The sequence below is a fragment of the Muscardinus avellanarius genome, assembly GCF_963383645.1.
Source record: "Muscardinus avellanarius genome assembly, chromosome: 10".
NCBI classification, from domain to species: Eukaryota; Metazoa; Chordata; class Mammalia; order Rodentia; family Gliridae; genus Muscardinus; species Muscardinus avellanarius.
The window spans coordinates 5,937,682-6,189,814 of record NC_137796.1 but is presented as its reverse complement, the minus strand read 5'-3'; the positions used below and the strand labels follow the sequence as shown (position 1 = coordinate 6,189,814).

Genomic DNA, 252,133 nt, shown 5'->3' with positions numbered 1-252,133 from the left:
GCCAACCGCTGTGCCCATCCTGGCCGCGGCCACTCGCCACCCGGAGGACCCCGTGGTCTCTGCCCACTCGGCACCTCCATTTCTCATCTAAAACCAGACCAAGTCCCAGGGTTTCCTCGCCTTGTGGGTGAGAGCAGTAATTCCTGTTACCTAGAGCAGCGGCGGCAGGACCCAGCTAGGAGACCCCGACCGAGGACAGCCTGAGACCCTCTTCTTAGTGTGTGGGACAGGTGACCTGTCCCCGGGCGTGCGCTCGCTGCTGTCGATGCGGTGGGGACCGACGAGCAGGGTGTGCGGGGTCGGCGTCACAGTCCTCAGTCCTGTGGACCGCTTCCCACGGCGACGCTATCGTGCTGAACACCCGTGTGACAGGCGTGGACACGTCATCCTCGCCGCTGTGCTCTGAAGAGGGGAGAGAAAGCCCAGGTACCAGGCGGCCCCTCGGGACGCAACGGGGATCAACACCACCATGACGATGCCCTGACCGACCTGCAAAGGGACAGACTTTGCTTTTTCATTTTTAAAAGAGACAGGGTCAGCCGGGCGTGGTGGCGCACGCTTGTAATCCCACGCTTGGGAGGCGGAGACAGGAGGATCGCACAGGTTCGAAGCCAGCCGTGCGTGCTGGCTTAGGAGACCCTGTCTCCAAATAAAAATGTAAAAATAGGTCTGGGAGTGTAGCCCAGAGGTAGAAGGGCTTCCAGGAACCCCAGTACCACCAAAAAAAGAGAGAGAGAGAGAGAGAGACAGAGTCTTGGTATGTTGCCCGGCCTGGCCCTGAATTCCAGGGCTTGTTGGAAACAGATTTTAGGGGACTGTTAAATACTCAGGAACTCAAAAGCAACTCGCCCAAGTACTTTACCTCTGCGCAGAGGGGCACGCGCACACCATAAATGGGCAGGCGCACTGCACGGGCAGCCCGCCGTGTCGGCCCAGCGGCACGCGGGAGACCCCACAGCCCAGCCCGGGGACTAGTTTCGCACTGGGCGAGTGATTTGGTTTTTGTTTTTGTGTTTTTCCTTTAGAACGAAGAAGAATAGGAAATGTAGACCTCACGTAGCAGCGCCTACAGGCACAAGTAGCAGAAAGTTGCAAAATGGATTCCTAAGCTACTCTTACAAAACGAGCGCTGCTCGATCTGTATGTGGCCTTATAACTTCCGTAGAAAAGGTCATTTTTCTTTCTTACAGGCTCAATTAACTGGGATGATGACCACTTACTAGCCCAGCTGGACAGAGTACCTGCCTCTTCCCCTCCCTCCCTCCCTCCCTCCCTTATTTTAATTTATTTATTTTTTTTTTGTTTGGTACTGGGGATGGAACCCAGGGGCATTCTACCTCCAAGCTACACCCCCAGCCCTATTTTTTATTCTTTATTTTGAAACCGGGTCTCACTGAGGTGCAGAGGGCATCGCTAAGTAGCTGAGGCTGGCCGCGAACCGCGATCCTCCTGTCTCAACCTCCCAAGTGCTGGGATTACAAGTGTGCGCCACCATGCCCGGCCTTCCTCCCTTTCTCATTTCTCTTTCACTCTCTTTTTCTTTCTTCTGTACTGAGGATTGAACCCAGGCAAATTTCACCTCTGAGCTACACTACACCCCTAGCCCTTTTTATCTCTTATTTTGATTTTAAACAGGGCCAGGCGAGGCTCTAAAGGCTGGGGTAGCGGCATCCACCGGCCCGCCCACCTCCCTCCGAGATTCCCGTGCTTCTACAGCGAAAGAGATCTGCTTCTTCACGTGGCAACTGAGCTCTGCTTTTTATTATTTTTTTATATTTATTTGTTTATTTTGTGGTACTGAGAGTAAAACCCAGGGACTTTTCTACCTCTGGGCTATACTCCCAGGCCTTTTTTATATTTTATTTGGAAACAGGGTCTCACTAAGTTGCTGAGAGCCTCACTCAGTAGCTGAGGCTGGCTTCGAACCTGTACAATCCTCCTGTCTCAGCCTCCCAAGCGCGGGGATGACAAGCGTGCGCCACTACGCCTGCGTCTGAGCTCTGCTTTTAAAGTGCTTTACACCCTCTAGGATGGTTGTAGTTTAACATAGTCTTTACACAAAAGAGAGCAAACATATCAGCGGTTCTAGCACCGCCTACAGCAGGTGACTGCTCACAGAGCAGTTTGCCCAGCACAGCTGGGTGGGGCGCTTGTCTGAAGCAGGCTCACTGGCCGCCCTCCCCTCCGGCCCTCTAAGCTGCCCAGGCACTGTCCAAGCGCCAGCCTCAAGCCAGCACCTGCCATCCCAACCCCCGATGGGCCCTGGGCACCCCAAGCACACTGTTATACCCTCAGCCCAGGAGACGGACCTCTGGGACCTCAGGACATCGGTGTGTGCTGAGCCTCCCCTCCCAGGGCTCTTCCTGGGCCGCCAGAGCACAGCAGGATGCAAAGGTCTGCCCCGCCCGGGACCTGCGTCAGAAGGCTTCAAATGCTGAAAGGATTACAGGCATGTGCCGCCACGACCGGCTCTTAAACTTATTTCTATTTTTTTAAAATGATTTTTAGACCAGTTGTGGTGGTGCATGCTTATAATCCCAATACTTGGGAGGCTGAGACACGAGAATTGCAGGTTCAAAGCCAACATCAGCAACTTAAAAGAGGATCTCAGAAACATAGTAAGACCCTGTTTCCAAATGAAAAAATAAAATGGGGTTGGGGGTATATCTTGGAGGTAGAATGCCCCTAGGTTCTATCTCCCAGTACTACAAAGGAGAAGAAAAAAATTTTACAGTTCAATACCATCAACTGGGCGTGGTGGTAAACCCTTCAACCCTAGTACTTGTGAAGCAGAGACAGGAAGATCCCAGGTTCAAGGACAGCCTCAGCAACATAGTGAGACTCTTAGCAACTTAATGATACTCTGATCAAAATCAAAAATATAATAGGGCCGGGAATGTAGCTCAGAGGTAGGTAGAATGCCTCTAGGTTCAATCCCCAATACCACACACACAAAAAAAAAGTCTAACACTGTTGAGACGAAGGAAGTGCTCCCACTCCCACAGACTCACGGACTTTACACCTCTCCCTTCTCCGGTCACCTGTTTATCTGCTTCTAAGTAGGTGGGAAAACATGGCTATGGTATTTTTACAGCCAGCCCCCACCAAGAAATGGGAGTTGCATATCCCATTTCCTGATTCTGGACGGATCCTGTGAGTCATGTCAGTCAATAGAACGTGGCATAAGTTGCAGGGCCTGGCCCCAGAAATCCCTGTAGCTTTCCCTGAAGCCCTTTGGCCACCGGCTAAAGAAGTTCAAAGGCTGGGCCATTTGGGTCATGAGAGGCCACATGGAGAGAGGTCCGGCACCAACTGCACCTAGACCCAGAAGTGTGAATGAGGCCATCTGAAACTCGCCAGCTCCAGCCGAGGACCACAAGCAAGACCAGCAAAAGAACCATGCACCTGAGCCCAGCCTGTACTTCAGAACTGGAAGGAGCTCTTGTATCGGCTCTTACCATCTTTGTTTATTTGTTTACTTTTTTATCTCTCTCCACTCCCTGGAATGTTTCCTGCTCTAGTCCATGGACTTTGTTCCTTAGCCAGTTTCCAGCGCCTCGATGATGACGCCCAGTAGGTCTGAGACAAATATTGATTGGAAGGATGACTAATCGAGTCTCCAAGTCAACAAACATTTGCAGTGCCAACCCCGTGTCACCAGACCCCGAGCTGTGGGTGTGCGGGAGCCCGGCCCTCCATGGGGGACCTTTCTCTCCTAGACTTGGCTCCCATCTGCCATCGTGTCCTTTAAAGAGATCCCTGGCTGACTCCAGCCACACCCATCCTATCATGCAAAACTCAGAGGAGGAATGGGCCACCGTGCTTTGCATTCTGAAGCAGGTACCCTCCCAGCTGCAGTGATCTTGTCTCTTTCTTTTCTTTTTTTCTTTTTTATTGGAATTGAATTCAGGGACATTCTACCTCTGACCTATGCCCCAGTCCTTTTACCTTTTATTATTTTTATTTTGATACAGGGTCTTGCTGAGTTGTAGTGCCTGGTCTTGAACCTCCGATCTTCCTGTCTCTGCAATTGTATTTTCTTTTATCTATTTATTTATTTACTTATTTTATTTGGGTTCTGGGGATGGAACCCAGGGCCATTGTACCTCCGAACTACACCCCCAGCTTTTTTTACTTTATTTGGAAACAGGGCCTCGCTAAAACGTCTAGGCTGGCCTCCAACCTGCAATCCTCCTGTTGGTGCAGTTGTCCTTGGTGGAGGACCAAGGTCCACGCTTGAAAGGTTGCCAGGAGGCCCCACGACGCGTGTGCATTAACTTATGTGTGCACCTTGTCTATGCCTCGCACACAGAGGAAGCCAAGAAATGTGGGCCCCATTAGGTTTGGGCAAAAGGCTTCCCGCGGGTGAGGAGGACTCTTTCTGACTTGGTCCACATGCTGGGATCCTCATCCTGCGGCCTGAAAAGAAGAGATGAGGAGGCTTGGACCCCAGACCTGCCACCGGAATGCCCAGGGTGGGCCTGCCGAAGAGCGCCAGGCGGTCCAAGACCAAGGAACACTTGCATGGGAAGCGAGGTCTGGCTCTGGGACACTGACTGCCCTCCAGCCTCCACTCTTCCGTGCAGCCTTCTTCCAGTGGTGCAAGCAAAGCCCGCCAGAGGGCGCCAGTGCTGGGCCGACCCCACTGCCAGCCAGGATCATCATTTTATAGCCACACCCAGCACAGCCCTCCTCGGCACCATACATCATCAGACTCCATTAGAACCTTTCCTCTTCCTCCTCCTCCTCATCCCCTCCTCCTCCTCCTTCTGATAACTGGGGATGGAGCGCTGGGGCATGCTACCTCCAAGCCACACCATCAGCCCTTTTTATTTTTTGTTGAAACAAGCGCTCACTAGATTGCTGAGGCTGTCCTTGAACCTGTAGTCCTCCTGTCTCGTCCTTCCAAGCCCTGGGATTATAGGCATGCACCACCATGCCTTGCTCGTGGTAAGAATCTACACCTCTGAGGTCTTTTCTTAGCCAAAGATGAAGACGCATTTGAAGTCATCTGTCCAGATGGTCTCAGTAGCCAACAGCTGTCATCCTTTAGAGGGAGGGGTCCAAGCGAATTAGAGGGGCAGGAGCTCTGGCCTCCGCCGCCCTCTGCATCCTCCTGGGCCTGGATTTCTCCTGGCACATCTGGGGAAGTGACTTAGGAAGAAAAGGGGGCGGGTCCCTCTGGCTCCTGAGCAGAACTTCCAGGGCTTGGCAGGGAGGGAGCCCAGGATGACTTCATGTGCAGATGATTTGGGACTTTCAGGACAGGACAGAGGCCGTCTTTATTTCAGGCCTGATGACCTCCATCTGAGTGGGTGGCTCCCTCCCCAATGACGGGACATGAGATCCCAAGTCACACCTCCATGCTGAGTCAAGACTGTGGACGGCCAGGGCATGCCGGCCGCCTCCCCACTTCCTGACACCTGCTGGCGCCACCCACTGTCCCCAGCCCGGACACCACCCTGGCTGAGGCTCTGATCTGAGGTGTCTCGCCTGCAACTGGGCACCTGCGTTAGTTGGGGCGCCTACAAATGGCCCCCATACTGCACCCAAGACCAATTAAATCAGAACCTCAGGGCTTGGACCGGCACGTGGGCATCTTTCCAAAGCTGCCAGGCTGGTTTCCCAGAGCCCAGCGTCCTGCACCAGAGAACACTTGGGACCGTGTGTGTGTGTGTGTGTGTGTGTGTGTGTGTGTGTGTGTGTGTACATTACTAGGGATAAAACCAGGGGCATTCTACTCCCGAGCTACGCCCCCAGCCCTATTTTTTATTCTTTATTTTGAAACAGGGTCTCACTAAGTTGCAGAGGGCCTCGCTAAGTAGCTGAGGCTGGCCACGAACCTCTTGTCTCAGCCTCCCCAATGCTAGGGTTGCAGGTGTGCGCCACCATGCCCAGCTCAGAAGCTTTTTTTTTTTTCTTTTGCAGGTCTGGGGGCGGAACCCAGGGGCATTCAACCTTCAAGATACAACCCCTGTCCTATTTTTTCTTCTTTATTTTGAAACAGGGTCTCACTGAGTTGCAGTGGGCCTCACTAAGTAGCTGAGGCTGTCCGCGAACCGCGATCCTCCAGTCTCAGCCTCCCAAATGCTGGGATTACAAGCGTGCACCACCACGCCCGGCTCTCAGAACCCTTTTTCTGAGCATTTACCAGGTACTCTCAGCATTTTACATGAGCAAACATTAACTCTTTTACACTTCGCACGACCCCATCGAGGTAAACACTGTTGCTATCTCCGTTTTACAGAGGAGGAAACTGAGCCTCAGAACAGCCAAATCATGTGTCCAAGGGCTCAACAGTGGTGGCCCAGGATTAAGTCCTTAGAACTCTGGGTGCTGCCGCCAGATGGGACAGGACCGGCTTCAGGTAAACATGGAAAAGGAAAAGATCTGGAGGTCAAAAGAGGCTGGAGGCCCAGTCCCAAAATCACTTCCATGGAAAGAGCCCGAGTCTGTTGGAGAAGAAAAGGCCTGAGTTCAGATTCTAGGCCCATCCCTCCCCAGCTGCATGACCCGAGGCAAGAGAGTTTCTTAGCATCCCCGTGCCTCAGTATCCCCCTGGGAGAATAATGGTCCCTCACCTTGGACTGAGTTAGTTATCCTGAGTTATCGTGAGCTGGTTAACGTGAGCCCCCCAGGGGCTGGGGGGCTGGGAAAGGCTTTCTGCATCATCTGCTCTGCCCCCGCCTCCTCATGTGCAAGCCAGGACATGTCACAAGAGACGGACCGAAGGGCTCTGTGGGGCTTTGGGGGCCCTGGCAGCCAGGTCTCACGCCCACAAAGCTTCAATGGACTTGTCTGAGGACCTGTCAAAAGAGGCTACGTGTCTTCCCCACCCAGAACTTGCCCTTTCTTTGTTTTCTTTTTGGTTTTTTTGGTCCTGGGGATTCTACCCCTCAGCTATGTCTCCAGCCCGATTTATTTTTTTTTTTATTTTGAAATAAGGCCTCACTAAGTTGCAAAGGGTCTCACTAACTTGCAGAGGCTGTTCTGGCACCTGTGATCCATAACAGTGCCAGATGGAGCCCCACATAGGGGCACCAAAACTGTAAAACTGTAACGGTGTAAGATGGAGCCATGCATGGGTTCTTGTTCTTAGCTAATTTTAGAAAAGATAGAACTATTCTGCTGTAAGCTTAAGCAATTTTTATTATTACAAAGGTAGGAAGAAGGGACAGAATTACGAAGGCACTACGTGAGAGTGGTGTAGTGGAGTGCCTTGGAAATAAGACGCTGAGGTTTGGGGACACAGAACAGTTTTTATAAAGATGTATTATCTCCTGTCTTTGCTTAACCAGTAGTCTTCCTGATCCGACATAGATGTGGGCCCGCCCATTGCCTCCATACAAGCGTCTTGATATGATTATGAGGATTCACTGCCTCACATCCTGTTTAGTCTTTCCACGTGCTCCTGGCCTCATGCATGTGTAAGCCCGCCCCTGTCTCGGGCAATAAGCCCAAGTCTTTGTTAAGACCAAAATGTGTTACTTGATTAACAAAGTCAGGGATCCCACGGTACCTGCCCTCTTTGAAGGAGGCCTGTTTAATCTATCTGCTAGAAGTCATTGATATGTAAACTTGTCTTTAAAATATGAAGGCCCTGGGCTACAGCTGTTCTGTGTTTTTGGTTTTTTTTTTGTTTTTTTTGTTTTTTTGCGGGTCTGGGGATGGAACCCAGAGGCATTTGACCTCCGAGCTACACCCCCTGCCCAATTTTTTATTCTTTATTTTGAAACAGGGTCTCACTGAGTTGCAGAGGACCTCAGTAAGTAGCTGAGACTGAGGCTGTCCGCGAACCGCGATCCTCCGGTCTCAGCCTCCCAAATGCTGGGATTACAAGCGTGCCCACCACACCCGGCTCTTCTGTGTTCTTGCTAATCGCTTTTGTTATAGGGAACTCTGCAGGGTAACTTTCTAATACATTCTGAAATTAGTACCAAAGCCATTTCCCAATGCCAGTACATCATCCTCCTGTCTCAGCCTCCCAACTATGGGCGTGCGCCACCACGCCTGGCTGGCCCTTTCTTTAATCAACATCCCTGAGCACACAGACGATTCTCCTCAAGTTCTTGTCCACCTCCAAGCCACTAGGCATCATCTGGGGAGAGGGGCTTCTGTGCATACCCTACAGAACTGAAGACCCACGGGATTTTGGGGTACATGTGTATCAGGTCCACACCTCTTGTGTCAGCCTCTCCTTGGGTGTCTCAAATAAGGAGCTACCAAAGCTGGGCATGGGGCACACGCCTGTAAGCCCAGTACTTGGGAGGCGGAGAGAGGAGGATCATGGGTTTGAGTCCAGCCTCAGCAACCTCTATAGAGGGGCTTTCAGCAACCTAGTGAGACCCTGTTTCCAAACAAAAAATTAAAAAGGGCTGGAGGTATAGCTCAGAGATAGAATGTCCTGGGTAGTCTCATAATGATAATAACAATAATAATAATAAGCCAGGTGTGGTGGTACACTTGTAATCTCAACACTTGGGAGGCCGAGACAGGAGGACTGGTGAGCCAGGGCCTCAGCTGGGGAGGCGGAAAGGCAAGGGAGAGTGAGCCCTGGCCCAGGGTGGCCAGGACTTGGGGTGCTTTCCGAGCACCTGTCCCTCTGCACTCGCTTGGCCGTGGGCTCGTGGCATGGGACTCAGGGACCTTGTCACCCCATCTGATGGATGGCCTTGGTGCTGGAATGAGTGTTGCCCAGGTGGCGGAGCCTGGGCAGGTGGCGCCCTCTGCTGGCGGGTGAGTGCCAGCTGTTAGGAGCAGCTGTCCTGCCACTCACAGGAAGCCAAAATAACCGGGCAGAGCAGTTCTATCCACTAGAATAGCTTAATGCTGTTCTTTTTATGGCCAATGGGACTCCTACGTCAGATGCCCTCAAGGGCAGCAGGTGGTAAACTGGGGGTCTGGCTGGGGGACTCCTATAAATGGGAGCACAGACACTGAGATGAGCGAGGTCTCAGCCTGTTTCAAGACCTGTTTAAAAAAAAAAAAAAAAAAAAACAGCCGGGCATGGTGGCACATGCTTGTAATCCCCACGCTTGGGAGGCTGACACAGGAGGATCACACAGGCTCAAAGCCAGCCTCAGCTGGCTTAAGAGACCCTGTTTCCAAATAAAATATAAAATAGGTCTGGGGGTGTAGCCCGGAGGTAGAAGGCCCCTGGGTTCCATCCCCAGTACCACCACCAAAAAAAAAAAAAAAAAAAAGAGCCGGTCAAGCACACTTGTAATCCCAGCATTTGGGAGGCTGAGACCGGAGGATCGCGGTTCGCAGACAGCCTCAGCTACTTAGTGAGGCTCTTTGCAACTCAGTGAGACCCTGTTTCAAAATAAAGAATAAAAAATAGGGCAGGGGGTTTAGCTCGGAGGTCAAATGCCTCTGGGTTCTATCCCCAGACCCGCAAAAAACAAAAACAAAAAAGCCGGGCGTGGTGGCACACGCTTATAATTTCAGCGTTTGGGAGGCTAAGACAGGAGGATCACAGTTGGAGGCCAGCCTTAGCTACTTAGTGAGGCCCTTTGCAACTCAGTGAGACCCTGTTTCAAAGTAAAGAATTAAAAATAGGGCAGGGGGTGTAACTCGGAGGTTGAATACCCCTGGGTTCCATCCCCAGACCCGCTAAATGAATAAATAATAAATAAGTAAATAAATGAATAAATAAATAATAGAGAATAAAAAATAGGGCAGGGGGTGTAGCTCGGAGGTAGAATGTCCCTGGGATCCCATCCCCAGTACCGCAAAATAATTTTTTTAATAAAAAAAATAAAACAGGGCTGGTGGTGTAGCTCGGAGGTCAAATGCCTCTAGGTACAATTCCCAGAACCAACAATAAATAAATAAAAATAATATATATTTTTTTATATTTTTGTTACATATAAACAAAACCGAGCTGAAGAATGCAGGCTCCTACGCCCATGCCTTCTTTTCCATGGGTAGGAGCAGCCAGCAGAGGGCGCTCCAAACCCACGCAGGCTGAGCTCTCAGCTCCAGGAGCCCCAGAAGGGAGCTAGAGGAGGCGGAGGGTCACCCCCGCCATCCCTCTCCCATCCCGGCCAGTGCCAAAGGACCTGGGGCCCCGGAAGTGCCTGTGGTGGTGCAGAGGCAGGATGCAGGGGCCCCACACCCTTCCTGGCCCTGACTCAGGGCTGCCTGTGACCTTCAGAGGTTGGAGGCGCATCTGGTCCATGCCCTGCTTCTGGGTGGCCATGTCCGCACAGAAGACACTGTTGGCTGGGGCCTGCCCAGTCCAAGGCACCCTCCCTCCACCTGCAGCGTGCACCGCAGGTGCTGGGGTCTCCGTCCCCACCCAAGGTCAGGCACTGGGGGCGACCACCCAGAATGGGGGTGACTGTCCCCAGGAGCCCAGCGGTGGGGCCTGTCAAGTCCGCTCTGGAGCGCCTCCCTGACCCGCAGGTGCGCGGGGCCAGAGCGCAGGGTCAGTTCACTGCAGCTGGACGCAGGCTCGCCGTGCCTGTTTCCCTATGGAAAATGATGATAGGGGTCAGAACAGACCCAATTTGAAGGTTTGTTTTTTGTGGTACTGGGGTGGAGCCCAAAGGCTTCCTACCTCCGGACTATCCTCCCAGACCTTTTTTTTTTTTTTTTTTTTTGTGGTACTGGGGATAGAACCCTTCTACCTCCAGGCTACACTCCCAGGCCCATTTTATATATATATATATTTTTTGGGGGGGGGTGGTACTGGGGTTCCTGGAAGCCCTTCCACCTCCGGGCTACACTCCCAGACCTATTTTTCCATTTTTATTTGGAAACAGGGTCTCCTAAGCCAGTGCGCGCGGCTGGCTTCGAACCTGCGCTATCCTCCTGTTTCTGCCTCCCAAGCGCGGGGATTACAAGCGTGCACCACCACGCCCGGCCTATTTTTTATATTTTTATTTGGAAACAGGGTCTCTTAAGCCAGCAAGGCTGGCTTCGAACCTGTGCGATCCTCCTGTCTCAGCCTCCCAAGCGCGGGGAGTATAAGGGTGCGCCAACACGCCCGGCTAACTTGAAGGTTTTCTGGAGGGTCACAAAAGCTGGCCCAGCGCAGGCCACAGAAGGTCACCTGTGGCCATCTCCCTGGCCACTCATCCAAATCGCGGCCTTGGCCATCCGGTCCCCTCGACCTTGCAGAAGAAAGACCAGTGATGCCCTCAACCTTCCACCCCCAGGGGACCCAGGCCACCACCGTATGCCCCTGCATAGTCCACACAGCCACTGTCCGCCTGGCCTCTGCGCCTTAGTGACCCTGCAGGCTAGTCTCCTTGTTCTGTGTGTGTGTGTGTGTGTGTGTGTGTATGTGTGTGTGTGTGTGTGTGTTGTACTGGGGGTGGAACCCAGGGGCTTTTCTACCTCCGGGCTATATCCCCCGACCTATTTTATATTTTATTTGGAAACAAGGTCTCACTAAGTTGCTGAGAGCCTCATTAAGTAGCTGAGGCTGGCTTCGAACCTGTGATATCCTCCTGTCTCAGCCTCCCAAGCGCGGGGATTACAAGCATGCGCCACCACGCCTGGCTAAAGAGAAAACAATTTTAAGTTATTAGTAACATAAAGGATATTCTCAAGCCAGGCATGGTGGTGCACACCCGTAATCCCAGTACTTGGGAGGCTGAAGCAGAAGGATCACAGGTTTGAGGGTAGCCTCAGCAACTTAGGCCCTCCGCAACTTAGACCCTGTTTCAAAATAAAAGAATAAAACAGAGCTGGCGGTATGGCTCAGAGTTAGAATGCCCCTGACTTCCATTCCCAGGAACACAAATTGACTGATTGTTTGTTTGATTGATATAAAAATAAAAAAGGACTGGGGATGTCATTCGGAGGTAGAATGCCCTTGGGTTTAAGGTTTAATTCACCTGACACACACACACACACACACACACACACACACACACACACACACACACAGATATTCTCTCATTTGATGAACTCCAAGGCTTTAATGCATTCTAAGCTGGGCATGGTGGCGCACACTTGTAATCCCTGCGCTTGGGAGGCTGAGGCAGGAGGCTCGCGCAGGTTCGAAGCCAGCCTCAGCTGGCTTAAGAGACCCTGACTCCAAATAAAATATAAAATAGGTCTGGGAGTGTAGCCCAGAGGTAGAGGGCACCTGGGTTCCACCCCCAGTACCACCAAAAAAAATAAATAAACAAATAAATAAATAAATAAATAAATAAATAGAACACGCATTCTAGCTGGGCATGGTGGCACGCACTTGTAATCCCAGTACTTGGGAGGCTGAGATAGGAGGATCGCAGGTTCAAGGCCAGTGTCAGCTGCTTAGTGAGGCCCTCCACAACTCAGTGGGACCCTGTTTCAAAATAAAGAATAAAATATGGCAGGGTGTAGCTCGAAGGTAGAATGCCCTGAGTTCAATCCCCAGTACCGCAAAATAAAATAAAATAAAATAAAATAGAACGTGCATTCTACCAAAGAAGCCTGTGAATTAACCAGGAAGCGCCTTCCATCTGCCCTTCCCGGCCTCGTGAATGACGTCACTCACTCACACTTCTTAAAGGATGACTGGCTCTTTCTTACATGGGTTCAGGTTCAGAGTCCTCTTCGTTGTCGGGAGCACCCCCCACCTTTCTGCCGGGTGCTGGTGACTCCTCTGGGGCCTGGAGTCTTCGCCCCCCAAAGTCCATGTGAGAACAGACGTCGGCACGGGACAAAGGTGCTTGTTAAGTTCCCACCTGGAGCAGGTGCTATGACTCACAGTCCCTCCTCCTGACTCACGCCTGCTTGTCAGGGCTGCCCGGGCTTGTCCCGCCTCTGCTCGGCCCCAGCTCTCGCAGAGAAAAACCACTCCTGTCTCCTCCACCGCAGGGGCTCACAGATCCCCGATCCAATGCTCCTGCTCCTTCTCCTTCACCTTCTTCTTCCTTTGTTTTTATTTTTGTTTCTGGGATACTGAGGATTGAACCCAGGGCCATGCTACCTCTGAGCTACACCCCCAGCTTTTTTTTTTTTTTTCATTACTGGGAATGGAACCCAGGAGCATTCTACCTCCGAGCTAAACCCCCAGCCCTATTTCTTATTCTTTATTTTGAAACAGGGTCTCACTGAGTTGCGGAGGGCCTCACTAAGTAGCTGAGGCTGTCTGTGAACCGCGATCCTCCGGTCTCAGCCTCCCAAATGCTGAGATTATAAGCATGCACGCCTGGCTTCTCCCACCCCCAGCTCTCTTTTATTTTGAAAACAGTGTCTTGCTAGGTTGCTGAATCTCACTAAGTGGCTGAGGCTGGTCTCAAACTTACAATCCTCTTGTCTCAGCCTCCCAAGTACTGGGATTACAAGTACGTGCTACCATGCCTAGCCTAACTCTTATTTATTATGTATTTATGTATTTATTTATTGTGGTACTGGGGATTGAGCCCAGGGACATTCTACCTCTGACCTACACCCCCAGCCTTACTTTATTTTTGTTTTGAAACAGGACCTCAGCAGGTTAATGAGAGTCTCACTACTTACTGAGACTGTCCGTGGACCTGGATCCTCCTGTCGCAGCCTCCCAAGTACTGGGATTACAAGCGTGCGCCACCACGCCCGGCTGTTTTTGTTTTAAAACAGGGTTTGGCTAGGTTGCTGAGTCTTTGAACATTGCCGAGACTGCCCTTGAACCTGCGATCCTCACGTCTCGGCTCCCCCAGCCCCCGTCCAGGTCCTGGGATTAGACATGCACCACACACCCAGTTAGACCAGCTATTTCTTGCATAAAATGAATATTTGGTAATGTGACTTTCTCTCTGGAAGTTGAATTCATAGCTACACAACACACCTATACCGTGGCTTTTCTGAAACTTCAATATCCTGCCCTAGTTAAAAAGCAAGACGAAAGGGAGTTCACTGGAAGAGGCGACGCCAGACCTCCTTTGAGACACGAGAAGGAAGCGGACGCTCCCTGCCCTGTGCCGGGTCCCTGGAGAGGTGGCGGCCACAGGTGTTCCCTGCGGCGACTCAGACATCAGAGGCGGGAGGCCGCGGGTGACGTGATTTTCCGAAACGGTGACCAGCCCTTGGTGAGCACCCAAGTCAAGCAAGAGCAGTCTCCCCTCAGTGTACACAGGCGGCTCTCCTGGAAAATCCGGTGACTCTGAAGACAGAGTGGGAGCGCATTTAAATGTAAAATGAACTTAGGTTCTAGATTCTGGACGCAGATCATGTCCAGCAGGGTTTGACGGTGCCCGCCCCGTGCGACGTGGGCCTTCTCTGTGTCATAGAGGACTGTCTGTTCAGGGCAGGAGGTCCAGAGGATGTCCAGCTCGCCTGCCCACTGCCCCCACCAAATGCCAGGGGCTCCCACGCCTGTGCGTGGCTGGGGACGCGTGGTCAGTGCTGGAGGGGGACAGTCTGGCCTCGGGTGAGTGACTGGGCCAGGCCATGCGCCCCCAGCCCTCCAGGGTCTCCGTTAGAGCTTTGTACAGTTACCACCCTCTCCTTTCCCTGGAAGAAATGTCTCCTCCTCCTCCTCCTCCCCCTCCTCCTCCTCTTCCTCCTCCTTGTACTAAGGATTGAACCCAGGAGCATTCTACCTCCCAGTTAGCTACACCCTCAGCCCAGTTTATTTCACTGTTTGGTTTATTGTTTGATTCTATACTGGGGATTGAACCCAGGAGCATTCTACCTCTGGGCTATACCTCAGCCCCCTTCCTGCCTTCCTTCCTTTCCTTCTTTCTTTTCTCCACTTTTTCTCTCTTCTCCTTTCTTTCTTTCCACAGTGGTTCACTAGTATTATCACTAGTAGTAGTAGCAGTTGTCATCGTCATCACACTAGGAATTGAATCCAAGGGTGTTCTACCACTGAACTACATCCCCAGCCTTTTTTATGGTTTTTTATTGTTGTTGTTGTTTGTTTGTTGTTGTTGTTGTTTTTTGGTGTGTATGTGTGTGTAGGTCTGGGGATGGAACCCAGGGGCATTTGACCTTCAAGCTATGACCCCTGCCCTATTTTTTATTTTTTATTTTGAAATAGGGTCTCACTAAGTTGCAGAGGACCTCACTAAGTAGCTGAGGCTGGCCCTGAACCATGATCCTCCTGTCTCAGCCTCCCAAATTCTGGGATTGCAAGCGTGCGCCACCTCACCCAGACCGATTTTATTTTTCTATCTTGAAACAGAGTCTCACTAAGTTACTAAGGCTGGCCGCCAACCTGCGGTCCTCCTGTCTCAGCCTCCCAAGCACTGGGACTGCTGGCCCGTACCACCCGACCTGGCTTGTCTCCGCATCCTCTCGGTCCTCCTGAGCCAGGGCTGCACCAAGGCAGGCTGGCAGCTGTCACACCTGGACCCCTGCACGGGCACTCCTCGCTCTGCCTCGGCGGGACCTAGAGGCAGTCAGTTGGCGTGTTCTGGATGTTCTCTGGATGGATGCTGAGTGAGCTGATGGTGACTCAGCCTCTGTTTGCCTGTAAACTCCCATTTCCCAGTTCCACCGCCTCTTCCTAGCATTGGGAAGCATCGTTCAAATAATCCAGAATGGAATACATGGGCGCGTTAACCTTAGTTTCCCCTTTTTTTTCTTTTTTTTTTCTTGTGGTACTAGGGATGGAACCCACGAGCTCTCTACCTCTGAGCTACACCCTCAGCCATATATATAGTTTGTTTTGGTGGTACTGGGGATGGAACCCTTCTACCTCCTGGCTACACTCCCAGACCTATTTTTTTTTAAATATTTTATTTAGAAACAGGGTCTCTTAAACTAGTGCGGCTGGCTTCGAACCTGTGCGATTCTCTTGTCTCCGCCTCCCAAGCACGGGGATTACAAGCGTGCGCCACCACGCCCGGTGTCAGCCCTATTTTATTGTTGTTTTGTTGTTGTGTTTGTTTTTTTTTTTTTTTTGCAATACTGGGCATGGAACCCAGGGGCATTCTACCTCCGAGCTATGCCCCCAGCACTAGTTTTTATTCTTTATTCTGAAACAGGGTTTCACTGAGTTGCAAAGGGCCTCACTATGTAACTGAGCCTGGCTTTGAACCTGTAATCCTCCTGTCTCAGCCTCCTGAATGCTGGGATTACAAGCGTGCGCCACCACGCCCGGCTCTTAATTTCTTTTAGCCAGCAGCCTGTGGTGGGGACGCTCACAGAAGGTCTGTGCTGGGAAACCCCCTGTGCCCCCCACGGACCCTGACGTCCACAGTCGTCTTCACCCAGCCCTGCTAGCGCTCGCTCCAGGTTACCAGTGTCCCTGAATGTGACTTGCTCCCTCTTACGGGGCCCCCCTCTCTCTTGACTTCCAAGGTGGCCAGCTTAAATGGGTGGCCCACGCCCCAGGGGCCAGCCCCACCCGAGCTGACCTGCATCGGGCCGGACATTTCTCCCTAAATCTAAATTCCCCCTGAGCTCGCTGGGAGGTCTATCCACGCTGGGGTTTGCATGCCTTTTTCTCTGGAAACCGGGCTCCTGTTATTTTGCTGTCAACTTCCGTCCTGGTGTATTTTTGTTCTTTTCTATTACCACGACATGAAAGATAGATCTGAATTCTTGGTTTCTTTATGTTATGAAAAAAAAAAAACACGAAGAAGAAGAAGGAATAGGGAGAGAAAATTGCTATGTCGTGTTGTTCTTTTTGAAGTCTGCGTGCGTGCTCCTGCCTGAACAAGTGAGCGGTTGCTGCTTTCCGAGCGCACCTCGTGTAGGGAGGAGAGCTCTGATGTTTGCAGGGAGAATGGGGTGCGCAGGCCCAAGGCCGGATGGCGAATTATGAGGCTTTAAGATGCTATGCCCATGCCAGGCGTGGTGGCGCACGCTTATAATCCCCGCGCTTGGGAGGTGGAGACAGGAGGATCACGCAGGTTCGAAGCCAGCCGCGCTGGCGTAAGAGACCCTGTTTCAAAAATATAAAATAGGTCTGGGAGTGTAGCCCGGAGGTAGAAGGGCTTCCAGGAACCCCAGTACCACCAAAAAAAAAAAAGATGCTATGCCCAGACTCTTCTGTGCGCCCGCTCTCTCTCTCTCTCCCTCTCTTTCTTCATCTTGGTCTTTTCTTTTGGGTTTTGGTTTTTGGTGGTACTGCTGATTGAACTCAGGGTTATTCTATCTCTGAGCTACATCCCCGGTCCTATTATTATTATTATTATTATTATTATTATTATTATTATTATTATTTTGGTGGTACTTGGGGTGGAACCCGGGGGCTTTTCTACCTCCGGGCTATACTCCCAGACCTATGTTATATTTTTATTTGGAAACAGGGTCTCACTAAGTTGCTGAGAGCCTCACTCAGTAGCTGAGGCTGGCTTCGAACCTGCGCGATCCTCCTGTCTCAGCCTCCCAAGCGCGGGGATGACAAGCGTGCGCCACCACGCCCGGCCTCCTAGTTCTATTTTATTAGGAAACAGGGTCTCTCTAAGTTCCTGAGGATCTCGCTAAATTGCTGAGGCTAGCCTCCAACCTGAGGTCCATCTGTCTCAGCCTCCCAAGTACATGGGATTACAGGCATGTACCACCACACCCAGTTTCTTTCTCCCTTTCTTTCTTCCTTTTTTATTTTTTTCCTGTACCCAGGGGTGCTCAACCACTGAACTATACCCCTAGCTCTTTCTATTTTTTATTATGAAAAAGGATATTACTGAGTTGTCCTGCTCTGCCTTTGAACCTGTGGTCTTCTTGTTTCAGCCGCCCAAGTACTGGGACTACAGGCATGCACCACCACACCCAGCTTAAGATTTATATTTAAGACAGACTGCAGAGTCGGGCATGGGAGCACATGCTTGTAATCCCAGCAGCTCAGATGTAGAATGCCCCAGGTTCATTGTTCAGTACCAAAAAAGAAGAGACAGAGAGAGACAGAGAGAGACAGGGGGGGGGGAGAGAGAGAGAGAGACTGAGCTCAGGAAGGACAAGTGAAGTATATTCTAGATGTATTAGTTTGCCAGAGCTGCTATAACAAAACGCCACAGGCTGGGTGGCTTGAACACCAGGAATGTCTTTCTTGGCTGGTCCCTCCTGACGCCCCTCTCCCAGGTTTGTAGATGGCCACCCATTCCTGTATTCCTGTGTTCTCACATGGATTTCTCTGTGGGGGGCAGGCCCCAATCTCTTATTAAAGGACACCACCCTGTTGGATCAGGACCCACCCGTGGGACCTCATTTTACCTACCTTACCTCTTCAAGGCCATGTCTCCAAATATGGTCACATTCAGAGGACTGAGAGTTGCCTGCCTGCCTCCCTCCCTCCCTTCCTTCCTTCCTTCCTTCCTGCCTTCCTGCCTTCCTTCCTTCCTTCCTAGTATGTGGTATTGGGGATGAAACCCAGGGACCTTCTACTTCCAGGCTATACCCCCAGACCTATTTTACTTTTTATTTGCTAAGTTGCTGAGAATCTTGCTGTCACCGAGACTGTCCTCAGCCTGTGATCCTCCTGTCTCAGCCTCCCAAGTATGGGATTACAAGCGTGCGTCACCACACCCAGCCTGATTTTTTTTTTAATGAGGTCGAGAACCTTTTTCTGTTATTACATCTGCTTTAGGAAATTCCCCATTCCTTCTTTGTTCGTTTTGCCGCTGAGAATTGATCTCTCATATCCATCTGTAGGAATTCTTCACAAATCCTGGATTCCGACCGGCAGAGCAAGAGCCTTCTGCTGGTCTGCGGTTCCTCTGCGTACTTGTTTAGGAAACCCTTGGATGCACAGAGGGTCTTCTTTTTTTTTTAATCTTAACATATTCAAATGCTTCAATATTCTGAGCTTTATCTCGCTTAAGATATCCTTTCCGGGAGCAAGGTTATGGAAATATTGTCGTATATTTTCAACTAAATATTTTCAAGATTTATTTCTCGCATCTTGGCCTCAGTCCACCTAAACTTTGTGTGCAGGATGCGGGAAAAGAATCTAGTGCTGCTTTCCCATGTGGATTGCCAGCAGCAGTAATGAATGCATGCTCTGATTCCCAGTGGGCTGATACACTGAAACCTTGGCCCACAGTCCCCAGCGCCCGCTGCAACCCCCGGCTCGTCCCCCTGAAGCATTAGTCACTGTGTTAGCTTTCTGTTCCTGTGACAAATGCCCAAGATAATCAACTTAAAAAAAAGAAAAGGCTGGGCGTGGTGGCGCACGCTTGTAATCCCCACGCTTGGGAGGCTGAGACAGGAGGATTGCACGGGTTCGAAGCCAGCCTCAGCTACTTAGTGAGGCTCTCAGCAACTTAGTGAGACCCTGTTTCAAAAAAAAAAAAAAAGAAAAAAAGAAAAAAGAAAAGAAAAGGCCGGGGGTGGTGGAACACACCTGCCATCCCAGTACTTGGGAGGCTGAGACAGAAGGATCCCAGGTTCGAGGATAGTTTCAGCAACATGGCGAGACTCAGCAATTTAGCAAGACTCTGTTTCAAAACTAAAAAATTAGCCAGGCATGGTGGCGCACATGTGTCATCCCGGTACTTGGGAGGCTGAGATAGGAGGTTTGAGATCAGCCTCAGCAACTTAGCGAGACCTTGTTTCAAAATAAAGAAATAAAATAGCACCGGGGGTGTAGCTCAGAGGTAGAACGCTCCTGAGTTCAAACCCCAATACCACCACAAACAGTAGTAATAGAACTGTATATTGCCTCGTAGCGTAGAAGGCAACAGGCCCCAAATCAAGTTGTCCAAGACATGGGCTCCTGCTGGAGGCTCAGAGGGAGAAGCTGCTCCGTGCCCCCGCCCGGCTCCCGGGGGCTACCCACGACCCCCGGCGCCCCTGGCTGGCAGACCCATCACCCAACCTCACGGCACCTTCTCTGTGTCTCTGAGTTTCCCTCATCCCTGCTCCTATAGGGAGTCCACATTGGATTCAGGTCCCATCTAATGCAGGATGGTCTCCCTTCGACATCCTTCCTTCCATTGGCCAACACCCTTTTCCCAAATAAGGACATGAGCTGGGATTCTGAGCGAACGTGTCTGCGGGTGCAGAGGTCACCATCCAACCTGCTCCGGGGAGTGAGCGCCCCTTCCCAGCCACGGCTCCTGACAATGGGCATGGCCTCTGCCTTCCTCGCTTTCTCGGATGGTACTTGACCTGCCATTTTCTTGAGCCCTCCCAGCCCCCTCTCCAGGGATGACTTATCCCATCTTAAGGAAATGATTCAACATCACACCATGCAAACCTTTTCTATTGCTGCTCTGTTACTTCTCTTGAAATTTTGGAGCTGGGCGTGGCAGAGCGCACCTGTCACCCCAGTAGCTGGGAGGCCGAGATGGGAGGATTGCAGGTTTGTGGCCAGCCGTGGCAATTTAGTGAGACTCTGTTTCAAAAGATAGGTGTAACTCAGAGGTAGAATGTCCCTGGGCTCAATCCCCAGTAGGACCAAAAAAGAAAAAAAGAAAAAGAAAAGATTGGAAATGACCCCCCAGGAGAGGAAGTAATTACTTAATGACTTCGATCACGTTTATGCAAGGTTACTGAGAGACTGCAGAGTAGACACAGAAGGGAGAGAGGAGACCAGGGACAGAAGTCACTGTTTCCCCACAGGAGGGGACATGAGCACACCTGCTAAGGCAAACAGTCAGGTGATGTAAATGAGGACGGGGCAGGAAGGACGTCTCAGGTTTTCCCCATGTCATGGGAGATGGAAGATGAGCTCAGACCCTGAAATGGAAATCATGACCAGGCTCAAAGAGGAAGGAAGTCCCAGGAGGAGGGAAGGGCAGCAGCGCGAAGATGACAACGGGAACCACTCGGCCTCCCGGGGCCCAGCGTGGCCATCACACACACACACACGCACACGCACACGCACACGCACACGCACACACGCAGCAGCCCAGAATGGCTTATGATTAGGAGACAAATACAGAGTGAGAACGGCTTGGTTTCAAGCCAGCACAGTGCTGCACGCCTGTAATCCTAGCACTTGGGAGGCTGAGACAAGAAGGTCTTGGGTTCAAGGCCAGCCTCAGGAACCTAGCAAGATTCTGCTTCCAAAGCCGGACATGGTGGGCACACTTGTAATCCCAGCATCTGGGAGGCTGAGACTGGAGGATTGTGGTTCTTGAACAGCCTCAGCTACTTAGTGAGGCCCTCTGCAACTCAGTGAGACCCTGTTTCAAAATAAAGAAGAAAACATAGGGCAGGAGGTGTAGCTCAGAGGTCGAATACCCCTGGGTTCCATCCCCAGACCCGGAAAAAAAAAATACTGTTTCCAAAACAAAAAGCAAAATAGGGCTGGGGTGTCGAGTATCCGTGGGTTATATTCTCAGTAACACACACACACACACACACACACACACACACACACACTCACACCTCCAAAAAGGTGCCTAGATTGGGAGGCTGAGACAGGAGGATCGCCCTTTGCAACTCAGTGAGAACCTGTTTCAAAATAAAGAAAAAAAAAAATAGAGCTGAGGGTGTAGCTGTGTAGCTTAGAGGTAGAATGCCCCTGGGTCCCATCCCCAGTACAGAATGTAAAGAAAAGAAAAGAAGAGAAAAGAAAAGAAAAGAAAAACATTGCTTTGTTTAGTAGCTGATAAAGGAAAGGCATTCAAATCCCAGCTGAATCTGTGTTTGAAATCTATTTTCCTTCCTTCCTTCTTTTTCCTTCCTTCCTTCTTTTCTTTCTTCCTTCCTTCCTTCCACTAGAGACGGAACTCAGGAACATTTCACTTCCAAGCTACAACCCCAGAACTACCTCATTTTTTATTTTTAAAAAGTTGCTGAGGGTCTGTCTAAGTTGCAGAGGCCTCAAGTGCACCCAGCCAGGTTCCCTTCCTCAGCTGACCTCCAGGAGAGCAGCCATCATGCCTGCTTCCTTTACAACCTTATCCTGATGCCTGAACAAGATAAAGATTCCTTAGCTGGGTGTGGTGGCACACGCCTGTCATCTCAGTACTTGGGAGGCTGAGACCAGAGGACTGTGGCCTCAGTAACTTAGCTAGACCCTGTTTCAAAATAACAAATAAAGCCGGGCGTGGTGGCTCAGGCTTGGAATCCCAGCATCAGGGAGGAGGCTGAGACAGGAGGATCGCGGTTCACAGACAGACTCAGCTACTTAGCGAGGCCCTCGCAACTTAGAGCCTGTTTCAAAATAAAGAAAAAAAAATAGGGCTGGGATGTAGCTCGGAGGTAGAATGTCCCTGGGTTCCATCCCCAGTACAGAGGGTGGGGAGGGAGGGAGGGAGGGAGGGAGGGAGAGAGCGAGCGAGCCGACAGACAGACAGACAGACAGACAGACTGGGTCACTTGTCCTCTTGGACTTCTTTAATTAATGCTCATTATTCTTTGCTGTTGTTCATCCATAGCTTCTTATTTTTCCAAATGAAAGATGTGTGTGTGTGTGTGTGTGTGTGTGTGTGTGTGTGTGTGTGTGTGTGTGTGTTAGTTCCTGGACATTTTCGCAGTGGTTTGTGACCACACGGGGGGACTGTCTTCATGCTGGGCGGCAGCTCCTGGGCCAGGGGTGGGGCTGGGATCCAGAGCCCCGGGGTCTCCATGGGACGAGCCAGAGTGAGAGGCTGGGCGCTGAGCCATCTCTGGAGCTCGATGGTGACACCGGAGGTTGCCCAGAGACAATGCAGAGGAAGGTGGAGGAAACCCCAGTCCCGAGTGCGGCACCGTCCAGGGAGAGAGAGAGCCCGCAGCCGCCTTGGAGGGTCTGGGGCAGATGGAACCGAGACAAGCCTCCCAGTAACTGTCAGCGTAGGCTTGGACAGCAAGCTGCCCCATGGGAAATTCTCTGGCCCTTGGTGTTTTCCAGCTGAGGCTGGAGGGAGAAAGCAGGAGGATGAGCGCTCGGGGATGGGGGCCAGGAGCCGGAGCCTGGCTTGCCGCCCATCACCTGCAGCCCTGGGTAAGGCTCCTTTTTCCCTTCTTGGAACCTCAGTTTCCCCATGTGCAAAATCGGAGTGGACCAGAAGACTCTTAAGGATGTTGTTGTTGTTAGTCCAACAAGGCCGGCTCCCGTCTCAGCGACTGCTCTTTGAGAGCTTGAAGGAGACCTCGTGCTGGGCTTTGGATGCGCTGGCGACCCCTTTGGCATTTCTTTCAAGGAGGCGAATGCCAAGTACAGCATCAAAACCGTGGGTCTCCTCATCAAAGCTTAAAGTGAGCTGGGTGAGGTGGTGCACACCTATAATCCTAGTACATGGGAGGCTGAGACAGAAGGATTGCAGGATCGAGACCAGCTCCAGCAACTTGGAGAGGCCCTCTGCAATTTAGTGAGACCCTGTTTCAAAATAAAAGAATAAAAAAGGGCTGGGAGTGTAGCTTAGAGACAGAATATCCCTGGGTCCAACCCCCAGTGTCCCCACACACAAACATTTAAAGTAAGCACAGATTACGCTGTGTGTGGCCTCCACCCTGTTCTCTACTGGCCTATAATCTTAGGGTTAAGTCCATGATTGATTGGTGATGTCTGCTCTGGCCGAAGAAGCAGAGAGAGGATCAGCTTTCCCACTTCCAGACCCAGGGCTTGTGAAACGCAACTAACCCTCATGGTAAACTTGGTGAGTTAACCTCCAAGTAGATCTGTTCAAGATTTTTAGCCACACAGAAAAGCAAATACATAGGGGAATAAAGCACTTGCCTGAATCCCTGGCCCAGGACCCGGCCATCTGTCAACCATTCTATTGTGCAACCACACGGGCAGAGGAGACACTGGTCGGCTTAGATTCACGGGTCATTGTCGTCTACGCTGAATGAAATTCATGAGTCCATTGTGAGCTGTTCAGGTTTAATGCCTCTAAAATGGCCTGATGAAACTGGAGCCTAGCGGGGGAGGCAGGCATTGAGCGCCCCGTCCGACTGAGGGCTCCACAGAGCGCGGTCACCGAGCCCTGCATCATGGCCACGCCCTGTGAGCAGCCTGAGCTGGAGGACTGGAGGGCAGACGCCTGCCCCAGATAAACCGGAGCGATGCCCTCCAGGGCTGAAAGAAGGCCCTTGGAGCAGCGCCTTGTGGGGACCACCTGCAGGGCGGGACGGGTGCACTTCAGTGGAAACTTTGGGCTCTGATATGGCTGAGTTGTGCGCCCTCCCCCAAAGTCTAGGTCCCAGTCCTCAGTACCACAGAATGAGATCCTCCTGCTTTCTCTCCTTCCTTCTTTCCTTCCTTTGTTTCCTCCTCCTCCTCCTCCTCCTCCTCCTCCTCCTCCTCCTCCTCCTCCTCCTTCTTCTTCTTCTTCTTCTTCTTCTTCTTTTCTCTTTCTCTCTCTGGAAAGTGATGGTGCTGGGTATTGAACCCAGGGGCATTCTACCTCTGAGCTACACCTCAGCCATACACACACACACACACACACACACACACACACTCACATATATATATATTTTTTTCATTTGGAAACAGGGTCTCTCTAAGTTGCTAAGAGCCTTGCTAAGTTGCTGAGGCTGTCCTCAAACCTGCGATCCTCCTGTCTCAGCCTCCCCAGTCCTGGTTTGACAGGCATGTACCGCCCCGCCCGGCTGGGTTGGGATCTTATTTGGAGACAGGGTTGGGGCAGATGTAATAAGTTACGATGAAGTCACGCCGGGATGGGGCGGAATCTGGCTCCAGTCCCACTGAGCATTTATTGAAAGGGGGCTGTTTGGTCAGTGACACACACAGCATAGAGGCCTTGACTGTGAAAGCAGAGATCGGGGTGATATGTCTGTGTATAAGCCAGAGGTCGCCAGCGGACAGGCCAGGGGCAGCCTCTCCCTCAAAGCCGTCCTGAGGAACCGCGCCTGTCCACATCTCCATCTCCGATTATGGCCTTTCGAACTGCAGGAGAATACATGTCTGTTGTCGAGTGCGCACCGGGGGCACAGCGGCCCCAGGGCACCCCCTGCTCCCTGGGGGACCTTGGGCAGCCTCCTTTCCTTCTTTGAGGCGGGGGCTGGGGGCCAGCTGGATAAAGACGCAGCCCATCAGCTCTCCCACCTGGATACTGGGAAGTGGCGGCCACTTTGCCCTGGGCGGCCACTTTGCTGAGGCAGCCATCTGGGCCCCAGTGCCAGTCACAGAGGCAGAGACGAGGGGCAGGTCCAGACTCGCAGAAAGCAGGAGAGGGCGAGGGCTGGCATCCTGCAGGCCCGCGCTGGCTCCCGCTCCTCCCGAGGCCTTTGCTGGGTTCTGGTGTGAGGGTCTTCCCTCCACCTCCCCTTCCCCGCGGCGTGGGGGCAGGCTGTTAACTGACCTCTTTACCTGCTTCTGGAAGTGCTTTTGGAAGCTGTCAAGTGGGATGCGGTTTTTCAGCAATAAGACTCTCTAAACATCGGCTCTGTGCCAGAGTAGGATGATAGATAAGGGGGCCACGTGCTGGGGCCCAGGATGGAGTCCGGGTTCATGGCTGCCACTATCCCCCCGACTCCAGGTCAGAGTAAGAACAGTGAGGGGGGCCCCAAATCTCCGGTGTTTTCCATCTCCAGCTGCCCAATACTTTTGTGAAATGTCAGATCTCAAATGCTTCCCTTGTTGTCATCTTTTTTTCTCTCTCTCTCACTTTGAGAGACAGACTGACAGACGAATTGTAAAATGCTGGGCGTGGTGGCACGTGCCTGTAGTCCCCCTGCTGGGGAGGTTGAGGCAGCAGGACCGCGGGTTCACAGCTGGCCCCAGGAACTTAGCAAGACCCTCTGCAACTTAGTTAGACCCTGCCTCAAAATAAAATATGTAGCCGGGCGCGGTGGCGCACGCTTGTAATCCCCGCGCTTGGGAGGCAGAAACAGGAGGATCGCGCAAGTTCGAAGCCAGCCGCGCTGGCTTAGGAGACCCTGTTTCCAAATAAAAAGTATAAAATAGGTCTGGGAGCTGGGAGTGTAGCCCGGAGGTAGAAGGGCTTCCAGGAACCCCAGTACCACAAAAAAAAAAGAAAGAAAATATATAAATGAAAAAATAAATGGTACTGGAGATAGAGTGCCCCTGGGTTCAATTCCAAGTACCATAAATAAATTAAAAATAATACAAATATTAAAAAATAAAGCTGGGTGTGGTGGTGCACACTTGTAATCTCAGTACTTGGGAGGCTGAGACAGGAGGATCATGGTTCGCGGCCAGCCTCAGCTACTTAGCGAGGTCCTCTGCAACTTAGTGAGAACCTGTTTCAAAATAAAGAATAGCCGGGCGTGGTGGCGCACTCTTGTAATCCCCGTGCTTGGGAGGCGGAGACAGGAGGATCGCGCTGGTTTGGAGCCAGCCTCGCTGGCTTAAGAGACCCTGTTTCCACATAAAAAAGTTAAAATAGGTCTGGGAGTGTAGCCCGTGGGAGTGTAGCCCGGAGGTAGAAGAGCTTCCAGGAACCACCATCCCCCCCCAAAAAAAAAAGAATAAGAACTGGGCGTGGTGGCACACAGTTGTAATCCCAGCATTTGGGAGGCTGAGACAGGCAGATCAGTTTGCGGACAGCCTCAGCTACTTAGTGAGGCCCTTGGCAACTCAGTGAGACCCTGTTTCAAAATAAAGAATAAAAAATAGCTGCCGGGCATGGTGGCGCACGCTTGTAATCCCCGCGCTTGGGAGGTTGAGACAGGAGGATCGCACAGTTTCAAAGCCAGCCTCAGCTACTTAGTGAGGCTCTCAGCAACTTAGTGAGACCCTGTTATCAAATAAAATATAAAAAAGGTCTGGGAGTATAGCCCGGAGGTAGAAAGCCTCTGGGTTCCACCCCTAGTACTACCCAAAAAAAAGAAAAAAAAATTAGGGCTGGGGGTGTAGCTTGGAGGTAGAATGCCCCTGGGTTCCATCCCCAGCACCACACACACACACACACACACACAAATAAATAAAAATAGGAATGGGGGTGTAGCTCAGCGGCAGAATGTCCCTGGTGGTTCAAATCCCAGTCCCACAAAATCAAGTGAAATGATAGATGCTAAAATATGCGAGCAGCCTGCTGTCAGACTGGCCCACTTCGAGTGTGATCTGAGGCCAGTTGTCTAGTCTTCTGTGTTTCCCTTTCTGCATCTGCACAATGGACTGATTCTTAAACTTCATTGTGTTGCAAGGACTAATTTAAATGAGTCAATATATGCAAAATACTTATGCAAGTGGCTGGCATCTGGTTAGCCCTATGCCAGGCTTAGCTACTGCAACCAATAAAGAAACACGCGGACTGGGGAGGAGAAGAGAAGGCATGATCATTATTTGTAATAAGATGCTTGGGGGGCTTCCGAGCTCACAGTACCCACCTGCCCGTCCTTCTAAGCTTCTAAGTTCTTTTTTTTTTTTTTTTTTTTTGGTACTGAGAATGAACCCAGGGGCATGTGACTTCCGAGCTACATCCCCAGCCTTCTTTTTTATTCTATTTATTCATTTATTTATTGTGGTATTGGGGATGGAACTCAGGGGCCTTCTACCTTCATGGTATACCTCCAGACCTATTTTATATTTTATTTTGGAAACAGGATGTCACTAAGTTGCTGAGAGCCTCACTAAGCCGCTGAGGCTGGCTGCAAACATGCGCGATCCTCCTATCTCAGCCTCCCAAGTCCTGGGATTACAAGCATGCGCCACCAGGCCCAGCTTATTCTTTTTATTTTGAAACAGAGTCTCCCTAAGTTGCTGAGAGCCTCACTAAGCCGCTGAGGCTGGCTGCGAACCTGTGATTCTCCTGTCTCAGCCTCCCAAGTCCTGGGATTACAAGGGTGCGCTGCCACGCCTGGCTCCACCCCTCTAAGTTCTAGGGATCAGTCACCAACAGCCACATTGGCACAGCCTGGCTCGTACACCAGCCTGGGAGGCGTCCCCGGCCCACGCTGGGCCAGCCAAGTCCCGCCCTTGGCACTGGGCCAAAGAGAGCCTATTTGATTGGGGCTGGTTTCTCCAGTGACCATCTTCTTCCAACAGAGCCAAACCAACCCAGCAGACAAAGTTTGACGCGGAGAGAAAAAGACAAAGAGAAGGGCCCTGGGTCTTTGGCTTATGGCCTTCTTTTACTCTTTCTCTTTTTCGTCCCTTGGACTCTGTCCCCTCAGCTGCTTGAACTCGGGTCTGCCCTCTGTCTAAGCTACTCCGATGGGCTTCTATGTCGACCGGGCACGTCGATGTTCCCGCCCGCCGTCCTCTCCCTTCTCGGCATCTGTGAGTCTCAGCTCCCTGGAGCCACAAGGCCGACTCAGGTCAGGTCTGGCTTTGTGCTGTAGTTGGAGAAAGGAGACCAGGGCCGGAGAAGCCGCTTCCCTACCCAATTATGAGCGCTGGTTTCTTCCTGAGCCTCGTCCCGAGCTTTCGACACCGCATCTCAGCTGGCTCAGCAGTGAGCATCCCAGTCTGAGCTCTGTTCCCAGACAAGGGACTGAGGTTTGGGAGATTAAGGATTTGACTAGTAATATCCAGCTAAGGAAAATGGAGAGGGGGCTAGGGTTCAAATCTCAAGTTTGTGTGTTCAGTGCCATCCTGCCAGAGCGCCTGGGTGCTGTCTGTCTCTCTCTGTCTCTTGTACTAGAGATTGAACCCAGGGTCTTTCTACTGCTGAGCAATACCTCCAGGCCTTTTTTAAAAATTTGAAACAGGGTCATGCCAAATGGCCGAGGGTCTAAGTGGCTGAGGTTGGCCTCAAACTTGTGATCCTCCTGTCTCAGCCTCCCGGGTACTGGGATTATAGACATGCATCCCCACACCTGGCTCCCCCGTTCTCTTGTTGTGGGGGGTCTTAGACAAACCCTTGCCTTCACCTCACTTTCCTAATCTGCAAAATGGGGTGATACCATCACCCTTACCCGTCAGAGGGGCTGCTGGAAAGGGACGTGAGTCTCAGAGGAGCGGTACCCACTTCGCCCGCAACCCCTGCCCGTGCCGCCCTTTCACTGCATCTTAGTAACAGATTCAGAGCGGATGGAGCTGGAAGGAAGGAGATCACATGAAAACTGGTCGATGTGAGTAGCTTTGCCGCAAAAGCTAGTGTGGGAGCAAGGTGCAATGCATCTGAAACACACACACACACACACACACACACACACACACACACACACACACACTGACTTTCACCTTAAAAACTCTGACCTCGCCGTCTGCTCTCCGCACCGCTGCATCATCTACTTCCACGAGTCAACAGCAGCCTGGCATTCAGGCTCTGCTTAAAGTGCCTGAAAAATTCTTTAAAATGATTGGCGTCGATGGTGCACGCTTGTAAGCCCAGCTCTTGGGAGGCTGAGACAGGAGGATTGCCGGTTTGAGGACAGCCTCGGCAACACAGGAAGACTCTCCGCAACCTAGTCAATACCATATTTCCAAAGAGAAAATCAAAAGGGGCTGAGAGTGAAACTCGGAGATAGAATGCCCCTGGGTTCAATCTCCAGTAACACACACACACACACACACACACACACACACACACGCATGCGAGCACACATACACACACGTGTGACACATGTTATTACATGTAAAATCATACATCAGTGACATTGACTTAAAAAGGAAGAACTTACCTGTGGTCCCAATAGAGAGATAATCAATCTTAGAGATAAACTAAGGTTTTTGGGGTTTTTTTGTGGTACTGGGGAGTGGAACCCAAGGGGTTTCTACCTCTGGGCTACACCCTCAGCTCTATTTTATACTTTATTTGGAAATGGTCTCACTAAGTTGCTGAGAGCCTCACTAAATAGCTGAGGCTGGCTTCGAACCTGTGCGATCCTCCTGTCGCAGCCTCCCAAGCACGGGGATTACAAGCGTGCGTCACCACGCCCGGCTTACTACTAAGGTTTTGGTAGGTGTTTGTAAACGAATCAATCAGTTAAGCTGCTGAGTGTAAGAAATGTGTTTCAGAACAATGCTCAATCCTCTGTAATATTTATTTTGTTTTTGTTTTTGTGGTACTGGGGATTGAACCCAGGGGCACTATACCATTGATGTACAACCCCAGCCCCTTTTATTTTGAGATGGGATCTTGCTAAGTTGTCTAGGCTGGCCTTGAATTTGCCATCCTCCCACCCAAGCCTCCCGAGTCATGCGGATACAGATATATGCCATCCTGAGAGCGATAATTTTTTTTTTTCTATACCAGGGATTGAACCCGGGGCCTTTTACATGCTAAGAAAGGACTCTATCACTGAGTTACATTTCCAGCCGCCCTTAAAAAAATAAAAATTAAGCTGAGCATGATGGTGCACACTTGTAATCTCAGTACTTGGGAGGCTGAGACAGAAGGATCCAGGTTCGTGGCCAGCCTCAGTTGCTCAATGAGGCCCTCTGCAACTTAGTGAGACCCTGTTATAGGATAAAAAATAAAATAGGACTGGGGGTGTAGCTAGGAGGTAGAATGCCAGTACTACAAAAACAACTAAAAAACCCCAGACATAAGGAAAGAGAGGATGGCACTTTGTAATTCCTGTCCCCTTTGCTGCCCCCTTTGGTCCCCTGAGACCGGAGAAGGTGGGCAGGGACACGGTGGCGTTATTCAGCTACCCACTGCCACAGGCTGCTAAGTACGTGCTCCCGGTCTCCTTGTCCTCCCTCCGCAGCGGGGAAATGACACCCGCCTCCCATCAGCCCAGGACAAGGGGGAGGAGGGCGTCTACAGACTCCAGGAGGAAAACAGGATTCCTCTCTTTATACGGAGAGAAAAAATAAGCACGTTTTATTATTTGATCAGTGCATTTAACGCCGTTGGTATGGAGTGTATGTTTTGTTATGCCGGTATCTGATGCCTGTTAAAAATGAGGTTCTGCAGCGCTCTCCAAGACGATGTGATCTGAGGACAGTTTTCAGCTGGGGCTTCCAGAGAATTCCCCCAAAGCCGCTGCACCACGGGCAGCTGTGCAGTCGGGACCACGGGGGAACAAACGGTTTTGCTGCCTGCCTGCCTCCGGTGCCTGGGATTTTATTACACACAGGGTCTTGTGTCGTTGCACAGGAGACACAAACGCCGCCTCGCACAGGTGGCGGCTCATCCCTCCCTGGGGGCACGTGTGCCGACGGCCCCATGAAATCAGTCCAGAGCAGGTGTGCTTCCAGCCCGCCATGGCCCCTGAGAGGAAGGTTCCGGGCCCCCATGAGCAATGGCCACTCAGGGGCCTGGGTGGTCACAGCAGCCTCCTGCACCAACAGAGAGGGAGGGCAGACCTCTTCCTTCATCCTAGTCGTGATTCTGCCTCCCCAGTGACACTCGGCCGTGTCTGCAGATATTCTCAGCCTCAGTGCCTGGGGACGCGCCAACCCGCAGGTAGGGGCCAGGGATGCAGCGACGCATGCCCAGAGCAGAGGGCAGGTGCCCACTGCCAAGCACCGTCCATCTCGGATGTCTGGTAATGGTGCCGAGGTCAGAAACCTTGTTCCTAGCCGGGCGTAGGGGCGCACGCTTGTAATCCCAGCATGCAGGAGGCTGAGACCAAAGGATGGCGGTGCGCGGCCAGCCTCAGCTACTTAGTGAGGCCCTCTGCAACTTAGAGACCATGTTTCAAAATAGAGAATAAGAAATAGGGCAGGGGGTGTAGCTCGGAGGTCGAATGCTCCTGGGTTCCATCCTCAGCACTGCAAAAAGAATTTAAAAAAATTAAACCTCATTTCCAACCCTGCCAAGTTGCCCAATCTAGGATGTCCACCCCCCAGGTGTTGGGCAACATTCCGAGGAGTGGACCAGAGGACATGTCCTCGCAGGCTCTGAAATGAGAACATAACCTGGTGATGCGCTTGACACAATGTTCATGGGGTTCCTAGGACCCAGAGGAAGGTGCTGTGGTACTGTGGTGACCCCGCTTAATAGCCAAGCAGTCAAGACACACGCAGGCAGGACACGCCACGGGGGAAGGGAAGAGCGTGATTCCTTCTCTCCTGAGCATACATTTTTCTTTTTGTGGGGGTGGTTTGGGGCCTGAGTTTCCCACTGACTGCGAGCTTCATGAGGGCAGGGTTTGTGAGCTGCCTGTCAGTCCCTGGCACTCAAGCAGGTGCCAATGAATAGGTCTTAAGGAGAACCAAATGGCAGGATGAACGAAGCCGGGCGACACAGCACAGCGGGCAGAACACAGTCTCTGTGGGCAGAGAAGCGGCCGATCAACACACAGCCCCATGCACGTGTGCCAGGCCAGGCCTGGAGAGTCACAGCGGTGTCTTACAGGTGTCTATTGGCTCTTGAGAGCCGATGGTTAATATTTCAGGAATTCTGTAAGCAGGGTTGTCAAGCAGCCATTAAAAAAAAAAAGATTGTCATATAGTTACAATTAAGTAAGTTATCTTTTAAAGAAGGTAATAAAACCTGACATTTCTTAAGTATCTCACTACATTTTGCTACTATCTCTAGTCTTGACAGTTATTTATGTCTTTTGTAGGGGTCGCCAACTTCCTCTCATTTTAGGTTTTGTGGCCCAGGGGCTGGTGGGCCCTGATCTATGGTATACTTTATTGCTAACTCCATGCTCCGTGATGCCTGTGGGTAGACTAATTGGTCACAGTGGGAGTATTTACACCAGGGACATGGTCAGCACTATCACTCGGGGTTTTCCTTGTGTGTTCGCAACTTGACTGTTAAACATTTACCAGCATGCCACTGGATACAATGATGAACAACGCCAGGAACCCTGCCCACCTGGAGGGCACGGTGTTGGTGTGGGACAAGGAAGGAGCTGTATAAAGGCTGGCAGTGATGGCTATCAAGGCAACCCGAGGAGGAGGGGCTCTCCCTGGCCGCTCCAGGGCTGGCCAGGAGCTCCGTTGCTCTCCCCTCCCACAGGGTTTTTGCCACCTCATCAAATTCCCTAAAAGAAACAGGGTGTGGTGGCGCACGCCTATAATCCTAACACAGGTTTGAGGCCAGCCTCAGCAACATAAGAAGGCTCTCAGCAACCTAGTGAGACCTGTTTCAAAACAAAAAATAAGCCAGGTGTGGTGGCGCAGGCTCGTAATACCAGCATTTGGGAGGCTGAGACCGGAGGATCGAGGTTCCTGGACAGCCTCAGCTACTTAGTGAGGCCTTCTGCAACTTAGTGAGACCCTGTTTTGAAATAAATATAAAAAATAGGGCTGGAAGTGTAGCTCAGAGGTAGAATGCCCCTGGGTTCTGTCCCCAGTGCCACAAAAAATAAAATAGAGCCGGAGGTGAAGCTCAGAGGTAGAATATTCCTGGGTTCCATTCCCTGTACTGCAAAAACAAAAACAAAAACAAAACAAAACAAAACAAAAAAACACCAAAAATAAAATAGGGCTGGGGGAGCAGCTCAGGGGTAGAATGCTCCTGGGTTCCATTCCCAGGACCACCGAAACAAACCCTTAACGGAGAGGCCAGGCGGCAAGGACTTCTATGCCTTTCTGTTGCTCTGTCAACCTTTGGAGTGCAGCGTTGAGGGTGTGTCAGTCAGCTCTGTGTCGCTGTGACCAGAATATTTAACAAGAACAACTTGGAGGAGAAAGCATTTATTCTGACTCCAGGTTTCAGTCCATGGCTGGGTGGCTCTGGGCCTGAGGGAAGGCAGAACATCGTGGAGGGAGGGCGTGGTGGAGGGGAGCTGCTCCACTCATGACAGTGGGAAGGAGAAAGGGAGAGAGAGGGAGAGGGAAAGAGGGAGAGAGAGGGAGGGAGGGAGGGAGAGAGAGGGAGGGAGAGAGGGAGGGAGGGAGGGAGAGAGGGGGGGAGGGAGGGAGAGAGGGGGGGGCACGCAGACAGACAAGACAGATGGAAAGATAGGGCGGAGGGTGAGCCCCAGGACCTGTTTCCTCCAACTTGGGCCCCCCTCCCAGGAGTCCACTCAGCCATCAGTGGCTCAATCGTGGATGTAGTCAGTCAGCGATTCAGTCGCTTCCCCAAAGCCACCTCTGAACCTTGCTGCGCTGGGGACCATGTTTTCAACACCTGAGCTTTTAGGGGGACATTTCAGATTCAAACCACAAGACAAGAAGAGGTGCTCAGGGGCCTGGACCATTCTTTGGAGGGTCAGGATTCTGCGGCACGGAGGAAAGCTGGCGTAAGGGGCCCATCGATGGAACCCAGATGGGCTTGTGTCTCCTACAGAGGCTGGGGACTTCCTGATGGAGTCACGTGGCTGGACTCAGGTCCATTTCGAGGCAGGAGGCTCAGCGATGACGTACCTGGGTCCCAGCCTCTTGGCCTTGGCCATCACAGACTGAGTACCAATGCCGTCCCTCTTCACCAAGCAACCTACTGAGCTGTTCCAGAGGCCGGTACTTTCCTGAGTGCCAGGGCGTGTGTAACCTTACCAGTTGATGGCTGTCTCATTTGCTGGCCCTCGACCACAGGCCCGGCTCTGAGCTAGCCTTGCTGCCAGGCGCTCCGCCTTCTGCCTTCCAAATACCTTTCTTCTTGCAACATCCCGGGGACTCCATTTTATTGATTTCCATGAAAGATGAGAAGTATGATGTAAAGATGACTCCAACTGGATTCACCACTTTCTTCCTGAGCGCCTGCTCAGGAGAGCACTGAAAAAGAAGACGTCTACAACATCATGCCAAATTGGCAGAGGAGTGGGGAAAACATGGAATTTGGGGTCAAGGGGCGTCTTGGGCTCAACTCTTGGCTGGGCACCCACTGTTTGTGAGCTGACCCTCTTTTGCCCTTAATCTTCTCACTCTAAAGGTGGGGCTTGCGATAATCCCTCCCTCCCGGGTCTGATTGGGAGAAATAAAATGAGAAAAAACATGTCCTACCTCCAGCGTCACACCTGGCATTTGGGTGCTGGACATTATGACCATGATAGTCCTGCTAAATGTTTACTTATTAAACTATACCACGTGGCATGGCGGCGGCCTGGGATGGTGTGGAAGGAAGTCTATAGGTGTCCCTGAAGTGGGCAGCAGCTGTTCTGCCTACAACCGGGCCTCCCCGCTTGATGACTGGCAGCTGGCACCCATCACCTACTCCTGGGCTTTCAATGACCTCCACACCCCCACCTACTCCCTGGAAACCCTCAGCCTCATCATGCCGTAGCCAGTGGCCATTTTCTTTTTTTCATGAAACCAGGGATTGAACCCAGGGGCATTCTACCTCCCCACTACACCTCCAGCCCTTTTTGTTTTATTTATTTATTTGGTACTGGGGATGGAACCCAGAGGCATTCTACCTCCCAGCTAAACCCCAGCCCTCTTTTTTTTTTTTTTTTTTTTTTTTTTTTGGTGGTACTGGGGATGGAACCCTTCTACCTCTGGGCTACACTCTCAGACCTATTTTATATTTTTATTTGGAAACAGGGTCTCTTAAGCCAGAGAGGCTGGCTTTGAACCTACGCGATCCTCCTGTCTCTGCCTCCCAAGCGCGGGGATGACAAGCGTGCGCCACCACGCTTGGCCCAGCCCCCCTTTTTTTTTAATCCTTTATTTAGGAACAGAGTCTCACTGAGTTCCAAAGGGCCTCACTAAGTAGGACCTGAGGCTATCTTCGAACTGTGATCCTCCTGTATCAGCCTCCCAAAATGCTGGGATTACAAGCGTGCTCCACCATGCCCGTGCCCGGCTCGATTTTTTTTTTTTTTTTTGAAACTGGATTTTGCTAAGTAGCCAAGGCTGGTCTCGAACCTGCGACTCTCCTGTTTCAGCCTCACAAGTACTGGGATTACAGGCGTGAGGCACAGCTGCCAGCGACCTTTATATGACGCTCTTCATGGGGCACTCTCCTGCGTGATACACGTGCTCCCTCTCCACCGCTCTGGTCCCTGGGCCTGCATTTCAGGTCGGTGACCTCCAGGGCCTCTGCTTTACCTCCCTGGCCACTGTGCGCACTGTTTGAAGTTTCATGATCGAAGTTTCCTGGCCAGGCCAAGCATCCTATTACCTCTTTGCCTTTTGGGGGGGGGGGATTCCTCTTCCCCTGTCTGATTCTTAAAGACCTCTTGGTTGTTTCCAACTCCTTCCGGGTCAGGTGTACCCTCCCCTGAGCATGGCCATTGTTTTTCAATGGTCCTGGACTCTGAGCTCCAAGTTTTGTGGTTAAGTCCTGGGATCTAGATCCAGAGAGAGCTGGGCTCAATCCCAGGCAGCTCGCTTAAGCTCTCTGTACCTTCACCTGCAAGAGCAGATGACGGCCGCCACCTAGGTTAGAGGGTCGCTGCACACAATTTTGTAAGCAAAATCCTCAGCACATGGAGAGGTCTCAGGCTAGTGCAGTATTTGCTACCGACACCCACTGCCTGGCCTGCAACAGGCATACAGCTGCAGCTCAAATGGCCTACCCCCTTTACAGACTGAGGGTTCCTGGGCCACGGCCAGCCCCCACACCCACATTTGTAACAGGAGGTGGGGGCTTGGGCTTACCCCTTCTTGCCTGACGGTTTTCTCAAGTTCAGAACTTGAAGGGGAACACCAGCAAATTGTGAGATGCCAATACACTTCTGATTTTTTTTTTTTTTTTTTTTTTTTTTTTTTTTTTGGTGGTACTGGGGTTCCTGGAAGCCCTTCTACCTCTGGGCTACACTCCCAGACCTATTTTTTATATTTTTATTTGGAAACAGGGTCTCTTAAGCCAGCGCGGCTGACTTCGAACCTGCGCGATCCTCCTGTCTCCGCCTCCCAAGCGCGGGGATTACAGGCGTGCGCCACCACGCCCGGCGTCACTTCTGATTTTCTAAGCGGACTTTGCCTCCCCGGGGCCCAGAGGACAGCTCTGCCCACCTCCTGGGCAGGCCAGACGCAGGCTGACACCGCCCATCTCCAGCGCTGGCCGGCTGCTCTTGGGAGAGAAGAGAGTGAATAGGGTTCCAGCTCAGGGGCGCTGTGGACATCCCGTGGGCTCTGCTGTGCCATTCCACACACGCTGCACACACGCACGTGCTCAGCGGAGAGGCACCTTGTCACAAAGGCAAGAATCTGTGGGTTTTAATGGTGTGAACTGCAGTGAGCGAGGCTGAGAACCAGGCCCCGCTGAGCCCAGCCGGGCTGCGAGGCCTTGGGCGCCGCTCCTGGGTGGTGACAGAAAGAGAATGACTGCTTCCAAGGCAGAGTTGGTGAACTGCCTCATTCCACAAAAACCATCCAGATGTGATCCTCTCCTGCCTGGCTGGAGGTGAAGGACAGGGGTCCCCTCTAAGAAGCGGGAGCCGCCTGGGTGTGGGCAGAGGGGAGGGCGGCCACATCACTCCTTTGTTACTGGGATCCCAGAAGGGGCTCTGTCTCCAGGGTCAGAGGAACTGGGGGGTGGGCTGGGGGGCCTGTCGCCTGTGCCCAGAAGGTGTGAGACCTCCCAACGCCAGGACCCAGCGGCGAGGCCTGCAGAGTCGCGCATCCCCAAGCAGGGCAGCGCGGGCTCCTCTCCGGATAACCCAGGGGACCTTGTCAATGGGAGGAAAAGTCCTCTGGCCCCATCGGACCAACCTGGTGGGCAGCCCGGGCCGGGGAGGGGGCTGCTCGAGCCCACCCCGGCGGGCCCCCCCCCCCCGCGCGGGCGGCCACACCTCGACCATCGCCCGGCCCGGCGGGGGTGGGCGCGGGGTGCGGGGCGCCCCGGGCCACCGGCCTGCGGGGGCTCGCCATCCCGGCCCCTCCCCGGCGCCGCCCTCCGTCTCCCGCCCTCCTCCCCTCCCGTCGGGCCGCGCCCGCCTCCCTCCCGTCCCCGCCCGCCCCGGCCGGCCGCGAGCTCCGCCTGCAAAGAGGCCGAAGCCGCCGCGGCCGCCGCCGTTGCCGCCATTGACGTCAGAGGGCGGGCACATGACCCGCGCCGGCCAATCGCGCGCGCCGCGCTCCCTCCGCACTCGCCCCCCGCCCGCCGCCCGCAGCACTCGCGGACGGACGCGGACCCCGCCGCCCGAGACCCGCCGCCCCCGGCCCGCCCGCGGGCATGCGGCCCGCCCGCTAGGAGCCGCCCCGAGCGCCGCCCGCCCCCCCACCTGGCCCGCGGTGGGGGGGTGCGGGCCCCGGATCCGGGGGCCCCCCGCCCCGCCGCCAGCGCCGCCCCGCGCGCGCCCGGCGCCCGCCCCCCGCGCGGCCATGGACCTGAGCCGGAGCCCGGGCGGCGGCGGCGACCCCCGGCAGATCGAGGAGACCAAGCCGCTGCTGGGCGGCGACGCGCCGGCCCCCGAGGGCACGAAGATGGGCGCCGTGCCCTGCCGCCGGGCCCTGCTGCTGTGCAACGGGATGAGGTACAAGCTGCTGCAGGAGGGCGACATCCAGGTCTGTGTCATCCGGCACCCGCGGACCTTTCTCAGCAAGATCCTCACCTCCAAGTTCCTGAGGCGCTGGGAGCCGCACCACCTAACGCTGGCCGACAACAGCCTGGCGTCCGCCACGGTGAGTCGCGCCCCGGCCCCGCGGCTTCCGACGGCGGGCCCCCGGGCGGGGGGCTGCCCTCCTGGAGCAGCCCGTGGCCCGTCCGCAAGACGCCAGCCCGAAAACGAACCGCCACCGCCAAACGCGGCGGCAGCAGCAGCGGCAGCGGCAGCGACAAAAAAAACCCACCGAGGGACCCCTGGCCCCCAAGAATTCCCCAGAAAGCCCATTCTTTTCTCTGCTTCACCCGTCCTTTATTCTTTTTCCTGCCCCGACTAGCACACAGAACTGGGTGCTTTCCGGTTGGGGAAAAAAAAAAAAAAAAAGAATCTTCGCATATTGGGAGGTTGGATGGGGGAAGGGGCGAGGGGGTCCTGGACCCAGGCGCACCCAGGGGCAGGGGAGCCTGGGTGGAAGCCGGCACCGCGGCCCTGGTCTCGCGGTGTCCGTGTGTGTGTGAGCTTTTCGAGGCTGGAGATCGTTCCTTTGTTATTGTTATTGTTTTCCACTATGGGACTGGGGCCAGTCAGCTGGATGAGAGGGAGAGGAGGACCCGCGGATCTCTTTCTGAAATCGAATCTGCAAATGGTGGCCTCCTTCTTCCTGGAGAAAGACAGCTGTGGTGGGCTCAGAGGGGGAGTGGGGGTGGCAGATAGGAGCCGCACAGGAGGCTTTGTGCTTTGAAACAGTTTCAAATACTGGCTGGGGCAAGCCCTGATGTGGGGGGTCCCGTCCTCTTAGGAGAGGGGGGCCCTCGATTTTGCCCAGAACCACCCTTCCCCCTGGGGCTGCGGTGATCCTGTTTACTAAAGACCGTGGGAGGGGGCAGAACCCCATGCCTGCCCACACCTGTGCAGAGGAAGCCCAGCCAGGAAATGGTGTGAAGCTCACAGGGCCTGTCACAAATGTGTACGTGTGTAGACATTTCCCCGGCATCCATGTTCTCTGGGTGGTGTGGCCCAGGCCATGACACATGCCCCAAGGAAGAGGGGGGGAAAGTTAGCCCAAGAATCCTGCTCTCGATCCTGCTCCCCCACCCCCAGAGCACTGAGACTTTTATTCTGATTTTGGGGTCTGTTGGGCTCTGGACACCCATTTTTTTTTTCTTTCCTGTGGGTACCATGGTGCAGTATCCGCAGGCTCCTTTCTCAGGCAGGCTCTCGGGTAGCCGGGAGAGGCGGCCTGCTCGGCTGGGGCTGGTGCGTGTTCTTAAACCTGCCTCCGGGCTGCAGGCCTCAGCCGTCGGTTTTTACATGTGATGGAGGGACAGCTTTCCCAAGATGTGCCAGCACCGAGGGTTTCCGATTCAGAGAGGCCCTGGTGACCCCGGCACCCCCCTGCCTGGCCGCTGCCGGCTCCAGGTCTGGCTTTAGAATTTTCACCTGGTGGCTGGTGGTGGTGGGGGCCCTGTTCGTTTTCCTGCCACCCCTCCAGATGAAGGGAAGTTGAGGGGCAGCGGCATGCTCATGGGGAGCAGAAGCTAGGTCGTGCTGTGCTACTGACCTCCTGGTTTGGGGAGGCTGGTTCTGGAGACCAAAGGCCCCCGCTTACCCTGGTTGCTCGAGATACACTAGAGGGAGAGAGAGAGGAGAGGAAGAGAGGGCAGGCCGGCCTGGATGTGTAAGCAGCCAGGGGCTCCTTGACCCCCCCTTGGCCAGCCAGCGTCTTCTGTGGTCTGGGCCCCTCTAAAGGGCACCTGCGGTTTTAGTACCCAGACGGAGGGCAGTCCAGGGAACAAGTTTTTGTGTTGGTGGAACCTTTCTCTGGCCCGAGGGAACAAGAAAGAGGAACTACAGGAGTTAGCAGGAAGAGCCCAGTGGGCTGGCCTGGTCCCCCTCCACCGCCTTTCTCCACCCAGCACAGTGGGGGCTCCCCGGGGATCTTATCGCACCCCCCCACCCTCAGGCAGAACGGCTCACCGCAAGCAAGCCGGCAGGGCTGGAGCCGTGGCCAGAGCCGTGGCCTCCAGGCAGAGATGGGTTGGGATTGCCACCGGGGATCTGGTCCCATCGAGAAACACCTGGTTGGTGTCCAGGCTCCAGGAAGCAGAGGAGCCCCCGTGGGGTTTCCCTGAGGCCCGGGCGTTATGTAACCGGTCTGCATTTTATAGTGCGTCCAAGCACTCGATTGAGAAATATTAGCCCAAATGAAACAAAGGTGAATTTCAGTGCAGTCAGCTACGACAGAAAACCCTTTGCAGCCCCGTGGCTGTGCAGAATCCCCTGAGCCAGCCGCGTGATTACAGCAGGTCTGTGTCTCGGAGGGTCGCACCGTCCCGTGAAGTGTGTATCGGTCATATTTGAAGCCCAGCTTGGGGCCATCTGGTCACTACTCGGTTAATCGTGTGGGCTTCGGGAATGAGACTTGGAGAGATTGATCAGGATTCAAACAACAAACAAACCGAATATTCTCTTTGCCCAAACTGCCCGTCTCCACTGATCCAATTAACTGAATCGTGAGACATAAAGACCAGGCTTCCAGATCCACAGGGGCATCGTCTGCGATGGAAGCTTCTGGGGCTCCCAGTCCTGCCGGGCCAGTGATTTGAGAGCTGGGCACACCCTTTTGTCGGAGTCAGGAAGGAGAGTCAGAAAGGAGTGTGGTGCTGGGGCCCTGACTCCCTCCTCCCTGGCCTGGCTGTAAACTTCGCCCCACGGGGCGGGTCAGGTCACAGCCTACCCTGTGCGGTCTCCTGGTCTCCTGCGCTGGTTACTGATTAAATCCTTGCAGAGTGCGCCCGACTGGCTTGTGACAGGCCGGGCGGCCGGTTGGATGCACCCTGTACTTGAGGACTTTGGATCCGGAAGGCGCACAGGCTCCTGGGGGAGGGGCACTGATCCCCTCCCCCCCGGGGACCAGGCCCGCCGGGTGCCAGCCTGCCTGCCCACGCGGTGGTCTGGACGAGGTGTCCCATTCCCCCATTTTCCTGCAGACTTCGTCTCTGGGCCTCCGTGGGTGACTGTTGACCAAGGTGTGGCTTGTGATCCACAAGCCAGGAGTTCTGCATGGCCAGGGCAGGACCAGAATCCATCTTGCATGGCCGTGGCGGCTGCATCTGCTCACCTGCTCCCTGTGTTTGTCCGTTGGTGGTTGGTGAAGGGCTTTGTTTCTGGCCTTTGTTTCCTCGGCATCAAGGAAGTACAGACGAGCTACTTACCTTGGATTTCATCTTTGTTAAAAAAAAAAAAAAAGCAACACAGGCTGGCTCAGAATGGTGGGTCTAATTGGCAAGGTTTTTTGGTCTATACTTACCTAGCAGGGCATAAGCCGTGGCAGTGCGATGTTTCTGTGTTTCTGGGCGTCTTGTCAGGGATGGGGACAGAGAAGTCCCCTTCATTCCTATCCGTTTTTGTTTTTTTTAAGCCCGGTACTGTATGGGGGTGCTGAGCGCTCATTCTCTGAACTTGGACTGTGTCGCCAGCGCTTACTCAGCCTCACTGCTGGTCACGTTCCCAGCGGAGTTAAAGGTCCAGATGCTGTGGTTCGTACTTGAGAATTAAAATCCAGTTCCCCCAGAGGAGTCACCAGTCCCACGGGGAACCCTCTGTGTGCACACACACGCATGTTAGGTTTTTTTCCATTTATGTTACATACGCGTCTCCTCCCTGGGTCTGTCCTTCCCGCCTTCAATGTATTTGGCGTTTTATTTATTTTTTGTGGCAGTTAGTAAATACACGCAATTTCCTTGATTTGTCGTAAGATTTTGGAGCACATAAAATCAGTTTCCTGGATGACTTGTCCGATGAGAGACGGGGATGGGGGCCAAGCTGGAGAGACAGAAACGTCACAATTCTCTGTGGTCAGCCCGCCTTCCCCAGGCCGTAGGGAGTCAGAGCACTTAGAGGAATGCTGTCCTTTCCGGCTGGGGCAAACTCTGCCCACCCGGGGGGGCAGGTGGCCCGGTGTGGGGGCTCCTTTCCAGATCAGCCCTCAGCCCGAGAGGGAGGAGAGGCTCGGCCCCCAGGCTTATGGGGGCCCCGCCCGCTCCTTGATGCCTGCCCCGCGGGGGGTGGGGTGGTGGGCATTTCTGGAGCACCGCCTTGGGCATCGCTCGGGAAGCCTGGCAGCTGAATCGTCCCAAAGACAGGTGTCCCGGGCTCCCTCCTCGCTCGCGCAGGCCAGCAGGGCCTGACTTTCCCCAGTTGCCACTGGGCGTTTCGTCGGAAGGGACATTTGAGATGGGCCGTGTACGCCTTTGATGAAGGGATTAACGAGATTCGGCAAGGCAGCCCAGCGCAGGCACCTCCACCGTCATGGGGCACCGGGTCTGGATTCTGAGGTTCCTGGCCGGTGGCTTTCGGGATCTCCCTTTCCCTTGACGGGCATGGTTCTTCTTGTCTGGAGGGTGGGTCACTGACTGCGTTCATAGGGCTGGCGTAAGCACCCGTGATACCAGCACGTGGTATGGGCGTGACAGTCGACTGGTGTTCGGGTCTGTTCCCCTCATTGCCCTAAAAGAGCTTCTAAACAAATGGAAGAGATTGTTGCCATTTAGACATGGGCAGTCCCCAGAGAAGACTCCTGAGAGGAGCGGTGCGTTCGGGACAGTTAGGAGTGCCATAAGCAAAGGCAGCGTGATTGTTGTGCACGAAGGGGACGCAGTCTATTTCTTTAAAAGGAAACCAAGCCTCTTAACTTGTAGCTGGAACAGCCCTGCACATATGGGTCCTTGCAAGTCGCCCAGAGCACGTCACGAAAGTGAAGCCCGTGTCGTCTTCCGTGTCACTGAAGCCCCCGTTGCACACGCTGTTACCCATCTCTGTGTGTCCCTGCTGACTGTGCAGACGGTTCTGTACTGCTATTGTTCATTGGACGGTACATTTGCATGCGTACGCGGCTGCCTCGCTCTTTTTCAGAGCTGCATAAGTCTCCAGTTTTGAGGCATACAGGGATAATGTGGGGGGCCTTACCCTGTGGAGGGACCTGTAGGTTAGGCCCGGTTGTTTGCTATTTTCCTTTTTTCTATAGCAGAGGCATTTGTGTTTGGATGGGGTGAATGTGTGCTTGCAGCTTTTGAGGGCAGGGAGTGGAGAACTAGCCCCACGCCCACTGAACACAGGTAAAGAGGGTGCTCTGCAAACGCCCAGATCTCCACCTTGAGGACCAGGGTCTGAGCTGCTCCGCCTGAGGGCTCCATTTCCTCGTACACGGACTTCCTGTTTAGCCCAGGATGGAAGCTGGGCTGTCCAGGTCCCAGGCTGATAAAGGAGGGAGGTGGGGCCGGGCGTGGTGACGCACGCTTGCAATCCTTGTGCTTGGGAGGCTGAGACAGGAGGATCGCACAGGTTCGAAGCCAGCCTCGGCTACTGAGTGAGGCTCTCAGCAACTTAGTGAGACCCTTTTTCCAAATAAAGTATAAAATAGGTCTGGGAGTGTAGCCTGGAGGTAGAACAGCCCCTGGGTTCCACCCCAGTACCATAAAAAAAATAAAATAAAAAGAAGGGAGGTAGGGATTTCTCTTCTTCCCTCCTGGCTCTGGAGATAGAGAACCTGGTGTGGCGTACAGGTGCCCAGGTGGATGCTGCACCTGTTGACAGGGCGTTGCACGAGCACGTGCAGAGCCCTGACCCTCGGGTATGGAGGTGAGCGTGTGTCTGCGTGTGCGGGTTTGGGGGCGGCCTGTACATCAAGAAAAGGGGATCCCAGAGAAAAGGCTTCTGGGGCTGGACTTGGTTCCTGTCTTCAGGAGCTCTTTCTTCACCCCGTGATGTGTGAAGGTTGGCAGCGTGCGGGGTGCGGGACCGAGCCAGTGGAGGGCTAAGGGCGGACACGGACATGAACTCAGACAGGTGAGCCTCCGTCCTGCCTCTGCGCTCCCCGGACTGCGGCCCGCCCCAGGTGACCTAAACCCTGCACTTATCTGAAAGGGGAGGATTATAGGGACTTCCTTCTGGCCCGATGTCAGGGAGAGTAGAAGATGCACGCTTCCCCCATGCATCCAACCAGCAGGTGAACACCCCTGTCCCAGGCACTGCAGTAACAACTCAGCAGGAAACACTCTGGTGATGGGGTTATGGAGAAAGCAGGGTAGCTGGGTAGCAGCTGAGGGGCACCGAGAGCTGCCGCTTTGTGCAGGCGGGCAGGGAAGGGGCGATCCCACCATCTGCGGGAAGGGCCTTCCCTAGCGGGGATGGCGAGCGCCAGGACGAGGCCGGGAGGAGCTTGGAAATCACTTGCCCAGGTGGCGGGAGCCTTGCAAGCGCTCTGAGGAGACAGTGCTCCCAGGAGCCGTGATCTTGTAAACACAGAGCGCATCTAGAACGGGCGAGGTGCAGGGCATATGGGCAGCTCTTTGCCCCAGAAAGTTGCCATCCTCATACGTCTGGTGTGTGTGTGTGTGTGTGTGTGTGTGTGTGGTTTCTTTCTTTTTTTTTTTTTTTAAATCTGTTCCCTCCCAATGAATAGTAAAGAGTAGCTTTGTAGTAAGTGGTGCTTTGAGTAGCTCTTAAATTACACAGCCCAGCAAAACTTTTTAAAACCAGCTCTCAGCGGGGCGTGGTGGCGCACGCTTGTAATCCCCGCGCTTGGGAGGCGGAGACAGGAGGATCGTGTAGGTTCAAAGCCAGGTGCGCTGGCGTAAGAGACCCTGTTTCAAAAATATTAAATAGGTGTGGGAGTGTAGCTTGGAGGTAGAAGGGCTTCCAGGAACCCCAGTACCACACACACACAAAAAAACACACCCAGCTCTCTTTGTCATTAACCAGGTTCTGGGGAGCCCAGAATGCAGACTCCTCTGTCACCTCTGGTGTTGCCCGGCTGGGACGCACCCTGCCTCTTGCTGTGCGCCGGCCTCTGTTCTGGCTGTGCTTGTGCCGCCAGCAGAGCAGAGGGCCATGGGGAGGCTGGGAGAACCCTCTGGGGTAGGCGATGAGCTGGGTTCTCTGGCCTGCAGCTGGGTGGACCTATAGGAATCAGACAGAATGCTGTGCTCTGGGTCCTGTGCTTGTGGGGGAGTGCTCCAGGTCCTGTGCTTGTGGGGGAGTGCTCCAGGTGCTATGTTTTCAGGGGAGTGCTCCAGGTCCTGTGTTTGCAGAGGAGTGCCCCAGGTTCTGTTTTTTGGGGGGAGTGCTCCAGGTCCTGGCTTGTGGGGGTGTGCTCCAGGTGCTATGTTTGCTAGGGAATGCTCCAGGTCCTGTGCTTGCAGGGGAGTGCTCCAGGTACTATGTTTGCGGGGGAGTGCTCCAGGTCCTGTGCTTGTGGGGGAGTGCTCCAGGTACTATGTTTGCGGGGGAGTGCTCCAGATCTTGTGCTTGTGGGGGAGTGCTCCAGGTACTATGTTTGCGGGGGGAGTGCTCTAAGTGCTGTGTTTGTAGGGGAATGCTTCTGTACTATGTTTGCAGAGCAGTGCTTCAGTTCCTGTGTTTGCAGGGGAGTGCTCTAGGTCCTGTGCTTGCAGGGGAGTGCTCCGGGTGCTGTTTGCAGGGGAGTGCTCCAGGTCCTGTGCTTGCAGAGTGAGTGCTCCAGGCCTTTTGCTTGCAAAGTGGGTATTCTAGGTTCTGTTCTTTCAGAGTGAGGGCTCCAGGTCCGGTGTTTGTAGGGAAGTGCTCTAGGTACTGTTCTTATAGAGGAGTGCTCCAGGTCCTATGCGTGCAGTGGAGTACTCTAAGTCTTGTCTTTGCAGAGTTGGTGCTCCAGGTCCTGTGCTGGCAGGGGAGTGCTCCAAGTCTTGTGCTTGAAAATTGGGTGCTCTGGGTCCTATGCTTGCAGAGTGAGTGGTCCAGGTACTGGAGGAGAGTGCTCCAGGTACTGTGCTTGCAGATGAGTGCTCCAGGCACTACACTGGCAAAAGAAGGCATGCGCTTCACTCCAAAAGGACTCCAGCTGAAAGGGCACGCTGCAAGTCGCCATATACTGTTACGCCTTGTCCTGCCCCTTGGAGGGAGGTCCTGCCCTCATGGGGTGAGTCTGGTAGAGGTGAGGATGGAGGTCACGGGTGGGATTGGTTAGAGGGACCATAGGCCAAGGACAGCGGCCTCCTAGAGAGCGCAGGGGGGTAGGAGGAGGGAGGACTGGAGCCAGGTGATTCCTGCCCAACTCACTGACCGCCCACCGCCCAGTGCGTTGGAGCAGGGTGGGCCTGGCCGCCCCTCGCGGGGCGTGTGGTGGTTCACCTTGTGGAGAGACTGAAGCCACCACACAGACGCTTGGGAGTAAGGGACCTGAGTCACGGGGCCAGGGAGCTGGTCGCAGCAGTGACCAGGCGACCACTGTGTGACTACTTCCTTTGCTGAGTGCCGTGCTAGGCCAGGTACACTGGTGACTCCTGCACCCCATAAGACACGTCACTCTCTTTACAGCCGGGGGAGCTGCGGCAGTGCCATTCAGCAGATGTTCCTTGGGTGAATGAACAGACGCCGCGCTGCAGTGGCTGTTGAGGAGATCCCTCCTGCTGGGGGGCGCCGCACAGGGAGGGGGCACTTTTGCATCTGCACCCTGCACTCCTCTCTGGCCCGCAGGTCATATTTGAAACGCCCTCCGGGTTCCAGAGCTGCGATCCTACCAAAGCAGAGTGTGCACGTAGCACACACGACCTCCTGCCTCCGTGGGGTGCAGGCCTGATGATTCCTGGCCTGTGGCGGTGGCCCATGAAGTCACCAGGGCAGTGCCAGGCTGCTTCTGGCGGGCTTTCCACCATAGGCCTTGGGTGTGTGGCAACTGGGGCTGACTCCCGTCCACCTGGGTTCCCAGGGCCCTCCCCTCACACCACCCTCGCCTCAAGCCCTGGGGGAGGTCTAGCTGTCCCGGGCTCTTGGCAGGGTGCTGCGCTGTGGCTGAGGTGGAGGGACAGGTCAGCTAAGCAGTGACGCAGGTGCAGCCTCTGCTGTGTGTTGAGGCGGAGGAATGCGTGGTATCCTGGGCGGAGGGAAGGGGGACAGTGACTTATCAGCATCTGTTGCTCTGGCTGGTTTCATGACCCTGTGACTGAGGGTTGCTTCAGGGACAGGAAGGCTAAAGAGGTGGCTGCTGGGCTTGCGGGGGAGGGCCCCAGCAGTCCAGACAGGGCCCGGGGTGTGTGTGCCCAAGCAGGAGGAGGGTGACCCCAGGGTAATAAAGAACATTTCCTGTAAACACTTCGAGCCCCTTGGCTGTATCTGTGCTTGCAGTTCCCATGTGTTAGGAGGGGAACAGATCTCGAGTTTAAGGTCACGCGAGTGGGACCAGAGCCAGTGGCCTCCAGATGCTGCCACGACTCCCTGGGCCCCCAGCAGCAGCGCTGAATCACCACAAGGCAGCAACAAGAGCCGCTCACACTCCCGCTCCGTCCTCAGCCCCGGAGCACTCTGGGTCCCTCGCAAGGTCCCCATCTTATGCAGGAGCAAGCCGAGGCCCAGAGCGGCGGGGTCACTGCCGCCCGGGCTTGGCACGGCGGAGTGCAGCTGGGATTTGATCACGGGCTGTCTTGCTCGCATAGCTGCATGTGCCTGGTGAGCAGGGTTTTAGAGCAGAGTCTGCAGGGCCCCTGCTCTGAGAGGGGGGCCCTGCAGAAGAGCGGGCTTACGGATGTGGCAGAGGGGTTCACCGAGGCAGACTGGGACCTCCCGCCGGCTCCTGGGGGCCCCGGCATTGTAGGTTTGGCCATCTCCCTGCACACCTGTGTCTGGAAGGGCTGTGGAGGAAGCTTGCTATCCACCTGCCCCTCATTGGGGCTGGACGGCCACTCAGCCTTCGGGAGCCTCGGTTTCCTCCTCTGGAACGGCCTGACCTGGCAGAGACCAGCGCAGCGTGCCGCCCCACCCACTCGTCCGCCCGTCCACCTGTGGCCGCAGCTCCCTAGGCCTCTGAGCCTCAGGGCGCTTCCCTGTGCCCCTCATCTCTGCCGGGAGCATCATTCCCAGCCCTGGTGTGGCCTCGGTGGGCCACCTGCTAATGTGTGGGGGCGGAGCCATCTAGTCCCCTTCCCCAGGGCCACAGAGCGCAGGTGACGGCTCCCAGGAAGTCCCCCTAGCACTTGCCGCAGGCCACCCGCTGCATAGGCCAGCTCTGGGGCTCACTTAGCCGCCCGCAGGCCTGCCCTGATGCCTTAGGATGTTGAGTGTGGCCCTGACCCATAGGTGCCAGTCCCTGCCTTCCCAGGGCTGCGGCAGCCAAGAGGCCAGTGGAGACCACCCTGTGCCCCCGGGGCCACTCGCCTCCAGGAAAGCCACCGGGTCCACTCTGACAGTCGCCACCCACCTTGTGGGTTTCTGCGCTTCCAACAGGCCCTGGCTGCCACAGCAGAGCGGGGTCCCCGCCCCCACTGCAGTCACCTTGAATGTTTTAGCATCGGCTTTGAGGGGGCCGCAGAGACACCCCTTCCTTGTGTCTCCAGCGGTGGGGACTGAGAGCCAGGTGTGACTTGCCATCCAGGCCCCAGGAGGAAACCCCGGCTGGCCAGGGCTCCAGCCAGCACCAGCACTGCCTTTGATGGCTCCCAGTGACCCCCCTGCTGTCCCAGCCTTCACCCTGATGACTCACGACTACACAGATCTGGGTTATTTGAAAAGGGATTGCATCATGGCCATAAAAAGAGAGAGAGAGAGAGAGAATTTAGCATTAGGAAGTTTTGGTGTAAGGAAAGCGCCTAGGAACCCCAGCTCCCGTCCTTTCTGAGTTGAAGCAGGGTTTTCCAGGGGTGAGGGCGTGGACCTGCCTGGATGGCTTCTTAGCTGGGCTCTTCTAAAAAGATCTTCACCTGCTTGATCGAGTCCCACCTGGCAATGCACTGGCCCTTTTGATTTTTGGAGCAATCTAAAAGATAGGAAAAGGGCCGAGCATGGTGACCCACGCCTGAAATCCCAGTATTTGGGAGGCTGAGACTGGAGGATGGCAAGTTTGAGGACTGCTTCAGCAACTTAGTGAGACCCTGTTCCAAAATTTAAAAAGTAGTGCTTGGGAGGCTGAGACAGGAGGATCGTGTAGGCTCTGAGCCAGCCTCAGCTACTTAGTGAGGCTCTCAGCAACTTAGTGAGACCCTGTTTCCAAATAAAGTATAAAAATATGTTTGGGAATGTAGTCCAGAGGTAGAAAGCCCCTGGGTTTCATCCCCAGTACCACAAAAAAATAAAATAAAAAATAAAAAAATAATAATAGCTGGGCATGGTGGTGCATGCTTGTAATCCTAGCATTTGGGAGGCTGAAACTGAAAGATGGCGGTTCATGGACAGCCTCAGCTACTTAGGCCCTTCACAACTCAGTGAGACCCTGTTTCACAAATATAAAAAGACTAAAAAAATAGGGCTGGGGGTGTAGCTTGGAAGTACAATTCCCCTGGATTCCATCCCCAGTACCACGCCCCCAAAAAGATCTGAGAATATAGTTCAGAGGTAGAATGCCTCTGGGTTCAGTCCTCAATGCCAAAACAAACAAACAAAAAAACTAGGAAAAAGAAGGTTGTGGAGTTGGGTGTGAGTCTTTTTTTTTTTTTTTTTTTTGGTGGTACTGGGGTTCCTGGAAGCCCTTCTACCTCGGGGCTACACTCCCAGACCTATTTTTACGTTTTTATTTGGAAACAGGGTCTCCTAAGCCAGCGCGCGCGGCTGGCTTCGAACCTGCGCGATCCTCCTGTCTCTGCCTCCCAAGCGCGGGGATTACAAGCGTGCGCCACCATGCCCGGCTGGGTGTGTCTTGACAATGGGCTCTAGAGGGGTAGAGAGGTCTCAGCCAGGGAGCACTGCAGGGGAACCCTCTGGGGCTCTTTGGACCCCCCAGTAGTGAGCAGAGTCCTTTGGTCCCTGCCCGCCCTGTGAAATCCCAACACACCAGTCCTCCTTTATGTGTCGAGAGGTGGTAGGTAGGGGGTGCGGCCTTAGAGACTGCCTGCTCAGGCCCCTGCTTCCCTAGAGGGGTGCCCGGTGGGCCGGTGGTCCACTGCTGGCCAGTGGGTTTTGGGTTGAGACGTTTCATGTTAGACTGATTAACCAGTTGTGGGCCCAGGTCTCAGTGTCCTCCAGGGCAGGCTGGGGGTGGTAGGAGGAGCCGCCTCCTGGCCTGCCCCAGGAGTCACCCCTTCCAGCCTCTGCCCACTTCCTGGTAGGTTGGACTCAAAGGCAGGCTTTGGGGTCCGTTCACCCAGGATTCTTGTTGTCAGTACAGGGGAGCAGGGTGGGGAGCCTTGGGGACCCAGGCCCTGAAGGGACAGCGGGTTCTCTCTGTTCCTGGGAGGGAGAGCCTGCCCTGTCCATACCGTGGAGTCAGGGGAGGCTCCTGTAGGGTGTGCTGGTGACCCCGTGCTTGGAATGGGGAGTGGACCCTCCATCCGGGGCCAAGCCCTTGGGGGCCGACTCCTTGACTCTCTGGTGCAGAGCCCGTGTTGGGAGCATTAAGACATTACTGGAGGTTTTCACCCAGCTTCCAGCAGCAGGGCATGGGAAATGAGATTTTGATCTCAGGAAATATGATTTAAAAACAGAATTGAAAGTTGCTTTTATTTTCCAAACGATATTGCCCCTGACACATGTGCTGGGTCTGAGTGGTGGCCCTGGCCAGCGCGTGTAGCGGGAGAGGCCCCGGGGCTCCCTGGTGTGCTGCGTCCCATTCACTGCCCTCCAGGGCGGGCTCTCAGCCTTCCCTCCGCCCCTTGGGTCCACAATGACCGAACCCAGGCGGACATCTTCCTTGGGGGCGGCTCCCTGTCCTCTGGCCTTGCATCCCCTGAGAGGGTCCCCTGCCTTTGCTGCTGCAAGGGCTTCTTGCTCCTCCCACCAAGCCCACCGGTGAATGCCGACCCCCCGGACCCAGGGCCCTGGGGGCCTTGTGGACCAGAGTCCGACGGCTTGCCACCTCCCAGCGCTCTCTTCCTGGCAGGACGGAAGTCCTTCTCCTTCCTGCTGGATGAGGCCTGAGGGCCTTGGGCCCCCAACCAGGCCTTACTGTGGAGCCCTCAGGGGTGGCGCCGGTTCCCGTGGCCGCCCAGAGCAGACCCGGGTCCTTTCGCTGCTATTTGTTCCCCGCATCCGCTCTGGACACTGAACCCTCTGTTCTTCCTTGCATGCTCAGGACTCAGAGGCTTCTGGGCCCCAGGCCCCTGGGTGGCCTGGATGCAGGAACATGCAGGGATGCAGATAAGCATGGGTAAGGCCGAGGGAGGAGAACCGTGGGGCGCTCGCTCCTGGCCTGTCCTCTGGGGTCACCATGGTGGGCAGCATCTCAATGTGGCTGCCAGGGTAGGAGTGTGTGGGGTGGGAACGGGTGATCAGCTGTCCTGGCTTGCTGGAGACTGCCCTGGGTTTTTGCATAGCAAGTCCCGTATTCCAGGAAACCCTGCGGTCCCAGGCCCGCGGGACGGCGGCCGCCCCAGGGAAGGGGCTGTCTCCTGGGCTTCCCCTAGCTGCTGCCCACACCTTACGCTGACTGTCCTTTTGTTAAAATTTCCTCAAATCTCACCACTCTGCCATCTGTTTCCTCCCAGTGCCCTGGCAGACGCTCGGGTCCTCCCCTGTTGGTGACTGTCACCATGTGGGCGTGGTGCTGGGCGTGGGAAAAGGAAACGGAGGTCTCATGCTGTACTCCCATGGACCTTCGCCCATTGCTGGCCAGGGCCCTCTCTTTGCTCTCTTACTGTGGGCTCTCTGTTAAGAACCTGACGCATAGTCATATTTACTCACCGCGACTATCCTAGGAGGATTTTCCAGGGCAGATGACACTAAGATCTGGAGAGGTGAAGTCATTTGCCACAGCTCTGGTCAGGCAGGCCGTGCCACCAGGGCCCAGACGGCCCTCCCCGCCTCTGCACACGAACTGGCCATGTTTACAACCCGAGTCAGCCAGACCAAAGCCGCACTGCCGCAGCGGCTGGCATGGACGTGCTGTCTTGTTGGGTACCAAGACCCCACTTCTTCCCATGTGGTGCAGAGCATCCTGGACTGGCTGGATAGCCAGCCTGGGCTGGGCCAAGTTCAGCCAAGGCCCATGCTGGAAAATATTAACCTGTTTTCCATTAGCCCCCTCCTCCCTCTAAAAAAAAGTTTATATAATCTGAATCAGAGCCGGCCAGCATTGGAGGAGAACCTGCAAGAGATCTGGGTCTGGAGTGGCAAACACAACACACGCGAGCCACTGCTTCCCCTTGCCTGGCCGTGGTAGACATTGCTAATCAATCCTGGCACAGTCAATTTCCCCAGCATGCTTGGGGAAAAAACAACTAGTTATTGCTGACATGCAGAGTGAAACCGATTTGCTACTGTGATGTAGTCAGAACCCACGCTCACAGCAGTTAGGTGGCCTTCAGGGGAGTCCCTGGGGTTGCGGGGTCTTCACACCAGTGTGCTTGCTGTTAAGAGATAACTCGAGAAGCTGGGCGTAGTGGCTTCATCCCAGCATTTGGGAGGCCAAGACAAGAGGATCACAGTTCACGGCCAGCCTCAGCTACTTAGTGAGGCCCTCTGCAACTCAGTGAGAGCCTGTTTCAAAATAAAGAATAAAAAATAGGGCTGAGGGTGTGTGTAGCTTGGAGGTAGAATGCCCCTGGATTCCATCCCCAGTACTGCAAAAAAAAAAAAAAAAAAAAAAAAAAGACTGGAAGTTGAGGGTCTGTGTCTGAATGACAGGTCCTGGGCTTTGCGCAGCAGGGCGTGGATCGGGATTCACACCCCAGTTCTGCATCTTGACAGCTGTAACTTTGGGCAGATCACAGACTTCTTTGAGCCTCCTCTGAAACTGGACCTTGCAATCTGTACAGCCTAGGGTGGTAAGGAAGAAATGATACGGTGCATTCATTCCACTCAGCAGGTGTTTTCCAGGTGCCTCCTTCCTACTGGGCACTGTTGGCCTTGTGCATGGCGGAGGGCTGTGTGGATGTGCCCCGATCCAGGGAACTCGGCTGTCCTCAGGTAGACAGGGCTGTTTCCTTCCTTCTCCCTCCTCTGAGGCTGGGGACTGTCTTTTACCTTCTGTACTGTCCTGTCTACTTCCAAAGAGGCTGCTTAATTTTCCACGTGACTGGCTTCCTTTCCTTCCTGGTCTCGTTTCCATCCTCACACTGAGCTGGGGATCCTCTTTGACAGTCACCACAAATTGCGGCGACAGAACCTTCCCAGTGAGCGAGTGGGTCTTCCAGCGTGTCGGCTCTAGACTTTTCTGAGTGACACACTTCTGTTGAAAATTTGCCAAAAACTGTGCGTCCTTCTGTTAGCAAAATGGTAAGATGATAGGCTTATAAAGTTTAGCAACTACACTCACACGCGCGCGCACACACACACAAAACACATGCACACATGTTTTAGCATGTATAATGTAAGCACTCTTGGGGATTCATGGGTGCCTCCCTCTTACCCCTCATTATAAACCTGCATCAGGGACTGTGACTCGTCACAGCAGCAGGAAATGGAACTCTGCATAGAAGTCAGTGTGGGGCTGATGAGGTGTTCCACCAAGCCTGAAGGATGGAGGCTTTGACCCGAGCCCCACTCCTTTGGCCGGGGGAGCAGGTTTGTCTGCACACATTTTCTGTACTTGCTTGAGCTGTGTTTAGTCTTCCTGCTTATGGTGAAATATTTCTTCCTTTATCCTAGTCTGGCGTTTCAAGGTTGGCACTTCTTGCCCCTCAAGTGTTGACTTTAAGCTTTCGAGATGTTCTTCCCTCTTTGATAAGGCAGAACGCATCACAGAGGATGCGTGTGGTCGCCGAGAGGGACCACCTGCTGGAGCCAGGCAGGTGGGGCTCGCCGCTGGCCCTGCCCCAACACACGGGGTGATCCTGGGCCACCCTCTGGCCTGTGAAGTGGAGGGACAGAATGACCACAAAGCCTCGATGGTCAGGGATTAAAGAATACTGAGCATGAAAAACATGCCCAGAAAATTTCCACGGAGGCTGTGGCCGTGTTTGCATTTGAATGCCTTGAATTTGACTCAGAAGGGTGGCTCCATTGTGCGGTGGAAAGTAGGTATTTATACCGAGTCTGCAATGGAGGAGGCCTGGTCGATCCCACTGAAGTGGGCGCATGCTTTCTGGGAGACAGATGGGGTGGAGCACGTCTCTCTCCTGGGTCACAAGACCGTGGGCCAGCCAGGAGCCAGGAAGAGAAGCCAAGGGTCTTCTTCCTTAGCCCAGAATAAATTTCTTCCTTGTCTTTGCCGTTACTAAGATGTGGGGGGTGGGGGGGCTCTGCGGGCCGTTTCCGACACAGGCGGGTGGTTTCTTTGCCCCTGAGTTTTGGAGTGGGGCTTTCCCTTTCATTTGCTTCAACATTCCCCCCATAGCCGGCAGTTTGGCGGGATGGCGTTTGTTTATTTTATTCTCATGTTTGGTTTTCAAAGTGTGCCGCGTGCGTGGCAGCCTCTCTTCCCAGAGGATTTTCTAGGGCGATTCAAGCCGTGACTGCCCAGGTGAGCTGCAATCCATCGTCACTTGAGCCCCCAGTCCTCAGCAAACTCCCCGGGATGGAGTGTCCCTGTGTTACGGGGACAGGTGTCTCCAGGGTCACAGGGCTGTAGGTTGTGGAACTGGTCAGGGTGACCTGAATCCCTGTGCTTCTCTCAGGCCTGCCGTCCCTCCTGGGACTTCAAGGGACTCCCTGGGTGTCCTGCACGTCTCTGTCTTGTGAGGTTCCACTTAAAGAACAAAACAAAGCGGGCGTTGATTGAACAAAGAAGGCCTTGGGGGATCCTTTGCTCCGCTCGTCCAGACCCCTCCCCAGCCAGTGTGGCCAGGACTGTCCCAGCCCTGTGGGTCAGCGGTCAGGGGACTTTCTCTGCAGGCAGCTAGCTGGGGTATGCGTCTGGGCTCTGCCCTTTTCCTCGCTGGCCTTCCGGGAAGCCCTCTCCAGTGTGCGCAGGAAGGAGGGGTGCAGAGAAGGCAGCTTTATGGTGATTTCGCCAATCCCAGGTGAGGCGCGGGCCGGCTCTGCCAGCCTGAGTTCTTTGCAGGCGGCGGTCAGCACTGTTCGCCCAGGCTTGGCACCTGGACCTGAAGGCCCGCGCCTGCCGGCTCTGACCAGAAGAGACGAGCACGTCCAGTCAGATTCCCCGGCAGATTCCCAGTCTTGAGATTGTCTGGGCGGATGCTTTTGTTTACACCTGGGGAAACTGAGACCAGGGAGGGACCGCCCTGGGCACCGTCCCTACTCCAGCGTAGCCTTTTGTTTTTGGCTTTTCCCAGGGCACAGGCGAGGCTTGGTCAGAAGGACAGGGAGGCTCTTTGTTCATACACCCATTCATTCCTTTGCACATTTATTTTGCATTTGAAGTTCCGAGTTGTGCGTATGTTGTTTTCTTTTTCTTTTCTTTTCTTTTTTTTCTTTTGGTGGTACTGGGGGTGGAACCCAGAGGCTTTCTAACTCCAGGCTATACTCCCAGACCTTTTTTTTTTTTTTAATATTTTATTTGGAGACAGGGTCTCACTAAGTTGCTGAGAGCCTCACTAAGTAGCTGAGGCTGGCTTCGAACCCGTGAGATCCTCCTGTCTCAGCCTCCCCAGCGTGGGCATTACAAGCGTGCGCCACCACGCCCGGCTTCATACGTTGTTTTCACTGTGTTAAATGTACGCGGCGTGGTCGCATTTTAGCCATTTGCAAGCGTACCGTTTATAAGGGCACTGAATACATTCACTGTGTGGTGTAGACAAAACTTTTCTGCCATCCCCCGCGTCAAGTCTGCCCATCAAATATTCTCCCTCCTTTCCTCTCTGGGAACTGGTGTTCTCTTCTTCGTCTCTCTGAATTCGCTGATTCCAGGTACATTATAGAAGCAAAATTATGCACTATTTGGCCTTCTGTGTCCGGCTTATGTCACTTAATTTGATCTTTTCAAGTCCCACCTTGTTGTAGCACATGGCAGAATCTCCTTTTTCCAGACCAGGCAGTAGTCCATTTAATCTCTGCACCACCTTTTGTTTTGTATTGATGTGCACTTTGGCAGTTCCCATGATGCTTTGCCTGTGTGACTAATGCTGCTGTGACCATCGATGCAGATAACTTTATTTTATTTATTTATTTATTTATCTTTGTGGTACTGGGGATGGAACTCGGGCAGTCTACCTCGGAGCTACATCCCTAGCCCATTGTTTATTCTTTATTTTGAAACAGGGCCTCACTGAGTTGTAAAGGGCCTTGCTAAGTAGCTGAGGCTGGCTGCGAACCGCGATCCCCCTGTTTCAGCCTCCCAAATGTGGGGATTACAAGCGCGCGCCACCACGCCCGGCCTGATGCTGATACCGTTAGAACCCTGCTTTTTCTTCTTTTGGATATATACTGGAGGGAACACTGATTTTTTTTCATGGTTGTTCCTCCTTCTTGTTATATAAAGAACTCAGGTCTATTAGACAACACATAAAACAGAGAGGAAAGTAAAACTCACCAGGAGCGTAGCACCTAGAGGGCGTTGCCATCTCTGTAGGGCTCTGGCTCGCGGTGCTGGTGTCCCGTCCAGGCAGGATGCGTGTCAGTCATCCATGACGTGGGGTGACCGTCACTGGGCAGAGAAGGGCTCACCCCAGGGGAGGGGGCGCGTGCAGTCGTTGTGACCAGGCTGGACTCTCACCCTCTCTGAGACGCGGCGTCCCAGGACTGCCCGACCTGTGGCGTGGCTTCCTTTGCTGTCACCAGTGCGAGGGTGGCTGCCTGGCAGAGGGGCTGGTTGTGGTGAGTGCCAGGTAACTGTGTGTTCAGTGAGTGGATACAGGGAAGAGCGAGGCAGGAGTGAGCCAGCAGGCCGACCTTGTCCTTGGTGGTAGCATGGGGTCCTCCAGCCGGCCCAGGCGTCTGCCCTGCAGGCCTTCAAACCTGTGATCCTCCTGTCTTAGCTTCCCAACTACTGGGGTTATAGGCATGAGCCACCAATCGGCTTCTCTCTCTCCATATCTATCTATCTATCTATCTATCTATCTATCTATCTATCTATCTCTATCTCTCTCTCTCTCTCTCTCTCTCTCTCTGTCTCTCTCTCTCTCTCTCTCTCTCTCTCTCTCTCTCTCTCTCTCCTTTCCCTAGTACTAGGGATTTGAACCCAGGGGCATTCTACTTCTGAGCTACACCCCCAGCCCCTTTTGTTCTATTTTTGTGGTGGTGGTGGTCCTGGGAATTGAACTCAGAAGGATTCTACTTCTGAACTACATCTCCAGACCCATCTTTTATTTTTTATTATTTTTTTAGGTATGTATGTATATATTTTGTGGTGCTGGGAATTGAACGCAGGGACATTCTACCTCCAAGCTACACCCCTAGCCCAATTTTTATTTTTATTTTTTGGAGACAGGGTTTCACTAAGTTGCTGAGAGACTGGCTTTGAACCTGCAATCTTCCTGTCTCGGCTTCCCAAATATTGGGATTATAGGCGCGTGCCACCATGCCTGGCTCATTTTTTAATTTTTAATTTGAAACAGGGTCTCAGTAAGTCACCGAGGGCTCGCCTCAAGCCTACGATCTTCCTGTCTCAGCCTCCCAAGTGCTGGCATTACAAGCATGCAGCCACCAGGCCTGGCTTTTTTTCTATTTTGAGACAGGGGTTCACCAAATGACCACACATGCCGGCCTCGAGCCTTCAATGCTCCCTTCTCGGCCTCTCAAGTACTGGGCTTCTGGGTGTGCCACCACGCCTTGTTTTCTGTGCTCCTTTTTGTGAAATTAGCACGGTTGGCGGTTTCTTGTTTGATTGGAGGGGGTGATGTGCCGCCCCTGGGTTCCGGGCCTGCTCTCTGGCTTACTGGTGATCGCAGTGGCCCCGGCTTTGGGAGCCTCGGTTTGCTTTGCTGTCAGTACCTCTGTGGCGGGTGGACTCCACTGGGGCCTGGTGAGGCGGAACTGAGGTACGGCCCAGGAAGCTCTTACCTCCCCTCGGCAACGCAGCGGCTACTCTCATTTTTACAAACAGGCCACCGCTGAGTAGCACTTCTGACAGCTGTATGGTTTTAAAATCCCCTGATGGCCCCCCGCACAGTGGGGCCCCCAGGTTTCCTGGAGTTGGTAAGAGGGCGGTGACCTATGGACTGAGCACGCATCTTTTCCCTGGGACGCTGTGGCTGAACTGAGTCTGCTCAGTCCCCTCTGTCCATTGAGTCTCTTCTGCCCTGGGAATGGGAACAAAGAGGCCTTTCTTGAAAGAGCCCACTGTGCCTTCAGGTTTGGAAGCCGGGGCCCGCTTGCTGCAGCCGGCTGCAGGAGGCAGTGGTGGGCCAGCCTCCCGCCTCGCCCAGCCTCATTTGGGGTCGAGGCTTCTGGGTAGTTAATCAAGATGGGCAAACCGTACAGGAAGACAAACAGAAGCCTCCACGCTGCCCTTTGAAGCCAGCCCATCCTCTGCTTGGGCTCTGAGGTTGTTTTAGTTGAGCAAGCAAGTTTTGTTTACCAGGCAGAAGATGTGCAGATGCCTAAGCACTGGGCCTGGCTCTCACCCGGGCCCCAGGAGGGCTCTCTGCCAACCTCACGGTCCCAAAGAAGGTGCTCCATGGGGCCCTGGCTGTCAGGGAGGTGGGGTGAAGCTGGCGTGTCCAGGGCAGGGACTGATCACAGAGCATTGCCAAGGGGTCCCTCCCAGCAAGATGCCTCTCACCTCCAGGGTCCCCCATATCTGTTTGCCAGGAGAAGGGAGAATCCACATCCCCACTCTCAAAGCTGCCAGCTTACCCCGTTCAGGTCCCGGTTGGAGGCACTGGAGTCACTTAACCAGCCTCCCCACGGTGGCTCCCTCTCTTCATGGCCTGGTGCAGGTGAACAAGAAATAAAGGCACAGTCAGAGCCCGGGCTTCCTGCGGGCTGCTCGGGAGGCAGTGCTGCGGGCACCATCTCCAGGGGCAGTGCGGTGGGCTGCTCTCACCGTCAGGCTGCTCTCGGCAGCAGTCTGTACCGAGCCTCAGCCCTGCACCCTGTCTTGTGACCGACCGCGTGGGCCTCCGTTTCCCTATGGGCATAGCAGAGCCTTCTGTGCAAGGTGGGAGCGAGCAGGACCCCGAGGCGGGTGCCTGAAGCGCACACGTGGGAATCCCCGCGGCGCCACGCGCCTTGCCTGGGCTGGCGTGCAGGAGCCAGCTGTGCATTTGGCTCCAGAGCCCCACGCGATGCCTCCTGGTGTGCACCTTCGGGAAGGCCGAGGTCACCGAGGAGGCTGGTGCATCCAGGGGACAGTGCCCCGCGGCCCGGGCCCATCACGCAGGTTCTGGAGGGCATTGCGATACCAACCTAGGGCTCTGAAGAGGATTTGGCGAGGACACGCATGCCCAGTGTGCGCACAGAGTGCGGGAGGGCAGAGGTGCTTCTCACTCCCTTCAGCTGCTGTTACTCCGGTTGCCAGGTTACGGAGGAGGGAGGGCGGTGTCCCCGGGCAGGTGCCATCAAGCTCTGGAGTCACAGACATTCCTGAGTTCAGGCTCGACCAGTTTGTAGCCAGGGGCGACACTGGGCAAGTTATTGACGCCAGGGTTGAGCACGTTCTGTGCACTGCCTGCCTCTTACCCCAGCCGGGAAACGGATCACAGCTTTGCTGGGCCAGGTCTGTGAGGGCGAGGTGAGGTGTGTTGTGGCCTTGGGTGGGGGCAGGGCAGGTGCTCCTCTGGCTCCAACTATGTCGCACCCTTGACCTTGTGCAGGGTCTGCCAGCCAGAGGTGAGGGCCAGAGCCGGCCCCTGTTGGAGCCCTGGCCTCGCCCGATTCTCACCTGACAGACACTTCAGAGACTGTTGTGCGCGATCTTTTGCAGAGATCAAGAGTAAGGAAGGACAAACCACTTCCTCTCCAGCCTTCAGATTGGTCAGGTGTGGCTTCTCACAGTTTCAGCTTCAAGAGAATCTAAAAGAAAACGTTGAAAGCCTTAGATAAATTGCCTCTGGCCTCCGCTGTCCCTGCCTCTGCGGTGCTGAAGGCCCCTCCGGGTGCTGGGAGTGGCCGGCGGCTTGGGGCCTTCTGCCTGTGGAGGGTGGGCTGGGCCCTGGCATCTGGTGCAGTTCACCTGCGTCATCTGAGCTGTGGTGCCTGCATGTGGAGATACGTTTGTAAGCAGAAAGGGAAATTAATGACTAGTGTAACACACACGTACACCTACACACGTATAACACACATGTAGACATCTATGCGCACACACAACACACACACATACTCATGCACACAGCCACAGACGTGCACACACATGCTTACACATAGGTGCACAGGCACACGCATACCCAGGTGCACACGTGTGTACCCATGTGCACACACGCATGCACGTCTTCAAGGCCCACCCTTGGATTTTCGCTTCTTGCAGTATCTTATCTAGTTGTATGACCTCAAGAGGCCTTGTAACTGCCATGCTCGGTCTCCCCCTGTAATGTAAGGGGAGATCTGCAGCAGCCTCAATGTCCCGGAAGGATGGTCAGGATCCCATGAGTGATGGACGAGGAGGCCAAGACCGAGGCCCCAGCCCAGCCTTGGTCATGGCGTCCCGCAGGCTGCCCTCAGCGATGGTCCCGGTTTCTCGGCGCCATGCTGGGGATGTGGCCCCTCGCCCGGCACACTCAGCCCCCACATTCAGTGCCACTGGGGCCAGCTGTGCTCCACCCGGCTCTGCCCTCAAGGAGCTGGGCATTCACGAGGGTGCCAGCCACAGAGTGGCAGGTGGCCAGGGCTGGGGAGTGAGGGAGACCAGGCAGGCCCAGGAGGCTGGGGTGGCGCGCCAGGCCCGAGTGGCATGGCGGGATGGGCTACCTCCTGTCCTGCTGGCCTGCTTTGGACGTGGCCACACAGCAGCTGCTGGGGCGTGCCCGCGGGCCACCCTGCCCACCTGCTCCCCGTTCACCAGGGCCCAGGGCTCTGGCGACCTCCTCGCCTGCATGGACTCGAGCCGGCGGCCGGGCCCAGCCTGCCTGCGGCACTCTCGATCCATCCTTCCTGGTCAGCAGCCCCTGGCTGAGCACTAGACCCAGACCCCACACGACAGACAGACAGACCGCCTACCCGCTGCAGAGCTGGCGCAGTGTGCCGTGTCCCCGTCCGTCCTGTATCCGGGAGGGGCCTGTGCGTGCATCCCTGGGGCTGCACCACGCAGGGAGGCGGCGGGGGAAGCCTGCGCTTTGTAATTTTTGTGTCTGGGACCGTTTCAGGACAGAGCCACTGGCCAAGTCAGCGGTGTATGCGCTGCAGTCTGTCTTTGTTGGGTTTCCATTTTGCTGCTTTTTGAAGTAGAGCTTTTATTCCCCTTCGTAGGAAGAAAACCCAGTGGCTGGAAGTGGTGGGTACGAGTAGGCAGTGCCTGTCCTGTGGGGGTGGGAGTGTGGCCGGGGCAACGAACGGCAACCTCCCGTCATGAGACTGTGGGATCAGAGGTGGCGGTATTGGGGTCGGTGAGCGCCAACCCAGGCAGGCCAGTGGCCCGTATGGTTTACTCTGCCACACTGTTTTTACAGGAGAGAAAAAAAGCCATAGTAAGTTGTCTGCATTTAAAAGTTAGGAGAGTGCCCCTAAAAAACCTGGATTTCTATTTTATATTTTCAGTACTGGGGATGGAACCCAGGGGCATTTTACCTCCAACCCCAGCCCTATTTAAATTCTTTATCCTTTTTTTTTTTTTTTTTTTTTTTTTTTTTTAGATACTGGGGATAGAGTCCAGGAGCATTCTACCTCTGAGCTATACCCTCATCCCTATTTTTTATTCTTTATTTTAAAACAAGGTCTCACTGAGTTGCAAAAGGCCTCCCTAAGTAGCTGAGGCTGTCCACGGACCACGATCCTCCTGTCTCAGCCTCCTGAATGCTGAGATTACAAGCGTGCACCACCATGCCCGGCTAATTCTTTATTCTTGAAACAGGGTCTCCCTTAGTTGCGGAGAACCTCACTAAGTAGCGGAGGCTGGTTGCAAACCTGTGATCCTCCTGTCTCGCCTCCCAAGCACTGGAATTTATAGGCGTGTGCCACCGCGCCTGGCTTGGAGTTCCGTTTTCTAATACCAAGGGGCCGTCCTTCCCTGTCGTCGGTGCCTGGCACCGTGCAGGGCTCCAGCCCACGCCCTCTTTGGATCTTCGGCATCTCCATGCTGGGCATTCTTCACCGTCCCCTTCTGCAGCTGCGCACCTGCTCTCCTGTGCCCGGCTTTGCCTGGCCCTCATTGCCTGGTGGTCAGGCTCTTTGTACGCTCAGTGCTCCAGAGGTCGCCGTGGGTGGTCCTCCCTGGAGTCACCCTCCTCCCCTTCCTCCTTCCTCTGTCCCCCATCCCACTGGTGCCCACCAGGGCCACCTGGATTCCTGTAGGCCACCTCGCTCAACTTTCGGGCCTTTCCAGGCCTCTGAGGGGAGGTGCCGCCCAAGGTTTTTACAGGGACTTGAGTCAGGTCATAGTGGTTGGGGACCCGGCTTCTGTGTCATCGTCATGATGCCTGTCCTTTGTCAGCCACACTTCTGTGGACAGTGGGCGATGGGCGAGGTAGAGAAACCATTGTCCAGCTGCTGAGGGCCCTCGTGAAGTGGCCTGCCTGTGCGCCCTCCTCCCGGCTCCCTGCTCCTCCATCTGTACGTCTCCGGCTGCCCTCCTTGCTGCCTGGAGCATCCTGGCCTCCCTGCCTCCAGCTATGGAGGCATTGGGGAGGGGGAGGCAGCCACACTTTTCTGTGTGAAATGGCTGGGGCCAGAACGTGGGGCTGAGGGTGACTCAGAAGTCTTGGGGTGTTGTTTCTCTCGAGGAGGCCCCGGCAGCATGGTGGTGAAGTGGCCTCTGCGCTGAGGCCTGTGGCTCCACGGACGGGCTGCCACGGACTGTGTGAAGCAGCCCTCTGAAGAGGGCGGCCCGCGGCGGGAAGAGGCCGTGTTGGAGGCCACCACCTTCGCCGCCTCTCCTTCCCCCTCATTTCTTCTCTGCCTTTTTCTTTCTTTTGGGGTATATTAAAAATAAGACACTTGGTTGAGGCGTAATTGGCCTGCAGTAAACTGCAAATTCTCTCTTTCCTTTTAGACTCATGAACTAGGGCTGGAGTGTAGCCCAGCATGCACAAGGCCCTGGGTTCCATACCCAGCGCGCGTGCGTGTGCGCGCGCACGCGCGCGCGCGCACACACACACACACACACACACACACACACACACAGTCTGAAATGAGCTCTTCCAGCCATCCAAAGCAGTACATAGAGTCATATTTAAATGTAACCACCAGAGCCATGTGTGGAGGGATGGCAGGTTTGAGGCGGGCCTCAGCAACTTAGCAAGACCCTCTGTAATTTTGTGAAGCCCTGTTTCAAAGTGAAAAGGCTGGGCTTTTTTTTTTTGGTGGCATATGCTTGTAATCCCAGTACTTGGGAGGTTGAGACAGGAGGATCATAGGTTCGTGGCCTCAACTACTTAGGCCCTCTGCTACTGAGTGAATCCCTGTTTCAAAATAGAGAATAAAAAATAGGGCTGGGGGTGTAGGCTTGGAGGTAGAATGCTCCTAGGTTCAATCTCTATTTCCGCAAAATAAAGTAAAATATAAAATAAGTAAGATAAAAAAAAGATTGGGAATGTAGCTCAGAGTTAGAGTGCCCCTGGGTTCAATCCCCAGTATCAAAAAGCAAAACAGAACACCAACACACACACACACACACACACACACACACACCCGTAGCATGAGGAGTGACTGATTCCAGCTGCAAGTCCCGACGCGAGTCTGATTTCACTGTGTCCCTCCCTCTCTGCTCTGAATCTGGTGTTCACTGTAATCAACACACATTTCTATTTTTCTCCTCCGTGCTGTTACGGGACGCGGAGCACCGTCTCCCAGGTTTGACTTCATAGGCACACCCATCGTGGCGTCCTCGCGCGGCTCACCTCTGTGTCTGTGCGCCCTGTGGCTGTGCCGTTCGGCAGGGGCCGCCCGTGGCTCTGGCGCGTCCCCGTGACCTGCTTGGGGCCTTCATTGGATGGATGAGCCGTGGCGATTGGCTTATCTCGCCATAGTGAATGTCTCCATGGGCTTTCCTCGCCTCCCCACCACTCCCCTCTCCCACCCTCCCTAGACATTCATCCTCCCTCCCCAGGGTCAGTCGGGTTCAGCCAGGAATCTCCAAGACGTAGTGAAGGAGAAGGGGAAGACCCCAGGCCAGCGGGCAGGACTCTGGGCTTTAGCCCCAATACGCCGGCCTCTTTGGGCTTTATCTATAACCGGGCTGCTTCTTGCTGTGGCTCTGCGATAATTCATGCCCAGTGGGGAGCTGAGCACCTGGGGCCTATGGTAGGTGCTTGGTAAATGGTGGCTAGCCGTGTTACCACCTACCAGGAAAAACCAGTCCCTCCACTGACTTTGAAGAAACACATCGAACTTTGGGATGGCACTCCGGAATTCTTAGGCTGATGTTGAGGTGTGATTTGGGCTGTGCGTTCAAGTCATGGGGCCCAGTTCTTGGCTGCCTTCTCTCCCACTCCCAAGACGACAGGGTGCTTCCCCTCGGACGCGGCAGCCAGCTCTCCTCATCAGCAGGCAGACTTACCTGCATTTAGGTTCATGGTTCATACAGTATTTAAAGACCCCAGCGGCTTAAACATGACAGAAGTTTGTTTTTTGGTCAAGTGAAAGAAGTCTAGGGCATACGCTCTGATGTTAGGATGAGTACGGCCAGTCTGCGTCAGGGAGCTCAGGGCCTCCTCTCTTGCTGCTCCCCTGTTCTTAGCACCTTGTGTCATGGTCCAGCATAGCTGCTCAAGTTATGGCCAATTTATCTACATTCCAATCAGTGGGAAGTGGGTACCTGTCATCACATTGATGTTCTAGTCAGCCGGAGCTGGGAGTGTGTGTGTGTGTGTGTGTGTGTGTGTGTGTGTGTGTGTGTTTGTAAGAGAATGGAGAGGAATGGAGACTTCTGCTTTTATCTTATTGCCCAGAGTGAGTCATATGGCCGCCATAGCTGCAAGAGAGTCTGGCAAATGCAGATTTTAACTGGGAGCAATGCATCCTGCTCAGACCAGGATATCATCACAAGGAAGAGAGAGGAGAGTCAAAGAGGACGCCAGCAAGGCCACATTAGTGGCCTCTGCCACCCCCTCTGCTGTCCCAGGACCGGTCTCTGTTCCATCATTGGCAAAGGCGGGCTGGCAGGCAGACATGTGTACGCGTGCCCACACCTCCTAGAATAAGCCGTCCTTTGGAACCTGCTTGTCTGAGCTGTGGTGAAGGGGCTGAGGCTTGACGGGTGGATGAAGAGCGTGCCAGCGGCCGCAAAGGATGTGATGTGCTCCCCTCGAAGGCCAGCGTGCGAGCCCAGGTATGTGGCTGCGTGGGCCCTGTGGCCGCTGTGTACACGCAGGTCCAGAAGCATGTTGGGCAGCCCAGCTGGGACCTGGTCTTTGAGGGACGGTGCCCAGAGATGGCAGGTACCCTGGCGCGGGCCCCGCGCAGCCACTCCTTGCATCAGTAGCCGTCACACAGAGCCACCTCCCCGAGCCTCACATTGGTAGGAATTGGCACCCGAGATAACCCCATTCACCTCGCTGCATGAATCCAGTTCTCACTCTGCAGGGGAGGACGTTGGCAGCCAGGCAGAGGGCATGGCGGGCACCCCGAGCTCGCCCCACAGCGCCCCTCTCAGGCGCTTTCCAGCCACTGCCTGCTAGAGCCTGGGCAGCTCTTGTTGCCCGCGGGAGCTCAGTGTGACGTGTCCTCCCCACAGCAGGGCGAGAGACAGGCGCTTGCCACGCCTGGATTCCGCCGGGCGCCCAGGAGTTGGGGGAGTCCGGCAAGTGGGAAGTGAAAGCGTTGCCACCCTTGGTCTGCTGTTGACCGGAAGGGGCGCTTCCTGGTGGGGGAGGGGAGGGCAGGGCCGCGTGCCCTCTTTACTCACCCAGGCCGTGCCCGCAGAGAAAACATGCTGCAGCCCCAGACTGTTTGTCAAGAGGGCGTTCAGCTGCTGGAAGTTGCTCGCCTGGAAAAACTGGGCAGATGTCATCTCCGCCGCAGCCAGCATGTGCCCCGGGAGGTGCCTCTGGGCTGGGCTGGGCCTGGTGTGGGCTGAGCACCTGCCCCAGCGCTGGTGAGGTGCGTGCTCGACGCGCACCATCCTCGCCCGTTCAGGACTCGTTCGCGCCAGAGCCTCCTTCCGCCTGCAGCTCTTCCTCCTCTTCCCAGGCTGCAGCCCTGCGCCCTCCTGCTCAGCACCTCTCCCCTCCCAGGCCAGGGCAGACACACTCTGCTTCCTGTCCCCATGACAACTTCCTGTAGGCGGAATCTGATAGGATTTGGCCTTTTGTATCTGGATTCTGAGTTATTTTTTTTCCAAGTTGAGAGTCACATCATATTAACCTAGTTTTTAAGGTGAATGATTCCGTGACACTTGGTACATTCATGATGTCAGGCAGCCAGCCCCTCTGTCTGGTCCCAGGGTGTCCTCCGTTGCCCCTAAAGGAGACCAGGCTCACTCACGCCTCCGCTGACACTCCTTCAGCGAAGGCTTAACAGCTCTGAGTTGGTAAGGACCAGCTCCTCTGCAAAACGGGGGAATGGAGGAGCGTCCCTGCCAGTGGTGAATAGCGACGGAAGCTGGGTTTCCTGTGCACCTACTGTGTGCAGGTCTGTGGAAGCGGCCATGCCACTCATGGGCCAGACCCACTCCACCTTCCTGCTCCCCAGGCCAGGCTCCACCAGGCTTTGGCCCTCCTCAAACATCGCCTCAAGCCGTTCTAGGTGAAAACTTTCTCTACTGTGGCTCAGGACTCCTGTGGGGTAGCTGCTGGGATGTCCATTTTATAACTAGGGAAACAGATGCCAGGGGTAAGCAACTTAACCTTTACTAGCCTCGCACAGCTTGAGATCTTTGAATTCAGAACCCTGTTCCAGCCCCCTTCAGTTTAATTCATGTGACTTTGAAAGGGGGGGGCCATGGCTACTTAAGTGGAATAAAATAATTAAAAATGCCTTGGTGAGCATTTATGGAGTGCTAACTGTATGCCCAGGTACTGTGTACTGTGTGTGTGTGTGTGTGTGTGTGTGTGTGTGTGTGTGTGTGTGAGAGAGAGAGAGAGAGAGAGAGAGATAATGACTTACATTTCCCCCAGACATTTCTGTGGAAAGACAGGCGGTCTCCCTGAGCCCTCACGGAGGAGTCTCTGCTCCGTTGGTGTCGGGGATCTGGAAGGCTGCACTGTGGTCCCAGTCCATGGGGCGGGTTGAGCTGGGCACTGTTTTTGTGGCCCGGCCCTGGCCATGGTCAGTGTCCCCTCCTCTCAGCTTGAAATGTCTGGGGCTGCCGGAGAGTCAGGAAGGCCATGCGTGCCCCAGGCTTTGGCTCGCGGCCCCGGGGTGGACCACACAGTCCAGTTCGCATCCTCCGCAGACCTATCATCTTGCAAAGGAAATGGATCGCCGTGCCCCTCTTATCCTCGCGAGCCAGGCCATGGCGGTGTTCCTGCACCGTGACAGCTGTGCAGGGTGGGCCTGTGGGTGCTTCTGTAGATAGACAGAAGAACGCTGCTCAGAGCGGTTGGGAAACCTCCCCGAGATTGCACTGCTCATGAGGTAACCAAACCGAACCCTGGCTGGCTTCAGAGCTTGACTGGCAGCTGCCGACCACTGGTTGTGAAAGCGAAGCATCTAGGGGCCCTGCAGGGGTGGTGCAGGCACAGCAGGCACCGGCCTTCCGCGGCTGCAGTAACAAATAACCTCGGCTTAGGGCAGCCGTCAGAGGCCCGCATGGAGTCTGGCTCCTGTCTCCTGTCTGAACCAGCTCTGGGCGTGCCGGGAGCCCCCGCCCCATTGCTCCACAGTCTGCCCCCCTCTGCCGTGAGGACCCTGGGGTGGCCCTGGGCCGCCTGGACAGCCCAGCCTGTTCCCCGATCTCAGGTCCTTAGTTTAAATGACTCTGCGGAGACCCTTTTGGGCTTTTTTGTTTTGTTTTGTTTTGATGGCACTAGGCACCCAGGGGCATCCTACCTCTGAGCGACACCCCTAGCCTTATTTTTTATTCTTTATTTTGAAAAAGGGTCTCACTAACTAGTAGCTGAGGCTGTCCACAAACCGCAGTCCTCCTGTCTCAGCCTCTCAAGTGCTGGGATTACAAGCGTGCACCACCATGCCTGCCTCCCTTTTGGGCTTTTATCGGGCCGCTTATTCACGGGTTCCAGGGATTGGGCCCAGGCCATCTTTGGGGGCCCTGGCCAGCAGAGGGCGAGGTGCGAGGGCTGAGTTTCAGCAGGAGGGCGGGGTGGTCAGCTGCCACGTGGCACCCGAAAGAGTCCCCCGACTGCCGCCCGAGCCTGGTGTCCACATTGTCCCCAGAAGATGCAGGTGGTAGAGGGGACCCTCCCACCCTGCTTCCTTCTGCAGCCTGTGGGGCAAAAAAGCAGAGCGCCAGCTGGCATCCTCTCCACCTCGGACCCCGCTTGGAGCCCCGGGGCTGGTTTCGGTCAGGCGTCCGGCATCCCATGCCGATGCTGAGCCTCTTCTGACTCTAAAGGGTGCTGGGGTACACAGCGGCTGTCTCCTGGGACAGTGCCAGGATGGGTGCACCGTCCACTGAGCGCTGGCCGCCACGCAAGGCACGAGTTGAGGCGGGCCAGGTCCTGGCTCTGCTGGAGCCCCCATGCCCCTGGGAGGAGGAATCGAGCCCCTGTGGACCTTGAACTATTGACAAACACTAGCAAGCCCTGGAGGACAGGTTAGGTAACGGTGCAGGTCCCTGTGCAGGAGCACTTGGGATAGGGTGGCCTGGGAAGATCTAGAGGAGCAGAGGCCTGTGGGAGGTAAGGAGCCCCCCAAGCATATGCAGAGGCCCTGGGGCAGGGCTGTGCCCAGCCTGCCATGGGAATGCAGGCGTGAGGGGGCTGAGCTGAGCCAGCCTTAGGGGAGGGTGGCAGGAGGTGTAGGGGATGCCGGTGTAGCGCCTTGTAGGAGCTCTGGCCTCGAGTCTGGGTTAGAGCAGGTATGCAGGAAAAAGCCGCTCTGGAGCCCGAATTGCCCAGCCTTGGCCGCTCCTGCTCTCTCTGTCTCTCTTTGGGCCCGTCGCCGACTGCCACGTTGACCAGCAGCCTCGGCCGCAGTCCATTCCGGGCACCTCACCCCCAGCCTTTGCTACTGCTGGTCACTGTGGCTTTTGCTGCTTCTAGAATTTCACGACCTGTCCTGTTACCTCGCCAGGCGAGCATGGCCATCGGGCTGCACACACCGTGGGGTGGTGGACGGGGCGGTCTGCTTCGTTTTCCCCATTCTGGTGTCTCTCCTTCACCTCGACGCCCAATGGACTCCGGATTCTCCTGTAAGCTTGCAGGTTAAGTCCACGCTCTACTTACTGGGTTCACGGTTAATGAGTTTGTATTCATGGGCCTACTGTGTGCTGGGCTTTTTGCTCAGTGTGAAATTCGGTGGTGGACACAGCAAACATCCTTTGAGCCCAGTCAGTGACGTGTTCTGGATGTTTCTGGAGACTGGGCAGGAACCAGGGACAGCGCTTGCTGCCTGGTTGCCATGGCAAACCTCCACGAAGATGTTGATGGTTGTGCCCCATGGAGAAAGATAAGCTGGTCGCACCCCTTCCCCCGCGGGCCATGCGGGTGGAGACTGGAGGCAGGAGGGGCTTTCGAGGTGGCGCCCCGCGGCCCCCATCTCTGACTGTCCACTGCGGTTTTCTCACACAGACCTGGCAGGTTAAGAGCCAATGATGAGACTTTTGTAGACCAAGAAGTGGCGGAGAAGGAACAGATGCAGCCCTAGGGGAGGCTGTATGTGGGGCTGGAGGGCATCAGGAGGTTAGGGTTAGGAGGGAGCCTGGCACGCTCACTCTCCTCCTGCTCCGTAGCCCCAGCCCGCCTGGCCCCTCCCCACCGCGCTCCCTGCCCCTGTCCCTGTGCCCATGTCCCTTGCCTGGATCCTGCCACCCTCTCCCACCCACCCATCTGCACCTCTTCCTGGCAGCCCTGAAGACGTGTGTGTGTGTGTGTGTGTGTGTGTGTGTGTGTGTGTGTGCGCGTGTTACTGGAGATTGAACCCAGGGGAATTCTGCCTCCAAGCTATACCCCCAGCCCTATTTTTTACTCTTTATTTGGAAACAGGGTCTCAATGAGTTGCAAAGGGCTTCACTAAGTAGCTGAGGCTGGCTATGAACCGCGATCCTCCTGTCTCAGCCTCCCACACGCTGGGATTACAAGTGTGCGCCACCACGCCTGGCTTATTTTTTTTATTTTGAGACAAGGTCTGGCTAGGTTGGTGAGAGCCTTGCTTCATTGCCAAGGCTGTCCTCGAACCTGGGATTCTCCTGTCTCAGCCTCCCAAGTACTGGGATTGCAGGTGTGTGCCACCACGCCTTGGCCCCTGGAAGACCTCTTTGTATTCTGTGGGGACTTTCTCAGGGATTTGGAACAACGGCTTCCAGCTTTGGGCTGCACATAGATTTATTTGGGAGGCTCAGAAACCCCAAGGCCTGGCTTCAGCCCAGAGAGGGAGGGTCTTACCATCAGCTCCAGTAGCTGCGAGTGTTCCCCTGCAGGTACACACCAGGATTTATCAAGCCGGTTTCCGCTGACGGACATTTGAGTCGTTTCTAAATTTTCCTACTAGAGTGCATTCTGCATCCATCTTTTTATGAGCTCATGTCTGTCAAAAACTACCGCAGATGATTTTGAAAGGGGCGGAAAAAGATTACCGGGCGTCTTGTCTGGCTCACCCGTCTGAGCTATTTCTACCTTTCGTTGTCTTCTTTGCAACTCTTGCTTAGAAAGCTGGTAATCATGTGCATAATTCTCAGCCGGTAGGAATGCAGAGCGGTCGTGCTGCGAACGCAGCCGATGGCCGTGGGTACCCAGGTCTGTAAACACTCCGGGGGCACCGCGGTGACCTGGTGGAGCCGCAGGTCCCTCGGGACTCCGTGGGGGCCGGTGGGCCTTGTGATTTGGCTCCATTTCGACCTCGCCAGTAGAAATAATAAGCACTTCTAAAAACGCCAGACACTTCTTGGGAGAACTTCAGGTATTGACTCGTTTCACACAGACAAAACCTTGAGGAATCGGTCCTCTTGTTAGCCCCAGATACAGATGCTGAAGTCGAGGCAGGAGACCCTGCTAGAGGTCACGTTGCTGTCCAGCGAAGGCCCTGGGATGGAGGCACAGCGGGGCTGGGTTGTAACCTGCACGCTGAGAGCCACTTAGCTGCCTGCCCTTGGTCCCTTGTCGTGGCTGCCAGTCCTGAGCTCCCGGGTCCGCTGTGGGATGACGAGGTGCTGGTCACGGAGGCCTGGCGCCGTGCCCGGCAGGCGAGGGGCTCACGAAGGCCACACTCAAGGCTGGCATGCTGTGTTCCTGGCGTGCTGGTTGGCATGCCTGTCGCCTGCTCGGTCACAGTGGGCTGCCTCGTCACACTCACGTGTGCTCGCTCTGAGGAGGAGGAAGAGGCACCTCTATCGCAGCTCAGCCTTGGGGTACTCGGGGCCCCCAGACCTGACTGTGGGATCTGCAGCTGGTGGACTTAAAAATGTCAGGACAAACTGGGTGTGGTGGCGCATGCCTGTAATCTCCCAGGACTTGGGAGGCAGAGGCAGGGGGATTGCAGATTCGAGGCCAGCTTTAGCAATGTAAGGAGGCTCTCAACAGCCTATTGAGACCCCATTTCACAACAAAAAGTGAGAGCCGGGCGTGGCGGCGCACACTTGGAATCCCAGCATTCGGGAGGCTGAGACCTGAGGAGCGCTGTTCGTGGACAACCTCAGCTACTTAGTGAGGCTCTTTGCAACTCAGTGAGACCCTGTTTCAAAATAAAAACTGAAAAAATAGGGCTGGAGGTATGGCTCGGCGGTAGAATGCCCCTGGGTTCCATCCCCAATAATGCCAAAATAAAAAGTCCCCCAAAATGAAATAGGGCAGGGGGATGTAGCTCAGAGGTAGAGTCCCCAGTACTGCAAAAACAAAACAACAGCAAACCCCAAAACTAAGGGACAAGTCATAGTTTGAAGAGAGATCTGGTTTGTGTGTGTGGTACTGGGGGTGGAACCCAGCGGCCTTCTACCTCAGGGCTATACCCCCGACCTATTTTATACTTTATTTGGAAACAGGGTCTAAGTTGCCGAGAGCCTCACTAAGTAGCTGAGGCTGGCTTCATGCGATCCTCCTGTCTCAGCCTCCCGAGTACTGGGATGACAAGCGTGCGCCACCACGCCTGGCCACCACGCCTGGCTCCGGAGAGAGGTTTTGAAATACAGTCACCACAAAGAAACTTACACGTATAAGGCGGTGGATACATTCCTTAAACAATGTGTAATGGTGTGTTTGTTACACAATGTGCACGTGGGTCTAGTCTTATTGTGAGCCTAGAATGTACAATCATTATGTGTCAATAAAATTAATTTAAAAAGGAAGCAAAATTAAGAGACACACCAGGTGTGCTGGTGCACGGCTGTAATCCCCAGTACCCTCCCCCACCAACACACTCGGCAAGTGTGCAACCCCTGCCTGCCTGCACTGTTTTCCCAGAACCCCCTGGGAGGAGGCGTTACCATCCCATGTGCCAGATGAGGAAACCGAGGCCACTCGGTCGTTCTTGGTTCCTTAACTCATTCGCGTCTGTGGGCTGAGACAGTGGCGCCCGGGTCCTTGCGGGAGGCAGGCTGTGCCTGGCCCCGAGCTCCGGCTGCCCTCTGGCCCGAGCCCTCCAGCACACAACACGACTCTCCATCCCAGGCAGACAGTTTCCAGGTGTCCTGAGCCCAAAGGGGCGAGGCTGGAGCGGACAGGCCCCTCGCCCAAGTCCCGGAGAGACCCGGCTCCCGAGGAACTAATTTCTTAAGAGAACTTTATGGCTCTTAACTCCCTAAGTGAATCCAGATGGGCCCTGCGGCCGGCGCTGCTGCAGATGTCTCAGCCAAAGCCAGCTTGGTTTGGAAGTCGGGCCCCGGCAGCCGCCGAGTCTGGAAAAGAAGCAAAGGAGGGAGTTGTTCTTGGCTGTAGTCCTCTCCGCTCGGCCCGGCTCGGATCAGGCTGGGCTCTGACCTCAGGCAGCGGACATTCCAGTATTCCCCGGCCTCCTGGGGCTCAAAGGCGAGAGGAGGCAGATATGGTCTACAGAGACCGTCTGCACTGGGCGTGGGGCGGGTGGGGAAAGCGCTCTGGGAGGGGCGTGCAGCACCAGGTGACAGCTCTGGCCACTAGTCCTCGGAGAAGCAGAGAGGTCGTCCTGAGAGCTGGTTCAGGCCTTGGCTGAGTGCCGGGGAGTGCTGGTTCAGGCCACCGCCCCCCAACCCAGCCCTCTGTGCCGTCTGAGAGGTGGCAGAATCCCACTGGGGCCAGCGGCGCCGGCTGGGTGGTGGCCATAGCTGGCACCTGGATCTCGAGGTCCCCGGGCACCCCGTTTGAGCCTGGGTGGTCAGGGGTGAGCCTGGCCTGACTCCTCCACTACCCGAGGCCTCAGACCAAACCACACAGTGCTGGAGGCAGAGTCGCTTTGAAGCGAGGGGGTCCGGGCCTGTGGTAGGCCGAGGAGCCTGCTGGGCGGGAAGACGCAGGTCAGGCAGCTTGGCCCACAGGGCTCCTGGGCAGCTCCTCCCTCCAAAAGCAGAAGGAGCCGAGTGGCAGGGTCCAGGGCTGGGGCCAAAGCGAGGCTGAGTTCAGGTGCCATCTCTTAGCACCTCTCACCTCTAAGTGGTGCAATCCAGGTGACCTCCGAGCGTCAGTGCGCGTTAACCAGGAACCAGGGCATCCTGGTACCACTCTCAAAGGGTCAGGGAGGGGAGCTGGGGCCTGGCATCACAGGGCTGGAGAGCTGGGGCGCCAAGGAGCGGCTTGGGGGTCTTGGCCCCCAAGTCCTCTCTGGGCTGTGCCCCGCTGACCGTCCAAGCATGAAGACCAGCCGGCCCCGCACACACAGCGCAGGATGGTCTTCACCTGCCCTGTGCAGCACTGCAGATGCTCATCCGGACACCCTTTCTGGTGGTGTTTTTGTTGGCGGTGTGACTGTGGCGTAGGAGGCTGAGAATATTCTTGCTTTTGATCAGCTGCATGACCTTAGCACACTAAAGATGGACGTATTATTATCGTTTTTTCTTTTAATTATCAGTGACTGCATGACCTTAGAACGCTAAAGCTGAGAGGCAGTGACCCTCGTGGCCAAAAGCTCAGATTCTGGAGCCAGTCTGCGTGGGTTTAAATTCCTTTTCTTGCTGGGTGTGGTGGCACATGCCTGTGATTCCAGTACTTGGGAGGTTGAGACAGGAGGACTGCAGGTTCGAGGCCAGCCTTGGCAACTTAGTGAAATTACTCTGCTTCAAAATTAAAAATAAGCGCTAGGCATGGTGGCGCACGCTTGTAATCCTTCTACTGGGGAGGCTGGGACAGGAGGATCGCAGGTTCACAGCCTCAGCTGCTCAGTGAGGCCCTCTGCAACTTTGTGAGACCCTGTTTCAAAATAAAGAATAAAAAATAGGGCTGAGGGTGTGGCTTGAAGGTAGAATTTCCCTGGCTTTCATCCCCAGTACTGCAAATAAAATAAAATAAAAAATGAAGTAAGGCTGGTGGTGTTGCTTGGAGGTAGAAGGTCCCTGGGTTCGATCCCTAGTACAAAATACAAAAAACAAAACCCAGAACAATTCCTCTTCTCCCTCCCAGCAGTGTGACCTTGGGCCACTTACTGAGCACATGTGAACATCAGTTTCCCTGTCTCTGAGCTGGAGATAATACTGCGTGCCTCATCCGGTTGTTGGGAGGATTCAGCGAGTCATATGAGTAAAGCTTCAAATGGGGCGCAGCGGAGCCAAGGGAGTGTGGTGTTGCCATGGTTACTGTAATCGGTCCTCTCCAAGAGTCTTGACTTGCGGGCCTGCCGCGTCTGGTTCTTTCTAGAACAGAGGGGTAAACGCATCTCCCGGGACTGCACCGAGGGTGCCAGTTCTTTCCGTGGTCCTGTTGTCCTTCTTGGTGGCCTCCTGGGCGGTCCTCAGCTTCCTGGCGGTCTTACTTCCCCTGAGGCTGTGGGTGGGAGCCTTGGGGACTGGGACCTCGCGCCCTACTCCATTCCCCACCCTTCCTGGGCTCCTGCTTCCACTCCAGCCACTGCAGAATGGAAAGATAGTAAACCTGGCATGGCCGAGAGGTCGCGACGGAAGCCGGAGGTGCCACTGTCGTCGATGCCCGACCGCTGGCCCTGTGCAGGCACAGGAGGGCGTGGCCGCCTTTCTGTCTCTGTGGGTCCCATTCACGCTTGCCATTCATCCGTTTTCCCTTCTGTTTTTCGCTTTCATCCATTCCCTTCGTTCATCCCCAGTTTGGGGAGCTCTGCTGCTGCAGGAGAGGCATGTGAGGGCCCTGCGAGGCGTCCAGTGTCCTCTGGGCAGGGACACTGTGCAGTGCACCCCAAGCCCAGTGGGCTCTGTTCATGTCCCAGAGTGGGGATGCTGCTGCCCCAGCAGCGGCCTCCAGGTCTCCAGAGCATCTTTTCCTTGGGTACAGGGCCTTAGGTGATAGCTCTAGCGGTCTCTTCGTGAGCCCCCTGCCCCTTCATTTCAAAAGTGCCACAGTATGCAGAGGCTGGGAGCCTTGGGGAGTGGTCTGATCTGCAGAGTAAGCGGACCCAGCACAAGGCCGCCACAGAGGTGCACAAGTGCGGCCTCAGCCTGCACTTTGGGGCTTGTGGGGCTCCCCTTTGCCGCTTTGGGAAGAGGTACCGCCAGGCCCTGCGCAGGGTGGGGCGAGCTCGCTGGCTATGTGTGTGAGGTCCCCTGCCATAGGGACGGTTTTGGCAGTTGCCAGCTCCGGCAGGAAGAGCCTTGGGGTGGGAGACTCCCCCGGCCATCCTGCCAGGAAGTTGGCTTTGGCCTTTGCAGGGGACCAGGTCCCGTGGACATACTGGCATCTGCAGTAGCTGCAGCTAGGCAGATTTTTTTGGTTTCTGGCCAGCAGGTCTCTTGATATCTCAGTGCCAACTGTTGGACAGGCGCCCCGAGGTCCCTGGGGCGCAGGGCCTAGGCCAGAGGCCTGCAGTGTCTCGGGAGTCGGATGCCCCTTGGGACTATATCAAAGGCAGCGTTGGCCTCAGGTTATGTCTGGCTCACAGCCGGTCCCTGCTCCTGGCAAAATCACCACACTACATAATGAGTTGTTAGTCTACCTGTTGAGGCCCTACTGTGTGCTAGGAATTCAGCATCTCATGGCGAGAGGAGTCAAATGGGGGCCTCGCCCTGAACTAGCAAACTCTCAGGTATGGGTCAGGGCCATGAAGAAGACCCGGGGTGATGGGCAGGTTCGCGCTGTGACCAGGCCTTCCCAGGGGAGTGCTTGCATGAGACAGGAAGAAGGGGACCCAGGTAGAACCTTCCAGATGGGGAGCGAGTCCCGATGCAGCAAGGGTGGTGCTTACTGTGGACCAGGCTTGAGTGGGTGCATGCATGCGCCGCGCCCCTTCCTCTGTGCACCCAGGAGGTATTGCTGTCATAATTCCCATTTTAGCAGTAAAATGGTCACATTGGTGCTGAGGGATCCTGGGATTCGAGCTCGAGACCCTGGACGGCTTGGGCTCAGCCCTGGCGGGGGCGCCGGTACTGCTGACTGGCTGCAGGACTTGGCTGAGAGGCCGCTGGAGGTTTCTTTTATGAGTCCCCTGTTCCTGACCCTGTGCAGGACGGGGCACCCGGCCTGGGCATTGCCTGGGTGGGCTCTGTCTTTGTGGGGGACTGACACCTGGCGTCCCAGGAGCTGTCACGGGGGCCAGCCCCTGCCTTCCAGTGGCCTGGTTTGAGTCCCGGCTCTGACAGCGCTTGGTCACATCCCTTCTGATGCCTAGCTTTCTTCTCGGTAAAACACGAGCCCAGTGAGTCCCCGTCTCCCTCCCAGAGCTGATGTGCGGATCAAGTAAGATTCTACACAAGAAAGTCCTCCTCAGCTCCGAAGCCCTGTACATGATACTTCTGCTGTTTCCTTTGTTTAATTGCAAAAAAAAAAAAAAAAACCACGCACACACAAACGGCATCAGCAGGATCATTAAAGAGAAAAACCTCTGCTCCATCTCCTTAACACAGCTAAGGACGCCCGCCCTACCCGGAGGCCGGGCCGCTGGGTAGGGCTGGGAGTGTGCCCGCGGATCCCGGCCGCCCGGCCGCCCGGCCCTGCCGTTGATCTCCGTCCTCTGGCCGGTGCATCTGGCTCCCGAGGGCGACTCGGATCGATTTCTCCGTGTTCCTCTGGGCCTCTGCCCATCAGCACGCGTATTTCCATGCTTTAGCGACGTGCTGCGCAGGCCGGCTATCTACATTACTTCCCTCCACGGACACCGCAGACGTTAGTGTTGTGCAGGCTCCCCGCCAGGTGTTTTCGGGGCCACACCATCCTCTGAAGCCGTGTCCCTCTGGTGAGATGCTGGGGCCATTTTGGCCGCATTCTTTATCTTCATTTCTTCTTAAATTAACAGTCGTGGGCTGAAATGTTGTCACTCAGTGTCGCTGGTCGGCAACTGGCTTTGCAACACGTACCCTCGGGTCCTCGGCCTGTGGCTTGACCTCCGGTGAAGCCCACAAGATGTCCCCTTCCCATCCTCTGCGGCAGAGAGGGGCTTCGGTGGCAGTCGTGAGGTGGCTTTGGGGACAAAGGTGCCTGCGCAGAGGCGGGTTGGGGGGATGGCATGGAGGAAGGCAAAGGCTGGGAGATACCGAGCCTGGGAACCGCAGACAGCGAGCGTAAGGCTGTGGGTGAGGAGGACAGGGGACGTGTGGCCGGGCCCTGGGGACAGGGAGTCAGGCCCGACGGGGAGTGTGACAGGGACAGACGGATGAGGAGGATGAACCGAAATGGCCAGGGAGGAACGTGAGTTGCACCTGCAGAGCCACAGCGGGAGCCCAGGGACCCAGTTCCCTGCCACCGCCCCATCTTCCCTGGGCTGCAGCGGCCTGGAGCCAGCCCGGTGCTGGGGATTGGTCCTTCCCCTTCACCAGCCTCCGGTCCTCAGGGACGGTGCAGGTGGCGCCCTCTTCGGCCAGTGCGGGGAGTGGGCTGGTATATGGCATGGATGGTGGACGGGTCTGCCCTCCCCACGGTGGCCATGACGAGGCCAGCTGTGGGTTTGAGCAGGCTGTGGGCCCGGCCTCAATCTTCAGCAGCGCGGCGAGTCGGGCCGGTGGTTGGTTGTGCTGGGAAAGTGAGGTGCGGAGAGCAGGTACTTGGTGACGAGTGTGCCTGAGGGTCCCGCCTGGCTCCTGCAGCGCGAGGGACAGACAGGACCCGCGGTGGGTGCCAGGGCCAGCCCAGCCCGTGAGTCAGCGGGGCTCGCACGTAATTCCGTTTCAGTTTCAGGCCCAGCCACTTTCAGGAAGCTTTCAAAGCTGACTTATTTATTAGCTGTTTTAGAGCACCTCATTTTTAAAGAGCAGGCTGTGCAGGTGTGCAGAAAGGCGATTCAGCCCATGATCCAAGAGGGTGAAGCCAGAGTCCTGGGCTCCAAGGTAACAGCCTCATCTACCTGCATGAGGAATGTTCTAGAGGCTCCCCTCCGGTGGTCACCTGGGGAAGAAAGCGCGGGATTAGGTTCCAGCTGGCCCGCGCAGCCCCATCTCAGGCACTGGCCAGCCCTCTCTGTCCCCAGCTCCCAGCAGGTCAGCAGGGAGTGTGTCCAGACCCGGCTGAGAAGGCAGCAGATGCGGCCGTGTTGACGCGCAGGGTGGGAAAGCGGCCACGTGGCCGGCGCAGGGAGAGGGTGGGCCTCCCCCTGCCAGGGCTGCCCTCTCGGGGCCTTCCCAAGGGAGGGCCGCAGCCTGTGCCTCCAGGAGGAGGGGGAAGGACAGCTCCCGCAGGCAGCATGCAGAGATTCCAGGCTCCAGCCTGGCCCGGAGGCCCAGCCTGCACTGGGAAGGTGCGCCTGGGGCCGGCTCCTCCTTAGATGGAGCTCAGGCCAGGCCCACTCCCAGCCCCGCCCTGTGCCTTCCCAGTGTTACCCAGTACCTCTGGGTATTGCTGGCCTTGTCCCCAAACCGGACTGCATTTATTTTTATCATGACTCTTAATAACAAGAATAAAAGCATGCTATTTCTGAAGAGTTTTGGAGGCCAGCTGTTCTATTGTTTAGCTTACCAGGGAAGCCCATGAGTTGGGGGTCTTTTTTTTTTTGGTACTAGAGATTAAACCCAAGGGCATTTTACCTTCAAGCTATACTTCTAGCCCTTTTTATTTTAGAAACAGGGTCTTACTAAGTTGCTGAGGGTTTCGCCACATTGCTGAGGTTGGCCTTGAACCTTCTGTCTCATTCTCCTGCCTGGGATGAAAGGCCTGGGCCGCCATACCTGGAAAGTCCGGCTTCTAGAGTCACAGGTGACACACACCAGTCCTGATGACTGACACCTTACCTGGGCACTGTGAGGCTTCGGGCAGGTCAGATGCCCTTGGAACCTCAGTTTCCTCTTCTGTGCAGTGGGTTTAATCCGGCTTCCTGAGGTCTAGATTTGAATATGTGAACTGGTAGCTGGAAAGTGCCTGTCACCAAATACATGCTCACTCTGCCAGCCCTCGTTAGCATCAGCATTGTTATTCCCATAACACAGGTTTTTCCAGGAGGATCAGAACCTGCTGGCAAGGGAGGAAGCAGCCAGGGAAGCTGTGGGGAGCCCGGCCCTGCTGGGACCAGCCCAGGCCTGCCCTGCATGGCGGCTGCGTATTGAGAACAAACCAACCCAGCCAGCTGCCGCTCTGTTTCCTGCGGGGCGGGAAGTCACGGATTTCCTGATTTCCTCCCTGGCGTCTGGGGAAGGATGGGACAGGCTGCCTGGGGTGTGGTCCCACGTGGTGTCAGGATGCTCACGGGACGGCTCTGTCCACTCGGCCTGGCCCTGCCAACCCCAGGCCGGTTGAAGTCACACACCACTTTTCTGCAGATACTGGGTGTAGACAGAGATATAGTGTGTAGATGGAGATATTGGGCGTAGACGGAGATATTGTACATAGACGGAGCTATCGTGCGTAGATGGAGACATTGGGCGTAGACGGAGATATTGTGTGCCCTTTGGAAGCTGTTAACGCGCAGCCTCCTCATCCTTATGATGGACATGGTGGGGACAGAATGGCTCAGTGCTCCAGCTCTGAGACTTATGGGAAATAGAGATGATAAAGCTGGGCAGAATGAAGGAATTGGGTTCTCTCCTGGGGTGCAGGGGAGCCTGTGCCCACGGGTAGGGCCGTGAAGACACTGTAGATCAGGGTAGTGAGTTTAGCCTGGACCTCATGCTGCCCCTATTGTAAAACAGGGATAGCAGTGGCCTGCTGGGTCAGCACAGGAGCACAGACGAGCAGGACCTGCTCACAGTAGGGCTGCTGCTGGGTCAGCACAGGAGTGTGGACAAGCAGGACCTGCTCACGGCAGGGCTGTGGCTAGTCACCCACCCCTGCATCTTCTCAGCTAAAAGAAATAGTAAATGCCAGACATGGTGGCGCACACTTGTAATCCCAGTACTTGGGAGGCTGAAACAGGAGGATTGCAGGATTGCAGGTTCATGGCCAGCCTCAGCTACTGAGTGAGGCTCTCAGCAACTTAGTGAGACCCTGTTTCCAAATAAAGTATAAAATAGGTCTGGGAGTATAGCCCAGAGGTAGAAAAGCCCCTGGGTTCCACCCCCAGTACCAGAAAAGAAAAGAAAAAAAGAAATAGTAAACCGGGCTTGGTGGCACACACTTGTAATCCCAGCATTTGGGAGGCTGAGACAGGAGGATCGTGGTTGAGGAGAGCCTTGGCTGCTTAGTGAGACCCTGTTTCAAAATAAAGAATAAAAATAGTGCTGGGGTATGTAGCTCAGAGGTAGGATGCCCCTGGGTTCCATCCCCAGTATAGGAAGGAAGGAAGGGAGGAAGGAGTAAGCCTATGTAAGGCAGGTGTTGTAGTGGCACACACCTGCCAGCTTGGGAGGACTTGGGAGGCTTACCTAGGAGGATCGCAGATTCAAAACCAGCCTCAGTAACTTAGCGAGACCCTCTTTCTAAATAAAACGTGAAATAGGGCTGGGGTTTAGAGATAGAATGCCCCTGGGTTCAATCCATGGTACCAAGAAGAAGGAAAAAAAATACTAAATCAGTAATAATTGTACTCACTGCAGGCATGGTGTACAGGTCTGGTGTACAGCAGTAAGCAAGACAGCCCCCACTTCCCACCTTGGGGGCCCTCCCTGCGGGGCCATACCAGATACCTGTGTACCACCCAGGGTGGTCGCCATGGGGGAGGGAGAAGCACCCGCTCTGCATGGGTTCCAGGTTCAAGGTAGGTGGACTTTGCACCACACTTCAGGGAACTTGTGTCGCTACTGGACAACTTCAGGAGAGACTGTTTCTCAGCACAGGTGAAGGTGGGCCCCTGAGGCGTGTTTGGGGACCCTGGAGCCCAGGAGAATGCAGTTTGAAACCTGATGCACCATCTCTTGGGCTTCTTCTTGGTTTAAAGGAGCTGAGCCCACTGCGGTGGCACATGCCTGGAATCCCATTACTTGGGAGTCTGAGACAGGAGGATCACAAGTTTGCAGCCAGCCTTAGCAACTTCATGAGATGCTGTTTCATAAAACAGACAAAGTAGGGTTGGGGTTGTAGTTCAGAGGTAGAATACTCCTGGGTTCAACTCATATACATACATATTCTCTCTCTCTCTCTCTCTCTCTCTCTCTCTCTCTCTCACACACACACACACACACACACACACACACACACACACACACACACACACACACGCTGGGAAAGATCTAAGAAGAACATTCTGTTAAAGAGAACAGGGATAAGAGGGTAAAGGGCAAGCCGGAGAGGGAGGAACCAGGGCCAACTGGAAGGCAGGGCCTGGGACACTGCCCACAGCCAGGCAGTGCGGCCCTTTGCTCCCCCTGGCCGGCCAGGGAGTCCAGCAGTTGGATGAGACTGTGAAAGGCTTATTGAGAGGCCCCAGGTTCTGGGCCTTTTAAGGGGTATTGGGTACTGCAAGGATCTTGGTAAGAGGAGGCGAGGACCTGGGCCCCCCAGACGCCTGACGTGGCAAGTAGAGCCAGTGCCGCCGTGGTGACGGTGCTGCCTCAGCCTGGGGTACCTGCAGGGTTCCAGCAGCATGGGGCTCCCCCTCTCGCCCGTCCAGGTCAGCCAGGCCCCAACAGTGCCACTTTATTTTATTTAATTAATTAATTAATTAATTTATGGCAGTACTCGGGATGGAACCCAGGGGCATTTTACCTCTGAGTTACACCCCCAGCCCTATTATTTATTCCTTATTTTGAAACAGGGTCTCACTGAGTTGCAAAGGGCCTCACTAAGTAGCTGAGGTTGTCCAGAACCGCGATCCTCCTGTCTCAGCCTCCCGAATGCTGGGATTCCGACTGTGCCACCACGCCCGGCTTTGACAGTGCTATTTTAAAGACCAGCTGTCATTCTGGAAGCTTTCCTTTTTGTCCATATCAATGCTGCAGGGAGAGCTCTGGGCTCAGCCATGCTCCGGAGGCCTTGCAGAACCGAGCCAACCAGTTGGAGCTGGGGGCTGCTAAGCACGGCCAGCTGGTCTCCTGAGGAAGGCCTTCCAGGGGTCCCTGGTGGCTTCCAGGAGGGGCTCTGGGGAGCAGAGGGCCTTTCTCATAGTCTCCTTGGCCTGAGCGCTCCGTGGCCAGGGCCTTTCCTCACAGCCCGCTCTGAGAAGTTGCAGCAATAACTCACTCTGCTGCTGACATCTTGGCCTCTGGAGGCAGCTCTCTAAGGGTGTCGGCCTTGGCAGCTGAGATTTTGTTAATCTAAAGTCCCAGGGGAGTTGAGGGCTTGGGATGCCAGTTTTTTCTGAGTTTCCACTGAAGCCTCTGGTGCCCCTGGGAGGCCTCTCGATTTGTGCTGAGAAAGCTACATCCACACAGGGCCTCCTCGCCGGCCCCTCTGCTGCCCACGCCCCGAGGGCCATGTGGCCACGGGCTCCTGGTCCAGCTCAGCCATCTCGCCTGCTCCGCCCGCCGCAGGGAGTGGGCGTGGTCCACGGCCGCCGTGTGGAAGGAGTGGCCACGCTGCTCAGGCCTGCCAGTGTTGGGTCATCTTCCGGGGCCAAGCTTTGGCTTCCTTTTACTTGTCTTTGTGTTTTGTTCGATCATTCATGTGCTCCTGTTCGTTCGTTCATTCATTTGTTCATTTTCAGAATCGCACAGTTGTCGGGATGGATCCAGGGCTGGTCACAGAGGGTTGTTCACCCCGAGCGACTCCGGGCTGACTTTTCTACCCCAGACTCCGTTTTCTTGTCTGAAACACGAGGGTGGGGCTCCTTCCTGGGCAGCCACGAGGGCTGGTGGGTAGCGCACGTGGCGCTCCGGCCCAGAAGGCATCCGGCATGGTCCTTGTCACCTCGGTTCTCCATGGCCCTCTGCTGGCTACTCTCTCCTCCTCTTTTTCAGACTTCATCAGCAGGCACGTCCCGGGCACCAGCATCCCCGGCCACACCCCCAGGCACCGCGCATACACCTGTGCACATCTGGCCCACAGCCCCCACTTTGCACACTCAGACTCCTGTGCTGTGCACATCCCTTTGTGTGTGTAGATCCATGCGTCTGACTGTGCAGCCACCCGCCCGTACATAGTACTTTTTTTTTCTTCTTTTCATTTTGTGTGTAAAATGGGATGAAACCCAGGGCAGTCTACCTTGGAGCCACCCTCCCCCCCCCGGCCCTTTTATTTTTTATTTTTGAAACAGGGTCTCGCAAGGTTGATGAGAATCTCACTACTTGCTGAAGCTATCTTTGAACCTGTGATCCTTCTGCCTCAGCCTCCCAACTACTGGGATCACTGGCGTGTGCCACCACACCCAGATGAGACTTTAAAATAAAAAATAAAATAGGCTGAGGGTATAGCTTGGAGATAGAGTGCCCCTGGGTTCAGCCCCCCCCCCCCCAGTAACACACACACACACACACACGCACACACACACACACAAACACACACACACACACACCTGTTAGCTAGACATGGTGGCACACGTCTCATTCCAGTACTTGGGAGGCTGAGACAGGATTGTTGCAGGTTCACAGCCAGCCTCAGCAACTTAGTGAGACCCTGTTTCAAAGTTTTTCCTCCTCCTCCTCCTCCTCCTCCTCCTTCTTCTTCTTTTTTGTGGTACTACTAGGGTGGAACCCAGGGGCTTTTCTACCTCCGGGCTATACTCCCAGACCTATTTTATATTTTATTTGGAAACAGGGCCTCACTAAGTTGCTGAGAGCCTCACTCAGTAGCTGAGGCTGGCTTCGAACCTGCGTAATCCTCCTGTCTCAGCCTCCCAAGGCGGGATTACGAGCGTGCCCACCACGCCCGGCTGCGCGTTTATTCTCCTAACACACGCGGGAGCGTTACTTGGGCCGTTTTCTAGAGGTCCTCTCTGCGCCCTGTTTGTGAACACGAATCGACTCACGCCTTCTCACGACACCAGGAGGCAGTCGCCGTGCCTCGTCTCATCAACACTGGGGAAGCGGAGGCAGAGAAGCGAGGGCCTTCGCTCGAGGTCCCACGGTAGCACGGGGCAAGGCCAAGATTCGGTTCCAGTCTGTGCAGCGCCAGCCCTTGACTGTGGCACAACGGTGTCTCCTGTGAAGGTGTGCGGGCTGCACCCACCAGCTGCCCGGCCGAGAACCCTTGGGGTGTACACACATGCGGCCCTGGAGCCCTCGGTGTCAGGGCTGCAGATGCACACGCTGCTCATGGGTGCCCCGGCTGTACCCCCTCGCAGCTGCCTTTCAGAGTGCGCCTCGCCTGTCCTCCATCTTCCCCTGCTGTTGGGTCAGGAGGGAGGCCGTGTCACAGGTCTAGACTCGTCCGGTGCTCAGCTGTGATCTCAGTGTGGGCGGCAGCCCCGCAGGCTTGCCCTCACCTTTGCGTCCATCGGCCCCGGCACCCCACAGCTTTCCTGCCGGGCCCCCTTTTGGCCTTTGGGCTGGCCCAGGATCTCAGCCTCCACCCGGCCTGCGATTGGCAGGCAACCATAGCCAGGGGACCAGGCTCGGCCTCATTCCAGAGAGCAGAAGTCGCTCCCCAGAGGCTGCCCGTGAGGCCAAGGCAGGAAACTGATGCTTCCCGATCCTGGCCATCCATTTCCTGATAGCCTCTGCTCTGCGTCCCCCACCTCTGCTCAGCCCCTCACCCAGCAGAGCCTCCGAATCCAGGAGAGTGTGTGGCGCCGCCCTGCCCAGCCCTGCAGTTGCTGCCCCGGCTTTCAGGCTCAAGCCCGGACTTGTCGGCAGGGTGAGACTCTATTTTGGCCCCAGCAGAAGCGTGCGGATTCTTCTGTCCTGGCCTGCCTGGGCCCCGAACTGGGATCCAGCTGTCCCTAAGCTCCGCTTGGACCCTCTTTCTTGGAGGACCCATTTCATCTTTTTCTTTTCATTTTCATTTTTTTTTTTTTTTTTTTTTGGCAGTACCAAGAATTGAATCTAGGGGCATTCTACCTCCAAGCTACACCCACCAGCCCTATTTTTTAATTCTTTATTTTGAAACAAGGGCTCACTAAGTAGCAGAGGGCCTCACTAAGTAGCTGAGGCTGGCCGAGAACCTGCGATCCTCCTGTCTCAGCCTCCCAAGTACTGGGATTACGAGTGTGCGCCACCACGCCCAGAGCACACCAGGCTCTAGGGAGGCATCACTACCTTTAGCTGGTCTCTGGCTGTTCCTCCCTTCTCCCTCCCAACGGCAGCCTGTGATCTCTTTCAGAATCAGCCCACAGTACTGGAGCAGTACTGAATGTGAGGCTGTGTGCTATGATTTAACTTGCTTTTGGGGAGTTTGGATTCTTCATCAAAACCTCCCTCCCTCCCTGTGCCAAAGCCCTGAGCATCTGTTCTTTGAAGGCCCCACAAATTGAACTAACAGAAGAAGGAAACTCACGGAGACGAGGAACCATCAGATTGCACAGGTGCCCTGGTCGAATCGTAAAAAAGTTTTACAAGCAAAACTGGTGGTTATCCTTTGGAAAATAAGCAAAGGCAAAACCACTTCCCGCTGCCCCCATGAGCTGCTTCGTGCCTGAGCTGTCTAAGACCTACCAGGAATCTGAAATTTCAGGCACGCTCTCCTCTGTCCCCAGCCCCCCATTTTCCTGGAGAACTCAGCAGTTTGTGGTTTGTTTTGGTGAAATTCCACTGGGCCCAAAGGGTTGGAGATTGCGTTTCAGTCTTGTCTTGGGAAGGAATTTCTGAGATCGAGCAATTTGGCAAGAAACGGAAAGGGGGACTACGGGTCGAGACACAGGCAGCCTGCCTTTTTGGGGGCCGGGCAGTCTTGGTTTGCATGTGCCACAGCCCCCCTGGGACCCGAGTCCCTTCCCTTGAGTCAGCCAGTCTTGGCCCCAAGGGGCGCTCTGGCAGTGCCCAGGGCCACGTGTCTACCAGGCCTCTTTGTGCTTCTTACCGACCTGTGTTCCAGATTCCTGAATGGGAAGAGAGTGCTGTAGTTGGCCGCTGGTCCGCTCAGGGTGCAGGGCTACAGGAGGGTGTGTAAGGCATGGGCCGAGCCTTTGTTTCTTTATTTGTGAACTTGCTCACCACAGGGCCCCATTCTGGGCATGCAGGACCTTTTAATTCAGTAACCACGCATAGGGCACCTACTTCATCGCTAGGTCCTGTTCTAAGCGTCACAAACATTAGTTAGCGCGGCCCGAACCACAGACCTGTGTCTGAAGCCGCTGTTGCCTGGCCACACATACAGATGAGGAAGTCGAGGCCCAGAGAAGTGTGCCCTCCTGGGCCTGCACATACGGAGGCCCGGCCTCTGTGGATGGGGTGGGTGGAGGCCTCGTTAGCAGGGCCACCGTTGCCCTGGGACAGGCCCAGTTGGCCTTTGTGATCCGGGTAAAGTGATCAGTGGTGCTCTGCTTTCCGGTGTCTCAGGTTAGAGGATGGATTACGTGTCAGCTTTTGTATGGGTGTTTAGGATGGTGTTGGGGGCAGGGTGATAGGGTGTTTACGATGATCTTGGGGGCGGGGTGATTGGGTTGTTTAGGATGGTGTCAGAGGTGGGATGATAGGTGTTTAGGGTGGTCTCGGGGCGGGGTGATGTGTTTAGGGTGGTCTTGGGGGTGGGGTGGTTGGTGTTTAGGGTGGTCTCGGGGCGGGGTGATGTGTTTAGGGTGGTCTCGGGGGCGGGGTGATTGTTTAGGGTGGTCTCAGGGGCAGGGTGGCACTGGGAGCCTGGAGGGGAGGTGCTGGGCCACTGAGCACCAAGCCGCCTCACCTGGAGCCCTGGATCTGCAGAACAGAGCCGCCTGTCTTCAATCCTCAAGTCACTCACTGGCGATCCCTGGCTGGGAGCCGAGTCACAGCCAAGGCCTGCCCTGCGGAACACAGGGTGTTACGGTTACCATCGTAAGCCCATTGCTTTGTTTGGCAAATTATGACAGGATGCCCATAACCAAGCAAATTTTGATGACCTATTGTTCAAATTAAAAAAGAAAAATCAAACCAGTAAAAATCCCTGGCTATGTGAGCGGTATTTACAAGTTGCCATTCCTGAGGACCTCTGGGCAGGGCAGTCCCCAGGCCCTGGAGCCATTAATGTCTCTGTGCTTGGACACTTTGCAGAATATTATGGGGTGTGGCTTTACCAGGCAATCTGGGAATTAGCCAGAGATGAACTAAGGTCTCCCAGTTGATGTTCTTTTGAAGACCTGCCCTAGTTCAGTGCATGCTAACCACTGTAGCTGAGGAACAGAGCTCTGGAATCCAGGGACCAATCCAGCCCCGTGTGTCTGAGACTGTCCCCTTTGCAAAACGAAGAGTCTAGCTGGGCTTGGTGGAACATGCCTATAATCCCAGTGCTTGGGAGGCTGAGACAGGAGGATCACAGGTTCAAGGATAGCCTCAGGAACTTAGTGAGACTCTCAGGAACCAAGGGGGGCCCTGTTTTAATTAAAAAAATAAATAAATAAAGGGCTGGGATTGCCGCTGGGATGTAGAATGCCTGTGGGTTCAACCCCAGTACCACAGAAAGACAAAACACCCCAAGCCAAATCAACAACAATAAAACAAAAACAAAAGCAAAACTGAGAGTCTTGTGTCCAGGATCCGGGGCGGTTGGTCGCCAGCACACTGCAGAGCCCAGCTGCGGGCAGGGGTGACTGTGGGTAAGTTTCTCAGCCATGCAGCTTGATCTTCTTCTCCTGCAAAATGGGCTCATTGGCACCTACCTCAAGGGTACTGTGGCCTCAGTTTGAGAGAAAAGTCTAGCCCAGAGATGCTTTGCCAGCAGCAGTCACCGTGGGGTTCACAGTGGCTATAAACTCTTACGGTTCTCCCCATGGTGCCAGGCAGTGGATGTTTAACCTCTGGTCTTAACGAACCACCACCAAGTCCCCGACGGCGCTTCCCCTCCGCTGCCGCTCTGGTTGCCCGGTCTCAGAGTGGCGGTGTGGAAGTGCTTTCCGAGCCCTGACCCACGGCCGGGTCCCCTGGGGTTGTCTGAAGCTCGTGGCTCCACCCCAGATCCCCACACCCGGCGCCAGGCCTGGCCGCGACCAGCGTCCCTGGAGAACTGGACAGGATGTGGATGGAGGAGCAGCTGACATGTACTGAACGCCTCTTCACACCTGGCATTGTGCTGTGCGCGATTTATATTTAAATCCTCACTTGAAAGCCCTCATTTCACAAACGGGTTCTGTAGCAGCGAGGAACGGGGCCCGAGGCACTAAGTCACCCTCTTGACCAGGCCACTCTGGTGGCCTGTAGCCCGCTGGCCACCAGTCAGTGAAAGGGTACATGCAGAGCGCAAGAGCAAAGGCACAGAAGCTTCTAGCAACCTGACTTTACACCGACATTTTCATCTTAATTTTCTAAAGTGTCCGCAGTGGATGGAAATAAAATAGAATCCAGTTTTCCTCACAGAGCGTGAGAGGGCCTGCCATCCATCACACTCTTTAACCCCACCTGTTAAGCCAGTCAGGTGAGGTCCTGCTGCGGTGACAAATAGCCCTGCCCGACAGAGCCTCACACACCCGGGCTTTGTTCCCCCAACTGTCCTGTGTCCAGGGCACATCAGCGAGGGCTGATGTCCTGGGACACGTCCGCTGCCCTGGGCTTGCTGGTGACACAGGCCACCTCATACCTCATTGGCCAGACACGGTCACGTGGCCGCCGTATACAAAAAGAGGTAAAGAGGGAGAAGTAGAATCCTTCATGCCCAGAAAAAGGGGAAGGCTGGGCCTCTGGGCTGGCCGCTGAAGAGCTGCTGCTTCTGGGCGGCCATTTACCTTCTGGGTCCCAAAGGCAGGAGAGCCTGGGGACCAAGCCTCTGCGGGGCCTGCGGGTGCCTCCCGGTCCCTCTGCAGTTTAGGCGTAGTGCTTTCTTGGTTTAGGAACTGAAAGTCTCTCCCCATTTCCACCAGGGTGTGCAAAGGGAGGAATCGTGAGTGGTGTCAGGAAACTGCTCTGCAGTCTTGACCAGGACCGTTTTCCTTTCCAGACCTGGGTCTTGCCTGGGTGAAGCAGTGGCCGCTCTAAGTCAGCACTTGGAATCTGCTGGGCGTGGAGGGCCGGCGGCGGGCCCACGCACACGTGCCATCGCTTAGCCTCCCGCAGCCCAACAGGCGGCATGATTCTTAGCTTCATTTCTCAAGAGAGGCAGGCAGGGCTCAGAGAGGTCAAGGAACTCTCTCCAGCTCACACAGCTAGAAACTGGCTGTGCCGGGATGGGGCCTGGTCTGTGTGATACTGAGCTTGTGTTTGGAACGGCCTGGCAGTATTTATCAGAGTTGGGGTCTGAGGAGATAGTACTGAGGAAGGACCCCTGGAGTCCTCCCTCCCTCCCTCCCTCTCTCCCTACCTTCTTTCCTTCCTTCCTTTCTTCTGTCCTTTTCTTGTGACACTAGGGATGGAACCCAGGAGCATTCCACCTCTGAGCTACACCCCCACCCTTCTTTTATTTTTATTTGGAAACAAGATCTCACTGAGTTGCAGAGGGCCCCATTAAGTAGCTGGGGCTGGCCGCAAACCTGCAATCCCCCTGTCTCAGCCTCCCAAGTACTGGGGTTCTAAGCGTGTGCCACCACACGTGGCTCCTGGGAGACATTTTTAACCCCCTCAGAAAGCCCAGGTAGATCTTGACCTTATACCTGAGAGGTGGATCCGGTCTCAGTAACGTTCAACCATTTTGTTACAGAGACCCGAGTCTTCTTCCTTTTACTGCTGTTTGTTTATTTTAAACTGGCCTTGCATTAATGGAAATAATGTCGCATGGAAATAGAGATCAGTGTTGTCTTAAGAATAGTAGTTAGAAGTGGGGGAAATGGGCTTCCAAATATAAAGATTATTCAGTGGAAAGAAAATACAGTAGGCCTTTGAAGTTAAGCTGGCTCAAAGCCTTGTTCCTGAATGTTCCTTAGAGAAAAACCATTTGTCCAGCCCTGGCTTCCTGGGGTCTCGGGTGCCGTTCCTCTGCAGACGCCAAAGATGAGCCTAAATGGTTTTTCTCAGAACTGGGGTACATGCCAGCCCACTGGGGAGTCAGGAGCCAGGGACCCCTTAGGCTAAACCTGGAGCATGTTACCCACGTGTCCGTTTGACTTGTTGATTCAAAGGGAAAAGTGAAGTCATTTAACGAACATCTAATTTAGAACACGGCCCATCCTCCTGGAGTGAGCGTTTGCTCTGGTGGGGGAAGGGTTAAGTCTTTTAACTTGTGCATGATTTAAAACACGGCTCTGCTCTCTGGCACCGTCCTCTTGAGGCGATTTGGCGAGAGGGGAAAGGTTAAACCGTTTAACCAGGGAGTCGTTTAAAATATTATTTTGTCATTAAAGCAGGCGCAGATTTGGAGTGGAATGTGAAATTCGCAGGCTTATTAAGATTAAGCCCAGGATCTGAATGAGGTTCCTGGGGTGGGGGGGGCGCGGGGCGCCTAATGTTTGTCTCTCTTTGAGTTTGGCATCTTGGAGGAACAGGAGATCTGGGCTGGAGGGAAGGCGGCTGGAATGGTCACGCAGCAGCGGCGATGCGGCCCAGCCTACCGCGGCGGCCCTGTTTTGGGGAGTTTTGCTTTTCTTGTGTTAGTTCCGGTTTGGTTTTCTCAAGCTTTTAATTAAAGCACACCTGGGAAATGCCAGCCCGTCTGTCCACTCCATGTTTGAGGGATCAGAGGGGAGGGGAACAGCCAGGAGTGTCCCCACCCCTTCTCGGGGCCCAGCGAGCGCTGCTGTGTGTCCGTGTCGTCTGCACAGGCCGGGTGCTTCCTTTATGTGTGGAGAGACACCTCCCTGTGATGTAGCTTTCAGAAAGTGGTAAAAACTCCCCAGAACGGCACAGTACGTGTTTTCTGGCCTTTTCTTTGGAGATACCCTGGGTCCACACAGGCAAATGCATACAAATGATGTTCTTCCCCTTTCTGTGTTTGTTTCAACAAAGGACACACTCCTAGACACGTGTCCCCATATTATTTCCTCACTAAACACCAAGGTTCCTTCCCTGTCCGGCATAGCCTCCTCGCCCTTGGCGTGGACTTTTCCACCCCCTGGATTTATGTAGCCACTTCCTTACAAACACGTGCGTTTCCAACCTCCCAGAAGGGGGGGATAGCTGAGTCAAAGCTGACGTGCTTGTGGAATATCCAGAGGTGTTTGCGATTCCCACTGGGGCTTTTGACACCCTCTGTCCGCCTGAGATCACACGTGTGTGTGTGTGTGTGTGTGTGTGTGTGTGTGTGTGTGTAGGGGGAGGTACTGGGGACTGAACCCTAGGGGCACTCTTGTCCCTGAGCTACATCCCAGCCCTTTTTATGGATTTTTGAGGCAGGGTCTCACATTAAGTTGCAGAGGCTCACCTTAAACTTGAGACCCTCCTGCCTCAGCTTCTCCAGTCACTGGGGTTACAGGCGCAGGCCACTGTGCACAGGTAATGGCAGCATCATGATGACCTGTGTTGGCGAAGCCCAGTCCACTTAGTTTGGGTGACTATTTGGTTCCCAGGACCCAAGAAACGATGCCTCTGAGCTTGATTTAACTGATGGGTAAACTGAGCTTTCGCAACCACAGGGACATGGACACGCTCACAACCAGCCAAGAACAGAGCCAGGTTTGGCTCCCAGAGGTGTGATTCCAGGCCTAGGTCTCTTTAAAACCACGCCCACCACTGCCCTTCCCGACTACTCTCCCGATCTGCTGTGGACTGATAGGTTTCCTTTAATTAAACAAGGGGCAGATCTTAACTTTGAAAAATTTGAAAACATATACTGGAAACACAGAAGGTAAAACGAGCTCCCTGGGTGCAGCCCTCTCCAGAGCTGTGACTCTAACTCAGGGCCAGTCTTGGGGCAGAACTAACCCACGTGCTCCCTCTCCCCCAGCTGCTGAATCATCTTCACATAAACCCCCAGGTTTTATTATGTCAACAGAAATTACTTAAATAGGAATTTCTGAAAAATGAGGATTTCCAACAAGAGCAAACATGAACGTAGTACCATTCTCATGCCTAAGAAACTAATAGGCGTTTGCCGATGTCAAATGTGTAGCTGGTATTCACGTTACCTCCAGATGCCTCCTCCATGACTTTTGCTGTGGATTGGTTCAAATAAGGACCCAGACGTGGCGCACACACTGGAGCAGCCTGATATGTCTTGTAAGGGTTTGGGAATCTTTTCACGTCAGGTCATCCATCCTGGGTGTCCCACTTGCTTCCTCGTGGTGTCATCTAACGTGTTCCTCTGTACCTGGTACTTCCCACACACCCCATGAATGTCTAGTTCTGTGCTGTCTGGTAGTCAGTCATAACCGCCAGCCACACGTGGCCATTAGCACGTGAAATGTGGGTGATCCCAGTGGAGATGTCCTGGAACTGTAAACTACCTATCAGAGTTAAGACTAAGTGTGAATAAAGACCATGAAATAGCTCGCTGATGATTTTGTATATTGATTGCACGTCGAAATGATAATGGTGTTGGCGATATTGGGTTAAACAGAATGTACTATTAACACATTTAAGAGTTGGTTTCACCTCTTTTACTTGTTAAAAATGTGGCTCCCACAAGATTTAAAGTTACCTGTGCGGCGCACGTTGCGTTTCTGTTGGAGCGCGCTGATCTGGAGACATTTCTGTTGCCTCATCTTTCCCAGTCCTCATCTGGATTCTTCATGTCCACCGCCTCTCTGGGTGTGGTTGACGGGAGGTCAGGGAGCCGGCAGGGCCACCAATTCACCGGTTAACACCTTTCCCATCAGCTATTTTGCTAACATTTTAGCCGACACCAACGGTCATCGCTCCGGCCCGTTATTTCTTCAGGGTTGCAGAGTGCAGAGGGTCTGAGTCTACCTCTCCGCCCTCACTGCATCTGTGCCGTTAGTCTAAGAAGGGCTTTCGCTTCAGCTGCTCGCAAGTTCTTATGTTCAACACCTACAGGAAAAGCAGCAGAGACGCTTCCTTCTCCTCCATCTCCATCACGTCTTCGAGCGCTCAGGTTAGTTTGTAGAATCTTTCAGAGATTTGTCTTTTTATTGTTTTTACTATCAGAATGAATCCATGGACTCATATCTGATGGGTTCACATGGAAACTCCATGGCAGTTTCTATACTTTTCCAATAGTATTTATTTATTTAGTTTTGGGTACTGGGTACCGAAGTCAGGGGTATTCTATGTCTGAGCCACCTACCCTCCCTCCCTTTCTTCTTTCCTTTATATTTTTGAGACAGGGTTTCACTAAGTTGCTGAGGATAGCCTTGAACCTATGATCCTCCTGTCTCAGCCTCCCAAATACTGAATTGATTGCAGGTGTGTGCCACTGCACCTGGCAAAGCGCCTGCACTTTTGGATTCCCCAGTTGTCGTGACTTTGGCCTGGGAGGGCCTCTTGACTTTGATTCCTTGGCCTTTGGGAACCCCTGTGTCCTTCTCTCTGCTGAGCCGATTGGGAGATCCCCCTTCTTCTCAAAGGAATTTGGTTTGAGTTTTGGTTAGCGCGTAATAACTGCGTGTTTATGGGGCAAGACGTGTGAGGTTTCTATACGTGTATACGCTGCGCAGTGGTCATACCAGGGCCATTAGCATATCCATCTCTTTGGCCTTGGTTCGTTTCTTCATGGTGAGAACATCCCGTGTTCTCCACCGCTCGCCAGGCCCAGGATGCGGGCTTCCTGCCAGCCAGCTGACCAGAGAAGCCACCTTCCTCTCGGGGCCCCATTGCCCAGTTCCCAGCAAGAGGCCAGGGCGGAGGAGACAGGCCAGCCCGGCTGGCTCCAGCCCACGTAGTAGGTGTTCCGGAAACAGCTGTCGAGTGAATGAAAGGACTGAAAGCTGACCCTTCACAGCACCTGGTCCAACTGGGCTCCTCTCCCCCCGGGATTCTCCAGGGAGGCCAGCGCTCACATGGAGTTGGCTGCACAATCTTGGCAGCGGTATTGGGGACACCTTCCTGGTGCTGCTGGGGGTGCAGACTGCAGAGCCGCCGGGGTCCTTTCTGGCCTGTGGATACAGTCAGTGGGTGAGGGTCGCATTCGTCAGTCCCCAGAGCGGAGCAGAGGCACAGGCTCCTGCTTCATAGCGCGACTTCTTCCTGGTGTGAATTTTTAAAATTCCAGCTCTCTGAACCTCCGGGGTTGGTTTTCACTCCACAGACTCACAACCTTTGCCCTTGTGTCTTGGTCCCAGACATCCTGGGCGCTGTGTCCCTGAGTCCTGGCTACACATTCTTGTCCCCACGGGCTAAGGGAAGGCTTTGCTTCTGGCCCCCAAATGGACCGCGGGCGTCTGATGCTGCTGCTGCCTGTTAAACAACAGACAATAAAACAAAACTGCGGCCAGCTCTGTTCACGTCCAGGGAACCAACCCCAAATAGTGTGCTCGTTTATAGAGACTGACTTCATGTATTTACTATAGAGGAGGCTGGAATCCGGTGACAGCTCTGGTCTATTTGAGGAATGGATTTGAGTCTGGTTCTGGTGGGAGAGGCAGGCTCTGTGGTCCAGGCCGTGGGGGGTGGGGCGGCAGGGAGGGGGAGCGTGGCCAAGGGGTGGGACGAGTGTGCCTCAAGGAGGAGGTTGCGGGGCAGCGTGGCTCACGTAGGTTGTGGGGTCAGCAGTGCGGATTCTGGAGCGAGACCACCTAGGCCCTGAGCCAAGCGACCGCTGGTGACTCAGTGACCTTGGACCAGTGTCCTGACCTCAGCGAACCTTCATTCCTCCCACCACTGAATGGGGCTGCTGGCCCCTGAAACAGGCGGCCCCTGCAAAGCCTTCCAAGTGGCTCCTGGTGGCCGGTGGCCAGGCCACTGCTGATGGTCCCAGCAGCGTGCTCAGTTGCGTGGGCTCTAGAGTAAGAGGGTCCGGGAGTGGGCTAGTTCTAACCTGCATGTTGTGGCTTAGTCTCCAAACTTGTCTGTACCTCGGTCTCCCTGTCTGTAAAGTGGGGAGAAGAGACTCCTAGCCCTCGGAGCAGTGTGACGATGGAGTGATGTCAGAGATAGAAGTCCTTCGGCCGATCCCTGGCCCGGGCAGGTGTCTGTCTGTGCCGGCCACCACGCTCGAGCTGTTACTGACATGCAGCTGTCAGATACAGTGACCAGAGGCCCAGATGGGGCTTTGGCGCCAGGAACAGAGGTACAGCGAGCAGCACCCCAGAGGCCTCCTCGGGAGGCACAGCTTGTCTCAGCCCCCAGCAGCCCTGGAGGAGACCGCAGGTGTCCTGTTGTCTGTGGCCGCTCGGCTGGCTCCTCGGAGGGCCAGGTTTACCCAAAGCCTTCAGCCTTCTCCCCATGCCAGGCTGCGGCAGAGGGACTCTGAGGACCAGCCCGCCTCCGTGCGCTGCGCGAGCTTCTGCACAGGACCAGGGATGACCAGGCAGGCGGGCCTAAACCCTCCCACTGTGCTGGGGCCTCCTGGTTCGCATCCTTAGATATCTGGAGCTCATCGCACTTGAAGATAGACAAACCCGAGGCCCCTGCTGGGTAGCACTGCTGTGTGCGGGGTGTGGGCGAGGCGCAATGAAATGGGCTTTGCGACCAGCCACCAGTGAGCCTAGAGCCTCGGCTTCCCAGAGCATCCTGTTGAGTTGCTCTTGAGTGCTGGGAGGGCAGGCCGGCTTGGGAGGAGGAGAAGCACATTTCCTTCTGGGCAGGGCTGGAGGGGCTCTGAAATCAAGCCCTACCTGCCTCTCATGTGCAGCCTTCAGCAAAGGGGTAGAGTGTCAGGTGCTGTTCTGTGGGCCGCAGAGGTGGCTGGCTGTCCCAGGCCCGTTCCTGGCCTTGGTCTGGTTGCTGTGGCTGCCAGGGCCGGCCTCTGTGTCTGTGCCCGGGTGCCCGGGTCACTGGGTTCCAAGTGTGAAGAGCTGGGTATGGAACGAGACACCTCGCCCTGCCTGCAGGTCTCTGGCAATGGCCGACCAGCTGGGTTTCCCAGTCCCACTGCAGACCCTGTGGTCGGCGTTGAGCTGGTGATCTCTGCTCCTGGCCGCAGGACTCCTGGCCTCCTTCACCGTCTGTCCCTCTGGTCCCTGGGCGGTGGGGGCTTCCTGCTGTCCCCGGGCTGTCCCTAGTGGCTCCACTGTCCTGTTGTGCCTCTCCAGCTTCCCATTCCAGGGTAATCTTCTCCCCGAGTTGGGGGCCCACAGTTGAGACCCCGAAGTGGCTTCTGACGCCTCTTCAGAGCCGGCTGGCTGACGCAGCAGGCTGCAGGGCCCCAGCTTCTGCGTGGCCGTGGATCGCCTGACCTCAGCTGGACCCTTGGCTCCTTTAACCTCTGCCGCTTTCCACACTGGGCGACTCCAGAGCTTTCGGCTTTCCCTCCCCCCGCCCTCATCCTGCTGACGCAGCCCTTCCTTGTGGCCGGGGCTTGCATCTCAGCCCCGCGTGCTCATTCTTGGTTCCCCTGGGCATTTCCTGAGGTACAGAGTGAATCGTGCTTCTCTGTTCTAAACTGCCCCCAGTTCCCCAGCAGTAGCGTTCTGACTGAGCCTTCCTCTCCTAAATGAGCCCTCTCTGGTTCACCTCGCTCTCAGCTTGGAAGGCAGGCTTGGGATAGCTCAGGTTCTAGGCATGGCTTCCCTCCTTGGGCACTTGAGCGCTCTGTCTGCTTCTTTTGGCCAGCCCACCTCCAAAGGAAGCCTCCCTGCCTCCAGGCCCAGGTGCATCTCACTGATGTGCGGGCACCTGCTGGGATTCTACCCAGTGGCACATTGACCTGTCTGCAGCCCAACTGGGGGCTCCAGGGGGCAGGGAGCAGGGCCGGTTTGTTCACCGCTGGGGCTGGGTTCCTGGCCATACGTATCAAAGCATCTAGGTAGCCGGGCGTGGCGGCACACACTTGTAATCCCCATGATTGGGAGGTGGAGACAGGAGGATCGCACAGGTTTGAAGCCAGTCTTTCTGGCTTAAGAGACCCTCTTTCCAAATAAGAAATATAAAATAGGTCTGGGAGTGTAGCCCGGAGGTAGAAGGGTTCCATCCCCAGTACCACCAAAAAAAAGAAAAAAAGCATCTAGATATCTGCCATGAAGGACTCCCCCACCTGAGCACAGACATGCCACGCCAGGTAGGCACAGAGTAAAAACCTAGACAGCTGCCAAGTTCATCGATGAAAGGTCAGTCTATTTTAACGTAGCGACTCCGTGGGATATGATGTGGCGGTGACAAAGAATGAGGTCACTCCAGAAGGCCTGGCTGTGGAGAGACGCCCAAGACCTGTCATTGTCCCGGACTCATTACACAAGGGCACAGCAGAGGTGTCATATATATACGTAGCTTTAAGGAGGGACTGCGTTCCACACGGGATTGTCTGGGGAGAGAGTAGGTTGGAACAGGTGACAGGCTCCGTTTCTTTTCACTCGTCCCCTTTCCCCATCGCTCACATCGTGTGTTATGACCGTGTAACTGGAAAATCGCAAGCAGGCTACTGGGGAGAGAGGAGGCCCCTCGTCTGAGCCAGTGTGTCCTACGAGTCTCCCCTCTAACACCAGGGAAGTAGGGAAGATTTTCGCCAGCAGAGCCCCGGAGCCGCGGCGAGCCTCGGGGGCATCTGTCGGAAGTGATCCCATCCTTCGGGAATGCCGCTTTTGGAGCTGGGTATTCTCTGGAGGCTCGGAAGATGTAGCCATGGCACTAAGTTGGCAGTGGCTTTAAGACATCTATTTTCAGTGTTGACCTCTCGCTACAACAATGGGAACCTTTTATAGTTCAAGGATTTTCTAGGAAAATGAACTCCAGTGGATCTGTGGAATGTCTGCCGGCAAAGCAAATAACAGGGGGTCCCTTTGGGCCGTGTGTGTGTGTGTGTGTGTGTGTGTGTGTCGGAGGGGGAAGAGCGAGCGGCCCAGCTGCAGGAGGACCGCCATTCTTTGGCAGTCTGGAGGACATAGCCTGCTCTCTCCGGAGTCAGCTTTGAAACGCCCCTGGCTAACGCCTATGGATTATCTCATCCCTACACTTCCTCTTTGGCGCTCTCTTATGTCAAAAGATAGCTGAGCACAGATCTGTCATCAGTTGGAAAGCGTGACCACCATCTGTGAAGGGTCAGTTTACCTGGCCCGCCGGCTTGTTGATGCCGGGGTAGGGAAGTGCAGAGGCGTCAGGACCGCGGATGGCCTTCGTAGCCTTCCTGCAGATGGGCATGGGCCACGCCCGGACCTGCCCAGGATGCACAGGGGCCGACTCAGGCTGGCTATACCCCGCGCCTTGGTGAGAGTGGCTCACCCGCCAGAGCCCTGTGCTGGGGCCTTGCACCCGAAGCCCTTGCGGGTCAGATGACGGGAGTCTACGTGGACTCGGGACAGTGGGGGAAGCCGCTGCCGGCTTCCTGGGCTTTGTCTTCTGGTCCTGATTTTTATATTTTCTTTGTGGTACTGGAGATTAAAGCCAGGGTGTTCTACCTCCAAGCTCCACCCCCAGCCGTATTTTATTTTTAGTTTAATAAAACCATTCATTCATTCATTCATTCATTCCCTCATTCACAGTACTGAGGATGGAACCCAGGGGCAGTCTACTCCTGAGCTACACCCCCAGCCCTATTTTAAAAGTTTTTTTTCTTTTCTAATTTTATTTTGAAACAGGGTCTTGCTAAGTTACTGAAGCTGGTCTGGAACTTGTGATCTTCCTGTCTCTCAGCCTCCCAAGTACTGGGATTACAGGTGTGTATCACCATGCCTGGCTTGCTGGTATTGATTTAAGACATAAAACCCCTTTGATTACCGTCTGGCCACAGAGCAGAGCGTGGCCACCCCAGGAAAGTCCTGGTCCCCCAGCTCCAGGCTCCGCAGCAGAGGAAGTGTGCGCTCGGCTCCAGCGTGCGCTGGCCAGGCTTCTCACCCAGGGCAGATGTTGGGGAGCCGCGCTGTGTGGTGGAGGACTCTGAGACCAGGAAGGCATGGATGATTGGAATCTTGGGCCTCCTACTTCCTGTCTCGGCGACTGTGGGCAACATTTTAATGTCCCCGAGCCTCAGTTTCCTCGTTTGTCAAGTGGGGTTGTTCATGAAGCAAGAACCTCAGGATACGTCGCACGCAGCTGCCAGCAGTGTGACCCCTTCTCCTACAGATTGGCACTTCCGCTGGCTCCACCAAACACACCCACCGCTCTGCGGTGCTGCTGGCCCCGCAGGGACCCTGGCCTGCTCCGTGGCTCAGACACCTCATCTCTGTGAGCCTCGGTCTCCTCATCTGGAGCCATTTCCACCCCTTAGACTCTGACCCAAATAAGTGTCACTTAGCACCCAAGAAACCGCCCCCGTGGAGTGGCTGGGGCACTTCCTAGAGTAATGCTTATTTGAAGCCAGCACTTGCTGGGTATAAATCAACGGGACCTGATCGCAGAACTTGTACATTGGGTAGAGTTAAGTTGACCGGAATTTCCCAGGGCCTGCAGGTCAGTCCGAAAGCCCTGCCTGTGGTACGGTGTGACCTTGGACGAGTCTCTTAGTGTCGGAGCCCGTTCCTCCTTGCAACGTGGGCAGGAAGTGGGAGACGAGATTTGCGAGCAGGGCGGGGAGGATGACTCAGGGCCACTGCTGGAAAGGCCAACCCTGTCTCTGGCTCACTTTAGGGGTGGCCACAGGGCGCGTGTGGCGGTCCCGCAGGGAGCCCCCCAGCTTTTTGGTATTAGGCCCTCTCTAATTCAGCCATGCCACGCATCAGGAAAAGTCTCCCCGGGGGCTGCTAAAGGGTGTGTTTGTTCTGGAGAGATTTTGTAGCCCAGAAACATGAATGTATTTAGAAAAGATTTAATTTGGGGGTATCTTGAGAAGCAGGAAGAAGGCTTAAAAAACAAGCATCACTTCGGAAGGCTTTTCCTGGTCCCTGTGATTGGGGACCGCAGGACCCTCTCGGGCCCCAGAGCCTGGGTACGACAGGCCTTCCTGAATGACCTCTGCATCGTTACTTGCCGTGTGGCTGGTACTGCTCGGTTGCCATGGCAGCAGCAGGATGTGGTTCCTATGGTGATGGTCGGCAGTGGCAGGAAGACAGCAGAGGTTTAGCTATCTGCGTTTACCGCTCCCCCCACCCCAACAGCAAACATGAGCTGTCCCTACTGTCACCGGTGCTATAAAATGGTCACCACCGAGGTTGGCCACCTCCCTGAAATGCCACTGCTAGCTCTTGGAAGGACACAGTCACACAGGAGACTCTCTACCTCCGGAGAGGAGGGTCCATCTGCAGGGACACTTCAGCTCCGGGTGGAGAGCACTTATATTTGGACCTTAAGCCCTGCAGGCTGAGTCTAGGGGGGCCTTTCTAGCAGCCCCTCCCCAGGGGACTTTTTTCTCATCCACAGTATTGTTTGCAAGCAGATATAGGATGATTTGCCAGCACAAAACAATGGCTATTTTTTTTGTGTGTGGTACTGAGGATGGAACCCAGGGCTATTCTACCTCTACGCTGCACCCCCAGCCCTAGCTTTTATTCTTTATTTTGAAACAGGGTCTCCCTGAGTTGCAGAGGACCTCACTAAGTAGCTGAGGTTGGCTGCAAACCACGACCCTCCTGCCTCAGCCTCCCAAATGCTGGGATTACAAGTGTGTGTCACCAGACCCGGCTCTCAACAATGGCTTTTTAAAACCCCTGGCCTACCTCGCATACAGATTTCAAAATGGCCACCATTTGGGGGGGCTCTGTTGGGTTTTCCTACTGTGCTTTTCTTCACTTGGGGGCTGGCTGAGACCAGGGAAAGGAAAACCCTATACCCAAGTTCTGTTTTCCTTTTCATTTCAGAGATGGTGCAGATAGGATGTCTTCAGAGCAAGGTGCACATCTCACAGGAGAAGTGGGGTTCAGAGCCTCTCCTTATGTGGGAGGGAGGGAGGAAGTGTGTAAGCAGGATTCAAGGGAGGGTTGGCTCATTCGAAGTCAGTCTGAAGTGCAGGAGCTCACATAGGGGCCGTGGGCTTCGCGTTGGTTCCGCTCACCCTTGGGCTTGGGAAGGCTGCTGAGGGAAGGGCGGTGCCAGGACCAGCAGCCTGGCCTGGCAGTTCGCGTGCTTGTGCTGGCCGGGAGCTGTGCTTGGTGGTGGATGACGTCACTGGCTCATCACCACTGGTTGGTGGGCTGGGCCCTGTCACTGGCGCTGGCCCTACCTGGGTTGCAACCGGAGGGATGGAGAGCGCTCCAGGATGCTTTCTCGCCAGTCCCTCCACTGAAGGACACACAGACCTCAGGCGCCCATCCCGTGGAAGGCGGGTCTGGGAGGGCCCGCGGGCAGTGTGCAGGGCCAGGCCGCGTTTCTCCTCTTTGCTTTTGAAGTAGCCATAGGCCAGGGGAGTGTGTCATAGCATAGCGGGACCTGTGATCAGAGCAAGGGTTTCCCGCTCAGTGAGTGCTGTGTGTGGTGATGACTCTGCCTGGTTGAGTTCTTTTTTTGGTACTGATGATTGAACCCAGGGCCTTCAACCTCTGAGCTGCACCCCCAGCCCTATTAATTAATTAATTAATTAATTTAGTTTTGTTGAAATAGGGTCTCTCTAGGTTTCTGAGAGTCTCACTAAGTTGCTAAGCCTGGCTTCCTGTCTCAGCCTCCTAAATACTGGGCATACAGGCATGCACCACCAAGCCCTTCTTGAATTTTGATAGTTAAAAAGAATGAGCGTGACTTAAGGCACACGGTTATCGGGACACGTCATCTGACCGCATTTGAGATGATTTCTAGGTTAGCTAACAAACAGGCAGGTGACAAAGACTGACACCCAGAAGCCCTCGTTCTGCTGCGCAGACCTGGCCGTCCTTGCTACTGTACCCTCTTTGGTGCCTTTTAAAAGTAGAATGAATAAGACGGCACTGCGCTGCTGCGCGTGTGGCTCTTCCGCACTCTCGCTCACACGTGGCCTGACCAGCGCGGCCCGGTTTCTTGTGTCTTTGATGTGAGCTCACAGCTTTTCCTTCCCCCCTCTGCATGGCGCCCCTTCGTGTGTGTGTGTGTGTGTGTGTGTGTGTGTGTGTGTGTGTGAGTGTGAGTGATAGCGAGAGAGAATTGGTCGGTTCCTGTGATCTCACTCCCCCCTCTTCGCTGCTGAGGACTGTCTGCCATCTTGTGTCAGCCCAGGACCACCTGGTCAGGGGACGGACTCACCCTGTCCTACAGAGATGGGTGTAGCACCCACTGCCGTCTGGCCTAAAGGTGGTCTTGCTGACCCCGTGGCCCCGCCTTCATTGGCTTGGGAAAGCAAGGCTTTTCTCCAGCCTCTCCTGCTTCCCCAGGCCCTGGCCGAGCCCTGACTAAGGCATTTGGAGGAACCCAAGTTCTCCCGGGCCCAGCCCCACCATGAGCCCCGCCATGTTGGCCCCATCGAAGTTACCAGGTTCCTCCTTAGAAAGTACCCTCGGGAGCCTCCACTGCACGGAGAAGAAACCTGACCACGCTGTGTCCATTTCCGTGACCACCCTCGGCCCCTGTGGAGGCCCCGGGAGGAGGGGGTGAGGGGTCCCCCTGAGCAGGCTCTGTCATGACGAAAGCTTTCCTGCGCGCTGAGAACCCCAGCCGCAGCTCGCTGCGTTGTCAGTGTCTGGCCAGTGTGCAGATGTACGTGTGAGTGTGTGGGGGTCCTGCTCTATACACCAGGAGACATTGATTCCCATCCCCATCGCTGTCACAGGTTCCCTGGGGAGCCCTCTGGCCCGGGACAAACCAGGCCTGTAGAGCTGCCGGCGCTGATGCTGGCGGTACCACGGTGCCTTCTGTACACCAGAACCATTTATCATCAGGAATAAAACAAACATAATGAAAAGAAAGCTCCTTATTTCGGGAATTCTCAGCCTTGGGTCCCTGGATAGAATTCAGGTGTCCTATGAACTCAGATGTATAAAGAGAGAAGGGTCTCCAAGTCCCGGACCTGTGACTGAGCTCGGCTTCCCTGGAGGGGGCAGCAGTACCCGTGACTTAGGACAGGCGTTTCCAGATCCCAGCCCTGTGCTGTGGCAGTCCTGGAACAACGTCATATTCATACGTACCCCAGAGTTACCAGAATTTTCAGGCTCCACCTGGATCTTACTAAATGCATTAATAAAGAAGACATCTAGGCTGGGTGTGGTGGTGCACACTTGCAATCCTAGCACTCGGGAGGCTGAGACAGGAGGATCATGGTTTGAGGACAGCCTCAGCTACTTAGTGAGGCCCTTTGCGGCTCAGTGAGACCCTGTTTCAAGATAAAGAATAAAAAAATAGGGCTGGAGGTTTCGCTCAGAGGTAGAATGCCCCTGGTTTCCACCCCTAGTACTGCAGTAAATAAATAATAAGACATCTATATACTTTATTGCAGATTTTAAGATAAATTTTGACAATCATGTTTCAACATGAACCATTTTCTTTGCAATTTCCCATGAATTTGTTTCAAACATTTAACAAGCTTGCCCCGAGATGGGGTCTTACCTGGCTGCCGGGGGCGCTTAAAAAACCTACTCTGTCTCTTGTGGTGCTGTGGAAGGAGGGGCGCAGACACCAGCTGCCCAGGGGGCGAGTTTGCAGTCTTGCTTCCAGGAGTCACAGGGAGGACGGCCAGTTTCCTTGGAGGGACTCTGGGCCTCTCTGCTCGCAGCTCCTGGGCCGGCGTTGGCCTGTCGTGTAGCTTTGTGGACTTCCAGGTGCGTGCAAATGGCAGGAACCGGGCAGTGGGGCCTGGTTTTTCCAGGGTGCTACCTGGGGTGGCTGTATAGCTCAGACGACCTGTGTGGGCCATGTAGGCCTGAGCCTCATCAGAACACTCTGCTCAAGCCGGGCGTGGTGGTGCATGCTTGTAATCCCAGCATTTGGGAGGCTGAGACCTGGAGGATCACGGTTCATGGACAGCCTCGGCTATACTTAGTGAGGCCCTCTGCAACTCAGTGAGACCCGGTTTCAAAATAAAGAATAAAAAATAGGGCAGGGGGTGTAGCTCGGAGGTCAAATGTCCCTGGGTTCCATCCCCAGACCTGTTAAAAATAAATAAATAAATAAATAAAAGAACACCTCTGCTCTCCAGCGCCACTGCTCAGAGACGGGGCGCCAGGGACCGGGCGATAGCCCGGGTTCAAGTTCTGCCTGTCTGTGACCTGGCCCTGAGCCCGGGGCAGCGCAGGGGCCAGCATGCTGCTGGAGAGACTTCAGGCTTTTCTGGCCCGCATGTCCAAAGTATCATTCGTTATCAGTGATGATAGTCGTGCCTGATGGATGGATAAGGAAATGATTGGTACAGGAAAGGCAGAAACCATGCAGTGCTCGTGGTAGAGTCTAAGTGGAGGGTCTGCGGGTATCAGGAACGTGAGACTCTTCACCTTTTCTTCTCCTCCTTATGGAAGTATTAGTTATTTAAAAAAGGATACGACTCAGAGTCATAACATCGCAGGCAGGCGCATGTATTACCCTGGCCCTGTAACAAGGCTTGCAGCCCAGCAGCCCCCGAGGCCCCAATACCCGCCGTTCCCGCTCCCCCCAAAGCTAACGCTTCTGACCACTAAGTCCGTGCTTACTGCGTTTTCCTTACGTTTCAACCTTACAGACAGCGAATCGACGTGCGTTCTTTTTCTGTCTGGCCTCCTTGGCTCGGCATTATCTTTGTGAGCTTCCTTTATTTTCTGTTTATAGCTGAAGGTCATTTATTTTATCTTAAGAATCTGCCCTTCTGCCGCGGGTGGGCATTCAGGTCGTTTCCGTTCTTGGGCTGTTCTGGATAATATTTCCAGGAACCCACTTGCACATGCCTTGCGGGGGGAAGGGGAAAATACATGTGTGAAAATCCGTTGGCTCGTGGTTGGGAACGAGTTGCTTGGCCGTTGGTTGGCTGGGCGTGTATAGAGAAATTCAGCCTCTAGGAAATGCAGAGCGGCTTTCCACAGTGGTGACACCAGCGTGCCTGCCCAGGAGTGGGCTGTGAGATCTCCGGGTGCTTAGCAGCCATGCCTGTGCTTGCGTTCAACTTTTCTTTATGGTTGAAAGTTTTCATAATAAAGTGTTGGGAAAACAGCATTCACACTCGTGTGACAGCTTCCTGGAGAACTCGTGTGTTTAAGGAAATGGTTGAAATGGGCTCTTACCTGGGGTCCTGGAGCGAAGATACAGCTCATAGCTCCTCACTCTGCGCGCAGCGGGGGCGGCCTTGCCAGCCATGATCCTGTGGTCTCCAGGCTGCTAGGAATCCCGTATGGAGTCCTGGATCAAGTTTAGAAAGCTGGGTGTAGACGGAGCCCGGCTCCGCAAGGCTGGGAGTTCTTTGAGCTATGTGCACATGGTCAGCGTGCTGCAGACGGCGGGAATTCCTACAGCGAATGCTCGCGTGTCCTGCTTCTTCTTCCCAGAGAGGGGTGCTTTCGAGTTGGCCTGGGAGATGAAAGCCGCTCACTGGATTTTTGCTGCTTCTCGTGGCGGCGGACCCAGGCCTTGGAATCCTCGCTGGGTAAAAAGGATGTCCAGGTCTCCTCATGTGGGCCACTGCTCAGCTGGCTTCTCTCAACATAGATGGTGGCCTTAGTCCAGTCCCTCTTTCTCTCTTTCCTCTAACCCCACAAACAGTTGAGAATGTAAACTTTTTTTTTTTTTGTGGTACTTAGGGTGGAACTCAGGGGCTTTCTACTTCTGGGCTATAATCCCAGACCTATTTTATATTTTATTTGGAAACAGGGTCTCACTAAGTTGCTGAGAGCCTCACTCAGTAGCTGAGGCTGGCTTTGAACCTGTGCGATCCTCCTGTCTCTGCCTCCCAAGCGCTGGGATTACAAGCGTGTGCCACCACGCTCGTCAAGAAGATGAACTTTTTTGCTGAGCACTTCCTCATTCTCCCTCCTGTCCTTTTCTTTTTCATTTCTTTTGTCTGTCTGTCCTTTGTCCATTTGTCCTCCTGTTCATCCATCTATCCATTCACCCACCCATCCATCTTCCCATCTTTATTATCCATCCATTTACCTATCCATCTATTAATCTTACCCAGCTATTCATCCGTCTTTACCCATCCATTCTATACCTCTGTCATCCATCTTTGCCCATCCATCCATCCGCCCACCCATCCATCCATCCATCTATCCACTCATCTTTACCCAGCTATCCATTCATTTACCTTTACCCATCCATTCTATTTATCCATCTACCCATCCATCCATTTATCCAGCCACCCATCCATCATCTACCCAACTTTACCATCCATCCACCCATCCATCCATCTCTCCATCTATTCATCTTTACCCAGCTATTTCTCCATCTATCTTTAGCCATTCATTCCATCCATCCATCCATCTTTACCAGCTGTCTCTCTATCCATCTACCCACCTATGTAAATCAGGCCTTGGGCTAGACACAGAAGAATGGACCATGGTCCCTGCCTTTGAGGTCCACCCTCATCACCCCTACTGGAAAAGATAAATGATTTCTTAATTACACAGTATGATACTGACAACAGGGTCACTGGGGGGACGAGAGACAGCTTAGGAGGACCCGGGCAAGCTTCCTGGAGGTCGTGCTGTGGATGTGCGCCTTGGAGCCGTCTCTGGATGGACAGTTGAGGGAGGATAGTGGAGAAGACACGGGCGAGCAGGACCTGGGTTCCCATGGGCCTCGAGGCCCCAGATGTGGTGGGGGTAGGGAGGAGCCGGGACTGCAGAGGTCAGCAGGGAGAGTGCGCTGTGCCAGAGTGGGGCACTGGGCTGTGTGTGGCAGACACACCATTGTCCCCCCAGAGATGACCGTGGCAAAGAAGTGTGCGGATAAATAGAGTTGAATGTCTCAAGATGAGGAGGCGCTCCAGGTTTTGGGGGAGTGGGCAGCGGAATCAGAAGGGTCCTCATGCAGGCAGGAGGGAGACCGGAGCAGAGGAGGGAAGGGCAACGTTCCTGGCTTGGACAGAGGAGTCCAGGGACGGTGAGGGTCAGACCACCGCCACACGTCTGGTGAGGGGCCCACCTCCAGTCAGGCAGCTGCACCGAGCATCGTTCAGGTGGATCACCATCGTTACCAAGGCCGAGGTAGTCGGCCTCATTTGGCACCAAGGAGAGCCGGGGTTCGGGCTCATTCCTGCGGGGCTCTGGTGTGTCGGGGGTTTGAGTGGGCTTGCCTGGGATTCTGATGCTCTGCCGTCCTGGGTAAGTGTACTGAGAACAGAGCCCCGCTTTGGGGGAGAAGAGCCAGAGAGGCGCTGGATCCCACTCTCCCTCCCATCCCGCCCCCCGCGCCCTCCCGTCACGCAGGAAGGTGGCGTGTGTATGGAGTATCACTACAACCTGTACTTTTCTGAAGTCAAACATGTCTCCCGGGTGGGAGGATCTGCCTTTGTGGGAGCGTCGCGGCCCGGCTGACTCAGTCACTCACCCGCACCCTCCAGCTCCTTCGTCGGCCCCACCCGGCGCAGCGCAGCCTCTCCCGCCCCCCTCCCACGCCGCTGCCTCCCAGGCTCCGTGTCACCGAGTGTCAGCGCGTGCCTCCCCCGCTGCCAGCCACGGCGCCGCTTGGTGGCATCTGCGTGCCTAGCAGGGGCCGCCTCTTGGCGAAGTCGTTGATGAGGTCTTGGCCTCGGCATTGCAGGCCGCCTCCCTGCCGTCCACGGGGAGTCACTGGAAAGGCTAGATCCGAGCGCGGTGCTGCTGGCTCCATCCCTCGGCCGCCCAGCACTGCGCAGTGGTCCCCACCAGGTTAGTTGACTTTGCCGCCATCTGGGATGGTTACCTTGGGAGCCGACTTTCCGTTAGTGTGATACATCCCCGAAAAAACCGGCCTAGCAAGAGCAAAGGTGTCTTTGGGCCCAGTAATGGGGGTTTTAGCCCGTGACCTGGTTGGCGGTCCTGTGGCCTTGGCAGGTAGCGGTGCACGTCCCGGTAGCAGAGCTGTGGCGAGGGGGCCTGGCCATCTCGTGGCTGGTGCGAGAGAGAAGAAGAAGGGGCCGGGGTACCACTGTCTGTGTCAAGAGCATGGACCCAGTATCCTCAGACCTCCCATTAGGCCAGTGTCTTGAAGGCCTTCCTGTAGCGCACGGCTGGGAACCAGGCCTCTGAGACAGGGGCCTGTGGGTGTGTTTGAGTCCCTGTTACGGGCCGAGTGGTGTGCCCTCAGAAAGGGACGTCCAAGTTCTAACTCCGTGCTGTGTGGTGACCATGTCCAGGGAGACAGGGACTGCTCAGTGGCCTCGGTCAAGATGAGGCCGTGCAGGAGCTGGGGCTTGGGGTGCAGCTCTGAACCCAGGAAAGGCAGCTGCAGCCTCCAGAAGCCGGAAGGGGGCGCAGAGCCGGCAGGCCCTCAGCCTCCATTGGGAACCAGCTCCACTGGTCCCTTGTTTAGGACTCTGGCTTCCAGACTGAGAGAGAGCAGATTTCTGTTGTTTTAAGCCACTCACTTTGTGGCAGCCCCAGGACCCTAATGGGCTCCTGCGGTCTCAGGCTGCTGTCTGCCCGCAGTCTCTCCTCTGTCCCTGGCAGGCAGGCTGGCCCCACCGCCTGCCGGGTGCTGATAGAGGCTGGTAGCCTCTGTGTGTCCTGCTGACTCCCAGGAGGCCCGGGCGCGTCCGAGGAGCAAGCCCAGGCCTGCTGTCCGCCCTTCGCCAGGAGAACGCCATCCTAGAATCATCCCTCTTTCCTTCTATGGTGACTGCGCGTGCAAGGACAGACCGCGTGCCTTGCCACGGCTTTTTCTAGACTGGCTGATTCAAACCACGCCACCGCCCAGGAGAGGAAAGAAAAAAGGACGATTGACAGAGAAACGCTCATTTCTGTTGCCAATCACTGGCTGGTGGTAGTTGTCGACTCTCTCACTCCCCCTGTTGCCAGTCACATTTAGAAATGTCTCATAGATTCGCTTACGTGGGTCTGGTCCGGCGCCTCAGCCCGGGGACCGCACGCAGGTGAGACGTGAGAGGTCCACGACCACGGCTCGGGACAGCCGAGCTGGAATTCAAACAGCAGCCCCGGGCCTCAGGAGTCTGTGCCACGCCGTGGGTCTCTATGTTGACCGCAAGCCATTGCACACGTGTTCTGTGTGTGTGTGTGTGTGTGTGTGTGCGTGTGTGTGTGTGTGTGTGTGCGCGCGCGCGCACGAGTCCCGCATGCTGGCGCAGGAGGCACGTGCTCGTGTATTTAACTTTTAGAATGTCCAACCATCGCTAATTTTGAATAACTTCCTGAACGACCTCTCTTGCCAGGCCAATAAATCGAGCCCAGCAGATAAATCACCGGCTTCTCTGCTGTCTCTTCAAGGGCTTTTCAAATCCCACAATAGCTCTGCGTTTCCCCCGCGGCTGGGGCAGGCTGCAAGAGGTGCGGGGCTTGTCCAGTGGCGGAGACAAGCCCCGCGTGGAGCCAGAGGAAGCGGGAGGCGAGGCTGGGGGCGATGCTGAGCCCCAGGGGGCCGGTGGGGCCCCTGGTGCCAGGAGGAGCCTCGGTCCAGCCAGCCCCCAAGGAGGGAGGAGGCGCGGCGTGGTGGTGTTGGGACGCAGCTCCCAGTCGCGGTGCCTGGCTGGCCGTGCAGTGACTAACCAGGTGATCTTGGGCCCCGTGCCCCTGGCCAGCTCGACTACAATCTTCACGCCACCATTACTTCATTCCATCTTTCTCGGTCTTTTTCTCCTTAGCACTTATCATAAGTTAACAGCCTATGGGGATTGACTGCAGGGACATCCTACCTCTGTGCTGTTCCCTCAGCCCTATTTGTATTTTTTATTTTGAAACAGAGTCTCATGAAGTTGCTGAGGCTAGCCTTGAATCTACAATCCTTTTGTCTCAGGCTCCTAAACATTAGGATCATAGGTATATCATGCCTGGGTGGTTTTCATCTCTCTCTCTCTCTCTCTCTCTCTCTCTCTCTCTCTCTCTCTCTCTCTCTCTCTCTGTGGCACTGGGGATGGAACCCAGGGGCCTTCTACCTCTTCGCTACATCCCCAAGGATGATTTTTATTCTGTATTTTAAACAGGGTCTCAGTAAGTTGCGGGGCCTCACTAAGTAGCCACGGCTGGCTGCAATCCGCGGTCCTCCTGTCTCCACCTCCCAAGTACTGAGATTACAAGCGTGCGCCACCACGCCTGGGGGTTCTATTTTAATAATAGAATAACTGAACAATCATGGGTCTTTTCAGGTTGTAGGTGAGGTGGTCCTTCTCTCATCCCCAGTCTTTGGTTTTTCTCCGCCTCTTCATTTTGTCAGATTTATTAATTAATCTATGGAAATTTTACATTTTCCTGTGGTTAGACTTGAGTGTCTTAATTAGTGACTTTTTATTTGGTACTGGGGATGAACCCAGGGGGGCATTCTACCTCCGAGCTACACCCCCATCCCTATTTTCTTTTAAATTTATTTTGGAAACAGGGTCTCACAAAGTTGCAGAAGGCCTCACTCAGTAGCTGAGGCTGTCTGCGAACCACCGTCCTCCTGTCTCAGCCTCCCAAAAGCTGGGATTACAAGCATGCGTCACCACACCCAGCTCAATTAGTGACTTTTTAATTAAAGTGCCTTAATTAGTGACTTAGAAGGTTCTTCTAAATTCTAAGATTAAGCAAACATTCCATTTATTTATGTATTTATGTATGTGTGTATGTCAACTCTCTTTCTTTCTTTCTTTCTTTCTTTCTTTCTTTCTTTCGTGGGGTACAGGGGATGGAAACTGGAGGCATTCTACCTCTGAGCGACACTCCCAGCTCTTTTAATTTTTTTTTGTTTTGAAACAGGGCCTCACTAGGTTGCTGAGAGTCTAAGTTGCTGAGTTTGGCTTCAAACCTGCGATCCTCTTGTCTCAGCCTCCCAAGTACTGGAGTTACAGGCATGCACCTCCACGCCTGGCTTACACTCACAGTTTTGTTTTGTTTTTTTTTTAATTTGAACCCCTTCTTTTTTTTGTGGTACTGGGGATGGAACCCAAGGGCCTTCTACCTCCAGGCTATACTCTCAGACCTATTTTGTATTTTTTGTTTGGAAACAGGGTCTCTTAAGCCAGCTGAGGCTGGTTTTGAACCTGCGCTATCCTCCTGTCTCAGCCTCCCAAGTACTGGAGTTACAGGCATGCACCTCCACGCCTGGCTTACATTGACAGTTGTTTTTTTTTTTTTTAATTTGAACCCCTTCATTTTTTTTTTTTTTTTTTTTTGTGTGTGTGTGTGTGCTACTGGGGATGGAACCCAGGGGCCTTCTATCTCCAGGCTACACTCCCAGACCTATTTTATATTTTTTATTTGGAAACAGGGTCTCTTCAGCCAGTAAGGCTGGCTTTGAACCTGCACGATCCTCCTGTCTCAGCCTCCCAAGCGCGGGGATTACAAGTGTGCGCCACCACACCCGGCTCTGAACCCCTTCATTTTAAAAATGAAGGGAGGAAGGAAAGAAGGCAGGCAGGCAGGCATAGAAGGGCGGGAAGGCAGGCCCAGGTCACACATAGATGGAGTCGCAGAGTCTCACGTGCACCTGTTTTCCTGCGTGCGCAGCCTTCTCGGTCGGTCGTGTCTCATGAAGCCTCCGAGGCTTCTATTATCACGTCTGCTCCTGCTGCTTATCACGGAACGCTAAGTCATCTGCAGTAACTTCTCTCTCCTAAGCAGAGCTAGTCACCAGGAGCAGCTGCGTAAAATTACTAGCAAGAGTGGGCTTGGGCGTTTTATACCCTGTGCCTGTCTCCCGAAGAGCTCAGAACCTAATAAAAACAACACAGTGGTTATTACCATTTCCCTCAGCGTTGTTAACCATCTGTCATGGACATCACACTGCACACCCATCAATAAATACTGAAGGTCCTTGAAGTCCCAGGATCCTCCCGTGTACAAATATCTGACTTTGGTGCCCACCGTACACGCTCCCAAGATTTATTGAGGTAGCTCCAGCGAGCTGACAGGCAGGTATAGTGACAAAATTGTACTTGTAAGCATTCCCCTGAGCTCCAAGGACTCTGTAGGTCAGTTCCCGTGGCCCAGGCTTTTGGGGAAAGTTGTCCACTCTAACATCGAGGCGAGACCACCGTGGGTCTCGTCCCAGAGCGAACCTCGGTGGCAAGAGGCCCTTGCCTGCGGTCCGCTGTGGGCCCACGAGATCCTGCCTGCAGCGCAAGCGCGCAGCAGGGACCCAAGGCACCCCGTCTGCAAAGCAGCCATCACCAGCCAGCGCAAAGATTAATTTCCCTGTAAAAACTCTGAAATCAGAGAAGTGCTAATTACTTTAAAATTACACAAGGAGAGATCGGGTTGCCATGAAAGCTAGTAAGTGGTTCCTTGAACCCTTTTGGAGGGTGACCAAAGGAGCTTGGAAGTGTTTCCCCTGCCGCCCTGCTGTGCAGATCGGAAAGCTCCGTCTGTCTCACTGTGCCAGGAAGGGGGCCCAGCTGGGTGGACCCGCGGGGCCAGCACCTGCCCTGGCTGCCTGACCTTGGGCATCAGATGAGCCCCACAGCCATCTGCTTATTATTTTTAAGATCATGATAAGGTACACATCACATGGAGTTTCTCTCCTTAGCAATTTTTATATGTACAATTCAATTGCATTTACTGGATGCGGTGTCCCAGACCTCAGAGTTTCACTGTGGTTTTTTTTTTTTTTTTTTTTTTTGTACTGGGGATTCAACTCAGGGACATTCTACTTCCAAGCTACACCCTCAATCCTTTTGTATATTTCATTTTGAAACAAGCTCTTACTAAGTTCTTAGCTGAGGCTGGCCTCAGACTAGCAATCCTCCTGTCTCAGGCTCCCAAGCACTAGCATTACAGGTGTGCACCGCCACACTCAGCTGCACAGCTCATATCAAGCGTAGGCCTGAGGCCGGCTGCACAGGAATGGGCACCAAATCCGTGACCTTTAAGTGCAGCAAGTGGAATTTACTTAGGGCGGGGGCCTTTTCAGAAAAGGTGTTAAACCTCCCATCGAGTGACTGGGCTAGAACTCTAACATATGCTCAGAGGTGGCGCACAGCTCAGGGTCCCTCCACAGAGCATCTCGTATGATCTGAACTCAGATCACAGAGCACAGACGCTCCTGAGCATCCACGGCCTCCCTGGGGCCCATTGTCCCCTCCCCAGGTGACGGCTCTCCCGCATCGGCCGGGCCAGCATGGAATGGCTTGGCCTGCTTCTGCTCACGGAGGGGCCGCCACTCAGCATAGACCGTTTTGTCTGACATCTTCTGCACCCCGTGGCGCTGTGTGACTGGAAACGTAACTTGCTGGAGACCTTGGCACTGCTCGAGTGCAGCTGGGCACGGACATGGGGGTCCCCTCTGCCCTGCCCTCCCGCCTTTCTCTGTCTCCACATTGAGAGTGCCATTCCAAGGGTAGAAGGATACTGAGACAGAAAGTTGGCTAGAAAGGACCAGAAGGAGGGGTTTCATGAAAGTTCTCTGGAAGAGTTGGCCAGCAAGAGATCGGGAACTGCTCTTTTGAGCAGGGAGGTGCCCTGGGGTGGTTGAAGGGGCAGCAGGGTGGGAGGCCTGGCGGGTGGCGGGCAGGACGAGGGGCAGCCGGAGGCATGAGGGAGAGGTGCCCAGCCCTGGGCAGCTGGCAGGTGTAGAGTGTGGGGCAGCCGGGGAGATGGGGCGAGAGGCCAGGTGTTCTCAATGGAATGATAGTGGTTATTCTCTGCTTTGGTGAGACACTGCCGAGTACACACCTCTCTCCCTCTCTTTCTCTCTCTCTCTCTCTCTCTCTCTCACACACACACACACACACACACACACACACACACACACACACACACACAGTATTAGTGCATCCCAAGGCTGCCGCTGTTCCCATTTTTAGAACTGAGGCTCAGGCAGGTGAGACGCCTGGCCCTGGGTCAGGCTTATGAGGAGAAGAGCTGGACTGGTCAGGGCGGCCCCAGGAGGACACTGGGGCCAGCACACGCTGTGGCCCGCCTGCGGAGACCTGGAGGGGAGGCACTGGGGAGACGGGAGCCGGCACCGTGGCTCTGTCCCCGGCAGCGAGCACCGGGTCGCTGAGAGGGGCCGTGCACAGTCGGAACCGAGTCGAAACACACTTGGAACCAGCTTCCTTATCAGTGGTCTGCGCGCCGCGGGCCGATTTGCTCGGGGCCGGCGTAAGTCTCTGCATTCTTACTTCCTAGGTTGAGCGAGTCTGCGGCTCTACTTTAAGGAGAGCCTGGTTTTGGAAGGAAGTTGACTCGATTACCGTTTTAGAAAGTTGATTTAGATTACCGGGCTTTTCTCGGTCTGGTCTTGATCCTGCGGATTTCTGTGGGTTCAGTAATTTTGGGGGTGGTGATCATATCCCCTGCCAGCTAAGCCAACTCACACTGACATCCAGTCCACCCCCAAAGAATGTGGTCCAGTGGCTTCATTCCAAGAAAAGAGGAGGAAAAAAAGACATTAAGGTCAAAGCAGCATGTGACGTCTCAAATTCAGACTGTTACAATCTCAGGTAATATGTGATTATCTGATTCCCTCCCACAGCACCCCCCTCCCCATGGCAGGCAAGTCCATTCCTTCTAAGGTCATTAATTTTATCTGTATCCAGTGGAAATTGTGTTCGTTTTTTCAATGGAAATAAATGCAACAGTGTTCATCCGCTTGTGCAAACCTAATCTATTAAAGCTGATACAATCAGGCTGCTGACAAGTTCATCACGGGTCACACACAGCGTTCATGTAAATATACACGGGAAACTCGATTAGCTAATGCCGAAGAAGAGCTGGGCCGATGGATCCCCACTGCCCTGGATGCAGGCAGCACGGCTTCTCCCTTGGTCCGATGGCGTGCTCGCCGGGGAGAGCCCTTCTGTGACGCAGCATCTTGCAGCCCAACAGTGGGGTGGAGCCGCCTGGGAGAGAAGTGCTTGCGGCAGGGATTTCCCTGGTAGGCATCTCCACTGCACACAGTGTCCTCGCGGGCGGTGCCGTCAGCCCCGTGGTCCGTAGGCCCGCAGCACGGCGAGAAGGTTCTGCAGAGGCGTCCTTGGGGGTCAGTGGTGGTGGCTGGCCCCAGCTGCAAGATGTCTGGCTAGAGCAGAGCTGGGGACAGATAGATGTTCCCAGGGTCCTCGGGGAGGGGCTCCTGAGGACCCTTTTGGAAGCCCAGGCTGCTAAATCAGCTTTTAGCTGGGAAGGAGAGGAAGGAAAAAACTAGGCAGAACTTCAGCCTCTGCTCCGGACGTCTGTTTACTCCCCAATGCTTTTAGGAAGCGTGGCTAATTCTGGCTCGGGCCGCAAGACCAGGTGTGATTCCGGCTGGACCTTCCTCTTCCCAGACCACTGAAGTCCTCGCCTTGCTCTGGTCTCGGAGTGCCCTCTCTGTTCAGAGGGGCCGTCCCCTTCACACTCAGACCTGGGCTGTTCTGCGGAGGCTGGCATCCTCCTTCCAGCCTCCCACCAGGCCTGTCCTTCCCCTGGCCCCATCCTTCTAGGCTTTTCTCTGTATTTTTACATTCAAACCAAAGTCCTTCTAGAAAGCGTGTGGCCCAGTTTTGCAGGAGCGCGTCTTTATTTCAACCTTAAGGGATCACACTCTCTGTACAGCTTGCTTTTCCTCGGCTGGACTTTCTGGAGATGCTTATGCCGTAGAGCCTCAGGGGCTGTGGCGGTGCTGTGTGTTTGGGGGGTGCATCCCGGGAAACCCTTTGTTTGCCAAGAGCCGTTGTATTTAGCCTCAGACCTGATTAGAGCCATGGCAGGTGTTACCATACTTACACAAGTTACCTGAAGGCTGCGTAGAAACACGGGTGTGAAAAGAGCGGTTGCTTTTCTGAAAACTGAGTGGGACGCTTAAGTAGAGTGTGGTTCAAAAGCCACCCTGGGTTGAGAAGATTCTAGAAGAGGCCTTAGCCATCACAGGGTTTGCGAAGGGCTTTGATGAAACCGAAACCGTTAGTCATCAGGCAGGAGTGAGGGACTTCGGGGGTTAGCGCCATCTTGAGAGAAAAGACCTGTCTCAACCGCAGAGGTGGGTAACAAGTATACACGTGCCTATTCAGTGTCTCTATTGCATTTTTAAATGATTCTGTTCTTTATATGTGTGTGTGGTTCTGGGGATCAAACCTGGCAGTGTTCAACCTCTGGGCTCCAGCCCTTTTGATTTTGAAACATGGACTTGCTAAGTTGCTGAGGCTGGCCTTGAACCTGCGATCCTCTTGCTTCAGCCTCCCGAGGATGGGGGTCACAGGTGTGCTCCATCATGCCCTGATTTTGGTCTCCCATGGACTTTTTTTTTTTTTTTTGTGGTACTGGGGTTCCTGGAAACCCTTCTACCTCCGGGCTACACTCCCAGACCTATTTTTATATTTTTATTTGGAAACAGGGTCTCTTATGCCAGTGTGGCTGGCTTCAAACCTGCGCGATCCTCCTGTCTCCGCCTCCCAAGCGCGGGGATTACAAGTGTGCGCCACCACGCCCGGCCTCCCATGGACTTTTTTGGGGTGCATCACTGAACCAGCCACTGATTCTACCAGCTATAGCCTGCCTCGTTCTGTCCAGCAGCCCCGCCCCGGCGGGGGGACAGAAAGGCCTTTCCCATTTCAGTCTTAAGCCCAGCGCAGGAGCACAGTCTCTCCCGGGACGGCCATGGAAAGCCGCTTGCTTCTGAGCGGGTGCTGAGGCCACAGTCGCCGCACACGGGTGTTCACCGTGTTAAAGAGACGGGAGTGGGTCGGCTTGGTCGTCGAAGCTCCCAGGCTGCAGCTCTGCGAGCCAGTGCGCCCTGCCCGTGCGGAAGGGCTGGGACGGGGAGGCCGCTGCATGCACAGGCCCTCCGCCGGGGCCAGGGTGCTTGTTGGGCCAGCATTTCTTGAGTCCTGGTGGTGTGTGGGGCTGTTAGGCTCCGGGGTACACAGTTCATGGTGCGGGGCCTCATCTTGAGAGGCGGGGTGGGGTGTCCTGGGCGCTCTCCGAGGTTCCTGTCTTATCATACCAGCTCTGGCCCTCTTTGCTTTATTTATTTATTTATTTATTTATTTATTTATTTATTTATTTTTGCGGGTGTGGCGATGGAACCCAGGGGCATTCTACCTCCAAGGTACACCCCCTGTCCTATTTTTTATTCTTTATTTCCAAACAGGGTCTCACTAAGTTGCAGAGGGCTTCACTAAGTAGCTGAGTCTGGCCTTGAACCACGATCCTCCGGTCTCAACCTCCCGAATGCTGGGATGACAAGTGTGCGCCACCACGCCCGGCCCTCCCTGCTTTATTTTAGTGCCTGGAGGACTCGTTTCTGCTCTGGGTACAGTGCAGGGTCCCAGGCCTACTCAAAAGTGTGTGTGTGCGTGTGCACACGCGTGCACACGCATGCATGTACCTAGATATGTGTGTGAGTGTGTGGCACATGTGTGCACGCATGTGGAGTATCCTGTGCCCACACGTGTGTGCATATGCATGTGTGTTACACGTGTATGTAGAGGTGTGAAGTGTTGTATACGCCTGTGTGTGTTTGGGGTTTGCGTGAATTGTGTGGCATATTTATGCCTGTGCACAGATAGGTATGTCTGTGTGGAGGCGTGTGTGCACGGGTTGTAGGTGCACATTTGTAGATGGTTGTGTCTCCGTGTCTGAGCATGTTTATCTGTGTGTCTGTGGAGCAGTGCGTGCACGCCTATGTGTGTGTAGGGTCTGCGTGTACTGGTGTGTGTGTGCATGTGCATGTGGTGTTGGTGTGTCCGCACGTGCACGTGAGTGTGTGTACACTGTGTGCGTGTGTGCCTGTGGAGGGCTGTACTCCCTGTCCAGAGTTGAGTAACTTTACGAGTGGTACTTAAAACCCTTCTGTTGTCCACAGGACAAAGTTCAGCCCTTCATTTTTCCGGGCAGAGAGGCTGAATTTGGCCCGAACTCAGTTTCTCGGTTTTCATCTCCCGCCAGCTCCCACCGGGCCCCCTGAGCCGCAGCCTGAGGTGACCTTTTCCCCACCACAGCCCCTCCACATCTCCCATTCTTTGGATGCATGCTTACCATGGCTGCCACCGTGTTTGATTAAATGTGTCCTTCAGAATCTCAGTGAGCACACAGTTAAAAACAGCCACAGACCCGGCTTCTGTGGCCAGCCTCTCACCCAGCCCCTGGCGGAGCCTGAGGCTCAGGGCTGCTCAGAACAAAGGGGCAGGAGCTGCCGCGCTGTCGGGGGAGTTTGCCTAGGCGGACCCTGCAGACGAGCATGCCCCGTCTCACGATGCTTGTTGGCTCCTCCGCCCCTCCCCCTGCTTGGCCATGTTTACTTTAGGAGTGGGCTCACGTGGGGGTGGCGGTGCTGGCCACCTCCCTTTGGATGGGGCAGAGCGAGGCTCCGCATCGCACAGCTGACGCTCACCTGGAAACCAGGCGGGGTACCACTTGGCTCACCCGCTTCTGCCCAGGAAGCCTGCCGAGGCACCATTTCCATACCATGGTGGACGTCGAGTTCCATATGCCCAGGCAACTCTCTTGGGCACAGGAGCTACCCTGTCCCCTGCCTTTTCTGTGCCCCAGGACTTTGCACAGGATTGCCAGTTCTAGGGCTCAGCAGAATGAGAGAACATGGGGTCCCCAGGAGTCTATGGAAGAATTGCTAAGTTGGCTTCCTGCAGTGTCACCCCCTCCCTGGAGGCATGTCAAGGGATCATGGGAGAATCCAGGGTGACCCACAAGGGAAGTAAATGGGACAGGATGGTGGATGGGAGGGACAGAGATGATGCTCGCCTGACTAACAGCGGCAGCCAGCAGCCGGGGATGGAAGGCGTTTGACTTAGAATAGGCTCCAAACTCATCCTTCTTATGAGTTGTAACTTCTCCTGAAGCCTCCCTGGGGATCCCTGTCACCTGATCCAGGAGAGAAGGAGCCCCCAGTCTCTTCCTCTGAGTCAACAGCAGATAGACTTGCCCCGCTTCTTCCTCCATCTGGGAGACAGACGCACAGAAAAGGGGAAGGCCCTGGGAGGCGCTGCGCTCCCTGCACATGCAGCAGGACCGTGGATGCCCCGGACCACACGGATGCGGGGTGGACGGCCGTCCGCGGGATACAGGCAGACCTTCGGGCCAGCAAGATGGCACTTTGACCCCTGCCCTGACCGTCTGCAGACCACGATCAAACTTGTGTTGGCTTAGCTGTCGGCACTGGGATTTGAAATTGGGCTCGTCTCCTGGCCCTCTAATCTCAACTGCTGATTCTATTTTCCTTTCTGCTTAAATGGAAAGGCACAGGCTGGGGACATAGTGGGTAATCAGGGAAAGGATGTGTGTGTGGGGGGGGGGGAGGGAGGGAAGGAGGGGCTGGGAATTGAAACCAAGGGTGTTCTATCTCCGAGCCACACCCTTAGCCCTATTTTATTTTATTTATTTTTTGGTACTGGGGATTGGGCTCAGGGGCATTCTACCTTCAAGATATACCCCCCAGCCTCCTAAGTTCTGGGATTATAGGCGTGTACCCCTGTGCCCAGATAAAAGGGGCTTTTCTTTTTTATCATCAGTCCCTGGCTTATTCTGTCTGCAAACCAGACGCAAGGCACAGGGGTGCGGGGACAGGGGCGCAGTTGCTGGCCGCCAGCTGGGCCCTGCCTCGCTCGGCCCGCAGTGGGGCCCCATGGGCAGTCTGAGTAGCATGGAGTCCTCATTTCTCTTAGGCAATGATTAACCCAGCCAAGCTGGTAAACCATGCCATGGTCAGAACTTTACCCTGGAAGGCGCCGGCCTGGCAAACACAGGCATGTGTTCACATCTGCCTCCCGCCACGGGTTTTTATTACGTCCAGGGCACCAGCCAGGGGTGCCAAGGGCCACTTCCCAAGGCGATCCCTTCCTCTGACACGCCAGCCTGCGCAGCCGCAGATCCTCCAGGAAACTGTCTTCTGTAGGGGATGGCCCAGGCCTGGAAGTTGTGGGGTATAGTGTGGAGACGTTAGAGAGAGCCCCAGAGGCCCCATGCAGTTCCTCCAGGTCCTGAGGGGCCGCCCAGCAGGGTGGGGGTACTGGGTGACGATCCTGAAGGCAGCTGTATGATGTCCTTTCTGTCTGTGCACACCTCCCATATGTTAGTATTTAAGTGTGTGTGTGTGTGCCCGTGCACATGTGTATACCCAGTAATCTCTGTATGGGTATATGTGTCTGCTGTCTGTGAGCTCATATACGTGGATTTTTTTTTGGTGTGTGTGGGGGGGGTACTGGGGATTGAATTCAGGGGCCCTCTACTTCTGAGCTATACCCCCACCCTTATTTATACATATATATACAAGCATGCGCCACCATGTCCGATTTATTTATATATATATTTTTTGAGCCAGATGTGGTGGCACACGCTTGCAGTCCCCCCATTTGGGAGGCTGAAAAAGGAGGATTGCAGTTGGAGGCCAGTCTCAGCTGCTTAGTGAGGCCCTTTGCAACTCAGACCCTGTTTCAAAATAACGAATAAAAAATGGGGCTGGGGGTGTAGCTTGGAGGCAGAATGCCCCTGGGTTCCATCCCCAGTACCACACCAAAAAAAATTTGTTTTGAAACAGGGACTCACTGAGTTGCTGAGGGTCATCTCTAACCTGTGATCCTCCTGTCTCAGCCTCCCAAAGACGAATTAACGGGCATGCGTCACCACGCCCGGCTCAGCCGCATGTTAAATATGCTCACTGGTGTGCGTATTCATACGTGTGTGCACATATCCGTGGTTACATGGACATATATACGTGTTTATAAACACATATACGTGTTTATACGTACGTGTGCGTGTGTGATGTAATCTGTTCTACTGAGGCGCTCCGTGCTGGGCATGTGCCCACCTTAGCTCTCCTCCCTGAATCCCCCCACATACACTGGACACAGGGAGACCCAGGGCAGCCGGCGGGCGGCCCTGCCAGGTGCTCCCATCATGCCCCGGGCACTGCCTGCACCTCTGCAGTCCAGTCTGTGAAGCGGGAGGATTAAAACATTAGCGGTGTGGTGTCGTGGCGAGGATCGCAGGTCGCAGTGTCCCCCGCGTGGCCGGGGGCTGGCGCAGAGAGGGCGGCGGGTGCCCGGGTGCCCTCCCGGGTCCGGAGCAGCGTAGCTGTGTCTGCAGGGGGCTTGCCTCTGCTGCCTTCCTGTGTGCGCATCGGGCTGGCGGAGGCACATGCGGCTCTGTGCTCCTGCGCAAACAGGAGAGGCAGGAACCTATGGGCTCTCTGTGTGCCTGCCCCTTGGCTGGCGGGCTAGAGGGGGCCAGGAGACTGCAGTCAGGGGCTCCGGCCACCCTGCCTCCCGCCCACAGGTGGCCACGCACGGTCATTCTGAAGCCAGTCTCCCGTTTTCCCTGGGGACAGCCCCAAGGTTCTCCATATTTGCCCAGGAGGGGACAAAGCAAACCCTAAGCCTGGCTGTCCCTCCCTAGGCTCTTCCACACACAGCCTGCCTCCGGCCATTCTGAGTAACCAGGGGCGACGGGAAGCCGAGCGCTGTGTTTTCTCTGCCCCCACTGTTTTCTGATTAGTCACTCCCGGCTAATTAGCAAGTGACAAATGGGACAATAAAGCCCTGAAATATCCCTCCACGTCCTAAAATCCTGCCCACCGACAGGCAGGGCAAGTGGGGCTGGGGGGAGCGAGGCGCCACTCGAGGGGCCCCGGGCCCCGGCACACCCGTGTCAGCGCGCAGCTGTGTGCAGCTGCGCCGTGCACCTCTGAGGTCGGAGGACCCGGTGGTCCCCGGCTACGGTGGGAAGCCGCGCCCTGCTCCCCTGCCCTGCCCTGCCTGGAAGAGGTGACTCCTGTCCCCTGACCAGGCACGCATCCCCATCCGAGCTGGAGGTCACCAGGGAGCACTGGGGACATCATAGGAGTCTGTGGCCAAGGTGGCGCCTGCCCCTAAAGGTGGCCAACACCCCTGCAAAGGACAGCTGCACCAGATGTGAAGGTGATCACTGCTGCATCCGCAGATACGTGTTGCTTCAAGATGGATGTGGTTCCGAGGCTGTTCAGAGATCTGCTGTCCAGAGACCAGAGATTTTTCTTTCTGGGGCAGCAGGGACCCTCCCCACCTGGACAACGTGGGGGGGGGCTTCTTCCACCTGGAGATACCACCTGGAGATACCACCAGCTGTGTGGGAGGCCCGGGCTCCTGGGGGCTCCCGGGGGCGGGGCAGGGAGGACCAGGAGCTGAGCCCCGGGCTCAGTACTGCTGCCTGTGAAGTGTGGCTCACGTCCCCACTGTTCACGTTCTGTTGGTCAGACCAGTGGGGTGGCCGTGGCCGAGCTGGAGGGGCAGGGATTAGGAGGATGCCAGGGCAAGCGCCCAGCCGTGACCCTGCTGAGTCTGGGGTGTCTCACTTGGGCGGGCCTTGGCTGGCTGGGGTCCCAGGAGTGTCCCGCATGCTGTGTATGTTGGGGGTGGTATTGGTTTTCTAGGACTGGTGTGACAAATGTCCATACATTTGTGGCTTAAAACCACACAAGTGTGTCAATATACAGTTGTGAAAATGAGAAGTCCAGAGTGGGTCTAACGGGGCTAGGGCGGGCCGTCACGGGGCCGGTTCCTCCAGGGTCTCCTGAGTCTTGGGGATTCTGTTTGGTACCTGCATGCCTGGCTCCTTAGTTTTTCCACCCATACTCAGATCTCTCCCCTGCCCTCTCTTTCTCTCCTTCCTCTTGACCCTCCTCTGACCTCTAGTCCCTCTGGCAGGAGCCCTGTGAGTACATTAAGGCCCCCTAGGTGAGGCTGGCCTCCCATCTCAGCCTCCTTTACTTGGTTCAGCTGGAAAGTCCTGATTGCCACGTCAGGAAACATCTCACAAGCTCTAGTGAATCGGGAGCAGTTATCTTGGGGCCACCTGAGGGGTCCCCCCCGGGGGCCCTCCGTCCTTGTAGGAGACGCCGAGCCCTGCCTCCTTTCTGCCTTTGCGGGGCTTGGTTTCCCGCCAGGCATTGTGCTGGGATGGGGTGGAGGCAGGGCGGACGTTTCCTGCCCGCCCCGAGCTGCCAGTCCATTCCATTGCGGAGGGAGACGACCTTCAACGGAGATGTCAAGGGCAGAGTGTTTGGGAACATTTTATCAAGCCCAGTCACCAAGAGGGACAGGAAAGGCCTCTCTCACCGAGGGACATGTCTGAACAAGGAAGGAGGAGGAGTTACGGGGCTGCCCCAGTGCAAAGGTTACAAAGAGCAGTTGCTGTGCGCCCAGGGCCTGAGCCGGGGTCCCGGTTGGATCCCAGTGGGCTTCTCTGTGCTGTGTTTCTCAAAGCCCTTCTTCACTGTCCCTGCCCGGGTTGTGCCCCCACCATTGCCCTTCTAGAAGGTGTCGGGGCAGCCTCATCCTGGTCTGGGCACTGTGGCTGGCCGGACTTGACCACAGGGGTTGGAAACGGGACCCGGGATGCATTCCCACAGGCAGCAGACCCGAAGGCCACCTGGGCGAAGCGCAGGCCCACAGATGCCTTCCTCTCCCCAGGCCAAAAAGAGCGATTGTTCCAGCCCTGTCTCATGAAGAGCATCCATTCCAGAGGGACCCATCCCTTGTGCGGTGCCAGCGTCCAACAGGGCAGGCGACTGAGACTCGGTGGGCGAGGTTGGCTCGGGCCCCGGGTGGGGGAGACCTCTAACTATGGCCTGGAGAGAACAGCTGGATGCATTCCCCGGCCTGGATGCATTCCTCGGACACACCTCCCTCCTGGCCCGCCGAGGCCCGCCAAGGCCCGGTGGGTTTTCTCTTTCCTGTGTCCTCGGCCCTTGCCAAGAGCCATAGGTCGCACGGCCAAGATTCCTCTTTGGGGTGGAAGAAAATCAAAGACAGAGGCATGAGCTTCTAATTAGCAAACACAGACAGCTCGCTGGCAGAGGGACCACCCTGGGCTTCGTGTGCTGGGGAGCGTGGCCGCCTGGAGCACCCTCGTCCCCAGTGCCACATTCCTCAGCCACCCGACCCCCTTGCTGGCGCTGGAGCCAGCCTGCGAGTGTTTCCAGGGGGCTGTGAACAGAAGGCTCCTTTTCCTCATCAGATGCTCTACAGGGCCGCCAGGCTGCCCAGCAGCCGCCGGGGTGGCTCCTATACTTTGCGTTCAAGTCATTAGAACAACGATAATTACTAAATGATCACTGTCTTCCTAGGTAAACTCTGAGAACCAAGTCTCTAGCTCGGGGTCAGTGCTCCTAAGTGTACATCGAGTGGAGCCTACCTTTCTTATGAGAGTTGAATTTTATTTCTGAATTAGACACTGTAGAGTGTGTAATTTAGCACCAGAGAACACACTTAGCTGGACATGGTGCTGGCTTGTAATCTCAATGCTCAGGAGGCTGAGATGGGAGGATTGTAGGTTTGAAGCCAGTCTAAGCAACTTGGCAGGGCCCTCAGGAACTTAGTGAGACCCTGCCTCTAAATAAATACAAAGCTGGGCGTGGTGGTGCACACTTATAACCCCAGCGTTTGGGAGGCTGAGACAGGAGGATCATAGGTTCACAGCCAGCCTCAGCTACTTAGTGAGGCCCTCTGTAACGGAAACCCTCTTTCAATATAAATACCCCCAAATCAATCCCCAGTACTGCCGAGATAATAATAATAACAACAACAACAACAACAACAACGATAAATACAAAATAGGGCTAGGGGTATAGATCAGAGGTAGAATGCCCCTGCTTTTAATCCCTAGTACTGCCAAAATAACAACAACAGCAACAACAACAACAATAATAATAATAATAATAATAATAATAATAAATAAATAAAAGCTGGGGGTATAGCTCAGAGGTAGAATGCCCCTGGATCAATCTTCAGTACTTCCAAAATAATAATAATAATAATAATAATAATAATAATAAATTAATAAAAAGAGCTGAGGATGTAGCTCAGAGGTAGAATGCCCCAGGGGTCAATCCCCAGTAACAACAACAACAAAAGCAATTCTACCCATTTTTCCTTACTTGAGCTTAATGCAAAGGAAAGCCAAGGAACTGGGAGATTGAGAGGATTACCCCACATCAGAAGCGCGTTAAGTGGCCGGGTGGTGTTGGGTGATAAATATGTACAGTGCTAAGCAACGTGCAGTGGACGTGTGTTGATAAAACACGACAGCTCTCATACACCTCCCATGTCTGCGCTCAGGGCAGACATTGGTAATCGATGCCAGTCTTAGCTGTGGAGCCCAGATGCAACAGCAGAATCCTTCGCAAAATATCTCTAGGAAGCCAGGCCAGGCGCTTGGGAAATTTACAGAATCCCCAATTGGCAGATGCTTCTGCATGACCTAATCCATCTTTACCTCCAGATGTCTACCTTCTGACTGAAGTCTATGACTTCATATATTTTTTAAAAATTTCCCCAGTCGCTTATGTCAGCAGATACCTTTCTTTTTTGCGGTCCCTTCCCTGGCCATGTGAGCCTGGGCAGCCTATTCTTTTTTTTCTGCTCTAGGTCTCAGCTCTTGTCTGTAGGGTGGAGATAATCTTAATGTTGGGTGAGACCTTGGGTCCTAGCTGTGTGCGGTGGTGCCTGCCCGTGATCCCAGTACTTAGGAGGAGGATCACAGGTTCGAGGCCAGCCTCAGCTACTTATTGTGACTGTTTCAAAATAAAAACTAAAATAGGGCTGGGATGTAGTGAGAGGTAGAGGACCCTTGGGCTCAATCCCTCGTAATACACACACACACACACACACACACACACACACACACACACACACGCAGACCTGACCGTAGCGCAGAGCTCTGAGCACGCTGAGTCGTGACCAGTGGGCTCCACGGAAGGTAGAGGGCAGCGCCACACCATGTCTGCCTCTCCTCAGTCCTCAGCAGGTGGAGGACTCGCCTCTGGCAGGTGCCCTTGGGCTGGCGGTCCCCATTGATGTCAGAAGCAGAGCTGCGTCCGCAAGCCCTGCGGTGGGGCGGGCACCCCTTCTCACCCCGGCACCCCGCCTCTGCCGTGAATGCCCCCAGCCGTGGGCACCCGCCCCCACCACAGAGCCCCATCTCATGTCTCCACCGAAAAGCCAGAGGATGAGAAAGCCCATCATTTCTCTCTTGTGGAAACCCACAAGAAACATTTCCGCTCGCTGTTGTCATAGTTATAATCAGCAGCGGGCATCATCCAGGGAGCAGAAACGTGACTGGATATCGTGGAAAATAGGAACCTCGGGCCCTTTCCGCAGGGGTCGCCGTGGCTCTGGACCTGCCTGGGCTTAGTGGAGGACATTTCCCCTCTCCCATATTTAACGCACAGGAATTGTGACCTGCTCACGGGTAATATGGCGGTCAGGGCTCCCAGGCAGGCAGATCTGAGAGGGACCCTGCGAGCCCCAGATGGTCCCAGGCAAAAGAGGCTGATGGAGCCGATAGAGCGGGCCCCAAGTCGGGCCCAGGCTCGTTCTGTGGCTCAGACCGGCAGGCCTGTGGCTTCTCGGGTGTGCTTGGGGCAGGTGAGTTTCCCTTCCTGCCTCTTGCTGGGAGGATGAGCCCACTTCTCTGTGTTTTATCCAGGGACTGTGGTCCCTCCTATGCCCTCCGCCTGGGCACGTGCACCTAATGTCCCTTGGGGCGCGCCCAGGTGCCAGGTCATCCGTGGAGTCAGCAGCAGGCCTGCTGCCTCTTTGGGACACGCATCAAACCATACAGCTCGCCAGGGACGAGTAAATAGGGCTGGGCGTAGGGAAGAAACGGAAAATTAAGAGGAAAGAGGTGGGAGGTCAGGGAGGCAGTTTTGACAGGGCTCCGTGTGGGGCGAAGGCTGCCTGCCTGGCCTGTGCTTCCAGGCCCCCAACCTTAGGGCGGCCATGTCTGCCTCCCTGGTCCTCCTCCTCCGTCCTGCCCCGCACATCCTGCTGTCGCTCCACGGTGGACGGGCCTGCTCTCCTCAGGCCAGAGGGCGTTCGGTCACGTACTGGCGTTGACTTCTCAGTAGACATAGATGTTCTGTGATCACATGAAATGGTCACACGGGGAGCCGGGTGTGGTGGGCATGCTTGTAATCCCCGTGCTTGGGAGGCTGAGACAGAAGGATCGCATGGGTTCGAAGCCAGCCTCAGCTACTTAGTGAGGCTCTCAGCAACTTAGTGAGACCCTGTTTCCAAATAAAGTATAAAATAGGTCTGGGAGTATCGCCTGGATGTAGAAGGCCCCTGGGTTCCATCCCCAGTACCACCAAAAAAAAAAAAAAAAAAAAAAAAAAAAGAGGGAGTGGCTGGGTTTGGTGGCACACATCTGTAATCTCAGTACTTGGGAGGCTGAGACAGGCGGATCGCAGGTTTGAGGACAGCCTCAGCAAGTAGTGAGATTCTCAGCAACCTAGTAAGACCCTGTGTCAAAATAAAAATAAAATAGGGCTGGGGTGTAGCACAAAGGTAGAATGCTCTGGGCTCAATCCCTAGTACTGCGTGCACACACATATGCACACACATGTGCAAAAGGAGGAAGTATCTGGTGGGGTGGATGTGGTCAGGGAGGCTTCTAGGAGGAAGTGCTAGCTACTTTGGGGCTTGAGGGAGGGCAGGGCCTATTGAGACGAGTGCAGGGAAGAGTGTGCTGGCCAAAGGACCGGCAGGTGGGTGGCTCAGAGCCCAGGACCACCTCGGCCCATCGCAGGCCCTGAAAATGCCGGGGACATTTTTTAAAATTCTGGTAAAATATCTATAGTATCAGATATATCATCTTCACCATGTTTAAGGTACAGTTTCGTGGCGCAGAGCGCGGCCCCTTGTGTGCACCTGTTAACACCACCCGTCCCCAGGTCTCTACCCAGGAAACACCATTCCCTATCCCTCCCCCCAGTTGCGGGCAAACACCGTCCTTTTTCCTGCCTCCATGAATTTGACGTCTGATTTCCTTTCTCTGTGAATTTGACCACTCTCCTTTCCGGTTTAGAGCCATAGGATGTTTTTCTCTTGTGGTTGGTGTATCTCAGTACCGTGGCCCCGGCGCACAGTCAGCCCTTTATGGCATCTGCTTTCAACCTTTTTTTTTGCATATGCGCCCAGAAGTGGGATTGCTGGATCATATGGTAATCCTGTTGTTAGAACCACTGTGCTGTTTTCTAAAGCAGCTGTGCCATTTTCTGGCCCTGCCCGGGAGCGCCCCTCCTCACAGGGCCAGGGAGCTGAGGTGGAGACCCATGACTGAAGCCCGTGAGGGGCAGAGGAAAAGACCAGAGCACAGCTGGAGGGGGAGAACGTTCCAGAAGCACGAAAGGTGCGGGCTCAGCGGCCGTGTGCACCAGCCCAGGTGTTCCTCAGTGCGCAGGCACCTGGAGCGCCTTCCTTGAGTCATCCTTTAAAACCTACATGGTCACCAGGCGTGGTGGCGCACACTTGTAATCCCCGCCCTTGGGAGGCGGAGACAGGAGGATCTCACAGGTTTGAAGGCAGTCGCGCTGGCTTAAGGGACCCTGTTTCCAAATAAAAATTATAAAACAGGTCCTGGAGGTAGAAGGGTTTCCAGGAACCTCAGTACCACCAAAAAAAAAAAAAAAAAAAAAAACCCTGCCCGGTACAGCCAGCGCACAGTAGGCCTGCTTCCCTCCCACCGAATTTGGATTCTGTTTCCTACCTGAGGGCATCGTCCTTTTGAAACGGAGGCCCCAACACTGGAGGCCGAGCCCAGCAGAGGAGGTGGCCGGTAAACACAGGGCCCCTTCCCCGCCGAAGCTGGTCGGGTTTGTGCGTGACCCGCGGTTGTCCAGCAATGGGCCCAGGAGTCCCTTCTGCATCCGAAGCCACCGGGACTTCCTTCTTGTGCTGGGGCTCCTTCTTCCTGGCACCTGCGGGCAGAGGGTGCTGGGCAGCGCGAGAGGGTGCTGGCCCTGGCCGACTGAGCGAGGCCAGCTGACCGCAGACCTGCCCAGGGCCGGGGACCAGGGCGAGAATTGGCGGTCCGCTGTCATAGTGGCGGTCCCTGCCGTGTGCCTGGGTGCTGTACTCCTGTCGTCCATTCCTCTGTCCCTGCTCTAGACACGGGGACACAGCAGCAATCTCCCCGATTCCTCTGTCTGGTAAAGACAGAAAGCCTTTGAACAGACAAGTACACGGCACCCAGGTGGGCCACTAGGGCTTTGAGCCGAGGAGGAGCGCAGGCTGAGCGTAGTTTTCAGAAGCGCCCCAGCTGCAGTGTGGGCTCAGTCTAAGCCTCCAGGCTCTGACCTGGGAGGTGCATAGAGTTTATTTAACCTGATCAAAAAGAAAGCCGGGAGTGATGGCACACGCCTATAATCCCAGCATTGGGGAGGCTGGACCCAGGATTGCGGTTCACGGACAGCCTTAGCTACTTAGTGAGGCCCTTTGTAACCCAGTGAGCCCCTGTTTCAAATGAAGAATAAAAAATCAGGCTGGGGGTGTCGCTTGGAGGTAGAAGGCCCTGGCTTCCAGTACTGCTAAGTAAAAAAAAAGAAAAAGAAAAAGAAAAAAGGTGGAAATTGTCAGCCACGGTAGCCACATTTCAAGCTTTCCCTCATCGACCCAGACACAGAAGGTCTCCGCTGTCATTCCAGAACCTTGTGTGGGGCGGGGCCGTGTAAATGGGCGTGGAGGCGACTGGGGCCCTGCGGGGCTGTGGGGCTGCCCCAGGTCATCCGTGGCACCGCCACCTCTGCGTGTCCGCACTCTGGACACCTGCGAGTCGCACACGCTGCCATTGAGTGGAAGGTGGTCACGGGTTCTGCCCCCATCCCGCCCTGGCGTCCTAGCGTTGAAGCTCTGGTGTACACTGAACACCATAGTTCAGGGCCTGCTGATGGTGTTGGTCAACCCCCTCTTTGTGGAAGGCCTGGTCGCTGTCATGGTGGCGATCATGTGGTCTTCAGCCCCCTCCCTCCGCCTCTGACCGTCACCGTGGGGCTTCATCATGCAGAGATGAAATGCCCTGCAAGACAGATCGCTGTCTAGATAGTGTCCTTGGGGTTGATGCTGCCCTGGCAGCGGGCCTCAAGCCAGACACCCCCGCCGCCCAGCTGCCTCCTGCTGCGGATGCCTCGTCCCAGCGTTCTGTGGGGTGGGACCTGCAGAGCCCGAATCCAGGGCCATCACCCAGCCACTCTGTCGCCCCCTCCTCTCTCTGCCTTGCAGTTTTAGGACTGATCGATTGACTGTAGTCTGAGAAAGGCAGAAAACAGCCCGTGACTGTTACATCAGAGCCGAGTCCAGAGTTGAGTTGCTGGAATAAGTCTTGGGTGGGGAAGCAGAAAGGAAGACAGGCAGGTGGGGGCGGTGCCAGGGCAAAGTGCCCGTGTGCTCTGTGAACTCCTACTCATCCTACAGGACCCAGCAAGATGTGCCCCAGTCCGATGTCCAGTTCCAGGGCAGCTGGAAGGGGCCGTGGGAGCGCATGGGCTAGGCACGGCACTGCTGGCCGCCTCTCTGCCCCCTCGTGCTGAATCCCAGCCTCGGGCTCCCCAGGAGGGCTGGGCTGCTCAGCTCAGCATCAGGAGGGAAGCATCTTCCTCCCTTGCGGTCTCCATGTCCCAAGGAGGGCCCCCACGTGGCCCTCTCTACCCCCTGCCCCACCAGGAGTTGACTGTCTCATCGGGTCCCACGCCCTGGTTCCTCGTCTGCACACACAGGCTGTCTCCATGTCCGCCCTCATGGAGCCCACCTGACCTCCTTCAGGACGCGCTGGCGCTCGCCCATCCCTCCCCAGGGCCACCGGGGGTGGGCACACATGTCACCAGGTGGACGTGTCACTCGGTCCCCTCTGGGTTTCAAGACCGCAGCCACAGAGCGCGTTGGACTCCCAGCCCACCGGGAGACGTCGGCAAGGAACCCAGGAGACCCGGGCAGAGAGTTGGTTCTTTGAGGCTGGAGCCGGGCGGCAGGGCTGTCATTTGTTTGGACAAGGGAGGTTCTGCCACTCTGTCTGGGGCAGTCCGGGGAGACAAAGGCGCTTCAGACGGGAGGCCGCCCGCTCCCCGAGAAGGAGGCGCGGCGGTGCGGCTGGACGCGTTTGCTCCCAGATAAAATTATGTGCTTGGGGTTTGGTAGACTTAGGCCTCATTCATGCGGCTCTGTTTGCTCGGCCTGCTGGGCCCGGACCTCGTCTCCCGGCCTCCTGGGGACAGGTCAGGCCTTGCTGTCCTTCCAGGCGGTTAGGGACTTGCTCTTTCCATGCCGTCGGTCAGGCCGGCCCTGGTCATGACGCCCACCCTCCCGAGGCCCGTGAGGAGGCCCAGGAGCTGCAGGCAGGCAGCCGGGCTGTACGCCCTGCGGGTCACAAGTCTGTTTCCTCCTACATGACACGGCTTACAGTGCCTGCCTACTGAGTCTAAGCAAGGGTCTAATACATTCATCCTTACATTTAAGACCCAGTGATTCTACTCCCAATCATACACCCCAGAGAACCGAGCACTTTGGTTTTCAACTGAGAATATTCACAGCGGCTCTAGGGATACTATGTCCCACCCTGGCAACAGCCCAGCGTCCATCCTTAGCAGAACAGATGAGCAGGTGTGTCGTGGGCACACACTGGACACGGTGCAGCGACGGGAGAGGGCCCGCCCTGGACGCACCTCACAGGCGTGACGTTGGGAAGGAGACAGGCGAGTGTGTGCAGGTCGCGTGACTGCCATCACGGAATGCTCGAGGGTGGGGAGCGCCGGCCTGCAGTGAGCCGGGCTGGATGTGGGTATCTGCAGGAGGGTTGATGGGAAGGGGCTTGGGGGAACCTTCTGGGTGCTGGTGGTGTTGCTCGAGTGCCCACACGTGTCAGCCTGTGTGCATACATGAGCAAGCGGGACATGTGCGGCCCCTACTGATCCATGGGTCCTGAGGGCCGTGTGTCAGGCCGGGAGGAATCCCAAGTACAGCCCCCGGGCTGGCTGCCTGGTGGGAGACCCTGCTGGGGAAGTCCTTGTCTGGTGGAGAACTTGTCTGTTGTAGAAGTGTACCAGGCCTAGCCATGATGGGTACCATTCTCTGGGGCAGAACCCACCTCTCAGTGCTGGGCATATTTGTGAATGGAGGATGGGCCTGCGTATCTGCCTCCCCTCAGACAGTATCTGGGCATTAGGAAGAGCGTGGCAGAAGTCCTTATGGCTTCCAGCAGGGCACGGTGCCCTGCGGTTTTCATCCCTGTGAAGGTGCCTGGAGGGGCCCTGAGCAAGCCGAGGTCCCTTCCTGCGGGGCTCACATGCCTGGCCCGGCCGCACTCCTGCCCCCTCTGATCCCCTTTGACCATGATGCTCTCCAGTGGACTCGAGGTGGGAGACGCCGTGCGTTCACCCCAGCAGTACTGGGTGGCTCTGTGGGTGACCGTGAGTCAGCTGCAAGCCCATGTTCCAGATAAGGAGACCGAGGCAGGAGAGTCCAGCCTTTTATGAGCGACTCCCCAGGCTGGCCGCCCGCTGAGGCCTTGGGTTCCCTGCAGCTCCAGGGAGCAGAGGCAGCCTCGGGCCTCACCCTTGGCTCTGGCTTCGGTCACTGCCCCACGCCGCCTCCGGCCACACGCCAGTCCCCTGCAAGTAGGGGCACTAAGAGGGAATTTCACCCTAACCAGTCCAAGGGGCTACTTGGCCAAACCCTGCAGCCCGGGGGCCGTGTGTCCCCCCTCGCCGTGTGGCCAGGGCCCAGGGCAAGGGCACCGTGCCTCGGGGGTTAGTCACCCTCATTCCGTGCCAGGCGGGAGCTACGGGGGGCGGGGATGACCCCACAGAGTCGAGGCCTGACGGGGAGGGAGGCGCGGCCCTGGCTCGCCAGGCAGCAGGGAGGGGAGAGGAAACTTTGCCATCTGCATCGCCCTCTCCGGCCAGTTCACTGGGGCCGAGTCCGCAGATCAACAACAGCCCCAAGCCTTGGCTCTCCCCGTCTGCGGAGACAGCGGCTGCCAAGGGAAGGGAAACTGGACTTGGCTGCTTAACAAAGTGACCCTTGAGCACGGAACAGACAAACAAACCGGCTTCCCTGGACCCCAGCCCGAGAGGCCGGCGATGACCTGGCCAGCGGCCGTGTGGGGTCAGCGTTGGCAGAGGAAGGGCCCAGGGACCTCCGTAGGAAACAGCAGAGGGGCATCGATGGCCAGCTGCAGGCACCCCAAAGGGGGAAATGCACAGAATAAAGCGGGAGGTAGAGGGTGCTCGTGCCGTGGAAGACATGCTGGCCTCCTGTAGCAGGGGGCGTGGACCATAGAGATGACCTTAAGTACCGCATGGATTTTACAGGAAGGGGGCGCCTGCATGGAGCCTGAGCCTGAGCCTGAGCCTGCAGAGCAGAGCCGGACCCACGCTCGCTCTCTCTCCTACTCGTGCTTGCAGACCCACATTCAGAAAGTGCAGCGAGGCTGGTGGCAGAGGGCGCAGGGCAGGAAGCCACTGTCCGCGAGGACCCGTGCTGCGCGGGCGAATCTGCCTTCTGGGGCGGAAAGTCCTGATCTGCAGGGTTTGCCGATTTCAGTAGTGTAAATACTGCTGGTCCAAGCGGGATGGGAGTGAATGCCATCTGGGGCGGTGGGCTTGGACGGCCCTCGAGGGCTCCCATGCACGCCACACCCTGTCCACCGTACTGGGAAGTGACCCCGTTGGTCACTTAATAGCTAGCACCGTGTTCCGGGCGCTGTGAGGAGTGAGCAGGCGCGTGCGCAGTCGGTCCTGTGCATGTGCCGTCCTGCGCACACAGCTGTCTGCATCCCTCCAGCCCCTTACTCTCTCCATCGGTGCTTTGGCATCAGTTCATCCAGGGCCTACTGTGCATCAGGGCTGCGCTGGAACCTTCCTTTTCCCTTCCTCTCTCGGGGAATCTGTGGGGTGCAGGGATCTCACCACCTCGGCCTCTGGCAGAGGGCTTTGCTGAACCCTCATTGGCTGTGACCTCAGCCCAGGGCCCATGTTTCCCATCTGGTTGGAAAGTTCCACCTGAATGGCTTCCTGGGTTCTCTACCCAACCGGGGTGCTGACCTGCATGCTTCCTGGCAGCCTATCCCTGAGCCCCATGTTGGAGGAAGCGACCTGGTACCAAAGGTGCCACCATTACGGGGACCCCTGCTGTGGGGTGCAAGGGCTGTGGGCTGGCCCCGCCTTGCTAACTGGTCACAGGTGTATCACTGGCCAGCTCTGAGCCTCTATGGCCTCACCTGTGATGTGCTGGCCGCATGGGCTTTAGCTACAATGATATGTTGAGATTATCTTATTAGTCATAGCCAAATGTAGCTTACTAATATAAAACGGGACGATGAGAGGAGACTGGGTATGTAGTACGCTATGGGAACTCTGTACCGTCTTGGCAGTTTTTCTGAAAATCTAAAACTGTTCTAAGAAATTAAATCTGTTGAAAGAAAAAGAAAAAAAAAAGCTCCTCCAAAGAGGTGTGGGCTCCCGTGGCATCTTGGTACAAATGCAGGAAAAGGGCCATGATGATTGGGCATGCCCAGTTCAGGTGGTGCTGGTCATACCCTGTCCTTGGGGGACCCTGGCCAGTGCTTGGGGACCCAGCCTGCCGAGCCCCCAGATGCCCAGGAGAAAGCTCGGCTCCATCTTGAGCTGGCAGGACCCTGGTAGACGCGCCCTCTCGGAAGACCCTGGCCCTGACCTCGGCCCCAGCCAGGACGACTTGATGTAGCCCACTGGTCCTTGGGCCATTTCTCCCTTCTCTGGCTGGAGCCTATGCGCATGCTCTTTCCAAGCCTCTGAGAGCTCTGGCGCACCATCCGGAGGGGAGGCCATCTCCCTCTTGGACCTGAGTGGTGATTTCTGGCAGCAGCTGCCCCGGGCTGCCACTCCCATCTGTCCCTACCCTCGGCCTCCTGCTTGGCCCTGCAGTGAGCTGCTCTCTAGGAACACTGAGCCTGGACCAGCCCCTCCTCCCCTCCTCCCGGCAGGCCTCCTGGGCTTGGGTGGGGAGGGGCGCTCACTAAATGGGGTTCTGTCTTGCAGCTACACAGGAGCATTACTTTGCTTCTGGGCTTTCATAGTCACAACAGAGAACAGGCCTACTGTGCCCATCACATCTCCGGGAGGTCGGGAAGTGGACCTTCCCATCTGCCTCTTACAGATGATTCTGGAAGCTGCTTGTTCAGCGGAATGGGATCTAACCCACGCAGTCTCATACCCACACGCCTCCTTCTCTTTCCTTTTTTGGTGGTTGTACTGAGGAGTGAACCCAGGGGCATTCCATGTTACACCCCCAGCCCTATTTTATTTTTTATTTTGAAACAGTTTCACAGTGTTGTGGAAGGCTTCACTAAGTTGCTGAGGCTGGCCTTGAATCTGCAGTTCTCTTGTCTCAGCCTCCCAAGTACGAGGAATACAAGTGTGTGCCCCCATGCCTGGCTCACACTCCTTTGGCCAGGTGGTGGTTGTGAAATTGCCCCAGTGCTTCTCATGGAGGGTGACAGGCTGTGACCAAGCTATCCCCGTTGGCCAGGAACTTTCCTGCTTTTAACACACACACACACAAAAATCACATCTCTTAGAAGTCCCTCTAGGCCCTTCAAATCATCGTCACCCTGCCCACATCTGAGTTTCTTTGAGTGCCAGCGAATTTTAGATGGAGAGAGAAATCTAAATATGCTAATAAGTGAAATGACCTCTGGTTCTTATTATCAAAGCCATAATTGTGGAGTGAAACCTATACAAAACAGAGCTGGTCATGGTGGCGCATACCTGTAATTCTAGGACTTGGGAGGCTGAGACAGGAGGATTGCAGGTTTGAGGCCAGAGTGCAGTAACTTAGCAAGATGCTAAAGGATCTTAGCCACCCTGTTTCAAAATAAAACACAAAAAGGGCTGGGGGTGTAGCTGGAGTAGAACACCCCTGGAAACTGCTTGGGGGGTTAGTTCCTGTGTTGTTTGGTGGAGCCCATGCCTCCTGTTGCTGGTGGGCGTGGCTGTGGGTCCCCAGGGCTGACCCACCTGCTCCCCTGGGGCTCCCCTCTCTGTTCCAGATGTTCAAACTGGGGAGCGGCCCTGCACCCCTGCTCTGGAGATGGCTGGGCCAACACGGGCGATGGCTGGAGGCTGGAGCACTCAGACCCGAGGGCTGCTCTGTCCTTCGAGAACAGCTGAGCCAGCACACGGTCGAGCCCGCCTGCCTCCCGGGGCCTGCGCATGCGTTTAGGGGTTGAGACGTACATAAAATGCTTGGTGCAGCCACGACCCCGCGCTCGGGTTCCCCAGCATGAGCTGTGCATGCTCAGCATGCTTGTGTATTATCATTATTATTTTATTATTATTTTGGTACGAGGGATTGAACTCAGGGGCACTCTACCTCTGACTATATTCCCAGCCCCTTTTTTATTTGTATTTGTATTTTTAAAAATATATTTATAACTAGCATCTCACTAAGTTAATTAGGGTGTCACCAAATTGCCAAGGCTGGCCTTAGGCCTGCAATTTCTTCTGTCTCAGCCTCCCAAGTACTGGGTTTTAATTAATTTTTTTTTTTCTTCAGTCCTGGGGATGGAACCCAGGGACATTCTACTTCCAAGCTACACCACTAGCCCGATTTTTTATCCTTTATTTTCAAACAGGGTCTCACTGAGTTGCAGAGGGCCTCACTATGTAGCTGAGGTTGTCTGCGAACCGCAATCCTCCTGCCTCAGCCTCCCGAATGCTGGGATTACAAGCGTGCGCCACCATGCCCAGCTAATTGCTGAATTTGGAACAGGGCTTCACCAAGTTGCTGAGGCTGGCCTCGAACCTGCGATCTTCCTAAGACAGCAGGATCCCAAGTACTGGGTTGACACGCACAGTCTCTTGGACAGTGAGTGCAGGAACCTGTTACTTTTTTCCTTCCGGCCTGGGTGCAGTTTAACCCAGCCGAGCCGAGCCGTCTTTCGGTCTACACCCCACAGGGTTCATTGCCACAGCCGCTCCTCTGTTTAGGTTACAACCGAGGGGAGCAGAGAATTCAGCTCATGGGTCATGCTGGCCACGTTAAGTTCAGGACAAATGGCGGTGGATACAGCATGGTTTCCATTGCTTCAGAAAGCGCTGTAGGGCACTGTCGGCCATGCCAGCCAGGAACCGCCTGTCTGAATATGTCCTCCTCTGCAGGGCTCCTGGAAACCCCACCACAGCCCCTCATCCCGGCTGGCCACCTCCGGGCCCGCCCCAGGGCCGCTTTGGCCTGGCACCAACCCCTTCCGCAGCCCAGGAGTCCTGCCGCCGCTGGCAGAGGGCCCAGCGGGGCTGCCGGGCTTGGCAGCTGGCACCCTTGGCTAGCGGGCCCGGGCAAGCCTGCGATCGCAGCCCAGCCTGGCCTGCCCTGGCTCCTGGTCCTGCTAGACCAGCGGGAGAGGAAGGTGGCGCTGCGGTGAGGACTGGCAAGCCAGGCTTAGTAAGGGACAGAGCAGGAAATTCCTTCGCAGAACGGAGAATGGGCAAGACGGCAGGTGCGCCTGTGAGCACCCGGCTCCGCGGTCAGTTCGCTCTGTGGACGCTGTGCTCTGCTCAGGGGACGGTGTGACCACTCTCCCTCTCCCCATTCTCTGGGGAGAGGGGTGTCACAGACAGCAGGGGAGACAAACTGAGCTTATGTGGATGACGGTCCCCGGCTCACTCTGAATCTGCCAAGTGTCAGAACAAGCCACACCGAAAGACCGCAAGTGCAGGGACGCTGCTGTCCCCGGGGGGGTTCCAGGCCCGCACACAGTCGGCGCCTATTGGTGTGCTTGCCGCAGGGACATTTGTGCAGGGCATCGGCGCAGCGGAGCCCGTGCTCCTTCCTGCCTCGCTTGCCGTCTAGGGGGAGGGGGACATTCATTATTCCCATTGGGTGGAGGAGGTGGCACGTGCTTAGAGGCCTGCCTTGCTGCGTCTAGAATGCCCTCAAAGAGAGTGACTAGGATCCGCCGCGCCTCTGTATGCCAACCACTTGTAAATGCTCTGCCCGGATTATCTATGTAGCTTTCACAACACACAGGAGGCACCTGTTACGTTCACCTCATTCTATAGATGGGGAAACAGGCACAGAGGGCCGAGGCAGGGTCCAGGTCATGTCCTGGGAGGATAAGAAGGCCGTGGCCAGCTCCTCTGAGCTTTGCCAGGCCCAGACCATTCCCAAGAAGCCACTGTAGACTGGTGTGGCCGCGCAGTGGCCCCCTCGTCCCTGCACTGTCAGCCAAGCAGGCTCCGAAGCCATGGCTGCCCACTGTTTCCAGCAGGCGCCTCCCAGGGACTGCATGCGGCTGCAGGGGAGGGGGACATTTTCCAGGTGGAGCCTGTAGGCCTCCAGAGCAATGCTCTCGTGATCTGAGACCCAGGAGGGTCCACCCCGCGCGGAGTCTGACCTCATCCATTAACGCAGAGGAACGGGAATGAGGCCCCTGAGGCTGCGGCCCCCGGGACGGCTCCTCCCCGCTCCCCTGCCCTCCGCGGCTCACCTGGGGATGCGCGGATTCCTCTCAGCTGCAAAGGTTTTCTCGGTACCCCAGAGAAAGCAAAGACCGCGGCCAGAGCTTATTCTCAAAGCCATTTTAAGAGACTTGATCCCAGACCTGAGGCTGCCTCGATGGCGTTCCCTGAGGTGGGCTGTGAGAGGAGTGGAGAGGAGTTTCTTCTTCCCAAAGAAAGAAAACCTCATTGCTACCTCCTCCCCACGGGGTCTCTGAGCCTGGCATTTCCTAAAACGACTTTAGCTCTGAAACGTTCACAGGTACGCTAGCCAAAAGTAAAAACAACACCAACGATAAGAAAACAGACCAAGAAAACCAAAACCAAGACACGGCAGTGCGGGGTTGTTTGCAACCCGTCGGCTCTCGGGAACACCCATCCCTCAACACTCCTGTGCAAGGGTTGGGTCCTTGGCTCCAGTTCTCTGGGTGTACGCTGGGCCGGGCGGGAGCTGCCGCGCCTAGTGTTTTAGGAACAGCCTTTGGACCTTGCACTCACAGCTGGAGTTGGGTCCAGATGGGAAGCCAAGGCCCAGAGCGAGGGTTGGACCTTAGGGGTCTGGCTGGAAGCTCCTCCCCAGAGGGGCTGCTCCCTGCTGGCAGGATCCTTCTGGACCGATCTTTGCCACCTGGCCAGTTCCTCCTGGACTTTCTGGGCTTTTATTTGTTATTATTATTAGTAGTAGTACAAAACTGAGGGTGGAACTCAGGGCCATTCTACCTCTGAACTACACCCCCAGCCTTATTTTTTATTCTTTATTTTGAAACAAGGTCTCACTGTGTTGCAAAGGGCCTCAATAGTAGCTGAGGCTGTCCACGAACCCCATCCTCCTGTCTCATCCTCCCAAATGCTGGGATCACAAGCCTGCGCCACCATGCCTGGCTTAAGGTGATGCTTTTAAAGACCCTTTATCAGATGAGGCGTGCGAAGGGCAGGCAGGGCTGGAAGTTGTCACCCAGCAGCGGGCCTCTCCTGGCACCTGGCTCAGCGAGGATCTCGCTGCGTGTAAACAGAGGGACCCCTGGCTCATCCCAAGGCCATTTTCCATCAAACACAAGGATCCTGAACAGGCTCGGTCAGAGCCCTGGGGAGAAGCATCCTAGGAGGTGGCTGCGAGCGTGGTGCTTGCCTATCTGAGTCCAGGAAGTTAGAAGCACCCCTGAGGACAACGTAGGGGCCTTTCATGAACGGACACGCCGTCCTTGGGTAGCAGGAATGCCTGCCAGCCCGAACGACGGGAAATAAAGATGCTGGCCAGGAGGGTTGCTGATTCCAGGTCGGCCTCAGCAACTTAGTGAGACCCTGTTTTCAAATAAAAGAATAAAATAGGGCTGGGAGTGTAGCTCGAAGGTAGAATGGTACTGGGTTCAAACCCCGGTATGGAAAGAAGGATTCCAGATACTGACCACTGGGCAGGTGGGGACAGTCTGGGCCCCGCAGCCCTCCGTTGCTCAGGAGTGCCTGAGGGGGGTGCTGTGCAGTAAGGGATGGCCCCAGGGATCAAAGGACACTCCTTGTGGTCTGTTTAAAGCAGGGAGAGAGAGCATTTCCATAAAAAAATTATTACAATTTTTCCAGAGGGCCTTGACACTCAGGAGGTAAATTCTCGCTGACCTTGGCCACTGGAGTAGGTGGAAAAAGGGGATGGTCCCAGGCTGTAGGCAGGTTCCTGTCGACTGTGGGCTGTGGGCCTCTCTGTCTCCCCGCGGGATGGTGGCCATGCTGGAAAGTCCTGGGCCTCGTGTCTGGGTGAGTGTCCCCCAGGGTCAGAGGCATGCCTTGTCGTCTGGCTGTGTGCTCCGCGGCCCCAGAGCTGGCTCTGCGCCTTAGTGGGTCCCCAGCCAGTTCTCATTTCACGGTGAGCAGCCGTCCTAGGCTTACTGTGAAGTGAATACTTACCTGATCAGTGCACACCTGTCATTCCCGCACTTGGGAGGCAGCGGAGACAGGAGGATCGCAGGTTTGAGACCGGCCTCAGCAACTTAGTGAGATCCTGTCTTCAGATATAAAGAACAAAAAGGCAGCCCGGAGTGGTGGCGCACGCTTGTAATCCCAGTATTTGGGAGGCTGAAACAGGAGGATCACGGTTCGAGGCCAGCCTCAGCTACTTACGTTACAGTGGGAGACTGTTAAGGGGGCCCTGTTGGGCTCTGAAATTGTAACAGTGAGATGTAGCCGTGGGTTCTCGTTTTGAGCTATGCGTAGAAAACAGTAGACCAAATTCTTTTGCTATAAGTTTAGGCAATTTTATTATTACAAAGATGAATAAATAGAAACAGATAGTAAAGCCCTCCACCCAAAAGGGGGAGGTGTAGGTGAGTGACCTGACATATGTCACTGGAGTTCTAGGTACAGAGGAGTTTTTATACATACGTGGACCTTTGTCTTGCTCTACCAAGTAATCTTCTGACCTAGGTGTAAGTCTGCCCATCACCTCCATGCGGCCCCCTATTTATGATTATAGGAATTATGATTATGGGAATTATGATTATGGTGACTTCTAGCTTGGTCAAAAAACCCTCCTTCCTGCCTTACTGCGGGTCTAAGCCTAGGTTTCTTTGTTAGGACAGAATGATGAGCAGTCAGGGGTCACATAATATCTGTAACAGAGGCCTGTACCCTCCTCCTGCACTTCTTGGGAAACTCTTAGCTTTTTCTGTTGAATGTCATTTATTATGTAAACCTCTTTTTAGAATATGAAGGCCTCAGCTGGGCGTGGTGGCACATGCTTGTAATCCCAAGACAGGAGGATCACACGGGTTCGAAGCCAGCCTCAGCTCCTTAGTGAGGCTCTCAGCAACTTAGTGAGACCCTGTTTCCAAAAAAAATATAAAAAGTCTGGGAGTATAGCCCGGAGGTAGAAAGCCTCTGGGTTCCACCCCAGTACCACCAAAAAAAAAAAGAATATGAAAGCCCTAGGCCCCAACTCTTCTATCTACTTGCCAATTACTTTTAGTGAGGGGCCTCTGCATTATAACAGCTGCCTGAGTGCCTGGCTGTACCCAGGCCCTGGCTGCTTTTCTTTCTTTTTTTTTTTTTTTAACATTTTGAAACCAGTTTTTGATACATTAATATCACAGCTATTTTTAAATACATTTGAAGCCCTTTTCCAATATTGGCACAACTTAGGCCCTTTGCAACTCCATGAGATCCTGTTTCAAAGTAAAGAATAAAAAACAGGGCGGGGGGTGTTGCTCAGAGGTAGAATGCCTCTGGGTTCCATCCCAAGTACCGCAATAAACAAACAAACAAATAAATAAATAAATAAATAAAAATAAAAGGGCTGTGGGTGTTTCTCAGAGATAGGGTGCCTCTGGGTTCAACGCCCAGAGCCAAGTAAATAATAAAAGTAAGTCGCTGGGAATGCTTGTCGCTGGGTGGAAGTGGGAGGTGTTTTTCTTTGTACTCAAATACCCTCCTGTGTGACTCTGCAGACACATCGGGGGTCTCCCTTCTCAAATGGGCTCAGGAGGGCGCCGCGCATTTGGGAAGGCCCGTGGAGGCCGCTGGGTACAGGCCACGCGGCTGAGATCTTCCTGCAGGCAGAGCTCTGGGAAGTCACTGACCAACAGCACCACTGAGTTGTTTCAGGAAGAAAACCCTGACGAGGATCTTTGGGTAGAGAGGTGTAGCGGGTCAAGGCTGGAGGCAGGAAATCCAGAGGAAGCGTTCAGGACGACAGGCGTGATGTCGCCCCTGTGAGACCTAGATTCAAAGTTTGGGTGCCGCTCACAGGGACAAGCGAAGTGGCTGCCGGCAGTGTGGCCGCACCCGGGCTGGCGAGGCGGTGGGGTCCTTGCGCAGCCACCCCGACACTGGCAGGACACCCCACGAAGGCGAGGAGCGTCCAGTTGGATGAAGCCGTGTCCCCAACACCTGGAACACTTCGCGTCTCAGGAAGCACTCCATAAATATTTGACGAGTGCGTAAACCATGAGCTTGGAACTCAGGAAAGAGGCTCTTGATCCAGCTTTTAGGTTATTTGTTCCAGGCCAAGCGCAAGGCGGCGTTTGGACACACGTCTCAAGTCTTCGCTGGTCCAAGGACCCTGGCTTCGCCCGGAGCCAACAGAATTCCCCTTGGAAATGGACGGGGCCTTTGGCAGGCGTTAAGGCGTTAAGAGCGTGTCCGTGTAGATTGATCGTGATCTCTCTCAGTGGCACGTGACCTGGAGCATCCTTGCAGTGCCTGAGAAATAACTGGGGGTTCCCATGCAGGAAAGGATGGGGGTGACTGTTTGTTCAGGAATTGGCCTCAGGCCGACCCCTGACACCTTGGCTCTTCACCCCTTGCTGTCTAGTAAAGGGACACTTCTCCCCAGGATGGCATGGCGGGGCCCACAGGACCTGGAACCCACACACTCAGTGTCTCCTCTAACTGCCCAGGAAGAGCGGGGCTGCTGGGCCAGCACTTCAGCACCACCCTGGAGTTTGTAAAAATTCTCAGAATCACCGCATTTGTGTTTTTTTTTTTTTAACCAAGATAAAATTCACATCTTGTCAAAACCGTTTCAAAATGTACAATTCCATGGCATTTAGTACATTCACAATGTTAGGTAACCAGCACCACCTCTGTCTGTTTCCAGAATATTCTCAACACCCCAGCAGGCTCCGCAGGCCATCAGCGCTCACTCCCACCTGCTCCCCGGGCCTGGGAGACCTTCCCTTCCACATCCCGGACGTTTTGTATCGGTGGCATCGTGACTCTGAGCCTCTCATTGTGCACCAGGTTTTCCAAGCTCTCCCCCGGTGGCCTGCACAGAGCCATTCCGTCATGTGCAGGACGAGGGGATGGGCGGATGTCCCAGGACGTGGCACCTCTCAGTCTTGTGGCCGGGCTTCAGACATTCTCTTGTGAAGTCAGGCCCCACCTGTCCCTCCATGCCCAGATCTGAGCCAAAGCCTGGGTTCGAAGTCGCGCCCGGAGCCTGGCTTTCCCACCCGTCCCTGACCACACTCGCCGGCCGTCTCCTTGGGAGCCCGCTTCCTTGGCACGCCCAGCGGCAGGCTCTTCCCTCTTCCCCGTTACCCCTTACACCTGCCTTCGCGCCTGTCTCTCTCCGTGGTCTGGCCAACTCCTGCTCGTTTCTCAGTAGCAAAGTCGGTGGTTGACTTCTTTATCATGGACCCCTTGCAATACCTGTCCAATCCTTGATTCTCTGTGAGCTTCTGGAGGACAACACGTAGGCTCTGCCAGGGAAGGTTTGTTGAGTGACTGCGCGATAGAGTAAAAGAACAGATGGTGTTGTACTCGGACGCTTCCCTCTTCTTGGTGTCTGGTCTGTCATGCCGTCCTCTGCTTGTGTGCCTGTCTTTTCTCCAGAAAGGATTCGGGTGTGCCGGGGTCTAGCTTCTTGCGGGGAGCAGTGTCACCGTATACCTCGCCCTGCCTTCAGGACCCAGATTTGCTCATAAGTGGGCTTTTGGAACACATTGGTTGGGTGCTAGGGTGGAGGAAGCTGCCTTTCTACCACCGATGATAATCCTAGGTTCAGAGCTGCTTCTTATAGATGAGGTAAAAATCACACCTTGGCCCATGTTCCCAAGAAGAGAAACTCAATAGAACCGCACTGGCTTCCTCTCCCCTGGAGGGGATGGCTCCTCTGCTGCCACGTGGTGCAGAGACCCAGGGGACAGCGATCCTTGGGTGTGGTCTCAGTTGCTGCATAAGCCTGTGAACTTCCTTATGTGCTGGGAAAATGAAATCCCTGGGAGCCCCCTGCCCCATTTCTTAATTATCCAGTGAAAATCCAGCCGTTGTGGCCTGCCATGCAAGGCCGTCCATAATCCAGATCCAGCCAGTTTTCCTGACTCATCTCTCTCAGTCCCCCCCCACACACACACACATTCTGTCTGGTAAATTCCTATTCGCCCTCAGACTCAATCCACACACCTCTGAAGGGTTCCTGAATGAGCATGGCCATTCCCACAGCGTGGGTCTCCTGCCTCTGCGCCTGCACAGACCCGCAGAATCCTAATAAGCCCGCGGCGCAGCCAGCTCTCCCACACGGCCACGAGGTCCTTAATTGAGGGAAGCTATTCCGGACGGTGACTTCTCCTGTTGCTAATGCTCATCAAGGCGAGTGGGGGGCATCTAACCATGTGAGCGCTTGCACTTGGTTAAAGAGACAGATCCAGGACTCAGAAGAGAGGTCGCTGGTTCATCTAGAACCTTCCAGCAGCCAACGTATCCACACGGTCTGTCAGGACCCGTGAACTATTTCCCTGATTTTGAAGTGTTAAGAACAGACGACAGGAGATAAAAATCTATGTGGTTGGTTAGTTTCTGTCTTTCGATCCGACGTCTTCTGTCTGATTGAGTAACACCAGGCCTGGTGTGTCCATCTGAGGTCCCTGCGGTGGGGATAGAGAAGCTTTTGTACCTGAAGAGGAAGCTGGCATGACTCATTACCCCGGGGCACAGTCCCTCGGAATGTACCTGGACTGCAGGATGGCTTTTACAGCTGCCGCGCTCTGGTCGTGCCTTCCTGCGCTGTGGTGGTGGTTAAAGACTGGGTAGCAGTTCTGTTCTGTTTGCTGGGCAGAATTGTGTGTGTGTGTGTGTGTGTGTGTGTGTGTGTGTGTGTGTTACTGGGGATGGAACCCAGGGGCATTCTACCTCTGAGCTATACTCTCAGCCCTATTTTTAATTCTTTATTTTGAAACAGGGTTTCACTGAATTGCAGAGGGCCTCATTAAGTGGCTGAGGCTGCCTGGGAACTGCAATTCTCTGGTCTCAGCCTCCCGAATGCTGGGATTATGCCCTGGGATTACGCCTGGCTGCTAGGCAGAATTTTAATAGCTGGAAAGCCTATGTGTAGGAAGGAGGAGGGGGTCAGTCTGCGTCCCCATCACACGCACACGTAGGTACCTCCACCCTGTAACTCGCCTCCCCTCTGCACCCAGAGCCACCACCTAGAAAGTTCTCTGCCTCCCCACCGGCAGCTCTGAGGCCCCTCGTGACAGCCCCTCCAGGGAGACGCTGTTCTCATTTCCATTTTACAAGTGGCAAGACCAAAGCTCCCAGAGGTGAAGTAGTCACCGGAGGTCACGTGGGCTATGGAGCCGGGCTGGGGAGCCAGGCAATGAAGCCAGCATTCCAGAACTTTCCACCATCCCACCTGGCTTCCGGACATGACCCAGCCTGTGTCTGCATCCTCCTCTGCCTCCAGGAACAGGTGCTTTGTGGTGGTTGTGGGGAATGCGTGGTGATCCCCTCCTGGTGGTGAAAGAGAGTCTACAGGAGATGTTTCTGGCCCAGCCAGACAGCCTCCGGGGAGGAAGGTCACTGGGTCGTGCATGAGCCGCCAGTGTGTACGTGCATGGGTTGAGTTTCCCGCCACACTTCCTGGGAACCCTTGGCTGGAAGCCTGCAGCCCCCAGGCAAGACCCCGCAGAAGGGACTTTCCAAGTACTTAAAATGCACGGTCTTGGGCTGCCCGCCCTTGCCTTCCTGAAAGCCATTGTGTTTATTTGTCTAAGATTATACCCTGCTTGCTTCCAAGAGACCGGGGCTTTTCAGAGCTAAGACACCAGTGAAATGAGGCGATTAGGATCAGACAGAATGAGACTGTGTGGGTCCCTGCAGACGGGTGACTCTCTCCCCAGCCTCCTGTGATAGCCTTGAGGTCTCTGCGCCCACAGATCTCAGCCGTCGACCCAGAGCACTCAGAGCGCTCATTGTATAAAACAGGCGAGCACGCATCTTTGGGCCTGGTGACAGGGGCCGCCCTTTGCTTGCCACCGGGGTTAAGGTAACCCCAGGCACTGTCGATCTGCTCTGTGCAAACTCTGGATCAGAAGACAGGGCCCGCCACGTCTGCGTGTGGTGATCAGCTGCACCTGCCCTGGTCTCCCACTCTCTCAGGGTCGGATCAGGACAGCTCAGCAGCCCTGGGAGTTACTGTACCTCTCTGAGCCTTTGTGTACTGGACCTAAACATCATTCTTGCCCCCCCCCCCAAGTATTTTCTAGAAGGCTGTGTGGCCGGGAGGCGCTGTCCTCAGCATTCTCTATACTGGACCAGGCATCTGTCACACCAGCTTGTTCTCCTCAGGTCAAGAATAAGAGTGGGGTGCAGGGTCACCCTCCCCAGGCCCAGCGCCTGCTGCCCCCAGGGGACATGGGGGCCCCTGGGAGAGGAGGCCCTCATCTGGCAGTGGCTGGGCTATTTGGTTTCATCTAGCACTAGGTCCCTGGGGACTTTCCCCAAATTTATCCTCTGGGAAATTTCTGCAGAACTTCTCTGTGCTTCCATAGAATTTAGGGTTAGGGCTGAGGCCAATCCTCAGACGTCCCTAGAAGGGACATTTCTGGAGACAGAGTGCCTTGGCCTTTCTCAGTAAGATCCGTCCTGGTGGCTGCAATAAATAGCAAGTTTGCCCAGTCACCCAGATGCCCATGCACCCTAGAAAGCAAACAAGGAGAGAAAACACTCCCCACCCATGTTCCTGTACTTCTCTGTGTGTGCATTCATTCATTCATTCATTCACTCCTGCGTGTGCACTATTTGTTCACTCTCGCCTGTGTATATTCATTCACTCACTCCCATGTGCGTGCATTTGCCCATCACACATCTGTGCCCCTTCTTGAATGGGTTAGTGATTTCAGGGTTTGCAAACTTGGCCCACAGAACAAACCTGGCCCTCCACTTGTCTTTGTAAATAAAGTTTTATTGAAACACAGCCACAGTCATTGGTATGTTATGCCTGGTTTTCATTGCTATAGCAGCGCAGTTGAATGGTTAGGGTAGAGACCATATGATCCACAAATCCTAAAGAATTTATTCTCTGCTCCTTCAGTGAAACGTTTGTTGGCCTTTGGTTTAGAGCCATAGTAGGTTCAAAGCCTGACTTCATTAATAACTAGCAGTGTGGCTTAGAAAACTTAGTTCTTGGGTACAGAGGCACATGCCCGTAATCTCAGTACTTGGGAAGCTGAGACAGGAGGATCACAGGTTTGAGGCCAACCTTAGCAACTTAACAAGACCCTCAGCATCTTAGCAAGACTCTGTTTTATAATCAAAAGTAAAATAGGGCTGAGTTGTAGGTCAGAGTTAGAATGGCCCTAGGTTCGACCCCCAGTATATCCTGTGTCTTTCTGTCTGTTTGTCTGTCTGTCTGTCTCTCTCTCTCTCTCTCTCTCTCTCTCTCTTGCACACACACACACACACACACACACACACACACACACACAGATTAGTTGTTCTCTGGGTCTCTCATCTCAGCTGTGAAGTGGGATCATAGCGGTCCCATGTCACAGTCATCATATGGAGTCGGTGGGCAGGTGTGTGGTGCAGAGGAGACCCCTGATGGAGTCACGGGTCACTCTGAACACGAGCTAACGTCATGGGTTAAGGGGCAGGTCCGTGTCCTCGGGAGCTCGGGACACAGAAAGAGCCGATGCAAGTACAGAGAGAGACCTCAAGATCAGGAGAACCCAAAGCGGGCACCCCGTTTCTCTCCTTCACCCCGTTTTCCCTGGCTGTGTTTTCCCATCAAGTAGCATGTGCTTTTGAAATGTGTGCTCTGCGGTCCCGCTGTCAGATAGCCCTGCGGCTGGAGCACGGACGGACCGAGGCCTCGGTGACATTGACGTGTGATTTGGAAGTAAAAACAGTAGGAACATTTAAGACCTCAGCAGCTCACTGCGGCCTGAGCTCCAAGCTCCCCCGCCTTGCGGACTTGGCCCTGTCCCGCCCACCAGAGCTGCTGGGCGGGGAGGGTGCACCTCCGCCCTCCCCAGCCCCGAGGCCCTCGGTGAAGGGGACGCTTCCTCTTTCAAGAAAATTGAACTCCATCACCATCCTGGCTCCATCGCAACGACTCAGGGGTCCTCCCCTCTCGAAGCTGAAGGCCCTGCGTTAGAGCAGCCCCGGCAAAGCACGCCTTCTTACAAACTTCCCTGCCGTGTGTGGCTCTTGGCCTTCAAGACAGGCATCGTACCCAAAAAAATGCCTTTGTTCCCCACAAAGCGTGTCCAGGAACACTCACAGCAGCCCTGTAAACAGACGCAGGGCTCAGAGCCAGGCTGAGGAGCGGGTGGCAGATGCATGCAGCATGGGACACACCCACCGGGCGCTGGAGGACAGAGGCAGCTGGTGCGGCCCTGATCTGCTGTGTCATTACACTTGCGGGTGAATGCGCAGAGAGGAGGCCCAGAGCGCGCACACTGAGTCTATAGCAGTCGATGCCAGAGCGCATGCAGCCGGCCCCAGGGCAGGCGGCCAGGAAGGGGCGCAGGGGCTCCCCACAGCCGCTGCTCACCGGCTTGGAAGAATAAATCAGTGGCACACGTGGGCGTTGTGAGCTTTTATACTTTATACATTTTACTGTCTACACATCTTTTTTTTTTTTTTTGAAAGGAAGGGACCAACAAGGAGAGAGAATCTAGAAATTCGGGAAGGTTGGGCAGCGGAGGCTGACTCCTGGCCTGTGTCCTGTCTCAAGCCCCTTCCTGGGCCTCCTTTGGAGTCAGCCTCATCTGACAACTTATTCCCAGGCCGGGGCCCATACACTGCCCGCCTTTTGCCCGGGTCGGGAATGCCCGGTGATTCCCTATGGGATCCAGCCCGGAGGTCGCCCCTGGGAAGCCCGCCCCAACGCTCCAGAGTTTCCTTCCTCCTCCTCCTGCCCTCTCCCTCCCACGTCTCGTGGACGATGCTGTCCTGTGTTGCCATCGCCTCATACCCCCCACCCCATAATGAAGCGCTCCCCGGCATACCCTGGCCATCCTGGGGCTCCCCGGCCTGTCGGGCAGGTTCGTGGTACGGTGCGTCAGGATGTGGCTTTGAGGTCAGCAGTCTCGGATTTTAAGCGGCCCTTCCTCTGGCCAGTTGGGACCTGGGCCCATTATTTAATGATCCCAAGCCTCCATTGTTTTCTCCGACTAAAGGGGCTCCTAAAAGTTCCTCTCTCCAGGGTCCTTGTGAGGAATCGGCAGGATGGTACCTACCAAGACCTGGCATTGGGGATATGCCCTCCTGCCCAGTGTTGTCCATGGAGATGCCTGTGGACCTGGTGGCTGTGAGCGGTGCTGACTTGGGAGGCACCCCGTCAACTGGTGTGTACCAGCAACGGTGCCCGCTGGTACACACGCCCGGTGCTGCCCCGGGAGTACCACATCTCCATCCCTCCCTAGCCTGCAGAGGGGCCTGGGTCGGAAGGGTCTGGATGTGGAAATATCAGTCCTTTGCTCTATTATTAAACTTCTTGAGCCATTTGACCATAAAAGGGGGCAGCTGCCATAGTGGGGCTTGTGATTAATGAGCCCAGGGTGCCTCCTCACCGCGTCCGCAGGCCCCGGGATGGCCCTGCCTGCTGTCAGGCTTGCCTGCTGAGCACCGGGCAGCAGGGAGCGGGCCTGGTAGGTCTGTCTGTCATCTTGATGGCCCTTCTCCGGCCCCCAAAGAGGGCTGGGCTGGGGGGGCTTGGCTGAGATGAGAGGAGGAGGAGAAGGAAGAGGGCCACCCAGTGCCCTGCAGACAGAGCTCCTGTGGCGTCCAGCGGGTCTGAGCCCAGGCACAGGCAGCCGATGTGTCTGCCGTGCCGTGTGTCACGCGTCGCTGGTTGCTCGCCCGCAGGCCCAGCAGGTGCCCAGCTGGAGCACTCTCCGTGTCTCGTCTTCTTGGCATAGCCCATGATTGACGGAGGGACTCCGCAAACCTTGGAGCCATTGGTTCTCATTGAGACTCGAAAACAATCGTCTCCGTACAGCGAGCTCCTGCTAAGCGCCTGCACCTCGCTGTGGTTGAACTCCCTGCTTGCAGGGGCGAATCCTCCGCCGTGTGCCCCTCCCCTCAGCCACACTGCAAAAGCTTCTGGGGGTAACTGGGGCGACAGTGTTGTCAAGTTACAAGTTATCCCTTCTTACAGTGCACTGTGCGGCCAGACTGTCCCATTCAGTCACTCTCCATAAACTTCTGAAGATAGATGCACATGTTTCTGCCTTTTTCTTAATCGAGAAGTAATTCACATAGCACAGATTTTTTTTTTTTTCTTTCTTTTGGTGGTGGTGGTACTAGGAATTGAACCCAGGGACATTCTACCTCCGAATTACACCCCCAGTCCTATTGTATTTTATTTTTTGTGGTACTAGAGATTGAACTCAGAGGCATTCTGCCTTTGAGTTATACCCCAGCCCTATTTCTTGTTTGTTTGTTTGTTTGTTTGTTTATTTATTTATTTATTTATTTATTTATTTGCAGTACTGAGGATTGAAGCCAGGGGCAGTCTACCTCTGAGTTATACCCCCAAGCCTATTTTTTGTTCTTTTCGTGTGTGTGTGTGTGTGTGTGTGTGTGTGTGTGTGTGTGTAACTGGGGATGGAACTCAGGGGCATTCTACCTCTAAGCTACACCCCCAGCCCTATTTTTTAATTCTTTATTTTGAAACAGGGTTTCACTGAGTTGAAAAGGCCTCAGTAGCTGAGGGTGTCTGCGAACCACGATCCTCCTAATCTCAGCCTCCCAAATGCTGGGATTACAAGTGTGAGCCACCACGCCCAGCTGTATTTTTTATTATTTATTTTGAAATAGGGTCTCACTCAGTTGCGGAGGGCCCCACTAAGTAGCTGATGCTGGCTGTGAACCTGAATCCTCCTGTCTCAGCCTCCCTAGTACTGGGATTACAAGTGTGCACCACCACACCTGGCTTTAATTTTCATTTTGAAGCAGGATCTTACTAGGGTGATGAGTCTCACTCTTGTTAAGGCCCTCAGTCCCCAAACCTTCGATCCTCCTGTCTCAGCCTCCTAAGTATCAGAATTACAGGTGTGCACTGCCACACCCTTCAGAATTCTCCATTTTTAACATGTCTAACCTAGGAAGACTCTCAGCCACCTAGCAAGATCCTGTTTCAAAACAAAAAATAAATAAAAGGGCTGGGAGCATAGCTCAGAGGTAGAATGTCCTTGGGTCCAATCCGCAGTACCATAAAAATAAATAGTCTGATTTGATTGTCTTTTCTGTAGTCACAAGTCTGTGCAGTTTTCCCCACTGTCTGACTTTAGAACATTTCTATCACCCTGAAAACAAACCCTGGGCCCTTAGCAAGCCATCCCTTCTCCACCGCTCCCCGGCCGCTGGCACCACCAGTCTATCGTCTGTCTCCATAGATTTGTTATTCTGGGCAGTTCCTATAAATGGATTCAGACAGTGTGTGTGGTCTTGTGTATCTAGTTTTTTTTCCCTTCCACTCAGCATCCTCTTTTCCATTTTCTTCTGTGTTGTATTTTCTTCTGTAGTGTATATCACAACTATCACAACTCCACTTTTTTTTTTTTTTTGAGTGGTAACACTCCGTGGTGTGGCTAGACTTTTTTTTTTTTCCTCCCAGTACTAGGAATTGAGCCCAGAGTCCTTCTACCACTAAGCTACATCCTCAGCCCTTTTATTTTCCATTGTGAGACAAGGTCTCACCATGTTAACCAGGCTGGCCTCAAACTTGCGATCCTCCTGTCTCATCCTCCCCAAGAAGCCGGGGTTATAGGGGTATGCCACCGTGGGCAGCGGTCCCGTGGTATTTACCCATATATTGATAGGATGGACCTCAGTTTCCCTGTCTGTGCTGTTGACAGCAGTAATAACAGCTACAGATGCTGGGGGTGGGGGTGAACTGTATCAGTCAAGGTGCCGGCTCCTGCCAAGCCCTCGGCACAGGGCAGGCGGCCCTGTGTGTTAGCAGGGGTACCTGGTGTCCTGCGTGGGTGCGGTGAAGGGGGCCCTAGGATAGCCGTGGCTCTTGTCATAGAGAAGGGTGCGCAGGTTCACCAGCAGGTGTATGGGGAACCTGAATGCAGCCCTGAGCAGATCTGGAGTACTGCTTTTGCCCTGGCAAGGCACCCTTGACATCACAGCCAGCCCCAGAGGATGCATCTATACCATTGTGTCTGTCATAGGCGACCCCAGGGCAGGCGAGCCGTGGGGACGGGAGGCAGAGTGTCTCTGGGCTGGGGCCTAGGGTTAGCAGGCTGTGACTGATGGGTGTGGGGTTCCTTTGAAGCCCTCTGAGACCTCGTGGAGGTGGTGACTGCAGCATGGTGAACGTGCTTAGTACCACTGAGCTGCGCCTTCTGAGTGCTGCTGGTTACTTTGATGCTGTGTGGATTTCGCTGGGATTCAGGAAGCACCGAGTCTCCCCACCCAGGCTCCTCCTGGTGTCACAGCCAGCGCGGCCATGTGGTGGCGCTGTTGTCCACTATCCAGGGTGCCCTGGGGGCTCCGCTGCCGCTGAGGGAGGCAGTGCTCCTGGGGGGGCCAGGCAAGGGGCAAGGGCCTCCTTGTGCGGGCAGAAGGGTGCCTGAGCAGCGCGGAGTGGGCTGGTGAGTCCTGGTGGGCGAGGTTTCTCTGGCCTCCCGGGATCCAGGCTGAGAGGGGCTTTGCGCACCTGCCTCCTTCCAGGGCCGGAGCCTCCCTCCCTTCCTCCCCCCAAGCACTGGGATTTGCGGGGCGTTGAATCTCCTGGGCTTCATGCTGGGGGCTGTAGACGTCATGATTCATCCTTGATTTTAGAGAAATCCCCATGGTAACCGGCAGCCGGGTTTGGGTGAGAGGGAGCTACTCCGCAATGAGGAGGAGGAGGAGGAGGAGGAGGAGGATGGGGGCCCAGGGTGGCGGTCACCCCATCCCCCCTCTGCCAGAGTAGGGAGCCCAGGGAGGTGCCCACTTGGGATGTCACCCCGAAGGCCTTCGGGGGTACAGTGGAGCTCTTGAGGCCCCTCTAGCCCCAACTTCCCTAGCTCAGATCCAGGTGTTAAAGGCACTCCCCCAGAAACAGAGGTCGAGGGGTATTCTCTTCCCAGCACACCCAAGACTCCCTCAAAAATTAGTTTACATTATTAGTCTTCAGAGCAGAAGGTCAAAGGTGCAGCTCGCTGACCTCCCGGCTCCGTGTAAAAGCAATGTCCCCAAGAGCCAAGACCCTGGCTGGTGGGTATCTGAGTCGCTGGCTTTGGGCACAGGCCACCAAGCATGCGCACTGACCAGCCGGTTGGAACTTGTCCTCCAGCAGCCCTGGGCCGAGCGCCTGGCCAAGGACTCGGCCCTCAGTGCTCGCCAGGGCTCTCGGTTCTCTTTAAATTCTCCCTAATGAGGGCAATTTGGCAACGGCGAGAAACACGCTCTTACCCTTTGTCCCAGTTAATTCCATTTCTGGGAATCTGGCCTAAGGAAATAATCCTAAATATAGGGTAGAAAGACGCGCCCCACAAGGGTGTTCACAGTGGACTTGTTTATAGTAGCTTGGAACCAAATGACCATGGAGTCCGCGGGGGCGGGGTCAAGAACAGCAGCGACCCCCCTGGTGGTCACTGGGATGGTGGCGCCGGAGGTCACCACTCGGCGCGTGTGCTGCCTGTGTGATGTCACACTGAGAAAAGGCGTTTCCGAACTAAATGGACCACGATTTGGGCTCTGTAAAAACAACTAAGGAATATCAGGATGGGAGGCTGAGGCAGGAAGATCGCAGGGTTGGGGCCCAGCTTCAGCAACTTAATGAAGACCTCAGGGATTTAGCGAGACCCTCTTTCAAAATAAAATAAGAAAATAGGGCCAGGGGTGTGGCTCAGAGGTAGAATGCCCCTGGGTTCAATCCCCAGTACCAAAAAAGAAAAGAGAAAGGAGAAAGACTGAAGGATTAGCCGGGCGTGGTGGCACACCCTTGTAATCCCAGCCTCCGGGAGGCTGAGACTGGAGGATAGTGAGGCCTTTCGTAACTCAGTTTCAAATAAAGAATAAAAAATAGGGCTGAGGGTGTAGGTCGGAGGTAGAATGTCTCTGGGTTCCATCCTCAGACCCACACACAAAAAAAGAAAGAATAAAAAATAGGGTTTGGCTGTAGGCCAAAGGCAGAATGCCCCTGGGTTCCATCCAGAAGAAAGGAAGGACAGAGATGCTCATAATATGATTTTATCTGAAAGATTCTATTCTGTTCCTAACTTTCCAAATTACCTTCGGGATTCACGCCTTGCGTTTTTTAGTCAGGTTCGAGTTGTAATTTGCATCCCTTCTGTGTGCAGGTAGATCTAGGAGTCCCTGGGAGGGAATCCCCTCAGCTCCGCCTCCCTCAGTCAGCCCTGCCCACCGTGGCTGCCGGCCAACTCCGCTCTCATCTTGATCCCCTGAGTCTCACCGATTTCGGGCTGTTGTATAAATGGAACCATACAGGGTAGAAAAGAACTTTAATCTGCTCCCGGCTCGCTTAGATAGACTTCCTGAGCCACACTTCCCAGCTTCCTTTGATGCAGAGAGAATTGAAATTTTCTTTTCAGCTCGCTGGCCACAACCCTGGGCGGGCCCCTCCTCCAGCCCTGTCCCCATGAACGGATTCCTGGGGATTATCAGTTACCTGTCACAGGCACCTGGGCTGGGCCGCACCCGAGCCGAGCATCTCACCACCCTGGCCGCACTGGTGATGCGCAGCGGGTTTTCTTAATAAATGTTTCATCCGAGAACAGTTTTGGATAAAGCGTCTCCCCATCGTTAATCCGCACAGTGGTGTGCTGCGTTTGAGAAGCCAGAAGTAGAACGCCCTGGGTTCCATCCCCAGTACCGCAAAAAAAAAAAAAAGTTTAATCTTTTTCACAATCATTCGATTTATTGAACCTTCACTGTTAAGGTATTGTACAAATTAGGTATTGACAAATTAGCTCTCTTTTAATACTCCCTATAATGATATTAAATCAGGTCCTACCATTGGCGGAGCAGGCCTCAGAGAGGTACATTAACTTGCCCAAGGACCCACGGGGTGTGGCTCAAATATTGGGTTCCTCGGTTCCAAAAACTGCTTTGGGCCAAATATTGCTTCAGATAGCAAGACGGCAGTAAATCTACTGGTTAAAAACAATGCGTACATATTTTTATCCAGCCTTTCCCCGAAAAGCCTTGTTTGCAACTTTTGATGCGGGCTGCTCTCAGGCATCCTGGTGGGGTCGTGAGAAAGCGGAGGGCCAAGGCTCCGTCCAGCACACAGCTGAGCACTGGCCCTGTGGCCTCCAGGAGCTGGGTGGCGGCAGCGCAGGGTCCCCCGGAGCCTCGGAGCCTCGTGGGGACAGAAGCCCGAGGCTGCGAGCGCTTGGCCTGGGTGATCCGATGGCTTCCCACGGCTGTGCATGCCCTGCTGCAAGGATTTGTGGGGGCTTCTTTTTTGGGGTGTGTGTGTGTGTGTGTGTGTGTGTGTGTGTGTGTGTTTCTGGGGATTGAACCTAGGTGCATTCTATCTCCAAGCTACAGCCTCAGCCTTTTATATTTTTTATTTTGAAATGGACTTGGTCTTTCTAAAGTTGCTGAGGCTGCCCAGAAGCCTGCGATCCTCCTGCCTCAGCCTCCCAAGTACCAGGAGCACTGGGTTATATGACCACATCTGGCTCGCAGCAGGCTTTCGAAGGCGAGAAGGGAGAGGGCAGGGCCGGCAGCGCCTCCTGGGACCCTGTGCAGCTCCCGTGGCCTCTTAAAGGAGGGATTTTCGTTTAATTTAAAAAGCTAATAGTAATGACGAAGGAAGTGCCTTTCAGGTGTGTGGTGGATCGTGACTACAGGAAATATACAGATGAAGGTTTTATTTCAGCCTGATGCTCACTCATCTGTTAAGATGTCAGCGCCCTAAGTATCAGGCCCGCTCAGGCCAAGGAACAGAGCGGGTGGCGGTCCTGCTCCCCCGGTGCTGAGCCACACGGGGAGCAGACACGCGGTGGCTTGGATGAGGGCTGGGAAGACAGCCCGGGAGCAGCCGAGCCGCGTTCTGCAGAGTCCCGAGGATGCAGCAGGGCAGGGGCTGGTGGGTGTTACGGGAGGGCACCCCGCATGCTGGCTCGTGGACAGCCTTCCTGGTCGGGACCCAGCAGCCGCCCAGATTGGTGGGCTGGGTGTACGCTCCTCCAGGAAGTCCCGTGAGGGGAGATGTGGAGAGGAGAGCAGGAGGTGCCAGGATGGGACGGGGCCTTTGGGGGATGAGCTGCAGGTTGAGTTACCGGTACCATCAGCCGACCAGCCTGGGGAATGTGGCATGAGTTTTGTACCGGAGCCACTGGGAGCCATCGAAGGATATTGAGCAGGGGAGGGAGAACTTGGGAGTTTTGCTGCCTTGGGACACGGCTTTAACACTGAAGCGGAGACTGTGTGTCTGTGAAGTAGGAGGACCAGGGCAGCCTGTGGCTGTCTGCAGAGGGGACATGGTGGTTTGTTGCTGTGGGGGTGGCAAGATTCCAGCTTAGTGGGCTCCGTGGATGCCGGGGGAGCGACCCTCAGTCCTCGTCCTCCACGTGCGCCCCCCCCCGGCCCCGTATGCCCTCAGCCCTGTGCCCTGAATGCTGGGTACATTTCCTCCACGCCCCTCCTCCCCGCTGGATGCTGCCAGCCAGGGAACCGGGGCGTCCGCGGTCCCATAGCGCCTTCATCCAGGTGGGGCCGTCTCTGTGCACGTGTGCTCTGCCCCTCTCCTAACCTGTGCTCATCTCTCTCTCTCTCTCTCTCTCTCTTTGCAGCCAACTGGATACATGGAAAACTCAGTCTCCTACAGCGCCATTGAAGACGTGCAGCTGCTGTCCTGGGAGAACGCCCCAAAGTACTGTTTACAGCTTACGATTCCTGGGGGAACTGTCTTGCTGCAGGTAGGCTCAGTAAACAGGAGCCAGCCGTTTCTGCTCCCTCGCTCCCCTGGGGAGGCAGCCACCCCTTGGGGCAAAGGTTGCTTAACTCCCAGTGTAAGAGCAGGGGGCCCCTAGAGCCCAGGAGGAGGGGTGCGCACCCGCTGGGCACCTTCCTGTGCCTGCCGCTGGGTGGGAGCTGTACCTGTGGCTTGGGTCTCTGAAGCCCGAGACATGAGCTTCATAATCTCCATTTTGCAAGATGAGGAAGCCGAGACCTGTGGGCCCGTGGTGAAGGCTGCGGGGAGCACAGGCGCAGCCGGCAGGGGCTGCCTTTGGCATTCTCTTACGTGGACGGGTCCCCTCCTTGCTCTTTTGACACTGACGGATGGGAGTGTGATTCTCTCTTCTCAGAAAAAAAAAAAAAAAATTACATTTTGTATGTGCTGGTTGGGACTTTCAGTTAGAAATGACACAAACCTTGTTCATGTTCTGGCCAAAGTCAGTGTGATGCCATAGCTATGAAAGACTGGGGAGTGCGCGAGGATTTCAGGCAGAGCTGGGTCCGGGTCCCAGGATGTCCTTCATGGCAGCCTCTCCCTCGGCCCCCTGGCCCTGCTTCTGCGTGTCGGCCTTGTCTTCCTGGGGCAGAAGAGATGAGCTGTCTACTGGCAGCCCTAAGAGCTTGCAGTCCTTCAAAGAGGGAGGTGACGGCCCTCACGCCTGGTGCTTTTATAGAGTCTCGTAGAAGGATCTGATTGGCTGTGCCAGGGTTTCATTCGCCCCTTGGGAATAGACTGTCTTGGATCCCTGCCTGCCCCTGGCCGAGGGCAGCTGTGTGCTCTGATCGGAGCCCTCCCCGGACCCTGCAGAGGACAGCTCTGGGCACAGGAGCAGGCAGGTCCCACTGGCCATCCCCGGTCCCAGGAGCCCCGGGCGGGTCCAAAGAGTTGCTCCCTAGACCCTTACTTCAACAGCTGCCACTAGATCGAGTCGCCGCGCTGGGGCTCGGCGGCACCCGTGTCTCTGAGGAAGACCAAGCGCCGTGGCGAGTGCGTAGCAGCTGGCCACCTCGTAGCAAAGCCTCTTCTTCACGGCCTTGTCTTGGCAGATGGCAGGCAGCACGCACGCCCAGGCTGGCGTCTCGCGAGTCGCTCACACTCCAGCCCCGCGGCCAACCGCGTCCCCCTGGCCAGCAGAGCGCCCACTCTGGCCTTCTTTCTTCCTCGTCCTCTCCCTCACTGCGGAGGCCAGCTCAGCTTTCCCAGTGGACCCCGCGCCACCGGCCTTCTCGCTCACCCGATGGCTGCGGCAGAGTCCACGCAGGGGCGGCCAGTGGCCCCCAGGGCTGGGGAGCCGGTGGGCAGAAACAAGGAGAGGGAGGGGCGCCAGCGCCCCTGCCCCGTGTCGCCTCCTCGCACCCAGGGTTCCCTCCTTGCAGCACTCTGTGGTCTCTGGGGAGGCAGAGCCATAAACAAATGATCACTGAAGTCATGCTAAAATCAAGGCATGTCCCAGAGGGCCGAGAGCCCAGGGGAGGGAGTGACTCACAGGCTGGAGGTGCCAGAGCTGGCTCCCCAGGGAGGCTGCGCTAGGGCCGGGTGTGGTGGGACGAGTAGGAGTGCGGCAGGGTGGTGGGGCGGGGGCCAGGGCACTGGTGCAGAGCGTGAATGTGGGGGCCGCCTGCAGCTAGAGGAAAGGACAGAGTTCAGGGCCCGTGGCTGTGTCCAGGTTCTGCAAGCCTTGTCGGATAACAGAGGAGGCCTCCGGGCAATAGGGGGCCATCGAAAGCACTTGAGGGGTAGAAGGGACACTAGACAGAGCCCTGTGGTTGCAGGGCACAGGATACTGATGTGTGAGTGGCAAGAGAGAGGCAAGGATTCTTGAAACAGTCAGAGGAGGGGGTCCTTCTCCTGGGCTCCGGGGTCTCTGCTCTGTCAGCAGAAAGGCCTCTGGCTTCTGAGCCTGGAAGGACAGACCTGACTCAGAATCTGAGACCAGAGCCTCAGTCGCCGGGAGCAGAGGGGCCACAGGGCCAGGAGGGACACAGGTCTCTGGCCAGTGCCCGGAGTGGCCCTTTAACCCGCCGTGGCCGCGGGCCTGCTGCGATGACTCGCCCGGCCCCTGCAGTGGGCAGTGCTCCGCGTCACGGCTCCCCCGGCGGCTGACAGCCAGCCAGGGCGGGCCTCTGGCTGCTCCCACGTCCCCCTCACTCCCTGCCCTGCTCGGGTGGACCGCACGCCAGAAGCAAGAGCGGAGAGCGGAGAGGAGGAGGCGAGGGAGAGAGGAGGAGCAGAGCCTTCCGCGGAGCCCGCAGCTCCCGGATCCAGAGCGGGACCCAGCCCCAGGGCGGGAAGCAGGCGGCCTCTACCGTCCCCGGGGAGCCAGGTGGGTGCAGCCTGCCCGGCTCTTGCCCGCACTGCCACGGGGCAGGGAGGTGGCCAGGGCGCTTCCCCTCCTCCCTCCGCCCACTGCTTCTGTGATTCACGGGTGCCGTGGAGATGTGCGTTCTGTAAATGTGTTCTCGGTTACTCTGGGGACGGGCTGCGGGTTTGCGTGGTTGGGGGAGGGCTGGGGGCACCTAGCTCCCCTGGGTGCTGTCGCCAAGGTGCCAGGCAGGACCTTCTCTAGTACTGGTCAGGTCTGCATGCTATGGATGGCAGATCAGTTAGTGTGTTGGGACCCAGAGCCGAGGCATCACCGGAAGCAGCCTCAGCAGCCCCGGGCACAGGTCTGGATGGTGGGGGGGGAGGTGCAGGAAGCGGCCAGGTGGGCTGTGGGCTCATCTGAGTGCCCCCGGGCAGCAGAGGACAGCGATGCTTTTAACTGTGCTGCCCACGCCATCCCCCAGGGTCTCTCGCACTCAGATTTAATGTATCCCACTGGCTCAAAAACTGCCCCTCTGCAGCCCGCTAGCCACATTCCACGGCTCGGGAGCCGCATGCAGCGAATGACCACCATACTGTTCATAAGAGCATTTCCCGGCGCCTGTGACCACAGTGACTCGGGAGACCGAGGCAGGAGGATGGTGGGTTCCGAGCCAGCCGGGGCAATTTAGTGAGATCCCGCCTCAAAATGGGAAATAAAAAGGGCTGGATGTATAGTCATGAGACACCGATAACATTTTTTTGTTTCAGTTTAAACTTCAACAAAAACAAAGGGCTCGGCGGTGTAGCTCAGAGGTAGAACCCTCCAGGGTTCAGTCCCCAGTAGAAACGTTCCCACGGTCTCTGAAAGTTCCGCAGGCAGAACTGGCCTTGAACACAGTTCATCTGCACCCCAGGCTCTGTGCGCCAGGCTCCTCTGGGCTGAAATAGCCCCCTAATGCAGGGTTCCTGCCCTGAGCAGGCCCCTCCTGTCCCCCAAGACAGCGGCTCTGCCTAGCGGGACTTCAGCGGCCTCCAGCGGTCCCCAAGAGGGCCAGCCCTGCCTCCGCCGCCTGCCTGGTCTGTCCGCCCTCAGTTCTCTGCATCTCGTCTGTCTGCAGTCCTCCGTTTCCCTAACGTTTTTCTCCATCCCTCTCCTCCTTTCTCCTCCCTTCTCTCCCTTTTCTCCTTTTCCTCTCTGCTTCCCTTGAAGTTGCTTTTTCTCTGGTGTTTTCCAATCTCTGTGTGTCACTGTCCGCCTGTGAGCATCTCTGCCCACCTCTCCCCTCCCTGTCTCCCATGCATCCCCTCCCAAAGCTCCTCCCCTGTTAGAATTTGCCCTGGCGCCCCGCGTGGGCCTCTGGGAGCTACCTTGGTAGAACAAGGAAGGCTGGGAAAGCGCTCCTCTCCAGCCCCACCACTAGCATCCGCCTGCAGGTCAGACCTGCAGAAGGCACCATCCTGTCCGGGTGGGCCCAGGGGCTGCGTTTCTGAGGCTCTGGCTACACCGTGAGCACCGCTGTCACCTGCTTTGAGAAACCCTGGCTGCAGAAAGGACCTGTTTTCTGCTTTCCTCCCTCGGTGGCTTTGCTGCCCGCATTCCACTGTGAGGAGGCCAGCTATCCTAGCACGGCAGCAGTATACCGGGCGCGACCTCGTGGCTCCTTGCTGGGGTAGGATTAAGGAGCAGGCCGTCTGCAGGGAACTGGGCATCCGTGAAAGATGCACGGCGCCCAGCGTGGCTCCAACAGGGTTTTCCATGAAAGAAGAGCTGGGACATTCTCTTCCCTGACACTGTTTGCCACTTTCTGGACCTGGCTCTTGTCATTCCAGAAAACCCTGCGGGGGGCTGGGCAGCTGTTTGCCCCAAACGCTGGCAGCAGGGCAGGGCACTGGGTGGGTTCCTTTCTTACTGGAAGCGGGAGGGAAAGACCTTTCCGGTCTGCTGGCCTGGGCTGTTTTTCCCCCAAAGCTGGCCGGGGAAGGGAACTTGGGAACAGTCACCGCGCTCCCTGGGCCGTTTCCCTCACCACTCCACACAATGCAACAATGAGAGCGAACTTGGCACCTTTCAAAGAGGAAATTAGCAGAATTTGCCTGGAACCCTGCCCTTTGGGTTTGAGGGATTTATCACCAGGAGCAGTCATAGGGCAGCCGAGCCGGCCGGGCGCTCCAGGACGGGGGTGGCTGGGCTCCCTGCCGCGTTCTGGTGGGCTCTTTTCCCAGTGACCCTCACGATACACCTGTGCCTGGCGCTCCCTCGGGGCTGGGTTGACCTGGCTCTGCTGCCAGCTGGGCAGTCTGGAGATGTTGTAGAGATACCCTCTCCCTGGGCCGAGGTGCAGTCGGGGCCACTTTACCTCACTCACTCACTCAGAAGCCACTGAGAGGTGACTTTACTGGTTCGTAGGACAAGCCTCTGTGGCCCACCCATGTTCCATCCTCTGTTTTTATGACTGGAACTAGGTGGCAGGTCCTTTCCTTCACCAGAGAGCAGCTGAACAGCTGGAAGTGAGGCTTCCAGTTCCCAGCCCAAGTCCTGGGCGTAGAGGAGCCAGGGACATTGCTCACAAGCTCCAGGGCTGGCAGGGGGGCAAACAGGCTGCAGGTCAGGTAGCCCAAGCGCCAGTTCAGGTCTGCCATGCAAGGCTGGTGTGACCCTCAACCTGGCCGTGGTTGTGTGACTAGCTGTGGGACCTTGGGCAGCAGGAAGAACCTCTCTGGGCCTCATTTTTTGTACCTATGAACTATTTGCCTCCGTGACTATTATAGGGGCCAGAGATGGTCTACGTAAAACACTTTGCACTGTGCTTGGTTGGAGTAGGTGCCCAGGAAAACACCACTGTGGTTACTTCTGGAGCCTTCACCAGATACAAGTTGAGAAGCTGGGCGTAGTGGCACACATCTGGAATCCCAATACTTGGGAGGCAGAAGAATCGCAGGTTTGAGACCAGCCTCAGCAACCTAGTGGGACCCTCTTTCAATATAAAAAATAAAAAGGTCTAGGGGTATAGCTCAGAGATAGAATATCCCTGGGTTCAATCCCTAGTAACCAAAAGAAACAAAAAATACAATTTGGAGAAGAGAGGGTATTGGGCTGAAGGATTTTTTTGGGGGGTTCTAATACACATAAAGTATTCTTTAGTGAACAGAGTAGGTACATTGATGCTCCATCTGTCCGTCCGTCCGTCCATCCGTCCCCCCAACTGCCTATCCCACATAACCATTCATCCATCTACCCCACCTACTCATATTCCCATCCACATATCCATCCAGCCACTCACCCACCCGCCCACCTGTCCATTCATCCACCCATCCATCCATCATGCATCTCTCTACTTAATCATTTATATACCTGTCCACCCACACATCGTACCCATTTTTCTGTCCATCCATCCCTCTGTATCCATCCATTTGATCACTCACTCATTCAATCCACCAGCCGTCTTTCATTTAACACACACTTCCCGGGGTTCACAGACTCAGTGGTTTGCAAATCAGACATGGCTGCTGACCTCCCTGGGCCCTCAGCCCAGGGGAAGGACAACCGGACAGGCGCTTACAGGGCAGTGCTAGCAGAGGCCTCCCCCTCGGGCTCTTCCTCTGCCCCTGACTCTTACTCTGGAGAAGTGGCATTTCGGGGTGGTGGCTGGGCTGAGAGGAGCTGGGCAGGCAGTGGGGAGAGGGTGAAGGCCAGGTGCTCCCGGTGGGACCTTCAGGCCGCGTGAGCAGCAGGTGAAGAGCGAGGCTGGCCAGGTTTTGCTGCAGTGACAAGCAGCCCCCAATTCCCCGGGGCTGACAACAGCTGATTCTCGCTCGCTCCTGCTGTATGTCCATCATGCATGGGGTACATGCCCCTTGGGACATTTTTACTCACCCTGGGGGTCTTGGGGTCAGACTCAGTAGGTCACTGGTTTTTAGAAGCTTCTAGCCACCTGCTCATGAGTGACAGGTCACTTCAGTGTCACAACAGTCCACGTCATTGGCCAGAGCAAGTCACCTGGCCATGCGTGTCTATACCATGTACCAGAAGGAAGAGAGCTGGAAATAGTACAGGAGTTCTGGCCTCAGTTTCCACATCAGAAAAATGGGCCCAGAGGCAAGGAGAGGTTGGGTCTGGGTCCTTATCCCAAAGCCGCCTGCAGTTGCATTGTGTGTGTGTGTGTGTGTGTGTGTGTGTGTGTGTGTGTGTGTGTGAGTGATAGAACTGTGGGCATTTCTGGAGCTCAGAAGTCCAGTGCAAGTCCCGCAGGCTAATGTCCACGTGCAGGGAGGGCGGGCTCCTCCTGGAGCCTTGGGGAAAGCCTGCTTCCCAGCCTCTCCCTAGTTGCCGGTGGCTGCCACATTCCTTGGCTCACGACCTCTGCCTCTGACCCTCGCCCTCCCCTTCCTAAGGACCCTTGTGACCCATCAGGCCACCCGCATGATCCAGAACAGTCTCCCCATCTCGAGAGCCTTAGCTTAGCCACACCTTCCAAGTCCTCCGTTACAGGGATGCTGGTGTACACCTCTTGGGGGTCCCACACCGTATCCCTCCCCTCTTTGGCCGCCGTGGAGCCCATGAGCATGGGGATGGCTGCGGAATGTGCTGGAACCACTCGTGCGGGCTTGACTGCTTAGGGGAGCAGTGGTGCACAGCTCTTCCAAGCCGTGGCGCGGGCCCGTCCCCTCGCGGGACTCAGCCAGGGTGAGGTTTTTCATACCATGGGGATTGGCCCACGCAGGGGTCAGGGCTTTTTTTTTTTTTCCCCCTGGGGAGCCCATTGCTCAACATTCACGGGCGCAGTGCTGCTGCGGCCGCTGTTGGCCTTGGTGGCCAGGTTTACGGAGTGCTTACACAAGTAAGCACTTCCCATGGGTCATCTTGTGTCTGGGGTCTCTGTGTAGCTCTGCCTGAGCCAAGGATGTAGATTGCCGTCCTAACAGACAGAAACTGTCATGGGAGCAGAGCACTGGGGTGGTGCTGATGGGGGGGCTGCTTCTCCTCTGCGGCGCACCCCGCCCCTGGCAAGTGTCGTGGGGCAACTTGCCCCAGCGTTGGGACCTGAACCCTTGTCTATGGGAGGCCCAGCCGGCGCAGGAGTGGCTGTAAACACCAAGGGCTGACGTCCAGCTCCTGCAGTGTATGGGGCAGTTTCTCAAGCTTAGCGTGCCTCCGGTGGCTGGTATGGCTGTCCTGGGATTGAAACGAGTCTCTGAGCTCACTCCCGAGAGCCTGATTCTCCCCCAAGCCAGGCTGCGTGCATCTGAATGCGCTTGGGGTAAGATCTCGGGGGTCTCCATTTTCCCCTGTGTGACCTGGGCCGTCACGGAGCCAGCGGCCTTGGAGGCTATCACGGGTACCGTGGAGAGCATCAGAAAGCCGGGGCCACATGCCTGGTGGTCCCAGTCAAAGGTAGGCCCCAGTCACCTCCAGCCATACCCCTGCCTGCTCATGATCCCAGAAGAGCCAGCGAAATCAGCCCCTGGTGCCGCGGTGTCTGCTCAGAAGAGCACCCTGTCACTGCTGTTTTGGTTCTGCGCACGAGAGAGCTCAGCAACCTCGGGAAGCCCGCCCCGGGGCGCAGGCAGAGGCCACCGCACAGCGCAGCGTGTGAGGGCCGTGGGCGTCCTAGACGCTCCAGGCCGGTGACGGACCTTCTCTTCTTGTCGTTCCAGGCTGCCAACAGCTACCTGCGGGACCAGTGGTTCCATTCTCTTCAGTGGAAGGTGAGTCGACCCTGGCTCAGGCTCCGACCAGAGCCCGCCTGTGACGCAGGGGGTGGGGGTGGGGCACTGCGGCCTGGGGGGCTCAGCAGGGGGACCTCTGCCCTCCTCCTGCCCCCAGGCACTTGGCTCAGAGCCCTGCAGCTGTTCCTCTGCTTGTGTCAGGGCTCCGGAACCCAGAGGTGTTGCCTGTAGCTTGTAAATGTATCCAGGTGGAAAACCCGAGCCCGCTCCTTCTGTCTGCCCCTCCTTTCGGGTACCCGGCTCTGGCCGGCCTTCGGATGGTTCGGAGCTTTCATAAAGAGAAACGAGCCTTCCGCTGGTGATTTTCAAGACCAGAGCCAGCTCAGCCGAGCAGGGCGCTCCGGGCCGCCCTAGGACTGAGTTCTGTGGGGCTCAGGTGGGGACGCTGGCGTTTGGAAGGGGCGTGCGGCCTGCCCAGGGAGCATCTGTGCCCCCTGTCCCCCACCTTGTCGAGCTGTGGCTGGATTGGCAGGTGTGTGTCGTGAGCTGTCATCTGCGTTAAGCTGGATGTCCTGGGGGCCATCAGTGCCCGAGGGGACACCTGGAGCCCCGCTTGTGTCCCTCCGGGGCTTTTGCCACAGCCCAGCCGAGTCTGTGGGGCCCGGTCTCAGAAGCTGAACAAGAGTGCCAAGCTGGGAATGAGTGCATTTATTGAGCGCCTGCGGTGTGCCAGGAACTGCTGAGGCTCAGCGCTGCCCCTTTCCTTCCTGCCACAGCCTGGGCAAGCCGCTCTCTCCCGGTGCTCCCATCTTGTGTTTGGGAAGGCTGAGGCTCGGGCTGGAGGCGGGGCTCCTGTAGCCAGGGAGGCTGAGAACTCTGTTCTCACGGGTGTCTAGACGTAGTCATGTTGGGCGGCGCCGGGATGGTGTCTGTGAATCGAGGTGGCACACGCCTGCCCCACAGAGCCGGCAGGGGCTCCTGAAAGCTCAGTGCACTCAGGGAAGACAGCTCTGAATCCCAGCCTCCGTGCGCCCCGGCGGCAGGTGGTCAGGACCTGCCAGGGGCTGCTGTCTCTTAGTGTGGGGTACGGTGGGGATGTCCTTAGAGCACACCTGGCAAGTTGGGAAAAGCACCTCTTTCCAAGGGTGTCTGATCACTGTCGATAGAGAAGCCGGTCTCTAGTGATGTTCCACAGGGCTCTGCACTGTCTTGCCTCTGCTAGCGCTTTCTTTAGCAGTGGCTGCCGGGCATGGCTAGGTGATGTTTACAAACTTTGTGAATGTTAGGCCAAGATGAGGCCACAGAAAATGGAATTTCCGGAGACCTTGGCTAGAAAGGCAATTTTGAAGTTCGTGTGTGCCGGGCGTGGTGGCACACGCTTGTAATCCCAGCCTTCAGAGGGCTGAGACAGGAGGATTTTGGTTTGTGGACAGCCTCAGCTCCTTAGCAAGGCCATTTGCAACTCAGTGAGACCCTGTTTCAGAAATAAAAAAAAAACTAGGCAGGCGTGGTGGTGCACGCACACTTGTAATCCCAGCATTTGGGAGTCTGAGACAGGAGGATCGTGGTTCACAGACAGCCCCAGCTACTTAATAAGGTACCTTGCAACTCAGTGAGACCCTGTTTCAAAATAAAGAATAAAATTTAGGGCTGAGGGTGTAGCTCAGAGGTATAATGCCCCTGGGTTCCATCAACAGTACTGCAAAAAAAAAAAAATTTATGTGTGAAACAGTCATATCAAGGGTTGCTCGTGATGTTCAGACCTTCAATTAAGCACCAAGGCTGGGCACCCTGGGGTTTCTAGCAGTTTTCCAGAAAAAGACTTGGATGCCTGTACCCAGTTATGGCACATTCGGTTTGTTGATGGTTGGTCAATTTAATCAATTGATTTTCTTAGCATCCTGGAAAGGGAAGCCAAAGGTGTCAAAGGGGCAAAGGCCTAGCAGTGCGAGGCCCCTTTTCCTAGCTTGGGCTTGGGTTTAAAGCTTGCCCAGCCCCGTCATTTAGGTACATCGCCACCAGGTGGCAGCGCTTTCTCAGTGTTGGGAACTTGGCTCTTGGCCGCCTAGTTTGGGTGAGAGCTCTGTTTGCCTTTAAAAATGGCGAAGAAGCATTGGGCGTTGGGGAGGTACTGCCCGCCCAGCGACAGGAGCTGACAGACTTGGATTCAGGATGTGGTCCTGTGAGGTAGCCCCTCCACACTGGCAGCCAGCCACTTGGGGGCTTGCCTTTAGTTTGCTTCTTTATTATTTAAATCATTCCTTTCTCTAAACGTGGAAAAATTCAGTAGAACACCAGAATCAGGGGCATGTTGAAATCCAACCACCTCACCTTAAATTTTGAAGTTTTCTGTGTGTGTGTGTGTGTGTGTGTGTGTGTGTGTGTGCGCGCGTGCGCACGCACATGTGTATGTTACTGGGGATTGAATCCAAGGATGTTCTGCCTCTGAGCTACATCCCAACCCTGCTTTTTAAAATTTTTAGTTACTTAATTTATTTTTTTGTGGTGCTGGGGACTGAACCCAGGGGCATTCCACCTCTGAGCTACACCCCCAGCCCTATTCTTTATTCTTTATTTTGAAACAGGCTCTCGCTAACTTGCAGAGCGCCTAACTAAGTAGCTGCGGCTGGCCGTGAACCAGGATCCTCCTATCCCAGCCTCTCAAGTACTGGGATTACAAGCGTGCCCACCATGCCTGGCTTTAATTTTTATTTTGAAACACACTAGGTTGACGAGAGTCTCACTACTTGGCTGAGGCTATCTTTGAACCTGAGATCCTCCTGTCTCAGCCTCCCAAGTACTGGGATTACACGTGTGCGCCACCACGCCCGACACAATTTTGAAGTTGTCTAAATGTCGTGTTGTCATTTATCTGGCAGGGATGTGCAGCCGTGGCCGCTCTCACCTGCAGCACACCCTTCTGCTCCTGAAGCACGTGGCTTCTTGGGCACCACATCCCCGCTGTGTTTTGGCCTGGCCGAGCTGGCCTCTCTGGACATTCCCCCCGGGTACCATCTCCCCAGGGGGGGCCAGAAATGGGTCTTAAAAAACTTAGCCATTAAAATACTGTGAGGCCCTCTAAGGTGGATCCCAGCCAACAGAACCTTCCGGGTCAGTGTTCCATTTCAGACGAGGCAGGCCATGGGGGGACCTGTCTGTAAAGCCCCTTAGGGAGACAGTAGGAAAGACAGGGCTGGGAAAGCGGTTATGAATCAGCCTCGGGGCGGCTTGGGGAATGAGAGGGGGTATAGACAAAATGCCCCGGTAGTCAAATTGCCCAGCCCGATTCCACTGCCACGCCACCGTGGCCGTCACAGCCCCTTCCCACGGCCATGTCCTGTCTCCTCTCCCTAGATGGGTGCTGTAGTGATGTGCTTTTACAGAGGAGGAGATTCCAGTGCAGTGTCTGCAGCCCCTGCCCAGGGTCCTCTCCCTGGGCCTCTGGGCGTTGGGATGGGTCACTCTGGGCGGACGGGGCAGGAATCGGAATCCGCCAGAGCAGAGCCCAGTCCCTGGGCTCCTGGGTTGGGGGGGGTGGGGGTAGGCCGGCCCTGTTTGGCTTGGTGGTTCGGCCCCTGAGGCCATTTCCCAGGGGTATGCAAGCACAAACACTGGCGCTGGGCTAATGAGGCCTGTGTCTGACTCAGAGGTGCGCCTCCTGCTCCTGCCTTGGCCCTGAGCCGGGTCCTGTGGAGACAGGCCCGTCCAGGTGTCTGAGGCAGTGGGGACACAGGCCCGTCCATGTGTGTGAGGCCCAGGGTGTGTGGCACGCTCACAAAGCCCTGGGGGAACTGGCTATTCCTGTGCCCAGTTCCAAGGTGAGAGGCCCAGGTGTGACACCTGGGAGCACAGGCGTGAGGAGACGCCCCGGGATGGCGGATGGCGGAGCGGGGGCCGAGGGCACCTGCTCCCCACAGCGGGGGCTCTTGCTGCCTCTGCCTTGTTCTTCCCTGCAGAGCTCTGCAGCCACTGCACAGAAGTCTCAGAATCCAAGATAGTTTCATCCCCGGGGAAGCGGGGTCACTAAGAGCAGCCCCAGGGGCCCGGCGCCAGAGCTAGAGCACAGGATCAGGCCGAGAGCATGACTGGGGGTGGCCTCTTGCTTGGCCTGGCTGGAGCAACGCGCTTGGCTGTGGGGAAGCCCCAGCCTCTGTGGCTGCCCCCTCCCCAGCGGGCCTTCCCAACCCCCTCTGTGCCTCTGTGTAGCAAAGGAGGGGAAGGCAGGCAGGAGGCGGGAGGACGTGAAGGCGACCTCCATACAGCCAGCCATGTCGCTGTGGGGGCTCAGGGCTCTTGTCCGTGCAGTGGGGTAGTAGCAGCACCTCCCGTGCTGATCAGCATGTGGGCCCAGGGTCCTGTGTGTGAAGCAGAAGAGGGGAGTCTTGCAGGAGCCCGCGTTCCCCCAGGCTGCTTTAGGCCCTATCCGCTGTCGGCCATATTTCAGGCCCCTAGGCACCGAGATGGGAGGGGGCCGTGCTCAGGAGGGCTCTGCCCGGTGCTGGCGTGGAGCGTCGCCCAGCTTCACCGAGTGTCCCTGACACCACATTGGCTCCCTGGAACCTCCTAACAGTGTGCAAGGTCTTCATTCTACAGGCAAGGGGCGCTGAGAGTCCCAGGGCCCAAGAACATGACGGTGGCCGGCTGGCTCCTTTGGGCTTTGTCTCACTGAGCACTTGCAGGGCTTTGGGGACCAGCCCTTGGCATGCTCGGGGACCCCACCGAGAAGCAGCCTCTGTCAGGGCCTCTGCACAAGGCCAGAGCAGGGCCTGGGGTCTCTGCTCCCGTCTGGCCGTGTCTTCAGCAGAGCAGGAGCCTTATCCAGGCAGGCACAAGGGCCCGCCCCATGCCAGGCTTCCCAGGGAGCCAGGGCGGGACGAGGGCCCCGGGCTGGTGCACCTGCCTCACGACCCTTGCCAGGGCAGAGCGAGAGTCCCAGGGGAGAGGGGCTTGGGGCAGGACCCTCGGTGGACACCGCAGCCCGTAGTTCTTCCTTTTGCCCGGGCCACCTCCCTGTCCCTTCCTGGGCACTGGAGCCTCTCTGGGGAGGAGCCACTGCAGATCCCTTTCCCAGCTTGGTCCAGCCCAGGCTGGTCCCCGATTGCCTCAGCTGTGACCCCAGCAAAGGTGGTCATCGCACCAGAGATGAGCACTTCTCCCATACTGAGCCATGTCCCCACCACGCCTACGTCCTGTCCTAGAATCCTCGCCACCCCAGGGCCTGCTCCTCCCATGGCCACGCTCTACAGATGGGGAAACTGAGGCTGGGGGGGCATCACATGGCTCAAAGTCACAGCTCTTTAGTGACTGGGCTGGCTTTGAACGCCGGTCCAGCTGAGTCCAGAGCTGGAGCCTCAGACACGGGGAGCTGCCTCCCAGCACACGGCCCCGGCGGTCCTCACCGCGCGGCCACCTCTGTCCTCGCGTGCTCAGAGCCGGGTGTCTCCCACACCAGCCTTGTGTTGTTCCAAGAGTCTCGCGGACGTCACTGTGAGGATTCTGTGATTGGCCTCTGACCTGGCAAGCCCGTTCTCACGGGGGAGGCCAGGGTCCCTTGTCCCGTCCTGCTGCTTGGCTCACGTCGTAACTCCCAGGCCCTCAAAGGTCACACTCGGGACTGAGCCCCAGCGCCCCAGCCCGGGCTTCGCCGGCCCTGGCCCTGGCTGCCTGTGCGGCCCAGCGCTCAGCTGTGTGGCTTCTGGCTGTGGCCCAGGATTTTCCTGTGTTGAGGGGAGACTACGCTGACCTCTCTTTGAGGCAGAAGCTCCCTGAGGACCGTGTGAGGTGGCCGTGTGGGCTGCACAGGACTCCGCTGCTCCCTGCTCTTTGGGTCATGCCTGGGCTTCCCCATGAGACGATCCGGCCATGACTGTCTTCTGTCTAAGCCCTCACTTCCTTTGAATTACTTCTTTAGATTTCCAGAACATTGGTCACTGGAAAGGGGCAGGGAGCAGGGGGCGGGGGAGGTTTGGTGGCTGTCGCCACAGTTTTTCTCTGAAGAATAATTACCCGCCTCGCTTCGTGGTGGGGGGCGCTCCTGGCCTGACAGCACAGGTTCCAGTCCTGTCTCTACTGCCTACCGGCTGTGTGCACCTGAATCCCTTCCCTCCCAAATAAAATGGAGTTCCTGATGAGGGTAAACATGAGTTCATAGTCATAAAAAATTCACAACAGCAAGCGCCGGGCGTGGTGGCACACGCTTGTAATCCCTGCGCTTGGGAGGCGGAGACAGGAGGATCGCGCAGGTTCTAAGCCAGCCGCACTGGCTTAAAAGACCCTGTTTCCAAAAATAAAGAAGTATAAAATAGGTCTGGGAATATAGCTCAGAAGTAGAAGGCCTTCCAGGAACCCCAGTATCACCAAAATAATAATAATAATAATTCAGAATAGCACCTGCTGAATGCTAAGCACGCAACAAATGCTGATTCTTATTCTCTGCTGATGGACAAGGACCCTAGAAGTCGGGGCTCTTGAGGAAGGGCGGTACAGGAGCAGCACACGGAACCACTCGTCCCCTATCAAGCCCGTGGCAGGCATCACCAATCGATGGCAGAACTCTTCTCAACACAGTCCTGACCAACTGGCACAGTTGGCAGAGAGAGTCGAAGTGTCCTCGCACCCGCCTGGGTACCCTCCTCAGCCTGCCTCCGGTGCTGTGGGCTCTGGCCTGCGCCTCTTTAGGGCATCCTGGCAGGAGGCTTCCCAGCAGACCCTCTGGCCCTGTGTCTTCTTCAGGGACCGTGTTGGGGTGCTCCTGGTATCCTGCACTCTGAGAAGGCAGGAGGGTGGGAGCTGGCCTCCATGGTTAAGGGCCCATACTCAGGCCTGTCCTATCCAGGTTGGGAAGGAAGGAATCCCATCCAGATTAGTTTCTGGCGCTCAAGTCAGTGAGGGCTTCGTGACCCTTTTAAGAGGGATCCGAGGGAATCCGAGGAGACTCCGCCCACTCCAGCACTGCAGGGGGCTCTGGGAGGGAGGCTGCAGGGCAGAGGCCTGGACCCAGGCAGAGAAGCTGCCCTCGCCTGTGCTCAGCAGAGCCCAGGGTGGCGGCTGGGGGCCTCCGTCCCCAGGGTCTCCCAGCCACAGCATGGACCTTGGGGTCCCGGGGGGACCTGGTAACTAGCAACAGGAAGAGCACCTGGGATTGGAACTAGCAAGTGACAGAGGGCACAGCCGTAGGGAGGGGAGCGCAGGCCCTCCCGGGTGCTATGAGCAGTAGAGGAAGAGAGAAAAATTATTAGACACCCACTGGAGTCAGGAGTGGTGCCGAGCTTCTGTGGAGTGTAAGCTCAGCAGCTCCCAAAGTTTGGGGAGACCCGTCTTGAAGGAGGAGCCAGCAAGCAGAGGGCTGCTCAGCCACACAGCGGGCACGGGCACGGGCTGAGCTGCCTGCAGGGGGCCCGCGGGCCTCCGACTCTGTGGATTCACTACCTGGGAAGGGTGGGGTACAGACCAGGCAGCCCCCGCTGAGCCCACAGTCTCTGCTTTCCCAGGGAGAGCTCCTTTCTGGACAGACCTTTTATCTGTTTTATAAATAAACCTGCCACCGCATGTCAGCGTATCTGTAGAGAGAGGCCTCGGTCAAAGCACCACTGCCAGATTCTTACCGGGAAGCCAGGCATGGCTGCCGTCCAGGTGTCCCCGCGCCCCACCCTGCTCAGTGCTGCTCTGATCCCAACACCCTACTTTTGCACACATTTGGACTTTATCTGAATGAAATATGTGCTTTTGTGACCTGGTTTCTTAGGCTTAAAAAAAAAAAAAATTGATGTATAAGATATACCTGCAGCTGGGTGTGGTGGTGCATGCCTATGATCCCAGCACTTGGGAAGCCGAGGCAGGAGGAGGACCTCGGGTTTGAGGCCAGCCTCAGCAACTTACTAAGACCCTCAGCAACTTAGACCCAATTTCAAAATTAGAAGGGTAGGGTGTTGTAGCTGAGGGGTAGAATGCCCTGGGTTCAATCCCCAGTACCCGAAAAGAAAAAAAAGAAAAAGACCTGTATTACTTGTGCAGGGGTAATGTATTCACTGACCTTGCTGTCCTTCGATTGTACCTTGGTTTCTTCATTCTGTTACCGATGGACATGTCCAGTTTGGGGCTGCTACAGGTAGAACCATTATAATATTCTGGTGCACACGCCCCCCTTTTCCTGTCTAATTTACTTATCCGGCCTTGGGACAGACTTATGGTTGCCTTCAGTCTGCGCTGGAGAACAGCTTTACAGAGTGGACATACCAATTAAACAACCACTTCTTCTTAAGAGTCTAGGATGGGACATCTAAAACTTGCATTTATTAAATTTGTGTGTGTTGGTACTGAGGATTGAACCCAGGGGCATTCTACATCTGAGCGACACCCCCAGCCCTATTTTAATTTTGAAATGGAGTCTCACTAGGTTGATGAGTCTCATTACTTGCTGAGACTGTCCTGGAACCCGTGATCCTCCAGTCTCAGTACTGGGATCCTCCCAAGTACTGGAATTACAAATGTGTGCCACCACACTTGGCCTAAATAGTTAAAAACAAACGCAAAATGATGCTGTCCATAAACTTCTTTTAATTCTTTTTATGATTTTTTAAATTGAGCTACCTCCTGATTTCCAGCCCCCACAGAATTCCCTCGTGCCCCTTTCTAGCCCATCCCTGGCTCCATCAGACGCCCACCCCCTTAACACTTGGAAGACGCACACCTGCATGGCAATTCTAAACAGTATAGACCCTCTAAAGGAAAAACTCAGTCTTTTCTTTCTTGTCCATTTTTCTCAATGGCGTTTGCTGTTTGGGACCTGGGGGACCGCCCCAGGGAGTGTGTGTGAGTGTCCCTTGCGCAGCGCTCAGCTCTCCAGCCTCGCTCTCCACGCCCTCCTTCTCTGCTTGGATGTGGGCTGTGTCTCCCTGGTCGCATATACAGATTGACGTTCCTTCCACAGCTGTGGGTAGTCGTCTCTCCATCCCTGGGGATACGTTGTAAGAACCCCGTGGGTGCCTGAAACCTCAGCTGGCACTGTACTCAGAAAGAATGAATACTGTGTGCCTTGAGCATAACCAGGAGCCCAGAGTCCATCTGCCCTTCCCTGTTTTATGCCCTGGGGCCTCATTTGCCACCGCTATCTTTGTGCTTTAAGACCATTATTAAGGGTCTTAAAATAAGGGACACTCAGACACAAGCATTGTGACGCTACCAGCCAGTCTAGTAACTGAGACGCCGCTAATGGGCTGGTAGTGTATACACTGTGGATACGCTGCCTCCTGGCAAGACGGATTTCCTCACACCACTCAGAGCAGTGCTTAGTTTAAAACTTACAAATGGCTGCTTTTTTCTGGAATTTTCCATTTAATGGTTTCATACCGTGTAGGACCGAAGTCACAGAAAACTCAACCATGGTTGTTAAGGAAGGGTTCCTGTATTCTGTTCAGACGAGCTTCAAGCTAGCTGGGACTTGGAACTTTTAGTAAAATGCTACGATTGGAATAGGAAACTAGGCTCCTGAGAGAAAGGAATGAGGGGAGAGTGGTGTCTGCTGTTAGACAAGGCTTTTCCCGCCCGGTCCTCGGTGCCTCTCATTCTATCAGTCGAGTACCCGGAGCCCAGGAGTGACGGGATGACCCGCCCTAGGCCGCAAGGCTAGAAGGTGGAGTAGCTGGGCTGCACCGTGTGCTTGGGCCACCAGGACTCTCCTGCATCCAGCCATCCCTGGCCAGGGCTCCCCCATCCTTTCTTGATGGTTTGGGACCATCAAGAACCATTACCCGCCACTGACACACACTATCACACTCTACTCTTCTCTTCTCTTCTCTTCTCTTCTCTTCTCTTCTCTTCTCTTCTCTTCTCTTCTCTCTCTCTCTCCCTCCCTCCCTCCCTCCCCCTCCCCCTCCCTCCCTCCCTCCCTCCCTCCCTCTCTCTCTCTCTCTCTCCCTCCCTTTCTGTGTTTCCTGGGCTTTGGGACCGGCACTGCATACTGTCTCTCCCAGTGGACAGGAAAGAAGTGGTGTTTGTGGGTTGTTGTGTTTTTTTCCAGGCAGGGCAGGGGGGGACCAGAGCTTCCGTGTGTCATCTGCCACACTTTGATGGGAGCTGATGAGTCACCCAGCCATACAAGGAGGTTTTTCACGTAAACGCTTTGTGGGTGAACTTGCTTTCTGCCGTTTAAGGCAGAATTTTATTTTTTCTCTTTCTCTCTCTATGCATGAGTTTTCCGAACGTAATCAGAAGGTCTCATCTTCATTACTAAGGCCTTTGTTCCTCCAGAGGCTGCCGTGGTGGCGGGGTCTCCTGATTTGGGGATGCCACCCTGCTGTCGGGGCAGAGTGGTGGCTGGGTAGGCCAGCCCGGGAGAAGGAGGTGGCTGCACCTTCTGTGCTGGCCTCTAAGGCCCCTGCCTGCCTGTTGACTTGGAGACAAGGCCAAACAGTGCCTCTGAAAAGAGCAGCATCTGTCCCCGCAGAGGAATCAACCCCTCTCAACTCAGCCAGAGGGGAACAGAGATACCCAGTGGGCAGCATTGGACTCTCAGAAGGAAAGGGTTGCAGTGGGGAGGGGATGCTGGCAAACACTTGGACAAGACCCTCTGCAGGACCGGGCTAAATCTGACCTCTGGGCTGGGACACGTGTCCAGAAGCACAGGGACCTTAAACAGTATACCCAGTGCCAAGTATGGTGGCACACACCTGTAATCCCTGAATTTGAGAGGCTGAGACAGAAGGATCACAGGTTCAAGGCCAGCCTCAGCAACTTAGTGAGATTCTGTTTCATTTAAAAAAAAAAAAAGGACTTGTGGTATAGCTCAAAGGTAGAAAGCCTCTGAGTTCACTCCTCAGTGTGAAAGAAAGAAAAGAAAAGAACAGAGAGAGAGAGAGAGAGAGAGAGAGAGAGAGAGAGAGAGAGAAAGAACATACACAGGAGATCAGGGGCCGCTCACCACTGGCCAGAGCTGCTGGCGGGCTCCAAGGGATGGCTGTGGACTCTTGAGGCCCTCGTTCACGTCTACAGTGACTTTTCTATCTAAGGGAGGGTCCTCCTCCTGGCCACTACAGAGGGTTTTGAGCTAGTAGCTCAGGGGTTCTCAAGGGGTGGGGGGTCCTGGGTCATCACATCTTCCACCTGGTAAACCGGGAGGGGTGGGCCTAGCACCTGCCTTCAGCAGGCCCTGCAGACTCTTCTGACGCACACCAGAATTTACCGAATCGCAGCAGCTGGCGGGAAGGGAAGGTGCGTGAGCACTCACTGAGCGCCTACTGTTTCCATCCACTTCATCTATTCTTTTGTTTGAGCTGCACAACGGAGCCGGGAGCTGGGGGAATTATCTCTCTGTTAAAATGAGAGAGCCGAATCAGATGAAAAGACTCCGCGCGGCCCTGCCCGAATTCAAACCCGAATCTGCCCCCTCCCGCGGCCCTGCCCGAATTCAAACCCGAATCTGCCCCCTCCCGCCGTGGCCCTGAGGCTCCGTTCCGGGGTCCCTCACAGCCTGGGATCAAGCATGGGTGACTGAATATGTCCACAGCTTCTGGATTTCTCTGTGGTGTGCCCTCTGTGTCGGTGGCTGGGAATCCACCCTGATGAGCAGAGGGGACCTCACACTCCCGGGATCTGGTTTTGCGTGTGTGGCTAGTCCACGTGGCTGTCTGATCCCTCTCCCCACCCCCAGCACACAGCAGGGAACCCGCCCCTGGACATCGCTCTGGGAAGGCTGGAGCACACCTTATCCTGCAGCCCAGCACAGCATCCTGCCGTCTTGAGACACAGGGTAGGGACCAACTAGGAATTACTAGGGAACTGGATCCCCTCCCAGGGTGCCCGTCCATCAAGGGCCCTCGCGGTAGGAACCGGTGGCTGCAGCCCAGAGCAGGCTGCCGAGCCGAGGCTTCCAGGGAAAGCCGCAGACAGATCCGATGCCCTTTGAAGTACTGAGAGGCTAGATAAAGTTCCTAGTCAAATAAACACAAGGCCCCGCTGAGATGCTACTGTCTGGAGGTTTACATGGGGCACGCGCTCGTGTGTGTATGTGCGTGCGTGTGTATCAGGGAAACCCTCGTTTGGGGTACAGAGAGCTGCCTTTCTCAGGCCTAGAGGAAGCAGAGCCGTGTCCCTGTTTTAGGCGGGGCGATGTGCCCCCCCCATTCCCTGGGTGTACTGCAAGAGCAGCGTCTGGTACGGTATTTGCATTTTTCACTTTATCTTGGGGGTTGCTATTAATCAGAGGTGTTTCCTTAGAAAATGGTACCTCGTGTCAATTATTGATGATTGATTGGGTACAGAGAGGTCTTTGACACAGGGCGGCCCTGGGCAGGGGCGAGGCCACGGTCCCTGAGGCCCCTGAGCCAAGCTGGTGACACCATCAGGACGACCCCAGAAGGATGGCCCGTGGTGCCGAGGTCAGGTGCGGGGCTGCTGGGGCCTTCCTGGATGTTCTCAACGAACGTCCGGCGCCGGGCATGGTGGTGCGCGCCCGTACTGCCTGTACTTGGGAGGCTGAGACAGGACTTATCGCAGGCTTGAGGCCAGGATGCAGTAACCTATTGAGACCCTGCTTCAAAATAAAAAGGGCAGTCGGGCGTGGTGGCGCACGCTTGTAATTCCTGCCCTTGGGTTGGGAGGCTGAGACAGGAGGATCGCACAGGTTCAAAGCCAACCTCAGCTACTTAGCGAGGCTTTCAGCAACTTAGTGAGGCCCTGTTTCCAAATAAACTATAAAATAGGTCTAGAAGTATAGCCCGGAGGTAGAAAGCCTCTGGGTTCCAACCCCAGTACCACCAATAAATAAATAAATAAAAATAAAAAGGGCTTGGGAGTGTGGCTCAGTGGTAGACCGCCTCTGGGTTCAATCCCCAATACCACCACCACCACCACCACCACAAAAAAAAAAAAAAAGAAAAAGAAACCCTTGGGCCGGGTGTGGTGGCGCACGCTTGTAATCCCTGTGCTTAGGAGGCAGAGACAGAAAGATTGCACAGGTTCGAAGCCAGCCAGCCTCACTGGCTTAAGAGACCCTGTTTCCAAATAAAAATATAAAAATAGGTCTGGGAGTGTAGCCCGGAGAAGGGTTCCATCCCCAGTACCACAAAAAAAAAAAAAAAAGAAAAGAAAGAAAGAAAGAAAAGAAAGAAAAAAATAAACCCTTGCCTCTGCCAGAGTGTGCGAGGTGGCTTACGAGGCCACTTAGATGGAAGCCGGGCATGGTGGCGCATGCTTGTAATCCGAGTACTTAGGAGGCTGAGACAGGAGGATCACAGGTTCACAGCCAGCCACAGCTACTTAGGGGGGCCCTCCGCACCTTAGTGAGACTCTGTTTCAAAATGAAAAATAAAGAAATAGGGCTGAGGGTATCGTGGAGATAGAAGGCCCCTGGGTCAATCCCTAGTACTACACACACACACACACACACACACACACACACACACACACACTTAGATGAGACATCGATAGGACTGGTTTGGAGTGACTCCCAGCAGGTGTTAAAAGGAAATGTGAGGTGCCCCAGCCATGGTAGTCATACTTATAATCACTACTTGGGAGGTTAAGACAAGAGGATCAGAGATTGAGGCCAGCCTCAGGAGCTAGCAAGATTCTGTGTCAAAATAAAAATAAATAAGCCAGGCACCGTGGTGCACACCTGTGATCCCAGAATCTAGGAGGCTAAGATAGGAGGAGCATGGGTTCAGGGCCAGCCCCAGTGAATGAACAAGGCTCTCAGCAACCTAGTGAGACCCTGCTTCAGAACAAAGAAAGTGAAAAGGACTGGAGGTGCAGCTCGGAGGCAAAATGCTCCTGGGTTTGATCCCCAGGACCAAAAATAAAAAAATAAAAATAGATATTTAAATAATTCAGTAAGTAAATCAAGCTGAGCATGGTGGTGCACGCTTGTAATCCCAGTACTTGGGAGGCTGAGACAGGAGGATCTCAGGTTCAACGCCAGCCTCAGCAACTTTTGAGGCCCTCAGTAACTTAGTGAGACCCTGTTTCAAAATAAAGAATCACATAGGGCTGAGGGTATAGCCTGGAGGTAGAATGCCCCTGGGTTCCATCCCCAGCACCACAAAAAATAAATACATAAAATGAAACAATAGGGTCTCGGGTTCCTTCTGGTTCCCTGCTATGGCTCCTGTCTGAGAATCAGGGGATGTACATAACTACCACCGCAGCCCGCTCTGAATCCTTGGGGATCCCGTCTGCGATTTCTCTTTCATTACGTGCTTTCAGCCTTTAAAACATTGCAGAGGAAGCTGAGCCCTTGGCTACCTTTGCAAAGAAGGCGGCCACCCCACCGCCCAGCACGGCCCCTCCCCAGCGCATATGCGGCCCCCGAATGGGTCACCTGGCTTTGGGCCAGCGGCCACTGCGCTTACCAGTGACCCTGGGGTGAGGGGGCAGGTGTGTGCCTCTCTCTCTGCTGTGCGCTGTACACTGTGGGCTACAGTCCAAGCACTTCACTACCATGGACTCAGGAATCTCTAGTCACACTATTACGTGAGTGTAACCAGGCAGCCCTGGGGGGAGCCGCCCTGCTGCCCCCGGCTGCACGCTCCCATCGCCTGGGGGTGCCAGGCATGCTTTCTGGCTATGTATTATATGTTACATGATTCACCATTTCAACAATTTTTTTTATATTGGGGATTAAACCTCTGAGCTACAACCATCCACCCCCCTTTCCGCACCCAATTTTTATTTATTTACTTTTTTTGCAGTACTGGGGATGGAACCCGGGGCATTCTATCTCTGAGCTACACCCCCAGCCCTATTTTTTATTCTTTATTTTGAAACAGGGTCTCACTGAGCTGTGGAGGGCCTCACAAGTTGCTGAGGCTGGCCGTGAACCTGCGATCCTGTCTCAGCCTCCCAAGTACTGGGATTCCAAGCGTGCGCCACCACGCCAAGCTCAATTTTTAAATTTTGAAACAAGGTCTTGCTAAGTGGCTGAGGTTGGCCTCGAACCTGCGACCCTCCTCTCTTAGCCTCCCTAGCAGTAAGATTGAATAAAGGCACGTGCCATCGTGCCTGGCTCATTTTAGCCGTTGTCGAATGTACCGCTCCTTAAGCCCATTCACAGTCTTGCACTACCATCTAAGCCCAAAATGTCCTCCTCTTCCCAGCCAAAGCTCTGTCTCCATTAAAAGGCAGTGCCCCAGCCCGGCCGCCCCGGCTGCTTTCTGCCCCGTGAGGCTGACTCACCCAGTTGCCATCCTCTAGCGAGCAGACTCCCATCGGGTTGGCCCTTCTCTGGCTGATACCGTTCACTCAGCAAAAAAATACCCTCAGTGTGCCTCCATGCCATACTGTCTAAGTATTTCCTTCCTTTTTAAGGCCGAGTAATATTCCCTTGCATACATACGCTGCTGCTGGTGTATTCACTCAGTGGATGGACTGGGGCTTCCCTTGCCTGGCTGTAGTGCACTTATGAATGTGGCTGAGTTAGAGGCTGGTAAATACCCCGGGGCCCAAAAACCTACTGATGCTGGCGTTCCACCTGCCCCCACCCCGTGCCCACCAGAGAGGATAGTCCAGGCATTGGGCTCGGTTGTGCAGCTTGTGTTACAGCCCCAAGTGGTCCTGTTGTGCAGCCAGGACTGCGCTGGGCAGGGGCGGGGTGGGCGTTAGCGCCGGCCAGGTCTGTGGGAAGCCCGGCTCGAGGTGTTGGCTTGTGGGAAGAAGGCTCTGAGCCGGAATCCTCCCCCACGATTCTTCTTTGCCAAGGACCCGACGTCAATGCCCGGCTGACGTCCCTGCCTGGATCCTCCTGGAAGTTCTTCCTGCAGTCTCCCGGGTCTCCGGCGGCTCCTCCTGACATCACTGCTGATGCGGGTGCCCAGGTGTGGCTCAGCCTTCCCGTGGCAGCTCAGGGCCCCAGGCTTATGCAATCGGGGACTGGCCTGGGCCTAGGATCAGGCCGCGCCTTTCTACCCAGCGAGGGAGCAAAAAGGGTCAGATGGCCCCAGGGAAAAGAAAGCCTAACACCTTCTAAGCTGAAGGTGAGCCCAGGGGCAGATACTGCTTTGCCCACAGTCCTGAGGGGCTGGGCCCCCTTTGTGGAGCAAGAAGGCTGGGGTGATGGCCTGCACCTCTGCAGCAGAACTGGAGAACAGAGGAGCTCGGGACTGGTGGACTGCACACCAGCCCGGCTGCTTGTGACAAATGACCAGAAACTGGGGTGGCTTCAAGCATCAGAAATCTGGCCACACCCAGTTCTGGGGCTGGAAGTCCAAACTCTGGACGTGGGCAGGGCCTCACTCCCTCTGAGACGCCTGGAAATCTTTGCCCCCCCCCTCTTGTCTTTATCCAAGGGCCATGGTCATCCTTGATGCTCCCGGGTCTGCAGATATGCCAATCTAACCTGTGCCTCCGTCTTCACGTGGGGTGGTGTCCTGCCGTGTGTGTGTGTGTGTGTGTGTGTGTGTGTGTGTGTGTGTGCATGCGCGCGCACACACGCACACACATGTGTCCTCACAGTTGCTGATAGGGCTCACCGTAAGCCATTGAGACCCCTTCTTAACTTGACCCCATCTTCAAAGACCCCAGTTTCTGAGCCGGGCGTGGTGGCGCACGCTTGTAATCCCAGCATTCAGGAGGCTGAGACAGGAGGATTGTGGTTCACTGACAGCCTCAGCCACTTAGTGAGGCCCTTTGCAACTCAGTGAGACCCTGTTTCAAAATAAAGAATAATAGGGCTGGGGGTGGAGCTGAGAGATAGAATGCCCCTGGGTTCCATTCTTGGTGCTACAAAAAAAAAAAAAGACCCCTGTTCCCAACGAGGGCTGCACTGAGAGCGAGGTGCAGCGATTAGGACTCAGGCATCTCTCGGGGTCACAGTTGAACCCATAACCCAGCTGTGTGAAGCTGGGCAGGGCACCCTCTCCTCCCCGCTTGCCTCCTCTGCATCGTGGGACAGGATCTGCGTGTCCACCCCACAGAGGCGCGGGGGCTGGCGCCCGCTATTCCAGAAGATCTCTCTGGAACCCCCTTAGTGGACTGCAAAGGCCTCCACCCCGGCTCTGCGGTGGGAACGTGCATTCCACCCAGATCCCCGTGCTTCCTGTGCTTGGGGAAGGGCATGCAGGGCTCTGTGCCTGGCTGCCGCCACATCCACACTTAATACACAGTAGCTGTTATTTCTGATGGCCATCCTCTTCCTTGACAAATACCGAGTGTACCTGCCACGTGTCCCCAGCGGCTCCGGTCACCGTGCACAACATTGAAGGAACAGCCGCGGTGCCGTCCTGCCTGCGAGGAGCTCAAGGCTCGGCAGGGAGGGGAGCCACGTAGCACCGTGAGACAGTGAGGGTTTGCCCCAGGTGCTGCCGGCCCAAAGTGCAAGTAGAATAAGACACTCAGCTGGGAGCCTGGCACCAAGGCCGGGGCATCTCCCTGGCCAGGCTCACGGTTACCCCGGCAACCAGCTGATGCTCCCAAGCTGGAGGCGCAGGACCCCCGCTGAGCCCCGTTGCCGTGGCAGCTGTAATGGCCGCAGGGAGCTGCCTCTAGCGAACACTTAGGGGTTCTAAGTGGCCCGGCTGCGTCCCTCTTGCAAACAAATCGCCCGTCTCCCCAGGAGCCAGCTTTTCAGGCATATCTCAGCCGGGTGCCCAGCTACCTGCCCCTGAGGCTGGTTCCCCAGCAGACAAGAAGTGGCTGTGTGAGTCAAAGCCTTGCAGGCACTGAGCTGGCCCCGCCCGTGGCACAAGGGCTTGGTACTAGGGACACCACACTCAGCCTGGATCCCAGTTCTCCCTGGTCTAACTAGCTGTGCGACTTAACCTCTCAGCCTCAGTTGTCCCATCTGTGCAGTGGGGCTGATTATGCCGCTCCCCCCACTGAGATCGGATCGGGATTATGGAAGCTATATGAAGCCTTAGCCCAGGGCCTGTCCCATAGAGGGCCCTTCCAAGGCAAGTGCTGTATGTCACGGTGTCACCTAGCACAGCCCTTTCTGCGCCACGGTGCCAGAGTGATAGCCATCATCGCTGTGATGAGTAACCTCCCTGGAGCGATCGCCGTGCCTTGGCCTCCTCCGCTGCCTGCCATCCACACCATGCTGCCCCGGAGCCCACCTGGCACACAGCCCTGGAGGGTAGCTGTTCAGCAGGTCACCTGCCAGTTATTGGCACCAACAGGAAGCAGTGCAGTAATTTACTGGCTGAACTGTGGTCCCCAAAAGGCCCATTGAACTCCCGGGGCAGAACTACTGGGTCGTGACCTGACGTCCCAGGCAGGATGGTCGACCTCTGGTTGTTGGCAAAAGGCAGAGACAGCTGTGGTGGCAGCACCGGTCACTATACTAAGAGGTGGACAAAACATAAATGCTCACCAGCAGGCGCGCAAATAAATTGGTGTGTCCACACAGTGGGATGTGACCAAGTGGTCCCGGGGAACGAAGGACCCGCACTAAATGCAGGGTGGGTGGACCTCGAGGACTTGTGTTGAGTGGAAGAAGCCCGTCACAGGAGGCGTGTCATTCCCATAAAATGTCCAGAACAGGGAAATCTACAGAGACAGAAAAGAAGCAAGTGGCAGGTGTGGTGGTGCAAGCCTGTAATCTGTAATCCCAACACTTAGGAGGCTGAGACCAGAGGATTGCAAGTTCCAGGCCAGCCTCAGCAACTTGACGAGACTCAGCAACTCTGTGAAACACAAACCCTGTGTCAAATAAAGTTTTTAAAAAGGGTTGAGGGTATAGCTCAGAGGTACATGTCCCCTGGGTTCAATGCCCTATACCACCAAGGAAGGAAAGAGGGAGGGAAAGAAGGAGAAAAGGTAGGTAGGGAGGGAGGGGTTGTCAGGGGCTGATGGGAAGGGGAGGCAGCGAACACTCTTAGTACATGCAGTTTCTTTGGGCTGCACGCCACTGTAAACGCGCCACCTGCCCCTGAAGGACATACTTTAAAAGAATTAAATTGGGTGTGGTGGCACCTGTGTGCACCCCCAGTACTTGGGAGGCTGAGACGAGAGGATCGCAGGTTCACGGCCAGCCTCCACTACTTAGTCAGCCCCCGCCCCCCGCAACTTAGTGAGACCCTGATTCAAAATAAAGAATAAAAAGTAGGACTAGGGGTGTAGCTCAGAGGTAGGATGCCCCAGGTTCAATTCCCAGGACCTCAAAAAATAAAATAAAATAATGAAAGTGTTAATATTATCGTATGTGTGTGAGTTTAACAGTAGTGCATGTTTGTACATATGTGTGCACATGTGTACGTGAACGTGTGTTTAAGTAACATCAATCATCCTGGTGTGCAAGGCACATTTGAGACCACCGTCCTCGGAGGACAGCCTGAGCAGGGGATGTCACTGGAGGACGAAGCCCGGTCCATCTCGGTTACACACAGCGGCCCTCGTCGGTGATGGGAAGAGGGAACCATCATGGTTGAGCCTCTGGGAAGTAGTGAAAAAGGGGACTCTAGGACTTTAGAAGGACACGTCATGAGCCAGCTGTGCCATTGACATAGACCGGACACATTGGTCTCTTCTCGCCCATGTCAGAATCTGCCGATGAGCAGTGACTTCACAGGCTCCCTGGCTCTCAGCAGCTTCGGTTTACCAAGTCCTTGGGGCTCGCATGGCGGCTGTTGGCTGGGCAGCCACAGGTTCTTTTATTCCAGGCTTGATTACGAGGATCTGTAGCGTGCAAGCCACACACCACGATGCCTGCAGGGTACAGGAAGGTTAAGACCAGGTGAACATCGCCCCAGGCTTTCTAGAGGCCGCTCTGAGAGCGAAGACCGGAGAAGATGCAGAAGTGAAGAAGGTCTCGGGAGACTGGGAACCGGCAAAGAACTTGGTCAGGACGCGGAGCTCGCTGGACACGGAACTTACTGAGGGCCAGGGGCAAAGGCCAGCGCTTCCAGCGTGAGCCGCCTCAAGCGAGATGGGGAAGCTGAGTTGCAGCCCGAGGGACGGAGCTCAGACTTTAGCCCGCTGGCCTCCAGCTGCACTCACCGACAGCCTGAGGGCGGGTCGGAGGGTGCCGTCGCAGCTGGTCTCGGGGCGCGCCTCCTGTCGCAGTTACACGTGGTGAGATCTGTGAGCGCGTGGCCCTGGTTTTTTTGCTACGGGCTCGAGACGCCCACGCACCCATCTCCTTCTGATTTAATTTGCTAAATTCACAGGTGGTCACTTTTTATTAGCCCAATTCATTTCCCAGTTTGTGCCTGATGGTTGGGCTGGATAGATGGCAGTTGTTTACTTGTGCAAACAAAGTGGAGGGTCACTTCTACCTTGCCACGTGTCCTCAAAACGGGGCTGCTTTACAGGACGGAGTGACTCGGGGGCCGGCACAGCCTGCTCTGTGCAGGACAGCCCTGCCCAGAAGATCCTTCAGCGATGGTGAGTGGGTGCGCCGTCTGCTATGGGGACCTCTGTGCCTGCAGTGTGACTGAGCTCAGTGTAAGCAGCCCCCGGGGGCCAGCAGCTCTCTGACTGGGCAGTTCCCCTCTGGGACCTGCACTAGGAAGACCTGGTGGGGCTAGTCCGCGGCCCCGGCTCAGCCCTGTCTGTGGGGTCTTTCCTCCGCAGCTCCATGGAGCATCCTTGCGGCACCCTCTCCCTGCCAGGTGGTGGGAGCATGCGTGCTTGTGCGTGTGTGAGCTCAGAGGCTTCACCAGGCAGCAGAGTGGCAGCCCCACCTTGCCAGTGCACTTTCAGTACATTCTGAGCCACGCCTCTCCTGGCGACAGTTTGTCTCCTGTGAAAGAGCCCACGAGCTCTGCTTTCCCTGGCCTGAGCACTCCAGAGTCTGCGCCTGCCTCGGGAGCAGTTACCAGAGAGATGGCGGGTGTTGCCCAGGTAACATCCCTTCCTTGACAGGCAGAGAGACAGCCTTGGAGTGGCTGGTTCTGCCTGCGGCTCTGGGTGGCTCGCTGGCGGGGATTAGTCACAGCTTCTGGGAGCCCTCCCGAGTCCTGCCTGCTCTGGACCGCTCACTCCCAGGACTTGGTAGGCCGCCAGGCACTGGGCTGGCTTAGGAACATTGTTTTGGGGATGCTCACAGCAGAGCCTTTGCCAGCAGTTATGCTTTTCTTGCTTTATCGATGGGAACAGGAAGATGCAAATAAGAGACTGTAAGCTCCATGAGCACCAGGGCCAGTTGGCTTCACTTGCCATGGGCATGCTTGGTATTTAACACAGTGCTTGACACATTGCAAGAGGTGGTTCCAAGTAGTCTTTGCTGGGTGATTGGATGGATGATAAGTGGGTGGATGAATAGTTGGACCAATGGGTAAATGGATAGATGGGTGGGTAGGTAGATGGATGGGATGATGGCTGGATGGGTGGATGGATGGATGGGATGATGGATGGATGGATGGATGGATGGATGGATGGATGGATGGATGGATGGGATATTAGATTGATAGGATGTTAGATGGATGGGATGTTGTATGGATGGTAGATGAGTGGACAGAGGATGAATAGATATTAGAGAGATGGGTGGATAGGAGGGTGGGTGAAGTAGAGCATAGATTTGAGCTGAAGTCCACTTATTTCCAAACCTTTACTCTTAACCACTAAGCCGTCTGTATTTGGCTTTGTCTGATGGCCTCTACTTCCCTAGGATGGTATTTTTAAAAATAGCTTCTCTGAAGTATAATTTGCATGCCAAAAATCTTACCCATTAAAAGTATGCTACTTAATGACTTTAGTAAATTTGTGGAGTTGTGCACCATCAGCACAATCCGGTTTTAGAAAGTTTCTACCCTCCCCAAAAATGTCCTGCACTTATTTGTGGTTGAATCCCCACTGCCCAGCCTCAGCCCCAGACAGTGGCTGGTCCACTCTGTCTGTGACTCTGCCTTCTTGAGACATACTGTGTGACAGCATCGCACGGTGCGTATCTTTTGTGCCTACTTTCTTCACGTCACGGATGGCCATAACACTCACTGGCACTGCAGTGTGTGCAAGTTCGGTCCTGTTGTTGCTGCGTAGTACTCCACTGTGCGGCTGCGCTCCTTCCCAGTGGCGCCATCCTGTTTCTCTCTCCGTCAGTTGCTGGACATTCATGTGCGTGTCTTTTTTGTATAGAGTATGTTTTTCTTCCCCTTGGGCGGATTTCTAAGAACAAAACTAATGGACCATATAATAAAGTTTCTGTTTAATGTTTTGTTTTTGTTTTGTGAGACTGTGGATTAAACCCCAGAGCATTCTATCTCCAAGCCACGTTATTTTTATTTGGAAACAGGGTAGGGTCTCATTTGGTTGATAAAAGAGTCTCACTACTTGCTGAGACTGTCCTTGAACCCGAGGTCCTCCTGTGTCATCCTCCTAAGTACTGGGGTACTAGGCATGCGCCCCACACCCGGCCATGTTTAATGTTTTAAGAAACTGCTAAACCATTTCCCCCAAGGCTGTACCAGCTTACCTTCCGAACCAGCAATGCACGGGCCAGTTTTACCACACCCTTGCACACAACACCACTGTAATATTGCACATGTACACTCCTAGGCGGAGATTTGGTCTAGTGAGCCAGGGCTGGCCAGACGTTTTCTTTCTTACTTTTTGTGGTGTTGGGGATTGAACCCAGGGGGCATTCTACTCTGCGCTATACCCTCAGCCCTATTTCTTTTTTATATTTGGAAACAGGGCCTCACTAAGTTGCTAAGAGCCTCATTAAGTTGCCGAAGCTGGCTGCAGACCTGTGATCCTCCTGTCTCATTCCTCCCATGTACTGGGATTACAGGTGTGCACCACCACACCCAGCTTGGACACATGGTTTCTATCAAGGGTCAGAGAGCAAATGTTTTAGGGCCACATTATGTTTCTGTTGCATATTCTTTTTTTTTTTTTTAATATCACATCTCTTTAAAAACACAAGGCCAAGCCTGGCATGGCAGTGCACACCTATAATCCTAGTACTTGGGAAGCTGAGACAGAAGGATTGCAGGTTCAAGATCAGCCTCAGCAACTTAGTGAGACCCTGTTTCAAAATAAAGAAAAATAAAAGTGGCTCAGAGTGTAGCTCAGAGGTGCAGTACGCTTACACTCAAGCCTTCGCACGACAAGCACAACAACAAAAACACACAGGACCGCTCATGCTTTCATCGTATAAAAACAGGCAGAGTGGGTTTAGCCCCCGTACCATCCTTTGCCGCGCCTGCTGTAAGTTCCACATAACACCAGCCGTGTGCCCAACCACAAGGCCCCTGTCTACTCCGTGCCTTAGCTCAAAGGGATCCGTGTACACCGGACAAAACACTGTCCTAGCCACCTCCCGACAGGGAGGGCTCACGGAGGGCCCTGTTGTCCCACCAGGGCCTGGCTCAGGGAGCCTGGGTTGGGATTCCAGAGGTGGCCTCGTCCCAGCCCCACCATGATTCACCGCCTGGTGAGCTCATCAGAGTTCCTGGGATGAGACATGCTAACTTGTCACCTGGGGTGTGGCCAAGCCCATGGCCGTGGACAGGCGGCCTTGTGCCGGTCCTCAGGGCATCTTCTAGAACAGCAGCCTGCATCTGCTGCCGCCACCGGCCCATCCTCAGCTCCTCCTCCCTGGGGTCACTGCGTCTGGCTCTCAGCCTGATGGGCGTGCTCTCGAGGCCATCTCCAGTGTCTCTTGCCTTCGCCTCACAGCCACTCCACTAGCCCTGCCCACGTGGCAGGAGGGCAAGAGCCCTGGAATTGGCGGGGAAAAGTTGCTTCCTCTCCCCAGGCTGTGAGGGTCTTGTAATGAAGATGCTACTGGTCCTACCACAGGAACCGCTGCCACCCAGCATGCCAGCCGCAGGCTGCTCCTGGGCACACTCATGGCTCTGTCCAGGCACGTGCATTTGTGGCTCTGGGACCACTGTGGCCCGGGCACAAGGCAGTCAGAAGTGCTGGAGCATAAAGGGGGTCAGTGGACAAATGCCGTATGCCCCCCTTCTCGGGTGGTCAGCTCCAAGCAGGTCTGCCCTGCCTGAGGTGCCCCAGCAGGCCTAAGCACCCACCACCCAGAGCCATGACACTGCCGTTATCCTAGACCACCCTGCTTAGTGATGCTCCTGTCCCCTTTTCTACTGTCACTCCACAAACCCAAAGGCCATTTGCACGGAATCACTGTCTTAGGGTCCCTGCCCGGGGTGTCACCTCTGAGCAGGCACCAGCTCGTAGGGTCTTACGAGGACCAAACAGGCTGGTGTCCAGCAGAGCCCAGCCGTGCCTGGCAGGGGTACGAGCTCACCACACGCTGGCTCTTGTTACAGCCCTGGTACCTGCCGTGCATGCCGCCCCTACAGCAAGGACCCTGGCGCTCACAGAAAGCCTGCCCTCCTTGATCTGAGGCTGGGGCACCGATGACCAGGGCTGGTCTCAGAAGTCGCAGCAGAGCAGGTGCTGCCGGTGGCTCTCCGTGGCCCCAGGGTATGTGCGGAGGGCGGGAGGAGGCTGCATCCTCGGTCGTCCACCCCCACCCACGGGCTGAGTAGTTTTTGTAGAGTTGAAATGAGGTCTGGCTGGAAAGCAGCTCTTCCATTGTTAATGGTGGCTATTTCTGGGTTGTGGGATTCGAGGCCTTTTACAATTTATCCTCTCCTTTGTGCTTTTTGGTGTGGCTTGAATTTTTTATAATGAGCGTGCCTCGTCTTTGCAAAATGAATGAAGTCATCACTCTTTTCAAAAGTAAATAATTTGCAGCTCATGAGCGTCGAGGGCCCCGAGCGCTGACCGTGCGCTGGGAGGACGCGGCTACGGGTCCTTGTGGTTTTCAGCAGGGCCTCATATATGGCAACTTGTTTGTGATCGTTTTATGGTCATTTAAAAACGAAGCAGCTCTCTGGGTACAGACTAAAACCACAGACTGGGGCTCCAGGGAGCATTCACGTCCTGGAATGGGCTGGGTTCTTGTGCTGGGAAGCGCTGGAACTCTTAGGTTTGGAGGCTTTCTGTTTTGCCTGGACAGAGCTGTGCATTAAAAGCGGCTCCTCCCGCTCCCAGCGCAGGGGCAGGGCGGCTTCGGCTGATGGTAACTAGGAAGGCTGCTGCTTCTAGTTCCAGGGAGGCCCCGGCGGACCTGAGGCATCTTATCATTACAGTTAACAAAGTTGGGCAGACGCACTGTCGCCACCACCATCGGCTGTGGGTTCACTAGTCACTAAACGTGTGCCCCGGTAGAACTCGCCGCACGTTCACACCTGTCCTTCAGGATGGCAAAGTCTGAATGTTTCTGTCCTCCCCCACTCCCACCTGATGCAGACTGCGGTCTTCACCTCTCTCCCTCCCCTGCCAAGCCAGCACTGTCTGTCCAGTTCTTGACGCAGGGTAGGGGATGGGAAAAGAACGGTGAGACCATGAAGGTAGAAACAGGAAAGGGGGCAGCTGGACAGGAATGATCAGGAGAGGAGAAGGAAGGGGAGCTGTAAAAACCATCTGGAAAGATGGGAGGGAAAATCCAGACTACATTTGACCCACGGTTGTGTGGGGGAGGCAGCTGGCGATGGAGCCCCATAAACTCAAGGGGCATTAGAAAACATAGAAAATGGGGTTCGTAATGCTGTGAGTTATTATAATTCATGCCCTTGAAGTTTGCAAAGAGACAAACTACATGTCAGAATACCTTTTCTGTTAGTACTTTTGATCGTCTCCAACCTGAAAGTGGTCCAGGATGTATGCGGGTTACACATGGAAGGAGCCCAAGAGATACTTTCAAACCTAATTCACAGAAGGAAGGACCTAAGCCCAGTAGGGACGGTACTTTATAGGAAGAACCAAATCAGTCTGACTCCAAAGTTGACCTCCTATTCTGCCCCGGGCCTCCTTCAACAGTTTGCTGTTCAGTTTGAAATGAGATGTGCGCCCCCCCCCCCCAATTCCGGGCTGGTTCCTAAGACCACTTTGTGATTCTTAACCCAGGGCACACGGGCGGGCCTTGGTGAACTGGAAGGTTTCTCTTTGAGCCTCCAGGGTCAGCAGGAGACCTTCCTCTCTTCTTTTCCCCGCTCCTACTTGGGCTCAGAGGTGGTGACATGTCACCCCAGCTGGTTGCTGGCACGGTGACACTAAAATTAGGCTCTCCCCAAGGAGCAGAACGCTTAATGAGAGTTCATCCACTCAGACGCCCAGGCTGGCCGGCAGTGAAGCAGGCAGCTGCAGAGGCGGAGACAGGAGGCAGCGCCTGGCTGGGACCTCGGCCTCGCCTCTGAGGCCTCTCTTTCCATGATGTCAGAGAGGCGGAACTGAATCTGCCTCAGATTGAGGCGCAGCACCCCCGCCCCACCACTCTCTGGCCTGGGAGCCCACAGCCGGTCAGAGGTGAGAAGGCTCCCGATTTTCCCACCAGGTGTGTGCGAGACGCCTCCGGCTAGGTCCCCACCTGGCTGGGGCCGGTTCTTGGTCCTGTCTCTTCTTGGCTGTCATGTTTGCGCGGTCCTCCCCCCGGGCACTCTAGGATCCGCGGAAGCAGAACTCAGAGAAAGCCCCTCTGGGGTCGTGAACATTTCCAGTCTTACTGCAACTGGATCTTGAGGGAACACGTTTGGCAGAAGATGCGATCGGAAAGAGAAAGCTCTTACTTTCTCTTTCTTTAGTACCATTGGAAACTGTGTGGGAAACCGCGCTTCCAGGGCTGGGAGTCCAGCTGTGTGCAGGCGCAGCGGGGACGTTCGATGAAACCATTCCTTCAGGTGGCGCCTTCTGTTGGGGGGCGGTCCAGCTGGCAGCTCCTCGGGGCCCCCCAACACGTGTGAGCCCGCGATCAACTTGTCTCGCCTGCCCCTGTGAAATCCATGACCTGTCCATGTCTCTTTCTCTCCCCCAACCAGAAAAAGATTTACAAATACAAGAAAGTCCTGAGCAACCCAAGCCGTTGGGAAGTGGTCTTGAAAGAGATCCGGACGCTAGTGGACATGGCCCTCACGTCCCCCCTGCAGGACGACTCCATCAACCAAGCCCCACTGGAAATCGTCTCGAAACTGCTCTCAGAAGTAAGATGCCGCCCTCCCCGCTCTCCCCTCGGGAGACATTTGCCTTTACCGGTTTACCAGTACCGAGCAGGCGCCACCGAGCTGCCGCCGGGGTGTGTTGCAACCCTGTCGGGTGAGCGCCTCCCTCCCCCGGTCCAGGGCCAGCCGCTTCCGCTGAGCCCATCAGACTCAGAGCTGGGGTCAGGGGCAGCAGCCGTGGACCCCCGGGATCAAAGTGCCGACTTGTAATGCTCCAGTTTATTACCCCAGGGAGCCTTGCGACCCCAGACTACCCCTCTGGCCTGTCCCCTTCCTTTGCCCCAGCACCGACCCTCATCAGCTTTCTGCCCGCCACCCCACACAGCCTGCAGATAGGCTTTGTTTAAGCCTGCTCAGGGTGTTAAAAGTCAGGGGGTTTGTCAGGCATGAAGGTGCACACCTATAATCCCACTCCTTGGGAGGCTGGTGCAGGAGGATCACAGGTTCAAGGCCAGCCTCAGTAACTTAGCAAAATCCTATATTAAATAAAAAGGACTGGGGAAGAAAAGAAAAAAAAAATGTTAGAAGCACTCATTTGCCTGCCCTGCTCTGTCAGGCAGGCAGGGGGTCCGTATTAATCACGCCCCATTACTAAGCGCCGCTTAGTGAAGGCAGAGCCAGGACTCCACCCGGGCAGACCGGCTTGGCTTCTCCTTGTGAAGGCTCCACACCTCTCTGGGGGCAGCAATGTTGTTTGGTCTGTGATGGTCACTTTGGCAGCCCCTCGAACCTGCCAGATTCTCCCAAGGACCTTGCAAGGCAAGTATTAAGATGTCCAGAGGAGTAAACCACGGCCCTGAGAGGTTAACAGGTCATCCCGCTTGCCCCAGGGTCATTCAGCTAAGTAGCAGGCCAGGGTCCGCCCTCACATTCGCCCAATCACAGGCTCCCCCAGCACACAGACGCCACAGAGCCCAGCACAGAGGAGTCAGGACCATGCTGGCTCGGCGGCGGTAGGCCCTGTGATGCGGAGTTGGAGGAACCTGGTCCTGCTGTGGCCAGGAGCCAGGCCGCCTTGGACAAGTCACCAGACTCCTCGGTACCCAGCTTTCACCTGTAAATAGGTGCTGGGACAAACTCCTGGGCACGGCCCTGGGATCAGTCCCTCCCATACACATGCAAGCGACCGGCAGCCCGTGAGCAGGAGCACAGTCGCAGCCCCATGGGGGATGGTTACGATCTGGACCCTGAGCGCCTCGCCCAGTGTCTAGAGGGCATGGCTCACCCGCCACCCTTTTTGCCTTTTTTTATGGCTTAGAATATATGGGCCAAGCGGGGTGTGGTGGCGCACACTTGTAATCCCAGCATTCAGGAGGCTGAGACAGGAGGATCACGGTTCAAGGACAGCCTCAGCTACTTAGGCCCTTCGCAACTCAGTGAGACCCTGTTTCAAAATAAAGGATAAAAAGTAGGGCTGGGTATGTAGCTTGGAGGTTGGATGCCCCTGGGTCCCATCCCCAGTACAGAAACACACACACACACACACACACACACACACACACACGCACGCCAAAGCCAGGCATGCCTATAATCCCAGTACTTGGGAGGCTGAGACAGGAGGATCACAGGTTCAAGGCTAGCCTCAGGAACTTGTCAGGCTCTCTACAACTTAGTGAGACCTTGTTTCAAAATAAAGAATAAAGTTGGGCAGGGGGTGGTGGTGGCAGAGCTTGGAGGTAGAATGCCCCTGAGTTCAATTTCCAGTACCACCAAAAACAAAAAATTAAAAAGGCCGAGGGGTGTAATTTAGCAGAATGCCCCTGGGTTCAACCCTCCGCCCGTATGTGTACACGGGTATGTATATGTATAAAACATACGGAACAGATTATTTCTTCTCTTCACCTAAGTTGAGACCTCGCCTGCAGAGCTTCCAAACAGCACCGAGCTGGCCAGCGCAGGCAGGATCGGGGAGGCAGCGCGGCTTACGGTCACGGCGGCAAGAGAGTTCTGAGCGAGAGCCGTCCCTGACCACAGAGCAGAGCTGGTCGTCCCGGCCTCCGCCGAGCGCGTGGAGTGCCCGCTTGCGCGGGCCTCAGGTGCTCCCTCGAACGCAGCGGCGGTCAGGGCGCACTCCTGCCAGGGCGGAACCGGCCTGGTGGAGAGGAAGTTCCCTGCAGATGGTATGGGCCTCCTGTGCCCAGGATAAAACAAGACAGCCAGGGTCACACGGGACCTGCAGAGCAGTGGGTGCCCGCGGCAGCCTGGAGTCGCGAACTGCTGCCCTGGGACGGCTGGAGTGCTGCAGCTCGGGGTGGAAAGAAAGGCTTCGGTGTCGGGACACACAGGGTCCAGCTCCCCGTTCCCCCACTGTTACCCAAGCACCGGGACAGTGGCTGCGCCCCTGTAAGTCCAGGTGGCCGCCCAGTCCGTGGGGAGCAGGAGACCCTGTTGGGTAAAGCAAAGGCATGCTTTGGAATTCAAACTCCTTGCCAAAGCATGGTTCTGTGTGTTCCTGAATTCTGGATCGGGGTGTCCTGGGGACCAGCAGAAACGTGGTTTTCAGATACTAACCCTAGTCCCAGGCTTCCCTCGTAACCGAGGTGGCCAGCTCATCAGGCAAGAAGAAACCTGCTTGCCCTCTACATTGCAGAGGGCCTCACTAAGTAGCTGAGGCTGGCTGCGAGCCTGTGATCCTCCTGTCTCAGCCTCCTAAGTACTAAGATTACAAGTGTGCGCCACCACCCCCACTTTTTCTTTTTCTTTTTTTTCTTTCTTTTTTTGCAGTACTCTTGAGTTTGTAACCATTTCCTGGTTCACGTACTCTCAGGATGACAGAGAGTACCAATTGTAAAACAGATTTCAAATCAGGGAGGAAGAAAACCAAAAATATAGCCAAGTTTAATCCATTTATTCAACCTAATTTTGCTCTTGCAAATAAACCACTAGGACTTAAATTCAGCTAAAACACTTGGACCTACCCATGGAATGCCAGTGTTCCTTGGAACCTAGTTTGGGAACCGCTGAAGTGGCAGACACGTAGCTGCCTGGCGGAGGCGCAACTCTCCAGAGGTCGGCCTCGATACGTGCGTGGTAGGAAGCTGCCTGCTTAGAAGCGGCGTCTCTATCGCAGCGGCCAAATCCTCTCGCAGTGGTCTAGTGAAAAGCAGTTACCAGGAGTCTTGTTTGAAATAGTGGAAACTGAGTCTCACCAAGCTCTGAGCCATCCCAGGCCTCATAGCTGGGAGGCGTGGTGGACGGGATCGGTCCTTCCCACCCTAACCTGCTCTTTACCCTTCACGGGCCCTTCTCAGGGCGCGTGTTCTCACCGGTGACTAAGAAGTGACTGCTCTAGCCGGGCGCGGTGGCGCACGCTCGTCATCCCAGCATTCGGGAGGCCGAGACAGGAGGATCACGGATCGCGGCCAGCCTCAGCTACTCAGTGAGGCCCTCTGCAACTCAGGGAGACCCTGTTTTTAAATAAAGAATGAAAAATAGGGCTGGGGGCATAGCTCAGAGGTGGAATGCCCCTGGGTTCCATGCCCAGTACCGCAAAAAAAATAAATAAATAAAAAGTGACTTCTGGCCTGTGGTACGGCCCCGTGGTTAGTTATTCCTTTGCATGTGTGAGGGTGTGAGGCCTGGGCTTCCATCCCTATCACCACACACACACGGAAAAAAAACAAAGAATGAAAGAAAGAAACTGGGACAGCTCCGCTTGGTCTGAAGGGATGAAAACGTTCTGAAACCGAGCACCTTTGAAATTCACTTTTTTTTTTCCGCTGAGTTGCAAAGGGCCTCAGTAAGTATCCGAGGCTGTCTGTGAACCGCCGTCCTCCTGTCTCAGCCTCCCGAATGCTGGGATGACAAGCGTGCCCACCACACCCGGCTGACAGATTTGGGTTTTTAATTTTGTTTTTTCTCTTTCTCCCTTCTGTCCTTTAGAACACGAACTTGACCACCCAGGAGCATGAGAACATCATTGTGGTGAGTTTCTCGCGACCCCGCCTGCCTCCCAGATCCCCACCCTGCCCTCCACCCCGCTGAGAACTTCCAGAAGCAGCTCTGTGCACCCCAACACTCCTCTGGTCTTCTCCATCACGTAGGACACGCTTGGGGTGCGCAGGTGACCATCAACATCCATAGAGCTGTGTGTGGTGGCCCACGCCTGTAATCCTAGCTCTTAGGAGGCTGAGACAGGAGGATTGCAGGTTTAAGGCTAGCCTTAGCAACTTTGCGAGACATTTGGCAGCCTAGACCCTTGTTTCCAAATAAAAAAATAACATAGGGCTGGGGGTGTAGTTCAGAAGTAGAATGCCTCTGGGTTCCATCCCCAGCACCCCCCAAAATCAGATCAGGGTTTGTGGTTTGTAGCTAGGGCCACTGCAGAGAGGTGCGGGCCAGAGGTGACAGAGAGACGGCATTTGTGCACGGCCATCGTCATGCTCACAGAAAGCAAATGGTGTCTCTCTTGCTCTGGGACCTGTTTTCTAATTAATCTGCAGATACAAGCTGGATTTAATTCCCTCTGATACATAAAGTGAGATGATAAAGCCGGGCGTGGTGGTGCACGCCAGAATCCGAGAGGCTGAGACAGGAGGATCGCGCAAGTTCGAAGCCAACCTCAGCTACTTAGTGTTGCCCTTTGCAGCTCAGTGAGACCCTGTTTCAAAATAGAGAATTAAAAATAGGGCAGGGGGTGTTGTTCAGAGGTAGAATGCCTCTGGGTTCCATCCCCAGTACCACAAAAATATTTTAAAAAGTGAGAAGATATTTTCTGGGACTCAATGGTGATACAAGCATCTTTGGGGTAAATTATCTTCCAGGTGGTTCTAAACCATAAAATGCAACTCCTGCCAGGGAGAAGGAATCAGGCTGCGGGTACGGTGCACCGGGCGCTGCGCTGTGTGTTTGAAGCCCCACATGACGAGCAGTCCCACCCCCAGGGAGCTCAGCACCTGGGGTAGCAGGCGAATGTGATTCCCACCAGAGACTTGCAGGGCAGAGACTGGAGCGATAGTCTTACCCGAGGAAGAGCCAGAAAGCTTCCTGGAAGCAGTGACATCTGAGCTGGGCTTTGAAGGGCCAGTAGGAGTTTGCCAGGTGGCAGATGGAGGAAAGGCATCCTGGAAAGAGGACTCAAAATATTTAAAGCCACATGTTGCATTTCTGGAAGGCTACCCAGAAGGCCTTGCGGCTACAGCCTTTGCAACAATAGCAGTATCTGAGTCCTGTGTCCCTTGCCTCTCCCCAAGCTGAATCAAGGTTTTGAGGGCCCTTTGGGCCAGGATGGGGTGGTGATACTGACTGGACCTGGACCAGGAGGGAGCACATGCCTGGGAGCACCCCCGTGGGTCCCACTGTGGCGGCGGGGAGGGAGGGAAAGAGATTGCATGTGGGAAATCCAGGCTGCATTTATCCGGCTGATTTGACTGAGCTGAACTCTAATTGGGTCAGGCAGAGCGCCGCACGGCAGGGATGCTGAGAACAGAGAGGCGCTCTGAGGCCCAGCCCTTCCCCGCCGCCCTCCCCCACCGCGCCCCCCTGACTCCCCAGTCCAGCACACACATTAGCGTGTTTGACCGGCGGGCCCCTAGTCTTCTCCCAGCGGTGCCTGGTCATTTGTTCTGGACTTGATTTCCCACCGTAACCTGGGTTGGTTTCCTTCACTCCATTGGCCAGGTCCCCAGTCAGTCAGGACCTTGGTGGGTCCTGGGACAAGCACGGGGCTGCCGGTCACGGGCACTCAGCACAGCGGACACGGCGAGCTTAACACTGAACTGAACGAGTGAGTTCAGAGCCAAGGTCTGACCTGGCCGGGGCCTTGGGCAAATAGCAGGAGAACTTTTCATTTCATTTGATTTTATTAAAATTATAGTCATCCCTCAGTGACTATGGGGAATTGATTCCAGAACACCTGGGAATAATAGAATCCCCAGATACTCAAGTCTTTTATAAAATGGTGTATTATAGCCAGGCATGGTAGCGCATGCCCGGAATCCCAGCACTTGGAAGGCTGAGACAGGAAGACTGAGGGTTTGAGGCCAGCCTCAGCATCTTAGCAGTACCCTCAGTAACTTAGTGAGATCCTGTTTCCAAACTTAAAACTATGGCTAGGGGTGTAGCTCAGAGGTAGACTGCTCCTGGGTTCAATCCCCAGTAACATACACATACAAAAAAAGGTATAGTATTTGCACATAACTAGATACGTACTCTCATATACTTTAAATTATCTCTAGATTACAAATAGTTTATAAACATGTGCAAATAGTTTCTATACTGTATTATTTAGGGAATGATAACCAAAAAAAAAAAGTTCGTACATTATAAGTATAGATATGTTTTTTTCTGAAGGGTGTGTGTGTGTGTGTGTGTGTGTGTGTGTGTGTGTGGTATTAGGAATAGAACTCAAGGGCATTCTACCTCCAAGCTACATCCTGAGCCCTATTTTTTTTGTTCTTTATTTTGAAACAGGGTCTCACTAAGTTGCAGAGTGTCTCATGAAGTAGCTGAGGCTGGCCATGAACCTGCAATCTTCCTGTCTCAGCCTCCCAAGTACTAGGATTACAAGCGTGCACTATGTCCTGCCTTGCGATATTTTTGACCCATGGTTGGTTGAATGGAACCCATGGATATGGAAGGCTAGCAGTATTTTTAATATTTCAGGTATTTTCATGAGTTAATTTTACTGTTTAAATGAATCTCTGGATGTGATGGTGCATGCCCGTCATCCCTGTACTTGGAAGGCTGAGACAGAGGGATTGCAGCTTCAAGGCCAGCCTTAGCAACATAACAAGACCTTGCTTCAAAATAAAAAATAAGGCCAGATGCAGTGGTGCACACTTGTCATCCCAGCACTTTGGAGGCTGAGACAGGAGGATCGCAGGTTCGCGGCCAACCTCAGCTACTTAGAGAGGCCCTCCACAACTTAGTGAGACCCTGTTTCAAAATAAAGAAAAAATAGGGTTGGGTTTGTAGCTCAGAGGTAGAAATGCCCCTGGATTCCACCCCTAGTACCTCAAAAATAAAAAATAAATAAAAAGTAAGATAGGGCTAGGGTATCACTGGGGAAAGGGTATAGCCAGATAAAGTGCGCGTGGGTTCCATCCCCAGAACCACACACACGCAGTCATTTATTCACCCTGTCCCGGTGCCCTCCTCCGAGCAGCCCGTTCCCACAGCAGTGGTCCAGACAGGCGATCCATGCGGGTTTCGGTGCTCAGCTCCACCGATGTGTCCTGCATTTTTTCATCGAGCAGTGTCTTTGAGATTCTCCCAAGTCGTCCATGTCTGACCCTGGCGTGTCTCCCCATCAGCAAAGGTGGCGTTTGAGGAAGGGTCTTTGTTTTGGGGATCTTTGTTTTAGCTGCTCTGTGCATCCCTAGGTGCACAAATGATGATCAAAGGGTGTTTGTTTTAGCTGCCCTGTGCATTGCTAGGTGTCCAGCGACATCTCTGGTCTCGACTCACCAGAGGCCCGTTGCACACTTTCAGGACAGATGTCTCCAGAGGTGCCAGGTAGCCCCGGAGGGCAGAATCTCCCAGGTCTTTATAATCGCCTTGAGAATATTTTCAGTTAACCAGATGGTCACTCCAGCCATTGCCAGCTAACTTAATGCTCCAAGCCTCGGTCTCCTTGTCTGTGAAGGGTTGTCATTGTTCGTATGGGGCTACGGAGGGTTCTGATATACCTACCATACTGAGCTGAGGGCCAGGATTTTAGGAACGTTTTACTAAAGTATGAGCTCCTTAGCTGGGCATGGTGGCGCATGTCTACAATCCCAGTACTTGGGAGACTGAGGCGGGAAGATTACAGATTTGAAGCCAGCTTCAGTAACATAGCAAAAAATAAATAAAAATCAAAAGGGCTAGGGGTGTAGCTTGGAAGTAGAATGCTTTAGGATGCAATGGCCAATACGAAAAATAAATAAATGGAAACCACCGCCTGTGGCCAGAGGCCACAGTATTGGCCAGCATGGTCCTGGGCAGAGAGGCCCTGAGCCTCAACACCAGCTGCCTGTCGGCCTGGTTGTTGGCACGGGGAGGCAGGAAGCTCCGTGTGGATCAGTTCATGTTTTGCAGAGAGGCGTTCACCTGAAGACTGATCAGCCAGTGGCCTCTGTCATGGGTGTCCATTTATACTGTCCTGCCCCGATGGTCCCCGGAGCAAGCAGAACCACTCTACTGTCCTTGTACAATGAGCCCACGAAGGTTTGCTAAGAAGTAACAGTGGAGGAGTGGAGGCAAGGGAAGCCGCTCAGCTTCTTGCATTGCATAGGGGAAAGAGAGAGAGGAATTGACCGCCAGGTCTGAGGAGCCCATTCCCCACCTGCCCCCAACTGACCCTGGCGGTGACTCCCTGGGCCCCTTTCCAGGTGGGAAGCCAGGGGTTGTTTTGTTTTTGTTGCGTGTGTGTGTGTGTGTGTGTGTGTGTGTGTGCGTGCGTGTGTGTGTGTGAGATACCGGGGATAGAATCCAGGGGCTTTTCTACCTCCAGGCTATATCCCAAATCTATTTTATACTTTATTTGGAAACAGGGTCTCACTGAGTTTCTGAGAGCCTCACTAAGTATCCGAGGCTGGCTTTGAACCTGCGCGATCCTCCTGTCTCAGCCTCCCAAGCACGGGGATTACAAGCGTGCGCCGCCACGCCCAGCTTTTAGGGGCTGTGAGAGATGATGCAGCTTGCTCTGATTGCCATGGCCATGACAGGCGGAAAAACCAGGATAAGACTCGGGTCTGAACAGGCTGCACAGTCCTCCCTCGGTATCTGCAGGGGTTTGGTTCAGACGAGAATTTGAGATGTCCTGCCTCTTAAGGGCTCACAATTCAAAGAGGACATGGGTGAGTGTCAGAAAACTGTAGAAGACCCAAGATTATATTGCATCATTTTCCCCCCAAAGCTCATTCTCATCTGATTTTACACATCAAGAAACGGGCCTTTCCTGCTCCCGGAATGGCAGAAGGGCTCAAGTGTTCCCATCGCATCGCCCCTCTCCTGTGGACGCTGGCCCCGTCGCCACCGGGCCTACCGTGCGGTCCCGTCTCGCTGATACTTATTCCTTGTCTTTCAGGCCATCGCTCCTTTGCTGGAAAACAACCACCCACCCCCAGATCTCTGTGAATTCTTTTGCAAGGTATGGCATCGCCGGGAGTGGGGCTTGCGCAGAAAGGCTGAAGTCTCGGGCCCCACGGCCTAGGTCAGGCGGGGCTGGGCGGGCGCACAGGGTTTCTGTTTGTAGGGCCCTTCTGCCAGACAGGTGGAAGTCTCCGCCCAGGGTCAGGGAGGCATGTCTGGCTTTTCTCTGGAATGACTTCCTGGCTGTCTTGGGAGGCAGTTTGCAGCTGATTTTCTAGGCTCCTGACGTCAAAACTGAGCTATTATTAGCCGAGGCTCCTCCGAGCGCCGGCTGGCCCACGGTGGGGGCCCAGCCACAGGGCTTTCCCTGAGCAAGGGAAGCTGGCAAATATGCCAGGTTAGCTTGGAGGAACTGTGGAGCTGGGCATCCATTCCCAGAGACCCAGCGCCAGCCTCCCAGCAGGATTTGAGCAGTACATGCCCAGCTACTCCACAGCCAGGCATCCGCTTTCCAGGGCACAGCCCAGCGGCCATCACTGGGCTAAACGAGCTCACACACCTGCTTGCACTTTGCTGCGTGGTCTTAAATGTAACGATCTAGCCAGGCGTGGTGGTGCACACGTGTAATCCCAGTACTTGGGAGGCTGAGGCAGGGGGATTGCAGCTTTGCTGAAGGTCAGCCTCCTATGTAGTGAGGCCCTCTGTAACTTAGTGAGACCCTTTTTCTTTTCTTTTTTTTTTTTTTTTTTTTTTTTTTGGTGGTACTAGGGGTGGAACCCAGAGGCTTTCTACCTCCAGGCTATACTCCTAGACCTATTTTATATTTATTTGGAAACAGGGTCTCACTAAGTTGCTGAAAGCCTCACTAAGTAGCCGAGGCTGGCTTCGAACCCGTGCAATCCTCCTGTCTCAGCCTCCCAAGTGCAGGGATTACAAGCGTGCACCACCACGCCCGGCAATGAGACCCTTTTTCGAAATAAAGAATAGGAAATAGGGCTGAGGGTGTAGCTTGGAGGTAGAATGGCCTTGGGTTCCATCCCTAGTGCCACACAAACACACAGAAAAACAACTAAAAGTACAATGATCTCAATGATCTGAATGATCATGGGGCTTAGAAAAGCCCACGGCCTGGGTCTGGCCCTTCCCTGCTCCCCCCTTCTCCCTGCCAGCCCATCTCCGTCTTCCCTGGGCACATGCGCGTGGAGCCTCTGTCCCCTTCCTTAGTCACATGGAGCGCTTTGGGGGAGATGCAGGCTGTGTCCACCATGAACGGGCGTGCCCCTGGCCCCAGCCAGGCAGCGCTCTGTGCGCGTCAGGGATGGGCGCTGGGCGGGGAGGGCCCGGGCAGGACCGCGCCCTCTTTCTCCACTCCGCTTTATCAGGAGCTCTCCAGCAGCACCAGCCGGCCTCAAGTGCCAGGGTGTACTTCAAGGCCAAAAGCCCGCCACAATTCTGCAGGTGCTAAAATAGAAGAGGCCTGCTCTGGGAGTTGGGGGGCCCACCGCTGGGGCCCCCTGAGCACTGGAGCCCAGGAGGCAATCTGGGAAGGAACAACACTTCCAGCCAGGGAGCAGCTCTGAGACCCAGAAAGCCATTTCTCCTGCCAAGACCGCCAGGCCTGGCAGCTCAAGATTTCAAGAAAGTTTATTTACTTAGCCTGTCTCATGTCCCAGGCCATTGTCCTCATCCTGGGGCTGGAAACTCAACACCTTGGCTCACACTGGAGCCAAGAGGGATATAAATACCTGCAGGATACAGTAGGGGGTGTGTACTCCAGCCTTGTACTCTGACCAAAGCCTTCCATTTCAAGTAAGAAAGAAAGAAAGAAAGAAAGAAAGAAAGAAAGGGAAGGAAGGAAGGAAGGAAGGAAGGAAGAAAGAAAGAAAGAAAGAAAGAAAGAAAGAAAGCAAGCTCCAGCCAGGCACCAGCATCACGCAGCCTGTAATCCGAAAGAAAGAAAGAAAGAAAGAAAGAAAGAAAGAAAGAAAGAAAGAAAGAAAGAAAGAAAGAAAGAAAAGCTCCAGCCAGGCACCAGCATCACGCAGCCTGTAATCCCAGCTACTCCGGATGCTGAGGCAGGAGGATGGCAAGTTCAGGGTCAGCCTTGGCAACTCAGGGATACCTATTGTGAAATCAAAATAATAAAAAGGGCTGCAGGTGTAGCTCAGAGGTAGAATGCCCCTGAGTTCAATTCCTACTTCAAAAAGAAAAAAAGAAAAAACTCATACCAGAATAGACTCCTTGTCTTTGTACCACCTGAAACAGTGTTAAACTTTTTAAATCAAAACGAAAATCAAGAGCTGGGCATGGTGGCGCACACTTGTAATCCCAGTAGTTGGAAGGCTGAGACAGGAGGATCCAGGTTCGCAGACAGCCTCAGCTGCTTAGTGAGGCCCTCTGCAACTTAGTGAGACCCTGTTTCAAAATAAAGAATAGAAGATTGGGCTGGGGGCATAGCTCGGAAGTAGAATGCCCCTGGGTTCAGTCACGAGAACCACAAAAATAAATAAATAAGTAAATAAATAAATAAACAAACCAAGCCAGGCTTGGTGGTGCATAGTTATAATCGCAGTACTTGAGAGGCTGAGATAGGAGGATCACGGGTCAAGAACAGCTCCAACAAGTAGTGAGATTCTCATCAATCTAGCAAGACCCTCTTTCTAACTAAAAATAAAAGACAGCTGGAGGTGTTGCCTGTGTTCAATCCCCAGCACCCCCCCCCCCAGAAAAGCAAGCAAAAGATCCTATCTAATTTGGGAAAGAGAAAACGGCTACAATGAGTTAGAAATCTATATCCACACAAAAAAAGTCTACATGCAAATGCTTATAACAGCTTTATTTATAATTGTCCAAACCCTGAAGCTACCAAGATGTTCTTCAATAGATAAATAGATTTTAAAAAATGATGGTGTCGCCATACGGTGTAACGTTACTCTTCATTAAAAAGAAATGACCTATCAAGCCATAAAAAGACTGGGAGGAATCTTAAGTGCTTGTTCCTAAGCAAAGGAAACCAAACTAAAAAGGCTAAATGCTGGGTGTGTCCAACTATGAGTTTAGCATCCCTGATCTGCAAACCTGAAATTCACAGTCCTCTGAAATCTAGAATACTTTGAGTGCTGACGCGGAGCCACACGTGGAAAATTCCACATCCAACAGGTCCCGGTCATAATGTAGTCACTTGCCAGATATGGTGGCGCCTGCCTATAATCCCAAAACTTTGGGAGGCCGCAACAGGAGGAACGCAGGATCAAGGCCAGCCTCAGCAACTTAGCAAGACCCTGTTTCAAAATAAAAAAGGTTGGGGGTGTGGCTCAGACGTAGAACACCCCTGGGTTCAACACACGCACGCACACATGTATGCATACACACACTCTAAAAATACTGTGTGAAATTACCCTGGAAGTATATGAAACATCTTATATTTAAACTTGGGTCCCCTCTGTAAGATCTCTCATTACGTGTATGCAAATATTCCAAAATCCAAAAATACTTGAAGCACTGCCGAATTTCAGATAAGGAATGCTCAATGTCTGTGTAACATTTTGAGAAGCGCTGTGGAAGCAGTAGAGACCAGTAGTTGGAATTGGGATGAAGGAAAGGGGGACGGCAGAGCTCTGAGGAACTTGAGGCCAGCGACACCGCTCCATCTGCTATAACCGAGGATTTGTGTCCTTACACACCTGCACACACACACACACACAGTGTACAGCGCCCAGAGTGAGCCCTGGTGTTAGCTGCAGACTAAGGGCTCTATGACGTGCCAGCGCAGGCAGCTTCATGCTCACAGCAAGCACAGAGGACGCCACGCTGCCCAGTGCTGATGGTGATGAGGCTGTAGGTCTCTGGGAACAGGGTGTCCATGGAGCTCTCCATCTTCCTCTCAGTTTTGCTAAAGCTGCTGTTAAAAAAAAAGAAAGAAAAAGAAAGCCTGGAGCCAGGTGTGGTGACACACACTTTTAATCCCAGCGCTTGGGAGGCTGAGACAGGAGGATCACACAGGCTCGAAGCCAGCCTCAGCTACGTAGTGAGGCTCTCAACAACTTAGTGAGACCCTCTTTCCAAACAAAGTATAAAATAGGCCTGGGAGTGTGGCCTGGAGGAAGAAAGCCCCTGGGTTCCACCCCCAGAACCACCAAATAGAAAGGAAGGAAGGAAGGAAGGAAGGAAGGAAGGAAGGAAGGAAGAGCAAGCCAGCCAGCCCGGGTTGGGGATGTAGCTCACTGGTAGAGCTCTTGCCTAGTATGTGTAAGGCCCTGGGTTTCATCCTTAGCATCCTGAAAAAGAAAAAAGAAAAAGGCATTTTTAAAATTAAACTATGTAAGCCGGGCGTGGTGGCGCACGCTTGTAATCCCCGCGCTTGGGAGGCGGAGACAGGAGGATCGCGCAGGTTCGAAGCCAGCCGCGCTGGCGTAAGAGACCCTGTTTCAAAAATATAAAATAGGTCTGGGAGTGTAGCCCGGAGGTAGAAGGGCTTCCAGGAACCCCAGTACCACCAAAAAAAAAAAATAAATAAAATTAAACTATGTAAGCTGGGTGTGATGGCATACAGTTGTAATCCCAGCAACTCGGGAGATTGAGGCAGGATGTACACTAGTTCAAGGCCAGCCTCTGTGACTTAGTGAGACTCCGACTCAAAATAAAAAGTAAAAAGGACTAGGGATGTGGCTCAGTGGTAGAGCAGTTGCCTAGCATGCAGGTCCTGGGTTCAACCTCAGTATCACAAATAGATGATGGATGGATGGATGGATCGTGGATGGATGGATGGATGGATGTGTTGCATGAATGATGTGTGAATGGATAGATTGATGGATGGTTGGGTGGGTGGATGGATTAGATGATGTTATGGATGGATGGATGGATAGATGGATGGGCACTGGAAGGATGGATGGGTGATGGATAGATGATAGGTGGATGCTGGATGGATGGATAGATGGTGGATGATGAGTGGATGGCCGTGCAAGGGAAGCAGGGCTCCAGGCGGCAGGCCTGCTGGAAGCCACAGGCGTGGACGGGATGCCCAGGCCACACTGACCGCCCCTCCCCTCCACCCACAGCACTGCAGAGAGCGGCCCCGGTCCATGGTGGTCATCGAGGTGTTCACCCCTGTGGTGCAGAGGATCCTCAAGCATAATATGGTGAGTCCCTGACACCCAGCCTGGCCCTTGCCTATGAGGTGGGGGATGGCATTGGTCCAGAAGTTCTACTTAAGGACTAGGGGCTTCACGAAGCCTGTCCTCTTTGTCTATATATATATATATTTTTTTTTTTTTTTTTACCATTAAGGCAACAGGAAGCATCTCTTAACAGTGGGTAAGAATAACAAAAATACCATGGGTGGGGGAAAGGAACAAAGGTCCCACGTAGAAGAAACCCTGACAGTGTACGTGGGTGCTCTGTCCTGCAGCACCCGGAGCATGACCCCTCTTTTCTGGGCTGTGCACAGTGACTTCCGCCCAGAACGAGGTATGGAGGGTCCAGCAGACACCTGGGTAGCCAAGGCCAAGGTCAATAGCAGTGGCCCGTGCTGGTAGTAGGGACCCTCACATGGGATGACAAGAGTGACATTTACCCCTGCAGTCATCCTCCTGCTAATCCATCACCTGGGGTCGGCCCACAAGACCCCTCAAAACCACCAAGGCCATCAGAAACAACAGAGTCAGAAACAGACAGCCCAGAGGGGCCAGGGAGACGTGGGAGCTGAGTGCCACGGGGACCCCGCCTCTCTTTGGGAGGAAGTCGCTGTGCCCAGCCCACAGAGGGGGCCATGCTCCATGTCCTACAGGATCCCAGGAGAGGAGAAGGACATCAGTGGGGAACAGTGGGGCTCCAAGGATGGACTTCAGGCAGCTTCTCAAGGATACAAAGGGGCAATATGTTTGCCCAGTTACAGGACGGGGCACGGGGAACCTGTCAGGTCCCTCGTACACCTCACCTTCCCGACCAGGACAGCAAATGTTACTCCCCAGCGCTGCACGTGGGGAGCTGGGGCTTCATTAGTGAGGTCTTTTGGCTGCCCACCGGGGCCGCAGCTAGGGATGAGGGAAGCTAATGTATCCACAGATACTTACGCACACCTTGGGGCCGGGCAGGACGCTCATCTCTACCTCAAAGCAGCCCTGTGACACTGTGTGCACAGGAGGAGCCTGGGACCCTGGAAGGCTGGGCGGGCACCCTGCCAGGTCTGCTGGGCCTCTGGGCTCACATGTAAAGGGAACAGAGACCCTCAATGCCAGAGCTGTGCCCTCCCAAATGGGGTACCGAGCCAGCCTCCACTCGGACCTTGCCACCCGGCACATAAAAACACCCCTGGAAAGGCAGCCTGCCAAGCCTTCATTCCTGTTACGTTCCCCCTGTCTTTCCCGTGTCATACCACACCAGGCCCTCAGGAAGATGTGTAACTTAGCCAGGTGCAGTGATGCGTGCCTGTAGTCACAGTACTTGAGAGGCTGAGACAGGAGGATCACAGGTTCGAGGCCAGCCTCAGCAACTTAGACCCTCAATAACTTAGCAGGACCCTCTCAAAAAAGATTTTTTTTAATTTTAAAAGGGCCAGAGGAATAGCTTGGAGGTGGAAAGGTAGCATGCCCCTGAGTTCAATCCTCAGTACCAGAGAAAAAGGAGGATGTAGAACTCGTTCCATACCTGGTCATGGCAGACATGATTAATCAATTGCAGCGCTCTGCCCGCAGAGCCGGAGACAGGGTCAGACTCCTTGCCCACACAGCAGTGCAGGCGGCCACTTCCAACCACATCGCCCGTGATGAATCCCACTTAGCGGTCTCTTCCCTGGGTAGTAACAGACCGTCATCAAACGTGGCTCGCTTTTGAGACTTGGGCTAAATTTGTTTCTTGTTTCTGGACCTAGACAAGAGCAGTTATTCCTCTAGGACAAGGAAACTTCCCTTGGGGGTGGGAAGGGTTTCTGCTTTAATTTAGGCTCTAATGGTTTCCAGAGGGACACTGGCTGTCTGGGCAAGGGGGCAGGGGACAGGACAGGGCTCTGCTATGAAGCCTTACAAATTCTGCTGGGTGTGGAGTGGGGTGAGATTGTGGTCTTTCAAGACCAAAGAAAGGTCCTGGGTTGTTTGTTTGTTTGTTTGTTTGTTTGTTTGTTTGCAAAGGACCTCAACTTGTCAAAGACAGAGGCACACACCCAGGGCGCCCTCAACCAGGGTGGTGCCTTCCGGGCCCATAAACACTTTCACGTGTCCTATTGCAAACTGGTTCATCAGGGTTTTGGGGACATCTGACTTCAAAGGGGAAAGAGTCAAGATTCTGACAGGGCCAGGCACGGTGGCGCACGCTTGTAATCCCAGCATCAGGGAGGCTGAAGCCAGAGGATCACAGTTCGCAGACAGCCTCAGCTACTTACGAGGCCCTTCACCACTCAGTGAGACACTGTTTCAGGAAATAAAAAGACTAAAAAATAGGACCTGGGGTGTAGCTTGAAGATAGAATGCCCCTGGGTTTCATCTCTAGTACCAATATATATATATATATATATATATATATATATATATATATATATTCTGACAGCTTCCTCCCGCGGGACACCAGGTCACCAAGCACTGGGTTAGTTCACGGCCCGCAGTGTTGGTCAACAGTGTCCCGTTTAGGAAGTTCCGGGGAGTCCAGGTGCCAGGCGGCTCCGGGCTCTGTTCCCCAGCCATGAGCATGGGAATGCGCGCAGGTAGTCAGAGCTGACAGCTCCTCGTGGCCAGCAGCTTATGACCCGGCTTTGTCCCTGGGAGCCCGCGAGCCACTGGCCCCACCGAGCGTCAGTCTCCAGGCGCGTCACACTCTGCTGGGGCAGGGGCCCCATCATCAAGCCGTGGTCACAGATGGCTGACTGCTGGCTCAAGGCAGCCGCCCTCCTGGCTGCGACTCACCCCGCACCTGTGGTCCCCCCCGCACCTGCAGCTCTTCCTCCTTTCCGTGACGCCACACACGCCGGCCACCTTCCCTGCACACTCACGTGCCCTGAGCACGCGCCACCTGTCCAAAACCATGTCCTCACACACACTGGTCACACCCATGTCTCACACACACCTTCTATACCTGCATCCCCCACACCTCCATCCACACCCATATTTCTCTCACACACACTTCTTGCACACCCACATTTTCACATGCACACACCTTCTACACCTCTCTTGCACACCCCTCCTGTACCCCAGGCCCCTCACACCCTCTGTGTAGCCCCTGCTTCCTCCTCCTTGTATGTCTGCGCCTGTCTGTCTGTCTGTCTGTCTGTCTGTCTGTCTGTCTGTCTCTCTCTCTCTCTCTCTCTCTCTCTCTCTTTCCAGGGTGGCTTTGTCGCCAGGCGCACCTCAGCTGAGCCCTCGTTGGCGGATGGGCAGGTCTGGCTCCTGGGCCTCCCTGCCCGGCACACCATCGCTCAGGAGGAGCACCTCACTAGTGTGGGGATGCCGGGGGCTGCTTTTGTCTGGCCCTGGCTTTGCCTCGTGCGCACCCCAGGAAGCCCAGAGCCCTCCATTTTGAGGACCCTGCTGCGGAGGGAGCGCCTCGGAGCGCCGCTCACGGGCAGCGGGGCCAGCTGGCTGCCTGGGTGTTCCTGGCACTGCCGGGGCTGTCGGGGCAGAACTCTGGGCCGGGGGTCCCACCCAGGCCATCTGGTCACCCCAGGGCTTCAGGTGTGAGTGAGGCCGTATGCTGTGGGTCCTCTGGGATGGAACTTGCCAGCCGGTGCTCCCAGTGGCTCTGTGGCCCCAGCCCGCAGGCCCGGCCCCAGGCGACTCGCCAACTCCCTCGCCCGCTGTCTCCCCAGGACTTTGGGAAGTGCCCGCGACTGAGGCTGTTTACTCAGGAGTACATCCTCGCCTTGAACGAGCTCAACGCTGGGATGGAAGTAGTAAAGAAGTTCATTCAGAGGTGAGCCGGCCGCCCTCCCTCCCTCTCCCTGCCCTGCACCACCTGCTCCCTGCCGCCCAGGGAGGAGCCGTGCATGGGGAACCAAAGGCCCCGAACCCCGTCCTCTACAGGAAGCGCCACTGAGTCCTCCCAACCTCGTGCGGTCTGAGCCATGGCTTGCCGTGTGACTCCGAGCCAGTCGTGGTACCTCTCTGGTTGTCTCTCAAACGTCCCAGAGGCTGGGGACACAACCTAACTGGGCAGTTAGATGAGATGGTGTCTGAGGAGGCCTGTGGCGCAGTGCACAGAGCTCAGGAGGGAAATGAGGGTCCCAAATAATGTTAATGCCCCCCCACCGGGTCCCACAACAAGCCTTGTGCTGCCGGGCGTTTAGGAAAAGGTCCGCCCTGTGGTCCTGGAGTCAGCAAGGGCCGGAGCAGCCACCTCCGGGGCAGCCAGGAGCCCTGGTTCTCACTCGCATGGTGTCCAGGTTGATTCATCTGCTGTGCTCTTTAATTTTTGTCTAAGCTTTGGTTTCCTGTCCATAACACAAGACCCCAGGACCCAGAGAGTGTGAGGATTCAGTTAAGCAAAAGCATGCAGGCTGCTAAGGACAGCACAGAAGGGTGGCGTCGGGGTTAGTAGGCCCTGTTACTGCCTCCTCCACTTTATGGAATAAATCAAACCAGATGTGGCAGTGCACGCTTGCAATCCCAGCATTCGGGAGGCTGAGACGAGGATCGCGGTTCGCGGACAGCCTCGGCTACTCAGTGAGGCCCTCTGCAACTCAGTGAGACCCTGTTTCAAAATAAAGAATAACTAATAGGGCAGGGGGTGTAGCTCGGAGGTTGGAGTTCTGTCGGGCAGACTACAAGACAGTTTCCCAAGTACGGTGCAGGCATAATCCCCAGGCCTGCCCCAGCCCACTTTGCAGAGAAGAAAGGGGGCACAGAGATGCCTGCGACCATTGCTACCAGCCAGCTCTTGCTGAGGTCGCAGCGACTGTCCCAGACCTCAGGCTAAGCTCAGAGCCAGAAACTCGCTGGGCAGAGTACAGCAGGCCATCGCGAATTGATTCCTGCACCACCAGGAGCAGACATGACCGCCCCCGGACACACAGCTGCACGCACTCAGCCTTCCTGTGCCCTGGGAAGTGCCCCTTGCTGTCACCGCCCAGCAGGGCCCCGTCCCTTCATGTCCCAGCCCAGGACACCGGGGTAGAGTTTGGAGGGTTGTGGGGCCGCTGGGCTAGATTGCATCCAGGCGCCGGTCTGCAGTCCCCAGCCTGGAGCCTGGCCATTTTTTGCACCCACTGAGCCCCCCAAACCCTGCCGCCCCTCACCTGCCCTCTTCTCTTGCAGCATGCATGGCCCCACAGGGCACTGCCCCCATCCCCGGGTCCTGCCCAACCTGGTGGCCGTGTGCCTGGCCGCCATCTACTCCTGCTACGAAGAGTTCATCAACAGGTCAGTTAGCCTTGCGCCTCCTGGAGGGGCTGGGTGGGCACGCTCCCGTCACCGGGGGGCGTGCTGGTCGACCCTGCCCAGGCAGAGCTGGGGTGCCGGGCGCCCGGAATAGCGCTGGAAAGTCAGGCGTTGGATTGGCGCCCGCACCTGTGCAACTGCCTGGAAACTGGGCTTTGGAACCACGGTCCTGTGCAAAGGCCTCCCCTGGCCGTGCGACACGTGCGAGTTAGGGGGTGTGGATGTGTGCACATGCGAGCGTGCCCCTTCACCTCGTTGGGAACAGCGCTTTGCTTGTGGTTGGCTGGTTTTCTTGAGCGTCTGCTGTGGGCCAGGAGCACTGTTGGGTGCTGGGGATTGAGTGCCATTAACTGTGCCGCCCCCTCCAGGCAGGAGCGTTTCAACACGGACAGAGTCCGCGCGAGCGCACACACAGCAACGCGGCAAAGTAGTGAGCGACTGGGGAGGGACGATGGCGGGCTCGGATCCCCGGATCGGTCGGAACAGCTCACTCGGCGCGGTCCCAGGAAGCACCGGGAGGGGGGTGGGGAGGGCGGACCGCCGGACAGGCCGTCAGGCTTGTCCTCCCAGTAGGACCCTCAGCGCCAGGACACTGCACAGGACGCTCACTGGTCCCTGGGGGTGGCACCAGGCAGGTAGCTGCTCCCGGGGTCGTCCCCTCACTAGTTGAAGCCCACTCCTGGGGTAGGGACACAGGTGCCATTAGTCTGTGAGGCACTTTCTGTAGTAGCCTCGGGTCCTTGGAGGGGACATGACGACGCGCGGTTCAGTGGTGTCTGCTGCAGCCGCCCCATCGTTGAGAGGGTATGCTAAGTGACTCCAAGAGAACCGTGTTGTCTGGGCGCCGCCAGAGCTGCGGTCAGCGGAGGGTAGTAAAGTGTTTTCTCCAAGAAAAGGCAGCCAGGGGCCCTGAGCTACTGAAAGCCTGGGCAGAGGAGCTTCTGAAGCACACGCCACGCTGTTTGAAGGGAAGGAATGGGGAGCCTGGCTGGACTAGGGGCTTCCCACATGGCTGGTTTTAATGCCCTCAGCCCCAGTCCTTGTGTTTGTAAGGGACCGCGTTCAGTCTTGCGCTGTGGCCTGCTTTAGGAAGAGGCAACCAGCTCCCAGGAATCGGGACGTGAGCGTCACACTGGTCACTCCCATTTGGGAGGCTGAGGTAGAAGGACAGCCTCGGCAGTGTAGGGAGACTCTCAACAACGCTGTGAGACCTTCTTTAAAAACAAAAAAAACAAGCCGGGCGTGGTGGCGCACGCTCATCATCCCAGCATTCGGGAGGCTGAGACCGGAGGATCGCGGTTCGCGGACAGCCTCAGCTACTTAGTGAGGCCCTCTGCAACTCAGACCCGGTTTCAAAATAAAGAATAAAAAATAGGGCAGGAGGTTTAGCTCAGAGGTCAAATGCCCCTGGGTTTCATCCCTAGACCCGCAAAAATAAATAAATAAATAAATAAATAAATAAATAAGTGAATAAAGGCTGGAGGTATAGCGCAGAGATAGAATGCCCCTGAGTTCAATCTCCACCCCCTAAAAAAAAGCAAAGTAGATGGGGTTCAGTTCCAGCCTCCCCTTCGACTGCCTCTGGCCGGAGGATCAGCTGTGGGGGACGGGCATGGCCACAGGGGACAAGTGGCCCTGTAGCAGTGAGGTGTCAGGGTGGGACAGGGTGAGGGCCAGCCCCCACCCCAGCTCACCAGCCCCCCCACCGGAGCCCCCAACTGCCAGGGTCCCCCGATGCCCTTAGATTCCCCACCACATCATTCCCAGAATCCCCGCGCTGCCAGTATGCTTCCTGGGCTCGCTCCCTCGCACCCCATTGGCCAGCCCCTTCGCAATAAAGCCGTGGCGTCCTCAGGCATCCACAGTGCTCTCGGTGGGCACAGGATGTTCTCACAGGCCAAGAACAGACAGCTCGACCCAGGTTAGTGTGGCTCACTGGAAAATCACCAATCAGAGCCAAACAGCCTTGAAAATCCACTCCTAAATCTCAGCGAAGGCAAACAAAGAGAAACAGCGCGGGGCATTTGGAGAGCAAATTAGGTCCGGAGCAGAGGAGGTACTCAGTCGGCTCCCCGCCCCCACGGACCACACGCAATTTCCCATCGACCACAGAATTCTTGTCCGCTGGCCAGCAGATTAGTATTATTATAAGTCTGCAACGTATTTATTGAGCACTGTTGGTGGGCTCCGCTCGGCCCTGGCTGGTGGCAGGTGGCAGATAAATCCACAGCGTGGCCCAGCCCTGCACCCAGGATTCTGAAGGCACAGGGCACATGCGCGTAACACGCTTAGGGTAGGTGGGGCTCACAGCTGCATCTCACCACGCCATGGTGCTCAGACTCATTTAGGGTGGTGGATTTTAACCTTGAAAAGGACTTATGTCCAGGCCTCACTGCAGAGGCTCCAATCTAACTGGGCTTTGGGGTATTCAGAAGTACGCACGGGATTCAGGTGCACAGCCAGCGGTGGAAAGCCTGGTTTAGAGGAAGAAGTCAAGGGGACTTCCTGGAGGAGGCCACTGTGCCGGGTCTGAGCGGCTCTTGGTAGACCCCCTAGTGGGGAGCAGTTGTGCAGATGAGGCCCAGCTCCCTGGACTCAGGAGCCTGTGCACAGGGTAGTCACTTAGCCCTGGGAGCGTCAGGCCTCACCTGAACCTTGGAGGTGGCGGCTCTGCGGGCATCTGGGTGGCAGTACTGGGCACTGCTGGCCCGCAGTATTGGGCACTGCCTGGGAAACCCGTTGCTGCCCATTGGGATGGTCTTGCTGGGAACCGGGTACATCTGGAAACGCTTAGAGAAGGGGCTTTAACCAGGTCAGGGCGCTGACAAGTCCTGCTGTAAAGAGGCCCCATGTTTCCCAAACAAACGGGGCATTGATACCCGGGGCCTTTGCTCAATTAGCTTTAATTACACCCTATCTGGGCAGCTGGAGATGCTGGGGCAGGCACAGGAGGTGGGGCATTGCCCACGGCTGCAGAAGAGAGGACTCCCGGGGTCTGGGAGCCAGTGAGGTGGTCTCCGGGCTGATGGTGGGCGCTGGCCTTTGTCACTGGCTGGGGCGGGGAGTAGAGTGGGGCCTGGGGGATCCTGGCATGGAGGGGCGGTTAGACTGCAGGAGTCACAGACGGGTCAGATAGGGCAGGGAAGAGTTGGGTGCAGGAGCCGCAGCCCTGCAGAGCCCGGCCACTCCTTACCGGCAGGTATATCTTGAGCGCCCACTCTGTGCTGGGCTGCAGCCGGCTAGAGCCACAGGCAGCCTGGGTCCAGATGCCAAACCCGCTACCCCTCGCCTGAAGGAATGCGAGCCCAGGCTGACCCCCTATCCTCTCTGGACTGAGGATAATGGTGGTCCTCCCCCAGAGACTCGTCCTGGGCACTCCAGAGGCCTCTGGTCCCCTTGCACCTGTTGAATCGTGAGCGCTCACTGACTCTCAGCTCCGGGTTGAGCACCTTGTCTGAGTGCCGCGCCCCCACCTCTGAGCCCACCAGCGCCCAGTTCACCTGCCCCTCGTCTTCCCCCAGCCGCGACAACTCCCCCAGCCTGAAGGAGATCCGAAATGGCTGCCAGCAGCCCTGCGACCGGAAGCCCACCTTACCTCTGCGCCTTCTGCACCCCAGCCCGGACCTGGTGTCTCAGGAAGCCACGCTGTCCGAGGCGCGGCTCAAGTCGGTGGTCGTGGCCTCCAGCGAGATCCACGTGGAGGTGGAGCGCACCAGCACTGCCCAGCCGGCGCTGACAGCCAGCGCGGGCAACGACAGCGAGCCCAACCTCATCGACTGCCTCATGGTCAGCCCGGCCTGCAGCACCATGAGCATCGAGCTGGGCCCGCAGGCCGACCGCACGCTCGGCTGCTACGTGGAGATTCTCAAGCTGCTGTGAGTGTGGGGCGCAGGCCGCACCTGTGAGTCACGAGTTCAGCACACGTGAGGGTGTGCACACGGGACGGCATCTGTGACTATGTCTTGAGCATGGGAATGTGTACACAGGCAGCTGAGGTGCTGCCGTGTGTGTGTGTGTGTGTGTGTGTGTGTGTGCGCGCGCACGCGCGCGCGTGTGTAGATGTTTCTGCACATTCTGGCGAATGAATGTGGGCTCATTCTGAGCTCACTAGTGTCTTTGGGTGTCTTCAGGGATGCGTGAATGTAAACGGGATGTGGGTATATGTGAGTTTCTCTGTAGGGACCCATGTGTTTTGAGTGTGTGTGTTAAGTACACAAGCGTGGGTGTTTCTAGGCCCTTGTGCTGTCTTTGTGCCTGCACTTCTGAACGTGTGCATGGCACACAGGTGTAACGCACAGGTTACAGTGTGTGTATGTATGTATGTGTATTTCTCTGTACACGTGCAAGTGTGTGTGATCCAGAATCTGTTTCTGTTTTGTGCGAGCCATGCATGCTTGTTTTTGGTGTGCGGCGCTGCGTGTTCTGTGTGAATCTGTGTGCAGATGTGTGTGTCTGCCTAGGTGGCGGCTCACGTGCATGGGTAGGTGTGGAAGTCTGTTTTGAGGGCAGTGACTATGTATTTGTGCGCAGGCAGCTGTGTGGTTGTTGCCTACACGTTTGTGTTGTGTGTACCTTTTGTAAGGGGGTGTCTGTTTGGAAAACAGTTCTGCTGGGCCGTGCTGGTCCAGGGTGCCCTCGGCCCTGGTTTGGGGGGCTCCCGATGGGCAGGGCGGCCTCTGCGTGGGTTTGGCTGGTAGAAGAAACGCAGAGATACAGTCCAGGTCTCCCTGGGCGGTGCCGGCTCCCAGCTCGCACCTGCAGGTGCCGTCGGGTGACCTGGGCTTGCAGAGGGGAGCGCAGCTTTGTCTTGACGTTTAACTGGCAGGCGGTGCCTGGCTAAAGCCGGGCCCTCACTCCCTCCTGGGGAGGCTCTGGGGAGCCTGGCACCTGGACAGCTGTCAGGGAAGGGGGGTCCCCGAGACCCCGTGTGCTTGTGCCCAGGGCTCAGAGGGTGGAGGCTCTGGCCTGGTCAGCTGGGAAAATAATAGGGAGGTGCCCAGCGTACTTCTCTGCTCCCAGGCAAGATTGCATGTCTGTGAGGCCCTGGAGAGGGCCTCCCAGAAGGTCCATGCCAGCCTTCCGGAGGGCCCGGGCTAAGCGTGAACCGCACTCCGCGATCCCGCAGCCCGGGCGACTCCGGATTGAACGCAGCATGTCAGGTCCTTTCCACCCCCCTCCCCTGTCCTCCCGCCCCATCCCTGGCAGGGAATGATCCACCTCTCCCTGAAGGGTCTTCCTGGGTCCTGGGAGGGGGCCCCGACCAGGACTGGCTCCCTCTGCCATCTTGCCTGGCGCCCCGTCCCCGTAGAGGGTTCGAGTTTCATCGTACAGTTGACACACGGTTTTCTCCCCCTTCATAAACACGCTCATGAATGAAGCCTCTGTTCTTCCTGCTTGGCTTCCAGACCTCCTGCCTGCTGCGCCACCCAGCTGCCGGGGCGCGGGCGGGGGTCAGGGCCCAGGCCTGGAACCCTGGGGCCAGCCAGGCGAGCTTGGCAGTGTCCCATTCAGGGCAGCACCTCGCCCAGCCCGGAGGGCTCCGCCAGGGGGGTCTCGGCTTCCAGAAGCCTCTTTTACCCCGGGGGCGCTCCGGACACACTTGGGTGTCTGCTGTCGGCCGGACAGCACTCTTTTCCCAGTTCCTTCTCCATCCCAGCCGGCTGCTCGGGGCTCTTGACCCCGGGGGCCTCAGACATGTTGGTGTCCAAAGAACCCCGTCACCCTGAGGGCGCCAGTGTATGAGACGCCGGGATGCAAGCTCAGGTCCGACCACACTGGGTTCAAGTCCCCCATGTGACGTAACTGGTGCCGGGGGCGGCTCACGAGCCCCTCAGAGCAGCTGCTCCGGGCAGGAGGTAGGCAGCTTGTGGCTGCCCGGGGGTGCTGGGGTGAGGAGGGAGGGGGCCGCTCGAGCCCCCAGCACCTGTACAGGTGGACCCCTGGCAGGGAGAGCCACCAGGCCTTATGATCCCAACGTAGTTTTTATTTAAGACAGTGCTGAGAGCAGGATGCCCCTTGATTCAGTAGTACCGCCTTCAAACAGCAGTGATACGACAGCCCGCGTGTGCTGAGATCGCGAGAGGCTTACACGGAGCATTGAGACGCTGTGGCTCGTAACTTTCCTCTGAAACCCAGCACAGCGCTCTCAGCCCCTCCCGGCCTCGGTTTTCTTGTCTATAAAATGGGTGCATGCCTTGAAGAGCTCTCGTGAGGATTCAGGAATATGGAAGACCTCCAAGGCTGGCCTCTGGTTCTTTTCTTCTTTTGGTTCTAGAGATTTAACCCAAGGACATTCTCACTCCGAGCTACCCTCCTAGTCCTTTTTTTGTTATTTTTTATATTCAAACAGGGTCTTGTTAAATTGTTGAGGCTGGCCTTGAACCTGAGATCCTCCTGTCTTAGCCTCCCAAGTACTGGGATCACAGGCGTACACCTCCACACCCAGCTCCTGGCCTCTGGCTCTTGATCGGAATGAACTGGCGTCATCGATATTAATGTGCTTCCCGAATGGGAGTGGGTGTTTTTTGTTTGTTTTTGTTTTTTGCGGGTCTGGGGATGAAACCCAGGGGCATTCAACCTCCGAGATACAACCCCTGCCCTATTTTTTATTCTTTATTTTGAAACTAGGTCTCACTGAGTTGCAGAGGGCCTCACTAAGTAGCTGAAGCTGTCCGCGAACCGCGATCCTCCAGTCTCAGCCTCCCGAATACTGGGATTATAAGCGTGCGCCACCACGCCCACGGCTTGGGAGTGGGTGTTTAAAGCAGAAAAGTTGGCTCTGTGGAACTGACCAACTCCCCAGCAACAGGGCGACGGAAGCCATGCTCAGCCCCAGCCCTGCGAGGCCAGCTGCCTCTGGACACTGGAGAGGCACCGCAGTCCCAGGAGCGCTGGCCAGTGCCGCCGGGCCCCGCTGGAGGGAGGGGCAGTGTCTAAATGGTGCTCTCCCCATGTGTTGCGTTTCCAGAGGAACACCCTCACATCACTAGAACCAGACACCTTTGGAAAGTGATCTGCAGCCAGGCGTGGTGGCGCACACTTGTAATCCCAGTACTGGAGGATGGGAGGTTCGCAGGTTTGAGGCCAGCCCCAGCAAGTAGTGAGACTTATCAACCTAGGGAGACCCTGTTTTGAAATAAAAATAAAATAGGGCCAGAGATAGAATGCCCCTGGTTGTTTATTCCCCAATGCCAAAAAAAAAAAAAAAGAAAGAAACATAAAGAAAGAAAAGTAACACAACCCCTGAAAGTTTCCTGGAGACCTTTAGAAACAAAACTCTTCCTAGTGCAGGTCCAGGTCCGAGCTGAAAAGTCAGCCAGGCTGGTGATGGGGTGGAGGGCGTGGCCGTGGGCAGTGCCGTGCTTGGGTTGAAGCCAAACAGCCGGTCCCGACTGCTCCTGCCCTCAGCCCGCGGAATCCGAGGATCCCTAGTGCCTGGTGGGAAGGGGAGCCCCTGGCCAGGACCATTGTTCCTAGGGCAGGAGGGCAGCCTTACACGCCACCCCTGAGGCCAAGCCAACCAGGGAGAGGCCCGCCCATGGGGGGCTCTTTGTCCCAGTCCTTAAGGCCTGGCCTCTGAGCACTTGACCTCCTCAGCCCCCGGCCTCTGCCCAACCCCTCCACAGTGCACAGCTCAGACTGCAGCGTGGCCAGCTGCTAACTAGACCGCAGAGCTGGGCTGCGGCGAGGCAAGAAGAAGCCCTTCACCCTGTTGCTCCGTCTACCCCATGTCTCGTCGTGGTCGTGGGGTAGCTGGGAAGCCAAGCCCTGGCCGGGGAGATGGCAAGGGAGAGGGTCTGCCAGAGCTCCCCAAGGCAGCCCTGCCTCTGGCGAGCCCAGCAGCCAGGAGTGCTGACAGCCCCCTCGATACCCCCTCCACCAGGAGCACCTCGCAGGCCCCAGGCTGCTCTGGAGGCCCACGGAGAGCCCCGTCCCACCTCCGAGTCCCACTCTGATCACCAGTTCTGGATTTGCCTGACATTTCTACATAGGGAATATTTGACTTTTTGACTTCATTATGCTCTTTCATAAATGAAGCCAGGTATGGTGGTAAACACCTATAATCTTCATACCTGGGAGCCTGAGACAGGAAGATCACAGGTTCTAGGACAGCCTCAGTAAGTACAGAGACTCTCATCAACCTAGTAAAATCCTGTTTCAAAAAACAAAACAGAGCCGGGCATGGTGGCGCACGCTTGTAATCCCTGCGCTTGGGAGACTGAAACAGAAGGAATGCACAGGTTCGAAGCCAGCCTCAGCTACTTAGTGAGGCTCTCAGAAACTTAGTGAGACCCTGTTTCCAAATAAAAATATAAAGTAGGTCTGGGAGTATAGCCCGGAGGTAGAAAGCCTCTGGGTTCCACCCCCAGTACCACACACACACACACAAAAAAAAAAAAAAAACCAGCCGGGCATAGTGGAGCACACTGTAATCCCATGACTTGGGAGGCTGAGACAGGAGGATCCAGGTTCATGGCCAGCCTCAGCTACTTAGTGAGGCCCTTCACAACTTAGTGAAGCTCTGATTCAAAGTAAAGAATTAAAAAATAGGACTGGGGGCTCGGAGGAAGAATGCCTCTGGTTTCAATCCCCAGTACTGGGGGGGGGGGGCAGCCAAGAGTGGTGGCACGCACCTGTAATCCCAGTATTTGAGAGGCTGAGACAGGAGGGTTACAGGTTCCAAGAGCAGCCTCAGCAAGTAGTGAGATTCTCATCAGCCTGGTGAGACCCGGTTTCAGAACAGAAATAGGGCTGAGGCTGTATCCTGGAAGTAGAAGGCCTCTAGGTTCAACCTCCAGTACCACCAAAAATAAAGTAAAATAAAATGGGGCTGGGGGGTGTAGCTCAGAGGTAAAATGCCACTGGGTTCAATCTCCAGTACCACACAAAAAGAGTATGTGAACCATGTTGTGAAGCCTAACACAATTTGTGTAGAAAGTGCCAAGAAAATCGCAGCGCCCGTGATTTTTGTTATTATCGTCACCATTTGCCACCGTTGTTATTAGGACAGCCATTAGCATCCACTGTAGGAAGAGCAAAAGCTGCTGCGTAGGAGCAAGAATAGAAGTCCCCAGTAAACCAGGAGGGTTGGCCCAGGTCGTACCTGCGTACACAGCCTGCCGCTCCTCGTCTGTGAGCCCGTCTGCAGATTTTCCATTCAGTTCTGCTCACAGGTGAGCACAGCCTTACAGCCCTCGCCTGTGCCAGGGTTAGTGTGCTCGGCTGCAGTGCCCGGCACCACATGGCGTGGATCATGGACGTGTGGTTCTGGCAGACTCTGAGATCAAGGTGACAGCTGGGTGTTCTCTCCTGAGTCCTCCCGCCATGGACGGCCAGTCACTGCCTCCTCCCTGAGCGTGTACACCACTGTGCATCTAAATGTCCTCTTCTTAGGAGGACATGGGTCAGGGCAGACCCGGGCCCACCTTTCCAAAGGCCTCATTTTATCATGATGCCACTTTAAGGAGCCTCTCTTCCAATACAGTCAGATTTTGGGGTCCTGCGGGGCTGGAACACGAGCATAGGGTTTGGGGCAGGGGGAAACAGTTCCACCCCTAACACCTCCCGATGGCTCGGGACAGGGCTAAACAGTGACCACAAAGCCTCAGCTCAGGCACGGGTGGCATCCAGGGAACGGGGTGCTGCCCCTGTCAGTGGCCATGTGGAGGTCTGGACAGGTTTTGTGGGGCTTGTGAGATGCTCCTGGCTGCCTTGAAAGCGAACTAGGTGGGGCTGAGTCGGCAGGCACCACGTGGTCCTAACCGACCCTCCCTCCATCTGTGGCCCGCCTGAGACAGCGCTGGGGAAACCTGTCCCGGGCAGGCCACACCTCACCATCCTCAACCTTCCTCATTCTAGGTCAGATTACGACGACTGGAGACCATCTCTGGCCAGCTTGCTTCAACCCATTCCATTCCCCAAAGAGTAAGTCCCCCTGCCCTGGACCCTCCCGGGGGCACACCAGGTCATGGGTGGTCTGGGAGAAGGGGGTTTGTCTCCACCAAATGGCAAAATGTTAGGAGTGACCTCAGCGCATAGTGGCAACAAGACCCCACCCCCACCCCGTGGTGCCCTGTTACAGTCAAGTTAGCAGTCTTTATTATGCATCAGATGGGAATAGTAATTCCTGCAGCTCCTCTCTCCAAGGGGATAGTGAAAACCAAAAGGAATTGCGCACGGAATTGCTTCCTCCTGTGCGGGTCAGTGAGATGCTAGAGGTCCTCGTATGATACCCATCACACTCATGCACCACCGTGAATCCGGCCAGAAACAGGTCCTCTGTCTCTCCGGCCACCCCTTATCCCAGTGTCTAATGCACCTTGCCTGGGGGGTGATGGCCGAGGATAGTTTGCTCTCGTCCCGGGTCCCCACAAGCCTCCAGGTCTGTTTTGATAGATGTAAAGAAGCCGGGCCTCAGGAGGCGGCCCAGGCTCTCTCCGGAGCCCATTAAGAAGCCTGTGTTTATGAAATGCGGCTCCTCCGAGGCAGACATTACACCCGGTAATTGCCCCATTTGCTGGCCCGGTCGGTCCCCGTGGGGCTCCCAGGACTGAAGCCCGAGAAATCCTACTCCTGCGAGCGACCTGGGCCTCAGAAGGGCTCTGGCGTCATTGGCTACAGCTCCATCCCTGCGGGCCCAGAGCCGCACTTGACAGCGCCCCATGATGCAATTCGCTTGAAGACCGGCCCCGGGTCGCCACTGATGAGAGGTGGTAATTAGTGTGGCCGAGCCTTAATGGTGGAACAATTAACAAACACAGCTGGGTCCCTGGAGCCCACGTGCGCTGCACGCACCCTCCTGGCCCCCCGGCACCTGCTGTTGACAGGCGTGCGCTCTGGCGGCGGTGTGGCTGGGGGGTCGGGGCTCAGCCTGTTCCCCGTACACGACCTGTCGCCTCCTCAAAGGGGGCCTTGGGTTTGAGCGCTGAGTAGGGACGAAATGTCAGCATGGCCTTCTCAATTCTCTTCATCCTCCAACTCAGACACAAAGTCTAGGCGCCCCCCGGGAAACTCGGGAGGTTTCGTGCCGTGTCAAAAGCGCGCTGCTCACTGCCACGTGTCCTTTGTTTTCCCGCACAGAGCTCTCGCGCACGAGAAGTTCACCAAGTGAGTACGCACAGCACCCTCTCCTCCTCCCAGTACCAGCGGCCTCTGCCCCTGTCCCGAGGCCGGCCTCCATGGCCGGCCTCCTTCTTGCCTCTCTCTGGGCCGTGCACATTCCGGGAAGCAGCGACGGCTCCTCCTGGACGTGTTTCTCTGACATACGTCCACTGGCCCTGCGTGTCCTGAGAAAGCCACCGTGCCTCTCCCCGGCCCCGATCGTCCAGCGACGCCGCCCCGCGCCCAGCCCCGCTGTCCACGGGGTCTATGAGTGACTCCCCATCTCCTCTCTTCCAGGGAGCTGAAATACGTGATTCAGAGGTTTGCGGAAGACCCTCGACAAGAGGTGAGCCTTCCGGTTTCCTATTGTTAATGCTGGGGATAGAGCCCGGGCTGCCCGCTGTGTGGCTAGTTCTCCACCTCTGAGCCCCGCCCAGCCCAGGTGCCTTCTCTACCTCACCGCATCAAGTCGTGCAGGCGCCTTTCCACCTTGTCGCCCGCCCGACGAGGGGCCTGGGGTGTGGGTGACAGAGGTGGCCGTCCGTGCACACACACAGCCCCCTGGTGGAGCCACCTGGGAAGCGGCGCTGCGCTGGAAAGTCAGCCAACCAGATGTCGTTTCTGCAGGCTGGAGGTTCCTGGCATTCCTGGGAAGCCTTGATTTCGGGGTGGGCTGCAAGGGAGCTCCAGCCATTCCCTCGCAGGCCTGTCTGGGGCTGCTCTTCATGAATCAGCAGGCCGAGGAGAGGATCTGAGCTGGGCGGTTTTTTGTTTGTTTTTTTGTTTGTTTTTTAATTTTCTGGGCATGGTGGCCAACAGCCTCCCTAAGTGGCCATGCTCTCTGTCGGCAAAGCCAGACTTCCAGGGACAGGGCAGAGCCTGTATATGTGTGAGCAGGGGCTTGACGGGCCTGGGAATCCACCTGCACCTCTTCTGCCTCCGCAACCATCTTCCAAAAGCTGCAGCCACAGTGCCCGTCCCCAAGGAGCCGTGCCATGTCTGCGCGTGTTTTCTGGTTGAATCCTCACAACAGCCCCCGAGCAGGCCCTGTTGCCCTCAGTCCTCAGGTCGCATCAGAAGTACCCCCCGGGGCTGAGGTCCTGTCGTGGCCTGAGGCCACAGCTGGCCCAGGGCCAGGGCAGGACGGCCCCGTCGCCCGCTCACTTGGCTGCGTGCACCCTGGAGCCCGTGGCCTCTTCTTGGTGCACGTGGGTCCTTAGGGGGCTGAGGCCTGGCTCTTACCTGGGGACAGACCTGGGTGCTGTGCCCGCCGAGCAGGGAGGAGGACGGCAAAGCTGGGAGCGAGTTGCTCTCAACAGAGCCGTGCAGGGAGGCTTCCTGGGGGCCGTGGTGCTGACTTAAATGGATGACAGTGGGACCAGGAAACTTGACCGGCTCTGGAAAGGCCAGAGTTGGGCAAGAGGTGAGAAGTGGGCCCCAAGGAGGCCCTGGGAGCAGAGGCGCAGGCCTTGCCCGAGTCTCCCTGCCCAGAACCCAGAGTTTGTCCAGTAGCACAGAAGTCCTGGGACAGGAGTCCAAGCTTGTTACCTAAGGAGCTTGTCGGGCAGGCTCACTCACTCCCTGGCCCACGTCACCGGAGCTGAGACCGGCTTCTTGTGTGGTTCCGATGTGGTCTGTGGGCCATGCTGTAAAGCCTAATTCTAGAAGAATCTAGTTCTGAAACACAGTGACTCAAAATACTTTTTCCCAAATGGGTGCTTGGGCAGGATAGGGAAAAGCAGAAACATGGAGTAGAAGCTTTTGAGTGGCTGGCCAGCCTCTGCCCCAGGAGTGGTGGTGGTGGTGGTTTTGCTGGTTGGCTGGTTGGTCCTAGGATTGACCCCACAGGCATTCTACCTCTCCCGCCCTGGTTTTGGGTATCACTGAGTTGCTGAGGGTCTGGCTAAATTGTTGAGCCTGACCTGGAACCCGGGATCCTCCTGTCTCAGCCTCCCCAAGTCCTAGGATTACAGGCGGACGCCACAGCAGCCGGCTCATCATCTTAGTTTTTCTTGGACCCCGGTCATTCCTTGCTCCTGTGAAGGCAGCGTCTCAGAGTTCTCCTGGAAAGGGACCTTTATTTCCAGCACACACTTTAGAGCTGAGAGAATTAATGTGGTACCAGCAGAGCCAACAGCCGGGATTTCTCCAAGCCAGGGGATGTGCTCGAGGCCCCGGGGAACCACACGTTGGCGAGGCCCTGGGCCCAGGCTCTCCTCGCCCCTTCCTTTCCTCCTCTCCCCTCTCCCTCCTAAGTGAAACGGGCACTGTTTTCCATCAGCGCTTTGCCCTGTTGCTTGACTAGCATCCTCGTCAGCTTGGGTTCTCATTTCTGTAAAGTTCGCAGTTGACGCCGGGTAGTCTTCCTGCCCGGCCAACATGAAGGCTGGCCGCCTTTATTCTCTGTGACTGTGTGTGGGCAGCTGCTGGCTTAATACCTGTGAGGGCGTGGCTGTGTCCTGTGAGGGCATGGCTGTGGGTGTGACTGTGTCCTGTGGGGGCGTGGCTGTGTCCTGTGGGCGTGGCTGTGTCCTGTGGGGGCGTGGCTGTGTCCTGTGGGCGTGGCATGCCTGGTCCTCCTCCTGAGGACACAAGCCCTGCTCCCCTTCTGTCCTGAGGATGGGGAGGGAGGGGAGGAAGGACATAGGCGCGCACACACGTGTGTGTGTGTGTGTGTGTGTGTGTGTGTGTGTCCCTTTCTCTCTAAAGAGGATGCAGCATTCCTTCCAAATGAGCCCATGCACGCACGCACGCACGCACGCACACATACAAACACATGCACACACACATACAAACACAGGCACACACACATACATACAGAGGCACTCACGCACACAACACATACATACACACAGCTACATGCATACACATACACACAAAGGCACACACAAACATGTATATACATACACAGAGGCACACACAAAGGCACACTCACACATGTGTACACACACACACACACACACACACACACACTGCTCTGAGAAGGAATTTGAGAGTCGCGCTTTAGGCACTGACCATGGACAGATACTCAGAGATGGCCACAGTCAGGCCTCAAGAGAGGAAAGCGGGGTCCCACAGAGAGCAGGAGAGAGCACTCAGTGAGACCAGCACACACATATGCACGCAGGAGGCTCCGGAGGGAAGCTGACGCCCGCTGTGGGGCAGCAGGACCCCAAAGAGGGAGAGGGACAGAGCAGGAGAAAGTAGCGGGGCACGGTGGCTCACACCTGTCATCCCAGTACATGGGAAGCTGACACACGTGGATTGCAGGTTCGAGGCCAGCCTCCCCAACTTAGCAAGATGTCCAGCAACTCAGACCCTGTCTCAAAATAAAAGATAAAATGGGTTGGTTGGGGGTGTATCTCAGAGATACACTCTTCCGGAGCTTAATCCAGAGGCAGAGAGAAACATTAGAGACACAGAGGGAGAGGGGGCCGAGAAGGAGCAGAAACGGCCCCTCCTGGAAGGAGCCACCGGCAGGGTGCAGAGGCCGGGGATTGCCTCTGTGGCTCCACCCCGTCCTCCCTGCACGGAGCCAACGGCAGGCGGCTGGAACTCCCCAGCTTTCAGAGACCACAGTGCTCCCGGAAGGCCTTCGTGGATTCAGGAGAAGGCCGGGAGCCTTCGGCGGGCTGGACGCTAAACAGGCTGGCGGAGCCTCCCCTTTCCTGTCGGGGTCATGGTCGCCGCAGCCCCCGCTCCAAGAGACTGACGCGCTTTCCCTGTGCCGCAGGTGCACTCCTGTCTGCTCAGCGTGCGGGCCGGCAAGGACGGCTGGTTCCAGCTCTACAGCCCTGGCGGGGTGGCCTGTGATGATGACGGGGAGCTGTTCGCCAGCATGGTATGTGGGCTGCTCTCCCCTCCCCTCCCACTGTCCCGGGTTAAAATGATGCTGGGATGAGGCCGGTGATGAACACCACCGACTGTCACTCTTCTGTTCCTTATATGTGTGGATTCCGAGCCAAAGGCCGGACATGCCCAGTGTCCCCAGCTCTGGGAGGACGGGAGGGGACACTTACTGTTACCCCATTTTATAGCGGATGTGGCTGAAGGCTAAGGTGTTAACTGCCCGAGAGATCACACAGTTGATTGTCATACAAAGAACAGAGCTTGGCGCACACTGGGGATTCTGGAAGGCAAATGCATGTCTCTGCATGTCTGCGTGAGGTGTCAATGGAGGACACGGCTCCACCTAAGGCCCTGGGGTCACCGCACCAATCACAATGGCATCCGCAATGACCGGCGCTGGTCAGGCGCCTCCCAAGCGCTGCCCTTTGTAATCTGCACCGCGGTACCAGCGCCTGCACACACCTGGGCTGAAACCAAGGCCCAGAGAGGTTCAGCGCGAGCTTGAGCTCACACAGGCCTTTTGTTATAAGCCCTTCCTTGGCCAAGCCCACCCTGCACAGAGGTGTTCCTTCCTGCAATAGCGGAGGGACACAGCCTCCTCTTTCCTCGGGCCCTGTGACTTCAGCTACTCACTGACAAACCCAGCTCCATCCACTAATCACATGAGTCCCAGGCTCAAGTAACACCAGGGTACAGGCGCTGACCACACCCGGGTTCAGATCGCAGCCCAGCTACCCACTGGCTCCTTGACCTGGGTCTCTGTTTCCACATAACACAGGTGTCCATGGCGTAGATGCTGGACGCACCTGGCCACGCAGGTGGGGCTCAGGGATGCCCCCCGAGTCACCATCATCTCGGCTGGTTCCAGGGGGCCACCAGCTGACCACAGCGGGCTTGGCAGAGCCGTTTGTGCGGTGACGACAGCCCAAGTTGCCTCCTCTGGAACTCTCCTCAGCAGGGCTTATTTTTAGGTTCTTTTCCTTCCGCACTCCCTGTCCGTCCCTCCCTGCTGCCACGGGACTCCTTTCTGAGTGCCCTCTGCGCCGCCAGCTTGCGCCACCCTCCCTCACCGCTGCCGCTGACGTCACAGCTTCACCATGGCAATGCGCAGTGGTTCCCTCCCACCCCCACCCCGGCCCTCGACGCGGGGACTCAGCATGAGAGGGAGCCCAGACCCGCAGCCTCCCCGCCTGCGAGCCTGAGAGATTTCATTTGTATGCCAGAGTTGTTAATGACAGGAGCAAAAGAAAAATATATTCGGGGAGGGGAGCGGCAGCGGCTGGGATGGAAATGCGTCGTTTCTATGGAGACACGCAGTGAGGAAGCAGCCCCGATGAGGCTGCTGTTTCCACCCAAAGGACCCTTCATTGTGTGAGGTTGCAAGTCAGGCAGGGGGTGTTTGAGCCTCCCCAGCTCTCTCAGAGACCCCTGCCCTTGAGGCCTCAACCCAAGCACCAGAAAGACACACCCTCGACAAGAGTGCGGAGGTGAGCAGCGTCTGCCAGTTCCCAGGCTGCAGGAGGGTGATCCCCGTGCCCTTTGGAGCTAATGGGGGCCATGGGCAAGGAAGTGGGGTGCGTGGCCATCTGCCCCATGTGGCTGGTGGCCTGGGCATCCCCCAAGCAAGGGCTGCCCACCTGGTTCCAGCAGTGCTAGGAATTCAGAGGACACAATGCCAGCAGACTTCAAGGGCAGCTGGAAAGGGACTCTAAAAGTCTAAAACACACAAGACTTCCCATTCGAAACCCCCCCCCCCCGGTATTAGGGATTGAACCCAGGGGCATTCTACCTCCGAGCTACACCCCAGCCTTACTTTATTTTGAAAGAGGGTCTTACTAGTTGCAAAGGGCCTGACTGAGGCCAAGGCTGGCCACAAACCACGATCCTCCTGTCTCGGCCTCCCAAATGCTGGGGTTATAAGCGTGCGCCATACCACCCAGCTCATCTTAACCATTTTTTAAGGGATTGAGACCGTTCACAGAACGGCCCCCATCACCTGTCTCCATAACTTCCTCAGTGTCCCAGCTTTAACTCCAGGGGTTCAAAACCAAGCCTGGCTGGGCGTGGTGGCGCACACTTTTAATCCCCGCGCTTGGGAGGCAGAGACAGGAGGATCGCGCAGGTTCGAAGCCAGACCCGCTAGCTTAGGAGACCCTGTTTCCAAATTTAAAAAATATATAAAAAATAGGTCTAGGAGTGTAGCCCGGAGTTAGAAGGGCTTCCGGGAACCCCAGTACCACCAAAAAAAAAAAACAAGCCCGGCCCACTCGGGCCTGGCGGCCCCTGTCACCCCACACTTCATTCATGTCACCACAGCCGTTGTGTCTTTTGATGGGCTCAGTCCACTCAGCAGAGTGTCCTTGAGGTCTGCCCTCAGGAAGGGGTCTTGTGCGTCCCCTGAGGGCTCTGGTGGTCTCCAAGGACCCAGCTGTCCGCACAGGGCACAGGCGGGTCCGTCCAGCGTCCCCCGCCTTCTCCCTGAGTGCAGGAAGAAGCCACCACCCCTCTGCGGCTCCAGCACCCTCACCTGTGCCTCCTCCTGCAGGTGCACATCCTCATGGGCTCCTGTTACAAGACCAAAAAATTCCTGCTCTCCCTGGCAGAAAACAAGCTGGGCCCCTGCATGCTCCTGGCGCTGAGGGGCAACCAGACCATGGTGGAGGTAAGGAGCCGGCGGTGCCCCTCTGACCTGGCCCTGAAGCACCCGCGAGGAGGCAGGAGCAGTCCCGGAGCCTGGGGCAGCCCCGCGAGCTTAGTGGCCACTTCGCCAGAGTTTGCTGTGCTGTGGGTCAGGGGGCTGGGGAAGTTTCCGGCCTGGTCATCTGTTGTGGTGTGATGCCAGCCCAAACAGGGCCTAGGACAACAGCCTGTGTCTGTTTTGCTCACAGATCTTGGGCCCCTCGGCCCAGCCAAGCAGCCCTCAGTTGAGTCTTGGGGTCCCCTGTCAGATGGAGCTGGGCGGGTGCCCTCTGCACCATGGGCTCCCGGCCTCGCCCTCCCAGGGCGGCCCACCCACTTGCTAAGGGCACCTCCCCAGAGCCTGGGAGCGCAGAGCCACTGTCCCGAGCGTAGCCAGGCCCAAGCCATACCGCTCCTCTAGCTCAAGCAAAGCCGGGCAGCATCGCCATATCATCCTCTGCCCTTTAGAAGCGAGTCGCCACGTCGGGCATTGGTCACAGGGATGGGAAATGACGTCACCTCTTGGTGGCGAGAGCATCAAAGACCCTGCAGGTGTGTCGTCAACCGAGGGTTGCCTGCGGAAGTGGGGGTTACCATGGGGTTGGCAGAGAGATGAGGGCAGTATCCAGGCCGTGAGGACAGCAGGTGCCAAGGCCCAGTGGCAGCAAGATGCCTGCTGGGGCCAGGGAGGTTGGATCCTAGGGGCCAAGAGGTGGGGTGGGGGGCTGTGGCCGGCGTGCTTGGAGAGCCCGGTAGGAGCCGAAGGTGCTGGTGAGGACTTGGGATTCGGTCTCAACTCCTGTGGCGGGGAGGGGTAAACAGGAGACGGGAGACGGGAGGCAGCGAGAGGGCGGGCTCCTGGAGGAGGGGCTGTCCAGCGCACAGGAGTAGTTCGTGGCGGACAGAGAAGCGCCTCCGGGAAGCGGGTGCCGCAGCTGGATGCCGCTGGCCCGCTCGTGCCAGCCAGTCATACAGAGGCAGCAAGCGCGCATCCCGCCCCTGGGTGAGACCCGCGCCTGCGCCCTGACGCGCCCCTGCGCCCGGCAGATCCTGTGCTTGATGCTGGAGTACAACATCATCGACAACAACGACACCCAGCTGCAGATCATCTCCACGCTGCAGAGCACGGACGTGGGCAAGCGCATGTACGAGCAGCTGTGCGAGCGGCAGCGGGAGCTGAAGGAGCTGGTGAGCCCCCACCCCGCCTCTGGCCTCCAGACCCGAGGGGGTTGTCCCCAGCCACCTCCCAGCCTCTGCCCCGAAGCCTCTGCCCGAAGGCGCTCTGCCCTCACGCACCCCCAGCACCCCACCCGCACAGCAGGACAGAGGCGAGGCGGCAGGCAGTCTGCCCCGACTCAGGAAAGGGTGTGTCCCCTGGTGGGGGGCATCCCAGATGCGGCTTCATCACCATCCCTCAGGCCCCCCAGCGGGCGGGACTGTGGCCCTCTGGAGCCACACCCTTCCCCTTGGGGTGCAGGGACTCACCGACCCAACCCGGGTTTCTGGGGGTCACGTCTCCAAGAAGCCCCCCCATTCTCAAACTGTTGCCTGTTGCCTTCTGCCAAGAGAATCACCATGGCTCCGTGCACGGCGGCCGCGGGGTCCTAACGGCTCTGGTTTCCCTTGCAGCAAAGGAAAGGCGGGCCGACCAGGCTGACACTGCCCTCCAAGTCCACCGTGAGTTGGCTGCCTCCTCTCTGCAGGGCAGGCCGCGGGGAGGGTGCGGGGTCCTCCCCCGGGAGGTGGAGGGGGGCGACAGGGACCCCCAGCTTGTGGCAGGCCAGCTCTCCAGGCGGTACGTGGGCTTCAGGAAGAGAAATGCAAACCCACAAGAGAATTAAAATATTGGGCTGGAGATTCTTGGTGATTGGGCTGGGGCTTAGCTCAGCGGTAGGGCGCCAGCTCGTGTGAAGCCCTGGGTTCAATCCTCAGCACCATCAAAGTCAATAAACACCAAGACTATTGGTGGTAGTGGTAAAAGGTTGCCAGTTCCTGTTAGTGACGATGGGTAGGCTCCAGTGCACGCTGGGCGTTGATGCCAGATGCCGCCCTGCTAGTCCATCTTCATGGCCACCCGTGGGGTCCGTGCCCCTTGCCAGTCCCATTTTTCAAGGTCTTCAGGGATCTGTACCCTGCTGACCTGCTGCCCCAGAGTCCATGACTCCAGGCGTCTCGTTCCAGCCAGCAGGAGGGAGGACAAGTCAGACAACCGCCCTTCCCTTTAAAAAGCTTCCTGCAAGTTCCCGGGGCATGGCCCCTCGCATCCCTTGCCCAAACGCGGCACACAGGCATTCTTAGCGGCAAAGGAGGCGGGGACGGTGACCTTATTTTAGCACAGCCAGGTGGCAGCTGCGGCCCCAAAGGGAAGAGGACAGACGCTGCCCCGGCCTCGTGGTCTAGCGCTCGGGCCTCACTGAGCCACTTGAGAGGGGCCTCGTGTCCGCGTGTAGGAAGCGGCTGGGCGCTGCCGCCTAGGAGAGCCAAGCATCGGGCCAGCACGTGTGTGTGCATGCAAACACATACATGCTGTGGGAGGGGTGTGGCCCGCAACGCCCCAGCCGTGACTCCGGCCTGAGTCATGCCTGAGGCCCCTCCGGCTCCTGCAGCCAGCCTGTCCCGGAGCTGGGGGGGGGGGCGGGCTCCCTGGGCTCTGGGGCCCACCTGAGCCCCGCCGTCCGTCCCTCCGCAGGACGCCGACTTGGCTCGCTTGCTGAGCTCCGGCTCCTTCGGAAACCTGGAGAATCTCAGTTTGGCCTTCACCAACGTAACCAGTGCCTGCGCTGAGCACCTCATCAAGCTGCCTTCTCTCAAGCAGCTGAACCTGTGGTCCACTCAGGTGCGTCGCTGCCCCCGCCTCTACCTCGCGCCGGCACACCCTCCCCTCACTCCCTCGCCCTCCTCCCTACATCCTCACCCTCCTCCCTGGCCCCATTTCCTCTCCACCTTGCGCCCGCTCTGTGTTGGCCTTTGCCCAGAACCCCCAGACTCAGCCGCCTAATCACCACCCATGTCCCTCAAGCTCAGCGCCTCCCCCTCGGCAGAAGGCTGGGCCTCCAGAAGCCGCTGGCCAGTTGGCCAAGGCCCTGGGCAGGGCTCGTGGTGTTGCTTGGGAGAAGCAGAGCTGAGGTGCAGCCGCCCCGCTAGCCCAGGAGGAGCGCAGGGGCGTTGAGTCCTCTGGCTCTGGCCCGCGAGCCCGGCTCAGCAAGCACCAGCCGCAGCGCACCCAGCCCAGGTCGACCGCTGGGTTCCCTGTGCACCCTGGGAAGAGGGGCTCGACCGGTCATTTACAGATGAGAAGTGGCCCTGCTATTCCCAGCAGCCTGCCTTCCAGCCCGAGCCTTGCCCAGCCAGGAAAGGCAACCCATAGCTGCTTGGAGCTTAGGGGTCATGGTCCACAGCTTCCTTGATAGACAGTGACGTGACTCCCAGGGAGCCCCAGCCTGGTCCTGTCCCCCCAGCAGGAGCTGGATCTGAACCTGGGAGAGCAGGCCCTGGCCTCTCTAGAGGGACAGGAGAGCCGCAGCGCAGGCAGGCCCCTCCCCTCCCCCTCCTGTGCCCAGCCTGGTTCCCCCGGGCCCCGGATGGGGCTGAGCGTCTCTGTGCCCACAGTTTGGAGACGCCGGCCTGCGGCTCCTGTCGGAACACCTCACCATGCTCCAGGTGCTGAACCTGTGCGAGACCCCGGTCACCGACGCCGGCCTGCTGGCCCTCAGCTGTGAGTACCCGCCGGGCGGCCGCGCCCATGCATGTGAGGGACTGGGCACGCATTCATGGCACACCTGCTCTGAGCCAGGGGCTGGGATTGAATGGAAGGGTGATGTCCCATCCCTGGTGGAGCTTAGGACAGACAGCCCATCTCTCCTGTTGGAGAGCCTCGGCGTGCCCAGAAGGATGCCCAGGCAACTCCCGGGCCTGGTCCAGGTTGAGCGGCAGGACCTGGCCGAAGCCTCAGAATCCTAAGGGAACATGGAGGCTGATCCCTTTGCCCTGGCCCTGACCTAACCTGTCATCTTAGGGTGCCGGGCCTGGGAATCTGCACTGGCTCGTCTTGAAGGAGTCAGCGGGCTTCCCATGAGGCGGGTGGAGTGCGGGTGTGACTGTGGATCTCAAGAGGTGGCGGCTGGGCAGTGGCCACAGCCCTGGAAGGCCATTAGCAGACTCTAGCCGGCGGTGGGGCGGGGAGGGGGAGAGTAGGAGCCGGGATGAGGGCTGGAGCTGGCCCTCTGCAAGTGTGCTTGGAGTCACCTGCAGGAGTGTCTTGGTTAATAGTGCATATTATTATTATTATTATTATTATTATTATCATTAAAGGTGCCCCTTCAGCACCTCTGGGGGCGGGCACAGCTCCCTTGCAAACGCCCGTGGGCTCTAACACAACTCGTGCTTAGAGGAGCCAGACCTGAGTCGCCACCTATGGGACAGCGTCCAGGGTTCCCGTGGGGAAGGGCCAGCCTGGCCCGTGGGGGGTCAGGCGAGCTCTGGAGATGCCCCATCCAGGGACAGCGATGGCGCAGGGATGGGGAAGGGACAGAGGTCCAGTTCAGACGAGCATGTCCCCCAGCAGACTGTCCAAGACATCGCAGCTCCTGGCCCACGTCCCGCACAGGCTGGCCCACGCACAGGCAGCCTCTCGTGCCGGCTCACTCTCTGTCTGTCTGTCTGTCTGTCTGTCCTTGTGCAGCCATGAAGAGTCTCTGCAGTTTGAACATGAACAGCACCAAGCTCTCGGCCGACACCTACGAGGATCTGAAGGTGAGTCTCCCTCCTCCCCGTGCCTGCCATCCCTCCTCCCCCGTGGCTGGCTCCAGACGGGCACCCGGTGCTCGTGGACCTGCTCCTCCAGCACCAGGGACTGGCACCCCAGCAGAGAGGGGAAGTCGAGGGCAGTGATGGGAGGAGCCGCGGGGAGGCCTGAGGTCGCCAGCGATGGTGCCTCTAAGGATGAGGCCAGGGATTCGGGGAGGCAGGAAGGGCAAGTGCAGAGACCCTGGGGCGGAAGACGCAGGAGGACGGGCCGGAGCTAGTGCAGCTCGGAAGAGCGGGGAGAGCCGCAGGCCGCTGAACGCAGGAGGCCCTCGGGGGGCACGGAAGGCCTTGAGGCCTCGACCCAGCTCAGCAGGAAGCCCCAGAGGCTTCTAGCAGGGTGGCCAGTTGTGTTCTAAAAGCTTGCTCTGGCCGTTGTGAGGAAGGGATCTTTTTATGGGGAGCCAGAGTAGGGCATCTCGTGGGGCCGGAGCCCTGGGCTGGAGCTGGGCAGGGTGGGCAGGATGGAGCTGGGCAGGGGAGAGGACCTGAGAGGTGGGAAGCTGAGGAGCAGGGCTGCCACCCCTCCTAGCTCCTCACCTGGAGGAGCAGGCGAGGTGGTGCTCAGCACTCTAGAGAGGAAGGGCTAGATGCAAAGGCAAGATAGCCCAGGTGGTGCCCACAGGCCACGCTGCCGCCTAGATCCCCTGCGGCCCTTGGCCGAGGCCTTTCTTCAGTGAGGTCTCTTGGCCACCGCCAGCTGCCACCTCCCACCTGGTCAGGCCTCCCACAGCCGGGACTTGCCTCCCGGCCAAGTCTTATGGACTCTCAGAGCACCTGCTGTGTGCCAAGGATGCTCAGTCCTGGCAGGCACGGGGCTTGGTGGGGCCCACAGGGTCCCAAATAGCGTGCAGAGAGAGGAGACGGGACCCAGGTAGGACGAGGGCACAGCTGCCAACATCCAGTGTAGAGTCAGCGCTGACCGCAGCCCAAAGCCCAGCCCATCCACACCACTTGGGCCTATCAGAAGGACAGATCGAAGCCGGGCCTGGCAGCACCTGCCTGTCATCTCAGTACTTGGGAGGCTGAGACAAGAGGGTCACGGGTTGGAGGCCAGGGAGGCAAGTAGGGAGACTCTCATCGACCTGGTGAGACCTGGTTTCAAAATAAAAATAAAATAGAGCTGGAAAGGAAGGAAGGAAGGAAGGAAGGAAGGAAGGAAGGAAGGAAGGAAGGATTTTTACCCCACCCTCGGGGTTCCTGTGCACACCACAGTTTAAGGAACATTCTAGGCTGTCCTCTCTTGGAAGAGCAAGTCCAAATGCCGCCGAGGCCAAGAGGGAAGAGAGGTGCGGGGCGTGCAGGAAAGGCTGCTCCTGAGCAGAACCCACTCCCTGCAGTTTTCCGTTCCCCTCCTGCAGAGCGAGAGGCCTGTGTTCAGCACCAGGCAGCAAAGCAAGCCACAGGTTCACTGCCCGGCAGCCCGGGCTTCCTGTTCTTCAAGAGAACCTCGGAATCTCGATTGTTCTGCGCAGCCTCCTAACCTGGAAAGGCTGGCCTCCAGGCCCCCAAGCTTGCAGCTTCTGCCTGGGCCGTCGGGAGCTCAGGGCTGCCGAGCCCAGGAGAATGGCAGTGGGGATTGCCGTGCGTGCGTGTAGATACATCGTGTTGGCAGGTACACAGAGAAGCCGGGAAGGCAGGAAGTAAAGACAGGAGACCAGTCAAGAGGCAGCTGTCTCTCTGTGAACACTGGTTAGAAGAAAGCAAGGAGCTGAATGTTTATAAAAGAAAGAAGCAGCTTTGTAACAGGAAGTGTTGCTGAGAAGTGGCAGGTGTGCGGCCCAGGTTGGGCGTGAGCGTGTGTGGTATTTAACCCCTGGCGCTGAGCTTGGAGCTGGGGCCAGGTCGAGCGTCCCTCCGTCCACACGTGGGTGCTGAGGCTGGTCTGCTGGGGCTCACACTGGCTCCGGGGCCAGAGGTCTGGAGGCCCCCGCCGCCCGACCCTTGTCCCCTTACGGCGCCCAGCCCCTCCGGGAGCCCCGGAGCCCGGGCCACAGGTTCTGTGTGACGGGGACCCTCTTGCCGCCCACAGGCCAAGCTTCCGAACTTGAAGGAGGTGGACGTCCGCTACACCGAAGCCTGGTGAAGGGCCGGCCGTGGCACGGTGGCGTTGCAGCCGCAGCGACAAAACGACTCTTGACTCATAGACGTAGAGCAGCAGAGCCGGCGGCCCCGGCTGTGGGATAGTGGGGGAGTCTCTGGGGGGAGGGGTCCACAGTGCGCCCGGCCCCCGCCTAATTCTTTCAGCTTTCAATCGGAACCTTTGGCCTGGTCTAAAGCGGACTTTGTGGCGAGGATCGAGGAGCGTCAGCGGGTGGGTGGGGGGTGCGGGGGGGGCCCTTCCGTGGATTTTCCTTTGTGTTCAGTGCCGTGTGGGACACCGCCGACTCCCCGAGGCGCCGCCCCCAGCCTTTGGGACGGGAAGGCCCAGCCAAGGCGCCGCGCCGTCTGTCTTCATCGTGGCTATGCAAAGTGGTTCTCGTTGTACATAAGATTTAAATAATGCACCTATTTAAGAAATGTTGGCAAATTGCAGGTCTGGGACCTGCTCTTATTTATGAAGTCTGACCCCCCCTGCCCACCCCCTCCCCTGGCGTGTAGTACTCTAGGGACCAGTCAGCTGTCGGGCTAGTGGTAGCGTTATTGTTATTTTTTTTTAAAGGAAACAGACTTAAAAAAAAAAAGGACAGAAAACACACACACACACACACACACACACACACACACACACACACACACACAAAGACCCTCCTTGGAAAATTAATTGCTTTTTCGTAACGGATTCTCTCTGCTAATGCCCTCCCCGCCCGCCCGCCCCCCACTCTGTATTTCTGAGTTCCAGGTGTCTCCAGCTTCCTCATCAATGGGGGGCAGGGGGGGCAGGAGAAAGGCACGGGGTCCCCTAGCGTAGCCTTGCTCCTCTCAGGCCCAAGCTCTTTCCTCCCCCGCTTTACAGGTTTGGAAGGGGCCCTGACCTTCCTCCTGGTCCCTCCCTGGTGGAAGAGCTGCACCCACCCCTGAGAGCGCCCTTCCGCCTTCGCTGCCCTGTCCCTGGCAGACTTGCGGCCTGTGGCCCCCGCCATCGTGACCCTCCCACCCCCGTGGCCCTCACGCATGCCTGCCTCTGCATGGTCTCTTGGGAGAAGAGAGATACGTCGCCCCTGCCAGTCTGACGACCCCCCGCCCCCACCAATGTGACCACTGTGACCAAGACGCTCCTCCCGTCCCTACACCTGCTCCGACGACAGCCAGCCTCCGTTTCTTTTATAAACAGTCGGCTTTTTTCTTAATGAGCCCCTTACTGTACAGAACAGCCCCTCGATGGATTATTTGGGGTCCCCCTCCCCCCGGCCCCATTTTCTGTTGGTTTAGCACAAATAACGCCCCCCCCCTCCGGCACCTCCAAACCTAACCCACAGTCAATGTAATTGTTTTATATATATTTAATCTTATTCAATGGAAACCATGCTTTCGCCGTTTTATACTTTGCTAGGTAGACTTTATTACCCTCCCCCACCCACTATGCCCTCATTTTTTTTAAAAAAGGAAAAAAAAAAAAGAAATTGGGTTTCAGTCTTAATTCACTTCCCGTGCCAGGTTTTATTTCGTGTGCGTGCGCGTGTGAGTGTGTTGTTTTGTGTTCGGTTTTCTGTTGTTGTTGTTGTTGTTTTCTGTTGTTTGGTTTTATTTTCTTACCCCCCGCCCCACGCCCCGGTTCCATACTTCATAGCACTCTGGTGCAGGAAGAAACAAAGCAAAACAGACAAATGAAAAAATTTTAAAAAGAAGAAGAAGAAACGAAACAAGACCTGCCACCCCTTCCCTCGCACTGTCGCTTTCCTGATGGTTATAGCACTGTCACGTAGCTGTGTACAAAGAGATGTGAATACTTTCGGGCAAAAATAAACTGTAAGTGACTCACCCGTGCCTGGACTCTGTGTGGTGGGGGCCGGGGCGGGCGGAGGCAGGGCCAGGACCCCTCCCTAGTCGGCACAGCGCTTCCTGAAGATGGGATCTTCACGCCTTGGACCCTTGGCCGGCTAGAGCTACTGAGGCAGGAGGAGGTCCTGGGTGTGGCAGGCTGCGGGAGAGCATCCCTGGTCTCTGCCACCCGTAGCACCCTGTCCCCCTTCGTGACAACCAGGAGCATCTTCAGACCTTGCCGGGGACACGTTTGGCCCCAGTGAGAGTCCGTGCCATGGACCCAACCGCTGCTTCTGTTCAGCAAGGCCACGAGGAGACCCCGGCACATTCTCAAACGCCTGGGCATCTCTTGAAGATGCGGACGGACAGGTGGGCAGTCTTCCGAGAACTGCGGAAGCCCTCACTTCCCGGGCCTCTGCCCACCTCTGCCAGCCCCTCCCTGCTCCTGGGAGCCTCCACCTTAACCTGTAAGAACATGGCAACCAGCTCTGGTCATTCTGCATTTATTTATTTATTTATTATATTTTTTGTGGTACTGGGGGTGGAACCCAGGGGCTTTTCTACCTCCAGGCTATACTCCCAGACCTATTTCATACTTTATTTGGAAACAGGGTCTCACTAAGTTGCTGAGAGCCTCACCCAGTAGCTGAGGCTGGCTTTGAACCTGCACGATCCTCCTGTCTCCGCCTCCCAAGCGCGGCGATTGCAGGCGTGCCCACCACGCCCGGTGGTCACTCTGGATTTGGATGCTGTGGGAAGGGAAAAGCAGGCCTACCCGTCCCTCTGGCACTGGATCTAGGGACAGCATCCTCTCAGGATCCTCAGCCGTATCTACAAGGACCCTTTTTCCAAAGATCACATTCACAACATCCAGGCAGATGGATCTTCAGGGGTCCTCCGTAATCCTCACTCCTCACCCACTTCAGCTACTCTAGAGATCTTTCTTTACATTATTTAATTAACCCCTTATGCTTCCTATTTTTCTTTCTTTTCTTTCTTTCTTTTCTTTCTTTCTTTCTTTCTTTTTTTTTTTTTTTTTTTTTTTTTGTGGTACTGGGGTTCCTGGAAGCCCTTCTACCTCCGGGCTACACTCCCAGACCTATTTTATATTTTTGTTTGGAATCAGGGTCTCTTAAGCCAGCGCGGCTGGCTTCGAACCTGCGCGATCCTCCTATCTCCTCCCAAGCGCAGGGATTATAAGCATGCGCCGCCACGCCCGGCTATGCTTCCTATTTTCTGCAAATGAGAGAAAACATGACAGGCTCGCTATGCCAGCCCTCAGCGGATTCCTATAGAACTGAAGTCACGACTCCAGTGATCCAGGAAGTCCATGCTGGCCCAGCACGGTTCACAACAGCCACACTATGGAACCAGCCCGTGTGTCCGTCCACAGGTGAATGGATAATGAAATGTACAGACACACAGGGGATTTTGCACGGCCAGAAAGAACAAAATTAGGTCCGTTATTCATCTTAAATAAAACGTGGGAGCCGAGCACGGTGGCGCACACTTGTAATCCTGGTACTTGGGAGGCTGAGATGGGAGGATCACAGATTAGCAGCCAGCCTTGGCTACTTTAGTGAGGCCCTCTGCAATTTAACAAGGCCCACTTTCAAAATAAAAAATAGGGCTGGGAGGGGGTAGCTTGGCAGTAGAAGGCCCCAGGGATCAGTCCCCCGTGCCAGGCAGGCGTGAAGGTTTCATGCCCCTCCCAGCGAGCCTCAGCTGGTGGTCACCGGCCCCTTTGGATTGATGGGGAGGGAGAGTTCGGGGCGGCTGGGCCCCTTGCGCACAGTGGCACAGTGAGCAGGGAACAGAACCAAGGTCTCTGGCGGAGAGGCGGGCTGGGGCCTGGACAGGAGAGGCGTGGGCATCAACCACAGGACGTGGTGACTGTCACGTCGGCTAGAGGGTAAGCATGGAGGCAAAGATGGCGTTGTTTTCTTGGCTTCCTCCCTAACACACACTGCCAAGTCCAGAAATAGCCCCTCTACCCCCACCGTAGCCCTGGGCCCACGACAGATGGGAGCTAGCCTATTGGTGCCCTGGCTCGGCTCTCCCTCCTGGAGGACCGCAGCTCACCCTCCCTGCCCCAGAGCCCTCCCCTGAGGCGGGTCCGCGTACCCTCCCTGCACTGGCTCCTTGGGCTGTCCATCTCTCCTTTGCCCCGCCTTCCCACCTTCCTGACTGTTTCCTGGGTCCATACCCCAAATAGGCTGGCTGTGCTGGACATTCTTAGCGTCTGCTTTAGGGAGAGGCTGAGCTTTGTTAGTAGCCAGCCATGTGGGGGACAGAGGCTTGGGTCAGAAGGGAACCCCTCCACAGCAGGCTGGGAAAGCCCCCCAAGAAAACTGCACGGTCACGGGTATGTCTGTCCAGACCCTTTGCAACGGGGTTGGGGGGCTCTCTGGCCACGCTGGGAGGGGAGGGCTGGGAGCTGGCACCTGAGAGTCAGCTTGCCCTGATACTAAGGGTGGCAGACATGGGTGTGGACAGACGCTCATCCCTGGCAGGCGGGAGTGTACGGTGTCGCCCCTGCTTCGGAAAGCCTGTGTACTAATGCCAAGCAGATACTTGCCGTGGGCGGCAACTCTGCTCCTCCCAAGTGTGCTCCCGACAGACACACACACACACACACACACACACACACACACACACACACACACACACGAATGTTTATAGCAGCACGGTTTATAATAGCCAGACGGCAGAAGCAAATCAAATGTCCACTAACAGAATGAACTCTTCGTGGGGATGGTCCATCGTAGATCCACACAGCTATCCTCATCCACCAGAGAAGGCAGGAACGCACGGCGACGTGTTCCCAAAGACGACTTGGACAGAACAAGAGAGGACGGACCAGTGATGGGTGCGCACGATGACCGGGAGGAACTGGACCAGCACCGCGTCGTGGAAGGAGCCAGAACACACGAGGGGCCGCTTTGGTTCTAGAAGGTTCAGAGCAGGTGGAAGCGTCTGCTTTTTGAGGTCACAGCAGCTGTGACCCTGCAAGGGGCTGCTGTTGATCAGCCAGGGTGTGGAAACACCTTGATCCCCGGCTACACGGATGGACACACTCCTGGTGCCCTGCACTTAAGTTTCTTGGGATAAACGATGTTACACGTCAGCTTTTTTTGTGTGTGTGTGGTACTGGGGAGGGAACCCAGGGCCATTCTACCTCTGAGTGACACCCCCAGCCCTAGTTTTTATTTATTTTGAAACAGGGTCTCACTAAGTAGCTGAGGCTGTCCGTGAACCGCAATCCTCTGGTCTCAGCCTCCCGAATGCTGGGATGACAAGAGTGCGCCACTATGCCCAGCTCCATGTTGACTTATTTGCTTAATTATTCATACTGGGGATCAAACCCAGGGGTAGCCGGGCGTGTTGGTGCATGGTTGTAATCCCCGCGCTTGGGAGGAGGAGACAGGAGGATCGCGCAAGTTCGAAGCCAGCTGTGATGGGTTAAGAGACCCTGTTTAAAAAAAAAAAAATATATATATATATATATATATATATATATATATGTATGGGGGTGTAGCCCAGAGGGAGAAGGGTTCCATCCCCAGTACCACCAAAAACAAAACAAAACAAAAAACGGGTAGTTCACCTCTGAGCTACACCCCCAGTGCTTTTTATTCTGAAACAGGGTCTCGCTAAGTTGATGAGAGTCTTGTGAAGTTGGCAAGGCTGGCCTCGAACCTGTGGTCCTCCTGCCTCAGCCTCCCAAGTACTGAGATTACAGGCGTGTGCCACCATGCCTGGCTGAAATGTACCTCAGACACAAGAGCCTAAGTGAGTGTCAGACACACAAAAACACATATGCCTGGCGTGGCAACGCACACTTGTACTCTCAGCACTCGGGAGGCTGAGGCAGGAGGATTGCAGGTTCACAACCAGCCTCAGCTACTTAGGCCCTGTTGCAAAATAAAGAACAAAAAATAGGGCTGAGGGTATAACGAAAAAAGATCACATACTGTCTAATTCCATTCATGTGAAACTCACAGAACAGGCAAACCTACAGATACCCACAGATTGGTGTTTTCCAGGAGCTGGCGGTAGGACAGGTACCAGCTGGTAATGGGTCTGTGGTTTTATTTTGGGGTGCTGAGAATGTTCTAGAATTGGAGAGAGATAGTGGTTGCAGGAACTTGGGAATCTTCTAAGTGCCTCTGAAATGTGTACTTTGAAATCATTTATTTTAGCCAGACATGGTGACGCATGCCTGTAATCCCAGTACTTGGAGGCTGAGACCGGAAGCTCACAGGTTCGAGGCCAGCCTCAGCAATTTAGTGAGAGAGCCTGTTTCACTATAAAAAATAAAAAGGGCTGGGGATGTAGCCGGGAGGTAGAATGCCCCTAAGTCCAATCCCAAGTACTACTACTACTGCTACTGCTACTGCTAATATTAATAATATTAGTTTACTTTATAGTACATGAATTGCATCTCAAAAAAAAAAAAGCATCGAGCTGGGCATGGTGGCGCCTGCTTTTAACAATCTGGAGGCGGAGACAGGAGGATCGTGGTTCGCGGCCAGCCTCAGCTATTTAGTGAGGCCCTCTGCAACTCAGTGAGACCCTTTTCAAAATAAAGAATAAAGCCGGGCGTGGTGGCGCACGCTTGTAATCCCGCGCTTGGGAGGCAGAGACAGGAGGATCGCGCAGGTTCGAAGCCAGCCGCGCGGGCTGGCTTAGGAGACCCTGTTTCCAAATAAAAATGTAAAAATAGGTCTGGGAGTGTAGCCCGGAGGTAGAAGGGCTTCCAGGAACCCCAGTACCACCAAAAAATAAATAAATAAATAAATAAATAATAAAAAAAAAATAGGGCTGGAGGTGTAACTCGGAGGTAGAATGCCCCTGGCTTCCATCCCCAGTACCGAAGGGGAAAAAAAAAAAAAAAGACTGGTTGGAGCCAGGCCTGTCCGTCCTCTGCAGCCTCTGACGAGCCTGTGTCCCTGCCTTAAAACACTCCGCTGCCCTCTGCTGCCCTCTGCTGGAAGTCTGTATATTAACTACCCCAGCCTCACACCAAGGGACTCCCTTCAACTGTCCTTTGGGCATGGCGCAGCCTGCCCAGGGCTGCAAGGGTGGCTCAGAGGCAGAATGTCCCCGGATTCAGTCCCCAGCACCACACCGCGCACGCACACGCACGCACACGCACGCACACGCACACACGTGCGGTAGTCACCCCTCGATATCTGGGGGCGGTTGCTTCCAGGATCCCCCACCCGCCCCGTCCCTGAGTGGAGAGACCCAAATACACAGATGCTCACGCCTCTTATATAAACGATACAGTGTTTGCATAGAACCTATTTACGTCCCCCTGCGCTTACATCATCTCCAGATCCTGTGGAATGCCAGATACAGCGGAAGTGCTATATAAATAGTTGTTATACTGTATTATTTAGGGGATAATGACAAGGAAAAGGCTACGTGTTCAGTACAAATGCAATCTTTTTTTTTTTTTGTACTGGGGATTGAACCCAAGGACATTCTGACTCTGAGCTACACCCCAGCCCCCCCCCCCTTTTTGTAGTACTGGGGATTGAACCCAGAGGCATTCTACCTCTGAACCACACCCCTACCCCTGTTTTATCTTTGTAATTTGAAATAACCTCTCACCAAGTTGCTGAGGGTCTTGATAAGATGCCAAGACTGGCCTCAAACCCGTCATCTTCTATCTCAGCCTCAGTACTGGGATTACAGTCATGACCCACCACACCAGGTTTCTTTTTTATTTCTGAAACAGGGCCTAAGTTGCCGAGGGTCTCACTAAGCTGCTGAGGCTGTCCTCTAACCTGTGATCCTCTGTCTCAGCCTCCCAAGTACCAGGATTACAAGCATGCGCCACCACGCCTGGCTTCCCCTGAAGAGCTTTGATCCAGAATTGACTGAACCCTGAAATGAAGAACCCACAGATACAGGGGCCGACTGCATGTTCATTTAGGAGAGAAAAACACGGTTCATAAGCGTGCACTTCTTTGGTCTGAATGAGTGAGAATGCTGGTATGCTGGTGGGGGGCCCTGCTGGTGGTGTGGGGGCGGGGCCTAACATCAGGGTAAGACGGGGAGCCTGGGTGTTTGTCCTTGGGCTGCAGCGGCTCGGGGCTCCACCCTTATTGATGGGGACCAGGGAACGGAGCCAGGGCCCCTTCCCCGCTGGCCATCTGCCAGGGAGAGAGCCCACCTCTGCCGCCCACAGCTAGCTCAGGGCCCCCCGGCGCTTGCAGGATTCCTTGCACACACATCCCAGGACTGGAAATCCATATAAACAAAGAGCAAGCCAGTGCTTGCTTGGAGCTGAGGCGGCAGGAGGGTCATGGCTCCTGCTTCACCGTGGCCATGTCCGAATTGACTCAAGCCATCAATCAGATGGTACTTTCCTGGGTGACTTGAATGTGAATTCCAGCTCAGTAGGCTGCTTAAAAATATCTGCATGGCTGGGGAGTCAAGTCAGTGCTAGAACTTACCATGCACGAAGGCCCTGGGTTTATCCCCAGCAACACACACACACACACACACACACACACACACACACACACTCACACACACCACCTGCCTACCCTGTGACAGGCACACTGGAGACCCAGCAGAGACTAGCATACACACACACCCCTGAGGGCAGAAGTGGCCGTTGACAGAGTCACACAAATCATTTTCTATCTCAGCCACAGGAAGAGTTAAAGTGCAGCCAGGGAAGCGGCCTGGGCCTGGGCGGAGGGGCTGCCTGGACCTGGGGAGGGGCCACGAGTGACCCAGGTGGGTGGGGGAGGAGGGGACAGACTTCCAGGCAGAGGAAGAGCAAGTGCAGAGGCCTGGGGCCAGGGCGCCCTTCCCAGAAACTGCACTGGCAAAGCCAGAAGGAAGGAGGAGGGGGAGAGGAGGGGTGGGAGGAGGGGAGAGGAGGAGGGAAAGGAGGGGTGGGAGGAGGAGAGAGGAGGAGGGAGAGGAGGGGTGGGAGGAGGAGAGAGGAGGAGGAGAAGGAGGAGGGATGGGAGGAGGGGGAAGAGGAGGAGGAGGAGAGGAGAAGGGAAAGGAGGGGTGGGAGGAGGAGAGAAGGGAGAGGAGGGGTGGGAGGAGGGGAGAGGAGGAGGGAAAGGAGGGGTGGGAGGAGGAGAGAGGAGGAGGGAGAGGAGGGGTGGGAGGAGGAGAGAGGAGGAGGGAGAGGAGGGGTAGGAGGAGGGGGAAGAGGAGGAGGAGGAGAGGAGAAGGGAAAGGAGGGGTGGGAGGAGGAGAGAAGGGAGAGGAGGGGTGGGAGGAGGGGGAAGAGGAGGAGGAGAGGGAGAGGAGGGGGAAGAGGAGGAGGAGGAGAGGGAGGAAGAGGAGGAGGAGGGGGAAATGAGGGGGAGGAGGAGAGGGAGGAAGAGGAGGAGGAGAAGGAGGAGGGGGAAATGAGGGGGAGGAGGGGGAAGAGGAGGAGGAGGAGAGGGAGGAAGAGGAGGAGGAGGGGAAGAGGAGAAGAAGGAGGAAGAGGGGGAGGAGGGGGAAGAAGAGGAGGAGGAGGAGAGGGAGGAGGAGAAGGAGGAGGAGGAAGAGGAGACAGAGGAGGGGAGAAGGGGGAGGAGGGGAAGAAGAGGAGGAGAGGGAGGAGAAGGAGGAAGAGGAGGAGGAGGAAGAGAGGGAGGAGGGGGAAGGGGAGAAGGGGAGGAGGGGGAGAAGAAGGAGGGTGGGGAGATACTGCTGGAGACTGTGGCCAGGCCTCTTAGGGCATAAGGTTCTAGGCCCTGAGAAACCATTCAGAGGGCTAATGGAGGGGTCTATAATGATGTGGCAGCTGGACCCTCACACACACCCCAGCTTTATTGATAAGAGCGGAGGGAGAGCGAGGGACGCCGGCCGGGAGGGGCGGATAGCCTCGGCTTCCTCATGGATGCAGACCCGCCTGGGAGGGGGCTTCAGTAACTGGAACGGGAAGTCTGGGTGTGTCCAACTGGAGCCCGTGAGAGCAGCTTGGGGACCGGGGGCTGGCGGCGTCAGGGAAGCGGGCGCGGCAGGCAGTGTCCACACCTGCCCGCCCTGGCCACCCGGACCGGACCCCGCCAGGGAGGGGCGGCGGCGCCTCCCAGCCCGGCCTTGACGTCACCGTTGCCATGGCGACGCGGTCCCCCCCCCCCCTGCTGCAACCCGGGCGGCGCTGTACCCGCGGCCTGGGGGGCTGGGGTCGGGCCGGCCACCCCTCCCGGCTGCCCAGGCTGGCTCCGCTGGGGAGGCCCTGGGAGGGAGCCGGGCTGGCGCGGGCCGGGCCCCGGCGCCCACGGGGAGAGGCCCTTTCTTGGCCCCCTCGCTTGGCTTGAAACACCTCTGTGGCCCCTTGAGGACACCTTCAGGAGAAGAGCGTCCAGGCCGGCGGAGGCTCCCGCATGGCGCCTGGCCGCCTTCCCTGCCTGCCTCCTCCTCCCCGCCCCAAGGTGCCGGTCCCGACCGGGCGGTCCAGGTGCGAGCTTCTGGGCGGAGCGAGGTGGGGTGCCGGGAATGGTCCCCAGGACGGCCCCAGCCTCCTCTGTGGGTCCCTGCTGCTGGCTGTCGGGGGGCATCACTGACGTGGGATGCTGGGGACGAAGCTGCCTGGCCTGCGGCCCCTGGTACCCAGCTGGCTTCTAGAAACCCGCAGCTGGACGCTGGGCGCACGCTGTGGGCGCCTCTCCCGGCCCAGGCCCCTTGCTGCGGCTCTCTTCCCTAGTTTGGGCTGGGGCCGCGCAAGGGTGGGCCAGCCCTGCCCTGCCTGGGGTTGGGGAGCGCAGAGCAGGGTAAAGCTGGGACCTGGGTGCCGATTCTGCTCTCTCTTCCCCAGCAGGAAGCCTCGGCCCCGTTGGAGCTGGGATGACAGGTGGGGACAGCAGACCTCCCCAGGCACTTTTTAGGAAGCCCTGACATCTTCCCTTCTGTAGAATGTGGGGAGCTGTGTCTGTATGCCGATTCCAAGAGTTCTGCCCATCTCCCCTGACTTTGACCCCCACCCACCCATCCATCCATCCTTACAAATGGATAAGGATCAGGGAGGGCGGGGTGTGGGTGGTGTGTACTGGGGATGGAAGGATGGATGGAAGGATGGATGGATGGATGGATGGGTGGGTGGGTGGATGGGTGGATGGATGGGTGGATAGATGGATGGATGGATAGTGGATGGATGGAAGGATGGATGGATGGATGGATGGGTGGATGGGTGGATGGATGGATGGATGGATAGTGGATGGATAGGTGGATGGATAGGTGGATGGATGGACGGATGGACCCAGGGTCCTGTGCATGCTAAGCACGTGCTGTACCACTGAGCTGCCTGAACCATCTCGGAGTGTACATTTCAGTGGCATTAAGTGTATTCACATAGTTTCACAACCAGAACTCTGTCCTCATCCAAGACTGAAACCTCACTCCCTAGCTCCCCAGTCTCCAGCCCCGGCAGCCACCTTTCCGCTCCATCGGTTTGGTCCTCTAGGCCCTCACGTTGGTGGTACCCAAGCCTTTGTCCCTGGTGTATCTCACTTGACATAATGTCTCCAGGGTCCGTCCACAATGCAGCATGTATCAGAATTTTCTTCCTTTTACAGCAGAATAATATTCCATTGTCTATAGAAACCCTGATTTGTTTATACACGAATCCATCAAAAGACATTTGAGGCCGGGCGTGGTGGCGCACGCTTGTAATCCCCGCGCTTGGGAGGCGGAGACAGGAGGATCGCGCAGGTTCGAAGCCAGCCGCGCTGGCTTAAGAGACCCTGTTTCAAAAAATAAAAAAGTATAAAATAGATCTGGCAGTGTTACCCAGAGGTAGAAGGGCTTCCAGGAACCCCAGTACCACCAAAAAAAAAAAAAAAAAAAAAAGACATTTGAGCTCTTTGAGCCAGGCGTGGTGGCGCACACTTGGAATCCCAGGACTTGGGAGGCTGAGACCTGAGGATTGCGGCTTGCAGGCAGCTTCAACTACTTAGCGAGGCCCTCTGCAACTCAGTGAGACCTGTTTCAAAATAAAGAATAAAAAATAGGGCTGGGGGTGTAGATCGGAGGTAGAATGTCCCTGGGTTCCATTCCCAGAACTGCCAAAATAAAAAATATATATATTTGAATTATATATATATATATATTTTTTTTTTTATTTTTTTTATTTTTTGGTGGTACTGGGGTTCCTGGAAACCCTTCTACCTCCGGGATACACTCCCAGAGCTTTTTTTTTTTTTTAATTTGGAAACAGGGTCTCTTAAGCCAGCTGTGCTGGCTTCGAACATGTGTGATCCTCCTGTCTCCGCCTCCCAAGCGCGGGGATGACAAGCGTGCGCCACCACGCCTGGCTGAGCACTCTACTTCTGAGCTACACCCCTGGCCCTATTTTTTTTTTTTTTTTTGAAACATGGTCTTGCTAAATTGTCCACGGGCTTGCTAAATTGCTGAGGCTGGCCTCAAGACTGCAACCCTCCTGTCTCAGCCTTTCCAGTACTGAGTTTGCAGGCGTGCACCACTATGCCTTCCTTTCTTCCTTCCTTCCTTCCTTTCTTTCTTTCTTTCTTTCTTTCTTTCTTTCTTTCTTTCTTTCTTTCTCTCTAAGCAAGATTTTACTAAGTTGTGGAGGGCCAGCTGCGGCTGGCCACAAACCTGTCTCAATCTCCCAAATACTGGGGTTACAAACATATGCCACCCATGCCTGCCTTTTTCTTTTTCTTCTTTTTTTAAAATAGAGTCTCAGCTGGGTATGGTGGTGCATGCCTATAATCCTAGTACCTGGGAGGCTCAGACAAGAGGTTCGCAGGTTCAAGGACAGCCTCAGCAAGCAGTGAAAATTTCATCAACCTGGTGAGACCCTGTTTCAAAATAAAATAGGGGGGCTTGGAGTATACCTGAGAGGTAGACTGCCCCTGGGTTCAATCCCCAATCACACACACACACAGAAAGAAACAAGGTTTCACTAGGTTGCCCGGAGACTTGCTATGTTTCTGAGGCTGGCCTTGAACCTGGGATCCTCCCACATATTGGGATTACAGGCGTGCACCAACATACCTGGCACATTGGTAATTTTATTTTATTTATTTATTTTTTGCAGAACTAGGGATAGAACCCAGCGGCATTCCATCTCTGAGCTACACCTCCAGCCCTATTTTTTATTCTTTATTTTGAAACAGAGTCTCACTGAGTTGCAAAGGGCCTCACTAAGTAGCTGAGGGTGTCTGTGAACTGGGATCCTCCTGTCTCAGCCTCCTGAATGCTGGGATTCATTGGTAGTTTTTTTAAAGCTCCTTAATTTTAACATACATCATGGATGAAATGAAAGGCCTTAGCCCAGTGGTCCTCAGTCCTGTCTGCAGGACAGAATGGCCTGGCAGCTGTTAGGAGAAAATTCCTGCCTGTTGCCCAACCTACCCCAGGTGGGTCCCTGAGGCAGGATCCCAGGCAACGCACGACTGAGGGCATTCACGGCCATCTCCCAGTCTCTGCTGCCCCCTGGTGGCACAAAGGAAAACAGACTATAGTGACCTGGCACTACTAGTGGCCTCACCCTCCTCCGGGTAGGGTGAGGCTGGGCACCCTTGAGGGCTGCACCCTGACTCACCACTTGTCTTTGCATTTTGAAGAACAGATGAGCTGAGGAAGGTGGCGCCCACCTGTAATCTTAGTTAGTACTTGTGAGGTCCGGACGGGAGGATGGCAGCTTTGCGGCCAGCCTCAGCAACTTGGTGAGGCCCTGCTCAAAATTAAAAAATAAAATTGGGAAGCCGGGCGTGGTGGCGCACGCTTGTAATACCAGCATTTGAGAGGCTGAGACCGGAGGATCGCGGTTTTCGGACAGCCTCAGCTACTACTTAGTGAGGCCCTTTGCAACTCAGTGAGACCCTGTTTCAAAATAAAGAATAAAAAATAGGGCTGGAGGTATAGCTCAGAGGTAGAACATCCCTGGGTTCAATCCCAAGTGCCGCAAAAAGAAGAGAGAAGGAGGAGGAGACAGAGGGCTGGGGAGGAGGAGGAGATGAGCTTAGTAGAGACTGCACAGGACTGTACTCTAGACCTTGAACAAGGCAGTGCCTCAGTTTCCCTGCGTGCGCTTTTGACGAGGCTGAGCTCTGCATGTCATGAGCGTTGATGCTGGCGAGGACGGAGGATGGGGTTTCTCCCCGCTGGCCTAGCCAGAGCTTGGGGACCCTTGTCTGTGGAGGGGCTGTCCTGGGGCTGGTAGGGTGCAGAGTAGGGTCCCCGGCCTTCCCCAGCTACTGGAAGCTCCCAGTAGTGGAACACTAAAGGAAATCTCTCCAGCTAGAGATGTGTGCCCGGAATCCCGCTACTTGAGAGCCTGACACCCTAGGATCCCAGGTTCGAGGGCAGCCTCAGCAAGCTAGCGAGATCCTGTTTCAAAATAAAAGATCAGCTGGGCTTGGTGGTTCATGCCTGTAATCCCAGTACTTGGGAGGCTAGGACAGGAAGATCACAGGTTTAAACCCAGCGATTGCGGTTCGCAGACAGCCTCAGCTACAGCTACTTAGTGAGGCCCTTTGCAACTCAGTGAGACCCTATTTCAAAATAAAGAATACAAAATAGGGCTGAGGGTGTAGCTTGGAGGTAGAATGCCCGAGTTCTATCCCTAGTACTGAAAAAAAAAAAAAGTCCCAACACATGGGCAGCTGGCCTAGAGTTACCAGATTAAAACATAGGCTGCTCGGCTAAGTTTGACTTTCAGATAAACCATGCTTATCTTCTGAGTATCATTAGGTCCCAAAGGTTGCAGTTTTATTTGGGCTGCCTTCCTGGGGACAGGACCTCCCGGGTTGCGAATCAAGCCGTAGCGAGTGTTTGATACCTGTTCAGAGACCTGGCACCAGGCTGGCGCCCAGACTCCAGATGGGGAAGTCGCCACAGAAGCGGAACCGGCCACCTGGAGGGGGAGGGACGCCCAGGCGCCGCTGGGCACCCGCAGGATTAGGGGCTGAGGCTGAGGCTGCCCAGGCTGCGGGGTGGTGGTGGTGGTGGTCCTGTTTTCCCAGCACCTGTGGCTGCTGGGGCTGCAGGGTTGTGGCTGACCACAGCCGGGCCAGTAAGGAGCTCACCTCGAGCTTTCCCCTTGAGAGGACCCCATGCCCTCAGGTGAGACCCTGTTTTATTTTTTTAATGAATTAAAACAAAAAAAAAATTTTTTTTTTTACGGTACTGGGGATGGAACCCGGAGGCATTGTACCTCCAAGCTACACCTCCAGCCCTATGTTTTAGTTTATTTATTTATTTATTTATTTATTTATTTATTTATTTTGGTACTGAAGATGGAACCCAGGGGCATTGTACCTCTGTGCTACACCTCCAGTCCTAAGTTTTTAGTTTTTTGTTTTTTTTTTTTTTTGGTGTACTGGGAATGGAACCCAGGGGCCTTCTACCTCCGGGCTATAATCCCAGACCTATTTTATATTTTATTTGGAGACAGGGTCTCTTAAATCAGCTGAGGCTGGCTTCGAACCTGCACGATCCTCCTGTCTCAGCCTCCCAAGCACGGGGATTACAAGTGTGCGCCACCACGCCTGGCTTATTTTTTTAGTTTTTTTTTTTTTGGGGTGGTGGTGGTGGTACTGGGGTTTCTGGAAGCCCTTCTACCTCCGGGCTACACTCCCAGACCTATTTTATATTTTTATTTGGAAACAGGGTCTCTTAAACCAGCGAGGCTGGCTTTGAACCAGTGCGATCCTCCTGCCTCCACCTCCCAAGCGTGGGGATTGCAAGCGTGCGCCACCACTCCCGGCTTATTTTTTTAGTATTTTTATTTTTTGAAACAGGGTTTCACTGAGTTGCGAAGGGCTTCACTAAGTAGCTGAGGCTGTCCGCGAACCGTGATCCTTCGGTGTCAGCCTCCTAAATGCTGGGATTACAAGCATGTGCCACCACACCTGGCTTTTTTTTTAAATTAATTAATTTTTTTGTGTGTGGTACTGGGGATGGAACCTGTGGCATTGTACCTCCAAGCTACACCCCCAGCTCTATTTATTTATTTATTTATTTATTTATTTATTTAATTTTTTTCGGTACTGGGGATGGAACCCTGGGGCATCATACCTCTGAGCCACACCCCCCAGTCCTATTTTTTAGTCTTTTTATTTTTTAAAACAGGGTCTCCCTGAGTTGCAAAGGACCTGGCTAAGTAGCTGAGGCTGTCTGTGAACCATGGTCCTCCCATCCTCCCGTCTCAGCTTCTCCGAATGCTGGGATTACCAGCATGTGCCACCACACCCTGCTGAGACCCTGTTTTAAAATAAAGAATAAATAATAGGGCTATGGGTGTACTTCAGAGGTAGAATGCTCCTGGGTTCCATCCCCAGTGCCACAAAAAGAAAAAAAAATAAAAAGAAGAAATCCAAAGGATTTAAAAAATCAACCAGTTACTAGTTGTTTATTATTATTATTATTGTTATTATTATTATTATTATTATTATTATTATTATTATTTAGTAGTAGTAGTGGTGGTGGTAATGGGCATGGAACCTAGGGGCATTCTACCTCCGAGCTATACCCCCAGCCTTATTTTTTATTCTTTATTTTGAAAACGGGTCTCACTGAGTTGCAGAGGGCCTCACTAAGTAGCTGAGGCTGTTCGCGAACCACAATCCTCCGGTCTCAGCCTTCAAAATGCTGGGGAGACTTCCGGGAAGATGGCGACGGAGCAAAACGGGGCTTACGA

General features: G+C 55.4%; 1 protein-coding gene across 1 annotated transcript; it reads left to right on the top strand.

The window, feature by feature from the left end:
• Nucleotides 1-37,735: 37,735 nt before the first annotated feature.
• CMIP (c-Maf inducing protein) lies at nucleotides 37,736-235,660 on the top strand (the record flags this gene model as incomplete). The annotated part of the gene is made up of 21 exons (XM_080702910.1): nucleotides 37,736-38,035; nucleotides 156,742-156,867; nucleotides 164,868-164,918; nucleotides 191,591-191,752; nucleotides 195,653-195,694; nucleotides 200,781-200,843; nucleotides 205,843-205,923; nucleotides 209,577-209,680; nucleotides 211,021-211,125; nucleotides 214,665-215,018; nucleotides 221,002-221,067; nucleotides 222,223-222,249; nucleotides 222,541-222,589; nucleotides 225,977-226,084; nucleotides 228,638-228,754; nucleotides 229,819-229,959; nucleotides 230,401-230,448; nucleotides 231,461-231,607; nucleotides 232,381-232,486; nucleotides 233,453-233,523; nucleotides 235,607-235,660. 21 exons carry the CDS (start codon nucleotides 37,736-37,738, stop codon nucleotides 235,658-235,660), a joined length of 2,322 nt encoding a protein of 773 aa, XP_080559036.1.
• Between the last annotated feature and the right edge of the window lie 16,473 nt (nucleotides 235,661-252,133).